Here is a 288,358-nt window from a genome sequence, read left to right on the forward strand (position 1 = left end):
TAGAATCATGTATAGGTTACCTTTGTAACTTCCTAAGAATACATTCATGTAAACTCACACACAAAAAATCACGTTAGAACAGAAATTGATATGTAAGCTTATATTCAATCGGTAACCTAGCAAAGTTATTGGTGCTTGCAGACTCACATTAATTAAGTGTTCTCACAGCGACTATTTTATCTATGAGCATGCAAAGTGAAAAAATGAATACAATCACCGAACACCCATGGTTTTGCCAATACTAAATAAGTTTAATATTTGAAGATTGTGGTACTTCATACAAACATGTTAAAATATGGTAGTTTTTCCATAATACATTTTCTTTTCTTAATATGTGCATCCAAGCAGAGGTTAATTTTATTTAAACTTTTAAAGGCCAGGGGCCGGAAGGCCACTTGAACCAAATCAGATTTGGCCATGTTATCAGAAAAACTATGGATAGATCTCAATTTTATAGATTAGATCGGGATGGGACGCTAAGGGCGCACAAAGCACGAACATTGCTAGCCCATATTTGATGTCACAACAATGTTTCAATGGCGACGAGGAGGTGATCAACCAAAAAAACTTTGGTTTTGCAGCTTTTCCAAACACTCAAAAGGATGGTCTTGGTTGCAGTTGATGTGCATGGGGGGAGGCCATAGAGTTTCCATTCTATAAAGCCTCAACAAAGGTGACTTGGCTGGTCCTCCTGGTAGCACAATAAGCAAATGTGTATGGGGATGCGAATAAGAGTCGCACCACAAAATCACGCCACAACAGGCGCATGCACAGAAGGGAGGAATGAGTTGGTGGTGAGGTAAGTGTGAAGCAAAGACGGGTTAACCATGGTAGACAAAGAGAAATTGCTTGTAGCAGACTGGCCAAAGTTTTCCCAAATGACGGGGGCAAACGTGTTATCGTGGGGTGGAAACTCACGCACGACAGTAATGAACATACCATGAGAAGCAAAGGAGATAAAAAACCGCAGGTGCCATAAGTTGGGGACATCAGGACGCAACAAGAGTGACACTAATGCGGTGTTCATGATGTCAGTTCAACATGAATGATAGTGGAGAGGTGTGGTTGTGGTTGCAGCCTTGCAGGAGCACACGAAGAGTGGCGAATGCCAAAGATACAAGGGTGCATGAGCACAAGCTATACGTAGTAGTAAGTGAGGGTACTGGACGATGATGGGGGGGATGTTGTCCAACTGTTATTGACGATGACTATAATCTTGGCTCAAAAAATGGTAAAGAGGGTGGGGAACCTTATCCATATAGGCTATTAGTCAGAGGGATGGGTGCCAAAGTAGTTAGGTTGGATGTATGGCTGGTACGTTTAGTTTGACATCATTGTCGTCAATCCCTCCATTTTCTAGTGAAACAGTACAAGTAAAGGTATGAGTCACTGATGTCTACTACACAACCTTCTTCTTGTAGACGTTATTGGGCCTCCAAGTGCAGAGGTTTGTAAGACAGTAGCAAATTTCCCTCAAGTGGATGACCTAAGGTTTATCAATCCGTAGGAGGCGTAGGATGAAGATGGTCTCTCTCAAGCAATTCTGCAACCAAATAACAAAGAGTCTCTTGTGTCCCCAACACACCCAATACAATGGTAAATTGTATAGGTGCACTAGTTCGGCGAAGAGATGGTGATACAAGTGGTATATGGATAGTAGATAAATGTATTTGTAATATGAAATTATAAAAACAGCAAGGTAACTAATGATAAAAGTGAGCGTAAACGGTATTGCAATGCATTGAAACAAGGCCTAGGGTTCATACTTTCGCTAGTGCAAGTTCCCTCAACGATGATAGCATAATTGGATCACATAACTATCCCTCAACATGCAACAAAGAGTCACTCCAAAGTCACTAATAGCGGAGAATAAACGAAGAGATTATGGTAGAGTACAAAACCACCTCAAAGTTATTCTTTTCAATCAATCCGTTGGGCTATTCCTATAAGTGTCACCAACAGCCCTAGAGTTCGTACTAGAATAACACCTTAAGACACAAATCAACCAAAACCCTAATGTCACCTAGATACTCCAATGTCACCACAAGTATCCGTGGGTATGATTATACGATATGCATCACACAATCTCAGATTCATCTATTCAACCAACACATAGAACCTCAAAGAGTGCCCCAAAGTTCCTACCGGAGAATCACCACGAAAACGTGTGGCAACCCCTATGCATAGGTTCATGGGTGGAACCCGCAAGTTGATCACCAAAACATACATCAAGTGAATCACGTGGTATCCCATTGTCACCACAGATACGCATGGCAAGACATACATCAAGTGTTCTTAAATCTTTAAAGACTCAATCCGATAAGATTACTTCAAGGGGAAAACTCAATTCATTACAAGAGAGTAGAGGGGGAGGAGAAACATAAGATCCAACTATAATAGCAAAGCTCGCGATACATCAAGATCGTATCACCTGAACACGAGAGAGAGAGAGAGAGAGAGAGATCAAACACATAGCTACTGGTACATACCCTCAGCCCCGAGGGTGAACTACTCCCTCCTCGTCATGGAGAGCACCGGGATGATGAAGATGGCCACCGGAGAAGGATTTCCCCTCCAGCAGGGTGTCGGAACGGGTCTAGATTGGTTTTCGGTGGCTACGGAGGCTTCTGGCAGCGGAACTCCCGATCTATTATCTGTTCTAGAAGTTTTAGGGTACGTGAGTATATATGGGTGTAGGAAGTACGTCGGTGGAGCTTCGGGGGGCCCACGAAGCAGGGGGGCGTGCCCTAGGGGGGGGCACCCTCGTGAGCACCTCCCTTGGCTCCTGATGTGGGGTCCAAGTCCATCCGGTAGCTTTCCTTCCAAAAATAACTTCTCCAGTTGATTTCGTTCCGTTTCGACTCCGTTTGATATTCCTTTTCTTCAAAACACTGAAATAGGCAAAATAACAGCAATTCTGGGCTGGGCCTCCGGTTAATAGGTTAGTCCCAAAAATAATATAAAAATGGATAATAAAGCCCAATATTGCCCAAAACAGTAGATAACATAGCATGGAGCAATCAAAAATTATAGATACGTTGGAGACGTATCAGTCACAGAGGCTAAATTTCAGATATCTGAAAAGAAACTCTTCCATTAAAGGCACACGTGGAAGTGGAGTGAGGAAGAATTTGTTGGGGAACGTAGCAGAAATTCAAAATTTTCCTACGTGTCACCAAGATCTATCTATGGAGAGACCAGCAACGAGGGGAAGGAGAGTGCATCTACATACCCTTGTAGATCGCTAAGCGGAAGCGTTCAAGTGAACGGGGTTGATGGAGTCGTACTCGTCGTGATTCAGATCACCGATGATCCTAGTGCCGAACGGACGGCACCTCCGCGTTCAACACACGTACAGCCCGGTGACGTCTCCCATGCCTTGATCCAGCAAGGAGAGAGGGAGAGGTTGAGGAAGACTCCATCCAGCAGCAGCACAACGGTGTGGTGGTGATGGAGGAGCGTGGCAATCCTGCAGGGCTTCGCCAAGCACCACAGAAGAGGAGGGAGAGAGAGATGCAGGGCTGCACCAACGAGAGATCGAATCACGTGTGTTATGGGCAGCCCTAGGCCTCATATATATAGGGGAAGGGGAGGGGCTGCGCCCCCTCTAGGGTTCCCACCCCTAGGGGGGCGGAAGCCCTAGATGGGGATCAAGGGTGGTGGCCAAGAGGGGGAGAGGAGAGGGAGGCGCACCAATATGGGCCCTAAGGCCCATATCCCCTAGGGTTTGCCCCCTTTCCACCTCTTAGGCGCATGGGCCTTAGTGGGGCTGGTGCCCTTGGCCCATGTAGGCCAAGGAACACTCCCTACAGCCCATGTGCCCCCCCCCGGGGCAGGTGGCCCCACTTGGTGGACCCCCGGGACCCTCCCGGTGGTCCCGGTACGTTACCGATAAACCCCGAAACTCTTCCGGTGACCAAAACAGGACTTCGCATATATAAATCTTTACCTCCGGACCATTCCGGAACTCCTCGTGACGTCCGGGATCTCATCCGGGACTCCGAACAACATTCGGTAACCACATACAAACTTCCTTTATAACCCTAGCGTCATCGAACCTTAAGTGTGTAGACCCTACGGGTCGGGAGACATGCAGACATGACCGAGACGATCTCCGGTCAATAACCAACAGCGGGATCTGGATACCCATGTTGGCTCCCACATGTTCCACGATGATCTCATCGGATGAACCACGATGTCAAGGACTTAATCAATCCCGTATACAATTCCCTTTGTCTATCGGTACGATACTTGCCCGAGATTCGATCGTCGGTATCCCGATACCTTGTTCAATCTCGTTACCGGCAAGTCTCTTTACTCGTTCCGTAACACATCATCCCGTGATCAACTCCTTGATCACATTGTGCACATTATGATGATGTCCTACCGAGTGGGCCCAGAGATACCTCTCCGTTTACACGGAGTGACAAATCCCAGTCTCGATTCGTGCCAACCCAACAGACACTTTTGGAGATACCTGTAATGTACCTTTATAGCCACCCAATTAGGTTGTGACGTTTGGTACACCCAAAGCATTCCTACGGTATCCGGGAGTTGCACAATCTCATGATCTAAGGAAATGATACTTGACATTAGAAAAGCTTTAGCATACGAACTACATGATCTTGTGCTATGCTTAGGATTGGGTCTTGTCCATCACATCATTCTCCTAATGATGTGATCCCGTTATCAATGACATCCAATGTCCATGGTCAGGAAACCGTAACCATCTATTGATCAACGAGCTAGTCAACTAGAGGCTTACTAGGGACATGGTGTTGTCTATGTATCCACACATGTATCTGAGTTTCCTATCAATACAATTCTAGCATGGATAATAAACGATTATCATGAACAAGGAAATATAATAATAACTAATTTATTATTGCCTCTAGGGCATATTTCCAACAGTCTCCCACTTGCACTAGAGTCAATAATCTAGTTCACATCGCCATGTGATTAACACTCACAGGTCACATCGCCAAGTGACTAACACCCAAAGAGTTCTGGGTTTGATCATGTTGCTTGTGAGAGAGGTTTTAGTCAACGAGTCTGAACCTTTCAGATCCGTGTGTGCTTCACAAATCTCTATGTCATCTCCTAGATGCAGCTACCACGTTCTATTTGGAGCTATTCCAAATAACTGTTCTACTATACAAATCCAGTTTACTACTCAGAATAATCTGGATTAGTGTCAAAGTTTGCATCGGCGTAACCCTTTACGACGAACTCTTTTACCACCTCCATAATCGAGAAAATTCCTTAGTCCACTAGTTACTAAGGATAACTTTGACCACTGTCCTGTGATCCGTTCTTGGATCACTCTTGTACCCCTTGACTGACTCATGGCAAGGCATACTTCAGGTGCGGCACACAGCATAGCATACTGTAGAGCCTATGTCTTAAGCATAGGGGACGACCTTCGTCCTTTCTCTCTATTCTTCCGTGGTCGAGCTTTAAGTCTTAACTGCATACCTTACAATTCAGGCAAGAACTCCTTCTTTGACTGATCCATCTTGAACAACTTCAAGATCATGTCAAGGTATGTGCTCATTTGAAAGTACCATTAAGCGTTTTGATCTATCCTTATAGATCTTGATGCTCAATGCTCAAGTAGCTTAATCCAGGTTTTCCATTGAAAACACTTTCCAAATAACCCTATATGCTTTCCAGAAATTCTACGTCATTTCCGATCAACAATATGTTAAAACATATACTCATCAGAAATTCTATAGTGCTCCCACTCACTTCTTTGGAAATACAAGTTTCTCATAAACTTTGTATAAACCCAAAATCTTTGATCATCTCATCAAAGTGTACATTCCAACTCCGAGATGCTCACTCCAGTCCTCAGAAGGATTGCTAGAGCTTTGCATACTTATTAGCATCTTTCAGGATTGACAAAACCTTCCAGTTTGTATCACATACAACCTTTCCTCAAAAACCGTCGAGGAAACAATGTTTTGACATCCTATCTGCAAGATTTCATAAATAATGCAGTAATCGCTAATATAATTCCAACAGACTCTTAGCATCGCTACGAGTGAGAAAGTCTCATCATAGTCAACTCCTTGAACTTGTCGGAAAACATCTCAACGACAAGTCGAGCTTTCTTAATGGTGACATTTACCATCATTGTCCGTCTTCCTTTTAAAATCCATCTGCACTCAACAGCCTTATGACCATCGAGCTGTTCTGTCAAATTCTACACTTTGTTTCCATACATGGATCCTCTCTCGGATTTCATGGCCTCGAGCCATTTATCGGAATCCAGGCCCACCATCGCTTCTCCATAGCTCATAGGTTCATTGTTGTCTAGCAACATGACTTCCAAGACAGGATTACGTACCACTCTGATGTAGTACGCATCCTTGTCATCCCACGAGGTTTGGGAGTGACTTGATCCGAAGTCTCATGATCAATATCATAAGCTTCCACTTCAATTGGTGTAGGTGCCACAGGAACAACTCTTTGTGCCCTGCTATACACTAGTTGAAGTGACGGTTCAATAACCTCATCAAGTCTCCACCATCCTCCCACTCAATTCTTTCGAGAGAGACTTTTCCTCGAGAAAGGACCCGATTCTAGAAACAATCCCTTATTGCTTTCGGATCTGAGACAGGAGGTGTATCCAACTGTTTTGGGTGTCCTATGAAGATGCATTTATCCGCTTTGGGTTCGAGCTTATCAGCCTGAAACTTTTCATATAAGCGTCGCAGCCCCAAACTTTTAAGAAATGACAGCTTAGGTTTCTCTAAACCATAGTTCATACGGTGTCATCTCATCGGAATTTCGTGGTGCCCTATTTAAAGTGAATGTGGTTGTCTCTAATGCTTAACCCATAAACTATTGTGGTAATTCGATAAGAGACATCATGGTATGCATCATATCCAATAGGGTGCAGTTATGATGTTCGGACACACCATCACACTATGGTGTTCTAGGCTGTATTAGTTGTGAAACGATTTCCACAATGTCTTAATTTTGTGCCAAACTCGTAATTCAGATATTCATTTCTATGATCATATCATAGATCTTTTATCCTCTTGTCACGACGATCTTTCAACTTCACACTGAAATTACTTGAACCTTTCAATAATTCAGACTCGTGATTCATCAAGTAAATGTACTCAACATCTACTCAAATCATCTGTGAAGAAAGAATATAACGATATCCACTACATGCCTCAGCACTCATTGGACTGCACACATCAAAATGTATTACATCCAACAATTTGCTTTCTAGTTCCATTTTACTGAAACCGAGGCTTTCAGTCATCTTGCCCATGTGGTATGATTTGCATGCCTCAAGTGATTCAAAATCAAGTGAGTCCAAACGGTCCATTTGCATGGAGTTTCTTCATGCATACACACCAACAGACATGGTTCGCATGTCTCAAACTTTTCAAAAATGAGTGAGTCCAAAGATCCATCAACATGGAGCTTCTTCATGCGTTTTATATCGATATGACTTACGTGGCTGTGCCACAAGTAGGTGGTACTATCATTACTATCTTTTGGCATGAACATGTGTATCACTACGATCGAGATTCAATAAACCATTCATTTTAGGTGTAAGACCATTTGAAGGTATTATTCAAATAAACAGAGTAACCATTATTCTCCTTAAATGAATAACCGTGTTGCGATAGACATAATCCAATCATGTCTATGCTCAACGCAAACACCAATCTCGATGGTAGAGGGAGCGTGCGATGCTTGATCATATCAACATTGGAATCACTTCCAACACATATCGTCAGCTCACCTTTAGCTAGTCTCCATTTATTCCGTAGCTTTTATTTCGAGTTACTAACACTTAGCAACTGAACCGGTATCTAATACCCTGGTGCTACTAGGAGTACTAGTAAAGTACACATTAACACAATGTATATCCAATATACTTCTATCGACCTTGCCAGCCTTCTCATCTACCAAGTATCTAGGGTAATTCTGCTCCAGTGGCTGTTCCCCTTATTACAGAAGCACTTAGTCTCGGGTTTGGGTTCAACCTTGGGTTTCTTCACTAGAGCAGCAGCTGATTTGCCGTTTCATGAAGTATCCCTTCGTGCCCTAGCCCTTCTTGAAACTAGTGGTTTCACTAACCATCAACAATTGATGCTCCTTCTTGATTTCTACTTTCGCGGTGTCAAACATCGCAAATATCTCAAGGATCATCATATATGTCCCTGATACATTATAGTTCATCACGAAGCTCTAGCAGCTTGGTGGTAATGACTTCGGAGAAACATCACTATCTTATCTGGAAGATCAACTCCCACTTGATTCAAATGATTGTTGTACTCAGACAATCTGAGCACAAGCTCAACAATTGAGCTTTTCTCCCTTAGTTTGCAGGCTAAGAAAATCGTCGGAGGTCTTATACCTCTTGACGTGGGCACGAGCCTGAAATCCCAATTTCAGCCCTCAAAACATCTCATATGTTTCGCGACGTTTCAAAAACGTCTTTGGTGCCTCAATTCTAAGCCGTTCAACTGAACTATCACGTAGTTATCAAAATGTGTATGTCAGATGTTCGCAACATCCACAGACAACGTTCGAGGTTCAGCACACTGAGCGGTGCATTAAGGACATAAGCCTTCTATGAAGCAATGAGGACAATCCTCAGTTTACGGACCTAGTCCGCATAATTGCTACTATCAACTTTCAACTATTTTTTCTCTAGGAACATATCTAAACAGTAGAACTAAAGCGCGAGCTACGACATAATTTGCAAAGATCTTTTGACTATGTTCAGGATAATTAAGTTCCTCTTATGAACTCCCACTCAGATAGACATCCCTCTAGTCATCTAAGTGATTACATGATCCGAGTCAACTAGGCCGTGTCCGATCATCACGTGAGACGGACTAGCCAACGTCGGTGAACATCTTCATGTTGATCGTATCTTCTATACGACTCATGCTCGACCTTTCGGTCTTCTGTGTTCCGAGGCCATGTCTGTACATGCTAGGCTCGTCAAATTAACCCTAAGTGTTTCGCGTGTGTAAATCTGTCTTACACCCGTTGTATGTGAACGTTAGAATCTAACACCCGATCATCACGTGGTGCTTCGAAACACGAACTGTCGCAACGGTGCACAGTTAGGGGAGAACACTTCTTGAAATTGTTGTAAGGGACCATCTTATTTACTACCGTCGTTCTAAGCAAATAAGATGTATAAACATGATAAACATCACATGCAATGTAATAGTAGTGACATGATATGGCCAATATCATATAGCTCCTTTGATCTCCATCTCGGGGCTCCATGATCATCTCGTCACCGGCATGACACCATGATCTCCATCATCGTGTCTCCATGAAGTTGTCACGTCAACTATTACTTCTACTACTATAGCTAACGGTTAGCAATAAAGTAAAGTAATTACATGACATTTATGTTGACACGCAGGTCATAAATAAATTAAGACAACTCCTATGGCTCCTGCCGGTTGTCATACTCATCGACATGCAAGTCGTGATTCCTATTACAAGAACATGATCAATCTCATACATCACATATATCATTCATCACATCCTTTTGGCCATATCACATCACATAGCATACCCTGCAAAAACAAGTTAGACGTCCTCTAATTGTTGTTTGCATGTTTTATGTGGCTGCTATGGGTTTCTAGCAAGAATGTTTCTTACCTACGCAAAACCACAACGTGATATGCCAATTTCTATTTACCCTTCATAAGGACCCTTTTCATCGAATCCGATCCGACTAAAGTAGGAGAGACAGACACCCGCTAGCCACCTTATGCAACTAGTGCATGTCAGTCGGTGGAACCTGTCTCACGTAAGAGTACGTGTAAGGTCGGTCCGGGCCGCTTCATCCCACGATGCCGCCGAATCAAGATAGGACTAGTAACGGCAAGCATATTGAACAAAATCAACGCCCACAACTACTTTGTGTTCTACTCGTGCATAGAATCTACGCAATAGACCTAGCTCTGATACCACTGTTGGGGAACGTAGCAGAAATTCAAAATTTTCCTACGTGTCACCAAGATCTATCTATGGAGAGACCAGCAACGAGGGGAAGGAGAGTGCATCTACATACCCTTGTAGATCGCTAAGCGGAAGCGTTCAAGTGAACGGGGTTGATGGAGTCGTACTCGTCGTGATTCAGATCACCAATGATCCTAGTGCCGAACGGACGGCACCTCCGCGTTCAACACACGTACAGCCCGGTGACGTCTCCCATGCCTTGATCTAGCAAGGAGAGAGGGAGAGGTTGAGGAAGACTCCATCCAGCAGCAGCACAACGGTGTGGTGGTGATGGAGGAGCGTGGCAATCCTGCAGGGCTTCGCCAAGCACCACAGAAGAGGAGGGAGAGAGAGATGCAGGGCTGCACCAACGAGAGATCGAATCACGTGTGTTATGGGCAGCCCTAGGCCTCATATATATAGGGGAAGGGGAGGGGCTGCGCCCCCTCTAGGGTTCCCACCCCTAGGGGGGGCGGCAGCCCTAGATGGGGATCAAGGGTGGCGGCCAAGAGGGGGAGAGGAGAGGGAGGCGCACCAATATGGGCCCTAAGGCCCATATCCCCTAGGGTTTGCCCCCTTTCCACCTCTTAGGCGCATGGGCCTTAGTGGGGCTGGTGCCCTTGGCCCATGTAGGCCAAGGAACACTCCCTACAGCCCATGTGGCCCCCCCGGGGCAGGTGGCCCCACTTGGTGGACCCCCGGGACCCTCCCGGTGGTCCCGGTACGTTACCGATAAACCCCGAAACTCTTCTGGTGACCAAAACAGGACTTCCCATATATAAATCTTTACCTCCGGACCATTCCGAAACTCCTCGTGACGTCCGGGATCTCATCCGGGACTCCGAACAACATTCGGTAACCACATACAAACTTCCTTTATAACCCTAGCGTCATCGAACCTTAAGTGTGTAGACCCTACGGGTTCGGGAGACATGCAGACATGACCGAGACGATCTCCGGTCAATAACCAACAGCGGGATCTGGATACCCATGTTGGCTCCCACATGTTCCACGATGATCTCATCGGATGAACCACGATGTCAAGGACTTAATCAATCCCGTATACAATTCCCTTTGTCTATCGGTACGATACTTGCCCGAGATTCGATCGTCGGTATCCCGATACCTTGTTCAATCTCGTTACCGGCAAGTCTCTTTACTCGTTCCGTAACACATCATCCCGTGATCAACTCCTTGATCACATTGTGCACATTATGATGATGTCCTACCGAGTGGGCCCAGAGATACCTCTCCGTTTACACGGAGTGACAAATCCCAGTCTCGATTCGTGCCAACCCAACAGACACTTTTGGAGATACCTGTAATGTACCTTTATAGCCACCCAATTACGTTGTGATGTTTGGTACACCCAAAGCATTCCTACGGTATCCGGGAGTTGCACAATCTCATGGTCTAAGGAAATGATACTTGACATTAGAAAAGCTTTAGCATACGAACTACATGATCTTGTGCTATGCTTAGGATTGGGTCTTGTCCATCACATCATTCTCCTAATGATGTGATCCCGTTATCAATGACATCCAATGTCCATGGTCAGGAAACCGTAACCATCTATTGATCAACGAGCTAATCAACTAGAGGCTTACTAGGGACATGGTGTTGTCTATGTATCCACACATGTATCTGAGTTTCCTATCAATACAATTCTAGCATGGATAATAAACGATTATCATGAACAAGGAAATATAATAATAACTAATTTATTATTGCCTCTAGGGCATATTTCCAACAGAATTAAGCATAGACAACCAAGAACGCGACCAACTACTTCATTTGCTTCAATCTTCATCTATGCATGTAGACAATGCAATTTTGTATACGGTTTGATATGATATTCTAATTGTTATTTTAGCTTCCAGTATTTTTCACCCTTTTACTTTTTTTATCATGACTTTGGGGTAACTTTTACTACATTTCATATATCTTGTTAAATTTCACACTTAGTTGTGACCATATGACATAGTTGACCCTATTTTATTATTTACTACCAAACTGGACCCACTTGTCAGCAGGATTGCATGGTAGCTAACGGGGGAAAACCAACCATGTATGTGCGTTGGGGGGGGGGGTGTTCAAAGTTGTCACAAGGTCTCTCCAAATTCATCAAATTCCATCGAATTATGTGAAAAAATTATGACAAATAGGTGTAGTTTGCCACGAACACACTACTCCCATACCATGTAGGATATGCCCGATGCCTTTGATGAAGACATTTCATATTATGTCTAGTCGGTTGTCATGTCATCTTAACATGTGGGAGTCACTTTTTGGTTCAAGGAACAAATAATAAGATAAAATAAAATGTCATACGATCATAGCTACGAGGTAAATATGGCCCGAGTTTTGTAATATGTGAAAAATTCTACCCCCTCTATGCTTTTTCTAAGGTGTATTATTTTTAGGTCATTTTTCTATCTTTGACCAAGTTTATGGAAGAAAAAAAATACTAGTTGATTATAATTAGATCGATAATTAAATTTATTCATTTGAATTGGTATTGTTGCAATTGATAGTTTTTTCTATAAATTAGGTCAATACTATTTTTAATAAAGTAAACTTTATATAAATTAATGGAGGGAGTATCTTTTTTGTTTAAGTTAGATTGTCTCAAAGTTAGCACTTGCGCAATAAAGTTTCAAGGTGACCTGTACTTCTTAGCATCATAGAGACTACTGAAAAACAAGAGTATTACATGCACAAAACTTTGAGTTCTATACATGTTTTTCCGCTAAGTTTTTTTTGGCACATTTCAAATAAGAATTATTAATAAATTCAGCAACAAAACATTGAGAAGACATGCCTACACACGCACTATCCGACAAATCTGTGAGCCTAGGAATGGCATCTCCATTCCACTTGGTGAGCAAGAAGGGTGACATAACAGAAGATGTCTACGAAAATATAAATATTATTCATGATGATGAAAGACACATGTGACAAGAACCAAAAAGGAGATATAATTGTGTTTCATCCATGCTTTCTCCACTCTAGTAAGGTCTTGTAGCGAATTTGGGTGATTGTCATTTCAACCCCGACAATGACGAACGAAAATTCTTTCTTGTATGGAGATGCAAACAAATTGGAATCTCGCCATGTCATATTTACCCAAAGCACTATGTAAGAACAAGAGAAACTTTGATGATAAAGAAAACACAATTGGGGTATTGAGAATATTCCAACTCCATAGGAGCACATATTAAAGAGTTCATTTTCTCATCATGGAGAAGTTTATATTCTACCCCTATAGGCTACATGTTGTACTTTCCAACCAATTAACCATCTACCGGGTGATCGAATAAGCAGTTGATGAAAAAAACTTCCGTTTGAAACCATGCAAAGCAACATGGAATTCTAGTATGCAAATGCCTAAAAACTATAGTTGCGTGCATCACAATGATGCAGATGCCGGGGTTTACCCTTCTTTTAGAAAAAAACTTATAAACCAAGGGAATTCTAGCGGCGTTTCCAAAATATCATTCCTAACTTTTTATTTTGAAAATCATTGTATTATTAATGCATCATTCTTGTAGCCAGAATTTTTAGATGACCGACTAGGTAGTCTTTTTTCTAGACCTTGGTAATTTTTTACTTTGAGATGACTACATCAGTATTCAAAAAGGGGAATATGAATAGAAAAAGGTGTGGTGGTAGTGCCGCGTTTCTGCTCCCGAGCTCACCTGCACCCGCCCTTACAAAAAAAATCAAAAACAAATACTAATTTTTTTTTAAATCCAATTTTTTGTGTGGTAGATAAGTTTATGCGTGAGGTGCGCTCCAAGTTTCAACTCATTTGGACATCTGAACAACTCTCAGCAAAAAAGACAAATTCAAGGTCTGTAAAAAAGTTTACTGTTCACACACTGTTCTGACCTGATTATTTATTTATTTTTTGCTGAGAGCTGATCGAATGTTCAAATAAGTTGAAATTTGGAGCGAACCTCACGCATAAAATGATTTTTGATTTTTTTTTTGAATTTTTTAGATTTTTTCCTGACCGGGTGCAGATGAGCCTGGGCACCGAATTAGGTTTTCGGTGGTGGTAGTAGCTAACACCTATTGCTTTGTCGTATTTTGAGAGCACATTGAAACCAAAACACATCTCTACCAAAAAGAAGGGTGTGGAGTGTGTGGTGGCATCTGCTTTTGACTTTGGCTGTTGCTTCCTTCCCATAGAATGGACTGATCCTCTTTCAAATTTAGGCGACTAACATGCAGCTAAACTGCAATATGAAATGCCAAGCAGAATTTTAGCAAAAGAAAATGCCAAAGTGTAATGCTCTGTTTTCCTTCGCCTTTTTCGCAAGTTATGGTGGCGGAGGCAAGTAGTGCGGGGGAGCATGGGCCCCCTCTCCTTTGGCCTTGGACGGCCAATGGCACCCATTCTCCTCTCCTTTCCCCCGCCTACAAATAGCCCTCGGAGCTCAGCAAACCAAATCATACATGCCAGCAACAGAGCAGCTTCTTTCCTGTGTCAAAAACAAGAAGATCAGCCAGTGATCGCCTCCCAAAACAACTCTCAAAAACCCAAGTTTTTCCAGGCCTTCTCGTGGTGTCTATCGACGTTCCTTGAGGTAAGAAGAAAGCTGCCACAACGCCTGCTCTTCTGGCCCTTGCATGTTTTTTAAGTCGAGAAAATGCACTGCGAGCCGTTCATCTCTTGCTCACCTCTCTTGTGATCTTGCTTCTCCACAGGGAGCAGCCTTTCGCTACTGCCGCCACTCCACATCTTCCCACGCAAGGCGAAGATGTCGGTGGCCGTGTGCCGTGGCCCGGCCGTGCCGGCGTTCGAGACCCCCGCCTGGCTGCGCCCGACTGAGCTGTACAAGCCGGAGGCGGCGGTGGCCGACGACCGGCCTGCGCAGGTCGACGTATGGAATGCCATCCAGGCTGACGTGGTCGACAGCAAGGCGGCCGCCGCCAAGAAGCCGTACGTCAGCCCGCGCGTGCGCCGGTCCATGAGCCAGAAGAGCCTCGAGGTCTGCACCGAGAGCCTCGGCTGCGAGACCGGCTCCGGCGACTTCACCGACGCCGTCGACATGGCCTGCCTCTTTGGTGCCTCGTCGCTGCCGACGGCGCCCGGCGAGGCAGAGGAGTCCTTCTGGGAGGAGAGCAGTGCCGCACAAGAAAGCTGCTACCCGGGCGAGGTCGACCTCGTGGCGGTGAACTACCACTCCTCGGCCGGGAGACGGTCGCCGCGCCGCTCGTTCCCGCCGCCGCTGCCGTCCATGTCCAGCCGCGACGGGCCGTGCCTGAAGATGTGCTCGCGCCGCCAGGACGGCCGCCTCGTCGTCGAGGCGGTGGTGGTGAGGCCGCGCGGGTACCTCCAGGCGAACCGCCAGGGCGGCCGCCTCTGCCTCTCCTTCATCGAGTGCTCTGCCCGTGGGCAGAGCGGTACGAGCAAGAGCGCGGCCCCGGCCGAGGCGTCCTACTTCGTCCCGGTCGTGGAGGGCAAGTGCGAGCCAGAGCAGGAGGTGGCCATGCAGGTGGAGGAGGAGGAGGAGGAGGAAGACGAGGAGGAGGTGGAGGTGGTGGACAGAGGCACCATGGTGGAGGTGAAGGTCAGCTCGCAGCCGCAGGCACCCGCGGCCGCCAAGGTGCACCGGTCGACGCTCGTGATCAACAAGTTCGTCGGGAGCACGCCCTTCACCTTGGAGCAAGCGCGGTGCCACGCCGCCGACGCGCCGCACCCCGAGCCGTCCGCCCGCGAGGAAACCCCAACGCTGCTGCGCCGGGTGCCCTCGTCCACGACGACGCTCGCGGCCGCGGTCGCGGTGGCGTCGACCGAGACGGGCGCGCCGCACGCTCCCGTCGACGGCGACGACAGTGACGAGGAGGACGAGGACGACGAGTGCGGCGGACGGCACCACCGCGCGTCGGCCCTGGCCGCCGCGGACACGAAGCAGCAGCTCCTGCTGTTCACGTCGCGGCGGGGCGACAAGCACGACCTGCTGCAGAGCGTGCGGCGGTGCCGGCAGCTGCGGCAGAAGCCGCTCTTCATCCTGGAGCAGTACTGCATTGCCACCTCCTAATCGCACGCACGTGCGCTCACCCGAAGCAAAGCACGAGACAAAACATGTACAATCACTCACAGCATTTGCACTGCTGCTAATGCGATACTTCGGTTGCATTTGCATTTGCCTTAAACTAATCGAGCACGCACGCCTACAATTCCCGTCCCAGATCCCAGATAGTTAGCCAGTGGGATAATAACAACCTTAATCCGTGGCCACAGTGGCTGCCTGCTGCATGCATGCCGGGCTTTTTTGTGACACATGTCGCTCTTTTTTCCCCGATCCATCGATCGGTCGGGTCGCCGTTTGGCCCCGGTGCATGCAGCGGCTAGCTCTGCTTCCGGCCGGCGTGACCGCTAGTACTTGACTGCACTCGTGATGTATTTCCAGTGTGATTTGAGTAATTATTCAATGAATTAACAGATTGTTGGCTGTATAACGGATTGTTGGATGTATTTCCAGTGCCATTTTCATGCATACGCATCATGTGCAATGATGGGGTCGTGCCGCCGGTTTCCGTTTCCGTTTTATCCGTGATGAGAAGATCGTGACGGCGTGCGTGCCGAATAATCGACGTGCTTTGAGACAAAGCGAGAGACATAGGGGAGCGCGAACTAGCATAGTTTGGTCTGCCAACAGTGATCGATCGATCGACGATCGTGCAGAACGGATAGATGCACATGACGCAGTGGCGAAGCCACACATGAGCTGTGTAGTCCATTGACTACACAGCTTTAGTCCATTGACTACACAGCTTTTTTGCAAAAAACATCCTGCAACAAATAATCATCATGCAAAATATCCTACAAATGTATACTCCTGACTACATAAGATTCAACTGACTACACATGATTGAATTCCTGGCACCGTCACTGATGACGCTGATTTGGCCGCCTACCTCATGCATTCCTCGATGCGTGCCCATTTTTCCGAAAAAATTCAGACCTATTATTATAAAGGTTCATCGGAAGTACGAAACAGTGTAAGCATAATAAAATTTACATCAATGTCTCGTCTCTAGTCCGCCGAACAACCGGTACCGCCGTCAGAACGAGCTTGTGCACAAGTCGGCAAGTCGCTACACCGATCGAGTTGGGGGTGGACTAACGAGCAGCTCGGCTCGTTAAGCTCGTGCTCGTTAAGGCTCGGCTCGTTAAGCTCGTTAAGATTAATGAGCAGAAAACCTTGCTCGGCTCAGCTCGTTTGAAGCTCGTTAAGCTCGTGAGCGCTCGCAAGCACTCGTTAACAGATTATAATGTGTTACGATATATATGATGAATGTGTAGGTGTGGTTTTCAAGATGAAACATGGTGACTGCAAAAAAAATGCAGTAGTTTGTTGCCTCATATGTCGATTAGATTGAATAGATGCGCTAAGATGCTACAAAAAGTTTGTCACGTAAGATGAAAAATATGTGTTGTGTTGTTACTAACGAGCTTAACGAGCTACTCGTGAAACTCGTTAGCTCACTCGTTAAGCTCGTTAACGAGCTGAAATCAATGATTGGCTTTGTTTATTAAGAAGCGAGCTACGAGCTTAACGAGCCGAACTATCGAGCGTTCATTAAGCTCGCGAGCTACGAGCTTTTGGTCCAGCCCTAGATCGAGTGTCTAGTTGCTGCCGACTGCCGATGTTCATGCCATCAAGAATGCAACTATAATTTACCCTTGGGAAATAAATCTAGTACTAACTAACAAAAGTAGTGGAAATTCCTTATGTATTTATTTTTTGATGTTGAAATTTCATGGGGAGAGACATCACGGATCTAGTGGGGATACCATGGGTGCCATGACACCCCCACAAAAATGAAAAGTAGTGCATGTGGTATACTTAACATTAATTTTGTAATAACTTAATGCTATGTTAGTCTTTTTTTTTGGAATTACAATGATGTTTTAAACGAAATTATAATACTTCAATGTAATCTTTTCAAAGAATTTACCGATGTGTTGATGTTTGCCACCCCTAGTATTTAGTTCCTAGGTCCGCCACTGACGAGCAAATTTAGTGTTTTGGCCCTTTTGAGAAAGTTGAACTAGATCTGACCCTAGTCTGATTAAATTTTGGGATCTAACCCTTTTTCCTACCGACGGGGCCTTGGCGCGTGGTAGGAAACTTATCCACGTTATGCAGCTAAACGCTTGCCGCCTCTGCCGTCGACCCTACCGCCGAGGCTCCCGGCGGTAGGCTGTTATACACTACCGCCAGGTAGGCTCTTCATCCATGTCAACAACGACCTACGACTGTCCGTCTCTGCCGTCACTCTACTGCTAGGGGCCTTGACGGTAGGCAGTTATACGCTATCGCCATCGACCCCGGCAGTAGGAAAAGGGTCTGATCTCGAATTTTTTTAAACCCAGGTTAGATCTAGTTTAACTTCCGCAAAAGTGTCAAAACGCTAAATTTGGCCGCCGCTGGCGAGAGAATGCAATGATGGAGAAATAGGCATCTTTCTCGACGAAAAGACGTGGAATGGACCTCATAATACGTACTGAATTATTCGAGTGGACAAGGTACCAATTACCAAATGTCCAACTTGTACTACATAGATGACTGAGGTCGTCGTCTTCACATGATATGTTTGTGAATTTCCGTCAGCTGTTTTGTAGGCAATTTGCGGCGCCAGTTCTGCAACCAGGCTGTGACGGCCGCCGGCTGTTTCAGGGGATATGAAGCTGAACCTATCAAAGGGCCAACCAGGCGGAGCATGGGGGCTCCAAGCCCTGCACCGTAGCACCATATCCAATGAACAAATTGCACGGAACGTGCACGCATGTCTCTACGGAGGTACTGCTATATGTTCATTGAACATACAAAGATCCAATCATTTGGTCCGTCCGTCGGTGCCCTCGACCGACTGAAACATGTACCTTGCACGTTTGACCTAGTATGCCTAAAATTATGTGACTTCAAAATTATATCACTGAAAAAATTTCCCATAATTTATGTGACTTCAAAATTATATCACTGAAAAATTTTCCCGAATATAAATTCAGTGGTATAACTTTGGTCGCACGTGCATAACTCACATTTGGTTGATTAAGTTGGTGATCAAAGTTAATTTTTAAAATATGCCCGCACCTTATTCGCTGTAATGTTTTTTCTTCTTTTTCTTATGAGAGATATTCATTCATTGTACCAAAGTTGTTCCACCTGATTTCATGGGTCCGTGCACCACCTGTGAACTTTACCTTTCTTTCAATTTTGACGTGATACCAACCTGTGAGCTTCACCGGTCTAGCTAGGAATGTTGTTCCTTTGACACCGAGCGGACGGCCCGTACTGGACGCACGTATACGGACTATGCTCCTCTGCCTTCACATCACATTTTCTGTCTCCATGGACAAGATTACAAGAAGCTTTCGACCTGACCAAAGGCGAGAAACGCAGCGCACCGCCCACGAACCAAATCATTCCGGAAGATCACACCCTCTCCCTCCCGGAGGCCCAATCAAAGATGTAAAGGGAAAGACGAGCGGAAAAGATGGACGGAGGAGCGCGTACAGTCGTACATGGCAGATCAGAGATCGTACGCGGAAGATCTGCATGGGGCGTGGCGGGAACCGATGCGCATCCGCCCGAAACGACGTCGGCCCTGCTCCACAGCTGCGAATACAGCTAGTGGTGGCGCCGCCCTGTACCGCCACGGGCGTGAGTTGTCGCAATGCCGCTGCTCCACGCCGCCGGCGATGCCTCGCCCTTTCCCGTTGCTGCAATGTTCGGCCGCGCTTTTCTAGCTTTGCCCGGCCGGCCGGTTCGTGCTGCATGCAGCGGTTAATGCATGTGGAATGGAGTAGCTTTTGCTGGAGCACATGGTATGGAATGGAATGGAATGGAAGTGGGTTGGTTATGCATGCATGTGCCAATGTCAATGGTGGCCTCTCTTTCGCTCGGGAAAAAAATAACATGGCAATGCCAACGTGTGCAGTTCCTATTGGGCCGTGCGAGCCTTTTGGTGTTCCAGGTGATTAAAAATACACAAACGGACGGACGGTGCCTCCTTTTCCATGTCCTTCTTCGCCAACTCCACGTATCTTTTCCATTTATGTGAAACGAGGCGAATTAGAACGGCTCCTCTGACTCTTCTACATGGCATCTTTAGTTAGGTTCGACATGGCCGGCGCCCTCTACGAATTTGTACGTGCATGTAGGTTGATGGTCTATGAAGGCATGCAGCTAGGGTATTCCTTTCTCTATTTTAGTATAGGAGTATAAGAAAGTTCTCGTGAGGCTACAGAATAGGGTGCTGTTCTACTGCATGGCGTATATATTATCCATATATTAGACGGTTGAGTTGGAACTGAAGTGAAGCCCAGGAATGTATGGACGTTATCAATGCATGCACAGAGACAGGATCTATTGTGGACGATCGAATTAAGTTATCTGATGTCATAGGTTAGGGACTAGTTAATTGCCGCCCAGTATGATTACTCAAGACCCACACCAACCTAGCTAAGCTAGCTGATGGTCCATAGGCATGCATGGCTGACCATATTCGTCGGCTTAATTAGTGCTTAAATATGTTTTTTGCCCGAAAGTGCATGCCACTCATGATCACGAGGTCAAAGTTTATTCTCCATGTATACTGTATAGCAGTATGAGGAGTTGAGTGGAGAGTGTTCTTCACCTATGGTCTCAGATAGGCAGATGCATGCATGCATATTAGTTTGTCTACTAGTACTACTAATACTCTACTACAATGTGTGATAAAAAGTGTACACTATGACTCTATGAGACAGATATTTATGCCATGCATGTAAAAAAGCTCTTGTGGAAGTCAACTGCATAAACAAAGTGAGTGCGAAAGAGACGCGTGGCGAATGGACGCAATCGCGTAGGAATTAAGGTACTCGCCTGCTCTTATCTGCTCGCTTAGGGAGACGATTATCCTAATGGAAAGAGAACAAGCAACGAACTGGCCCGGCTTGATTAGAGTGATGATGTTGACCTACTCGTGATTGTAAAGTAGTGTTAGACTAGCTAATGACGTAAGTAGAGAATTTCAAAGTTCTCGCTCCCATTGGTTATGCGGCAACATATGATATGAATAATGCAGCGAGGGGAAAGGCGAGGGCACCATGTAGCCTAGCAGCGACAAGAGCTCGAGATTGTTTACACGGAAAATTAACGCAATAATAATCGTGGTGCATCACGACGTGGAAAAGAAGAACCCAATACTTTTCTCTCGCCTTGCCAAAGTTCGCTTTAGCTTTGCCATTAGTATGCTGCCTGCACCTTACTATTCCAAGAAAAAAACTATATTCCGGAAATCAATATGAGTGTTTTCACAATGTTTTATTTACGCATTTCAGGTAGGTGCCTGCCTATACGAATACTACAATATAGTGCTCCGTTCGGAAGTTGCATAGCGTCACCTTTGCTTTGCCAGCTGAATAGTATATAACAATCTAGAAAGGGAAATAGACTTGTCAAAATGTTCAAAAAGACAAAAAACACGCATGTACGTACGCGATCGTCTGCTTTGCGGTTATGTTTCTTTACCAAAAGAAGAATCGGCAGCAAATTCTACCGATGTCGTCAATGCCTTTCCATGGCGATGTTCGGCACTCCCGTCGGCTCCTACAGCTAATTCCCGGCTGGAGATGCGATCTTATCTCGACCTGACGAAGAAAACATTCTCCCCCTTCATCTTTTCATATTTCATTCGCTTTGGTCTTTTGTCCACGACATAAATAAAACTATGGAGGCTCCTCACGTTGCACTTGCACGGCTCACATTAGGCACCGGAAAAACATACATACCGGCCAACCAAAAAAACACCCCGCATCATCCAGCTTCTTTGCTGGCTACTAGCCTACTACTAGTAGTCTAAACGAGAAAAGCAAACGGTTCCTCCCTCCACTAGCCAGCATGTGAAATGGACAGCACGAAGGATTCTCCGCATCGCCCTCGGCCAAAGGCGCGCTAGTGAGGGGAAAGGCCGATTCTTCTTCCCGCGCACTTTTGCTGCCCGCCATGCATCGCACTCCCTGAAATCGTGCGTGCGGATTGGCGATGGTTTCAACTTGTTGTTTTGGCTGTCGAGGGGTCGATCCCCGGTGATTTCGACCCATCTCGCTTTCCCGGCACATGTTTTCTTTGGCGTCCTGGCCTGACGGATCAGCTCCTCGTGACAGCAGACGGGAACCATGTCATGCGTCTGAGTTGGATTAACACTGGGTGCAATTTTATTTTGTGGACAGGAACCGGGCGAGCGCCGTTATTCGCTGTAGATCCCCGTAGGCGGATAGGATCGTCCGGCTCTGTGGTTAAGGAGCGGGAGCAAGAAAGCGAAATGGATGCCAAGTTGGACTGTTGGAGAGCGGTTCTGTCGCTTGCGTGGCTCCATGTAAGGCAGCACCCTGCATGGATCAGGATCGTCGTCGCTCCCTCCGTGCAGCGTGGAATAACAACAGAACAGAATGTGCTCGGCACTCGGCAGCTACTAGGAGTCTAGAAACATATTTAGCTCCGTGTTGGAGCTTTAACCCAGTGGTCTCCATGTAGGCATCTGGTAGCGCACATTGGAATTTCCTTTACCAACGGAACGGGCATATTCCGGGTCCGGCCGGGCGAGCAGCAAAACTGTGAGCGACAGGGATAAGCTTCACTCCCTAGTGATGGAGAAGTTCACTGAAATGCTTAGCACAGGACCACCCAGCACCCACGTTTGTTCTCGCTCTCTAGTTGCCAAACGATGGATGAAGCCTTTTTCTTGGTGATGTGGATTGGGCCGTTACCTGAATCGGTCCAACGCCGCAGTTGCGCGAGGCGAGTGAGCGACAAGTTCTAAGTTACACACGACAAACTTAGAGCATAACCCAAATAAGTTATCAAGCTCAAGTGAGCATGGCAACGTGCAATTCGACAAGTTGGGTCGACCTTACCACGAAACATAATCTAAGAAATTCCAGTTCTCCAACGAAGGAACCACGACCTGATACTTCTGAGGTGACTGTTAGTCAAGGGGGGAAAACGGGATCTAGCCATCAATTAGCATGGGCAACGAAGGTACACGATAATTCCTACATGATCTAATCAGCAAACAGAAATGCGAGAAGCCATAGACCAGAACCGATTTGTCCTACTGGAACCAATGGAAGTCCAGTCCAGAGTGCAGCTGCTAAGAAAACAATGCCCCAACTGTGTTCTCGAGTCGATGCGCCTGCTTACCAAGTCGTGCTAGGGGAAGACAGTCCAATCACCTGAGCCGGCGGCTGGGAATTCTTGTGCAGGAGTAGTTTAGGTGATGTAGCTTCCTTGCTGGTCCTGAAGCAAACGAGCAGAGGACTTTGCGTCCAAATACAGACCACAGACTTCTTCGAGATCAGCCTAATAGAGGATCATGAGTTCAGGATACAAGTGATTGAGACCCGGCTAGGAAGATGATGTGTTACTGAAATTCAACACATACCTTGCAGATCTTCTCTCTCCCATTAGCCTTGGCAACTACACTAGCAGGTGACATCAGCTGAATAGCATGTCTGCAAAGAGAATCAAGATCTATTACAACCATTACTACCAACAATAAACTGGCCTAGTGATGACAAACCCTGTGATAGTAATGCGTACACTAGACATATAGGCATGTTAAAATTCATATAGCAGAACGCTAAAAGTGGGATGACAGCCAAAAGACAGGGTGGAAACTGTCCTAACTTTAAAGGCTCAAGAAAATCCTTTCAACACACACTCCAGCTAAATTTTATTTAATTTCACATTCCTAATCTTGGCATGGGACGCAAATGTGTGGGCATAACCTGAAACAACAAGAACCATACCTCAAAGATGTCTGCTGCCCAACCTCTCCTAGAAATGCAAGACTGTCCTCATCAATTTCAATCTCCTCCACTTGTGCTCTAATTGCTAATATCTGCAACGCACAATAAACAAACATCAAATGCATTTCTACATAGGAAAGTTAAAACACATAATAAGACATGAAATAGGAACCTGGATCATCTCGATAGGGCCATATATCTGTGTCCGTACGATAACCAACCTATCTAGAAGGTCGACTGGGATACCATGTGGACTTGTCATGTCAGTTCCCCTGAATAAATAAGAGTAAAATAATAAGATGTATAAGGGGAAAATAGTACATAAAAGCAATGTTTTTAAGGCGGTAAGGCGAGCACCCACTGCCCTGACGCCTAAGCGCCTAAAGTGAGCATAATTGCAAGGCGCTGCCGGGGAATCCGGTATTGCAGTTCAGCATGGAGCAGTTCACAACAGGTAAATCAAATTTCTTACCTCACAGTACATATTCCCCTGTTCGTAGCGAGTATTACAATTGGCGATAATGAGCTCTCGAGAGCACGATTAAGATAAGAGAAGCACTCAATGTCCAGCATGTGAACCTACAGATAAAGTTATAGTCATTAATGAAATCATACCACTGTAAGGCATAATTCTACTCCCTCCATCAACTTTGTACTAAATCAGCGACACTTATTTTGGGACGGAGGGACTACCATTTAGTAGCATAAAGCCAATTAGTTTACGAGAACAATGCTGTCCACAGGATGGACACTTATTTATTTGGCAATAGGAGAAGTTGGAAATAAACAAGTCCAAGCTCATTCATATTTTAGGAAATCCAAAACAAGCCTATGAAGATAAATAGATTTTCAATCATGAGACAGTAATATAATACCTCATCAATGAACAGAACACCAGGTACAAGCTCTGCAATACCTTCGTCAATATATCTGTTAACCACCTATGACCATACAAAAGAAAAGGCACCCATTCCCATAGGTCTATCAAAATTTGATCCAAATTAAAAAAAGATGTTGCATAATGAGAATTTTTAAACCTTATTGATCTCTTGGCGTAGCTTCTCAGTGATTTCAGTCTTCCGTGGCTTCATCATCTGGCCCATAAGGGACAAAATATCTTGGCCTCCTTGTGGCTGGGCATTTGCGGCGTCAAGGTCATGCAGTGTAACGTCCTATGCAGATGAAAGCATATAATTTACTTCTTTCAGTTGATTTACACTGAACTTGAAAACATGAAGAATATGCTTCTATGTTACAACACAAATAGGAATTTTCACTCTATGCTATCAGAAAAGATTATCACCCACCGACAGAGAAGAGAGAACAAACCACACTCAACTTAATTGTCATTTGTCGGATGTAGGTATGTAAGAATGATTCTAACTTTCTTTAGACAGGAACAAGAACAACGACTCCTACTTAATTGGTCAACTCAATAAGATAATAGTTAACTGGGTTTGAGCAGATGATCAAAAATTTGGCGCAATCTTATTAGCTTGTGAACTTTATGTATCTTATCCAGGAAGGCACAATTGATAATGTGGACCGAGTATTTGATGCAATCTTAATCATTAGGTTATATATTTTCCATTCCTATCTTCTGGAATTTAGCAGGAGCAAGCAACTTACAACTACCTGGAAGGAAAACCACATATTTAAGCATGCTTGAGCAACACAAAAGTATAATAATAAGCTTCATCTTAACAAATGTATCATGCGTCCAGCTTTGATCCTTTAGATTAGATATAAATATGCTGCAATTGCATACTATATTATCTCTGATTCAATTACCAAAATGTTGTTTTATGGACGGTACAATGCAGAATTGGCTGAACAAGTGTACACACAAAGATTTATAAGGCTGAACTATCGTCAAATTTGTACCTGCACTATTTCTTTTTTCTTGTGGACTTCCCCTTTGGGAATTGGCACATACTCCTCTGCTTCAAGATCGTATTCTGTAGCAAAAGCATCACATCTGCCAACTCTTTTCACTGCACCGCTGTTAGCTTCGATGTATATAACATCACCCACTGCCACCTGCATCCCGTATACAAATGATGAAATGTTAAGCAGCTTCATGCAGAATACAAGTAGGAGAGGCAAAGCAAGTGAGCAACGAAAGTAAAATATAATGCATCATATCTCAATTTTAAGTAAGTATCACGATGTTTTGTTATGCCACAACAGAACATCTAACAATGAACAAGAGAAATATGATCCTATGTGTGAGTTTCCACACTTGCCATAAGGTTGCACAGGTTAAATATTGCATAAAGACAATATTCTGAACACATAAGATACACTATCCACCAACTGTTATTTAAAGTGAGAATACAAATGCAACCAAACAGTCTAGCAACAGAGGCAGAGAGCAAGGGAGGGTTGGGAGCAGACAGTAACCTTTTCCTTGATTAAAGCATCATAAATTGTAGGATCTAACTTTAGTTGTTTAGTCCCTTTTACAGTCTTCAGGCCAATTATTACATGGCTAATGTTTTTTCCATATCCACCAGTTGAACTCTCAGAAGCTTCTGGGGAAAGCTCCGTAACCTAAAAGGCAAGCAAAACAATATAGCCACAAACACTAGAATATTAGTTCTATTAGAAAATGATGACAAAGGAAGTGTTAGTATCAAGTAAAACACTAATTCAAGAACAAAATCTTTTTCAAATTTCAAAAGGACCATATAGGTCACTCCTACCTCTCCTTCATAGACTTCTTTGTTTTCCTTTATACGCAAGCCTATAGCTCTACGGAAATTTTCCATCAGCACCTCAGTTTTCTTGACCTCTGAAGAGTACACTTCTGATCCTACCATAGGACAGAAAGGGACCTGCATTGCAGAATAGGAGGAGAAGACTGAAGCTTCTTCCAAAATAGAAGTAGAGGCAGGACATCAAATGTAAAGCAATATATAGTTCACTGCAAACAAAATTTCATATACATTGAATGCAATGAACAAGACAGCCTGATAAATTGCTAGCAAGTGCTAGTAATCCACCAAATTTACTCCAGAGTCTTGGTGTAAGTATGCTCTAAAGAACAGCACACTTCTCGTCGGCAGAGCAGCATACTGAAATATTTTGGACCAGCAAGAAGCAGAATATAGAACTCAAAACAAATTCTTAATGACCAAGTCAAATGGTAACACATTACTGGCTAAAATGATAGTACTACAGAACACCAATTTAGTTAAGTAGATGAAATAGAATTCAACCACTCTAGCAACATCCCAGCTACAACAAAATAAAAGGTGTGAATGCTCGAATGGTCAGAGCTCACAGTGAGTTAAATTGGTTGGGTGTCTGACTGGAACTAGATGAGACCATGCAAATGCAGAGCTGCCTGTTCATCATACAGATGCTGCTCATGAGCAGTAAGCTGGCATTTTTTGAAAAGGGGCTAAGTTATCAAGGACTGTCCAGTAAAGCAGTAACAACCTAGCCTCCAAATTTGTACCAACAAGCCCAAATCTAGTCCAATTCCACGCCACCCCCAAATACAAGTTGTACATTGCAGCAAAACATGTAACAGTAGCACTAAAAGTATCTAGCAACTTGTGAGGGAAATGATAAATTGACCTTGCTGCCCAGCTCCTGGGAGATGCCAAGAGCGAGCGCGGTCTTGCCGGTGGCAGGTGGGCCGGCAAGGAGCAGCGCCCGTCCAGCCATCTTCTTCTGCCGGATCATGTCGACCACCAGCCCACACGCCTCTCTCGCCTCCGCCTGCCCCACGAATCCCGCCGACATCCCTATCGCCGTCCCATTGGCCTGCGAAGAGAACCAAACTAAGTCCTGAAAACGAAAATTCGGGGTAACAACTGAAAACCTCCGGCCGCAGGAGGGGTGGAGAAGCAGGAGAGATGGAAAAGCATGTACGTCGAGGCCGAGGCCCTTGATGTGGGTGTGGGTGGCGATGCGCTGCTTCTTCGACGTCGACTGTACCTCCTCGATCCTCATCGTCGCCGCCGCCGCCACCGATTTTTGCGCTCTTTGTCTCTCCCGGGGCGGCTAGGGTTAGCCGCGGAGGCGTGTGAGGGGAGGAGAATGCAAGGCGGCGGCGGGGAATACAGAGAAGAGAGCGAGGGGGGTTAGGGCCGGTGCGCTATGGCGTGGGAAGGTGGCGGGGGTCGGGCGGCGCGGCGGCGGCGGGTTCGGGCGTAGAGAGAGGCGCCGAGACAGGGGAGAGGTTTTTTTTCTTAGTTAGGTGATATAAAGCGGGCGAGACGCTTGGGCCGTGTCCGTCAGAAAACGGCGTGGCTTCGCCGTTTGGGCCGGCGCATGGTTATTTCGCTGTTGCTTTGCTGTTTTCTTCTCTTTTCTGTTTCTTTTCTTTTCTTTTTTTTTCTGTTCCAGTTTCTATTTCTTTTCTTCTCCTTTTTATTTTTATTTTTTCCATTTTATTTTTTATATATACAAAGTTCATCGCGTGGTACAAAAAATGTTCATCGTACATTAAGGAAATGTTCACGGCTTTTTTACAAAAGTTCATCATGCATTACAAAAATGTTCATCATATATTAGAAATTGTTCAATGAACATATAATCACTGTGTTTTTGAAATTTGTTAAGTGTATATTACACAAATTCTTAATGTATATTCAAAAATTGTTCAACTTATATTACAAAATGTTCAATGCCTGTTAAAAAAATTGTTCAACGCATATATTCATATTTTTCCAAAAATGTCCATCGTATAATAATAAAATATTCATTATGCATTATTTAAAATGTTCACGGATTTTAAGAAAATGTTCAATGTATACTAAAAATTGTTCAATGTGTGTTTTTGAAATTTTTCAAAGAAGTATGATACTTAAAAAGTCACGCCGTAAATCTATCACTAGAAATCATTAGGACGAGTGATTAGTAATAGTCTTTCACGAGAGGGAGCTCGTGAGTTCGCGCTCTGCTCGTGCATTACTTTTTGGCAATTTTTCTATGCGGCTGGAGCTCGTTACCTCCAAATGGGCCAGCCCGTTCGCTCCTGCCTTTAGCGGAGGGTTGACAATTTGCCGCACGTGGGTGTCGAGCAGGAGGTCTCGATAAAAGAGTGGGGAGGGGACCCGCATTTGTAGTGCTATTGGTGCACTGGGTGCGATAGAAATATTTTAAAAAATCTGAAAAAAATCTAGCACATTGACACAATATAATGTATCAAAATTTAAAATGTTTTGTGAGATACAAAAATGAACAAATTTGACATCAGCATGATAGTGGGCCAAATCTAAAAGCCCAACTTATGTTATGTACCATTCACTGTTGAATTTGTCATTTTCATTTTTTGAGCTACATTTTGAATTTTGATCTAATGTGCAACGTGTGTTCGGTGCATCAGTCGCACCACAAGCACATATGCACCAGATATTCTCCCGCGTGGGGAGAAAGGGGTAGCAAATTTTTGTGAATCCAAGCGGCCAGCGGGCCAAATGGACCGAACGCCAAATTCGAGAGCATACGGAGAATTTTAGGTCTACAAACATGAAATAGACTCTGCTCAGTTTTGAGACCTCCTTCGCGAGAGCTGACATGTCTCCGACATATCTACTTTTCCTAACACTTTTCCTATTGTTTTGGACTCTAATTTGCATGATTTGAATGAACGTAATCCGGACTGACGCTGCTTTCAGGAGAACTACCGTCGTGTTGTTTTTGTGCAGAAATAAAAGTTCTCGGAATGGAACAAAACTTTACGAGGATTTTTCATACAATAAATGAGAATTTCTGGAGCCAAGAACCACCGGAGGGGGTCACCTGGGTGGGCACAACCCACCAGGGTGTGCTTCCCCCCCCCCCCCGGCGCGTCCAGGTGGGTTGTCCCCACCTAGTGAAGTAGAAGAAATAGATGCCACTATTAAACTTGCTAATAGAGACACCATCACACCACTTGGGATTGTTAGAGATGTTGAAGTCTTGTGTGAGAAAATAAAATACCCTACTGATTTTCTTGTTCTTGGTTCCCCACAAGATAATTTTTGTCCCATTATCTTTGGTAGACCTGTCTTGAACACCGTTAATGCTAAAATAGATTGTGAGAAACAAATGGTCGATGTTAGCTTTGGTGATGAGTCTCATGAGTTTATTTTTTTCAAGTTTAGTAGAAAGCTTCATGAAAAAGAATTGTCTAGTAAGGATGAAATAATTGGTCTTGCTTCTTTTGTTGTGCCTCCTACTGATCCTCTAGAACAATATATGCTAGACCATGAAAATGATTTACATATGCATGAAAGAAACGAAATATATAAGATTTTCTTTGAACAACGTCCTCTGCTTAAACACAATTTTCCTATTGAAACTCTAGGAGGTCCTCCTCCACCTAAAGGTGATCCTGTGTTTGAATTAAAACAATTGCCGAATACTTTGAAATATGCTTATCTTGATAAGAAGAATATATATCCTATTATTATTAGTGCTAACCTTTCAGAACATGAAGAAGAAAGATTATTGAAAGTTCTAAGGAAGCATCGAGATGCTATTGGATATACTCTTGATGATTTAAAGGGCATTAGTTGTCAACACAAGATTAATATGGAACCTGATGCCAAACCCGTTGTTGATCACCAACGTCGGTTAAATCCGAAGATGAAGGAAGTGGTAAGAACGGAAATATTAAAACTTCTGAAAGCAGGTATAATCTATCCTATAGCTAATAATAGATGGGTAAGTCATGTTTATTGTGTCCCTAAGAAAGGAGGTTAATAGCGGCTTGAAGCTACATCGGTATTTCCCCAAAGAGGAAGGGATGATGCAGCACATCGACGGTAGGTATTTCCCTCAGTGATGAAACCAAGGTTATCGAACCAGTAGGAGAACCAAGAAACAACACGTAAACGGCACCTGCACACAAATAACAAATACTTGCAACCCGACGTATTAAGGGGTTATCAATCCCTTTCGGGTAACGACGCCAGAAATTGGCAAACATACATGAATAAATTGTAGTAGATTGATAGATCGAACGTCAAATAAAATAAATAAGAATAAATTGCAGCAAGATATTTTTGTAATTTTGATTTAATATATCTGAAAATAAAAACAAAGGAAAATAGATCACAAAGGCAAATAATATGAGAAAGAGACCCGGGGGCCATAGGTTTCACTAGTGGCTTCTCTCGAGAAAAATAGCAAACGGTGGGTAAACCAATTACTGTTGGGCAATTGATAGAACTTCAAATAATCATGACGATATCCAGGCAATGATCATTATATAGGCATCACGTCCAAGATTAGTAGACTGACTCCTGCCTGCATCTACTACTATTACTCCACACATCGTCCGCTATCCAGCATGCATCTAGTGTATTAAGTTCATGGAGAAACAGAGTAATGCAATAAGAATGATGACATGATGTAGACAAGATCTATTTATGTAGAAATATACCCCATCATTTTATCCTTAGTAGCAACGATACATACGTGTTTTGTCACTAGGGTCAAGTACTGTAAGATTGAACCCACTACAAAGCACATCTTCCGATTGCAAGATAAATAGATCAAGTTGGCCAAACAAAACCCAAAATATCAGAGAAGAAATACGAGGCTATAAGCAATCATGCATATAAGAGATCAAAGAAACTCAAATAACTTTCATGGATAAAAAGAGATAGATCTGATCATAAACTCAAAGTTCATCGGATCCCAACAAACACACCTCAAAAGAGTTACATCATATGGATCTCCAAGAGACCATTGTATTGAGAATCAAACGAGAGAGAGGAAGCCATCTAGCTATTAACTACAGACCCAAAGGTCTACAAAGAACTACTCACGCATCATCGGAGAGGCACCAATGGAAGTGGTGAACCCCTCTGTGATGGTGTCTAGATTGGATCTGGTGGTTCTGGACTCTGCGGCGGTTGCAATTGATTTTCGTCGACTCCCATAGGGTTTCTGGAATATTGGGGTATTTATAGAGTAAAGAGGTGGTCCGGGGGCACCCGAGGTGGGCACAACCCACCAGGGCGCGCCTGGGCCCCCAGGCGCGCCATGGTGGGTTGTGCTCCCCTCGTAGCAGCCCCCATGAGCTTCTTCGACCCATTGGTTGTCTTGTGGTCCAAAAAATCCATAAAAAGTTTCGTTGCGTTTGGACTCCGTTTGGTATTGATTATCTGTGATGTAAAAAACATGCAAAAAACATCAACTCGCACTTGGCACTATGTTAATAGGTTAGTACCCAAAAATGATATGAAATGACTATAAAATGATTATAAAACATCCAAGATTGATAATATAACATCATGGAACAATCAAAAATTATAGATACGTTGGAGACGTATTAGCATCCCCAAGCTTAATCCCTGCTCGTCCTCGAGTAGGTAAATGATAAAAATGGAATTTTTGATGTGGAATGCTACCTGACATGTTATATCATATTCTTTTCTTTATAGCATGGACATGTGGACTCTTATATTGTTCAAAGCAATAGTCGAGTTTTGACATGATAACTTAAATACTCAAGCATAACAACAAGCAACCAAGTCTTTCAAAATATCAACGCTAAAATAAGCTTTCCCTAGCCCATCATGCTCAATCATTGCTCCATTCATGAAACACACTCGCATATTAACTACACCCAATGCTCAAGTACGATCATAGCGCCCCCTAGTTGGTGCTTTTATAAGAGAAGATGGAGACTCAAATTCAAAATAAAAATTGCATAAAGTAAAAGAAAGGCCCTTCGTGGAGGGAAGTAGGGATTTGTAGAGGTGCCAGAGCTCAAAGCGAAAATTGAGAGATAAAAACATTTTGAGAGGCATACTTTTCCCACCAATGAAAATGACTTAGAGTTCCCAACACTTTCCATGCTAGATATACCATAGGTGGTTCCCAAACATAAATTAAAGTTTATTCCTTTTTCCACCATACTTTCACTTTCCATGGCTAACCGTATCCACGGGTGCCTTCCATACCAAAACTTTCTAAGGAATTTATTATTTGACAACATAAAGTAAATTCATTTTTCATTTCGGGACTGGGCATCCCTAAAACCTTTGCCTTACTCTCGTGCAATGACAAGTGAATAAACAGTCATCGTGAGAATAACACATCTAGCATGGAAAATATTAGCCACCCCTCACCGCCTCGCGAGCGGTACGAGCGCACAAAAGAGAAATTTATTTTGAATATTAGAGATGACACATACAAATTTGCTTAGAATGGAAAAAGAATACCGCACATAGGTAGATATAGTGGACTCATGTGGCAAAACTGGTTTAAAGGATTTTGGATGCACAAGTAGTGATCATACTAAGTGCAAAATGAAGGCTAGCAAAAGATTGGGAAGCGACCAACCAAGAAACGAATAATCTCATAAGCGAGCATTAAGCATAATTAACACCGAAGAATGCGCCATAGGTAGGATATAATTTCATTGCATGACTATTGACTTTCGTGCTTGCATAGGGAATCACAAACCTTAACACCAATATTCTTACTAATGCATAATTACTCATCAAGATGACTCACATATCACATCATCATATCTCAAAACTATTACTAAGAATCAAGTTTATTTTGTCCAATGTTCTTCATGAAAGTTTTTATTATATCCTTCTTGGATATCTATCACTTTGGGACTAATTTTCATATGTTTCTTTTGATAAGCTCAAACAAATACAAGTGAAGATCATGAGCATAATAATTCTTCCTCTCAAATTAATTTAAGTGAAGCAATATAGAATTTATTGGAAATTTTACTAACTCTCAAATAAATCTAAGTGAAGGAAGAGAGCATTTCTTCAAAAATACTAAAGCACACCGTACTCAAAAAGATATAAGTGAAGCACTAGAGCAAATCCATAGCTCATAAAAATTTAAGTGAAGCATAGAGAGCAGTTCTAACAAGTCATGGCATAATTTTGGCTCTCTCAAATAGGTGTGTCCAACAAGGATTCAAGACTTAAAACACAAAGAAAAACAAGCAAAGACTCATATCATACAGTACGCTCCAAGCAAAACACATAGTATGTGACGAATAAAAATATAGCTTCGAGTAAAATACCGATGGTCGTTAGAAGAAAGAGGGGTTGCCACTCGGGGCATCCCCAAGTTTAGTTGCTTGCTCTCTTTGGATAATTGCTTGGGATGCCAGGGCATACCTAAGTTAGGCTCTTCTTACTCCTTATTCCTTCATCCATCGTAAGATTACCCAAAACATGAAAACTTCAATCACACAAAACTCAACACAAGCCTTCGTGAGATCCGTTAGTATAAGAAAACAAATCACTACTATAAGTGTTGTAGTAAACTAATTCATATTTTGTTCTTGCATTATATATATTGTATTCCAACTTTTCTATGGCAAAAACTCATCAAAGAAAACCATAGAATTGTCAAAACAAGCACGCAACGCAAAGATAACAGAATCTGTCAAAAACAGAACAATCAGTAGCAATCTGGATATTTCGAATACTTCTGTAACTCCAAAAACTCTGAAATATTAGGACGACCCAGGAAATTTGTATATTAATCTACTGCAAAAGGAATTGTTATTTTATTGGTCCCGGTTAAAAATTAAAATTAGTTTTGCGAGAGCAAAAGTTTTTGTTTTTTCAGCAAGATCAAAACAACTATCACCCAAGAAGATCCTAAAGGCATTACTTGGCACAAACACTAATTAAAACACAAAGAACACAAGCATAATTGTGCTAACACTCAAGAACAAAAATCAAAGGCAAAAATAAATTTTATTCATTGGGTTGCCTCCCAACGAGCGCTATAGTTTTACGCCCTTAGCTAGGCATAAAGCAAGGATCTAAGTTTTGTCATCTTTGTTCAACTGTTCAGTCAAACACTTAGAATTCGTCAAAGATTTATCATAAAGATTTTCAATGACAATACTCCTAGGAACAATTTTAAATAATGCATTCTTGCCAAAGGGATCTCTTATAACTTCAACAAAATCCAGGTGGATGCTAATCATCTTAAGATCCTCTTTACTATTACTAGAAGTTGCACCCTTGTTCTTAGTAACTTGAGTAGTCTTGCCAATCTTTACGAGAGTTTTTTCAATAGTTTTAGCGGAAGCAAAAGCCGTGCTCAAATTACTAAAGACTTCTTCTAGTTTATCAATCCGAGACAGACTTTCTTCAATTCTTTCATGGATTACGGTCCCACTTTCCTTTAACAACTTAAAAACTTCTCCCGCTTTTGACCCAATCTTAGTAGCAAAATTATGCATCTTTTTATCCGAGTTTTCAATATGTTCTTCAGTAAGCATTTTCTTTTCAATAGCATCTAATCTTTCCATAACATGCTCAAGAGTCAAAGTTGTTTCATTAACCATAACAGGTGGTGAACCCACTAAATTTCCCATAGCATTGAAAGCATCAAGAGAGGGACACATCAAGAAATTTCCACTGGTAATCGTATCAAGGACGAATCTATACCAAGTGGTGATGCCCACATAAAAGCAATGAAGAAGAATAACGGTAGATTGCTTATGGATAGATCTATTATGAGCATTGCAAATTCTATACTAAGCATCTTTTAAATTTTCCCCTCTCCTTTGTTTAAAGTTGAGAACCTCGTTCTCGGGAGTACATGCTAGAGGAAGAACTATCCATGACGATAATAACGGCAAACAAGATTGCACACAAAAATAGAACCGACAAGGAAACGGCGAACGAAAAAGAGGGCGAATAAAACGGCAAATTTTTGTGAAGTGGGGGAGAGGAAAATGAGAGGCAAATGGCAAATAATGTAAATTGCGAGGAGATGCGATTTGTGATTAGGAACCTGGTATATGTTGAAGATCCTCCCTGGCAACGACGCCAGAAATTCCTTTTGATGGCGGCTTGAAGCTACGTCGATATTTCCCCAAAGAGGAAGGGATGATGCAGCACAGTGACGGTAGGTATTCCCCTCAGTGATGAAACCAAGGTTATCGAACCAGTAGGAGAACCAAGCAACAACACGTAAACGACACCTGCACACAAATAACAAATACTCACAACCCAACGTATTAAAGGGGTTGTCAATCCCTTTCGGATAACGACGCCAGAAATTGGCAAACGGACGTGAATAAATTATAATAGATTGATAGATCGAACGCCAAATAAAATAAATAAGAATAAATTGTAGCAAGGTATTTTTGTATTTTTGGTTTAATAGATCTAAAAATAAAAGCAAAGGAAAATAGATCACAAAGGCAAATATATTAAAGAAGAGACCCGGGGGCCATAGTTTTCACTAGTGGCTTCTCTCGAGAAAAATAGCAAACGGTGGGTAAACAAATTACTGTTGGGCAATTGATAGAACTTCAAATAATCATGACGATATCCAGGCAATGATCATTATATAGGCATCACGTCCAAGATTAGTAGACCGACTCCTGCCTGCATCTACTACTATTACTCCACACATCGACCGCTATCCATCATGCATCTAGTGTATTAAGTTCATGGAGAAACGGAGTAATGCAATAAGAATGATGACATGATGTAGACAAGATCTATTTATGTAGAAATAGACCCCATCTTGTTATCCTTAGTAGCAACGATACATACGTGTCAGTTCCCCTTCTGTCACTGGGATCAAGCACCGTAAGATCGAACCCACTACAAAGCACCTCCTCCCATTGCAAGATAAATAAACAAAACCCAAATACCGGAGAAGAAATACGAGGCTATAAGCAATCATGCATATAAGAGTTCAAAGAAACTCAAACAACTTTCATGGATAAAAAGCGATAGATCTGATCATAAACTCAAAGTTCATCAGATCCCAACAAACACACCGCAAAAGATTTACATCATATGGATCTCCAAAAGACCATTATATTGAGAATCAAACAAGAGAGAGGAAGCCATCTAGCTATTAACTACGGACCCGAAGGTCTACAAAGAACTACTCACGCATCATCGGAGAGGCACCAATGGAAGTGGTGAACCCCTCCGTGATGGTGTCTAGATTGGATCTGGTGGTTCTGGACTCTACGGCGGCTGGAATTGATTTTCGTCGACTCCCCTAGGGTTTCTGGAATATTGGGGTATTTATAGAGTAAAGAGGTGGTCTAGGGGGCACCCGAGGTGGGCACAACCCACCAGGGCGCGCATGGGCCCCCAGGCATGCCCTGGTGGGTTGTCCTCCCCTCGGAGCAGCCCCCGGGTGCTTCTTCGTCCCATTGGTTGTCTTCTGGTCCAGACGTATTTTGTCATCTAGCGTGATCCTGTATTGGCCCGTCGATCGGTTCGAACACATTTTTTCCCGCAAATCGGGAATAAACTGGGGTCTTTGCAGACGTCCAAAGCACTGTCACGCCTGGCAACTGATGACCCACAAGTATAGGGGATCAATTGTAGCCTTTTGAATAAGTAAGAGTGTCGAACCCAACAAGGAGCAGAAGGAAATGACAAGTGGTTTTCAGCAAGGTAATGTCTGCAAGTACTGAAATTTTAAGTAACAGAGTAGTTTGATAGCAAGATATTTTGTAACGAGCAAATAATGATAATAGTAACAAAAAGTGCAGCAAGGTAGCCCAATCCTTTTGAGGCAAAGGATAGGCCAAAACGGTCTCTTATAATAAGCAAAGCGTTCTTGAGGGTGCACGGGAATTTCATCTAGTCACTTTCATCATGTTGATTCGATTGGTGTTCGCTACTTTGATAATTTGGTATGTGGGTGGACCGGTTCTTAGGTGCTGTTCTTATTTGAACAAACCTCCTACTTATGATTAACCCCCTCGCAAGCATCCGCAACTACGAGAAAAGTATTAAAAATAAATTCTAACAATAGCATTAAACTTTTGGATCCAATTGGTCCCTTACGGAATAGCGCATAAACTAGGGTTTAAGCTTCTGTCACTCTCGCAACCCATCTTCTAATAACTACTCCACAATGCATTCCCTTAGGCCCAAATATGGTGAAGTGTCAGTGTAGTCGGCGTTCACATGACACCACTAAGGAAATCAAAACATGCATACTATCAAAATATCGAACACATATCAAGTTCACATGACTACTTGCAACATGATTTCTCCCGTGACCTCAAGAACAAAAGTAACTACTCACAAGTGATAAACATGCTCAAGATCATATGGGTATTAAATAGCATAATGGATCTGAACATATAATCTTCCACCAAATAGACCATACAGTAATCAACTACAAGATGTAATCAACACTACTAGTCATCCACAAGCACCGACCTATAGTTCCGGTACAAAGATTGAACACAAGAGATGAACTAGGGTTTGAGAGGAGATGGTGATTTTGAAGATGTTGATGTAGATTGCCCTCCCCAAGATGGGAGGGTTGTTGGTGATGATGATGACAATGATTTCCCCCTCCGGGAGGGAAGTTCCCCCGGCGGAATTGCTCTGCCGGAGGGCAAAATTGCTCCTGCCCAAGTTTTGCCTCGAGACGGCGGCGCTCCGTCCCGAAAGTCCTCTCCTTATTTTTTCTAGGTCAAAATGACTTATATACCACAAGATGGGCACCAGAGGTGGGCCGAGGGGAGCACAACCCATCAGTGCGCGCATGGGCTCCCTAGCGCGCCCAAGTGGGTTGTGCCCACCTGGTGGGCCCCCTCTTGTACTTAGTGGCTCCAATATTCCTCATATATTACATAAAAAATCTCCGCAAAGTTTTAGCTTGTTTGGAGTTGTGCAGAATAGGTGGCCTGACATAGCTTTTCCAGGTCCAGGTTTCCAGCTGCCGGAATTCTCCCTCTTTGTGTGTACCTTGCATATTATGAGAGAAAAGGAATTAGAATTACTCCAAAAGAATTATTATGCATAAAAACATCATAAATAATAGTAGGAAAACATGATGCAAAATGGTCGTATCAACTCCCCCAAGCTTAGACCTCGCTTGTCCTCAAGCGAAAACCGAAATCAAAAAACATGTCCACATGCTTAGAGAGAGAGGTGTCCATAAAAACAAAATACGGACACAGAACCATCATGTGAATTATTATAACAGCAACAAACTTTAACATAAAACTTTTATCATAGACTTCTCATAAATAAGTAACAATTCATCACACTATCGAAGTATAAAGCATAAACTCTATTAGAAACCAACAAACTATGTTCTCAGTCAACTTTCCAACTACAATTCATCATCTTTTTGGGAAGGGTCATGTATCGGAGCCTTTAGGCAAGTGCACATACTCAACCATCATATAGTCTTCTATGATTACTGACACTCACCGCATACACATGAGCAAAATGTTTCAACCGGACACGTAGAAAGATAGGGGCTTATAGTTTCCCCTCCTAATGTATTCACCTCAACGGTGATGTCAACAATAATAACTCATGCTACCCATATTCAACTGGACATATGTGCCTAGATCTTTCCTTGCCACATGATGCTTGCTGATACGTCCATTTTGCATCATGTTTCTCTACTGTTATTTATGATGTTTTTATGCGTAATAATGCTTTGGAGTAATTCTAATGCCTTTTCTCTCATAATATGCAAGGTACACACAAAGAGGGAGAATTCTGGCAGCTGGAAATCTGGACTTGGAAAATCTATGTCAAGCCACCTATTCTACACAACTCCAAACAAGCTGAAACTTTACGGAGATTTTTATGGAATATATAAGGAATATTGGAGCCAATAGGTACCAGAGGGGGCCCACCAGGTGGGCACAACCCACCTGGGCACGCTAGGGAGCCCAAGCACACCCTGGTGGGTTGTGCTCCTGTCAGCCCACCTCCGGTGCCCATCTTCTGGTATATAAGTTATTTTGACCTAGAAAAAAATAAGGAGAGGACTTTCGGGACGGAGCGCCGCCGTCTTGAGGCGGAACTTGGGCAGGAGCACTTTTGCCCTCCGGGGGAGCGATTCCACCGGGGGAACTTCCCTCCCGAAGGGGAAATCATCGTCATCATCATCACCAACAACTCTTCCATATTGGGGAGGGCAATCTCCATCAACATCTTCAACAGCACCATCTCCTCTCAAACCCTAGTTCATCTCTTGTGTTCAATCTTTGTATCGTAACTATAGATTGGTGCTTGTGGGTGTCTAGTAGTGTTGATTACATCTTGTAGTTGATTACTATATGGTTTATTTGGTGGAAGATTATATGTTCAGATCCATTATGCTATTTAATACCCCTCTGATCTTGAGCATGTTTATCACTTGTGAGTAGTTACTTTTGTTCTTGAGGTCATGTGAGAAATCATGTTGCAAGTAATCATGTGAACTTGATATGTGTTCGATATTTTGATAGTATGTATGTTGTGATTTCCTTAGTGGTGTCATGTGAACGTTGACTACATGACACTTCAACATATTTGGGCCTAATGGAACGCATTATGGAGTAGTTATTAGATGATGGGTTGCGAGAGTGACCGAAGCTTAAACCCTAGTTTATGCACTATTCCGTAAGGGACCGATTGGATCCCAAAGTTTAATGCTATGGTTAGGATTTATCCTTAATACTTTTCTCATAGTCGTGGATGCTTGTGAGGGGGTTAATCATAAGTATGAGGTTTTTTCAAGTAAGAACAACACCTAAGCACCGGTCCACCCACATATCAAATTATCAAAGTAGCGAAAACAAATCGAATCAACATGATGAAAGTGACTAGATGAAATTCCCGTGCACCCTCAAGAACGCTTTGCTTATTATAAGAGACCGTTTTGGCCTGTCCTTTGCCTCAAAAGGATTGGGCTACCTTTCTGCACTTCTATTACTATTTTCATTACTTGCTCGTTACAAAATATTTTATTACCAAACTACTCTGTCACTTACAATTTCAGCACTTGCAGACATTACCTTGCTGAAAACCACTTGTTATTTCCTTCTGCTCCTCGTTGGGTTCGACACTCTTACTTATCGGAAAGAGCTACAATTGATCCCATATACTTGTGGGTCATCAAGGCTATTTTATGGCGCTATTGCCGGGGAGTGAAGTGCCTTTGGTAAGTGGAAATTGGTAAGGAAACATTTATATAGCATGCTGAAATTTACTGTCACTTGTTACTATGGAAAACAATCCTTTGAGGGGTTTGTTTGGGGTATCTTCACCTCGACCAGAACCAAAATTAGCTACACCTCAACCTACTACACCTACTAAAAATATTGAATATGAAATTCCTTCGGGTATGATAGAACAACTGCTAGGTAATCCTTATGCAGGAGATGGAACCGAACATCCTGATATGCACTTGATATATGTGGAACAAATTTGTGGATTGTTTAAGCTTGCAGGTTTACCTGGAGATGAAGTTAAGAAGAAGGTTTTCCCTTTATCTTTGAAGGGAAAAGCATTGGCATGGTATAGGCTCTGCGATGATATTAGATCTTGGAATTGGAATTGATTGAAATTTGAGTTCCACCAAAAAAATTTATCCTATGCATCTAGTTCATCGTGATCGGAATTACATATATAATTTTTGGCCTCGTGAAGGAGAAAGTATCACTCTAGCTTGGGGGAGCCTTAAGTCAATGTTATATTCATGCCCCAATCATGAGCTCTCAAGAGAAATTATTATTCAGAATTTTTATGCTCGGCTTTCTCGTGATGATCAATCCATGCTTGATACTTCTTGTACTGGTTCTTTAATGAAGAAGACTATTGAATTCTGGTGGGATCTTTTGGAAAGAATTAAACGCAACTCTAAAGATTGGGAACTCGACGAAGGTAAAGAGTCAGTTATTAAGCTTAAGTATGATTGTGTTATATCTTTTATGAATACCGATGCTTTTCAAAAGTTTAGCACTAAATATAAACTTGACTCTGAGATAGTAGCCTCCTTTTGTGAATCATTTGCTACTCATGTTGATCTCCCTAAGGAGAAGTGGTTTAAATATCACCCACCTATTAAAGAAGAAATTAAAGAACCAGAAATAGCTAAAGAGGAAAATATACTTTATAATGTTGTTCCTACTGCTTATATTGAGAAACCACCTTTCCCTGTTAGGATAAAGGAACATGCTAAACTTTCAACTATGGTTAACAAAAGTTATATTAGAACACCCAAACCCGATGAACAAATCAAAGTAGAACCTAGTGTTGCTATGGTTAATGATCTCCTGGAAGAAAATATAGATGGGCATGCTATTTACTTCTGTAATAAAGCTACTAGAATTGCCAAACCTAATAAAGAGGAAAAACATAGACCCATTGTTGGCATGCATGTTGTCTCAGTTAAAATAGGAGATCATTGTTATCATGGTTTATGTGACATAGGTGCCAGCGTGAGTGCTATTCCCTATACCTTATATCAAGAAATTATGAATGACATAGCACCTGCTGAAATAGAAGAAATAGATGCCACTATTAAACTTGCTAATAGAGACACCATCACACCACTTGGGATTGTTAGAGATGTTGAAGTTTTGTGTGGGAAAATAAAATACCCTACTGATTTTCTTGTTCTTGGTTCCCCACAAGATGATTTTTGTCCCATTATCTTTGGTAGACCTTTCTTGAACACCGTTAATGCAAAAATACATTTTGAGAAACAAACTGTGATGTTAGCTTTGGTGATGAGTCTCATGAGTTTAATTTTTTCAAGTTTAGCAGAAAGCTTCATGAAAAAGAATTTTCTAGTAAGGATGAAATAATTGGTCTTGCTTCTATTGTTGTGCCTCCTACTGATCCTCTAGAACAATATTTGCTAGACCATGAAAATGATTTACATATGCATGAAAGAAACGAAATAGATAAGATTTTCTTTGAACAACGTCCTCTGCTTAAACACAACTTTCCTATTGAAACTCTAGGAGGTCCTCCTCCACCTAAAGGTGATCCTGTGTTTGAATTAAAACAATTGTCGGATAATTTGAAATATGCTTATATTGATGAGAAGAATATATATCCTGTTATTATTAGTGTGCTAGCCTTTCAGAACATGAAGAAGAAAGATTATTGAAAGTTCTAAGGAAGCATCGAGCTGCTATTGGATATACTCTTGATGATTACCTGTTGTTGATCACCAATGTTAGTTAAATCCGAAGATGAAGGAAGTGGTAAGAACGGAAATATTAAAACTTCTGGAAGCAGGTATAATCTATCCTAGATGATAGTAGATGGGTAAGTCATGTTCATTGTGTCCCTAAGAAAGGAGGTTGATAGCGGCTTGAAGCTACGTCGGTATTTCCCCAAAGAGCAAGGGATGATGCAGCATGGCAGCAGTAGGTATTTCCCTGAGTGATGAAACCAAGGTTATCGAACCAGTAGGAGAACCAAGCAACAACACATAAATGGCACCTACACATAAATAACAAATACTCGCAACCCGACGTATTAAAGGGGTTGTCAATCCCTTTCGGGTAACGACGCCAGAAATTGGCAAACGGACGTGAACAAATTGTAGTAGATTGATAGATCGAATGCCAAATAAAATAAATAAGAATAAATTGCAGCAAGGTATTTTTGTATTTTTGGTTTAATAGATCTGAAAATAAAAACAAAGGAAAATAGATCACAAAGGCAAATAATATGAGAAAGAGACCCGGGGGCCGTAGGTTTCACTAGTGGCTTCTCTCGAGAAAAATAGCAAATGGTGAGTAAACCAATTACTGTTGGGCAATTGAGAGAACTTAAAATAATCATGACGATATCCAGGCAATGATCATTATATAGGCATCACGTCCAAGATTAGTAGACCTACTCCTGCCTGCATCTACTACTATTACTCCACACATCGACCGCTATCCAGCATGCATCTAGTGTATTAAGTTCATGGAGAAACAGAGTAATGCAATAAGAACGATGACGTGATGTAGACAGGATCTATTTATGTAGAAATGGACTCCATCATTTTATCCTTATGTAGTAGCAATGATACATATGTGTCAGTTCCCCTTCTGTCACCGGGGTCAAGCACCGTAAGATTGAACCCACTACAAAGCACCTCTTCCCATTGCAAGATAATAGATCAAGTTGGCCAAACAAAACCCAAATATTGGAGAAGAAATACGAGGCTATAAGCAATCATGCATATAATAGATCAAAGAAACTCAAATAACTTTCATGGATAAAAAGAGATAGATTTGATCATAAACTCAAAGTTCATCGGATCCCAACAAACACACCGCAAAAGAGTTACATCATATGGATCTCCAAGAGGCCATTATATTGAGAATCAAACGAGAGAGAGGAAGCCATCTAGCTACTAACTACGGACCTGAAGGTCTACAAAGAACTACTCACGCATCATTGGAGAGGCACCAATGGAAGTGGCGAACCCCTCCGTGATGGTGTCTAGATTGGATCTGGTGGTTCTGGACTATGCGACGATAGGAATTGATTTTCGTCGACTCCCCTAGGGTTCCTGGAATATTGGGGTATTTATAGAGTAAAGAGGTGGTCCGGGGGGCACCCGAGGTGGGCACAACCCACCAGGGCGTGCCTGGGCCCCCAGGCGGCCCTAGTGGGTTGTTCTCCCCTCGGAGCAGCCCCCAGGTGCTTATTTGGCCCATTGGTTGTCTTCTGGTCCAAGAAAATCCACAAAAAGTTTTGTTGCATTTGGATTCCGTTTGGTATTGATTATCTGCAATGTAAAAAACATGCAAAAAACAGCAAGTGGCACTTGGCACTATGTCAATTGGTGTTTTATTGCTATTGCTTTCTTCATATCTGAAAACCTTAACACCAATATTCTTACTAAAGCATAATCTTAGGATATAATTTCATTGCATGACTATTGACTTTCGTGCTTGCATAGGGAATCACAAACCTTAACACCAATATTCTTACTAAAACATAATTAGTCATCAAGATGACTCACATATCACATCATCATATCTCAAAAATCAAAACTATTACTAAGAATCAAGTTTATTTTGTCCAACGATCTTCATGAAAGTTTTTATTATATCCTTCTTGGATACCTATCACTTTGGGACTAATTTTCATGTGTTGCTTTTGATAAGCTCAAACAAATACAAGTGAAGATCATGAGCATAATATTTCTTTCTCTCAAATTAATTTAAGTGAAGCCAGAGAGAATTTCTTGAAAATTTTGCTAACTCTCAGATAAATGTAGGTGAAGCAAGAGAGCATTTATTCAAAAATTCTAATGCACACTGTGCTCAAAAAGATATAAGTGAAGCACTAGAGCAAATCCATAGCTCATAAAAATTTAAGTGAAGCATAGAGAGCAATTCTAACAAGTCATGGCATAATTTTGGCTCTCTCAAATAGGTGTGTCCAGCAAGGATTCAAGACTTAAAACACAAAGCAAAACAAGCAAAGACTCATATCATACAGGACGCTCCAAGCAAAACACATAGTATGTGACAAATAAAAATATAGCTTCGAGTAAAATACTGACGGTCATTAGAAGAAAGAGGGGATGCCACTCGGGGCATCCCCAAGCTTAGTTGCTTGCTCTCTTTGGATAATAGCTTGGGATGCTGGGCCATCCCCAAGTTAGGCTCTTCTTACTCCTTATTCCTTCATCCATCGTAAGATTACCCAACTTGAAAACTTCAATCACATAAAGCTCAACACAAGCCTTCGTGAGATCCGTTAGTATAAGAAAGCAAATCGCTACTATAAGTGTTGTAGTAAACCAATTCACATTTTGTTCTTGCATTATATCTACTTTATTCCAAGTTTTCTATGGCAAAAACTCATCAAAGAAAACCATAGAATCATCAAAACAAGCACACAATGCAAAGAAAACAAAATCTGTGAAAAATAGAACAGTTTGTAGAAATCTGGATCTTTCGAATACTTCTGTAACTCCAAAAACGCTGAAATATTAGGACGACCTGGGAAATTTGTATATTAATCTATAGAAAAAGGATTTGTTATTTTATAGCTCTCTGGTTAAAAATGAAAATTATTTTCGCGATTGCAAAAGTTTCTATTTTTTCAGCACGATCAAACAACTATCTCCCAAGAAGATCCTAAAGGCATTACTTGGCACAAACACTAATTAAAACACAAAAAACACAACCATAATAGTAGCATAATTGTGCTAACACTCAAGAACAGAAAGCAAAAAGAAAAACTAAATTTTATTTATTGGGTTGCCTCCCAACAAGCGCTATAGTTTTACGCCCTTAGCTAGGCATAAAGCAAGGATCTAAGTTTTGTCATCTTTGTTTAACTCTTCAATCAAACACTTAGAATTCTTAAAAGATTTATCATGATTTCCAATGACAATACTCCTAGGAACCATTTTAAAGAATTCATTCTTGCCAAAGGGAACTCTTATAACTTCAACAAAATCCGGGTGGATGCTAATCATCTTAAGATCCTCTTTACTATTACTAGAAGTTGCACCCTTGTTCTTAGTAACTTGAGTAGTCTTGCCAATATTTACGGGAGTTTTTTCAATAGTTTTAGTAGAAGCAAAATCCATCCTCAAATTACTAAAGATTTCTTCTAGTTTATCAATCCGAGACGGACTTTCTTCAATTCTTTCATGGATTACGGTCCCCTTTTCCTTTAACAACTTAAAAACTCCTGCCGCTTTTGACCCAATCTTAGTAGCAAAATTATGCATATTTTTATCCAAGTTTTCAATATGTTCTTCAGTAAGAATTTTATTTTCAATAGCATCTAATCTTTCCATAACATGCTCAAGAGTCAAAGTTGTTTCATTAACCATAACAAGTGGTGAACCCACTAAATTTCCCATAGCATTGAAAGCATCAAGAGAGGGACACATCAAGAAATTTCCACCGGTAATCGTATCAAGGACGAATCTATACCAAGTGGTGATGCCCACATAAAAGCAATGAAGAAGAATAACGGTAGATTGCTTACGAATAGATCTATTATGAGCATTTAAAATTCTATAGCAAGCATCTTTTAAATTTTCTTGTTTAAAGTTGAGAACCTCGTTCTCGGGAGTACACGCAATAGAGGAAGAACTATCCATGACGATAATAATGGCAAACAAGGTTGCACACAAAAACAGATCCTGCAAGAAAACGGCGAACGAAAAAGAGGGCGAATAAAACGACAAATTTTTGTGAAGTGGGGGCGAGGAAAACAAGAGGCATATGGCAAATAATGTAAATTGCGAGGAGATGATATTTGTAATTAGGAACCTGGTATATGTTGAAGATCCTCCCCGGCAATGGCGCCAGAAATTCCTTTTGATGGCGCCTTGAAGCTACGTCGGTATTTCCCTAAAGAGGAAGGGATGACGCAGCACAACGATGGTAGGTATTTCCCTTAGTGATGAAACCAAGGTTATCGAACCAGTAGGAGAACCAAGCAATGAAACGTAAACGGACCTGCACACAAATAACAAATACTCGCAACCCGATGTATTAAAGGGGTTGTCAATCCCTTTCGGGTAATGACGCCAGAAATTGGCAAACAAACGTGAATAAATTGTAGTAGATTGATAGATCGAACACCAAATAAAATAAATAAGAATAAATTGCAGCAAGGTATTTTTGTATTTTTGGTTTAATAGATCTGGAAATAAAAGCAAAGGAAAATAGATTGCAAAGGCAAATATATTAAAGAAGAGACCCGGGGGCCATAGTTTTCACTAGTGGCTTCTCTCGAGAAAAATAGCAAATGGTGGGTAAACGAATTACCGTTGGGCAATTGATAGAACTTCAAATGATCATGACGATATCCAGGCAATGATCATTATATAGGCATCACGTCCAAGATTAGTAGACCAACTCCTGCCTGCATCTACTACTATTACTCCACACATCGATCGCTATCCAGCATGCATCTAGTGTATTAAGTTCATGGAGAAACGGAGTAATGCAATAAGAACGATGACATGATGTAGACAAGATCTACTTATGTACAAATGGACCCCATCTTGTTATCCTTAGTAGCAACGATACATACGTGTCGGTTCCCCTTCTGTCACTGGGATCAAGCACCGTAAGATTGAACCCACTACAAAGCACCTCTTCCCATTGCAAGATAAATAGATCAAGTTGGCCAATGCTACCTCTTGAGCACTGCGTTGGTTTTTCCTCGTGGAGGAAGGGATGATGCAGCAAAGTAGCATAAGTATTTCCCTCAGTTTTTTGAGAACCAAGGTATCAATCCAGTAGGAGGCTATGCGCGAGTACCTCATACCTGCACAAAACAAATAAATCCTCGCAACCAACGCGATAAGGGGTTGTTAATCCCTACACGGCCACTTACGAGAGTGAGATATGATAGATATGATAAGATAATATTTTTGGTATTTTTATGATACAGATGCAAAGTAAAATAAAAGCAAAGGAAATAACTAAGTATTGGAAGATTAATATGATGAAGATAGACCCGGGGGCCATAGGTTTCACCAGTGGCTTCTCTCAAGAGCATAAGTATTCTACAGTGGGTGAACGAATTACCGTTGAGCAATTGACAGAATTGAGCATAGTTATGAGAATATCTAGGTATGATCATGTATATAGGCATCACGTCCGAGACAAGTAGACCGACTCTTGCCTGCATCTACTACTATTACTCCACTCATCGACCGCTATCTAGCATGCATCTAGAGTATTAAGTTCATGAAAATAGAGTAACGCCTTAAGCAAGATGACATGATGTAGAGGGATAAACTCATGCAATATGATGAAAACCCCATCTTGTTATCCTCGATGGCAACAATACAATACGTGCCTTGCTGCCCCTACTGTCACTGGGAAAGGACACTGCAAGATTGAACCCAAAGCTAAGCACTTCTCCCATTGCGAGAAAGATCAATCTAGTAGGCCAAACCAAACTGATAATTCGAAGAGACTTGCAAAGATAACCAATCATACATAAAAGAATTTAGAGAAGATTCAAATATTGTTCATAGATAGACTTGATCATAAACCCACAATTCATCAGTCTCAACAAACACACCGCAAAAAGAAGATTACATCGAATAGTTCTCCACAAGAGAGGGGGAGAACATTGTATTGAGATCCAAAAAGAGAGAAGAAGCCACCTAGATAATAACTATGGACCCGTAGGTCTGAGGTGAACTACTCACACTTCGTCGGAGGGGCTATGGTGATGATGTAGAAGCCCTCCATGATGGATACCCCCTCCGGCGGAGCTCCGGAACAGGCCCCAAGATGGGATCTCGTGGATACAAAAAGTTGCGACGGTGGAATTAGGCCTTTGGCTCCATATCTGATCGTTTGGGGGTACGTAGGTATATATAGGAGGAAGGAGTACGTCGATGGAGCAACAGGGGGCCCACGAGGGTGGAGGGCGCGCCTAGGGGGGGTAGGTGCGTCCCCTACATCGTGGCCTCCTCCTTTGTTTCTTGACGTAGGGTCCAAGTTCCCTGGATCATGTTCGGTGAGAAAATCACGTTCCCGAAGGTTTCATTCCGTTTGGACTCTGTTTGATATTCCTTTTCTTCGAAACCCTAAAATAGGCAAAAAAACAGCAATTCTGAGATGGGCCTCCGGTTAATAGGTTAGTCCCAAAAATAATATAAAAGTGGTTAATAAAGCCCAATAATGTCCAAAACAGTAGATAATATAGCATGGAGCAATCAAAAATTATAGATACATTGGAGACATATTAGCCAAACAAAACCCAAATATCGGAGAAGAAATATGAGGCTATAAGCAATCATGCATATAAGAGATCAAAGAAACTCAAATAACTTTCATGGATAAAAAGAGATAGATCTGATCATAAACTCAAAGTCCATCAGATCCCATCAAACACACCGCAAAAGAGTTACATCATATGGATCTCCAAGAGACCATTGTGTTGAGAATTAAACAAGAGAGAGGAAGCCATCTAGATACTAACTATGGACCCGAAGGTCTACAAAGAAATACTCACGCATCATCGGAGAGGCACCAATGGAAGTGGTGAACCCCTTCGTGATGGTGTCTAGATTGGATCTGGTGGTTCTGGACTCTGCGGTCGCTGGAATAGATTTTCGTCGACTCCCCTAGGGTTTTTGGAATATTGGGGTATTTATAGAGTAAAGAGGCGGTCTGGTGGCACCCGAGGTGGCACAACCCACCAGGCGCGCCTGGGCCCCCAGGCGCGCCCTGGTGGGTGATACGTCCATTTTGCATCATGCTTTTATATCGATATTTATTGCATTGTGGGCTGTTATTACACATTATGTCACAACTTATGCCTATTCTCTCTTATTTTACAAGGTTTGCACAAAGAGGGAGAATGTCGGCAGCTGGAATTCTGGGCTGGAAAAGGAGTAAATATTAGAGACCTACTCTACAAAACTCCAAAAGTCCTGAAACTCCATGGGAGTCATTTTTGGAATATATAAAAATATTGGGCGAAGGAAGCACCAGAGGGGGGCCACCCACCATCCACGAGGGTGGGGGCGCGCCCTACCCCCTAGGCGCGCCCCCTATCTCGTGGGCCCCCTGGCAGGCCTCAGGTGCCCATCTTTGGCTATATGAAGTCTTTTGCCCTGGAAAAAATCATAAGCAAGCTTGCGAGATGAAACACCGCCGCCACGAGGCGGAACCTTTGGCGGAACCAATCTAGGGCTCCGGCGGAGTTGTTCTGCCGGGGAAGCATCCCTCTGGGAGGGGGAAATCATCACCATCGATCCTCTCATTGGGAGGGGGTCAATCTCCACCAACATCTTCACCAGCACCATCTCATCTCAAACCCTAGTTCATCTCTTGTATCCAATCTTTGTCTCAAAACCTTAGATTGGTACCTATGGGTTGCTAGTAGTGTTGATTACTCCTTATAGTCGATGCTAGTTGGTTTACTTGGTGGAAGATCACATGTTCAGATCCTTTATGCATACTAATACCCCTCTGATTATGAACATGAATATGATTTGTGAGTAGTTACGTTTGTTCCTTAGGACATGGGAGAAGTCTTGCTATAAGTAGTCATGTGAATTTGGTATTCGTTCGATATTTTGATGAGATGTATGTTGTCTCTCCTCTCGTGGTGTCATGTGAACGTCGACTACATGACACTTCACCATTATTGGGGCCTAGGGGAAGGCATTGGGAAGTAATAAGTAGATGATGGGTTGCTAGAGTGACAGAAGCTTAAACCCTAGTTTAGGCGTTGCTTCGTAAGGGGCTGATTTGGATCCATATGTTTCATGCTATGGTTAGGTTTACCTTAATACTTCTTTTGTAGTTGTGGATGCTTGCAAGAGGGGTTAATCATAAGTGGGATGCTTGTCCAAGTAAGGGCAGTACCCAAGCACCGATCCACCCACATATCAAATTATCAAAGTACCGAACGCGAATCATATGAGCGTGATGAAAACTAGCTTGACGATAATTCCCATGTGTCCTCGGGAGTGTTTTGCTTTATATAAGAGTTTTTATAGGCTTGTTTGTCAAATCACGGGTTCCGGCAAAACCCTTAAGGTTCGAACTCTGGGGTGCGCACGAAGATTTCCGCCCTACCGATCCACGTCCTAGTTTTGCTAAGATCTCGCAGACTAACTCGACGAACTCACAACACAAGGGACATAAGATTTATACTGCTTCGGGCCACCATTGTGGTGTAATACCCTACTCCAGTGTGGTAGTGGTGGATTGCCTCTTGGGCTGAGGATGATTAGTACAAGGGGAAGAACAGCCTCCTGAGGAGAGGTGCTCTTGTGCTTGTTGGATGTGATTGTGGGGATGAACTAGTTCTAGTCTGAGATGAGGTCGCCCCTAGCTATGGTGGTGGCTAGTCCTATTTATAGTGGCACTGGTCCTCTCCCCAAATATTGAGCGGGAAGGGAGCCAACAACGGCCAATTTGAAAGAGGACAACTAGTACATCTTATCCTAACAAAAGTGGTCTTCGCATGCAAAAGGCTCTGGTGGTGACGCCGCCTTGGGCTCCATGGTGACCTCCGTCTTACCGTCCTGCTAGTCTTGGTCTCGTTGCACTGATATGGAAACCTTTGCTTGATGCCTCGGTACTCCGCGCCCTGCGCTTCCCCCTTAGCACCAAAGAGGAAATAAGGACGCTACGCGCGCTGGCGCCCACCTGGTCTCGATCGTCACAGCTCATGTCACGAGAACCTCGTGAGGTTTGCCTTGCCTTGATCTCTCCGCCCCTCACGAGCCCGCCTGGCGAGGCCGCTCCTGAGGAGGTCTTGCGTCGTCCGCCTCGCGAGGCTTGGCCCCTCGCGAAGGTCTTGAATGCCTTATTGATGAAGATGGGCCGTACAGGTCTGCTAGCAAAGCCACGCCGTGGGCCGTAGGCAGGCAAGTCTGGGGACCCCCGTTCCCAGAACGCCGACAGTAGCCCCCGGGCCCAAGGTGCGCTCGGGCTTGGCTTCGAGGAGAAGCCAAGGGTCAAGTACGGAGCGCAGCGGGCCCCAATAGTCTGCGGCCTTGGTCGATGCGTGACGGTTGATTGGATGTGGGCGTCTCTGCTTCCCCATGCTGCCTCGGCAACTGCCCAACTTGATAAGTCCCTGCAACATGCAAGGAAAACCATCATTACCTGTGATCGTGGGGGGTGCTAGTTGGCCTTCTCCTGGTATAAATGGGAGGGGGCGGAGCCCGCATAGCCCATCTCTCCTTTGCCTCTCCCGCTTCTTCTCCTTCCTAGCTCCACTCCTTGCTTGTGCAGACATGGCACCGATCCAGAGGTTCTCAGACACAGAGAAGGGCAAGGCTCCCCTCACTGAGCCCGAGCTGCTCCCGCCGAAGAAGAGAAGGTCCCATCGCCGCGAGGTTGTCGCAAGGGTGGTGGTGTTGCGACCGTGGTACGAAAGGTTGCCTCATGGGTACCCGCTGCCCTTGTATGGTTATGCCGACGATTCCGGAGGGAGGAGCGATGAGCGGCACCGCCCGCGCCAGGGCCGTCGTTGCTATGCTGCGCAGGCGCACGCCGTCGCCCCAGGGGTCCACGCTGCGGACTCCTCGTGCGAGTTCGTGATATGGGCGGCGATGCCCCCGAGCACCTGGATTCGCCTCCCGCAGTTCTTCGCCGCTGAGATGCCGCCGAGGGGCCTTTGCGAGCTTTGGCTACAACACGCCGACTGCGACGCCCCAGCGACTGGAGCGGAGATTGGAGCTGTTGCCTCCGGGAAGATCTTCATGACCCGAGGCTGGGGCGAGATTGCCCGAGTCTGCCGCGTGGAGGGTGCCCTCACGATCCACTTCGAGTACGACGGCGCCTTCGTGCTGTTCTTCAAGGTCTTCGACGAGGAAGGCCGCCGCCTGGAGTGCTGCCCTGAAGGAGGTCGCCAGGACGGCGCTACGGCGGGCACTAGGCCCGTCGCAGGCCTCGCCTGCAGCTCCTCCAGCGACAGTGGCGACTCCTGGTGGTCCAGCGACTCTCCCGAGCTCGTGGAGTCTCCGGAGACGAGCGACGACAGCTACGTGCCCCCAAGTTCTCACCGAGCCCGGAGCAAGGCCGCGGCATCCATCGTCGTCATCGCTGATTGCTACCTCTTGAGCTTGCGTTGGATTTCCCCGAAGAGGAAGGGATGATGCAGCAGAGTAGCGTAAGTATTTCCCTCAGTTTTTGAGAACCAAGGTATCAATCCAGTAGGAGGCCACGCTCAAGTCCCTCGTACCTGCACAAAACGATAGCTACTCGCAACCAATGCGATTAGGGGTTGTCAATCCCTTCATGGTCACTTACGAGAGTGAGATCTGATAGATATAATATTTTTGGTATTTTTGGTATAAAGATGCAAAGTAAAAGGTAAAGGCAAAGTAAAAAGCAAAACAAGATTAAAGTGATGGAGATTGATATGATGAGAATAGACCCGGGGGCCATAGGTTTCACTAGTGGCTTCTCTCAAGAGCATAAGTATTCTACGGTGGGTGAACAAATTACTGTTGAGCAATTGACAGAATTGAGCATAGTTATGAGAATATCTAGGCATGATCATGTATACAGGCATCACATTCGTGACAAGTAGACCGAAACGATTCTGCATCTACCACTATTACTCCACTGATCAACCGCTATCCAACATGCATCTAGAGTATTAAGTTAAAAACAGAGTAACGCCTTAAGCAAGATGACATGATGTAGAGAGATAAATTCATGCAATATGAAATAAACCCCATCTTGTTATCCTTGATGGCAATGATGCAATACGTGCCTTGCTGCCCATTCTGTCACTGGGAAAGGACACCGCAAGATCGAACCCAAAGCTAAGCACTTCTCCCATGGCAAGAACTACCAATCTAGTTGGCCAAACCAAACGGATAATTCGAAGAGACTTGCAAAGATAACCAATCATACATAAAAGAATTCAGAGAAGATTCAAATATTATTCATAGATAGACTTGATCATAAACCCACAATTCATCGGTCTCAACAAACACACCGCAAAAAGAAGATTACATCGAATAGATCTCCACAAGAGAGGGGGAGAACTTTGTATTGAGATCCAAAAGAGAGAAGAAGCCATCTAGCTACTAACTATGGACCCGAAGGTCTGAGGTAAACTACTCACACTTCATCGGAGAGGCTATGATGATGTAGAAGCCCTCCGTGATGACGGCCCTCTCCGGCGGAGCTCCGGAACAGGCCCCAAGATGGGATCTCGTGGATACAGAAAGATGCGGTGGTAGAATTAGGTTTTTGGCTCCTTATCTGTTCGTTTGGGGGTACATAGGTATATATAGGAGGAAGGAGTACGTCAGTGGAGCACCGAGGGGCCCACGAGGCAGGGGGCGCGCCCTAGGGGGGGGGGCGCCCCCACCCTCGTGACCGCCTCTCTGATGCCTTGGCGTAGGGTCCAAGTCTCCTGGATCACGTTCGGTGAGAAAATCATGTTCCCGAAGGTTTCATTCCGTTTGATATTCCGTTTCTTCGAAACACTGAAATAGGCAAAAAAACAGCAATTCTGGGCTAGGCCTCCGGTTAATAGGTTAGTCCCAAAAATAATATAAAAGTGGAAAATAAAGCCCAATATAGTCCAAAATAGTAGATAATATAGCATGGAGCAATCAAAAATTATAGATACGTTGGAGACGTATCAGGCATCCCCAAGCTTAATTCCTGCTCGTCCTCGAGTAGGTAAATGATAAAAAGAGAATTTTTGATGCGTAGTGCTACTTGGCATAATTTCGATGTAAATATTCTTAATTGTGATATGAATATTTAGATTCGAAAGATTCAAGACAAAAGTTTATATTGACATAAAAATAATAATACTTCAAGCATACTAACAAAGCAATTATGTCTTCTCAAAATAACATGGCCAAAGAAAGTTATCCCTACAAAATCATATAGTCTGGCTATGCTCTATCTTCACCACACACAGTTTTTAAATCATGCACAACCCCGATGACAAGCCAAGCAATTGTTTCATACTCTAACTTTTTCAATCTTCACGCAATACATGAGCGTGAGCCATGGATATAGCACTATAGGTGGAATAGAATGGTGGTTGTGGAGAAGACAAAAAGGAGAAGATAGTCTCACATCAACTAGGCGTATCAACGGGCTATGGAGATGCCCATCAATATATATCAATGTGAGTGAGTAGGGATTGTCATGCAATGGATGCACTAGAGCTATAAGTATATGAAAGCTCAAAAAAAGAAACTAAGTGGGTGTGCATCCAACTTGCTTGCTCATGAAGACCTAGTGAAATTTGAGGAAGCCCATCATTGGAATATACAAGCCAAGTTCTATAATGAAAGATTCCCACTAGTATATGAAAGTGATAACATGAGAGACTCTCTACTATGAAGATCATGGTGCTACTTTGAAGCACAAGTGTGGTAAAAGGATAGTAACATTGTCCCTTCTCTCTTTTTCTCTCATTTTTTATTTGGGCCTTTTCTCCCCCTTTTTTATGGCCTCTTTTTATTTGGGCTTCTTTGGCCTCTTTTTTTTTCGTCTGGAGTCTCATCCCGACTTATGGGGGAATCATAGTCTCCATCATTCTTTCCTCACTTGGGACAATGCTCTAATAATGATGATCATCACACTTTTATTCTTCTTACAATTCAACAATTACAACTCGATACTTAGAACAAAATATGACTCTATATGAATGCCTCCGGCGGTGTACAGGGATATGCAATATGACAATGATGGAGTGTGTCATAATAAATGGAGCGGTGGAAAGTTGCATGGCAATATATCTCGGAATGGCTATGGAAATGCCATAATAGGTAGGTATGGTGGATGTTTTGAGGAAGGTATATGGTAGGTGTATGATACCGACGAAAGGTGCGCGGTATTAGAGAGGCTAGCAAAGGTGGAAGGGTGAGAGTGCGTATAATCCATGGACTCAACATTAGTCATAAAGAACTCATATACTTATTGCAAAAATCTAGAATTTATCAAAGCAAAGTATTACGCGCATGCTCCTAGGGGGATAGATTGGTAGGAAAATACCATCGCTCGTCCCCGGCCGCCACTCATAAGGAAGACAATCAATAAATAAATCATGCTCCGACTTCATCACATAACGGTTCACCATACGTGCATGCTACGGGAATCAAAAACTTTAACACAAGTATTATTTAAATTCACAACTACTCAACTAGCATGACTTTAATATTATCACCTCCATATCTCAAAACAATTATCATGCTTCAATCTTTTCTTAGTATTCAACACACTCAAAAGAAAGTTTCACAAATCTTGAATACCAAGCATATTATTATTAAGCAAATTACCATGCTATTAAGAGACTCTCAAAATAATTTAAGTGAAGCATGAGAGATCAATAGTTTCTTTAAAACAAATACACCACCGTGCTCTAAAAGATCTAAGTGAAGCACATAGAGCAAAACTACATAGCTCAAAAGATATAAGTGAAGCACATAGAGTATTCTATCAAATTTTAATTCATGTATGGCTCTCTCAAAAGGTGTGTACAGCAAGGATGATTGTGGCATACTAAAACACAGAGACACAAATAATACAAGACGCTCCAAGCAAAACACATATCATGTTGGTGAATAAAAATATAGCTCCAAGTAAATTACCAATGGAAGTGGACGAAAGAGGGGATGCATTCCGGGGCATCCCCAAGCTTTGACTTTTTGGTGTCCTTGGATTATCTTGGGGGTTACATGGGCATCCCCAATCTTAGGCTCTTGCCACTCCTTGTTCCATAATCCATCACAAGAATTCACCCAAAACTTGAAAACTTCACAACACAAAACTTAAAGTAGAAAACTCGTGAGCTCCGTTAGCGAAAGAAAACAAAAGACCACTTCAAGGTAATGTAATGAACTCATTCTTTATTTATATTGGTGTTAAACCTACTTTATTCCAACTTCTATATGGATTATAAACTATTTTACTAACCATAAATTCATCAAAATAAGCAAACAACACACGAAAAACAGAATCTGTCAAAAACAGAACAGTCTGTAGTAATCTGTAGCTAGCGCAAGATCTGGAACCCCAAAAATTCTAAAATAAATTTCTGGACGTGAGGAATTTATCTGTTAATCATCTGCAAAAATAATTAACTAAATAGCACTCTCCAAATAAAAATGACAGCAGTTCTCGTGAGCGCTAAAGTTTCTGTTTTTTTACAGCAAGTTCAACAAGACTTTCCCCAAGTCTTCCCAACGGTTCTACTTGGCACAAACACTAATTAAACACAAAAAACACAACCAAAAAAGAGGCTAAATAATTTATTTATTACTAATCAGGAGCAAAAAGCAAGGAATAAAAATAAAATTGGGTTGCCTCCCAACAAGCGCTATCGTTGAACGCCCCTAGCTAGGCATAAAAGCGAGGATAGATCTAGGTATTGCCATATTTTGTAGGCAATCCATAAGTGGCTCTCATGATAGTTTCATATGGCAATTTTATTTTATTTCTAGGAAAGTGTTCCGTGCCCTTCTTTAATGGAAATTGAAATCTAATATTCCCTTCCGTCATATCAATAATCGCACCAACCATTCTAAGGAAAGGTCTACCAAGAATAATAGGGCAAGAAGGATTGCAATCTATATCAAGAACAATGAAATCTATGGGCACATAATTCCTATTTGCAGCAATAAGAACATCATTAATCCTTCCCATAGGTTTCTTAATAGTAGAATCCGCAATATGCAAGTTTAGAGAGCAATCATTAAAATTACGGTAATCTAGCAAATCACACAAAGTCTTGGGAATAGTGGAGACACTAGCACCCAAATCACACAAAGCATAAAACTCATGATCTTTAATTTTAATTTTAATAGTTGGCTCCCACTCATCATAGAGTTTTCTAGGGATAGAAACTTTCAACTCAAGTTTTTCTTCATAAGATTGCATCAAGGCATCAACAATATGTTCGGTGAAGGCTTTATGTTGACTATAAGCATGTGGATAATTTAGCACGGATTGTAACAAGGAAATACAATCAATTAAAGAGAAAATTTCATAATTAAATTCCTTGAAATCCAACATAGTGGGTTTAGAAACATCTAAATTTTTATTTCTTTCAATCCCACTTTCATCAATTTCATCATAAAGATCTAAATACTCCGAATTTTTAGAACGCCTTCTAGGTAAAGGAAGATCATATTCAGTTTCATAAAGATTCATATTGCAAAACAAAGATTTAATAGGGGACACATCAATAACTTTTAGATCTTCATCTTGATTTTCATAGGAATTGGAAGAACACGCTTTAATAAAGGCATCTTTGGAAGCACGCATCCTAGCGGTTCTTTCCTTGCACTCATCAATGGAAATTCTCATGGCTTTGAGAGACTCATTGATATCATGCTTAGGAGGAATATATCTAAGCTTTAAAGAATCAATCTCAAGAGAAATTCTATCAACGTTCCTAGCCAAATCATCAACTTTAAGCAATTTCTCTTCAAGCAAAGCATTAAAATTCTTTTGTGAATTCATAAACTCTTTGACACTATTCTCAAATTAAGAGGGCATCTTATTATAATTTCCATAAGAGTTGTTGTAGGAATTCCCATAATTATTAGAAGGATTACTAGGATATGGCCTAGGATTAAAATTCCCTCTATAAGCGTTGTTACCAAAATTATTCCTACCAACAAATTCACATCCATAGATTCATTGTTATTCTCAATCAAAGTAGACAAAGGCATATCATTAGGATCAGAAGAAACACTCTTAGTAGCAAATAATTTCATAAGTTCATCCATCTTTCCACTCAAAACATTGATTTCTTCTATCGCATGCACTTTTTTTTATTAGAAGATCTTTCAGTATGCCATTGAGAATAATTAACCATAATATTATCTAGGAGTTTAGTAGCATCTCCTAAAGTGATTTCCATAAAAGTGACTCCCGCGGCCGAATCTAAAAGATTTCTAGAAGCAAAATTCAATCCGGCATAAAATTTTTGTATAATCATCCACAAATTCAAACCATGAGTAGGGCAATTACGTATCATTAATTTCATTCTCTCCCAAGCTTGTGCAACATGTTCATGATCAAGTTGCTTAAAGTTCATAATATCGTTTCTAAGAGAGATGATCTTAGCGGGTGGGAAATACTTAGAGATAAAAGCATCTATGCACTTGTTCCAAGAATCAATACTATTTTTAGGCAAAGACGAAAACCAAGCTTTAGCACGATCTCTAAGCAAAAAAGGAAATAGCTTCAATTTAACGACATCATTATCGACATCTTTTTTCTTTTGCATATCACATAAATCAACGAAGCTATTCAGATGAGTAGCGGCATCTTCACTAGGAAGGCCGGCGAATTGATCTTTCATAACAAGATTCAACAAAGCAGTATTGATTTCACAAGATTCAGTACTGGCAAGAGGAGCAATCAGAGTGCTAAGTAAATCATTATTATTGGTATTGGTGAAGTCACACAATTTGGTAGTATCTTGAGCCATCGCGACAAACAAGCAATCTAACACACGAGCAAACAAAAAGGCAAGCAGGCAAAAAAGAGGCAAATAGAGAGGGAGGATAGAGAGAGAGGGCGAATAAAACGGCAAGGGTGAAGTGGGGGAGAGGAAAACGAGAGGCAAATGGAAAATAATGTAATGCAAGAGATAGGGATTGTGATGGGTACTTGGTATTTGACTTTTTGCGTAGACTCCCCGGTAACGGCGCCAGAAATCCTTCTTGCTACCTCTTGAGCTTGCGTTGGATTTCCCCGAAGAGGAAGGGATGATGCAGTAGAGTAGCGTAAGTATTTCCCTCAGTTTTTGAGAACCAAGGTATCAATCCAGTAGGAGGCCACGCTCAAGTCCCTCGTACCTGCACAAAACGATAGCTACTCGCAACCAACGCAATTAGGGGTTGTCAATCCGTTCACGGTCACTTACGAGAGTGAGATCTGATAGATATAATATTTTTGGTATTTTTGGTATAAAGATGCAAAGTAAAAAGTAAAACAAGATTAAAGTGATTGAGATTGATATGATGAGAATAGACCCCGGGGCCATAGGTTTCACTAGTGGCTTCTCTCAAGAGCATAAGTATTGTACGGTGGGTGAACAAATTACTGTTGAGAAATTGACAGAATTGAGCATAGTTATGAGAATATCTAGGCATGATCATGTATATAGGCACCACGTCCGTGACAAGTAGACCGAAACGATTCTGCATCTACTACTATTACTCCACTCATCGACTGCTATCCAGCATGCATCTAGAGTATTAAGTTAAAAACAGAGTAACGCCTTAAGCAAGATGACATGATGTAGAGAGATAAATTCATGCAATATGAAATAAACCCCATCTTGTTATCCTCGATGGCAACGATGCAATACGTGCCTTGCTGCCCCTTCTGTCACTGGGAAAGGACACCGCAAGATTGAACCCAAAGCTAAGCACTTCTCCCATGGCAAGAACTACCAATCTAGTTGGCCAAACCAAACGGATAATTCGAAGAGACTTGCAAAGAGAACCAATCATACATAAAAGAATTCAGAGAAGATTCAAATATTATTCATAGATAGACTTGATCATAAACCCACAATTCATCGGTCTCAACAAACACACCGCAAAAAGAAGATTACATTGAATAGATCTCCACAAGAGAGGGGGAGAACTTTGTATTGAGATCCAAAAAGAGAGAAGAAGCCATCTAGCTACTAACTATGGACCAGAAGGTCTCAGGTAAACTACTCACACTTCATCAGAGAGGCAATGATGATGTAGAAGCCCTCCGTGATGACGGCCCTCTCCGGCGGAGCTCCGGAACAGGCCCCAAGATGGGATCTCGTGGATACAGAAAGTTGCGGCGGTGGAATTAGGTTTTTGGCTCCTTATCTGTTCGTTTGGGGGTACATAGGTATATATAGGAGGAAGGAGTACATCGGTGGAGCACCGAGGGGCCCACGAGGCAGGGGGGCGCGCCCTAGGGGGGGCGCCCCCACCCTCGTGACCGCCTCTCTGATGCCTTGGCGTAGGGTCCAAGTCTCCTGGATCACGTTCGGTGAGAAAATCACGTTCCCGAAGGTTTCATTCCGTTTGATATTCCATTTCTTCGAAACACTGAAATAGGCAAAAAAATAGCAATTCTGGGCTGGGCCTCCGATTAATAGGTTAGTCCCAAAAATAATATAAAAGTGGAAAATAAAGCCCAATATAGTCCAAAACAGTAGATAATATAGCATGGAGCAATCAAAAATTATAGATACGTTGGAGACGTATCACTGATCTAGATGGGGTTGGCACCGGCCTCACGTTGTCAGGACCCCGATCCTAAGTGACACCGATCTTGCATGTAACACCTCATATCACTTTGCGACCTCACACACGGTATTCCCACGGGTGCCACCTTACTTGGTCCGGGACCGTTTGCGCCTTTTGGCTCACGTATATGATTGTGTCGCTAGCATCCATATGACAAAGAACCCGGGCCGACATGACTAGTTGTGAACCCAAAGTGGCACTAACTTACCGGGACATGCATACATGAATCAACATCGAGCATGTCGGTCAGCAGCGTATGAATCCGGGCTGTAGCAACTGGGCTAACAGGACTCCAGGAACCCGAGATGTAGCAGGCTAGCAGGACTCCGGATGTCTCTGCATGACATTTCCCCGAAGGGACAGACACATGAATGAAGTGAATCACATGCCGGCCAGTCTAAGTGTTCCGGAGCAGTAGTGCTGTGCTAGCAGGACTCCGGTAGACCAGGCTGTAGCGGACTACCAAGGCTCAGTGGAAGCACCAGACTACATTTCCCCATAAGAGAGGCTACCAAGGATAACCAACTACATAGTAGGATCCCACACATACCAAGCATTTCAATCATACACACAATATGCCCGATATGTGTAAATACAACATGGCATCACAACATGACTCTACAACTCAAGTATTTATTCAATAGGCTACGAGGAGCGAGATATTACAAACATGGGTCTCATGACCCAACATTCAAAGCATACAAGTCAAAGCATATGCGGAAGCTTAACATGTCTGAGTACAGACATCTACAAATGAAAAAGGCTGAGAAGCCTGACTATCTACCAGATCCTGCCGAGGGCACAAGATCGTAGCTGAGGTATCAAGCTAAACGTCGAAGTCCACACGGAACTACTAGCGAGACTGAAGTCTCTCTGCAAAAACATAAATTAAGCAAACGTGAGTACAAATGCACCAACAAGACTTACATCAGAACTAACTACATATGCATCATTATCAACAAAGGGATGGTGGGGTTTAACTACAGCAAGCCAGCTTGACTCAGTGGCTATCCTAAACTACGACTGCAAGTAACTCTTTTGAGGTGGCGCACACGAGTCCACATATTCACTATATCAATACACCACTATGGATCCGCTCCCGTCTCCCTACGAGAACACCATCCATAGCACTCACACTTATCTTGCGCATTTTACAGTATCCACTTTCACTTGTCTATGAACTATACAGGCAACCCAGAAGTCCTTTATCATGGACACGACTATTCAAATAGATCATTTATAATCCTGCAGGGGTCAAACCCACCGATGACTCGATGCTAGCGAGGCCCGAGACGGCAGCGCGGCTTGGAAATCGCCCACAGGCGTCCAAATGGGCGGTGGAGAGGCTCTACGGGGAGCTGGCGATCACGCGCAACTAACGGGGCAAGCGGGAGCAGCTGGGGTGGACCGAGCTCATCGGAAGTGAGCTCGCGGTGCCGAGTACGACATGTTCGGTTTAGCGATAGTGGGCACAGCAGGTCGAACGGGTGGGGGCCACAGGTAGCTGATGGTGTGGCGCGCCCAACGGTGGCCTTGGATGGGGCTGGGATGGTCGGAAACGGCGACGGCGATGAGCCGGCCGGCGGCCGTAGCTCGGGCGTCGGTGGTTTTGCTGCTGTGGCGTGCTAGCGGGCGAGCGGATGCACTAGCGAGGCGCTACAGGGTGCGGTGAGTGTGTTAGGCACCAGCGCGTGACCAAATGGTCACCGGAGCTACGTCAGCGACGAGCTCAGGCGGTGGCAGGTGCGGGCAAGCAATGTGCGGTCGCCACGATGCACGGGAAGACAAACGGAGAATGAGGAGAGGGTCAACAACTCACGGCGATTTTCGTGGAGTGGACGACGAGCTCGGGGACGCTCCGGAGCGATCGGAGCGGCGAGGGGGATCTCCAGCGGCCAGCGATGAAGACATTGAAGATGGCGACGCTGTGGGGCGTCCAGCGGTGCGTGTGTCCTTGAGGAGGCGTAGACGACGGAGGCGGAGCTCCTGGACGTGTTGGGGAGGCTAGACGGTGGATGTGGCCGCAGCGAACGGTGTCGGTAGCGATGGTGGCGCTCGGGCACGAGGTGCAGAGCGAGAGAGAGGAGGGAATGAGGACGAGGGAGTGGGCGAGAGGGTCCGGGGTGATGCGTGGCGTCGTCCTGGGCGTCGAGGCAGCGGCGGGAAGCAGGAGGTGGCTAGGCGCGTGGGCGCGCGCGGCAGGCACACGCCCTTGTGCCCACTTGCACGAGGTTGAGGACGACTGGCGCTGGCTAGTGGATTGGGCCGCACATTAATGGGCCGCCAGGTAAGGTTTACTCCCTCTCTCTCTTCCATTTCTGTTTTCTATTTCTGACATTTGTTTTAATTTGGTTTTTGAACCAAACTAATTTTTCTGCTTCTGATAATTTTTGCACGGACTAAATGGATTATTCCAAAGCCCCTCAACAATTATCTGAATTATTGGACATATAGTTAATATATCACATATATATAAATCCAATTCAAATAATTATTGGATTAACTCAAATGCCCAAAATAAATATTTCTGTGACTCCAAAAATATTGGTTTGAATTTTACCTCTTGCCAATATTTTTATAGGATAACAGGAACATTTCCTTAGACTCATTTGAGAAGATTTTAATGTTGATTAATTCTGAAGTGATTTGTGAGGGTTTCAACTAACCTCAATTCAACTTTCAGAATTTAGACATGATGCATGATGCTCTCAAATGCAACTAATATAATTATTTACAGACAAGAACTCTAGGGCTGTGACACACGTGGCCCACTGTTGAGGATGGCGTCTACGACATCTGGTGCATGTAGATAGAACTTCTAGGAATTCCTTCCCTTTGCTTCCCTGCGAGGAATCAAGAAATGAACCCCGTGGGGGCATGTAAAGCGTCTGTAATGCCTTTTGTCAACATAGCCCACATTATGAAGATTTGCATGCGCATATCCTGCCAAGGCTCGGCCTCCCCTTTCCAATCCTGAGGCAGCTTGGTGCTCTACGCTGACAGCTCCCGGTCCCCAGGCAGGCTGCAGCCGTCGCTGGTATGCCAAGTCGCGTGCCGTGGTCAAGGCCAGGAGGTGAGTGGCCCGAGGTCCAGTAAGAGCTCCTGAGGCGCGATGCTCAAGAGGTCCCCTTTAGCGCACAAGCAGCTGTCTTAGGATGGGAAAGGAAGAAAACGTCGCCGCAGCAGGGCAGCGAAGGGAGTGAGCGAGGGTCTCGTGCCGTAGCGACTAGTGGATCCAGAGCGAGAACTTATCTTGGCTGTCAGGGTCGGCTCCTTGAGTCATGTCGGACTCGTGCTTCGGCCACCATGGTGTAGCTAGGTCAGGCCCATGCGAGCCTCCCCTCCCCTCCATGTTCTTCTTGGTGCTCTGCGTCCTCAGGCCTCGGCCCTCGAGCGAGCTCACCCGCCGCTGGTATGCCAGGTCGCATGCCATGGTCAAGGCCAGGGGGTGAGGGTTGGAGAGCCAGTAAGAGCTCCTAAGACGTGATGCTTAGGAGCCCCCCTTTAATGCGCAAGCGAATCTCATGACAGAAGAGGGAGAGTCCGCGGTACCGCCTGCTGTGGCCCTCAGGAAGTTCCTGCAAGTTAGCGCGAGGAAGGGCACCGGTTGCCATGGTGATTGTTGATTCGCTTCTGGTGCGTGAGAGGGGACTCCCTATTGTGGAGAGCCCCCGGGGCGTGTACAGCCCCGCCCTGACACGTGGCTTGCATGGCAGGGCTAGACGGTGTGTGTCTGGGCACTCATGAGCCAGCGCAGGACTCACGAGGCCCTACCTCAAGACGGGTTACGCCTGGTCTTGGTTCTTGTTTGCTGTCTTGGTCCTACGAGGTGGTTAGACAACCTGCGTCGAATGAATCTCCTGAGGTCATCGCGTGAGAAAGCCAAGCACCAACGGCCCCAGGAGGTGACGTGAACGGGGCCGGCCCGCCAGACAGAGCTCAGACATTGGATTTATCGACGCTGCAGGGACGGGCCCGAGCACAGACGCCGTGCCTAATCCTCTCACGCGAAGGGTCCTGAAGAAAGATGACCGGCGCACAGCTCCCACGATGGGCGACAATCAAGCAGGTGATAGTCATAGATAGATTAAGCATGAAAGGCAACCTAGCTCAGGTAAATGCATAACGATACGCGCCACTGGGTCCGGCCCGAGCGGCTTGGGGATGATGCAGCCCGAGGGGCTCCCCCAGCAAGGTAAGCTAAAGACATAAAAGGGATATTTGCCACAGGGACGGACCCACGCGGCCTGGGAATGATGCAGCCCTGGGGGCGCTCCCAGCTAAATGAACTTGGAAAATGTCACCTGGTTCTGTTGATGAAGGAGAGTCGGGGCAGCTGAAGGTATGCGACAAAGGGGTTGCTCCTCATGAGCCACCGTGGCCCTGAGCCTCGGGAGGCTCTAGGGGTCCAGGGGGTTCCTTGAGGACCGTCTTCATCTCCGTCAGCGCAGCGTGGTGCCTGGCCTCCTGAGCCGCCAGGATGCTCTACAGGTTGCGCTGATAGGCGGTCGCCACGCTCGGCAGGCCAAAAGGCATGTGATCGTAGCTGTGAGGCGGGCCCTTGCAGCGTCCCACACGCGAAGGCCAGAAAAGCTCCTCAGAGACGGCCCGGTTGAGGCCTGGGATGTCGATGCAGACGCGTAGCCCGGCAACCTCGCCTGGATGGGGAGCTGCGCCTAGTGAGCGGCGGCCGCCGCGCATGGCCCTTGCGTCTTGCAGTTCCTGAGTGGTCTTGGTGACGAACTCCTGGACGGTGGGCACTCCTTGCCTTGTGTTCTCCTGAGGGAAATGTGCCGCGAAGCACGCCTCCAAGTGGTGCCCAAGCGCCTCCCTCGTGATGTTGGCAAAGTCTGAGGCCCTCCAGAAGAGAGCCCCCGAGCCCTGCCCGAGAGGGGCGCTGGGCGCGCTTTCCTATGCGATGGAGGGAGGCGCCCCAGGCGCGGGCGCCGATCCTGACGAGGCGCAGCTTGCCTGAGGCCCTACGTGGTGCAACTGCTTCTTCTTCTTGGGGGTGGCCTCAGGAGGGCGCTCGCCCTGGCTGTCGGCGTCGTCGATTGCCACACCTTGGAAGGCACGCTCGAGGGAGCACACCGTGTCTCTTTCCTCGCACGAGACTGTGATGATTCCGCCACTTCCTGGCATCTTGAGGACATTGTAGCCGTGATGGGTCACCGCCATGAACTTGGCCAGGGCTGGATACCCGAGGATGGCGTTGTATGGCAGGCGGATGTAGGCGACGTCGAAGTCGATGAGTTCAGTGCGGTAGTTGTTGCTTTCTCCGAAGGTAACGAGGAGGCGGACGCCGCGGACCTGCCCGATCGGGGTAGTAGAGCCGTCGGTCACTCCTGAGAAAGGCTTGGTAGGCTGAAGCTGGTCATATGGCACTTGGAGGTTGTCGAACGTGTCGACGGACAGGACATTGAGCCCTGTGCCGCCGTCGATGAGGGTCTTGGTAACTTGCACGTTGCGTATGACTGGTGAACAAAGCATTGGGAGGACGCCTGCAGTAGCTGCGCACTTGAGCTGATCTGCCGAACTGGACATGATGGGGCACTTGGACCATTTGAGTGGGCCTGTGGCCTCGAGCTTGGGGAGGACTGCATTCACTTCGCGAGCAAACTGTTTGAAGATACGCTGTGAGGCTGGGGCTTGAGCTCCGCCCAAGATGCAGGCGATAGTGCGCGGCTCCTGGAAGCCCCCAGCCCCCTCGTCTTGATGGTGGTCATCATTCCTTCTGGGTGGTGGCGGTAGTGGAGGAAGGCCAGCGTTGCCTTGAGGACGATCCTCACGAGGCTGGTCTCTCCAGGCGCCCTCGCGAGGCTGATCCTGCCAGCGGTCCTCACGAGGCCGGTCGCGCCACGGTCGTCCCAGCGTCTGCCACCACGTCCTCCTCCTCGGCCGTATCCCAGGTCGCTACGCTCGGGGTGTCAACCGAGGCGTCCTTCTCGAATGGCTCTGAGCTCTTGACAGTCGCTGGTGTTGTGGGTATGCAGGTTATGGAAGGCGCAGAACGGTCGGCTGCTCTTGGATGACTCAGGCTGGTCTCTGCCGCGCTTGGTGTCTGGTTCTGCCGCGAGCACGGCTGCTCCCTTGCGCTTCACGTCCTTGGCCTTGGCTTTCTTCTCCTCCGGGTCCGCAGTCGGGAGCTCGAGGAGGGAGAGGCGCCCCTCCTCAGCTCTGGCGCACTTGGTCGCCAGGTTGAACAACTCTAGAGACGTGCACAGCTCCTCGTGGATGGCGAGCTCCTCCATCTTGACGTCACGGATGCCATCAGAGAACACGGAGATGATGGCCTCGTCCGTCACCTTGGGGATCTTGAGATGAACGTTGTTGAAGCACTGGATGTACTTTTGGAGGGTCTCTCCTGGTTGTTGCTTGACGCGACGCAGGTCACCATGGCTGGGGGGCGGTCGCGAGTGCCTTGGAAGTTGGCGACGAAGCGGTCGCGCATCTCATTCCAGGAGGAGATCGAGCCTGGAGGCAGGTTCAGGAGCCAGGAGCGGGCGCCATCCTTGAGGGCCATGGGAAACCAGTTTGCCATGACTTCCTCGTCGCCGTTGGCCGCCTCGATGCTCAGCTCGTAGAGCTGCAGGAACTCCGCGGGGTCAGGGGTGCCGTCGTAGCGAGGAGGCAGATCTGGCTTGAACTTACCCGGCCAGGCGATGCTACGTAGCTCGGGGGTGAAGGCACGGTAGCCGGCCGTGGTCACCGGGGCCCGCCTTGAAGGTGGAGCTTGGTCTTGGTGCCCGTGTGCTGCTACGGCAAGCGGCGCGGGGCCTTGCTGCAGCAAAAGATCCTGGCGCGGCGGTGCGAGGAGTGGCGGAGCATTCTCTTGCGGTCGAGGGACTTCTTGACAGCTTCTTTCTCATGCGCGGGCGCCGGACACGATGGGTCGCGCCGTGGAGCCGCGCGCCTTGGCGCCAGGGCACCGTCTTGGTGCAGAGGTGGTGGAGGTGCGTCGTGAGCTAGGTCGCCCGTGGCTGGCGGAGGGCGAGGCAGAGAGAGGGACGACGCAGGGGAGCCCCCTGTGGCACAGACAAGCTCGGCGATGCGGTCAAGCCAGTCCTCGTAGAGGTCGTCGATTGGGCGGTAGCGCCAGAGCTCGTGTGCCATGAGGAGCGTGGCCTGTGCGTCCGTGGGAACGCGACGAGCGTGAGACGACGAACCAGCGGGAGTCAGCAATGGAGTGGCGGTGCGGCCATCCTATCGCACCGAGGGGTGCAGCGAGGATGCTTGCTGCTCGTTCCCCGCCGGGTCGGTGGCGGCATTGGTGGCAGGCGACGAAGAGTGACGGGGTGGCCCACTGACAGGGGCCATCTGAGAATGCGGGTGGCGAGGGCAGCCCGGCGCTCGGCGCGTGCGTCCGCCATGGAGATGATGAAGCGATGTGATGCGGAGCGACGGAAGGGAAGCTTCGGCACACCCCTACCTGGTACGCCAAATGTCAGATCACGGGTTCCGGCAAAACCCTTAAGGTTTGAACTCTGGGGTGTGCACGAAGACTTCCCCCCTACCGATCCACGTCCTAGTTTTGCTAAGATCTCGCAGACTAACTCGACGAACTCACAACACAAGGACACAAGATTTATACTGGTTTGGGCCACCGTTGTGGTGTAATACCCTACTCCAATGTGGTGGTGGATTGCCTCTTGGGCTGAGGATGATTAGTACAAGGGGAAGAACAGCCTCCTGAGGAGAGGTGCTCTTGTGCCTGGTGGATGTGATTGTGGGGATGAACTAGTTCTAGTCTGAGATGAGGTCGCCCCTAGCTATGGTGGTGGCTAGTCCTATTTATAGTGGCCCTGGTCCTCTCCCCAGATATTGAGTGGGAAGGGAGCCAACAACGGCCAATTTGAAAGGGGACAGCTAGTACATCTTATCCTGACAAAAGTGGTCTTCGCCTGCAAAAGGCTCTGGTGGTGACGCCGCCTTGGGCTCCATGGTGACCTCCGTCTTGCCATCCTACTGGTCTTAGTCTTGTTGCACCGATATGGAAACCTTTGCTTGATGCCTCGGTACTCCGCGTCTGCGCTTGCCCCCTTAGCACCAAAGAGGAAACAAGGACGCTGCGCGCCATGGCGCCCGCCTGGTCTCGATCGTCATGGCTCACGTCACGAGAACCTCGCGAGGTTTGCCTTGCCCTGATCTCTCCGCCCCTCGTTCCCAGAACACCGACATTTTCCTTTGCTACAAAAAGGATTGGGCCATCTTGCTGCACCTTATTTACTTTTATTACTTGTTACCCGTTACAAAATACCTTATCACAAAACTATTTGTTACCGATAATTTCAGTGCTTGCAGAGAATACCTTGCTGAAAGCTGCTTATCATTTCCTTTTGCTCCTCGTTGGGTTCGACACTCTTACTTATTGAAAGGACTACAGTAGATCCCCTATACTTGTGGGTCATCAAGACTCTTTTCTGGCGTCGTTGCCGGGGAGTGAAGCGCCTTTGGTAGGTGGAATTTGGTAAGGAAAAATTTATATAGTGTGCTGAAATTTACCGTCACTTGTTACTATGGAAAGTAATCCTTTGAGGGGCTTGTTTGGGGTATCTTCATCCCGACCAGTCGAGCAAAGAGTTGCTCCTCAACCTACTGAACCTACTGAAAATGTTTACTTTTGAAATTCCTTCGGGTATGATAGAGAAACTGCTAGCTAATCCTTTTACAGGAGATGGAACATTGCATCCCGATTTGCACCTAATCTATGTGGACCAAGTTTGTGGATTATTTAAGCTTGTAGGTATGCCCGATGATGTTATCAAGAAGAAGGTCTTCTCTTTATCTTTGAAGGTAAAGGCATTGACATGGTTTAGGCTATGTGATGATATTGGATCATGGAACTACAACCGATTGAAATTAGAATTTCGTTAGAAGTTTTATCCTATGCATCTGGTTCATCGTGATCGTAATTATATATATAATTTTTGGCCTCGCGAAGGAGAAAGCATCGCTCAAGCTTGGGGGAGGCTTAAGTCAATGTTATATTCATGCCCCAATCATGAGCTCTCAAGAGAAATTATTATTCAAAATTTTTATGCTCGGCTTTCTCTCAATAATCGCTCCATGCTCGATACTTCTTGTACTGGTTCTTTTATGATGAAGACTATTGAATTCAAATGGGATTTATTGGAAAGAATTAAACGCAACTCTGAAGATTGGGAACCCGACGAAGGTAAGGAGTCAGGTATAACACCTAAGTTTGATTGTGTTAAATCTTTTATGGATACCGATGCTTTTCATGAATTTAGCTCTGAATATGGACTTGACTATGAGATAATAGCTTCTTTTTGTGAATCATTTGCTACTCATGTCGATCTCCCTAAGGAGAAGTGGCTTAAATATCATCCTCCCATTGAAGTAAAAGTAGTTGAACCTATTAAAGTTGAATAAAAGACTATCACTTATAATATTGATCCTATTGTCCCTACCGCTTATATTGAGAAACCACCTTTCCCTGCTAGAATAAAGGATCATGCTAAAGCTTCAACTATGGTCAAGAAAAGTAACATTAGAACACCTATACCCTCTGAGCAAATTAAAGTTGAACCTAGTATTGCTATGGTTAAAGATCTATTGTCCGATAATATTGATGGGCATGTTATTTACTTTTGTGATGAAGCTGCTAGAATTGCTAGACCCGATAATAAAAATAAACATAGACGTGTTGTAGGCATGCCTGTTATTTATGTTAAAATAGGAGATCATTTCTATCATGGCTTATGTGATATGGGTGCTAGCGCTAGTGCAATACCTCATTCTTTATATGAAGAAATTATGCATGATATTGCACCTGCTGAGATAGAAGGTATTGATGTTACAATTAAGCTTGCCAATAGAGATATTATTTCACTGATTGGGATTGTTAGAGATGTTGAAGTCTTGTGTGGGAAAGTTAAATATCCTGCTGATTTTCTAGTTCTTGGTTCCCCACAAGATGACTTTTGTTCCATCATATTTGGTAGACCCTTCTTGAATACTGTTAATGCTAAGATATATACTACAAAAGGATATTGTTTCTGTTGGTTTAGGGGATATGTCTCATGATTTTAATTTTGCTAAATTTCACAGACAACCCCATGATAAAGAATTGCGTAGTAAAGATGAAATTATTGGTCTTGCTTCTATTGCTGTGCCTCCTAATGATCCTTTAGAACAATATTTGCTAGACCATGAAAATGATATGTTTATGAATGAAAGAAGGGAAATATATGAAGTATTCTTTAAACATGGAACTATTTTGAAACACAACTTGCCTGTTGAAATTCTAGGAGATCCCCCTCCACCCAAGGGTGATCCCGTCTTTGAGCTTAAACCATTGCCTGATACTCTCAAATATGCTTATCTTGATGAAAAGAAGATATATCCTGTTATTATTAGTGCTAACCTTTCAGAGCAAGAAGAAGAGAAATTATTGAAAACTCTAAAGAAGCACCATGCTGCTATTGGATATACTCTTTCTGATCTTAAGGGCATTAGTCCCACTCTATGCCAGCACAAAATAAAATTGGAAAAAGATGCTAAACTGGTTGTTGATCACCAATGACGGTTAAATCCTAAGATGAAAGAAGTGGTAAGAATATAAATACTAAAGCTTCTTGAGGCAGGTATAATTTATCCCGTTGCTGATAGTCAGTGGGTAAGTCATGTCCATTGTGTCCCTAAGAAGGGAGGTATTACTGTTGTCCCTAATGGTAACGATGAATTGATCCCACAAAGAATTGTTATAGGTTATAGAAAGGTAATTGATTTCTGAAAACTAAATAAAGCTACTAAAAAGGATCATTAACCTTTACCTTTTATTGATCAAATGCTAGAAAGATTATCCAAACACACACATTTTTTGCTTTCTAGATGGTTATTCTGGTTTCTCTCAAATACCTGTGTCAAAAGAGGATCAAGAAAAGACCACTTTTACTTGCCCTCTCGGTACCTTTGCTTATAGACGTATGCCTTTTGGTTTATGTAATGCACCTGCTACCTTTCAAAGATGTATGACTGCTATATTCTCTGACTTTTGCGAAAAGATTGTTGAGGTTTTCATTGATGATTTCTCCGTTTATGGAACTTCTTTTGATGATTGCTTAAGCAACCTTGATCGAGTTTTGCAGAGATGTGAAAAAACTAATATTGTCTTGAATTGGGAGAAGTGCCACTTTATGGTTAATGAAGGCATTGTCTGGGCATAAATTTTCTGAAAGAGGTATTGAAGTTGATAAAGCTAAAGTTGATGCTATTGAAAAGATGTCGTGTCCAAAGGACATTAAAGGTATAAGAAGTTTCCTTGGTCATGCCGGTTTTTATAGGAGGTTCATTAAAGACTTCTCAAAAATTTCCAGGCCTCTTACTAATCTCTTACAAAAATATGTTCCTTTTGTCTTTGATGATGATTGTGTAGAAGCATTTGAAATACTTAAGAAAGCCTTGATTTCTGCACCCATTGTTCAGCCTCCTGATTGGAATTTACCCTTTGAAATTATGTGTGATGCTAGTGATTATACTTTAGGTGTTGTTCTAGGACAAAGAGTTGATTAGAAATTAAATGTTATCCAATATGCTAGTAAAACTCTAGAAAGTGCCCAAAGAAATTATGCTACTACTGAAAAAGAATTCTTAGCAGTTGTGTTTGCTTGTGATAAGTTCAGACCTTATATTGTTGATTCTAAAGTAATTGTTCACACTGATCATGTTGTTATTAAATATCTTATGGAAAAGAAAGATGCTAAACCTAGACTTATTAGATGGGTTCTCCTACTACAAGAATTTGATTTGCATATTATTGATAGAAAGGGAGCTGAGAACCCCGTTGCAGACAACTTGTCTAGGTTAGAGAATGTTCTTGATGACCCACTACCTATAGATGATAGCTTTCCTGATGAACAATTAGTTGTCATAAATGCTTCTCGAACTGCTCCATGGTATGCTGATTATGCTAATTACATTGTTGCTAAATTTATACCACCTAGTTTCACATACCAACAAAAGAAAAAGTTTTTCTATGATTTAAGGCATTACTTTTGGGATGACCCACACCTTTATAAAGAAGGAGTAGATGGTGTTATTAGACGTTGTGTACCTGATCATGAACAGGAACATATCCTACGCAAGTGTCACTCCGAGGCTTATGGAGGACACCATGCTGGAGATAGAACTGCACACAAGGTACTGCAATCCGGTTTTTATTGGCCTACTCTCTTCAAGGATGCTCGTAAGTTTGTCTTTTCTTGTGATGAATGTCGAAGAATTGGTAATATTAGTAGACATCATGAAATGCCTATGAATTATTCACTTGTTATTGAACCATTTGATGTTTGGGGCTTTGATTATATGGGACCGTTTCCTTCCTCTAACAGGTATACATGTATTTTAGTTGATGTTGATTACATTACTAAGTGGGTAGAAGCTATTCCAACTACTAGTGCTGATCATAACACCTCTATTAAGATGCTTGCGGTGTCAAAACCGGCGGATCTCGGGTAGGGGGTCCTGAACTGTGCGTCTAAGGCGGATGGTAACAGGAGGCAGGGGACACGATGTTTACCCAGGTTCGGGCCCTCTTGATGGAGGTAATACCCTACGTCCTGCTTGATTGTTCTTGATGATATGAGTATTACAAGAGTTGATCTACCACGAGATCGTAGAGGCTAAACCCTAGAAGCTAGCCTATGGTATGATTGTTTGTTGTCCTACGGACTAAACCCTCCGGTTTATATAGACACCGGAGGGGGCTAGGGTTACACAGAGTCGGTTACAAGGGAGGAGATCTACATATCCGTATTGCCTAGCTTGCCTTCCACGCCAAGGAGAGTCCCATCCAGACACGGGACGAAGTCTTCAATCTTGTATCTTCATAGTCCAACAGTCCGGCCAAAGGATATAGTCCGGCTGTCCGGAGACCCCCTAACCCAGGACTCCCTCAGTAGCCCCTGAACCAGGCTTCAATGACGATGAGTCTGGTGCCCAGTATTGTCTTCGACATTGCAAGGCTGGTTCCTCCTCCGAATACTCCATGGAAGATTTTGAACACAAGGATAGTGTCTGGCTCTGCAAAACAAGTTCCACATACCACCATAGAGAGAATAATATTTCCACAAATCTAATCCACTGACACGTTTTGACAGCATGACATCACGCCATGGCCCGGTCATTATTCGAACCATTTTTCTCAACTATCATCGCACATATTGCGAGGCGGTTTTCTTGACATGTCTTGTCAAAGCAGAGATCGTGTTCCCCTTATTATGGGATTCTCATCAATATGAACATGGGTAACCCAACCATTCCCGTTGGTATGACTCCTCGATTTTAGGCGAGTCCAAAACGGCCGTGAGGAGGACGCTTGACATTCACCCTTTTTATAAAGAGGCCAAGACCTGTCCCTTTTTCCTCTCGCGCTCAATCGAATCCTTCCCCCGCCTCGAGTTCCAACACCCCAGGCTCAGGTCAGGCGCTTCGGACCTTCAACCATGTCCGGATCCAACCTCCAAGGTCGGTGGATGCCTTCCTCTGTCACAGAGGAGGACATCAAGAAGCTGATAGAGGCCAGATATCTGACCGCCGAAATTTCGCACAGGCTGCCTGCTAGAGGGAAGGTCATCCCCACTCCCGAACCCAACGAGAGTGTTGTGTTCGTCTCTCACCTCCTCCTCCGACTAGGCCTCGCTCTGGATCCCTTTGTTAGGGGACTCATGTTCTATTATGGACTGGATTTCCATGATCTGGCCCCGGATTCCCTCCTTCACATCTCGTCGTTCATCATCGTATGTGAGGCCTTCCTCCGCATTACCCCTCACTTCGGCCTGTGGCTCAAGGCCTTCAATGTGAAGCTGAAGATGATCGAGGGTCGGCACGCAGAGTGCGGAGGTGCCGTAATAAGCAAAAGCGCTGATGCTCCATGGCCAGAGGGTTCCTTCCCAGAGGTGTCCAGTTTGTGGCAGCGGGAGTGGTTTTATATCACAGCTCCCCGAAGTGCCAAGTGGGCATCCATCCCTGCCTTTCGCTCGGGCCCCCCACCACAACTGACGTCATGGATCAACGAGGGGCTAAACTGGGGTCCAGTAAAGGATGTGCCGATATTGCAGAGTCGCAATTGAGATCTCATTGATAGATACGTCAACCCGGTCACGGTGATGCAGGTCATGCTACTTCGCCAGGTCCCGCCTTGCAAATGTAGATCTCTCCGTTTGTGGGAGTTCAACCCGGAGGGACTGCAAACCATTCAGCACTTCCTCGGCATGACGCTCGAGGAGATGTACTAGTTGTTCTTCGGATCACAATTAAAGTGTCCGGACACCACCGAGGATGCGGGTCTGAGCTGTAATTGCCCGGATACCCAAGTAAGTAATCCCATGGCCGAACACACTGCTTCTCTTATTCATCATAACATCATTCTGAAAAGTCGCTCTTTGACCAGGACTGGATAACAAAGGCGAAGATGATTAGGTGTCCGCCCCCCCTTCCCGAGGGCTTGGCTAATCCAGTACTATACATAATGCTGGAGCCAGCGCCTTATCAAGTGCCCTCGAAGGAAGATAAAGGGGGGGGAATAAAGAGGACGAAAATGAGCCTCGCTCACTACTCATCCCAACCGGGGGAATGAGCGCCTCCACGAAGGAGGATAACCAGGGAGAAGAATCTGACATTCCCTCTCCCCGAGGAAAGAAGAGGACCACCTCTGAAGATCCGGAAACAGAGGTTTCCAAACGGGGGAAGAAATCTTCGCCAGAGGGTCCTGCCTCGGGGGGTACCCTTGCCGCGCAGTGTCCGCAAGGGAATCAGCCCTCTACCAAGTTGTAAGTAATCGAAAAGTACTTAGTAGTGAAAATATCCTACCTTACTTCTGAAGACAATAACCGAAGCTTATATCTTGTAGTTCGGATCGTAGCCCTTCTCGACAGAGTTCGTCTTTGGGGGATCTTCTTCCGGAGATGATGGAGAGCGAAACACCTCCCCCTGCCACCCTGCCTAACGAGGCGGGTGACCCTGAAGTGTCGTCGCGGAGGGTTTCTCCTGATCCACCAAGGCCAGGGGGCAATCCCTTGGCCACCTGGAGTCCTCAGTATTCGGCTCCTAAAGAGAGCAACAGAAAGAATCCGGGACCTTATAGTGTGCGGTCGGACGCACTGAAGGATCTTCTAGAGAAAGCGACCATCTCAGAAGCGCATCATACGCTAATGGGTACGGTAATTGAAAGGATTTCGTCCGCTGAAAGCGGATTGCATGAAGCTTTTATGAGTTTGCTGAAAGGCTTTGAGGTACGTGAAATAGTGTATGTTTTTGATGGTACCGCACACGTTAGGTGTGCCCTATGCAGATAGTAGCCCCTGAGACTCTGGTTGTCGTCGAAAACGGCGGGAAACAGAGGATCATAGTCCCAGGTAATAACCAGACCGCCTTTATATGCAAGTGGCTGAAGCTCCGGTGGCTAGCCGGACTGATGGGTTTGCCGAGCTAAAGCGGCAACTTGATGCGGTAGATGCCGACATCGTGCTTGTCAACAAGCGGCTTGACGAGGCACATGGTAAGTGATTTCTCCAGTGATTAACGCATAGTAAGAGGAGCAGGATGCCAATATCTTTAATATGTTGTGACTGCAGATGGAGCTGCCACCATGGAGACCCTTCGGGCAGAGCTTGCCCGAGCCAAGGAACAAGCAAGGAATAGTGATGTGGCCGCTCTAAGGGCGGTCGAAGAGCTGCGGGCCGAACAGTCCGCGCATCGCTAGAGCAAGGAAAGAATAGCCAAGATGGCCATTGAGTTGAAAGATGCCGCTGACCATTACCAGCTTCTTGAAAAAGAAAGCCAAGCGAGGGCGACGGACCTAGAGAAGGCCATTGTAGCAGCCAAGGAAGCCCGCTCTAAAATTAGAGCGACGAAGGAGGAGCTGCATCAAGCTGCGAATATCGTGGCTGGGAAGCCCTTCTTGTTGCGGACTAAGTTCGGAGATCCGAAGTATGCTCCTCTTGATCAACTATGGAGTTCTGCGGACGCCTACGTGGATTTGGAGGCAAGTGCTGCTAATGCGGCCGAGTACTTCAAGGATCAAGGAGATCGCGAAGTGGAAAAGCTGTTCTGGTCACAGTTCCATGCTCCAGTGCGTCCGCTGCTGTTGAATGAGCAAATGGTCGAGTGGGCCGAGCTCCATAGGTTGCCGGACTCGCCATGAGGTCCGTTGTGGATCATCTGTGGCCAAGAGGGCCAAGGCCGAATAGTTACTTTAGTTTGGTGCAACAATTCCTTGGTGCTGTGCCACACGTTGATGCTATGAAGAGGTCGGTGTGCATAGAGGGTGCGCGGATGGCCTTTGCCCGTGTCAAGACATACTAGGCAGAGATGGAGGCCACCACTGTTGCAACACAGGGTTCAGCCGTGGGCCGAGTGGCTGCCGAGCATTACTTTGAAGAAGTTCTTGAAGGCGCTCGTTCGATAGAGGCTCAATGCTCGAAGAATATTATGTTCTAGTGACATGTACTCTCATTGTAAAAACAATGTTTTATTGAGTTATCAAGGCTGTGTTTATACTTTTGCCTGAAAGTATTATGATGCCTCCTGTGTGGCCGTTTATGTATATATGATTATATGTATATAACCTGAAAGTTTACAGTCGTCGGCTTCCGCCCCCACGCATATAATGTGGGGGTGTTCGCAAAAAACGCGTATTCACACTTGATCCAACGTCTTGGTCCATTAAGGAGGTGGTAGCGCAGTGAACGAGGCAATCAGACTATATTGCTTTAACACTTTCACTTAGGCATGGGAGTTTGACGGTGGGGCTACTATATAGCCCCTGGTAATTCTGCGCTCGTCCGAATACGAGGCGCATACGTACATGACTGGGAAATGGCCCTTCGTTAATGCGGAGGAATGCCGAAGATTCCACTGAGTCATCGAGTGGTTGACTAGTCTCGCGCTATATCATGACACTCAATTTTCGGCTTTCTCTACTGAGGTGCTCATCCGGATGAACCAGGGCACAATCGCAGTAGTTCTCCCAGTGCTACCTTAGCCGATATAGTGGAACGTAAGGTACCAAAACATGGGAGCCGGGCAAACCCAACATTTGACTAAAGACATGATTCAGAGCTAATGCATATAAGGCCAAACTCGCGACGCTGAACATTGCCTAAGGTATTCGGTCTTTATAACATATGTCGAGCTGAACAATGCCCTTAATAATAAACCCCGGGTGTCCAGGTACGTGCAATATCCTGACGTGGCCACATGCCAATACGTTGGCATCCTTCTCGGTTGTATTGAGTATCCGGAGGATGTGAACAACAAGAGACAGTAAAAAAAGGTTTACACAGGGTCTTAATCTAAAAAGAAACCTTTGAGCGGGTCTCTGCTGCACGTCTGCGCCTATGTCTCCGTTGTGCCGTGTCCTAGATGGGTGTAGCACGATTGTCATCTGTAAAAGAGAAGAACTTAGGTGAAAGTTGCCGTGCCAGAAAATTGCTTATTATCAATAAACCATTAAAATTTAAGATAAGTAAAGTTGAGTTGGACTAGCCCTGATTACACGCGGGAAGCCCCTGGTACCGTCTAGGAGGGCTTGATCATCAAACCAATTTCATGTATATGTAGTGGTGCACCGGACTCGTCTAACCGTGTCCGTGGTCTTGACGACCTGTCATTTTTTCTGGTTGGTGAGGCCGTCTAGTGCTCGGCGGCTAAAGCCGCCACACATTCTTCCGCGTGTAGAGCACGCTCAGTGTTTCCGCTAACTGTGATGGTGCCACGTGGACTGGGCATCTTAAGCTTGAGAGAAGCGTAATGCGGGATTGCATTAAAATGAGTGAAAGCCGCTCTTCCGAGTAGTGCCCGATAGCCGCTTCGGAATGGAGCGATGTAGAAAGTTAACCTTTCGCTTCGGAAGTTGTCGGAAGAACCGAATACAACCTCTAGTAATAGAGAGCCCGTGCAGCGGGCCTCTAGGCCTGGTATTACACCCTTGAAGGTAGTAGTACAGTGGCTTATTTTTGTCGAGTCTATCCCCATTTTGCGGACTGTGTCCTGATATATCAGATTTAGACCACTGCCGCCGTCCATGAGGACTCGTGTGAGATGGTATCCATTTGTTATTGGGTCTAACACCAAGGCCGCCAATCCTTCGTGACGGATGCTTGTCGCGTGATCCCTGCGATCAAAAGTGATCGAGCAGGCCAACCAGGGGTTGAACCTAGGGGTGACGGGCTCTATGGCGCGTGTGTCTCGGAGTGCATGTTTGCTCCTCCTCTTCGTCACATGGATCATGTTGACTGTTTTAACCTCTGGTGGGAATTTTTCTGTCCTCCAGTGCTTTGCTGGCGAGGCTCGTCCTTGTCTTCGCTTGGTGTCTCCCCCCCTTGTGTTCGGCGTTGAGCTTACCTGCCTCCTTGAAGACCCAGCATTCTCTATGGGTGTAATTTTCAGGTTTATCGGGGGTGCCATGAATCTGACATAGTTTGTCAAGAATCTTGTTTAGGCCAGACGGTCCGTCTCTGCTGCCTTTGAAAGGCTTTTTCCGCTGACCTGGTCGAGAGCCTGTAACACCCCCAGTGTCATGCTACAGTAATCCCCTTCTAATGATGCCTTGTCATCATTGTTACTGTTGCTAATCTCACTTTGATTCTAATCCAGCCCATATCTCAAATTCAAATTAAAGTCAAAATTCAAATTTCTCAAACATGAAAACAAAAATGTTCATCATGTGCCAAATATTCCCCAACTAATATTGGTGGTGAACCAACATTTTTGCAAAGGGTTTAAGTGGCCTAAACTACTTAAAACACTAACCTAAGCAATAAATTAAATGCCCATTTTAATTTATAAAATTGGCAACTATTCCAAAAGCCTCCCAACCTTTTTGTGGCAGTGCACTTTAATTCTTTGAAATTGTTTTGGACAATGGCATAATTTTTTGCAAAGTCATTATTGGCTGAAAAGAAAATGCAAAAGCTGCTGAATATAAAAAGAAAAAGGAAGAGAGAGAGAGAGAAAAGGCCCGTGACCCCCCCATTTCCCGAGTGGGCCTCGACCCCGCCGGCCCAGTCGGCCATATCACAGGCCGGCCCACTCTCCCGCTCCCCTGGCCTATTAGGCCACTCCCTCCCCGTAACCCTACCCCCGCACGACCCCCACTCCTCGTTCCCCACTCCCCTCACTCTCCCCTTGCTCCTCTTTCTCCCACGATCCATATGGATCGGGGGCGCTCAACCCCCCCGAACCTGGCGAACCACCCCCCGATCCCCGACGCCGGCGCCCATCCCTAGCATCGCCCCGCCACCACGTCGCCGTACTCCTCGCCGGCTCCACCAACTCTCACCGCCCCCTCTCCTCGATCTGGACGGGTCACCCCCAACCCCGTCGTCATCGCCGGCGCTAGGCGCCGCCTCGCCGGTGCTGCCCCACCGCCGGTGCTGCCCCACCGCCGCCCTGCACTGGATCGGCCTCGTCATGGCCTCCTCATCTCCTCCCCGCGGGTCGCCCCCGAGCCTCGTTGCCCGCTTCTCTTCAACGCTGGTGAGGCCATCGGCCTCTCCCCTTGATCTCTGTCACAGGCGCCGTTCACCGCCCGCGCGCACCTGAGCCCGCGCTTGGTGCCCTGCTCGCTGGCCATCGCCCCCGCCCAACCACAGCCGCCGCGCCCCTGCCGCTTTCCCCCGCGCGCCGCGCCCCCACCTCGGGCCGCCCCCGCTTGCTGCTACCTTCTACTTCTGTTGCGGCTGCTGCCGCCGTCCACCAGTCGCCCCGCCGCTGCACCGTGCCTTGCGTGTGCCCCCAACCGCATCTGCGCCAGTGCGCGAGCCACCCACCCGCGCCTCTGCTCTGGCCGCAGTCGACGTCCTCGCCGCGCTCGCCACCGCCCCCTGCGGGCACCTCGCCGGCCCCGCCCGCGGCCCCTGTTCGCCGCGGCTCCCCTGGTTGCCGTGTCTGCCGCCACCGCGCTGGCCGCCTCCACCGCGCCCACTCAGAGCCGGGCCCGCCGTCGCCATCCTCGCCCGCAAGCACACCCTCGCCGGCCCGCCACTCACGCCACCCGCGGCTCGTCATGCTGCCCTGCTCCGGCCGCTGTCGCCGGTGCCGGGTCACGCGCCGGCCCTCCCCTTCAACCGCTGGCCGCAGCGCCCTGTCGGGCGGGCTGGTGCCTGGCTCGCGCCCGCACCCGCAGTGACCTATGGGCCACTGATCTGTGGGTCTTGCCTCCCTGTGGCAATGACAAGTGGGGCCCGCCCCTATGAAACGTTTAAAATAAAATAAGATTTTTTTAAAAATAATATATATATATAATAAAAATAATAATTAATTAATTAGTAAATTAATTAACTTAACTAAAACTTGATTAGGTAGCTAATTAAAACCTAATTAATATGCTAATAAAACTAACTAATGTTGATTAGTGTTCAGTCAATGATAGTTGGGGCCCACATGTCAGGTTGACCCGGTCAACTGCTGATGTCATGCTGACGTCATGATGACGTCCGCAAACACTATTCTGGATAATGTTGATTTAAATAATTAAATAAATCCTAAAAATGATTTAAATCTTTTAAAATTAATATAAAATAAACCGTAGCTCGGATGAAAAAACTTTGTACATGAAAGTTGTGTAGAACGACGAGACGAATCTGAATACACAGCACGTTCGTCCGCCACACATCCATAGCATAGCGAACACGCAACTTTCCCCCTCTTTTCCTTTGTCCAGAATCTGCCTAACGCCGGGAATCCATCCTCGGATGTTTATCCCCTCCGTCTGCAACGTGTAGTACTACGTTAGGGCAACCCTAGCTCTGCCCGTCGTCATGTTATGCCTTGTGATGCATTGATTGCTCTGTATTTACTGTTTCTCCCCCCTCTTCTCTCCGGTAGACCCCGAGACTGATGATGCCGCTGTGATCGACTACATCACCGATGACCCCTCCTTCTTGTCTGAGCAACCAAGCAAGCAAACCCTCCTTGAGCATTCTGATATCGCCCATTTCTTTCCCTCTCATCCTTGCATTAGAACTGCTACTGCTTTCTGTATGATCCTACTCTGATGCATAGCCTGTTTTGTTACCCGCTTTCATACCTTACCTGCTTATCCTCAACTGCTTAGTATAGGTTGGTTAGTGATCCATCAGTGACCACACCTTGTCTCAGTTGCCCCACTTTATGTTTGATGACTCGATCAGCACAATCGACGTCTAGGCCCCGACACTTCATATCAGCCCCCTAGTTGTACGACTCTGCAGAGCTACAATCGAGTGCCGAGGGTGAGACCTCTTCAGCACTTCTGTTGTTAACTTGAAGTGTAGTTATTCGGTCATGGTCATCGAGGGTGATTTCCTCCTTAACCACTTCCTATACGGCTCTATCGTGCAACCCCTCAAGTGTGAACCTCGAGGGTGGATCCTCTTACGTTCACCTTGATGATTTCATAGAGTGGAATTCACCGGGGGTGATTCCTCGGGTTTTCCCCTTGCTGTTTGGACACACATATACTTGGACTTTACCCCCTGATACTTGGAAAGACGGGTCGACCCTGAGGGGTACCCGCGCGAGCTTAATTGCGAGCGATGTGGAGACGGGTTGACCTGGAAGGTGCCTGCGAGATACTTACGAGGCGTGGCCGGGCATTCTTAGCCCTCCGCAAGTACTCGAGACGGGGCGACGGGGTCACATCGATCGCGAGTCTCTACTCGTTACCGCGCGTTCCTAATCCACTATGATTTGGATATTTGATCTGAGGGGCCTCTGGCCTAATAGCACTAACCATCACGTGGGCATAGTATGGGCGTTCTACGTCGTATGAATCAGCCGAAGCTTAATAGACGTCAGCGACTGAGCGGCGCGCACCGTGTTGGACATCGTAAGCACCTGCCTTGTTGAAGGAGGTAGCTAGGTCTGCTCACCGGCCGCCCACGCAACATGCAGGAGTTCCTGGGGAGATGGCCCATGACCCCTGGGGGCATAGGTTTAGTCCAGTGTGCTGGCCTCTTTATTAAGCCTAGGTCGGGTTGCGGCGTATTGTTTGGCCGAGGCCGGGCATGACCCCGGAAAGTGTGTCCGGCCGGAGTTAATCGAGCGTGGTGGGTAAGTTGGTGCACCCCTGTAGGGAAGAAAACATCTACCGATAGCCTGTCCTACGGTAACGGACACTTGGAGTTGTATCCCGATCGATACAACTAGAACTGGATGCTGATGAGAATTGGATTGTGATAATAACTGGATAGTATGGCTCTGGGATTGCTTTCTCGCAGGGAATCGAGAAAGGATCTCTGGCCGAGGTTGATAACACTACTACTACTTTACTTTATGCTACTCTACTCCCTCCTGTTGCTGCAAGATGGTGGTTCCAGAAGATGCTAGTCTTCGATAGGACTAAGCCTTCTCCCTATTCTGGCATTTCTACAGCCCAGTCCACATATACAACCCATTCCTTTGATACAGATGCATACTTAGTTTAAATCTGATGTAAGTCTTGCGAGTACTTTGGATGAGTACTCACGGTTGCTTTGCTACTTCTTTTTCCCCATACCCGTTTGTTGCGACCAGATGACGGATCCCAGGAGCCAGACGACGCCACTGATGACTACTACTACCCCGAGGGTGCCTACTACTATGTGACGACCGCTGACGACTTGGAGTAGTTAGGAGGCTCCCAGGCAGGAGGCCTTGCCTTTTCGATCGATGTTGTTTTTGTGCTAGCCCTCTTAAGGCAAACTTGTCTAACTTATGTGTGTACTTAGATATTGTTGCTTCCGTTGACTCTTGTGTTTTTGAGCTTATGTATTCGAGCCCTCGAGGCCCCTGGCTTGTAATATAAAGCTTGTATTATTTTAATTTGTGTCTAGAGTTGTGTTGTGATATCTTCCCGTGAGTCCTTGATCTTGATCGTACACATTTGCGTGTATGATTAGTGTACGATTGAATTGAGGGCGTCACAAGTTGGTATCAGAGCCGACTGCCTGTAGGTAGCCCCCTTTCCAACTCCTTGGCCGAAGTTGAGTCTAGTCACTGGAAAACTTTTACTAACATGGCTGTGCGGCCCATGGGCCCACGTCGCCGTTGGATGGTATTAGGATCTTTTATTCCTCGTCTATACTCTGGGACTCTGATCTCTCTTCTATTCGGGTTAAATGAATTTTGCTAAATCTAACTTTAGGATCTCATGATCACTTTCACCCGGAGAGCACCTTATTACCAATGATCGTCTGCTGCACCAGAAGATTCCGAGGTTACTCTACGATGTTCTCCCGAGACACTCGTACCCACCGCTTTTGCAAGTCCCTTCCACCGGCAACCCCTATGGATAACAACATACAACTATCGTTCATACTTCCATTCCCCGTTGCTCTTGTTATTACAAGATGCCCCGAAATACTCTCCATTGCCCCGAGAACCCTTTGAGCTTACTGCCTTGCAGTTCTTCACCACATGAATACCCTACGGATAATTCCTCGCACTTATCGAGTACTCCCTCATCCCTAGTTGTTCTTGTGTTTCACAAAATTCTTCAAAATACTATTCGATCTTCTAAAAATCCTTAGTAACTATTGCTCTGCAAATACTTGTCTGCTTGCATTATGGATGCTTTCCATATGTGTAGCAATATTAATTAGTATCCTTTGACACCATCATTTTGATCCTATCGATTCAACATGTGTGTGAAAGCACGCAATCATCAGTTGATCCTTCTAAATTATCTTCCGGCTCAGACGTCATTTTGAACATGAGCTGGTTGTCGACCAATCTATTTGTCGTTGGTTGTGCCCCTAGGTCTATTCTACTTATCCATCCTGGATCAGAGCGTCTACTTCTGATCCTTCGTTTTGGAAATCATAAGTCTTTTTTTACCTAAGCATCGAATTATTCAGATGTTCCATAATCTGATCTCCTTGCATTCTTTCTTCCTCTGGTTAAATATTGATGCTCACATCAGATCCCTTGTGGACCACCAGACCCCTTTTTCGGATTTTATCCGACAACGTCCTTCATATTCAATAAGCTTGTGAGCCTTTACTCGGATACATAATGCTTTTGGTAAATTGTATCCTCTGCTTTCTCAAGCATGCTCTACTACCGAGCTTGTGTTATTTATTCTTGGAATTTATGATATAGGTTCCTAAGATGCCCAATGGGTTGAGCCTATGCCTTCCCTAATCAGTGGGAGCTCGAAAGTTATGCGGGTTATACTCTACTGGCTTTTCATCAGATAAAATTTCAATACTACAGCTTCATCAAGAGCGAGAGGTAAAATGAAAGGTTATGCATTGTAGAAGTGGGAGTCGACCATGAACCTTTGTGTTCATGCCCATGGACACGATGTGGAACTTATCATGAAAGCTTCTTGCAAGGATATTTAATCATTTGGGTAATTCTTCCGGTATTGTAAATTGGATCCCTTGCAGTTATGGTCCCGACCATATTTCCTCCTTGATCCCATTTACTGGGTAAGTTAAAATTACTTATCCTCTGCAAATTTTCCCCCCTGTCCAACCTCTACTCCGATTTACCTTCTGGCATTACACCTAGTACTTGATACCGGGAAGCTTTATACCCCATCACATCATTCCTAGCTTGATCGGCTATATGTTTGTCATGCCAACTTTTTAACTGTGCTACCTGGTCCTTATGCCCGGAGCAACTTCCGACGATGAGCTAAGCTTACGTCGATCTTCCTCATCTTATCATTTCACCTCGAACAACAATCTTGACTTTGAGCTTGTGTCGAATCCGTGGTTCTCATAGCCCTTCACTTCTTCCTTCCTTTTCTACTCGGTGACATCTTCATGAAATCTCTCGACAAACGTGTCGTGATCATCATCAACATTCTGAGCTTTTCCAGGATATCAATCGAATTCATGGTGAGAAATACAATTCCCCCCTTGATGATTTATGTTATCATCATAACATTCTTGCCTTCCCCAACACAAACTTGTTCATATAATTTTGGAAATACATCCTTTTGGCATGCCGATGGATTGTGGCTGAGCCCGTAGGCCACACCCTCATCTTTTCCCTGCTAAAATTGTATGACTTATTTTCTAAGTTGTTTCCGATGGATCCTTGGTGTATCCAAAGTCCGACCTTGCTTGAATACCATGTCAATGCTATCTCGAAGCTTGTCTGTGGTACTCCGATTTTCAACGAGCCCAATGCTAAATGTTTCCTGCTCAATTACCCAAACACCACTTTATGGGTAACGTCATGAAATTCCTCTCCCCTTACCTAAGTGGTTTTCTACCTTCTATCCGATATTGGATATCATACTCTGCTTGTTCTTGGGAAGGATATACCCCTGAAATATGTGTTTAAGCACATTTTCCTTTCCATTGTTCTGTTTAATCTGATAATCACATTTTCCTTTCCATATTTCTGTTTAACCTTCTTGAGGTTTATATGATCTAAGAAGTAATACGTCACTGCTTTTATAAACACCTCGATGTACTACTTGGTCAGAATACGCCTGTTACTATTGATGGTGGCATTCCGGTAGCCACCGATGGACGAGAACTTTGCCTATTGGTCCGCCTCGTTCAACGAGCAGGAAAATGGTTCTCTTCGTCCCAGCCCTTGGTACCAACGTTGTTGCCGACATAACTGACAGGCTACCCTCTGACATGCCTTGCTATCATAATCGTGCAAGATGTCAGCACTCTTCCTACTTTTAACCCACAAGGTGGGCCCATAACCCACAGTTCCACAGGATCGAAACCTGACTCTCCTGTACCCCTGTTTCTAAGGTTATTCTTCCCGCTTGGCTTCGTATCATGTCACGAGCCACCTTCTGAGAGATGATCTATTCCTGATGCTCTGAACCCCTTTCTCACACTTTGTTCAGGTATCGATCGTTTGTCCATTCGCTTGAAACTTCCTATTGTACCTTCATATTTTGCTCTCGATGTTTTATTAAGTTTCAACTCGAGGGATACTTCTGCCACATTCCCTGAATTGTTCATCTAATAATTAAACCTATAAGGGTCAGTTCTCCCGAAGTTACTCTTTACTTCCCCACTTAAATCTCGGGACGAGATTTCTTGTAGTGGAGGAGATTTGTAACACCCCCAGTGTCATGCTACAATAATCCCCTTCTAATGATGCCTTGTCATCATTGTTACTGTTGCTAATCTCACTTTGATTCTAATCCAGCCCAGATCTCAAAATCAAATTAAAGTCAAAATTCAAATTTCTCAAACATGAAAACAAAAATGTTCATCATGTGCCAAATATTCCCCAACTAATATTGGTGGTGAACCAACATTTTTCCAAAGGGTTTAAGTGGCCTAAACTACTTAAAACAGTGACCTAAGCAATAAATTAAATGCCCTTTCTAATTTATAAAATTGGTAACTATTCCAAAAGCCTCCCAACCTTTTTGTGGCAGTGCACTTTAATTCTTTGAAATTGTTTTGGCCAATGGCATAATTTTTTGCAAAGTCATTATTGGCTGAAAAGAAAATGCAAAAGCTGCTGAATATAAAAAGAAAAAGGAAAAGAGAGAGAGAGAGAAAAGGCCCCTGACCCCCCATTTCCCCACTTGGCCTCGACCCCGCCGGCCCAGTTGGCCACACCACAGGCCGGCCCACTCTCCCCCTCCCCTGGCCTATTAGGCCACTCCCTCCCCATAACCCTACCCCACACGACCCCCACTCCTCGTTCCCCACTCCCCCAACTCTCCCCTCGCTCCTCTTTCCCCCACGATCGATCTAGATCGGGGGCGCTCAACCCCCCCAAACCCGGTGAACCAACCCCCCGATCCCCGACGCTGGCGCCCATCCCTAGCATCGCCCCGCCACCACGTCGCCGTACTCCTCGCCGGCTCCACCAACTCTCACTGCCCCCTCTCCCCGATCTGGACGCGTCGCCCCCAACCCCGTCGTCATCGCCGGCGCTAGGCGCCGCCTCGCTGGTGCTGCCCCACCGTCGCCGCCCTGCACTGGATCGGCCTCGTCGTGGCCTCCTCATCTCCTCCCCGCGGGTCGCCCCCGAGCCTCGCCGCCTGCTTCTCTTCAACGCTGGTGAGGCCATCGACCTCTCCCCTCGATCTCTGTTGCAGGCGCCGTTCACCGCCCGCGCGCACATGACCCCGCGCTTGGTGCCCTGCTCGCCGGCCGTCGCCCCCGCCCGACCACAGCCACCGCGCCCCTGCCGCTTTCCCCCGTGCGCTGCGCCCCCCACCTTAGGCCGCCCACCCCACTTGCTGCTGCCTTCTACTTCTGTTGCAGCTGCTGCCGCCGTCCACCAGTTGCCCCGCTGCTGCACCGTGCCTTGCGCGCGCCCGCAACCGCATCCGCGCCAGTGCACAAGCCACCCACCCGCGCCTATGCTCTGGTCGCAGTCGACGTCCTCGCCGCTCTCGCCACCGCCCCCTGTGGGCACCTCGCTGGCCCCGCCCGCGGCCCCTGTTCGCCGCGGCTCCCCTGGTTGTTGTGTCTGCTGCCACCGCGCTGGCCGCCTCCACCGTGCCCACTCAAAGCCGGGCCCGCTCAGAGCCGGGCCCGTCGTCGCCATCCTCGCCCGCAAGCACACCCTCACCGGCCCGCCACTCGCGCCACCCGCGGCTCGTCGTGCTGCCCTGCTCTGGCCGCTGTCGCCGGCGCCGGGCCACGCGCCGACCCTCCCCTTCAACTGCTGGCTGCAGCGCCCTGCCGGGCGGGCTGGTGCCTGGCTCCGCCCGCGCCCGTCACTCGCGCCTGCAGTGGCCTATGGGCCACTGATCTGTGGGTCTTGCCTCCCCGTGGCAATGACAAGTGGGGCCTGCCCCTATGAAACGTTTAAAATAAAATAAGAATTTTTTTTAAAAAATATATATATATATATAATAAAAATAATAATTAATTAATTAGTAAATTAATTAACATAACTAAAACTTGATTAGGTAGCTAATTAAAACCTAATTAATATGCTAATAAAACTAACTAGTGTTGATTAGTGTTCAGTCAATGACAGTTGGGGCCCACATGCCAGGTTGACCCGGTCAACTGCTGACGTCAAGCTGACGCCAGGATGACGTCAGCAAATAGTATTCTGGATAATGTTGATTTAAATAATTAATTAAATCCTAAAAATGATTTAAATCTTTTAAAATTAATATAAAATAAACCGTAGCTCGGATGAAAAAACTTTGTACATGAAAGTTGCTCAGAACGACGAGACGAATCCGAATACGCAGCCCATTCGTCCGCCACACATCCCTAGCATAGCGAACACACAACTTTCCCCCTCTTTTCCTTTGTCCGGAATCCGCCTAACGCTGGGAATCCATCCTCGGATGTTTATCCCCTCTGTTTGCAATGTGTAGTACTACGTTAGGGCAACCCTAGCTCTACCCGTCGTCATGTTATGCCTTGTGATGCATTGATTGCTCTGTATTTATTGTTTCTTCCCCCTCTTCTCTCCGGTAGACCCCGAGACTGATGATGCCGCTGTGATCGACTACATCACCGACAACCCCTCCTTCTTGTCTGAGCAACCAGGCAAGCAAACCCTCCTTGAGCATTCCGATATCGCCCATTTCTTTCCCTCTCATGCTTGCATTAGAGCTGCTACTGCTTTCTGTATGATCCTACTCTGATGCATAGCCTGTTTTGTTACCCGCTTTCATACCTTACCTGCTTATCCTAAACTGCTTAGTATAGGTTGGTTAGTGATCCATCAGTGACCCCACCTTGTCTCAGTTGCCCCGCTTTATGTTTGATGACTCAATCAGCACGATCGACGTCCAGGCCCCGACACTTCACATCACCCCCCTAGTTGTACGACTCTGCAGAGCTACAATCGAGTGCCGAGGGTGAGACCTCTTCAGCACTTCTGTTATTAACCTATAGTGTAGTTATTCGGTCGTGATCATCGACGGTGATTTCCTCCTTAACCACTTCCTATACAGCTCTGTCGTGCAACCCCTCAAGTGTGAACCTCGAGGGTGGATCCTCTTACGTTCACCTTGATGATTACATCGAGTGGAATTCACCGGGGGTGATTCCTCGGGTTTTCCCCTTGCTGTTTGGACACACGGATACTTGGACTTTACCCCCTGATACTTGGAAAGATGGGTCGACCCTGAGGGGTACTCGTGCGAGCTTAATTGCGAGCGATGTGGAGACGGGTTGACCTGGAAGGTGCCCGTGAGATACTTACGAGGCGTGCCCGGGCATTCTTAGCCCCTGCCGCAAGTACTCAAGATGGGGCGACGGGGTCACATTGATCGTGAGTCTCTGCTCATTACCGCGCGTTCCTAATCCACTACGATTTGGATATTTGATCCAAGGGGCCTCTCGCCTGATAGCACTAACCATCACGTGGGCATAGTATGGGCGTTCTGCGTCGTATGTATCAGCCGAAGCTTAATAGACGTCAGCGACTAAGCGGCGCGTGCCGGGTTGGACTGTGTAAGCACCTTCCTTGTTGAAGGAGGTAGCTAGGTCTGCTCACCGGCCGCCCACACAACGTGCAGGAGTTCCTGGGGAGATGGCCCATGACCCCTGGGGGCATAGGTTTAGTCCGGCGTGCTGGCCTCTCTATTAAGCCTAGGTCGGGTTGCGGCGTATTGTTTGGCCGAGGCCGGGCATGACCCAGGAAAGTGTGTCTGGCCGGAGTTAATCGAGCGTGGTGGGTAAGTTGGTGCACCCCTGCAGGGAAGAAAACATCTATCGATAGCCTGTCCTACGGTAACGGACACTTAGAGTTGTATCCCGATCGATACAACTAGAACTGGATGCTGATGAGAATTGGATTGTGATAATTACTAGATAGTATGGCTCTGTGTCACGACCGGGTTTTCCGGACATAAATTTCCAGAAAATGGCCGTTGTGCTCACCAGCCCCAGGATTACTGTTAGCTGATGAGGCACCAACTTGTTACAGAAATTCCAAGCAAAAGTACAAAATGTGTAGTACAAGACCATTGTGGCCTATAAAGGGCTTTTAAAAGGGCTTTTAAAAGAAATGCCACAGTCGGGCGTCTGAGCGACACCACATAAAGGGCTTATAAAGTAAATATCACAATGAATATCCAGGAGGTAGAACCGTCCCAGGGATACTCAATAATATAATTAATGCAATGGGTTAGTCCATCACAAAATAATAATCATGGGCCTCACAAGTAACCAGTCGGTATCCAAGTTTGGTTTAACAATATCTCCTCCGAAGACCGATACTAAGACCGACACTTGACCCATCCCAGACTGTAATCCTTAACCATGGACACGGCTATTCGAATAGGTTTAATCTCTGCAGAGGGTGTACTCTTTAACCACGAGTAACGGATTCCTTTAGTCCATCGGGACTAATTCCGTTTACGGTCTTTTAGTTGAAAACACGCCTAACTTGCACACACCAGCTTAACTCATCGGTGCCTGGAATCACCCACGACACTTGTTAAGCAAAACTCTAAGTGGGGAGGCTACAACCTCACGTGGCATGGGATCAAATTTATATCGCGCGCTCTAAGGGGTGGCCTCCCCTCTCGGTCTCAACCGGAAACACCCATGCCCCCGGACCAGGTGGCATGCCTACCGGCTACAACCGATATCTTCCACCATGGCCTCTCTGTACGGTGTGTGCTTGAAAGGGGTTGACGACTTACTGAACCATACCCTACCTGCGGCAGGGACAAGTGGTAGTACATAGCAAGTATGGGGGTTACTGGAAACAAGACTCGGTCTACGGTCGACTCAGGAGGTTTATAAATTCCTTGCATGACCTGTAACAAATATATTTCAATCAACAAAATCACCACTCAATATACCTTACCATGCCATACCGGACATAACCGTCCCGACGGGGACCGGCGACAAGCTCACGCCTATCCAAGGCCGAGGCTTTCCCGGATTCCTTTCCAGCATGCATGCAAAGCACATGAGGATGATTACCATCACAATAATATTCATTCCCAACAGCAAGGAAATCACTAACATGCTTCCATGCAAATGATCATGTCACATGAAATAACAAGTCCTTCGAAATAAGGTGGTGTTATAAACGTGTCAAATAACACACCAAAAACATTATGCCAGGGTTCAGAATGCTTGCCTTTAAGTTGTGGAGGGGTGAGGTGCTCTCCAAAACTTTTGAAAGTTTCTTCTCTCTCCCCAAAATCCTATTTAAAAATATATTTGAATTAACACACATTTCAAAAACAGTACAAAAAAGTTGTTTGAAATTTTTTCAAATAAATCTTAAAATAAACTAGACCAAATTTGAGGAAGGTAGGAAAAAGAATCAACTCATTTGGAGTTATATTTAAAAAGTTATAGCCAGTCAAAGATTTGGTCAAATCTGTTTTTAAAAAAAATAGAAAAAGAAAACGTTTCAAACGAGATTACGCTTTCGGTGCAGAGGAGGCGTACTTGAGGCTTTACGCCTCCACTTAACCACGTGGACCGGCGCCGGGTCTCCGACGGTGGGCCCGCCTGGCCCACTGGTCAGGTTTGACCAGTCGCCCGCGTCGTCTCCCTCCTCTGCCCGAGTGGAGCGGGCCTCCGGCGATCATCGCCCGCGAACGGTGGCTCCGTTTGGAAAGCTGAGGCCACCAGTGGATTCAGGGGGCCGAGGTGGTTACTCCGGTAGTCGTAGGGTCGTCGGAGGTGGAGGATATCGCCGGCGGCGAGCTCCATGGCGAAGGGAAGCTTCGGGAGCAAGATGGATTTGGGGCTACGGTGGTTCCCGATCAAAATTGAGTAGGGGGATGGGTTCACGGGAGGATGAGGAAGTTTCTGGCGAAGAGAATGGAGAGGGGGAGGCCCTGGTGGTGCCGGAATGGCCGGGGCAGTGGCGGCGGCAGGAGTTATCGGAGATGGGGAAGAAAGCTCTCCTGGGTCGATTGGCGAGCTGGGGAAGCGTCATTGGGGTGGCCTGAGGTTGCCAGTGTGCGGGAACGGCCCGGGGCGTCCATTTATAAGCGAGGCAAGGTGGTTCCGCGGCGGCCGTGGATAAGCTTCCGGCGAACCGACGTTCTGTAGCAGCAGGGCATCGTGGCGGCGACGAGCGCTAGAGGACATGGCTGCGGATGAGCTCGCGCTGCTCCAGGGGCCAGGTGGCGAGCGGGAGGGGTTTGGGCGGCGCTGCCCGTGGCTGGAGCCACTGCGGACGCCGGAGTGCCGCCAGGAATGCCCTGGCGGCGGCGCTGTAGCGTGCCAGGGTGGTTTGGCGCGATGCTGCGAGGCGGGAGTGCGTGGCGAGGTGCTGCCGTGTGGGCCAAAGCCAGGGGGGCCAGCGTGTCAGCTCGGGCGCGGCACCGTGCAATACGCGCGCTCTGGGCGCATCCAGTGCACGCACGGGAGATGTTCGACACAATGCCGCGGCATGCTACAGGTCGCAGGTGAGGTTGGGGTTTACCAGATCGAGGTTAGGAGCAACTGGGAGCCTAGTGGACATGCTTTTTTGATCAGAGGTGCAAGCTCACAGTGAAATGCCAAAACTCATGTCAAAACTGGTCATGCTTACAGGGTGCTCGATAGAATGCCACATGCACCTAGGCAACTCTTGGGGTGGCCAAAACTTCCAGATGGTGGTCTCTTTAGATGCAAGAGAGAGTGGTGAGGTTAGTTGGCCAAAAGCAGAAACTTGCTAGTGCAAGTTTTGCAAAACTACAATTCTGGACAGGAAATAAATGACATTATTTCATGAACCAAAATTAATCCAATGGGTGCATGCTCCTGGAGTTACGGGTTTAACATGGAGGACTACAAGTAGGAGAAATAATCAAGGGTTAAAGAGCAAGCAAAAATATGGTTGCTGTACAAACCATCAAGTTGGTCCAGAATGAAAATGAGGTTGATTCACTCAAAATTTTCAAAGAACAACACCAGGTTTTTGCATAAACTGGAATCTTAGGCCATTACCATCATCCCATAATTTTGGTGGAGGCTAGAAAGAATTATTTAAAAAGGGTTGTAGTGCAAATTGCACTCTGGACCAGGGAAGAAAAATTGAGTGTAGAGCTCAAAATATTTCATGAATAAAATATATTTTTGCATAAAAGTGATTTAAAAACATCACATGACATCTCCAAATTTTGGTTGGAATTTTAAGTGAATTTATCAAATGGTTGTAGTTCAAATATGGCCATATAACCTTGAAAAATCATTTTTCAAGAAAATAAAGATCAAGCAATTTAATTAGGTAATTAGTTATACTGATAAAAGAAAAGTTTTTCTTGAGAGGTTAAACAAGTCCAATAACATATTTGAAAGGTTTTCACTTTGGGAAAAACTCATCATAACAGGGAAGGAAATGATTTAAAAAAAATCAAAATGGAGCTCAGAAATTCAAAGTTTTAATTCCTGGCAAAATTTTTAATTCATTAAAACAAGGCCAAATTTTTGGGGTGTCACAACACTACCCCCCTTAAGAAAAATCTCGTCCTCGAGATTTGTTAAAAGCTGTTTTAAGAAAAACTATAAGCAGTAAAAAAAATGTGGCTACAGTGAGAGGGCAATAAGTGGTGAAAAATCACAGTGTGAATACTGGTGCTGCGTGGAAAAATCTACGGTTCGGGAAAAAAACGTGAGATTCTACGCTAGACATAAATTTAGAATAAATTTCTATATTTAAATATACGCTGGTCGTACCCGAGAGCACAGTGCTCTCTCTGGCTGACAGGTGGACCCGGGGCCCACAGTCAGCCTCTTCTTCTCCCTCTGGCTCTTTCTTCTCCCTCTCTCCCGCGCTTTCTCTACCGGCGACGCCTAGCGCGTAGGGCATCTAGGCCGTACCGCGGTAGTGCGCGGCGTGCTAGCTGCCGGTGCAGCGTGCACTCACCTCGCGGGCCAGCGCGCTGTCGGCACTGCTCGCGGATTCGACTCCGAACACCGGCGATCGGCGACGAGCGGCGTTGGTGGACTTCGCCCACCGTACACCGAGATCGAGCTATAAAAACGGTCGAGGTGTCTCTCTCTTCTTCCTCACACCTGGCCTCACTTCTCCTCCTCCTTCCATTACTGCTTACAAAAGCTCGGGTTAGGCTCTAATGGCGGAGGCGATGCCGGACTGGTTTGCGATCCTGATATGCGTAGGGCTGGCGACATTGTTGGGGCTCTCCGTGCTCCTGTGCGCGATGTTCCTCGACGATCGTCGCGATGCTGTTGCTTGGGTGTTGGCTCTCCGCGATGGTGGTGATCACGAGGAGTAGATGGGGTGTGCCGGGTGCTAACCGTTGTTAGGGGGTGATTAGCTGGATGCAACACCGTTGTAAAGTTTTGCAAACAGTGTAGGTGTCCGAAAGATTATGGTTGTGAGTCTGCTGTCGTGGTGCTGTGTGAAATTAATAAATCCACGCCGTGAGAAGGGGCAGATGTAGCAACTCAGGGAAAAGAAATCTCACTCCAGGATTTTGCGAGGGAAAAACAGTTAATTTTAAAAGAGCATAAACCACAACAAAACTACACACATTAGTAGAAGCCAAATAATTGACTCGTCGTACAAACTCAGGGTATCACGCATAAGTCACACACATAAATAAATGTCGCAATAATGAACACTGCAGCGACGTCTAAAATGGAAACGGTAACTGGACGGGGTCCCTAGAAAACGTCTCTGGTACTGGGATACACTCCTCCTCTATCGGGGAAAGTGGATTGACCAGTCGATGTACGTGTCTCTCCTGGTCGGGCCTTAGTGCTCTGCCGATGGCGACCTGAGGATTTAAATCTGCGAGGCTCTGGAGATAACCCATCACATGTTGGGATAAATGCTCTTGAGCGATGACGTACTGGAAAAGGTTGGCCAGGACTGGGTCTCTCTCAATGCGTCCACCGGGAAAAGATGTCACTCCTCCGGGCGCTGCACGGCTCGGGAAGTAATAATACCCTCGTTCGCTGTCATAGGGTACCGCGAATCGAAGGCGAGCTAGCGCTTCGTATGCAACAGCTTCTATGGCCATCTGTGGGGTTGGCATAGATTTCCCCACGAAGGAGACCTCTGTTGGGTCTTGGTTTGAGTTTACGGGAGGGATGTGCACTGCTGCCCAATATCTTGAGGTGGAAGAGGTAATCCTTGATTTGAACAGCTCGTACTGGGGTGGCTGGGTAGCGCCCATGGTACTGCAGGTAAAATCCCGCAATATCTTGACAAAACTACCTGGGGTTGCATCTGGGGTTCTCAGATAAATGCTGGGGCTCGGCATGGCAAGAAATGGTTGTGAGGATGGTGCACAAAATGAGGGGTGCTTGGCAAGGTCACGCGGTGGCCTTTTTATAGCACCGGAGCTGGGTCATTTTTACCGAGGTGAATGGTAAAGAAAATTTTCAGCTCTGTCCCAAGGGTCGGGGTCAAGTCACAGATTCACACATTTCACTATAGTGATGTGTTACTGTGGGGTTGACGGGGTGATTTTTGGTAACTGCGTCCGGGATAGAAATCTTATACTGCATACTGGCGTATCCAGGCAAGGCTACTATTAAAACAGAGGCACGACAACAGGCGGCGCTTACTTACAAGGTCACACGATTACAAAGCGAGGGTACACTGGGACTCGATACAACTCGGGTGACTTAGTCTACCTCGTTTATATCCAAGCGGGCGTGCCTTGAGGCTCCTCCACGGGTCTCGTCGTCGGAATTAGCTGGAGTGGGTTGAGGGGCTGCAGGCTCGGGGTAGCGATGAGGCCCATCTCGGGGATTGTTGGCCACAATCCCGTTGGAGTGTGCTCCCAATATGCGACGAAGCACTTCTGGGGTTATCGCAGCACCTTGGCCAATGGCTGGGGCAGGCCTCAGGGACTCGATCGGGTGTCCAAACAGCACGACTGGGTTGTCGGCGTTGGGCTCGTTTTCTTCTCTCGCCGGGGCTCGACGAACCAGCTCTCCACGAGCTGCGATTAGATCAATAGTGATTTGATCGCACAATTCCTCTAATGCACTTACATAGCGCACTAGGTGCAACAATGCAGGATCCGTCTCGTGATCTCCGTTGGCAACTTGGGGTGGTCTACCATACCCTTCACGTCTGGGGTAGAAGTGGAACGAGCGACAGTTAACTCTGGGCGTCAAGTGCCGGAGATGAACTATAGCCTCTCGAGCAGCTAGTTGGATGGCTTGAAGCTCAAAGGAAGTTGTTCTTCCGGTGAACCTGTAGGGGCGCTCGGGCTCTAGTCCCCTACCATAAATGTGCACAGTGGCCCAGAATTGACGGCTCTCACCGCTCATGGGTCCTTGGTACACAACATATTCTGGGGGCTCTTCTAACGCATAGGCACGACGGGTGAGGTTTGCGAGTATGGTCACAAAACCTCCAAGGTTGGTTGCTGTGGTCTCATTGTGTACGACAGGTCCAGGCATTGAGGCTTGGTTTGGGGTAGAGGCTGTGCTGTGCTGTGTTGGGACTAGTGTGCCCCTTTTTATAGGAAAAAGGGAACAAAGTCTTCCTTCGCACGCTTGCGAGAAAGGACTATTTAGGGGCCGGACACTGGCGCATGAGCGACAGGTTAGGTTGATAGGTTGGGCACCGACTGCCAAAAGGTGTTGGGTCACTGTGTGGCTATCTTGCACGAGAAGCTTGGCTGGGGTTTGGTTATGGTCTGGTGGGTTGGTTTACCTAGGTTTATAGACCCGGCTAAGATAGGATTAGCCAATGGTCAGCCTGGCTCTGATACCAAGCCTGTCACGACCGGGTTTTCCGGACATAAATTTCCAGAAAATGGCCGTTGTGCTCACCAGCCCCAGGATTACTGTTAGCTGATGAGGCACCAACTTGTTACAGAAATTCCAAGCAAAAGTACAAAATGTGTAGTACAAGACCATTGTGGCCTATGAGTACATCAAATGGTTTTCTAGTGGTCGATGGCGGAAGCGGTTTGTGAATCATCAGTGTCTATGGGACTCCATTTCCCGCAGGAACAGCTGACCAGGTTAACTCCTATCTTCACGAGGCTGTTATCACCGTTGCTTACTTTCCGGGGCTGTTATCGCCACGCTCCTCTCCAAGCAAGCAATCTGGCCAAGACAATAGCCAGGAACAAGCCAGTGAGTACTTTGAATGTACTCGCAACCATTATGAACACAGGTATAATATAATTGATAAACTTGCACTGAAAAATTCTATGATCACATCGTCAGTCACAAATAAAAATGTCTTTTATGCATGCAAGCAGGTTATTTATATGCAACATGAATAAGCAATAATGAAGTGGGGAAATAAAATGCCGCAGTCGGGCGTCTGTGCGACACCACATAAAGGGCTTTTAAAAGAAATGCCACAGTCGGGCGTCTAAGCGACACCACATAAAGGGCTTTAAAAGAAATGCCACAGTCGGGCGTCTGGGCGACACCACATAAAGGGCTTTTAAAAGAAATGCCACAGTCGGGCGTCTAAGCGACACCACATAAAGGGCTTTAAAAGAAATGCCACAGTCGGGCGTCTGGGCGACACCACATAAAGGGCTTTTAAAAGAAATGCCACAGTCGGGCGTCTGAGCGACACCACATAAAGGGCTTATAAAGTAAATATCACAATGAATATCCAGGAGGTAGAACCGTCCCAGGGATACTCAATAATATAATTAATGCAACGGGTTAGTCCATCACAAAATAATAATCATGGGCCTCATAAGTAACCAGTCGGTATCCAAGTTTGGTTTAACAATATCTCCTCCGAAGACCGATACTAAGACCGACACTTGACCCATCCCAGACTGTAATTGTAACGCCCGGGTAATTAAGCTACAGTGAACCTCTGCTAATGATGCCACGTCACCTCGATTACTGTTCCTAGACTCGTGTTAGTTCGAAACTGATTCAAATTAAATTTCAAAATCAACCAAAGAATAAAAGTTTTCAAATATTAAAACAAAAATGTTCGGGGGTTGTCAAATATTACAAGGTTAATTATGGTGGGGTGCACACATTTTTATAAAGTGTCTGAATATTTTAAAATGAAATAAAACAGAAGAGAAAATAAATAAAAGAAAGAAAATACGAAAAAGGTCAAAGAAACAACAAAAAAAGAGAAGAGAAAAGCCCCCCCACTCCCTGGGCCGTGGCCCAACTGGGCCAACCCACCTAGCCCAGCCGGCCCACCCCGGGCTATAACCCCCCCCACTGCCAGAAACCCTAACCCCATCCCCCCACTCTCCCCACGATCCCCTTCCCCCCCCACGGCGCGCCCCATTCTCCCCCGATCCAGATCGGATCGGGCTCGACGCCGCCGCCTCGCCCTCATCGCCACCGAACGCCGTCGCCCCCCCTTCCCCTCCTGGACCTCGCCGGCGCCCTTCCCCACCGGCCTGCATCCTCCTCGCCGGAGCCCGTCCCCGGTGCCACCCCGACGCCTTGCGCCCGCCCTCCGTCGTCCGCTACTGCCTCGCCGCCCCGCCTGGGCCTCGTCGGAGCGCTCCCTCGCCGGACCTCCTCCCCGTCTCCGTCGGTCGTCCCTGGCCTCCTCCGCAACGGCTTCCTCGAGCCTCGCCGCCCCCCTGGTCTCTACTCGAACGTGAGGCCCGCCTCTCCTCTCTTCCCTCTCTGTCCGGCGTCGCCTCCCGTTCGTCCCCGTGCGCTAGCACGAGCAGCTCCGCCCCTGACCTCCCCCTCCGTGGCCGCGCTGTGCGCGTGACGCGCCTGCGCGCCCGTCGCATCCCCGACGGCTGGCCGTGCTTCGCTACTCGTCAGAGGCCGCCAGCTCGCGCCGCGCCTCCCGCCATCTGCGGCCCCACGCGAACCCCGCCGCTGCTGCGCCGCTCACTGTCGTTGCGCACCGCGCTTCGCTACCCGCCTGCCGCTCGCGCCTTCGTCCCTCGCCGCTGCTGGCAGCTGCCGGCGCCCCGCCGGCCTCGCCCCTCCCCAGGTAGGCTGCGGCCTCCACGGGCGCCCGCCCCGGTCCCGACCCCGGGGTTCCGCCCGTTAACCCGCCCCGCGGGGTTGGCCTAGTGCCACTGACGAACGGGCCCCACGCCCTGAAAATGTTTAATAAAAAAAGGATTAAAAAAACTAAATAAAATATTAATTAATCAATTAATTAATTAACTTAATTAATCCTAATTAGATTAGCCTAATTAACTAGTTTCACCTAATTAACTTTCATTAATTAACATAACTAATCTGTTTAACTAAACTAATTAACCTGGTTAATTAGATAACAGACAATGCCATGTGGGTCCCGCTGGACCCACCTGTCTGTTTGACTGGTCAACCGACCAGTTGACCTGCTGACATCACTCTGATGTCATGCTTGCGTCATCATTCACTGTTTTGGATAATGTTGGAATTTAATATGTAATTAAAATCAGAAAATGATTTAAATCTTTAGAAAATCATATCTTTTAATCCGTAACTCGGATGAAAAAGTTTTATACATGAAAGTTGCTCAGAATGACGAGACGAATTCGGATACGCAGCCCGTTCGTCCGCCACGTGTCCCTAGCATAGCGAACACGCAACTTTCCCCCTCCGGTTCATCTGTCCGAAAACGCAAAACACTGGGAATACTTTCCCGGATGTCACCCCCCTTCACCGGTATCACCTACTACCGCGTTAGGGCACCTCTAACGTCGTTACTTGTCATGTCATGCATCACTATGCATATGCTTGCTTATATATTTATTGTTTCTCCCCCCCTCTTCTCTCGATAGACACCGAGGCCGACGCCGCTGCTACCCAGTACGACTACGGAGTTGACGATCCCTCTCTCTTGCCAGAGCAACCAGGCAAGCCCCACCTTTGATCACCAGATATCGCCTACTCTTCTCTATACTGCTTGCATTAGAGTAGTGTAGCATGTTACTGCTTCCCGTTAATCCTATACTGATGCATAGCCTGTCCTTGCTACTACTATTGTTACCTTTACTTGCAATCCTAATGCTTAGTATAGGATGCTAGTATTTTCATCAGTGGCCCTACATCCTTGTCCGTCTGCCATGCTATACTATCGGGCCGTGATCACTCGGGAGTTGATCACGGGTATATACTATATGCTTTATACATGATACATGTGGTGACTAAAGACGGGTCGGCTTGTGGAGCACCCGCGAGTGATTCACGGATTGGGGGCTGAAAGGACCTTTGTCCCAACGGCCCTCTGTGTGGATCTTTGAGGCGGAGCGACAGGGCAGGTTCCGACCACCTAGGAGAGAGGTGGGCCTGGCCCTGGTCGGCGTTCGCGGATACTGAACACGCTTAACGAGATCTGGGTATTTGATCTGAGTCTGGCCATTTGGTCTATACGCACTAACCATCTACGCGGGAGTAGTTATGGGTATCCCGGCGTCGTGGTATCAGCCGAAGCCTTCTTGACGTCAGCGACGGAGCGGCGCGCGCTGGATTGGACTGGAACGCCACTAGGCTAGGTCTGCTTCCGGCCGCCCACGCAACGTGCAGGTGTGCTAAGGGCGATGGGCCCAGACCCCTGGGCGCTTAGGTTTAGACCGGTGTGCTGACCTCTCTGTTGGTCTAGGTGGGGCTACGACGTGTTGATCTTCCGAGGCCGGGCATGACCCAGGAAAGTGTGTCTGGCCAAATGGGATCGAGCGTGTTGGGGTATGTGGTGCACCCCTGCAGGGAAGTTAATCTATTCGAATAGCCGTGATCTTCGGTAATAGGACGACTTGGAGTTGTACCTTGACCTTATGACAACTAGAACCGGATACTTAATAAAATACACTCTTCCAAGTGCCAGATACAACCGGTGATCGCTCTCTCACAGGGCGACGAGGGGAGGATCATCGGTTAGGATTATGCTATGCGATGCTACTTGGAGGACTTCAGTCTACTCTCTTCTACATGCTGCAAGACGGAGGCTGCCAGAAGCGTAGTCTTCGACAGGATTAGCTATCCCCCTCTTATTCTGGCATTCTGCAGTTCAGTCCACTGATATGGCCCTTTACACATATACCCATGCATATGTAGCGTAGCTCCTTGCTTGCGAGTACTTTGGATGAGTACTCACGGTTGCTTTCTCCCCCTTTTCCCCCTTTCCTTTCATTCTGGTTGTCGCAACCAGATGCTGGAGTCCAGGAGCCAGAGGCCACCGTCGATGACGACTCCTACTACACCGGAGGTGCCTACTACTACGTGGTGCCCGCTGACGACGACCAGGAGTAGTTAGGAGGATCCCAGGCAGGAGGCCTGCGCCTCTTTCGATCTGTATCCCAGTTTGTGCTGGCCTTCTTAAGGCATACTTGTTTAACTTATGTCTGTACTCAGATATTGTTGCTTCCGCTGACTCGTCTATGATCGAGCTCTTGTATTCGAGCCCTCGAGGCCCCTGGCTTGTAATATGATGCTTGTATGACTTATTTTATTTGTAGAGTTGTGTTGTGATATCTTCCCGTGAGTCCCTGATCTTGATCGTACACGTTTGCGTGTATGATTAGTGTACGATTGAATCGGGGGCGTCACAAGTTGGTATCAGAGCCGACTGCCTGTAGGAACCCCCCTTCCACACTCCTTGGCCGAAGTCGAGTCTAGACATTGCAAAAACTTTTACTAACTTGGCTGTGTGCCTTACGGGCCCACGTCGCCATCGGGTGGTGCTAGGATCTTTTACTCCTCGACCTTTACTCTGGGACTCTGAACTCCCTTCTACTCGGGTTAAACGAATTTACTAACTCTGACACTAGGATCCCGTTACGACATTCACCCCAAAGTTGGATAAGCCCTAGTTATTCTTTAGAGTAGTACTTGAACATTATCCACATTGTCATTTGACTCCTGTGAAAACAACTTTGTTTTCAGATGGAACCCACGAGGCAGGTCGTGCGCCACACGACGGCCATTGGTGCCTCAGGATCACCTGCTGTGTTGGCTGAGATGATGACCTATCTGGGTTATCGCTGGCACCCTGAGTACACCATCTATGAGGAGTATCAGGACTTCAACCAGGAGAAGTACCGTGCCATCGTCCACCTCTACTCTCGAGAGTATGACTCCACTACCGTGCTGCACACTGCTCATGGTGTTGGAGTGACTATCGATATGGCGGTCCACGATGCTGCTTATGCTGCTCTGACACGTCTTCGTGGAGAGTATCAGGAGTTGGATACCTCCCCCTTCAGACACATTGCTATCGCATCCGATGTTGGTGTGGAGGGTTACTACACTGCTGCCTACTCCACTGTCACCCGAGAGCCATTCTACCACCAGAACCTGGTTCTGCATGCTGATGGGCTGGATAGAGCTAACCGAGCTCTTGGCCACGAGTTGTACACCACCCGTCAGCACCTGTATCGTGCTCTGACGCTGTTACACCCCTCTGTCCACTCTGGTGATTTGTCGCGTTCTGCGATCTACCCTGCCCGGACCGTGATGCCCCAGGGCGTCGGCTGGCCAGATGTGGGAGGCTACTCTCCTGCATTGGGCCCTCTCCTGCCACCTGCGCATCGGGTTTCGCACCAGAGTATCCGTGGGCCCCAGGCTACTCGCGTGGAGGTCTTCCCTTCGCGTCACTACCAGCTGTCGGGCTACACCTACCTCCGCAGTACCGCATGGGACTGACGTAGACTTGCTTATTAGTGTTAGATGCATTCGCCGCGAGCCTGTGTGCCGCCTATGATGTCTTAGTCTATGTACTGAACACTGTGTAACGAACTCTATGCATGATCTCTTTTGTAAGATATGCCGACTACTATGTGGTATCTATCGTGCTGCTTTCGTTGTGCATGTTTCATCATGAATGATTCTTGTTTTTACAATTCCTCAATGCTGAACTACCCCTGTTAAAATATTAGCAGGATGGTTAGACCAGGTGGTCGTGGTCGTGGTGGCAACGCCCCACCACCGCCTGAGTACATGGCTGGTATGATCCAACAGCTTGAGATGAATCGCCAGTTCATGGAGAATATGATGGCTCAGTTTCCTCGCCCCAATATGAACCAGCAGCCAACCCCAGTAACTCTGCAGGATTTCATGCGCCTGAACCCAACAGTGTACCGCAGCTCAACTCAGCCTCTGGATGCTGATGACTGGCTCCGTGACATCACCTATGAGATGGAGTCTGCTGATGTAGCCCCTGCCAGCTATGTCACCCTTGCTTCCTTCTTCCTGAAGGGACCCGCAACTCAATGGTGGGACAGCCACAGGCGTACACTGCCAGCTGGAACAATCATCACCTGGCCAGACTTCCAAGCTGCCTTCCGTGCTCGCTTCATTCCTCAGGGAGTTATGGACCAGAAGAAGCGTGAGTTCCACAACCTCACCCAAGGCAACAAAACTGTGGAAGCTTATCAGCGGGAGTTTCTGGACTTGTCCCGCTATGCTAAAGAGGACATTGCAACTGATGCACGCAGACAGGAGAAGTTCCGGGATGGCCTTCAAGCTGACATCAAACTCGCACTTCTAGTGCATGATTTTGCTGATTTCGCCACTCTGGTGAACAAAGCCATCAATGTCGAAACTGGTCTGCAGGAATACCAGAGCTCTCACAGGCGCAACCGTGACACGGGCTCATCTTCGGGCCCGTCCTCACATAAGCGCAAGATATGGATTCCCAATAGCTTGTACCAGCCGGATGCACCTACCCCAAGGCAGACCTATGCTGCACCTCGTCTGCCTACTCCTCCGACTAGGCGGCCAAGACTCCCAGCTCCACCACCACAAGCTCCTGTTCCCACTCCCAATAATGGATTGTGCTTCAGGTGTGGACAACCAGGGCATCGTGCTAGGGAATGCAACCAGAACCCGAATCAACTGGCCCTTCCAGCAACTGGTCGTGGAAGCAACCAGCCCCGCAGCAACAATGCCAAGTCTTATGGTCGTGCTCATGCCAACCACGTTGATCTGAGCGAAGCTCAAGACCAGCCTGCTACTGTGATGGGTACCCTCCTCGTAAATTCAGTACCAGCATCCGTTTTATTTGATACAGGTGCATCGCATTCATTCATGTCAGAAGGTTTTGCATGCTTGCACGACATTAAATGTGAGAACATGGATGCTTCACTATTAGTACACACCCCTGCGGGCCAATGTCGAACCTCCATGATTTGCAACGACGTCCCTGTAGAAATCGAAGGACTGGAATTCCTTGTCTCTCCCATCGTACTGAAGTCCTGTAGCATTGATCTCATTCTGGGAATGAATTGGTTAAAAGCGCATACTGCTTCTATAGTTTGCGCCACTAAGGTCGTCCATCTGCTACACCCTTCTGATGAAATAATAGCTTGCCAAGCTCATCTAGTTCAGAACGCCGAGGCACGACTTTATGCCTTGAATGCGTTGAACGCTGCACCACTCGAGGGCATTGAAAACGTTCCCGGGATTCCAAGATGTATTCTCGAGAGGCGTGGAAAGGTGGCATATCAACTGGAGCTTCCGCCGAACCTTTCTCAGGTTCACGATGTGTTCCACGTGTCACAACTCCGACGCTGCTTCAAGGACCCAATCCGAGCAGTGGACCATGAAGTGCTCGAATTGCAACAGGACCTCTCCTATAAAGAGCATCCGGTCCGCATTCTCGACCAAGCTGAACGCCGCACACGTCAGAAGGCGATCAAATTCCTCAAAGTCCAGTGGTCGAATCACTCTGAAGACGAAGCCACTTGGGAACGCGAGGATCGCCTGCGTGATGAATACCCCGCACTGTTTCCTTCTACCTCCTAAATGTCGGGACGAGATTTCTTGTAGTGGAGGAGTTTTGTAACGCCCGGGTAATTAAGCTACAGTGAACCTCTGCTAATGATGCCACGTCACCTCGATTACTGTTCCTAGACTCGTGTTAGTTCGAAACTGATTCAAATTAAATTTCAAAATCAACCAAAGAATAAAAGTTTTCAAATATTAAAACAAAAATGTTCGGGGGTTGTCAAATATTACAAGGTTAATTATGGTGGGGTGCACACATTTTTATAAAGTGTCTGAATATTTTAAAATGAAATAAAACAGAAGAGAAAATAAATAAAAGAAAGAAAATACGAAAAAGGTCAAAGCAACAACAAAAAAAAGAAGAGAAAAGCCCCCCCCTCCCTGGGCCGTGGCCCAACTTGGCCAACCCACCTAGCCCAGCCGGCCCACCCCGGGCTATAACCCCCCCCACTGCCAGAAACCCTAACCCCATCCCCCCACTCTCCCCACGATCCCCTTCCCCCCCCCCCCCACGACGCGCCCCATTCTCCCCCGATCCAGATCGGATCGGGCTCGACGCCGCCGCCTCGCCCTCATCGCCACCGAACGCCGTCGCCTCCCCTTCCCCTCCTGGACCTCGCCGGCGCCCTTCCCCACCGGCCTGCATCCTCCTCGCCGGAGCCCGTCCCCGGTGCCACCCCGACGCCCTGCGCCCGCCCTCCGTCGTCCGCTACTGCCTCGCCGCCCCGCCTGGGCCTCGTCGGAGCGCTCCCTCGCCGGACCTCCTCCCCGTCTCCATCGGTCGTCCCTGGCCTCCTCCGCAACGGCTTCCTCGAGCCTCGCCGCCCCCCCTGGTCTCTACTCGAACGTGAGGCCTGCCTCTCCTCTCTTCCCTCTCTGTCCGGCGTCGCCTCCCGTTCGTCCCCGTGCGCTAGCACGAGCAGCTCCGCCCCTGACCTCCCCCTCCGTGGCCGCGCTGTGCGCGCGACGCGCCTGCGCGCCCGTCGCATCCCCGACGGCTGGCCGTGCTTCGCTACTCGTCGGAGGCCGCCAGCTCGCGCCGCGCCTCCCGCCATCTGCGGCCCCACGCGAACCCCGCCGCTGCTGCACCGCTCACTGTCGTTGCGCACCGCGCTTCGCTACCCGCCTGCCGCTCGCGCCTTCGTCCCTCGCCGCTGCTGGCAGCTGCCGGCGCCCCGCCGGCCTCGCCCCGCCCCAGGCAGGCTGCGGCCTCCACGGGCGCCCGCCCCGCTCCCGACCCCGGGGTTCCGCCCGTTAACCCGCCCCGCGGGGTTGGCCTAGTGCCACTGACGAACGGGCCCCACGCCCTGAAAATGTTTAATAAAAAAAGGATTAAAAAAACTAAATAAAAATATTAATTAATCAATTAATTAATTAACTTAATTAATCCTAATTAGATTAGCCTAATTAACTAGTTTCACCTAATTAACTTTCATTAATTAACATAACTAATCTGTTTAACTAAACTAATTAACCTGGTTAATTAGATAACAGACAATGACATGTGGGTCCCGCTGGACCCACCTGTCTGTTTGACTGGTCAACCGACCAGTTGACCTGCTGACATCACTCTGATGTCATGCTTGCGTCATCATTCACTGTTTTGGATAATGTTGGAATTTAATATGTAATTAAAATCAGAAAATGATTTAAATCTTTAGAAAATCATATCTTTTAATCCGTAACTCGGATGAAAAAGTTTTATACATGAAAGTTGCTCAAAACGACGAGACGAATTCGGATACGCAGCCCGTTCGTCCGCCACGTGTCCCTAGCATAGCGAACACGCAACTTTCCCCCTCCGGTTCGTCTGTCCGAAAACGCAAAACACTGGGAATACTTTCCCGGATGTCATCCCCCTTCACCGGTATCACCTACTACCGCGTTAGGGCACCTCTAACGTCGTTACTTGTCATGTCATGCATCACTATGCATATGCTTGCTTATATATTTATTGTTTCTCCCCCCCTCTTCTCTCGATAGACACCGAGGCCGACGCCGCTGCTACCCAGTACGACTACGGAGTTGACGATCCCTCTCTCTTGCCAGAGCAACCAGGCAAGCCCCACCTTTGATCACCAGATATCGCCTACTCTTCTCTATACTGCTTGCATTAGAGTAGTGTAGCATGTTACTGCTTCCCGTTAATCCTATACTGATGCATAGCCTGTCCTTGCTACTACTGTTGTTACCTTTACTTGCAATCCTAATGCTTAGTATAGGATGCTAGTATTTTCATCAGTGGCCCTACATCCTTGTCCGTCTGCCATGCTATACTATCGGGCCGTGATCACTCGGGAGTTGATCACGGGTATATACTATATGCTTTATACATGATACATGTGGTGACTAAAGATGGGTCGGCTTGTGGAGCACCCGCGAGTGATTCACGGATTGGGGGCTGAAAGGACCTTTGTCCCAACGGCCCTCTGTGTGGATCTTTGAGGCGGAGCGACAGGGCAGGTTCCGACCACCTAGGAGAGAGGTGGGCCTGGCCCTGGTCGGCGTTCGCGGATACTGAACACGCTTAACGAGATCTGGGTATTTGATCTGAGTCTGGCCATTTGGTCTATACGCACTAACCATCTATGCGGGAGTAGTTATGGGTATCCCGGCGTCGTGGTATCAGCCGAAGCCTTCTTGACGTCAGCGACGGAGCGGCGCGCGCTGGATTGGACTGGAACGCCACTAGGCTAGGTCTGCTTCCGGCCGCCCACGCAACGTGCAGGTGTGCTAAGGGCGATGGGCCCAGACCCCTGGGCGCTTAGGTTTAGACCGGCGTGCTGACCTCTCTGTTGGTCTAGGTGGGGCTGCGACGTGTTGATCTTCTGAGGCCGGGCATGACCCAGGAAAGTGTGTCCGGCCAAATGGGATCGAGCGTGTTGGGGTATGTGGTGCACCCCTGCAGGGAAGTTAATCTATTCGAATAGCCGTGATCTTCGGTAACAGGACGACTTGGAGTTGTACCTTGACCTTATGACAACTAGAACCGGATACTTAATAAAATACACCCTTCCAAGTGCCAGATACAACCGGTGATCGCTCTCTCACAGGGCGACGAGGGGAGGATCATCGGTTAGGATTATGCTATGCGATGCTACTTGGAGGACTTCAGTCTACTCTCTTCTACATGCTGCAAGACGGAGGCTGCCAGAAGCGTAGTCTTCGACAGGATTAGCTATCCCCCTCTTATTCTGGCATTCTGCAGTTCAGTCCACTGATATGGCCCTTTACACATATACCCATGCATATGTAGCGTAGCTCCTTGCTTGCGAGTACTTTGGATGAGTACTCACGGTTGCTTTCTCCCCCTTTTCCCCCTTTCCTTTCATTCTGGTTGTCGCAACCAGATGCTGGAGTCCAGGAGCCAGACGCCACCGTCGACGACGACTCCTACTACACCGGAGGTGCCTACTACTACGTGGTGCCCGCTGACGACGACCAGGAGTAGTTAGGAGGATCCCAGGCAGGAGGCCTGCGCCTCTTTCGATCTGTATCCCAGTTTGTGCTGGCCTTCTTAAGGCATACTTGTTTAACTTATGTCTGTACTCAGATATTGTTGCTTCCGCTGACTCGTCTATGATCGAGCTCTTGTATTCGAGCCCTCGAGGCCCCTGGCTTGTAATATGATGCTTGTATGACTTATTTTATTTGTAGAGTTGTGTTGTGATATCTTCCCGTGAGTCCCTGATCTTGATCGTACACGTTTGCGTGTATGATTAGTGTACGATTGAATCGGGGGCGTCACAAGTTGGTATCAGAGCCGACTGCCTGTAGGAACCCCCCTTCCACACTCCTTGGCCGAAGTCGAGTCTAGACATTGCAAAAACTTTTACTAACTTGGCTGTGTGCCTTACGGGCCCACGTCGCCATCGGGTGGTGCTAGGATCTTTTACTCCTCGACCTTTACTCTGGGACTCTGAACTCCCTTCTACTCGGGTTAAACGAATTTACTAACTCTGACACTAGGATCCCGTTACGACATTCACCCCAAAGTTGGATAAGCCCTAGTTATTCTTTAGAGTAGTACTTGAACATTATCCACATTGTCATTTGACTCCTGTGAAAACAACTTTGTTTTCAGATGGAACCCACGAGGCAGGTCGTGTGCCACACGACGGCCATTGGTGCCTCAGGATCACCTGCTGTGTTGGCTGAGATGATGACCTATCTGGGTTATCGCTGGCACCCTGAGTACACCGTCTATGAGGAGTATCAGGACTTCAACCAGGAGCAGTACCGTGCCATCGTCCACCTCTACTCTCGAGAGTATGACTCCACTACCGTGCTGCACACTGCTCATGGTGTTGGAGTGACTATCGATATGGCGGTCCACGATGCTGCTTATGCTGCTCTAACACGTCTTCGTGGAGAGTATCAGGAGTTGGATACTTCCCCCTTCAGACACATTGCTATCGCATCCGATGTTGGTGCGGAGGGTTACTACACTGCTGCCTACTCCACTGTCACCCGAGAGCCATTCTACCATCAGAACTTGGTTCTGCATGCTGATGGGCCTAACTTGTACACACCAGCTTAACTCATCGGTGCCTGGAATCACCCACGACACTTGTTAAGCAAAACTCTAAGTGGGGAGGCTACAACCTCGCGTGGCATGGGATCAAATTTATATCGCGCGCTCTAAGGGGTGGCCTCCCCTCTCGGTCTCAACCGGAAACACCCATGCCCCCGGACCAGGTGGCATGCCTACCGGCTACAACCGATATCTTCCACCATGGCCTCTCTGTACGGTGTGTGCTTGAAAGGGGTTGATGACTTACTGAACCATACCCTACCTGCGGCAGGGACAAGTGGTAGTACATAGCAAGTATGGGGGTTACTGGAAACAAGACTCGGTCTACGGTCGACTTAGGAGGTTTATAAATTCCTTGCATGACCTGTAACAAATATATTTCAATCAACAAAATCACCACTCAATATACCTTACCATGCCATACCGGACATAACCGTCCCGACGGGGACTGGCGACAAGCTCACGCCTACCCAAGGCCGAGGCTTTCCCGGATTCCTTTCCAGCATGCATGCAAGGCACATGAGGATGATTACCATCACAATAATATTCATTCCCAACAGCAAGGAAATCACTAACATGCTTCCATGCAAATGATCATGTCACATGAAATAACAAGTCCTTCGAAATAAGGTGGTGTTATAAACGTGTCAAATAACACACCAAAAACATTATGCCAGGGTTCAGAATGCTTGCCTTTAAGTTGTGGAGGGGTGACGTGCTCTCCAAAACTTTTGAAAGTTTCTTCTCTCTCCCCAAAATCCTATTTAAAAATATATTTGAATTAACACACATTTCAAAAACAGTACAAAAAAGTTGTTTGAAATTTTTTCAAATAAATCTTAAAATAAACTAGACCAAATTTGAGGAAGGTAGGGAAAAGAATCAACTCATTTGGAGTTATATTTAAAAAGTTATAGCCAGTCAAAGATTTGGTCAAATCTGTTTTTAAAAAAAATAGAAAAAGAAAACGTTTCAAACGAGATTACGCTTTCGGTGCAGAGGAGGCGTACTTGAGGCTTTACGCCTCCACTTAACCACGTGGACCGGCGCCGGGTCTTTGACGGTGGGCCCGCCTGGCCCACTGGTCAGGTTTGACCAGTCGCCCGCGTCGTCTCCCTCCTCTGCCCGAGTGGAGCGGGGCTCCGGCGATCATCGCCGGCGAACGGTGGCTCCGTTCGGAAAGCTGAGGCCACCAGTGGATTCAGGGGGCCGAGGTGGTTACTCCGGTAGTCGTAGGGTCGTCGGAGGTGGAGGATATCGCCGGCGGCGAGCTCCACGGCAGAGGGAAGCTTCGGGAGCAAGATGGATTTGGGGCTACGGTGGTTCCCGATCAAAATTGAGTAGGGGGATGGGTTCACGGGAGGATGAGGAAGTTTCTGGCAAAGAGAATGGAGAGGGGGAGGCCCTGGTGGTGCCGGAATGGCCGGGGCAGTGGCGGCAGCAGGAGTTACCGGAGATGGGGATGAAAGCTCTCCTGGGTCGATTGGCGAGCTGGGGAAGCGTCATTGGGGTGGCCTGAGGTTGCCAGTGTGCGGGAACGGCCCGGGGCGTCCATTTATAAGCGAGGCAAGGCGGTTCTGCGGCGGCCGTGGATAAGCTTCCGGCGAACCGACGTTCTGTAGCAGCAGGGCATCGTGGCGGCGACGAGCGCTAGAGGACATGGCTGCGGATGAGCTCGCGCTGCTCCAGGGGCCAGGTGGCGAGCGGGAGGGGTTTGGGCGGCGCTGCCCGTGGCTGGAGCCACTGCGGACGCCGGAGTGCCGCCAAGAATGCCCTGGCGGCGGCGCTGTAGCATGCCAGGGTGGTTTGGCGCGATGCTGCGAGGCGGGGAGTGTGTGGCGAGGTGCTGCCGTGTGGGCCAAAGCCAGGGGGGCCAGCGTGTCGGCTCGGGCACGGCACCGTGCAATACGCGCGCTCTGGGCGCGTCCAGTGCACGCACGGGAGATGTTCGACACAATGCCGCGGCATGCTACAGGTCGCAGGTGAGGTTGGGGTTTACCAGATCGAGGTTAGGAGCAACTGGGAGCCTAGTGGACATGCTTTTTTGATCAGAGGTGCAAGCTCACAGTGAAATGCCAAAACTCATGTCAAAACTGGTCATGCTTACAGGGTGCTCGATAGAATGCCACATGCACCTAGGCAACTCTTGGGGTGGCCAAAACTTCCAGATGGTGGTATCTTTAGATGCAAGAGAGAGTGGTGAGGTTAGTTGGCCAAAAGCAGAAACTTGCTAGTGCAACTTTTGCAAAACTACAATTCTGGACAAGAAATAAATGACATTATTTCATGAACCAAAATTAATCCAATGGGTGCATGCTCCTGGATTTACGGGTTTAACATGGAGGACTACAAGTAGGAGAAATAATCAAGGGTTAAAGAGCAAGCAAAAATATGGTTGCTGTACAAACCATCAAGTTGGTCTAGAATGAAAATGAGGTTGATTCACTCAAAATTTTCAAAGAACAACACCAGGTTTTTGCATAAACTGGAATCTTAGGCCATTACCATCATCCCATAATTTTGGTGGAGGCTAGAAAGAATTATTTAAAAGGGTTGTAGTGCAAATTGCACTCTGGACCAGGGAAGAAAAATTGAGTGTAGAGCTCAAAATATTTCATGAATAAAATATATTTTTGCATAAAAGTGATTTAAAAACATCACATGACATCTCGAAATTTTGGTTGGAATTTTAAGTGAATTTATCAAATGGTTGTAGTTCAAATATGGCCATATAACCTTGAAAAATCATTTTTCAAGAAAATAAAGATCAAGCAATTTAATTAGGTAATTAGTTATACTGATAAAAGAAAAGTTTTTCTTGAGAGGTTAAACAAGTCCAATAACATATTTGAAAGGTTTTCACTTTGGGAAAAACTCATCATAACAGGGAAGGAAATGATTTAAAAAAATCAAAATGGAGCTCAGAAATTCAAAGTTTTAATTCCTGGCAAAAATTTTAATTCATTAAAACAAGGCCAAATTTTTGGGGTGTCACACTCTGGGATTGCTTTCTCGCAGGGAGTCGAGAAAGGATCTCTGGCCGAGGTTGATAACACTACTACTACTTTACTTTATGCTACTCTACTCCCTCCTGTTGCTGCAAGATGGTGGTTTCCAGAAGATGCTAATCTTCGATAGGACTAAGCCTTCTCCCTATTCTGGCATTTCTGCAGCCCAGTCCACATATACAACCCATTCCTTTGATACAGATGCATACTTAGTTTAGATCTGATGTAAGTCTTGCGAGTACTTTGGATGAGTACTCACGGTTGCTTTGCTACTTCTTTTTCCCCATACCCGTTTGTTGTGACCAGATGACGGATCCCAGGAGCCAGACGACGCCACTGATGACTACTGCTACCCCGAGGGTGCCTACTACTATGTGACGACCGCTGACGACTTGGAGTAGTTAGGAGGCTCCCAGGCAGGAGGCCTTGCCTTTTCGATCGATGTTGTTTTTGTGCTAGCCTTCTTAAGGCAAACTTGTCTAACTTATGTCTGTACTCAGATATTGTTGCTTCCGCTAACTCTTGTGTTTTCAAGCTTATGTATTCGAGCCCTCGAGGCCCCTGGCTTGTAATATAAAGCTTGTATTATTTTAATTTGTGTCTAGAGTTGTGTTGTGATATCTTCCCGTGAGTCCTTGATCTTGATCGTACACATTTGCGTGTATGGTTAGTGTACGATTGAATCGAGGGCGTCACAGAGCCCCTGAATCCGGCGTTTACCGTCGTATTATCTGGGCTATATTCTTTATTTCGATGCTTGCTTTTATTGCGTCATGGTTTTCCATTGCCATCCCTGACTTCGGATGTGCTTGGGTCGCTGGTGCTACTGTAGGCTAACCAGCTGTCTTCGCCCGCGCAAAGGCGGGTCATGAGACTTGTTAGAGGTGCCATTGTTCTCGGTTTTCCTTGGCCAAGGTGTCTGGCGAGCCATTCGTCTCAGACACTGTGTTTGAAAGCTGTTATGGCTTCGGCGTCCGGACAGTCGACGATTTGGTTCTTCTTGGTGAGAAACCTGTTCCGAAGCTTTCGGGCGGACTCTCCGAACTCTTGAATTATATGACTTAAATCGTATGCATCCGGAGGTCGGACGTAGGTCCCTTGAAAATTAGCCCGAAAAGCGTCCTCGAGCTCCTCCCAACTTCCAATTGAATTTTCGGGGAGGCTTTTCAGCCAGTGCCGAGCTGGTCCTTTAAGCTTGAGGGGCAAGTATTTAATGGCATGGAGATCGTCTCCGTGAGCCATATGGATATGGAGGTTAAAGTCCTCAATCTAGACCCAGGGTCTATGGTCCCGTCGTACGCCTCTATGTTCACTGGTTTGAATCCTTCTATGAATTCGTGGTCCAGCACCTCATCGGTGAAACGTAGGGGGTGTGTAGCACCCCTGTACTTGGATGTACCATGGCGTTCGGACAGTTGTGGTATTTGGTTTTGATTTTGTGCCGGAGCACGCTTCATAGATCCATAGATGGATCTGCTCATACCGGATTTTTGGCGCAAGTCCTCACGTACATCGTGTGTTGACTTAAGAGTGTATTTGTTATCCGCTCTATCGCGGTCACAAGGTGGTGGATCCGGCCGGTTGGCAGTTTCATTTTTTGGCTGTGTGGGCTCTAAGGCCTCGTCGTCAAATTCAGGTAACAACTTGCGCTTTGGATAGCTCTTTGTGTGGCAACTTCCACCATACTTTGCTTCGTTGTTGAGCACTTTGTTCCACCTGCTGTTCTGTGTATTTTGTGCGGACTTAAGCCTTTGCTTCTGCTTCTTCAGACTCCTCGCTATGGCAATAAGCCTTCTGCGGAGGTTCTCTTGCTCCAAGTGCGTTTCCGAGATGATGTGTGCATCTTTGTCCGGACTGTTTTCCTCCCCAGAGGGGGTTTGATGAGGTTTATACTCGGCGTCGCCGTGTTTGGACGTCGGAACCCTACTATGTTCGCCGCTTGCAGCTTCATCGTGCTCTGCCGCCGGGGCAATGTGGTCGTCGTTTCCTCTGGAGTCGACTGGAGTGTTATTTTCTCTTGCGCTGTTATCGCTGTTTTTGCTATGGCGGGACTTAGAGCGGCGCCGCTGACGTCTGTGCTTGGGTTACTTCCTGGAGGGGCCATCCTCCGTTGTCTCTTCGCCATTGCCTTCTTTGGGTGTATCCACCATGTATATGTCATGTGATGAAGTGGCTATCCGGTGCCCTGTGGGCGCTGGTTCCTGTTCGTCTCCTGCATCTTCGTCCATGCTGTCGATGTCTTCGGAGTCGAAGTTGAGCATGTCGGTTAAGTCGTCGACAGTGGCTACTAAGTGGGTGGTGGGCGGGCAGCGAATTTCTTCGTCGTCCATATCCCATTCTAGCTGGACATAGTTCGGCCAAGGTTCTCCTGACAAGGAGAGAGACTTTAATGAATTTAGCACATCGACGAAAGGCGAGTGCTGAAAGATATCCGCGGAGGTGAACTCCATGATCGGCGCCCAGTCGGATTTGATGGGCACGGATGCAGGCGGCTCGGAGTCCGTGGCCGGAGACGAATGCAATGATTTGGCGACATGGCTCTCGTAAGGGGTGAAGTCAGTATCCGGCTCCATCGCCACTAAGAGTGCGGCCTCCATGGCAGGGTCTATCCCTCCGTCCTTGGATGGCGCAATTTGCTCCAGATTGAAGGCCGGAGTAGTTGCAGATGCGATCTCCCAAACACTGTCCAACGGCAGAGTTACGTCGTGCTCGCCGTGACTGTGCGGCGCATCTGACACGGGCTCGAATCCGTCGAAGATCAAGTCTCCGCGGATGTTGGCAGTGTAGTTTAAGTTTCCGAATCTGACCTGATGGCCAGGGGCGTAGCTCTTGATCTGCTCCAGATGGCCAAGCGAATTGGCCCGTAGTGCGAAGCTGCCGAATACAAAGATCTGTCCGGGGAGGAAAACCTCACCCTGGACCGCACCGCTACTAATGATCGAAGGAGCCATCAAGCCTTATGGTGACGACACAGTGGAACTCTCAATGAAAGCACCAATGTCGGTGCCAAAACCGGCGGATCTCGGGTAGGGGGTCCCGAACTGTGCGTCTAAGGCGGATGGTAACAGGAGGCAGGGGACACGATGTTTACCCAGGTTCGGGCCATCTTGATGGAGGTAATACCCTACGTCCTGCTTGATTGTTCTTGATGATATGAGTATTACAAGAGTTGATCTACCACGGGATCGTAGAGGCTAAACCCTAGAAGCTAGCCTATGGTATGATTGTCTGTTGTCCTACGGACTAAACCCTCCGGTTTATATAGACACCGAAGGGGGCTAGGGTTACACATAGTTGGTTACAAGGGAGGAGATCTACATATCCGTATTGCCTAGCTTGCCTTCCACGCCAAGGAGAGTCCCATCCGGACACAAGACGAAGTCTTCAATCTTGTATCTTCATAGTCCAACAGTCCGGCCAAAGGATATAATCCGGCTGTCTGGAGACCCCCTAACCCAGGACTCCCTCAATGCTTAAAGAAGTTTTTTTCCGAGGTTTGGAGTCCCTAGATACTTAATGACTGATGGTGGTTCACATTTTATTGATGGTGCTTTTCGTAAGATGCTTGCTAAGTATGATGATAATCATAGAATTGCATCTCCATATCATCCACAATCTAGTGGTCAAGTAGAACTAGGTAATAGAGAGCTTAAATTAATTTTGCAAAAGACTGTTAATAGATGTAGAAAGAATTGGTCAAAGAAACTTGATGATGCATTATGGGCTTATAGAACTGCATATAAAAATCCTATGGGTATGTCTCCGTATAAAATGGTTTATGGAAAAGCATGTCACTTACCTCTCGAACTAGAACATAAGGCATATTGGGCCATTAAAGAGCTCAACTATGACTTCAAACTTGCCGGTGAGAATAGACTATTTGACATTAGCTCACTTGATGAATGGGGAGCCCAGGCCTATGAGAATGCCATACTGTTTAAAGAAAAAGTTGAAAGATGGCATGACAAAAGGATACAAAAACATGAGTTTAATGTAGGTGATTATGTATTGTTATACAACTCTCATTTCAGATTTTTTGCAAGAAAACTTCTCTCTAAATGGGAAGGTCCTTACGTTATCGAGGAGGTCTATCGTTCCGGTGCCATAAAAATCAACAACTTCGAAGGCACAAATCCGAGGGTGGTGAACGGTCAAAGAATCAAACATTATATCTCAGGTAATCCTATAAATGTTGAAACTAATGTTATTGAAACCGTAACCCCGGAGGAGTATATAAGGGACACCTTCCAGAATGTTTTAGCCTCCGAAAAGGAAGAGGTATGTGGTACGGTAAGTAAACCGACTCCAAAACTGTTCTAATAGCAATTTTTCTCCGTTTTGGAATATTTAAGAAAATAGGAAAATACGAAGCAGTCTAGAAAGGACACGAGGCATCCATGAGGGTGGAGGGCGCGCCCTACCCCTGGGCTTGCCCCCTAGCTCGTGGGCACCTCGTGTGCCCTCCGGACTCCGTTTTCTTGCACGATACCTCTTTTGGTCGGTAAAAATTCATTATATAATCTCCCAAAGGTTTTGACCACCGTACCATGTAAATATCCTCTGTTTTTGTTTTGAGCTGTTCTGCTACAGATTTAGATCAAGATGTCTTCTCAAGAGTCAGTCGGGAAGAGCCGGGTGTCCCATCCGACACCGGGACCAGGAAGAAATAGTGATGCTGACCACTTTGGGCCTCAACGGAGGAAGAGATGGAGGCCGACTTGAAAAGGATAGATGCCATGGAAGAGAATCGTATCTTGAGGGGCATCATCGCCAAGAATATCACATCACCACCTCCAAAGAAAGATACATAAATACATGGGTATGGGCACTCCCCTTGGAAACCGCCAAGCTTGGGGGAGTGCCCCGGTATCGTATCACCATCACACTTTTATCTTTACCGTTTTTCTTAGTTTGATTGTCGGTGTCAAAACCGGCAGATCTCGGGTAGGGGGTCCCGAACTATGCGTCTAGGCGGATGGTAACAGGAGGCAGGGGACACGATGTTTACCCAGGTTCGGGCCCTCTTGATGGAGGTAATACCCTACGTCCTGCTTGATTGTTCTTGATAATATGAGTAGTACAAGATTTGATCTACCACGAGATCGAAGAGGCTAAACCCTAGAAGCTAGCCTATGGTATGATTGTTGTTGTTGGTCCTACAGACTAAACCCTCCGGTTTATATAGACACCGTAGGGGGCTAGGATTACACAGAGTCGGTTACAAGGAAGGAGATCTACATATCCGTATTGCCAAGCTTGCCTTCCACGCCAAGGAGAGTCCCATCCGGACATGGGACGAAGTCTTCAATCTTGTATCTTCATAGTCCAACAGTCTGGCCAAAGGATATAATCCGGCTGTCCGGATACCCCCTAATCCAGGACTCCCTCAGTAGCGCCTGAACCAGGCTTCAATGACGATGAGTCCGGCACGCAGATTGTCTTCGGCATTGCAAGGCGGGTTCCTCCTCCGAATACTTCATAGGAGATTTTGAACACGAGGATCGTGTCCGGCTCTGCAAAACAAGTTCCACATACCACTGTAGAGAGAATAATATTTCCATAAATCTAATCTACTGACATACCCCGTAGTGTGACATCACACCACAGCCAGGTCTTTATTCAAATTGTTTTTCATAACCGATCTCAGCGTGTTTCGTGAGGCGGTTTCCTTGGCATGTCTTGTCGAAGCAGAGATCGTGTCCCCTTTATTACGGGATTCTCATCAATACAGACGTGGGTAACCCAACCATGCCTATTGGTAGGACTCCTAGATCTTAGGCAAGTCCCAAACGTCCACGAGGAGGACGCTTGATATTCACCCTATTTATAAAGGGGACAAGGCTTTTTCTTTTTTCCTTCTCATGCTCGATCAAATCCTTCCCCCGCCTCGAGTTCTAACACCCAAAACTCAGGTCAGGTGCTTCGGACCTTCAACTATGTCCGGATCCAACCTTCAAGGTGGGTGGATGCCTTCCTTCGTCATGGAGGAGGACATCAAGAGGTTGAGAGAGGCCAGATATCTGACCGCCGAAATTTCGCATCGGCTGCCCGCCCGAGGGTAGGTCATCCCTACTCCCGAACCCAACGAGAGCGTCGTGTTTGTCTCCCACTTCCTCCGAGGACTAGGCCTCGCTCTGGATCCCTTTGTTAGGGGTCTTATGTTCTATCACGGGCTAGATTTTCACGATTTGGCCCCGGATTCCCTTCTTCACATCTCGACATTTATTGTCGTATGTGAGGCCTTCCTCCGCATTACCCCTCACTTCGGCCCGTGGCTCAAGACCTACAATGTGAAGCCGAAGATGATCAAGGGGCAGCATGCAGCGTGCAGAGGTGCTTCAATAAGCAAAATTGCTGATGCTCCATGGCCCGGGAGTAGGATTCCCCCTTTCCTAGTCCAACTAGGAGTCCTTCCAAGTAGTAGGAGTAGGAGACAAGGAAGGGGAAGAGGGAAGAGAAGGAAGGAGGGGGCGCCGCCCCTCCCCCTAGTCCAATTCAGACTAGTCAATGGGGGGCACGCGGCCTGCCTCTCCCTCTCCCCTAAAGCCCAATAAGGCCCATATACTTCTTCTCCCGTATTCCCGTAACTCCCCGGTACTCCGAAAAATATCTGAACCACTCGGAACCTTTCCGATGTCCGAATATAGTCGTCCAATATATCGATCTTTATGTCTCGACCATTTCGAGACTCCTCGTCATGTCCCCGATCTCATCCGGGACTCCGAACTCCTTTGGTACATCAAAACTCATAAACTCATAATATAATTGTCATCGAAACCTTAAGCGTGCGGACTCTACGGGTTCGAGAACAATGTAGACATGACTGAGACACGTCTCCGGTCAATAACCAATAGCGGAACCTGGATGCTCATATTGGCTCCTACATATTCTACGAAGATCTTTATCGGTCAGACCGCTTAATAACATACGTTGTTCCTTTTGTCATCGGTACGTTACTTGCACAAGCTTCGATCGTCGGTATCTCAATACCTAGTTCAATCTCGTTACTGGCAAGTTTCTTTACTCGTTCTGTAATACATCATCCCGCAACTAACTCATTAGTTGCAATGCTTGCAAGGCTTAAGTGATGTGTATTACCGAGTGGGCCTAGAGATACCTCTCCGACAATCGGAGTGACAAATCCTAATCTTGAAATACGCCAACCCAGCAAGTACCTTCGGAGACACCTGTAGAGCACCTTTATAACCACCCAGTTACGTTGTGACGTTTGGTAGCACACAAAGTGTTCCTCCGGCAAACGGGAGTTGCATAATCTCATAGTCATAGGAACATGTATAAGTCATGAAGAAAGCAATAGCAACATACTAAATGATCAAGTGCTAAGCTAACGGAATGGGTCAAGTCAATCAAATCATTCTCCTAATGATGTGATCCCGTTAATCAAATGACAACTCTTTGTCTATGGCTAGGAAACACAACCATCTTTGATCAACGAGCTAGTCAAGTAGAGGCATACTAGTGACACTCTGTTTGTCTATGTATTCACACATGTATTATGTTTCCGGTTAATACAATTTTAGCATGAATAATAAACATTTATCATGAAATAAGGAAATAAATAATAACTTTATTATTGCCTCTAGGGCATATTTCCTTCAGTCTCCCACTTGCACTAGAGTCAATAATCTAGTTCACATCGTCATGTGATTCAACACTAATAGTTCACATCACCATGTGATTAACACCCATAGTTCACATCGTGATGTGACCTACACCCAAAAGGTTTACTAGAGTCAGTAATCTAGTTCACATCGCTTATGTGATTAACACCCAAAGAGTACTAAGGTGTGATTATGTTTTGCTTGTGAGATAATTTTAGTCAATGGGTCTGTCACATACAGATCCGTAAGTATTTTGCGAATTCTATGTCTACAATGCTCTGCACAGAGCTACTCTAGCTAATTGCTCCCACTTTTAATATGTATCTAGATCGAGACTTAGAGTCATCCAGATCTGTGTCAAAACTTGCATCGACGTAATTTTTTACGATGAGCCTTTTGTCACCTCCATAATCGGGAAATATTTCCTTATTCCACTAAGGATAATTTTGACCGCTGTCTAGTGATCTACTCTTAAATCACTATTGTACTCCCTTGCTTAACATAGTGTAGGGTATACAATAGATCTGGTACACAGCATGGCATACTTTATAGAACCTATGGCTGAGGCATAGGGAATGACTTTCATTCTCTTTCTATCTTCTACCGTGGTCGGGCTTTGAGTCTTACTCAATTTCACACCTTGTAACACAGCCAAGAACTCTTTTCTTTGACTGTTCCATTTTGAACTACTTCAAAATATTGTCAAGGTATGTACTCATTGAAAAAACTTATCAAGCGTCTTGATCTATCTCTATAGATCTTGATGCTTAGTATGTAAGCAGCTTCGCCGAGGTCTTTCTTTGAAAAACTTCTTTCAAACACTCCTTTATGCTTTGCAGAATAATTCTACATTATTTCCGATCAATAATATGTCATTCACATATACTTGTCAGAAATGATGTAGTGCTCCCACTCACTTTCTTGTAAATATAGGCTTCACCACAAGTCTGTATAAAACTATATACTTTGATCATCTCATCAAAGCGCATATTCCAACTCCGAGATGCTTGCGCCAGTCCACAGATGGATCGCTGGAGGTTGCATATTTTGTTCACACTTTTAGGATTGAAAAAACCTTCTGGTTGCATCATATACAACTCTTCTTTAAGAAATCCATTAAGGAATGCATCTTTGTTTATCTATTTGCCAGATTTCATAAAACGCGGCAATTCCTAACATGATTCGGACAGACTTAAGCATAGATACGAGTGAGAAAATCTCATCGTAGTCAACATCTTGAACTTGTCGAAAACCTTTTTGCGACAATTCTAGCTTTGTAGATAGTAACACTACTATCAGTGTACGTCTTCCTCTTGAAGATCCATTTATTTTCAATTACTTGCCGATCATCGAGCAAGTCAACCAAAGTCCATACTTTGCTTTCATACATGGATCCCATCTCAGATTTCATGGCTTCAAGCCATTTTGCGGAATGTGGGCTCACCATCGCTTCTTCATATAGTTCATAGGTTCATCATGCTCTAGTAGCATGATTTCCAGAACAGTATTATCGTACCACTCTGGTGCGGATCTTACTCTGGTTGATCTATGAGGTTCAGTAATAACTTGATCTGAAGTTTCATGATCATCATCATTAACTTCCTCACTAATTGGTGTAGGTGTCACAGAAACCGTTTTCTGTGATGAACTACTTTCCAATAAGGGAGCAGGTACAGTTACCTCATCAAGTTCTACTTTCCCCCCACTCACTTCTTTCTAGAGAAACTCCTTCTCTAGAAAGGATCCATTCTAAGCAACGAATATCTTGCCTTCGGATCTGTGATAGAAGGTGTACCCAACTGTCTTCTTTGGGTATCCTATGAAGACACATTTCTCCGATTTGGGTTTGAGCTTATCAGGATGAAACTTTTTCACATAAGCATCACAACCCCAAACTTTAAGAAACGACAACTTTGGTTTCTTGTTAAACCACAGTTCATATAGTGTCGTCTCAACGGATTTAGATGGTGCCCTATTTAACGTGAATGCAGCTGTCTCTAATGCATAACCCCAAAACAATAGTGGTAGATCGGTAAGAGACATCATAGATCGCACCATATCTAATAAAGTACGGTTATGACGTTCGGACACACCATTACATTGTGGTGTTCCAGGTGGCGTGAGTAGTGAAACTATTTTACATTGTTTTTAACTGAAGACCAAACTCGTAACTCAAATATTTTACTTCTGCGATCATATCGTAGAAACTTTTATTTTTGTTACGATGATTCTCCACTTCACTCTGAAATTATTTGAACTTTTCAAATTTTTCAGACTTGTGTTTCATCAAGTAGATATACTCATATCTACTCAAATCATCTGTGAAGATCAGAAAATAATGATACCTGCCGCGAATCTCAATATTCATCGGACCACATACATCAATATGTATGATTTCCAACAAATCTGTTGCTCCATTGTTCCGGAGAACGGAGTCTTAGTCATCTTGCCCATGAGGCATGGTTCGCAAGCATCAACTGATTCATAATCAAGTGATTCCAAAAGCCCATCAGCATGGATTTTCTTCATGCGCTACACCAATATGACCTAAACGGCAGTGCCACAAATAAGTTGCACTATCATTATTAACTTTGCATCTTTTGGTTTCAATATTATGAATATGTGTATCACTATGATCGAGATCCAATGAACCATTTTCATTGGGTGTGTAACCATATAAGGTTTTATTCATGTAAACAGAACAACAATTGTTCTCCAACTTAAATGAATAACCATATTGCAATAAACATTATCATATCATATTCATGCTCAACGCAAACACCAAATAACACTTATTTAGGTTCAACACTAATCCCGAAAGTATAGGGAGTGTGCGATGATGATCATATCAATCTTGGAACTACTTCCAACACACATCGTTACCTCACCCTTAACTAGTCTTTGTTCATTCTCCAACTCCCGATTCAAGTTACTAATCATAGTAACTGAACTAGTATCAAATACTGAGGGGTTTCTATAAACACTAGTAAAGTACACATCAATAACATGTATATCAAATATACTTATGTTCACTTTGCCATCCTTCTTATCCGCCAAATACTTGGGGCAGTTCCACTTCCAGTGACTAGTCCCTTTGCAGTAGAAGCACTTAGTCTCAGGCTTAGGATCAGACTTGGGCTTCTTCACTTGAGTAGTAACTTGCTTGCCGTTCTTCTTGAAGTTCCCCTTCTTCCCTTTGCCCTTTTCTTGAAACTAGTGGTCTTGTCAACCATCAACACTTGATGCTCTTTCTTGATTTCTACCTTCATCGATTCCATCATCATGAAAAGCTCGGGAGTCGTTTTCGTCATCCCTTGCATACTATAGTTCATCACAAAGTTCTACTAACTTGGCGATGGTGACTAGAGAATTCTGTCAATCACTATCTTATCTGGAAGATTAACTCCCACTTGATTCAAGCGATTGTAGTACCCAGACAGTCTGAGCACATGCTCACTAGTTGAGCGATTCTCCTCCATCCTTTAGCTATAGAACTTGTTGGAAACTTCATATCTCTCAACTCGGGTATTTGCTTGAAATATTAACTTCAACTCCTGGAACATCTCATATAGTCCATGACGTTCAAAACGTCTTTGAAGTCCTGATTCTAAGCCGTTAAGCATGGTGCACTAAACTATCAAGTAGTCATCATATTGAGCTAGCCAAACGTTCATAACGTCTGCATCTGCTCCTGCAATAGGTCTGCCACCTAGCGGTGCATCAAGGACATAATTCTTCTGTGCAGCAATGAGGATAAACCTCAGATCACGGATCCAATCCGCATCATTGCTACTAACATCTTTCAGCACAATTTTCTCTAGGAACATATCAAAATAAACACAGGGAAGCAACAAAGCGAGCTATTGATCTACAACATGATTTGCAAAATACTACCCGGACTAAGTTCATGATAAATTTAAGTTCAATTAATCATATTACTTAAGAACTCCCACTTAGACAGACATCTCTCTAGTCATCCAAGTGATCACGTGATCCAAATCAACTAAACCATGTCCGATCATCACGTGAGATGGAGTAGTTTTCAATGGTGAACATCACTATGTTGATCATATCTACTATATGATTCACGTTCGACCTTTCGGTCTCCGTGTTCCGAGGCCATATCTGTATATGCTAGGCTCGTCAAGTCTAACCTGAGTATTCCGCGTGTGCAACTATTTTGCACCCGTTGTATTTGAACGTAGAGCCTATCACACCCGATCATCACGTGGTGTCTCAGCACGAAGAACTTTCGCAATGGTGCATACTCAGGGAGAAAACTTCTTGATAATTAGTGAGAGATCATCTTAAAATGCTACCAGCAAACTAAGCAAAAATAAGATGTATAAAAGATAAACATCATATGCAATCAAAATATGTGACATGATATGGCCATCATCATCTTGCGCCTTTGATATCCATATCCAAAGTACTATCATGATCTATATCGTGACCGGCATGACACTATGATCTCCATCATATTGATCTATATCAATGTGTCGTCACATGGTCGTCTCACCAACAATTGCTCTTGCAACTATTGCTATCGCATAGCGATAAAGTAAAGCAATTATTTGGCGCTTGCATCTTATGCAATAGAGAGATAACCATAAGGCTTTTGCCAGTTGCCGATAACTTCAACAAAACATGATCATCTCATACAACAACTTATATCTCATCACGTCTTGACCATATCACATCACAACATGCCCTGCAAAAACAAGTTAGACGTCCTCTACTTTGTAGTTGCAAGTTTTACGTGGCTGCTACGGGCTGAGCAAGAATCGTTCTTACCTACGCATCAAAACCACAACGATAGTTTGTCAAGTTGGTGCTATTTTAACCTTCGCAAGGACCGGGCGTAGCCACACTTGGTTCAACTAAAGTTGGAGAAACTGACACCCGCCAGCCACCTGTGTGCAAAGCACGTCGGTAGAACCAGTCTCGCGTAAGCGTGCGCGTAATGTTGGTCCGGGCCGCTTCATCCAACAATACCACCGAACCAAAGTATGACATGCTGGTAAGCAGTATGACTTATATCGCCCACAACTCACTTGTGTTCTACTCGTGCAAATAACATCAACACATAAAACCTAGGCTCGGATGCCACTGTTGGGGAACGTAGTAATTTCAAAAATTTCCTACACACACGCAAGATCATGGTGATGCATAGCAATGAGAGGGAAGAGTGTTGTATACGTACCCTCGTAGACCGACAGCGGAAGCATTATGACAGCGCGGTTGATGTAGTCGTACGTTTTCACGACCCGATCGATCAAGCACCGAAACTACGGCACCTCCGAGTTCTAGCACACGTTCAGCTCGATGACGATCCCCGGACTCCGATCCAGCAAAGTGTCGAGGAAGAGTTCCGTCAGCACGACGGCGTGGTGACGATCTTGATGTTATACCGTCGCAGGGCTTCGCCTAAGCACCGCTACAATATTATCGAGGAGTATGGTGGAGGGGGGCACCGCACATGGCTAAGAGAATGATCACGAAGATCAACTTGTGTGTCTATGGGGTGCCCCCTGCCCCCGTATATAAAGGAGTGGAGGAGGGGAGGGCCGGCCCTCTCTATGGCGCGCCCTAGGGGAGCCCTACTCCTACCGGGAGTAGGATTCCCCCTTTCCTAGTCCAACTAGGAGTCCTTCCAAGTAGTAGGAGTAGGAGACAAGGAAGGGGAAGAGGGAAGAGAAGGAAGGAGGGGGCGCTGCCCCTCCCCCTAGTCCAATTCGGACTAGTCAATGGGGGGGCACGCGGCCTGCCTCTCCCTCTCCCCTAAAGCCCAATAAGGCCCATATACTTCTTCTCCCGTATTCCCGTAACTCCCCGGTACTCCGAAAAATACCCGAACCACTCGGAACCTTTCCGATGTTCGAATATAGTCGTCCAATATATCGATCTTTATGTCTCGACCATTTCGAGACTCCTCGTCATGTCCCCGATCTCATCCGGGACTCTGAACTCCTTTGGTACATCAAAACTCATAAACTCATAATATAATTGTCATCGAAACCTTAAGCGTGCAGACCCTACGGGTTCGAGAACAATGTAGACATGACCGAGACACGTCTTCGGTCAATAACCAATAGCGGGACCTAGATGCTCATATTGGCTCCCACATATTCTACGAAGATCTTTATCGGTCAGACCGCATAACAACATACGTTGTTCCTTTTGTCATTGGTATGTTACTTGCCCGAGATTCGATCGTTGGTATCTTAATACCTAGTTCAATCTCGTTACCGGCAAGTCTCTTTACTCGTTCCGCAATACATCATCTCGCAACTAACTCATTAGTTGCAATGCTTGCAAGGCTTAAGTGATGTGCATTACCGAGAGGGCCCAGAGATACCTCTCCGACAATCGGAGTGACAAATCCTAATCTCGAAATACGTCAACCCAACATGTACCTTTGGAGACACCTGTAGAGCTCCTTTATAATCACCCAGTTACGTTGTGACGTTTGGTAGCACACAAAGTGTTCCTCCGGCAAATGGGAGTTCCATAATCTCATAGTCATAGGAACATGTATAAGTCATGAAGAAAGCAATAGCAACATACTAAACAATCAAGTGCTAAGCTAACAGAATGGGTCAAGTCAATCACATGATTCTCCTAATGATGTGATCCCGTTAATCAAATGACAACTCTTTGTCTATGGCTAGGAAAAACAACCATCTTTGATCAACGAGCTAGTCAAGTAGAGGCATACTAGTGACACTCTGTTTGTCTATGTATTCACACATGTATTATGTTTCCGGTTAATACAATTTTAGCATGAATAATAAACATTTATCATGAAATAAGGAAATAAATAATAACTTTATTATTGCCTCTAGGGCATATTTCCTTCAATTGCAAGTCATGCTAGTCCGTCAAGTCCAGCCTTGCAAACGCCGGCCCCTTCGCATGTGGGAATTCAACCCGGAAGGACCGCGAGCTATTCAACATTTCCTCGGCATGACGCACGAAGAGATGTACAAATTGTTCTTAGGACCACAAATAATGTGTCCGGACATCACTGAGGACGTAGGTCTGAGCTGCAATCGCCCGGATACCCAAGTAAGTAGCCCTGCATCCGAACACACTGTCCGTTTATTTATTGCAACATTGCCCTAAAAAGGCGCTCTTTGACCTAGGATTGGATAGCGAAGGCAAAGTTGATCAGGTGTTCGGCCCCCCTCCCTGAGACCTCACAAAATCCCGTGCTAACCAGGATGCTGGAGATCACGCCTTATCAAGCGCCCTCAGGAGAAGATAAAGGGGGGAACAAGGAGGCTAGCGCCTCCGCGAAGGAGGTTAGCCGGGGGGAGGAACTGAAACTTCCTCTCCCCAGGGATGGAAGAGAACCGCCTCTGAGGACTTGGAGACAATGGTCTCCAAACGGGGGAAGAAATCTCCACCGGAGGGTCCTGCCCTGGGGGATACCCTGGCCGCACTATGCCCTCAAGGGGATCAGCCCTCCACCGAGCTGTAAGTAAAAGGGTAAATGAAAATATCTCGCTTTACCTCTGAGGAAAATAACTGAGGCATTTATCTTGCGATTCGGATCTTAGCCCTTCTCAGCAGAGCTCGTCTTCAGGGGATCTTCTTCCAGAGATGATGGAGAGCGAAACGCCTCCCCCTGCCATACCGCCTCATGAGGCGGGTGACCCCGAGGTGTCGTCGCGGAGGGTTTCTACTGATCTGGAAAGGCCAGAAGGTAATCCTATGGCCACCCGAAGTCCTTAGTATCCGGCTCTTGAAGAGGGCAATCGAAAGAGTCCGGCACCGTCTGGTGTACGGTCGGACGTACTGAGGGATCTGCTAGAGCAAGCGGCTATCTCAGAAGAGCAGCGCATGTTGATGGGTACAGTGATTGAAAGGATTTCGTCCACCGAAAGCGGGTTGCATGAAGCCTTTATGAGTCTACTGACAGGTTTTGAGGTACGTGAAATGATGTACATTTTTGACAGTACCGCACATTTTTAGATGTGCCCTGTGTAGATAGTAGCCCCTGAGACTCTGGTTGTCGTTGAAAACGGCGGCAAACAGAGGATCATAGTCCCAGGTAATAACCAAACCGCCTTTATGCGCAAGTGGTTGAAGCTCCGGTGGCTAGCCGGACTGATTGGTTTGCCGAACTAAAGCGACAGCTGGATGTGGCAGATGCCGACATCGTGCTTGTCAACAAGAGGTTTGACGAGGCACAGGGTCAGTGATTTTTCTGGTGATCATCACATAGTAAGAGCAGCATGATGCCAATATCTTTAATATGTGGTGACTGCAGATGGAGCTGCCACCGTGGAGACCCTTCGGGCGGAGCTTGCCCGAGCCTAGGAGCAAGTAAGGAGTAGAAATGCGGCCGCTTTAAAGGAGGTCGAGGGGTTAAGGGCCGAACAGGCCGCACATTGCGAGAGCAAAGAAAAAATTGCCAAGATGGCCGTGGAGTTAAAAGATGTTGCTGATCATTATCGGCTTCTTGAAGAAGAAAACCGGGCGAAGGCGACGGACCTGGAGAAGGCCCGGGTGGCTGCCAAGGAAGCCCGCTCCAAAATTAGAGCGACGAAGGAGGAGCTGAATCAAGCTGTAGATATCGTTTCTGGGAAGCCCTTCTTGTTGCGGACTAAGTTCGGAGATCCAAAATATGCTCCTCTTGACCGGCTATGGAGTTCGGCGGACGAGTACATGGATTTGGCTGCAAGTGCTGCTGATGCAGCCGAGTACTTCAAGGATCAGAAAGGTCCTGAAGTGGAGAAGCTGTTCTGGTCACAGTTTCACACTCCAGTCCGTCCGCTGTTGCTGAATGAGCGATTGACCGGTTGGGCCGAGCTCCATAGATTATTCGGACTTGCCATGAGGTCCGTTGTGGATCATCTGTGGCCAGGAGGGCCAATGCCGAATAGCTACTTTAGCTTAGTGCAACAATTCCTTGGTGCTGTGCCACGCATCAATGCTGTAAAGAGGTCGGCGTGCATAGAAGGCTCGCGGATGGCCCTTGCCCGTGTCAAAACATACTGGGCAGAGATGGATGCCACCACTGTTGCGGCACAGGGTTCGGCCATAGGCCAAGTGGCTGCCGAGCACTACTTTGAAGAAGTTCTTGAAGGCGCTCGTTCGATAGAGGCTCAGTGCTCGAAGAATATTATGTTTAAGTGATATGTATTCCCATTGTAAAAACAATGTTTTATTGAGTTTATCAAGGCTGTATTTATACTTTTGCCCGAAAGTACTATGATGCCTCCTGTGCGGCCGTTTATGTATATATGTATATAACCTGAAAGATGGCAGTCGTCGGCTTCAGCCCCCACGCATATAATGCGGGGGTGTTCGCAGAAGACGCATTTTCACACTTGATCCAACGTCTTTGTCCATTAAGGAGGTGATAGCGCAGCGAACTAGGCAATCAGACTATAATGCTTTAACACTTTCACTTAGCCAGAGGAGTTTGACAGTGGGGCTACTATATAGCCCCTGGTGGCTCTGTGCTCATCCGAATTCGGGGCGCGTACATGCCTGGCCGGGAAACGACCCTTCGTTAAGGCGGAGGAATCCCGAAGATTCCGCTAGGTCATCGAGTGGTTGACCAGTCTCATGCTATATCATGACAGTCAGTTTTCGGCTTTCTCTATTGAGGTGCTTGTCCGGATGAACCAGGGAACAATCGCAGTAGTTCTCCTGGTGCCGCCTTAGCCGATAGAGCGGAACATAATGCAGCAAAACACAGGAGCCGGGCAAACCCAACATTTGACCAAAGACATGATTCGGAGCTGATGCTTATAAGGCCAAACTCGCGACGCCGAACACTCCCTAAGGTATTCGGTCTTTATGATGTAAACCGGGCTTCAACAGTGCCCTTTGTAATAAGCCCCTGGTGTCCAGGTACTTGCAATATTCTGACGTGGCCACATGCCAATACGCAACATCCTTCTCAATTGTACTGAGAATCCGGGGGATGTGTATCAACAAGAGACACTAAAAAAGGTTTACGCAGGGTCTTAATATAAAAAGAATCCTTAGAATGGGTCCCTGCTGCACGTCTGCGCCTGTGTCTCCGTTGTGCCGTATCCTGGGCGGGTGTAGCATGATGGTCATCTGTAAAAGAGAGGAACTTAGTTGAAAAGTTGTCGTGCAAAAAGGTAGGTTATACTAAATAAACCATGTATAGTTCAGGATGAGTAAGGTTGAGCCTAATTGTCACTTCTTTACACGCGTTGAGCCCCTTGTATTGTTATAGGGTATAGCCATCAAACCTGTATCAATTATATATAGCTGCACCGGACTCGTCTAACCGTGTCTGTGGTCTTAACGACCTGTCAGATGCTCAAGTTGGTGAGGCCGTCTAGTGTGCGGCTGCCAAGGCGGCCGCACGGTCTTCCACGTGCAAGGAGCACTCAATATTTCCATTTACTATAATGATGCCACGTGGACCGGGCATCTTAAGCATGAGAGAAGCGTAATGCGGTATTGCATTAAAGCGACCGAAAGCTTCGCGTCCGAGTAGTGCTTGATAGCCACTTTGGAACGAAGCGATGTGGAAGGTTAAATTTTCGCTGCGAAAGTTATCGAGAAAGCCGAATATAACCTCTAGTAGCAGGGAGCCCGTGCAATGGGCTTCTGGGCCTGGCGTTACTCCTTTAAAGGTAGTATTGCTATGGCTGATTTTTGTCGGGTCTATCCCCATTTTACGGACTGTGTCCTGATATATCAGGTTTAAACTACTGCCGCCGTCCATCAGGACTCGTGTGAAGTGGTATCCTTCAATTATCGGGTCTAACACCAAGGCAACCCATCCTTCATGCCGGATACTTGCCGAGTAATCCCGATGGTCAAAGGTGATCGGTTGGGATGACCAGTGGCAGAACTCCGCGGTGATAGGCCCTGGGGCATGTGTCTCTAGGAGTGCCGCTTTGTTTCTCCCCTTCATCACGTGTAACATGTTTACTGTCTTGACTTCTGGTGGGAATTTCTTCTGTTCCCCAGTGCTTTGCTTGCGAGGCTCGTCCTCGTCTTCGCTTGGTGTATCCTGCCCCTTGTGTTCGGCGTTGAGCTTGCCGGACTGCTTGAAGACCCAACATTCTCTATGGGTGTGATTTGCAGGTTTATCGGGGATGCTGTGGATCTGACATATTTTGTCCAGAATCTTGTTTAGGCTGGACAGTTCGTCTCTGTTGCCTTTGGCGGGCCGCTTTTGCTGACCTAGCCGAGAGCTTCTGAATCCGGCGTTTACCACTATGCTCTTCGGGCTATCTTCTTTATTCCGGCGCTTGTTTTTGCTGTGTCGTGGCTTCCCGTTTCCGTCCCTGACTTCGGATGTACTTGGGTCGTTGGTGCTGCATCGGGCTAACCAACTGTCCTCGCCCGCGAAAAGTGGGTCGTGAGGCTTGTTAATGCTGCCATTGTTCTCGGCTTTTCTTGGCCAAGGTGTCTGGCAAGCTATTCGTCTCGAACGCTATGCTTGAAAGCTGCTAAGGCTTCGACGTCCGGACAGTCGACTATTTGGTTCTTTTTAGTGAGAAACCTGTTCCAAAGCTTTCAGGCTGACTCTCCGGGCTGTTGAGTTATATGACTTAAATCGTCTGCATCCGGTGGTCGGACATAGGTCCCTTGAAAATTTGCCCGAAAAGCGTCTTCGAGCTCTTCCCGGCTTCCAATGGAGTTTTCGGGGAGGCTTTTAAGCCAGTGCCGAGCTGTCCCTTTGAGCTTGAGGGATAAGTACTTGATGGCATGGAGATCGTCTCCTCGAGCCATGTGTATATGGAGGATGTAGTCGTCAATCCAGACCCGAGGGTCTGTCGTTCCATCGTATGCCTCTATGTTTACGGGTCTGAATCCCTCTGGGAATTCATGGTCCAGCACCTCATCGGTGAAACATAGGGGGTGTGCGGCACCCCTGTATTTGGGTGTACCGTGGTGTTCGGAATTTTGTTGTGTTGCATTGCGTGCTGGAGCGCGCTTTCTTGGATCTGGTTGCGCCGTCCTTTTGATGCGAGCCCTCTCGTGGATCGCGTACTGGCTTATGTGCGGCGTCGTTTGCCGCTCTATGTTGGCCACGAGGTCGTCTATCCGACCGGATGGCTGTTTTGTTTTTTGATTGCGGGGGATCTAAGGCCTCCTCATCGAATTCAGGTAGCAGCTTTCGCTTTGGGTAGCTCTTTGTGTGGCGACTACCGCCGTACTTTGCTGCAGTGTTGAGTACTTTACTCCATCTAATTCTAAGTGTGTCTTGTGCAGCCCTGAGCCTTTGCTTCTGCTTTTTCAGACTCCTCACAGTGGCGACAACCTTTGATGGGTATTCTGTTGCTCCGGGTGCCTGTCCGGTGTGATGTCATCCGGACTGTTGTCTTCGCCGGAGACGGGTTGTTCGGTTTGATTTTCCGTGTTGCCGTGGTCGGACGGTGGTTCAATGCCATGTTCGTCGTCCGTTGGCTCACCCTGCTCTATCGCTGGGTCTATATGATTGTTGTTTCTACCGAGGCGGGATTTGCAGCGGTGGTTACGCCACCGCTTTGACTGCTTCTAGAGGGAACGATCCTTCGCTGCGTCCATTCGTTCCTCGTCGTCGTTTTCTTTGGGTGTGTCCACCATGTATACATCATATGATGAAGTGGGCGTCCCGTGCCCTGTGGGCAGTGGCTCCTGTTCGTCTCCTGCATCGTCGTCCATACCGTCGATTACTTCGGAGTCGAAGTTGAGCATGTCGGCCAAATCGTCGACAGTGGCTACTAAGTGGGTGGTGGGTGGGCGGAGAATTTCTTCGTCATCCGCATGCCAATCCTACCGGACATAGTTCGGCCAGGACTCTCCTGACAAGGAAATAGACTTTAATGAATTCAGTATGTCGCCGAAGGGCGAGTGCTGAAAGATATCCACAGAGGTGAACTCCATGATCGGTGCCCAGTCGGATTCGACAGGCACGGGCGCTGGCGGTTCGGAGTCCGTGGTCGAGGAAGGATCCGGCAGTTCGGCGACATGGCTCTCGTTAGGGGTGAAGTTAGTATTTGGCTCTATCACCGCTGAGAGTGCGGCCTCCATGGCGGGGTCTATCCACCCATCCTTGGATGGCACAACTGGCTCCGAATTGAGGGTCGGAGCGGTCGCCGGTGCGATCTCCCGAACACTGTCCGATGGTAGAGCTAAATCATGCTCATCGTGACCGTGCGACGCACTCGGCAAGGGCTCGAATCTGCCGAAGATCAAGTCTCCGTGGATGTCGATCGTGTGGTTTATGCTTCCACACCTGACCTGGTGGCCAGGGGCGTAGCTCTCGATCTTCTCTAGATGGCCAAGCGAGTTGGCCCGTAGTGCGGAGCCGCCGAATACAAAGATCTGTCCGGGGAGAAAAGTCTCACCCTGGACTGCATCGCTATCGATGATTGAAGGAGCCATCTAGCCTTATGGTGACGGCACAGAGGAACTCTCAATGAAAGCACCAATGTCGGTGTCAAAACCGGCGGATCTCGGGTAGGGGGTCCCGAACTGTGCGTCTAGGCGGATGGTAACAGGAGGCAGGGGACACGATGTTTACCCAGGTTCGGGCCCTCTTGATGGAGGTAATACCCTACGTCCTGCTTGATTGTTCTTGATAATATGAGTAGTACAAGAGTTGATCTACCACGAGATCGAAGAGGCTAAACCCTAGAAGCTAGCCTATGGTATGATTGTTGTTGTTGGTCCTACGGACTAAACCCTCCGGTTTATATAGACACAGGAGGGGGCTAGGGTTACACAGAGTCGGTTACAAGGAAGGAGATCTACATATCCGTATTGCCAAGCTTGCCTTCCACGCCAAGGAGAGTCCCATCCGGACACGGGACGAAGTCTTCAATGTTGTATCTTCGTAGTCCAACAGTCCGGCCAAAGGATATAATCCGGCTGTCCGGATACCCCCTAATCCAGGACTCCCTCATCGATCCTTTTGGTAATATCTTGATCTAGTAGAATAAAGTTTAGTATGATCTAGTTTTGAGTTTTGCTTTATGATCCTTCTATGTAATCGAGTTCATGAGCTATATATAATAAAGATTAGTGTTGGGTCATGGGATGACTCTCGGTTGTTGACCAGGTCGACCACACCGTGCCAAGCGCACCAAGGCCGTTGGACGACGGCGAGGCCCCAGACTGGAGACCCGGAGATGGGGAAGACGCGGCAGTGGAGTCGCAGATGGAGAGGAGTGGAAAACTTAACTGGTTCGGGTGCGCGGCAGCACTACCGCCCATGGGATACAGGAGTAAGAACAGAGGTTGAAGAAGGAGCATGGCTGTTGGATTAATATCCAACGGTCCAGCTTCTAGAATCATTTGTTGATTAAGTTGACAAAGATCTGCGTACACGTCCGCTTCGTAGGCCCACAAGTCAGCCACCAAATCTGACGGGTCCCAGCTGTCAACGGGAGGAATAGTTCTTTTCACAAAACAAGGAGGCACTTCCTTCCGTGCGAAGATACAGCCGGTGGGTCTCGGCTGTCAGGGGGAGGAAACATTTTTTTAGCTTAATAAGGAGGAACTTTCCTTGCGTGCGACCATGAACCTCATGGGTCCCAGCCGTCAGGCTCTCCACATACAGTCCTCTTTTGATGACTCTTGTTTGTTGACCACGCCGCGCCGAGCGCAGCGAGGCAGTGGACAACGGCGAGGCCCTGGACGGGAATGACCCGAAGATGGGAAGACGCGGTAGTGGAGTCACAGATTGAGATGAGTACAAGGGTTATAACTGGTTCTGGTGCGGCGTGGGGCTGCAGTCGGTGGAGAATAACAGGAGGTGTGGAGGCTGGAGGGATAGCCTGGCTGGCGGTGGGGCAGCGCTTCATAGTGATGCGTGCTAAGCAGAGCCGCTAGCCGCCGGAGGCCGGACTAGGCGGTCCCGGCAACGCTGGAGGAAGAAGACGAGAGATTGAAGGTGCATGCCGGCCATTGGATATAAATCCAATGGCTGTGGATGTCATAATCATTTGTTGACCAAGTTGACAACGCCCTGCGTTGACTTCGACCTATTGTCCCACGTGTCAGCCTGCAAAAATGTGGCATATATTTAACCCATGTTTTCTAGAATGTACAGTCCATTTGCTGGGCTGGGTGAACAAATAATTTCGCGTCAATGCGGCCCATTTAATATTTTCTAAGAAACCCCAACCCATTTGCACTTTCTTGAAATACACGAATTAGTTGGGCTCGTTCTATATATAATGTTAGGTTAGAAGGAGCAATTAATATCAAAAAATAAACTGTTGCGACACATTTTTTATATATAAAATTAACAAATTAGCGAGTTATTGCTCAAAATAAAAATGAGCGCGTTATTATTACATTGGTCCTTGAAATCTTCGCAAGCTTTTGTACGCAATCAACAGGATTTGCCTACCTGTGAGTCAAAAACAACCAGGATTTTCCTTGACAACTTTTGTTAAACATTTACTTTTATAAGTTAATAACATGTGGGATGTTTTTATAATGTATATATAAGTCTTTATAAAAGATACGATAATAGTAATAATATAAATATATATAATGTGGTTAGAAGGGAAAACATAAATTGGACACAGCATTATTATTCTTATATATAGATAAATAGAATAGAGATCTGCGTTTTATTAAGACAATACATTGGGTTGCCGATCTTTAAGAAAAAGTAAAACCTACGCTGGGAGGCCCATAGGCCGGTATGGACCTCAAAAAAAGTTGAAACCACTGTCTACGTATGTCGTGGGCTACGCATACCTAGGCCTAGTTGATACTTGTTCGCCCTCTGGAAAAAATGATAGTACCAGTTGAGGGCTACCTCTGAAACAGCGGCCAAACAATGGCTGTTTTCGATGATTCAATCATTATCACATGCTGCATTCCTAAAGTTCAATGTGACATTGTGGGCAACTTGGACAGCTAGAAGGAAAGCCATACACGAAGGGGAATTTCAGAGTCCTGCGGTAACGCATGCTTTCATTAACAGGTACTTGATGGACCTGGAAATTATGAAGGGTCAACAACCAGCAAGGCCCTACAGGGAGGGTGAGACCCAGGGCACCATCGACGGGCTTTGCGAAGATTCATGTTGACGCAAGGCTTTCAACTGCCCGCAGAGAAGGATCGGCCACAACAGTCTGCCACGACGAGCATGGCACATATTTGGGTAGTTCCTCATTGGTGGTTCTCGGTATCCAGGACCCATCTATTCTTGAGTCAATCGCTTGCCGCGAAGCATATGCTCTAGCAGAAGACCTGGCGCTCCATAATTTCATCATTGCCTCTGATCCTAAACAGGTAGTGGAGGACATTAACAAGAACGCCAGGGGCACTTACGGCACGATCATTCATGAGATCAGGAAGAGGGCAGAGAGTTTTAACAGCAATATCTTGTATGAAGGGCGCCATTCTAATAACGATGCGCCTAGCTTAGCCAAATACTCCCTTAGATTAGCCCAGGGGCGCCACGTGTGGCTTTTACACCCCCACGATCCAGCATGTATCCCACAAACTGTGGTTTTTGATGAATAAAATTTCTGTTCATCCCTAAAAAAAGCTAGATCCTCGAGCGAAATAGATTAAAGAGGGGGACGGCGGCCCAACTGAAGAAGCACATCAGACGTCATTTTTTTCTTTAGTGGATGTCTCTCGATGGCGTTTTTTTACTTGCCTCTGCACCACAAAATTTGAAACATGGGAACATTTGTTGAAATTTTGAACAAAATGGTGAAACCGCGAACATTTTTTAAACATGAAGATTTTTCAGAAATGGTGAACAAGTTTTGAAAATGAAAACATTTTTCAAAATTACAAAAGTTATTTTGAATATGATCATTTTTCTGAAATTATGAACAAATTTAAAACATAAACTTTTTCTGATATTATTGAACTTTTTTGATACATAATTTTTTAAAATTACTAACAAAATTTAAATACGAGAACATTTTATGAATTTCAAACAAATTTTGAAAACAAGAATCGGTTTTGAGTTTCATGAATATTTTTTCAAACATGAACATTTTTTGAAATTGTGAAAAAATTAAGACGAGAATATTTTTTAACTAAAAAAATATTTGAAATTTTTGAACAGAAAAAACCGGAAAAAGAAAAATACGAAAAAGAAAAAATAAACGTAAACAGTAAAATAAAAAAATAAAAAAAGAAAACCCGGTTCAGGAACCTTCTAGATGGTTCCCAAAACCTATAAAAACCGGTTGGGAATGTGTAGAAGGTTCCTAAAACCGCAAGCGTTGTTACACGTTAACGGGCCGGCCCAACTTTAGCTCTTGATCAGCAGCCTGTGCGATAGCTCGACAATTTGACGCAAAATGCGTCAAATAAGAAATTCCAGGATCTCTTGCTATAAGGGAGATATCTACACAATTACATAGTGTACCAGTATTGGAACATATGGTTCGTTGGATCATTTGAATCAGACGGCTGAAAATAACTAATCATGTGGCTACGTGGACTTTTTTTTAAAACGGAGGCAAAAGATTTGCCTCATATATTAAACTAGAGGATGCCCCACACGTTGCGGGATTGTTTTGCAATATTTCAATGATATTTTGGTTATATGAAACATTAATATTTGAAATAATGATTTTTTAAAGTATATAAGAATTAAATGTAAATATCATATAGAATGGAATTTTACATGCATGCATGTTTGCATGTTGAACTAGATTTTTAATATGCATAGTTACATGTTGACGTGGGCCTTTTCCTATGCATGTTGAATGATGAGGTGTCATGCTTGCATGTTGAGAGAAGTATGTTAGTGGGGGCTAACTATTTAGATATAGAAGATAAGGAGAAGAAAGAGTTTGTTACAACACACACCCAAGTTACGGCATGACAATTATTCTCACAATAAATAAGACCCTAGCTTCTTTGCCCCAGCTTTGATCCAAAGGTTTGCCTTATCGACAATGATGTTGAGAAAGATTTGGGAGGTGCGCTCTTTTTCCTGAACACTCTTGCGTTACGCTCATTCCAGATAACCGATGACACTAGCATGGTAATCGATGCCTTTGCTTTTCTGTCGGAGGAGCCCGCGGTGCACGTGCTCGCCCACCAGGCCTGAACGGAGTCAAACAAGTGCCATGCTGACGTGTCCATGTCATGGATGCGCAATTTCTGAATAGTCAGGTTCCAGAGCCTAAGAGTGAAGCGGCATCTGAAGAAAAGATGAGGGCCACATTCCTGCACCCGACGACGCAAGGGGCAAGGGCCACAGTTAGGCCATCCTCGCTTCTCCAATCCATCAGCAGTCCAGATCCTATCCTGAAGCGCGAGCCAAGCAAAGAACTTGACTTTTGGTGGGGCCCAACCCTTCCAAACCATTTGGTCCATGGGGGAAAGGACCAAGCCCAAAAACCGTGCCCTGTAAGCAGAGGCCACTCACTAGTGCCCAGATTCCGTGTTCTTCCACAGGATGTCATCCTCAGTGAGCTCATCCAGGTGTACCTCATGTAGTAGCATCCAAAGGGTGAAGAATTGCGCAACATGCTTGATGGACACCGATACAGGTGGTCTGATTTTGAGGATCCACGCATTGTCCTTAAGGGCCTCTCGTACCTTCCAGTGCTCCCGGGAGGAAGTCTCATAAATGAGCGAAGCAATGTCTTTGGGCTTGCATCCAAGGAGCCAGGGGGAGTCTCAAAATGGAGTCCTCGCACCGTTCACGACCGTGATGGTGGTACAGGCATAGAAAAAGTTGAGGTCCTCCTCATCACACGGGTTCCCACTCTCGACCCACAACTTTGTGGGCTCCTTCCACTCGTACCAAGGCCACCGCAAACGCAAAGCCCACGCGAACTTGTTGGTGTTGGGGACCCCAAGTCCACCATAGGCAAGCGGCCGGCTGACAATATCCCAATTGACCTTGCACTTTGCCTCGGTTGTCGTATCCAACCCAGACCATAGGAAGGCCCGCTTAAGCTTGTCAATGTTTGGCAGAATGGTGGGTTTTATGACAAGTGGCGTGATGAAGTAGATCACTTGTGAAGCGAGGACCGACTTAATGAGGGCCGCACGGCCAATGGTAGTGATGTTTTGGCCGTCATATGTAGTCAGTCTGCTTGCCACTTTATCGACAAGAAATTATAGATCGGTGAGCTTCAGCTTCCACACAGAGAGCGGAAGTCCCAGGTAGCGGAGCGGAAAGGAAGCTCTGATAGCCGGTAGCCCTTGCGTGATGTGGCCCAAGTCAAGGTTGCCGCACCGAATGGGGACCATTGATACGTCTCCAACGTATCTATAATTTTTGATTGTTCCATGCTATATTATATCCTATTTTGGACATTATTGGGCTTTATTATTCACTTTTATATTATTTTTTGGACTAACATATTAACCGGAGGCCCAGCCCAGAATTGCTGTTTTTTGCCTATTTCAGAGCTTCGCAGAAAAAGAATATCAAACGGAGTCCAAACGGAATGAAACCTTCAGGAACGTGATTTTCGGAACGAACCTGATCCAGAGGACTTGGATGTTCTGGAACGTAGTAATTTCAAAAAAATTCCTATGCACACGCAAGATCATGGTGATACATAGCAACGAGAGGGGAGAGTGTGTCCACGTACCCTCGTAGACCGAAAGCGGAAGCGTTAGCACAACACGGTTGATGTAGTCGTACGTCTTCACGATCCGACCGATCAAGCACCGAACGCACGGCACCTTCGAGTTCTGCACATGTTCAACTCGATGACGTCCCTCGAACTCCTATCCAGCCGAGCTTTGAGGGAGAGTTCCCTCGGCATGATGTCGTGGTGACGATGATGATGTTCTACTGACACAGGGCTTCGCCTAAGCACTACTACGATATGACTGAGGTGGATTATGGTGGAGGGGGGCACCGCACACAGCTAAGAGATCCAAGGGATCAATTGTTGTGTCTCTAGAGGTGCCTCCCTCCCCATATATAAAGGAGTAGAGGAGGGGGAGGGGGCCAGCCACCCTTGGCGCGCCCCATGAGGAGTCCTACTCCCACCGCTTTCCATGTTGGAGTAGGAGAGGAGAGGGAAGGAGAAAGATGGAGAAAGGAAAGGGGGGCGCCGCCCCCTTCCTAGTCCAATTCGGACTTGGGAGTTGAGGGGCGCGCGGCTGCCCCTTGGCCCCCTCTCCTGTTCCACCAATTGGGCGAATGAGGCCCATTAACCTCCGGGGGGGTTCCGGTAACCCCCCGGTACTCCGGTATATATCCGATAACCCTCGGAACCATTTCGGTGTCCGAATATAGTCGTCCAATATATCAATCTTCATGTCTCGACCATTTCGAGACTCCTCGTCGTGTCCGTGATCACATCCGGCACTCCAAACTACGTTCGGTACATCAAAACACATAAAATCATAATATAACCGTCATCGAACTTTAAGCGTGCGGACCCTATGGGTTCGAGAACTATGTAGACATGACCGAGACACGTCTCCGGTCAATAACCTATAGCGGAACCTGGATGCTCATATTGGATCCCACATATTCTACGAAGATCTTTATCGGCCAAACGGCATAACAACATACGTTGTTGCCTTTGTCATCGGTATGTTACTTGCCCGAGATTCGATCGTCGGTATCTCAATACCTAGTTCAATCTCGTTACTGGAAAGTCTCTTTACTCGTTCCGTAATACATCATCCCGCAACTAACTCATTAGTTGCAATGCTTGCAAGGCATAAGTGATGTGTATTACCGAGTGGGCCCAGAGATACCTCTCCGACAATCGGAGTGACAAATCCTAATCTTCAAATACGCCAACCCAACAAGTACCTTCGGAGACACCTGTAGAGCACCTTTATAATCACCCAGTTACATTGTGACGTTTGGTAGCACACAAAGTGTTCCTCCGGTAAAAGGGAGTTGCATAATCTCATAGTCATAGGAACATGTATAAGTCATGAAGAAAGCAATAGCAACAAACTAAATGATCAAGTGCTAAACTAACGGAATGGGTCAAATCAATCACATCATTCTCCTAATGATGTGATCCCGTTAATCAAATGACAACTCTTTGTCTATGGCTAGGAAACATAACCATCTTTGATCAACGAGCTAGTCAAGTAGAGGCATACTAGTGACACTCTGTTTGTCTATGTATTCACACATGTATCATGTTTCCGGTTAATACAATTATAGCATGAATAATAAACATTTATCATGATATAAGGAAATAAATAATAACTTTATTATTGCCTCTAGGGCATATTTCCTTCAGTCTCCCAGTTGCACTAGAGTCAATAATCTAGTTCACATATTTATGTGATTAGTTCACATCTCCATGTGATTAATACCCAAAGGGTTTACTAGAGTCTATAATCTAGTTCACATCGCTATGTGATTAACACCCAAAGAGTGATCATGTTTTGCTTGTGAGAGAAGTTTAGTCTACGGGTCTGCAACATTCAGATCCGTATGTATTTCGCAAATTTCTATGTCTACAATGCTCTGCGCGGAGCTACTTTAGCTAATTGCTCCCACTTTCAATATGTATCCAGATTGAGACTTAGAGTCATCTGGATCAGTGTCAAAACTTGCATCGACGTAACCCTTTACGGCGAACCTTTTGTCACCTCCATAATTGAGAAACATATCCATGTTCCACTAAGGATAAGTTTGACTGCTGTCCAGTGATCTACTCCTAGATCACTATTGTACTCCCTTGCCAAACTCAGTGTAGGGTATACAACAGATCTGGTACACAGCATGGCAGACTTTATAGAACATATGGCTGAGGCATAGGGAATGACTTTCATTCTCTTTCTATCTTCTATCATGGTCAGGCTTTGAGTCTTACTCAACTTCACACCTTGCAACACAGCCAAGAACTCTTTCTTTGACTGTTCCATTTTGAACTAATTCAAAATCTTGTCAAGGTACATACTCATTGAAAATCTTTATCAAGCGTCTTGATCTATCTCTATAGATCTTGATGCTCAACATGTAAGCAGCTTCACCGAGGTCTTTCTTTGAAGAACTCCTTTCAAATACTCCTTTATGCTTTCCAGAATAATTCTACATTATTTCCGATCAACAATATGTCATTCACATATATTTATCAGAAATGCTATAGTGCTCCCACTCACTTTCTTGTAAATACAGGCTTCACCGCAAGTCTGTATAAAACTATATATGCTTTGATCAACTTATCAAAGCGTATATTCCAACTCCGAGATGCTTGCACCAGTCCATAGATGGATCGCTGGAGCTTGCACATTTTGTTAGCACCTTTAGGACTGACAAAACCTTCTGGTTGCATCATATACAACTCTTCTTTAAGAAATCCATTAAGGAATGTAGTTTTGACATCCATTTGCCAAATTTCATAAAATATGGCAATTTGCTAACATGATTCAGACATACTTAAGCATCGCTACGAGTGAGAAAATCTCATCGTAGTCAACTCCTTGAACTTTGTCAAAAAAAACCTTTTTCGACAAGTCTAGCTTTGTAGATAGTAACACTATTATCAGCATTCGTCTTCCTCTTGAAGATCCATTTATTTTCTATGGCTTGCCGATCATCGGGCAAGTCAACCAAAGTCCACACTTTGTTCTCATACATGGATCTCATCTCAGATTTCATGGCCTCTAGACATTTCACGGAATTTGGGCTCATCATCGCTTCCTCATAGTTCGTAGGTTTGTCATGGTCAAGTAACATGAACTCCAGAATAGGATTACTATACCACTCTGGTGCGGAACATACTCTGGTTGACCTACGAGGTTCGGTAGTAACTTGATCCGGAGCTTTCATGATCATCATCATTAACTTCCTCACTAATTGGTGTAAGCATCACTGGAACAGATTTCAGTGATGAACTACTTTCTAATTCGGGAGAAGGTACAATTACCTTATCAAGTTCTACTTTCCTCCCACTCACTTCTTTCGAGAGAAACTCCTTCTCAAGAAAGGATCCATTTTTAGCAACAAATGTTTTACCTTTGGATCTGTGATTAGAAGGTGTACCCAACAGTCTCCTTTGGGTATCCTATGAAGACGCATATCTCCGATTTGGGTTCGAGCTTATCAGGTTGGAACCTTTTCACACAAGCATTGCAACTCCAAACTTTAAGAAACGACAACTTAGGTTTCTTGCTAAACCACAGTTCATACAGTGTCGTCTCAACAGATTTAGATGTTGCCCTTTTTTAATGTGAATGCAGCTGTCTCTAATGCATAACCCCAAAACGATAGTGGTAAATCAGTAAGAGACATCATAGATTGCACTATATCAAATAAAGTACGGTTATGACGTTCGGACACACCATTAAACTGTGGTGTTCCAGGTGGCATGAGTTTGTGAAACTATTCGACATTGTTTTAATTGAAGACCAAACTCATAACTCAAATATTCTCCTCCACGATCAGATCGTAGAAACTTTATTTTCTTGTTACGATGATTGTCCACTTCACTCTGAAATTATTTGAACTTTTCAAATGTTTCAGATTTATGTTTCATCAAGAAGATATACCCATATCTCACTCAAATCATCTGTGAAGGTCAGAAAATAACGATACTTGCCGTGAGTGTCGGGACCCCGATTCCAAATCACATCGATCTAGCCGGTAACACCTCATATCACTTTGCGGCCTCACGCACGGTATCCCCACGGGTTTCGCCTTACCCTGGCCCGGGACCGTTTGCGCCTTTTGGCTCGCGTATATGATTGTGTCGCTAGCATCCATATGACAGAGAACCCGGGCCGACATGGCTAGTCGTGAACCCAAAGCGGCACTAACCTATGGGAACAGGCATACATGATTCACATCGAGCGTGTCGGTCAGCAGCGTGTGAATCCGGGCTGTAGCACTGGGCTAACAGGACTCCGGGGAACCCGGGCTATAGCAGGCTAGGCAGGACTCCGGATGTCACCGCATGACATTTCCCCGAAGGGACAGACACAGGAACAAAGTGGAACACATGCCGGCCAGTCAAGTGTCCTGAGCAGTAGTGTTGGGCTAGCAGGACTCCGGTGAACCGGGCTGTAGCGGACTACTATGGCTCAAGGAAGCACTAGACTACATTTCCCCATAAGAGAGACTGCCAAGGATAAACAACTAGATTGTCGGATCCCACACATAGCAATACACGTCACACGCACGCATAACATGCAAGTATGTGATGTACAACATGGCATCACAACATAATGCAAACTCATATAGATAAAGGCTCAGAAGAGCCACATAGCATTAATACAAACAGGGGTCACATGACCCATCATTCAGAGCATACAAGCAATGGAAGCATTACATGTCTGAGTACATACAACTACAAAAGAAAAAGGCTAAGAAACCTGATTATCTACAAGTCCCTCCCAAGGGTACAAGATCGTAGCTGAGGTAACAAGCTACTCGTCGAAGTCCAAGCGGTACTACTAGTGAGACAAATGTCTCATCTGCAAAACATAAATAAAGCAAACGTGAGTACAAAGGTACTCAGCAAGACTTACATCAGATCCTATCATACATGCATTTGTATCAAGAAGGTAATGTGGGGTTTAGTTGCAGCAAGCTAGCTTTGACTCAGTGGCTATCCTGTTCTACAACAACGAGAAACTTCTTTGAGATGAGGCAGCGCACACGAGTCCACTAATCACCACATCAATACACTACTATGGATTCATCCCCGTCTCCTTACGAGAAGGCCATCCATAGCACTCACACTTGTGTTGAGCATTTTAGAGTATCCACTTTAAGTTGTCTATGTACCACGTAAGCATCCAAGAAGTCCATAACCGAGGACACGGCTATTCGAATAGATCATGTTAACCCTGCAGGGGTGTACTTCTTCACACACGCTCTCACCACTTATCACCATGTACACGTCATGTATCTCGGCAACCTTCAAGCGGAAGCCTGGCGAGGGTGTCGGCCACGACCTGACTAACCACGCAAGACTCTAATCCAGGTTTATCGCCTATTTGGGTTCCATCCGCAAGGAGATCCGGCCGGGGTGTCGCTCACGGCCCCAAACGATGTGAGCATGGTTCCCAAGCCCACCATCCGGGTGCCACTTGGTACACTGTGCCACATGTGCCTAGTCTGTCCCAAGCCCACCCTGTCGGGTGCCACTCGGTAGAAAAATAGCACTACCTACAACACCAGAAACTATTTGCAACTCCTGGACAGAGATCAAGTTGGCTAATAAGTCGAGAGGGGTCGAGTTACCGGAACCCAATGTGTGGTAGTAGCTAGTCCTTGGACAACATACACAAAACTCAGTTCTTAGGGACGGTTCCAGTGAGACAACCCACCATGTACTCCTACATGGCCTCTCACCGCTACCTTTACCAAATCGTGTACACACGCTTAACTCTCAACATCATAAGATAGCACTGTACTCTAATTCATTCCCAATGAATCAGACCTGGCATACTCTAAGCAATAGCAGGCATGGCATGGCAAGAACACAACATGGCTCAAGCAACTCCTACACATGCTAGTGGGTTTTAACTATTTACTGTGGCAATGACAGGTCATGCAGAGGAATGGGTTCAACTACCGCAGCATAAAGTAGCAGTTGAATCATTGTTGTCCTAATGCAATAAATGAGAGCAGGAGCGAGAGAGTAGGATTGTATTGGAATGAACAAGGGGGGGTTGCTTGCGTGGTAGATCAACAGGGGGGCACTGCTCCTCTGACAGGTACTCTGGATCGATCACCGGAGCAGAACCTGTCGAGAAGGAACGGTGTCGAAAATCAAACACAAGTATATGCAACAATATGATGCATGATCATGGCATGAATATGTGATATTGTTTGAGTTAAAGCATCTAGCAATTATTTGGTTGAAGTCCATTTGAGCCAAGGGTTCAAATACAACTCCAAATTAAGCTCCTAAATAAGCCATAAGTGTGTTTTCATATATACAGCATGTATAGGTTGGTTTGTCATGCATGAAAATGGTACAGATGGATAGGTTGAATTTTTCTGATCATTTTTCATATATAAATTATTTCAATCTGATCTACGGTTGAATTTCTATGAATTTTTGAAGTTTATATCAATTTATGGAATTCTCTGGATTATTTAAAATCCAGAAAAAAATCATTATTGCGTCAGCATGACATCACAGAGGCGTCAGCAGGGCTGACCAGGTCAAACCTGACGTGTGGGGTCCACACGTCAGTGACCGGTTAGTTAACAGGGGGTTAGTTTATCCTAATTATAGGATTAGTGGTGCTGGGGGCCACTGTCAGTGTCAGGTTTAGTTAAATGGTGATTAGCCTTAAGCTAATCACCTGACCCATGGGGCCCACCTGATGGCCCCGCGAGGTCAAAGGGGTCAAACCCCACCGGTGTTTAACCGCCGGCGAGGCCGAACACGGCGGAGGGCTCGGGAAACGCCCTCCGGCGACCATTTAGGCGGCGGAGATCACGGACGAGGAGCTGGAGCTCGTCCGCGTCGTTTGGAGCAAGCGGCCGGAGCATGGCTCCGGGCGAAAACGGGCTGCGGGGCACGGCAGGAACTGCGGAGGCCCTCTACGGCCTCCTGGCGTCACCAGAAGCACGGTGACGCGCGCGGGAGCGGCTGGCTCGGCCTCTGGCCACGGTGGCGCCATGGCCGGCGGCGATGAGGTCTCGGGCGCGGCAGCTGAGCTAGCTAGGCGGGGCAAATGAGCACGGGGAGGAGGGGAGAACGAAGTAGAGCTCACGGGGAGATCGTAGACGTCGTCAGCGAGCTCGGGGACGCGCTGAGGTCGACGGTGCGGCGATGGGGATCCACGGCAGCCGGAGATGAAGACGACGGTGATGGAGGCGCTCCAGGGCCTCCCGAGGTGCGTGGCTCGACGGAGAGGTAGACGCAGACGTGGCGGAGGTTGCAGGCACGGAGAGAGGGCAAGGGGGAGTCGGTGGCTACGGCAACAGCGAGCGGCGGCGACCGCAGCGCTCGGGCGGGTCGAGAGAGAGGGATCCAGCGGAGGAGGGAGGGTGAGAGAGAGAGTGAGAGAGGTGCGGGGCGGTGCGTGGCGTCGCGCAGAGCGACCAGGGCGACGAGGGGGAGGACAGGCAGACAGGTGCCGTGGCGCGCGGAGTACGCGCGCGCGCCGGGCACACGCCTCGCCTACTGGTGCGAGGTGGATGACGGTGTGGTGGCCAGTGGGCTGGGCCAGCACAGTTGGGCCGGCACAGTGCCAGGCCGCAGGTGGCCCAGGTAAGCATTTTTCCATTTTGTTTTCTTTTCTATTTTCTGACATTTGTTTCTGATTTAGTAAAAATACTAAATCATTTTATTTAATTCTGTCAAATTTTGCAGGGACCTAAGGAATTAATCCAAAGCCTCTCACCAAAATTCAGAATTATTGGACAATATTTTGTATCTATAAAAATATTTATCCAACGCAAATAAATACTGGATTAATTCCAAATGCCCAAAATAATTACTTAGGAGCTCTTTAAAATATTGGTTTGATTTTTATCTCTGTCCAATATTTTCAGAGAGCAACATGAGCATTTTCTTGGACCCTTTTGGAGCAATTTTTACTTGGGTCATTTTCAGAAATGATTTCTGAGGGTTTCACAAATCCCCATTTCAAAGTTAAATGGAATTTAAACATGATGCAAACATGAAGGCTAGCCTAGGTCATACCAGAACTAGGGATGTGACACCTCGCCCCCACTCGGAAAAATCTCGTCCCGAGATTCAGGAGTTGGCGGAAAGAAAGCGGGGTACTCAAGTCGAAGACGATCTTCACGCTCCCAGGTAGCTTCTCTGTCGGAATGATGAGACCAATGAACCTTGAGAAACTTGATGTTATGACGTCGAGTGACACGCTCTGCTTGATCAAGAATGCGAGCAGGGTACTCTCAATAGGTGAGGTTATCTTGGAGATCAAGCGTTTCGTGGTCCACTCCGCGGATGGGATCCGAGAAGCAACGCCTGAGTTGAGAGACGTGAAGACATCATGAACTCGAGAAAGATGTGGGGGTAGTTCCAACTAGTAGGCAACCTCTCCTTGTTTAGCGAGAATGAGAAAGGGACCAATGTAACAAGGAGCCAACTTGGCCTTGATAGCGAATCGATGGGTACCCTTCAAAGGGGTTGTCGGTGTCAAAACCGGCGGATCTCGGGTAGGGGGTCCCGAACTGTGCGTCAAGGCCGGATGGTAACAGGAGACAAGGGACACGATGTTTTTACCCAGGTTCGGGCCCTCTCGATGGAGGTAATACCCTACTCCTGCTTGATTAATATTGATGATATGGGTAGTACAAGAGTAGATCTACCATGAGATCAAGGAGGCTAAACCCTAGAAGCTAGCCTATGGTATGCTTGTTGTATATGGAGTTGATGTCCTACGGACTACAACCCTCCGGTTTATATAGGCACCGGATAGGGTTAGGGTTACACAGAGTCGGTTACAATGGTAGGAGATCTTGAATATCCGCATCGCCAAGCTTGCCTTCCACGCCAAGGAAAGTCCCATCCGGACACGGGACGAAGTCTTCAATCTTGTATCTTCATAGTCCTGGAGTCCGGCTGAAGTTACAGTCCGGCTACCCGAACACCCCCTAATCCAGGACTCCCTCAGTAGCCCCTGAACCAGGCTTCAATGAAGACGAGTCCGGCGCGCAGATTGTCTTCGGCATTGCAAGGCGGGTTCCTCCTCCAAGTCCTTCATAGAAGATTGTAAACACCAAGAGTAGTGCCCGGCTCTGCAAAATAAGTTTCCACATATTTCCATAGAGAGAATAATATAAACACAAATCAAATCTGCTGACGTATTCCGCAGTGCGTCATCACACTACGGCCAAGTCCTTTACTCGAATCGTTTTTACTTTTCCACCTCAGCACGTTTTGCGAGGCGGTTTCCTTGGCACGTCTTGTCGAAGCAGAGATCGTGTACCCCCTTTACGGGATTCTCATCAATACGGACGTGGGTAACCCAACCGCGCCATTTATCACGGCGCTTGGGAGGCAAGCGAGTTTTACTAGGCTGGTGGGGACGCACAACCGCATCCGCCCATATAAGGGGATAAGGATCCACCTTTTTACCTATGCCTTTTTCCTCCTTTGCCTATCCATCTCCTGCGCACTCGAGCTCCAGCGCCCAAGCCCACACTTCCCACCTCAACCTTCTCCAGCAATGTCCGGAGCGGGAGGCAAGTGGATGGTCTCCTCTGCTATGGAGGGCCAAGTCAAGAAGCTAAGGAAGGCCGGATACCTGTCTAAGGACATCGCGCACCGGCTTCCCGAAAAGGGGCAGCTTCTCCCCACCCCAAGGCCCCATGAGAGGGTAGTATTTCTTCCCCACTTCCTCCGCGGACTGGGTTTTCCACTCCACCCATTTGTCCGGGGGCTCATGTTCTACTACGGCCTGGATTTCCACGATCTGGCCCCGAACTTCATCCTCAACATCTCGGCGTTTATCATCGTGTGCGAGGCTTTCCTCCGCGTCCGCCCTCATTTCGGCCTCTGGCTCAAGACCTTCAACGTCAAGCCCAAGGTGGTGCGCAGCAGCCAGGCGGAGTGCGGAGGCGCCATGGCGGGCAAGATGGCCAACGTCGTATGGTTCAAGGGCTCTTTTATGGAGACCCTAAAGGGGTGGCAATCCGGGTGGTTTTACATCACCGAGCCACGCGATCCGAACTGGATCGCAGCCCTCGAGTTTCGATCCGGACCCCCCACACGGCTTATGTCCTGGAAAGAGACGGGCCTGTCGTGGGGTGACGAAAAAGAGGTGACCGGATTGCACACATGCATCCAGACCCTGGTGAACAAGCCAATCCGACTTGTTAATGTAATCCAGGTTATGCTGGTCCGCCGGATCCTCCCGTGCCAACAACGGGATTTTAATCTGTGGGAGTTCGACCTGGCGCAGCACCAAACCCTTAGCAGGCTCTTCGACACGACGTACGAAGATGCCTGGAAGGTGCTATACAGGGGCGCCGAGGCTCCCGCATCCGCTTCCGAGGACCGCGGTTACAGCTCGCAGCGTCACGCTAGCGAGGTAAGCTATCTTCACCTTTTACAGGATGTTAAGCTTTTTTCATAGTTTGACTCTATGCGGGATCTAAACTCCCTTACCTTTGACAGGCTTGGCGAGCGATATCCGGACCGATTAACTGTCCCGCTCCGCTGCCCGAAGACCCAGCCCCAGCTCTACTAGTGAAGCTGCTGGTTCCGGCGCCTTATGTGGTGCCGGAGAAGAAGGCCAAGAAGAAGAAGACCACGAGGACTCGAAAGAGTGCCCGTAACGTGGTGGTGTCGGACTCGTCATCCGACGAGTCTGGGACGCCCTCTTCCCGTGAAAACGAGGAGGAGGAAGAAGAAAACTCTCCCCCCCCAACAGAGGGAGGAGAGAAGAGGAAGGCCGCCCCAACGGGGGAGGCCGAGGGGTCTAGGAAAAGGAAGACCCCTCCGCCAGACTACTCCCCCGACGCCGAAGAGGGCGGAGAGGAGTGGCCAAACAGGGCCAAGCGTCCGGCGAAATCGTAAGTTCGGATATCAGAGTAACTCATGATGTTCCTTTGTTGCACAGCTTTCCCTAATGTCGAACGTAATTATGCAGCCCGCCCCGGGCCGAATTCAACGAATCGTCGGGCGGCTCCCTGGACTCATCGGACGTGAACTCAGTTCCGCCCGCTGTCTCCCCCCGCACTGCAGACGACGCCGAAGTGGCGTTGCGACAAGCTCCGGGGCAGGAGGAGGTGGTCCCGGAGGAGCCGCAAGGCAACCTCCCGGACTCCAGGAGTGAAGGGGATAAGGCCCCCTAGGGCTCCTAGTCCGGCTTTGTGCTGGACACCGCGCCGGAATCTTCCACAGTTCCGGACCGCGGTAGGCGAACTCCTTCCAAGAGGAACAAGCCTTCTGAGCCGGCGGCCTCCGTCCAACCGGAGGTGCCGGACAATCTGCTGGAGGTGCTTGACGGCGCCTCCATCGACGAGGGGCACCATACTATTATGAGTATGGTGATCCAGAAGGTTCAGTCCGTCAAGAGCGGACTGACTGAAGCTTGCGCTAGCCTTCTAACAGGCTTCGAGGTAAGTAAAAATATGTAAAAATATTACCGCATAGATAGTAGCCCCTGATGCTCTGTTTGGCGTTCGGAAAGAAAAGTCGAATAGAGGATCTATTAAATATCGCAGGAGTCTAACAAAAAAGAGTCAATATGCATATGCAGGCTTCGCTGCTATCCACCGCCGCACTGACTGCGGAGGTGGGTGTCCTAAAGCAGGACCTCGAGCGGACCGAGCAAGAGCTCGGCCTTGCCAAGCGGCGGCTCGAGGAGAAAGAAGGTAAGAAATACCTTACAGAAAAAGTGCCTATAAAAAGGCGTGATTGCAAAAAGATAACAGGATTGTACTGCTTATTGTAGGGGCCACGACTGAGGTGGCGACCCTTAAGCAGGCGCTGTCTGAGGCCGAAAAGAAAACGGCCGCGGAGCGCACCAAGTGAGACAGACTTGGGGCTTAGGTCGGCGAGGTTCAGCAAGAGCTTCAGGCTCTCATGAAAAAACATGAGAGTTTGGAGCTTGAGTCAAAGGTGCAAGCATCCGAGCTCGCAACGGCCCTTGAGACTGCCAAGTCTGCCAAGGCCGAAGCCCAAAAGGCCCTCCAAGAGTTGGAGGAGATGAGGAAGATAGCAGCGGGTAAGGCATTCTTTATGCAAAGCAGAAATATAAAAGTAAACTACTTGTTACTTACCCGAATCCGGAGCTCTCCAGGGGCATTCACAGATCTTCCCCGCAGCGTATCCGCCGCCGCCGCATTCTACCGAGCTAAAGAGGGCAGCTCGACAGAGAAGGTGTTCTGGTCTCAGTATTCTGAGGCCGGACACCCTGTGCCCTTGCGCGACCAGCTTAAACAGCTGGTCGAGCTCCACAAGGTGGCCGAACAGGCCATGAAGGGCTTCATAGTTTGGCTGTGGCTCGGAGAGGCCCTGCCTGGGAGCTATTTCGGGCTGGTGTGGCGGCTGGTGGAGGCCTGTCCGAGGCTCGAGGTCATCAAGCGCTCCGTCTGCATCGAAGGTGCCCGTCGGGCCCTTACCCGTGCAAAGGTGCACTGGGGTAAGCTGGACGGTGAGAAGCTTGTGAAGGACGGGCCGCTGCCGGGGAAGGAGCATCGCAAGCCCGAGAACTACTACAAGGATGTTCTTGCAGGTGCCCGCCTTGTGGCGGATGAATGTACCAATGATGTGATTTTTGAATGAACTCGCTCGTGTTTATCCTGTGCGCTGAAAACTTGTTCATATGCGCTAAGCAATGCTTATTGAATTTAAAATATTACTTTCTGTGCGGCCATTTATCAAAAAATTGAGAGATGGCCAGTCGTCGGCTTCTGCCCCCATGCCACTAGTGCTGGGGTGTTCGGGATAAACCTGAGCGCTCTTTTTCCCATAGTTGGGTCCTTCGGGGGAGGCGCTCAGCACAACGAACCAGGCAATCGGACTATAATGCTTGAACACTCTCACTTAGCCATAGAACTCTATAATTTTAAATTTCGGCGAAGCCCCTAGTTCGGAAGATCGAGTTCGGGGCGCTATCCACGCCTTGGCCGGACAAAGCCGGCTCCTCGCTCGAAGCGACATAAGTCTTTAGGGACTCGAAAAACCTCTCGAACAGCGACCGGTCTCTCGCCTCATCATGACAGTCAGTTTTATCTTTCTCCACTGAGGTGCTTAACCCAGCTGAACCGGGGCACAATTGCAGTGGTTCTCCTAGTGCTACCTTAGCCGATATAGCGGAACGTAAGGCACCAAAACATAGGAGCCGGGCAAACCCAACTATTGACCCAAATCATGATTTGGAGCTGATGCATAAAGTGCTATAAGTTCGGGGTGCCGCACTTGTGAAAGTGTATGGACTTCTCACACCATAATGAGGGGTACTGAAGCCCCTGGCGTGTTTGCCGTACCATGGTGTATGGGTGCAATCATGTCATTTAATAAACATATATGTGAAAAGAGGATAATGCGAAAAATAGAGAAAAAGCTATGCATTGTTTATAGAGAGGCTATTTATCAAAGCCGAACGATACAAATAGTGCGATAAGCAAAAAGATATTGGACTATTTAACATGTCCTGACCAGGGGCAGGCCGCGGAATTTTATTCAAAACAGGTATACCGCTCGTAACAGAGACCACCTGGGAGTTCCATAATGCGGCATGGCTTGTCTGCCTCCCTGGATCTTGCATCGTTTGTGCGGCAGTCGAATTGCCGAACAGGTCGTCCGAAGTATGGAGTCCTGAAAGTAAGAAAAAAAATTAAAAACAGGCTCCGGCAGCCCCTAGTACGTTTTAAGCCGTATTTTGGGTGTGTCGTTATTGTGCCCCTTCCCCTGTGCCCATGCTATTTCAAGGGCGTAGTTATGTATGCGAGGCACTGGTTTCGCTATGTCGCGAGAGCTGGGGTTGGGGCCGCATTGCTACGCTTGCTCAGAGCGTGCCAGGCGGTCCTGCTGTGGGTTACTCCGGGCGCGCTTGGCAGTGTCTGGCTTTTTAACAGCCGGACTGGAGAATTGCCTAAGAAGGCTACTTTGTACTTCCGCTGCGAGAGCCGTCGTGTGCTCCTCCGTACGGAGGGCGCGTTCGGTGTTTCCATTGACCGTGATTACTCCTCGAGGGCCTGGCATCTTGAGCTTGAGATATGCGTAGTGCGGCACCGCATTGAACTTTGCGAATGCGGTTCGTCCGAGCAGGGCGTGATAGCCACTACGAAACGGGACTATATCGAAGATTAACTCTTCGATTCGGAAATTGTCCAGGGATCCGAAGACCACGTCAAGTGTTACTGAGCCTGTACAGTTGGTTTCTACACCTGGTATAACGCCTTTAAAGGTCGTTTTTGTGGGCTTAATCCTTGAGGGATCTATGCCCATTTTCCGCACTGTATCCTGGTAAAGCAGGTTCAGGCTACTGCCGCCGTCCATGAGGACTCTTGTGAGATGAAATCCGTCGATGATTGGGTCGAGAACCAATGCGGTGAAGCCGCCATGACGGATGCTAGTGGGATGGTCCCTTCGATCAAAAGTGATCGGGCAGGAGGACCATGGGTTGAACTTTGGGGCGGCTGGCTCCAACGCGTATACGTTCCGTAGCGCATGCTTCCGCTCCCTCTTGGGAATGTGGGTTGCGTATATCATGTTCACCGTCCGCACTTGTGAAGGAAAGCCCTTCTGTCCATTGTTGTTCGGCGGCCTGGGCTCCTCCTTGTCGTCGCTGTGCAGCCCCTTATCTTTGTTTTCGGCTCTTAACTTGCCTGCCTGCTTGAACACCCAACAATCCCTGTTAGTGTGATTGGCTGGCCTTTCAGGGGTGCCATGTATCTGGCACAAGCGGTCGAGTATTCGGTCCAAACTGGACGGGCCCTAAGTATTCTTTTTGAATGGCTTTTTCTGCTGACCAGATTTATAGCCTCTGAATCCGGCATTGACTGCCGTCTCTTCATTGCTATCGCTGCTAACACGGCGTTTTTGCTTATTCCGACGTGTCCTGCCACTTTTGTCCTTGGTATTCGAATTACCAGGGTTCTTTGATAAGTTGTTACTGCGAGCTAGCCAGCTGTCTTCTCCCGTGCAAAAGCGGGTCATGAGTGTCGTGAGGGCTGCCATAGATTTCGGCTTTTCCTGTCCCAGGTGCTGGGCAAGCCACTCGTCGCGGATGTTATGCTTGAAGGCTGCTAGGGCCTCTGCGTCCGTACAGTCGACTATCTGATTTTTCTTTGTTAGGAACCGTGTCCAGAATTGCCTGGCCGATTCCTCTGGCTGCTGAATTATGTGGCTTAAGTCATCGGCATCCGGTGGTCGCACGTAAGTGCCCTGGAAGTTGTCAAGGAATGCGGCTTCCAGGTCCTCCCAAGAACCGATTGAGTCTGCTGGCAAGCTGTTAAGCTAATGCCGGGCCGGTCCTTTAAGTTTGAGCGGGAGGTATTTGATGGCGTGTAGATCATCGCCGCATGCCATGTGGATGTGAAGGAGATAATCCTCGATCCATACCACCGGATCTGTTGTGCCATCGTATGATTCGATGTTTACGGGTTTGAAACCCTCTGGGATTTTATGATCCATTACTTCATCTGTGAAGCATAGCGGGTGTGCGGCGCCTCTGTACTGGGCTATATCACGACGCAGCTCGGAAGAGCTATGTCTGTTGTGTTCGGCCTGGCCGGATTTGTTGTATCCGGAGTGAAGATCATCGTCACATGCCGTAGGGCGCCTGCGCGATCCGTAGATCGATCTTGTTTGTCTTGCCTTATCCTCCAGTACGTCTCGCAGGTCTGGCGCATTTTCCCGTGCCTTAGTTGAGCGGCGTCGGGGCATGGCTTTTGTTGAGGGCCGAGAGGCCTCTGTGTCGCGGCCGCGAGGTGGCCGGTCTGCCATGTCGTGCGCTGGTAATGTAGGTGCTTCCCCCCCTGATCGGGGTAGCGGCCTGCGCTTTGGGTAACTCTTGGAGGGGCGTTCGAGTTCATACTCTTCAGCTGCAAGGACCTCAGTCCATCTGTCAGCTAGCAAATCTTGGTCAGCTCTAAGCTGTTGCTGCTTTTTCTTGAGGCTGCTTGCCGTGGCTAAAAGCCTGTGTTTGAAACGCTCTTGTTCGGCGGGGTCTGACGGTACGACGAATTCGTCGTCATCGAGGCTTGCCTCGTCTTCAGAGGGAGGGTATAGTTATCATCCTCGGCCTCTCGGTCTGCCACTCTCTCATGAGGGCTGGCTTCTCCATCTTCCTGTGCCGAATCTTGCTGGGGTGGGTGTTCTTCGGCGCTATCCGGGGTAGTATTATCTCCCGTGCCGGAATCACCGTTTTTGCTTTGGCGGGATTTAGAGCGGCGCCGCTGACGCCGGCGCTTTGGCTGTTTCTTGGAGGTGTCATCCCCCGTTGTTCCATCGCCATCTCCATCTTTCGGAGTATCCACCATATATATGTCATATGACGAGGTGGCCTTCCAGCGCCCTACAGGTGCTGGTTCCTGTTCGTCTCCTACATCGTCGTCCATACCATCGATGTCTTCGGAGCCGAAGTCAAGCATGTCGGTTAAATCGTCGACAGTGGCTACAAAGTGGGTGGTGGGTGGGCTTTGAACTTCTTCATCGTCCGTATCCCATCCCAGCTGACCGTAATCCAGCCAGGGCTCTCCTGATAAAGAGAGAGACTTGAGAGAATCCCGGATGTCGCCAAAAGGCGAGTGCTGAAAGATGTCCGCGGCGGTGAACTCCATTATCGGCGCCCAATCGGATTCGATTGGCAGTGGAGCGGGGGGTTCGGAGTTCGGGGAGGAGTCCGGATCCTCGGAGTCACGGGTCATGCAGAGTACGGGGCTGGCGTTCGGCTCGATCGCCTTTGAGATCGCAGCCCCCGAGGTGACGTCCAACCGCTCATCCTCGATTGGCGCAATAGGCTCTGAGTTAGGGGTCGGAACCGGTGCGTGTGCGGCCTCCAGGACACTGTCCGGAGGCAGAGCTAGATCATGCCCCTTGAGATAGTGCGGCGCACTTGGTTGTGGCTCGAATCCGTCGAAGATCAAATCTCCGCGGATGTCTGCCATGTAATTTAGGCTTCCAAACCTGACTTGATGGCCAGGGGCGTAGCTTTCGATCTGCTCCAGGTGGCCAAGCGAATTGGCCCGCAGTGCGAAGCCGTCGAAGACGAAGATCTGTCCGGGGAGAAAAGTCTCACCCTAGACCGCATCGTTGTTGATGATCAAAGGAGCCATCGGGCCTAAAAGCGACGACACAGAGGAACTCTCAATGAAAGCACCAATGTCGGTGTCAAAACCGGCGGATCTCGGGTAGGGGGTCCCGAACTGTGCGTCAAGGCCGGATGGTAACAGGAGACAAGGGACACGATGTTTTTACCCAGGTTCGGGCCCTCTCGATGGAGGTAATACCCTACTCCTGCTTGATTAATATTGATGATATGGGTAGTACAAGAGTAGATCTACCACGAGATCAAGGAGGCTAAACCCTAGAAGCTAGCCTATGGTATGATTGTTGTATATGGAGTTGATGTCCTACGGACTACAACCCTCCGGTTTATATAGGCACCGGATAGGGTTAGGGTTACACAGAGTCGGTTACAATGGTAGGAGATCTTGAATATCTGCATCGCCAAGCTTGCCTTCCACGCCAAGGAAAGTCCCATCCGGACACGGGACGAAGTCTTCAATCTTGTATCTTCATAGTCCTGGAGTCCGGCTGAAGGTATAGTCCGGCTACCCGAACACCCCCTAATCCAGGACTCCCTCAGGGGTAACCTGAAGGTAAGCTTTGTCGCCAATTTCATAAGCCACTTCCTTATGACTATGGTCATACTGGCTCTTTTGACAAGATTGGGCTGTCTTCAAATTCTCACGAATGATGCAAACTTGCTCTTCTGCCTCCTGGATCATATTCGGTCCAAAGAATTGTCTTTCACCGGTTTCTGACCAGTTCAAAGGTGTTCGACATCTTCGTCCATACAGAACCTCAAAAGGAGCTTTCTTGAGGCTGGATTGGTAGCTATTGTTATAAGCAAACTCAGCGAAGGGAAGACACTTCTCCCAATCCATACTGAATGAGATAACACAAGCTCTAAGCATGTCCTCGAGAATTTGGTTGACCCTTTCCACCTGACCACTTGATTGAGGGTGGAAAGCGGTACTGAAGGAAAGATGGGTGCCCATGGCAGTTTGGAAACTCTCCCAGAAATGAGAAGTGAAGAGACTACCACGGTCTGAATTGATCTCTAGTGGGACACCATGAAGTGACACTATTCGAGAAATATATAAGTCAGCGAGCTAACTAGCAGTGATACTCTCTCGAATAGGTAGGAAGTGAGCCACTTTGGAAAGACGATCAATGACTACGAAGATAGCATTATTCCCTCTCTTGGTCCTGGGAAAGCCGGTGATGAAGTCCATACCAACTTTATCCCATTTCCACTCAGGAATAGCTAAAGGTTGAAGGGTGCCAGCAGGCCTTTGATGTTCTACCTTAACGCGACGACAAACGTCGCAGTTAGCAATAAACTGAGCAATTTCTCTCTTCATCCTAGTCCACCAGAACCTCTGGCGTAGGTCCTGATACATCTTAGTACTACCAGGATGAATCGTGAGAGGAGATTCATGAGCCTCCTTAAGGATTAATTGCCGAAGATGCTGCTTCTTGGGGACCACCAGGCGATTCCCGAAGAAAACAACACCTCGAACATTTATAGAGAAACTACCAGCAACGCCCTTAGCAATGTTTCTCTTGATCCGGGTAATCCCCGTATCATGCTTCTGGGCTTCTATGATATGATCCACAAGAGTAGGTTTCGCCACCAAGGTAGAAAGGAATCCGTGAGGAGCGATGTGAAGGTTTAGCTTACAGAATTCCTCATGGAGAAGTGGTTGGCCCTGCTGCAACATGAGATTGTTGCAATAGGACTTACGACTTAGCGCATCAACCATGACATTGCCCTTGCCTGGGGTGTAGGTAATCCCTAAGTCATAATCTGAGATCAACTCCAACCAACGTCTTTGCCTAAGGTTCAAATCTGGTTGGGTGAAGATATACTTGAGACTCTGGTGGTCGGTGTAAATCTCGCAACGTTTACCAAGAAGGTAATGTCGCCATGTCTTAAGTGCATAGACTACGGCTGCAAGCTCTAGATCATGTGTAGGATAATTCTCCTCATGTGGATGCAACTGTCGAGATGCATAGGCAATCACATGGTGATCTTGCATAAGAATGCAACCTAGTCCCTGTCGTGAGGCGTCGCAGTAGATAACAAAGTCCTTAGTGAAATTCGGTGGCACAAGTATGGGAGCAGAAGTCAGGCGTCTTTTCAGTTCCTGAAAACAGTGCTCACACTGTGGGGACCACTCAAACTTTTTATCTTTCTTGAGAAGTTCCGTGAGAGGTTTGGCCACTTTGGAGAAATTCTCAACGAAGCGGCGACAATAACTGGCTAGGCCAAGGAAACTCCTAACTTGCTTAACTGTTTCAGGCGGAGTCCAATCAAGAACGGCCTGAACTCTCTCGGGATTGACGGCAATGCCCTTACCAGATATCACGTGGCCTAGGTAAGTCACTTCTGGCAACCAAAATTCGCACTTGGAGAACTTGGCATAAAGGCGGTGCTCTCTGAGTTTTCCTAGCACAAGTCTAAGATGTTCGGCATGCTCTTCCTCGTTCTTCGAGTAAATAAGGATATCATCAAGGTAAACCACGACGAACTTATCTAAGTACTCCATGAAGATCGAGTCCATCAAGCGGGAGAATGTAGCTGGAGCATTGGTTAGACCAAAGGACATGACGGTGTACTCGTACTGGCCATAACGAGTGACAAAAGCTGTCTTAGGAATGTCCCCATTTCTGATCTTGATTTGATGGTAGCCTAACCTCAAATCCATCTTGGAAAATACTAAGGATCCAGCGAGCTGATCATACAGGTCATTGATCCTGGGGAGCGGATACTTGTTCTTTATCGTGACCAAATTAACAGGACGATAATCTACAACCATTCGGTCCGTACCATCCTTCTTCTTGACGAAGAGGACGGGGCAAGCCCAGGGAGAAGAACTAGGATGGATGAAACCCTTTTGCAAGGATTCATCGAGTTGTTTCTTAAGCTCAGCTAGTTCTAAGGGTGCCATCTTGTAAGGTCTCCTAGAGATTGGAGCGGTTCCTGGGATAAGATCTATGACAAATTCTACATCTCTGTCAGGTGGAATGCCTGGCAGTTCCTCTGGAAAGACATCCAGAAAGTCATGGACTGCCAGGATATCTTCAAGGTCTGGAAGAGGGTTGGCATTAAGAGAATAGAGCTGACGCTTTGCAACTCTGGTGGAGACAGCGACTATCTTGCCAGATGGATGTGTGAGCTGAACAGACCTGGTGTAACAATCAATCTTGGCATAATGAGCTTTCATCCAGTCCATACCCAAGATGATGTTAATATCTATAGACTTGAGGGCTATAAGTGATGCAAGGAATACAAGTCTGTCGACAAGGATTTCATTACCATGGCTTACACTAGAAGTTTGCCATTTGGATCCAGGAGTTTGAATTACTAGTGGAGAGGGCATATCACAAAATGAGATGTTGTGCAAGTTAGCATAGCTTTCGGAAATGAAGGAGTGAGATGCTCCGGTATCAAATAAAACCGATGCTGGATGGCAATTGACAAGGAGTGTACCAAGAACGACATCCGGATCATCATGAGCGTCTTTAGCTGAGACGTGATGCACACATCCACGTTCAGCGGGAGCTGACTTGACACTAATCATCTTGCGTGATGGCTTACCACGGCCAACAGACTTCTCAGGCTGGGGTGGAGCATATTTGGTTTGAGAGCAGTCACGTGCATAGTGTCCTGGCTCTCCGCATGTGAAGCAAGTCCCTGAAGTAGGACGTGGACCCGCTTTGACAAGCGGTCTATCAATAGGCCCGGGTGGAGCATGTAACTGAACTGGGCGAGGTGCCACACAAGATGGCCTTGGTGTATAACCGGGTGGAAGAGCGGAGTTCGGAACCCAAATCCGGCGCTTCTGCGAAGTAGAACCTGAAGAAGAACCCAAACCACGGGTGTGCTTACGAGACTCCTCGTAAGTGAGTTGAGCTGTCTCTGCATTAATGGCCTTGTTCACAAGAGCCTAGAATGTATTGCAATGATGCAAGTGGAGATCACGACGCAACTTGGGGTTGAGACCCTTCCGGAACCTAGCCTGCTTCTTGGCGGCCGTGGACACCTCTTCTGTAGCATAGCGGGCAAGGTTCTCAAACTCTCTACTGTAAGCATCAACAACCATCTTACTCTGGGTGAAACTACAGAACTCTTCTCTCTTGCGATCGATGAGGGCTTGAGGAATGTGATGTTCATGAAAGGCTTCAGTAAAATCTCTCCAGGTAGGTATCTGGCCAGCTGGAAGCATAGCCTCATAGTTCTACCACCAAAGACTAGCAGGACCTTCCAGATGATAAGCAGCGTAGGTGACCTTGTCACTTTCAGCTACGTTCGCAGAGCGCAGCTTGTGTGTGATACTATGTAGCCAGTCATCTGCATCGAGTGGTTCAATGGAATGATGGAAGGTAGGTGATTTCAGACCAATGAAATCATAGATGGACGCTGACTCTTTGTGCTGATGGGAGGTGTTCTCCTCAATACGTGCTAACAAGCGGTTAGACTCTCGCTTGTTCTTCTCCATCTCTAACATGAACTCTGCCAACGAAGGCTGGTCGGGAGGATCCTCATCCCTACCATCTCCGGGGTTCCAGCTACGAGCAACAGAACTTCGGTTAACTGACGACATCCTGAAGAACCAACCAAGGAAACAAGGATGGATTCAGCATCATCATAAGGATGTAGAATATAGTACGAGGAAAAATACTATCTCTTGAACTCCTAGGACAATTCCGGTAGCATAACGGCAGCAAAATGCTCGAAATGATACATTCTGCAAAATACGGGGTAGCACCATACTCAACATCATCACTCAAGGTTCTGAGATATTGCTAAACAGGCTACACCGGAGGTACTCAAACTGGGATATGACTCAGATCAACCAAACCTTACAGACTACGAAGTAGTAACACATGATCCTGATAGACGGAAGAGAAAGCCTAGTTCCTTAACCCCGTAGGAAAGATAGGATGACTCAGATCAGAAGGGCATGAGATATAAGGAGTAAAAAAGAGCCTTACGTTCCCTTCCACAATCAATTCCCCTATATAGCTAACGAATTTCTAGACCCAACTTCGACCAGGTTGGCTTGGCAATCCTACAGGTAGTCAGGCTCTGATACCAAAGCTGTCGAGACCCCGATTCCAAATCACATCGATCTAGCCGGTAACACCTCATATCACTTTGCGGCCTCATGCACGGTATCCCCACGGGTGTCGCCTTACCCTGGCCCGAGATCATTTGCGCCTTTTGGCTCGCGTATATGATTGTGTCGCTAGCATCCATATGATAGAGAACCCGGGCCAACATGGCTAGTCGTGAACCCAAAGTGTCACTAACCTATGGGAACAGGCATACATGATTCACGTCGAGCGTGTCGGTCAGCAGCATGTGAATCCGGGCTGTAGCACTGGGCTAACAGGACTCCGGGGAACCCGGGCGGTAGCAGGCTAGGCAGGACTCCGGATGTCACCGCGTGACATTTCCCTGAAGGGACAGACACAGGAACAAAGTGAAACACATGTCGGCCAGTCAAGTGTCCTGAGCAGTAGTGCTGGGCTAGCAGGACTCCGGTGAACCGGGCTGTAGCGGACTACTATGGCTCAAGGGAGCACTAGACTACATTTCCCCATAAGAGAGACTGCCAAGGACAAACAACTAGATTGTCGGATCCCACACATAGCAATACATGTCACACGTATGCATAACATGCAAGTATGTGCTGTACAACATGGCATCACAACATAACGCAAACTCATATAGATAAAGGCTCAGAAGAGCCACATAGCATTAATACAAATAGGGGTCACATGACCCATCATTCAGAGCATACAAGCAACGGAAGCATTACATGTCTGAGTACAGACAACTACAAAAGAAAAAGGCTAAGAAACCTGACTATCTACAAGTCCCTCCCAAGGGTACAAGATCGTAGCTGAGGTAACAAGCTACTCATCGAAGTCCAAGCGGTACTACTAGTGAGACAGATGTCTCATCTGCAAAACATAAATAAAGCAAACGTGAGTACAAAGGTACTCAGCAAGACTTACATCAGATCCTATCTTACATGCATTTGTATCAAGAAGGTAATGTGGGGTTTAGTTGCAGCAAGCTAGCTTTGACTCAGTGGCTATCTTGTTCTACGACAACGAGAAACTTCTTTGAGATGAGGCAGCGCACACGAGTCCACTAATCACCACATCAATACACTACTATGGATTCATCCCCGTCTCCTTACCAGAAGGCCATCCATAGCACTCACACTTGTCTTGAGCATTTTAGAGTATCCACTTTAAGTTGTCTATGTACCACGTAAGCATCCAAGAAGTCCATAACCGAGGACACGGCTATTCGAATAGATCATGTTAACCCTGCAGGGGTGTACTTCTTCACACACGCTCTCACCACTTATCACCATGTACACGTCATGTATCTCGGCAACCTTCAAGCGGAAGCCTGGCGAGGGTGTCGGCCACGACCTAACTAACCACGCAAGACTCTAATCCAGTTTTATCGCCTATTTGGGTTCCATCCGCAAGGAGATCCGGCCGGGGTGTCGCTCACGGCCCCAAACGATGTGAGCAGGGTTCCCAAGCCCACCATCCGGGTGCCACTTGGTACACCGTGCCACCTGTGCCTAGTCTGTCCCGAGCCCACCCTACCGGGTGCCACTCGGTAGAAAAATAGCACTACCTACAACACCAGAAACTATTTGCAACTCCTGGACAGAGATCAAGTTGGCTAATAAGTCGAGAGGGGTCGAGTTACCGGAACCCAACGTGTGGTAGTAGCTCGTCCTTGGACAACATACACAGAACTCAGTTCTTAGGGACGGTTCTAGTGAGACAACCCACCATGTACTCCTACATGGCCTCTCACCGCTACCTTTACCAAATCGTGTTCACACGCTTAACTCTCAACATCAGAACATAGCACTGTACTCTAATTCATTCCCAATGAATCAGACCTGACATACTCTAAGTAATAGCAGGCATGGCATGGCAAGAACACAACATGGCTCAAGCAACTCCTACACATGCTAGTGGGTTTTAACTATTTAGTGTGGCAATGACAGGTCATGCAGAGGAATGGGTTCAACTACCGCAGCATAAAGTAGCAGTTGAATCGTTGTTGTCCTAATGTAATAAATGAGAGCAGGAGCGAGAGAGTAGGATTGTATCAGAATGAACAAGGGGGGGTTGCTTGCCTGGTAGATCAACAGGGGGGCACTGCTCCTCTGACAGGTACTCTGGATCGATCTCCGGAGCAGAACCTGTCGAGAAGGAACGGTGTCGAAAATCAAACACAAGTATATGCAACAATATGATGCATGATTATGGCATGAATATGTGATATTGTTTGAGTTAAAGCATCTAGCAATTATTTGGTTGAAGTCCATTTGAGCCCAGGGTTCAAATACAACTCCAAATTAAGCTCTTAAATAAGCCATAAGTGTGTTTTCATATATACAGCATGTATAGGTTGGTTTGTCATGCATGAAAATGGTAGAGATGGATAGATTGAATTTTTCTGATCATTTTTCATATATAAATTATTTCAATCTGATCTACGGTTGAATTTCTATGAATTTTTGAAGTTTATATCAATTTATGGAATTCTCTGGATTATTTAAAATCCAGAAAAAAATCATTATTGCGTCAGCATGACATCACAGAGGCGTCAGCAGGGCTGACCAGGTCAAACCTGACGTGTGGGGTCCACACGTCAGTGACCGATTAGTTAACAGGGGGTTAGTTTATCCTAATTATAGGATTAGTGGCGCTGGGGCCCACTGTCAGTGTCAGGTTTAGTTAAATGGTGATTAGCCTTAAGCTAATCACCTGACCCATGGGGCCCACCTGACGGCCCCGCGAGGTCAAAGGGGTCAAACCCCACCGGCGTTTAACCGCCGGCGAGGCCGAACACGGCGGAGGGCTCGGGAAACGCCCTCCGGCGACCATTTAGGCGGCGGAGATCACGGACGAGGAGCTGGAGCTCGTCCGCGTCGTTTGGAGCAAGCGGGAGGCTGCGGGGGTGCCTGAGCTCGCCGGAAACGAGCTCGAGGCGGCGGCCGGAGCATGGCTCCGGGCGAAAACGGGCTGCGGGGCACGGCAGGAACTGCGGAGGCCCTCTACGGCCTCCTGGCGTCACCAAAAGCACGGTGACGCGCGCGGGAGCGGCTGGCTCGGCCTCTGGCCACGGTGGCGCCGTGGCCGGCGGCGATGAGGTCTCGGGCGCGGCATCTGAGCTAGCTAGGCGGGGCAAACGAGCACGGGGAGGAGGGGAGAACGAAGTAGAGCTCACGGGGAGATCGTAGACGTCGTCAGCGAGCTCGGGGACGCGCTGAGGTCGACGGTGCGGCGATGGGGATCCACGGCGGCCGGAGATGAAGACGACAACGATGGAGGCGCTCCAGGGCCTCCCGAGGCGCGTGGCTCGACGGAGAGGTAGACGCAGACGTGGCGGAGCTTGCAGACACGGAGAGAGGGCGAGGGGGAGTCGGTGGCTACGGCAACGGCGAGCGGCGGCGACGGCAGCGCTCGGGCGGGTCGAGAGAGAGGGATCCAGGGGAGAAGGGAGAGTGAGAGAGAGTGAGAGAGGTGCGGGGTGGTGCGTGGCGTCGCGCAGAGCGACCAGGGCTACGAGGGGGAGGACAGGCAGGCAGGTGTCGTGGCGCGCGGAGCGCGCGCGCCGGGCACACGCCTCGCCTACTGGCGCGAGGTGGAGGACGGTGCGGTGGCCAGTGGGCTGGGCTAGCACAGTTGGGCCAGCACAGTGCCAGGCCGCAGGTGGCCCAAGTAAGCATTTTTCCATTTTGTTTTCTTTTCTATTTACTGACATTTGTTTCTGATTTAGTAAAAATACTAAATCATTTTATTTAATTCTGTCAAATTTTGCAGGGACCTAAGGAATTAATCCAAAGCCCCTCACCAAAATTCAGAATTATTAGACAATATTTTGTATATATAAAAATATTTATCCAACGCAAATAAATACTGGATTAATTCCAAATGCCCAAAATAATTACTTATGAGCTCTTTAAAATATTGGTTTGATTTTTATCTCTGTCCAATATTTTCAGAGAGCAACATGAGCATTTTCTTGGACCCTTTTGGAGCAATTTTTACTTGGGTCATTTTCAGAAATGATTTCTGAGGGTTTCACAAATCCCCATTTCAAAGTTAAATGGAATTTAAACATGATGCAAACATGAAGGCTAGCCTAGGTCATACCAGAACTAGGGATGTGACAGCGAGCCTCAACACTCATTGGACTACATACATCAGTATGTATTATTTCCAACAAGTCTGTTGCTCGCTCCATTGTTCCGGAGAACGAAGTCTTAGTCATCTTGCCCATGAGGCATGGTTCGCAAGCATCAACTGATTCATAATCAAGTGATTCCAAAAGCCCATCAGCATGGATTTTCTTCATGCGCTTTACACCAATATGACCTAAACGGCAGTGCCACAAATAAGTTGCACTATCATTATTAACTTTGCATCTTTTGGCTTCAATATTATGAATATGTGTATCACTATGATAGAGATCCAACAAACCATTTTTATTGGGTGTATGACCATAGAAGGTTTTATTCATGTAAACAGAACAACAATTATTCTCTAACTTAAATGAATAGTTGTAATGCAATAAACATGATCAAATCATATTCATGCTCAACGCAAACACCAAATAACATTCATTTAGGTTGAACACTAATCCTGAAAGTATAGGGAGTGTGCGATGATGAGCATATCAATCTTGGAACCACTTCCAACACACATTGTTAGTTCACCCTTATCTAGTCTCTGTTCATTCTGCAACTCCCGTTTCGAGTTATTACTCTTAGCAACTGAACCAATATCAAATACCAAGGGGTTTCTATAAACACTAGTAAAGTACACATCAATAACATGTATATCAAATATAGCATTGTTCACTTTGCCATCCTTCTTATCCACCAAATACTTGGGGCAGTTTCGCTTCCAGTGACCAGTCCCTTTGCAGTAGAAGCACTTAGTCTCAGGCTTAGGTCCAGACTTGGGCTTCTTCACTTGAGCAGCAACTTGCTTGCCGTTCTTCTTGAAGTTCCCTTTCTTTCCCTTTGCCCTTTTCTTGAAACTAGTGGTCTTGTTAATCATCAACACTTGATGCTCTTTCTTGATTTCTAACTTCATCGATTTCATCATCATGAAAAGCTCGGGAATCGTTTTCGTCATCCCTTGCATACTATAGTTCATCACGAAGTTCTACTAACTTGGTGATGGTGACTAGAGAATTCTGTCAATCACTATTTTATCTGGAAGATTAACTCCCACTTGATTCAAGCAATTGTAGTACCCACACAATCTGAGCACATGCTCACTGCTTGAGCTATTCTCCTCCATCTTTTAGCTATAGAACCTGTTGGAGACTTCATATCTCTCAACTCGGGTATTTGCTTGAAATATTAACTTCAACTCCTGGAACATCTCATATGATCCATGATGTTCAAAACGTATTTGAAGTCCCGATTCTAAGGTGTTAAGCATGGTGCACTAAACTATTAAGTAGTCATCATATTGAGCTAGCCAAACGTTCATAACGTCTGCATCTGCTCCTGCAATAGGTCTGTCACCTAGCGGTGCATCAAGGACATAATTCTTCTGTGCAGCAATGAGGATAATCCTCAGATCACGGATCCAATCTGCATTATTGCTACTAACATCTTTCAACTTAGTTTTCTCTAGGAACATATCAAAAATAAAACAGAGGAGCTAAACGCGAGCTATTGATCTACAACATAGATATGCTAATACTACCGGGACTAAATTCATGATAAATTAAAGTTTAATTAATCTTATTACTTAAGAACTCCCACTTAGATAGACATCCCTCTAATCCTCTAAGTGATCACGTGATCCAAATCAACTAAACCATGCCCGATCATCACATGAGATGGAGTAGTTTCAATGGTGAACATCACTATGTTGATCATATCTACTATATGATTCACGCTCGACCTTTCGGTCTCAGTGTTCCGAGGCCATATCTGCATATGCTAGGCTCGTCAAGTTTAACCTGACTATTCCGCGTGTGCAACTATTTTGCACCTGTTGTATTTGAATGTAGAGCCTATCACACCGATCATCACGTGGTGTCTCAGCACGAAGAACTTTCGCAATGGTGCATACTCAGGGAGAACACTTATACCTTGATAATTTAGTGAGAGATCATCTTATAATGCTACCATTAACCAAAGCAAGATAAGATGCATAAAAGATAAACATCACATGCAATCAATATAAGTGATATGATATGGCCATCATCATCTTGTGCTTGTGATCTCCATCTCCGAAGCACCATCATGATCACCATCGTCACCAGCGCGACACCTTGATCTCCATCGTAGCATCGTTGTCGTCTGGCCAACTATTGCTTCTACGACTATCGCTACCGCTTAGTGATAAAGTAAAGCAATTACAGGGCGATTGCATTGCATACAATAAAGCGACAACCATATGGCTCCTGCCAGTTGCCGATAACTTGGTTACAAAACATGATCATCTCATACAATAAAATTTAGCATCATGTCTTGACCATATCACATCACAACATGCCCTGCAAAAATAAGTTAGACGTCCTCTACTTTGTTGTTGCAAGTTTTACGTGGCTGCTATGGGCTGAGCAAGAACCGTTCTTACCTACGCATGAAAACCACAATGATAGTTCGTCAAGTTAGTGTTGTTTTAACCTTTTCAAGGACCGGGCGTAGCCACACTCGGTTCAACTAAAGTTGGAGAAACTAACACCCGCCAGCCACCTGTGTGCAAAGCACGTCGGTAGAACCAGTCTCGCTTAAGCGTACGTGTAATGTCGGTCCGGGCCGCTTCATCCAACAATACCGCCGAACCAAAGTATGACATGCTGGTAAGCAGTATGACTTGTATCACCCACAACTCACTTGTGTTCTACTCGTGCATATAACATCTACGCATATAACCTGGCTCGGATGTCACTGTTGGGGAACGTAGTAATTTCAAAAAAATTCCTACGCACACGCAAGATCATGGTGATGCATAGCAACGAGAGGGGAGAGTGTGTCCACGTACCCTCGTAGACCGAAAGCGGAAGCGTTAGCACAACGCGGTTGATGTAGTCGTACGTCTTCACGATCCGACCGATCAAGCACCGAACGCACGGCACCTTCGAGTTTTGCACACGTTCAACTCGATGACGTCCCTCGAACTCCGATCCAGCCGAGCTTTGAGGGAGAGTTCCGTCAGCACGACGGCGTGGTGACGATGATGATGTTCTACCAACACAGGGCTTCGCCTAAGCACTGCTACAATATGACCGAGGTGGGTTATGGTGGAGGGGGCACCGCACACGGCTAAGAGATCCAAGGGATCAATTGGTGTGTCTCTCGGGGTGCCTCCCTCCCTGTATATAAAGGAGTAGAGGAGGGGGAGGGGGCCGGCCACCCTTGGCACGCCCCATGAGGAGTCCTACTCCCACCGCTTTCCATGTTGGAGTAGGAGAGGAGAGGGAAGGAGAAAGAGGGAGAAAGGAAAGGGGGAGCGCCGCCCCCCTTCCTAGTCCAATTCGGACTTGGGAGGGGAGGGGCGCGCGGCTGCCCCTTGCTCGCCTCTCCTCTTCCACCAATTGGGCCCATGAGGCCCATTAACCTCCGGGGGGTTCCGGTAACCCCCCCGGTACTCCGGTATATATCTGTTAACCCCCGGAACCATTCCGGTGTCCGAATATAGTCGTCCAATATATCAATCTTCATGTCTCGACCATTTCGAGACTCCTCGTCATGTCCGTGATCACATCCGGGACTCTGAACTACCTTCGGTACATCAAAACACATAAACTCATAATATAACCGTCATCGAACTTTAAGCATGCGGACCCTACGGGTTCGAGAACTATGTAGACATGACCGAGACACGTCTCCAGTCAATAACCAATAGCGGAACCTGGATGCTCATATTGGCTCCCACATATTCTACGAAGATCTTTATCGGTCAAACCGCATAACAGCATACGTTGTTCCCATTGTCATCGGTATGTTACTTGCCCGAAATTCGATCGTCGGTATCTCAATACCTAGTTCAATCTCGTTACTGGCAAGTTTCTTTACTCGTTCTGTAATACATCATCCCGCAACTAACTCATTAGTTGCAATGCTTGCAAGGCTTAAGTGATGTGTATTACCGAGTGGGCCCAGAGATACCTCTCCGACAATCGGAGTGACAAATCCTAATCTTGAAATACGCCAACCCAGCAAGTACCTTCGGAGACACCTGTAGAGCACCTTTATAACCACCCAGTTACGTTGTGACGTTTGGTAGCACACAAAGTGTTCCTCCGGTAAACTGGAGTTGCATAATCTCATAGTCATAGGAACATGTATAAGTCATGAAGAAAGCAATATCAAAAAACTAAACGATCAAGTGCTAAGCTAACGGAATGGGTCAAGTCAATCACATCATTCTCCTAATGATGTGATCCCGTTAATCAAATGACAACTCTTTGTCTATGGCTAGGAAACATAACCATCTTTGATCAATGAGCTAGTCAAGTAGAGGCATACTAGTGACACTCTGTTTGTCTATGTATTCACACATGTATCATGTTTCTGGTTAATACAATTCTAGCATGAATAATAAACATTTATCATGATATAAGGAAATAAATAATAACTTTATTATTGCCTCTAGGGCATATTTCCTTCATTGGACCCTACGTCAGGAAAGCAACCAGCCAGGAAGGCACGAGGTAGGGGGCACGCCTACCCCCCAGGCGCGCCCTCCACCCTCATGGGGCCCATGTTGCTCCACCGACGTACTTCTTCCTCCTATATATACCTACGTACCCCCAAACTACCAGATACGGAGCCAAAACCCTAATTCCACCGCCGTAACTTTCTGTACCCGTGAGATCCCATCTTGGGGCCTTTTCCGGAGCTCCGACGGAGGGGGCATCGATCACGGAGGGCTTCTACATCAACACCATAGCCTCTCAGATGAAGTGTGAGTGGTTTACTTCAGACCTTCGGGTCCATAGTTATTAGCTAGATGGCTTCTTCTCTCTTTTTGGATCTCAATACAAAGTTCTCCCCCTCTCTTGTGGAGATCTATTCAATGTAATCTTCTTTTGTGGTGTGTTTGTTGAGACCAATGAATTGTGGGTTTATGATCAAGTTTATCTATGAACAATATTTGAATCTTCTCTGAATTCTTTATGTATGATTGGTTATCTTTGCAAGTCTCTTCGAATTATCAGTTTGGTTTGGCCTACTAGATTGATCTTTCTTGCAATGGGAGAAGTGATTAGCTTTGGGTTCAATCTTGTGGTGTCCTTTCCCAGTGAGAGTAGGGGAAGCAAGGCACGTATTGTATTGTTGCCATCGAGGATAACAAGATGGGGTTTATATCATATTGCATGAGATTATCCCTCTACATCATGTCATCTTGCTTAAGGTGGTACTCTGTTCTTTTGAACTTAATACTCTAGATGCATGCTGGATAGCGGTCAATGTGTGGAGTAATAGTAGTAGATGCAGGCACGAGTCGGTCTACTTGTCTCAGACGTGATGCCTATATACATGATCATACCTAGATATTCTCATAACTATGCTCAATTCTGTCAATTGCTCAACAGTAATTTGTTTACCCACCATAATACTTATGCTCTCGAGAGAAGCCACTAGTGAAACCTATGGCCCCCGGGTCTATTTTCCATCATATTAATCTTCCATCAACAAGCTATTTCCTTTTCCGTTTATTTTGCATCTTTATCATAAAAATACCAAAAATATTATCTTATCATATCTCACTTTTGTAAGTGACCGTGAAGGGATTGACAACCCCTTTATTGCGTTGGTTGCGAATATTTTATTTGTTTGTGTATGTGCGAGGGACTCGCGCGTGGCCTCCTACTGAATTGATACCTTGGTTCTCAAAAACTGAGGGAAATACTTAAGCTACTTTGCCGCATCACCCTTTCCTCTTCAAGGGAAAACCAATGCAGTGCTCAAGAGGTAGCAAGAAGGATTTCTGGCGCCGTTTCCAGGGAGTCTACGCAAAAGTCAACATACCAAGTACCCATCACAAACCCTTATCTCCCGCATTACATTATTTGCCATTTGCCTCTTGTTTTCCTCTCCCCCACTTCACCCTTGCCGTTTTATTCGCCCTCTCTCTCCGTCCTCCTTCTCTTTCTCTATTTGCCTCTTTTTGCCCGTGTCTTGTTTGCTTGTGTTTTGAATTGCTTGCTTGTCATTATGGCTAGTCCCCTATCTTCTCCGTTGTCTCCCGAAAATGAAGTTCTTAATTTTAAGCAAAGCGAAGGAGAAAATCTAAAAGATGTTTGGTATAGAATTTGCAATGCTCAAAACCAGAAAGCAATCTACTTATGTTCTTCTCCGCAATTTTTATGTAGGCACTACTCCTTAGCACATATATGTCCTTGGTACCATTACCGGAGGGAATTTCTTGGGTAGCCACACTTTTGATTCCTGCAATTCTATGATAGATTTGTTTGGCTCACCCCCTCTTTTGTTTAATGGAACTATGTTAACTTTGGAGCATGTAATGCAAAAACTTGAAATTATTGAAAATAAAGTTGCTACCATAGAGTTAATTGAAAATTTGGATAAAAAGATCCACAACCAAATTACTCAATATGGATCTAAAGTAGGAGTCACATTGAAAATATTAAGGAGAAGGAACCCATAGTTAATGGAAGAATAAATCAGGATTCCACTTGAATCGATAAACTAGAGGGTATCATTACCAACTTCGGAACCGCTTTTTCTTCCGTAAAGAATACTCCAAGTCCTCCAACTAAAATCACCAAGCTTATTTATGTTCCTAAAAATAAGGGTGAATCCTCTAGCAAGGAAACTGCGGATCTCAAATCTATAAGTATTCATCCCAATCTTTTTGCTATCATTAAGGAACCGTTTGCTACTAATGATTGTTTCGATTTTGTGCCTAGAAGTTTGATAATTTATAAAAGGAAAGAAACTTTTAAGGGTGATAGATGTCTCATTAAATAATTATCAACTAAAGATACCTAGACATATCCTTGCTTATATGCCTAGCTAGGGGCGTTAAACGATAGCGCTTGTAGGGAGGCAACCCAATTTTATTTTTATTCTTTGATTTTTGCTCCTGTTTAGTAATAAATAATTTATCTAGCCTCTGTTTTGGTTGTGTTTTTTGTATTTAATTAGTGTTTGTACCAAGTAGAACCGTTGGGAAGACTTGGGGAAAGTCTTTTTAATCTTGCTGTAAAAAACAAAAACTTTAGCGCTCACGAGAATTGCTGCCATTTTTATTTGGAAAGTGCTATTTAGTTAATTATTTTTGCAGATGATTAATAGATAAATTTCTCACGTCCAGAAATTTATTTTATAATTTTGGGGGTTCCAGAACTTGCGTTAGCTACAGATTACTACAGACTGTTCTGTTTTTGACAGATTCTGTTTTTCGTGTGTTGTTTGCTTATTTTGATGAATCTATGGCTAGTAAAATAGTTTATAAACCATAGAGAAGTTGTAATACAGTAGGTTTAACACCAATATAAATAAAGGATGATTTCATTACAGTATATTGAAGTGGTGTTTTGTTTTCTTTCGCTAACGGAGCTCACGAGATTTTCTACTTTAAGTTTTGTGTTGTGAAGTTTTCAAGTTTTGGGTAAAAGATTTGATGGATTATGGAACAAGGAGTGGCAAGAGCCTAATCTTGGGGATTCCCATGGTGCCCCAACATAATCTAAGGACACCTAAAAGGTCAATCTTGGGGATGCCCCGGAAGGCATCCCCTCTTTTGTCTACTTCCATCGGTAACTTTACTTGGAGCTATATTTTTATTTACCACATGATATGTGTTTTGCTTGGAGCGTCTTGTATTATTTGAGTATTTATTTGTTAGTCTTCCACAATCATCCTTGCTGTACACACCTTTTGAGAGAGAGACACATGATTCGGAAATTGTTAGAATACTCTATGTGCTTCACTTATATCTTTTGAGTTATATAGTTTTTGCTCTAGTGTTTCACTTATATCTTTTAGGGCATGGTGGTGGATTTGTTTTATAAAAACTATTGTTCTCTCATGCTTCACTTATATTATTTTTAGAGTCCTACAAAACAGCATGGTAATTTGCTTTAATTATGTTAGGCATTCAAGATTAATAAAAAAATTCTTATGAGTGTGTTGAATACTATGAGAAGTTTGATACTTGATAATTGTTTTGAGATATGGAGATGGTGATATTGGAGTCATGCTAGTTGAGTAGTTGTGAATTTGAGAAATGCTTATGTTGAAGTTTGTGATTCCCGTAGCATGCACGTATGGTGAACCGTTATGTGAAGAAGTTGGAGCATGAATTATTTATTGATTGTCTTCCTTATGAGTGGCGGTCGGGGACGAGCGATGGTCTTTTCCTACCAATCTATCCCCCTAGGAGCATGCGCGTAGTACTTTTCTTCGATAACTAATAGATTTTTGCAATAAGTATGTGAGTTATTTATGACTAATGTTGAGTCCATGGATTATACGCACCTCACCCTTCCACCATTGCTAGCCTCTCTAATACCGCGCACCTTTTGCCGGTATCATATACCCATCATATACCTTCCTCAACACAGCCACCATACCTACCTATCATGGCATTTCCATAGCCATTCCGAGATATATTACCATGCAGCTTTCCACCGTTCCGTTTACTATGACACGCTCCATCATTGTCATATTGCTTTGCATGATCATGTAGTTAACATTTTAGTTGTGGCAAAGCCACCGTTCATAATTCTTTCGTACAAGTCACTCATGCATCATTGCTATCCCGGTATACCGCCAGAGGCATTCATATAGAGTCATACTTTGTTCTAGTATCGAGTTGTAATCATTGAGTTGTAAATAAATAGAAGTGTGATGATCATCATTCATAGAGTATTGTCCCAAAAAAAGAAAAAGAAAAAAGAAAGGCCAAAAAAAGGAAGGCCCAATATATATATATAAAGGGACAATACTACTATCCTTTTTCCACACTTGTGCTCCAAAGTAGCACCATGATCTTCTTGATAGAGAGTCTCCTATGTTATCACTTTCATATACTAGTGGTAATTTTTCATTATAGAACTTGGCTTGTATATTCCAATAATGGGCTTCCTCAAAATGCCCTAGGTCTTCGTGAGCAAGCGAGTTGGATGCACACCCACTTAGTTCTTTTTGTTGAGCTTTCATATACTTATAGCTCTAGCGCATCCGTTGCATGGCAATCCCTACTCACTCACATTGATATCTATTAATGGACATCTCCATAGCCCGTTGATACGCCTAGTTGATGTGAGACTATTTTCTCCCTTTTTGTCTTCTCCACAACCACCATTCTATTCCACATATAGTGCTATGTCCATGGCCCACGCTCATGTAATGCGTGAAGATTGAAAAAGTTTGAGAACACCAAAAGTATGAAACAGTTGCTTGGCTTGTCATTGGAGTTGTGCATGATTTAAATACTTTGTGTGGTGAAGATGAGCATAGCCAGACTATATGATTTTTTAGGGATAACTTTCTTTGACGATGTTATTTTGAAGAGACATAATTGCTTAGTTAGTATGCTTGAAGTATTATTATTTCTATGTCAATATTGAACTTTTGTCTTGAATCTTTCGGATCTGAATATTCATACCACAATTAAGAGAATTACACTGAAATTATGCCAAGTAGCATTTCGCATCAAAAATTCTGTTTTTATCATTTACCTACTCGAGGACGAGCAGGAATTAAGCTTGGGGATGCTTGATACGTCTCCAACGTATCTATAATTTTTTATTGTTCCATGCTATATTATATCCTGTTTTGGACATTATTGGGCTTTATTATTCACTTTTATATTATTTTTGGGACTAACCTATTAATGGAGGCCCAGCCCAGAATTGCTATTTTTTGCCTATTTCGGAGTTTCGCAGAAAAAGAATATCAAACGGAGTCCAAACGAAATGAAACCTTCGGGAACGTGATTTTCGGAACGAACATGATCCAGATGACTTGGACCCTACGCCAAGAAAGCAACCAGGAAGGCACGAGGTAGGGGGGTGCGCCTACCCCCCCCCCCCCCAGGCGCGCCCTCCACCCTCATGGGGCCCACGTTGCTCCACCGACGTACTTCTTCCTCCTATATATACCTACGTACCCCCAAACTACCAGATACACCACCGCTGTAACTTTCTGTACCTGTGAGATCCCATCTTGGGGCCTTTTCCGGAGCTCTGCCGAAGGGGGCATCGATCACGGGGGGCTTCTACATCAACACCATAGCCTCTCCGATGAAGTGTGAGTAGTTTACTTCAGACCTTCGGGTCCATAGTTATTAGCTAGATGGCTTCTTCTCTATTTTTGGATCTCAATACAAAGTTCTCCCCCTCTCTTGTGGAGATCTATTCGATGTAATCTTCTTTTGCAGTGTGTTTGTTGAGACTGATGAATTGTGGGTTAATGATCAAGTTTATCTATGAACAATATTTGAATCTTCTCTGAATTCTTTTATGTATGATTGGTTATCTTTGCAAGTCTCTTCGAATTATCAGTTTGGTTTGGCCTACTAGATTGATCTTTCTTGCAATGGGAGCAGTGCTTAGCTCTGGGTTCAATCTTGCGGTGTCCTTTCCCAGTGACAGTAGGGGCAGCAAGGCACGTATTGTATTGTTGCCATCGAGGATAACAAGATGGGGTTTATATCATATTGCATGAGTTTATCCCTCTACATCATGTCATCTTGCTTAAAGCGTTACTTTGTTCTTTTGAACTTAATACTCTAGATGCATGTTGGATAGTGGTCGATGTGTGGAGTAATAGTAGTAGATTCAGGCAGGAGTCGGTCTACTTGTCTCGGACGTGATGCCTATATACATGATAATACCTAGATATTCTCATAACTGTGCTCAATTCTGTCAATTGCTCAATAGTAATTTGTTTACCCATCATAATACTTATGCTCTCGAGAGAAGCCACTAGTGAAACCTATGGCCCCCGAGTCTATTTTCCATCATATTAATCTTCCATCAACAAGCTATTTCCTTTTCCGTTTATTTTGCATCTTTATCATAAAAATACCAAAAATATTATCTTATCATATCTCACTTTCGTAAGTGACCGTGAAGGGATTGACAACCCCTTTATTGCGTTGGTTGCGAGAATTTTATTTGTTTGTGTAGGTGCGAGGGACTCGCACGTGGCCTCCTACTGGATTGATACCTTGGTTCTCAAAAACTGGGGGAAATACTTACGCTACTTTGCTGCATCACCCTTTCCTCTTCAAGGGAAAACCAACGCAGTGCTCAAGAGGTAGCAACCATCGAGCTCTTATGGATGTTAGTGTATAGGCCGGTGACTTCACCAAAAGCTCGCAGAATGCCTGCGAGGTTGTCCACATCTCTTTTTATCGGTGCTACAAACACAGTCGCATCATCCGCATAGAGAGAGGTTCGCACCATGACCCCTCTCCCTCGAACCTTCTGGAGAAGGCCCTTCCTTGTCACCACATCAAAGATTTGCTTCAACGGGTCAATAACTATGACAAAAAGGAGGGGAGAGATGGGGTCCCTTTGCCGTAGTCCCTGGCCATGCTTGATGGGGGTACCGACCACCCCATTCAAGAGGATCCTCGAAGATGAGGAGCATAGAAGATCCACAATCCACTCTCGAAATTTGCTTGGGAAACCTCGCCTCTGGAGGAGGTCAAGCAAATACTCCCATTTGATAGAGTCAAAGGCCTTGCAGATGTCCAGCTTGAATAGGAGAGAGGGAGTCTTGCTCTTGTGCAGGTTACAGGCAAGGTTTCTAACATACATGAAGTTGTCGTGGATGCTCCGTGTTTTGATGAAAGCACTTTGAGCGTTGGAGACGAGGGCGGACATGTGCGGGCCAAGCAGGATAGCGAGCACCTTCGCGATGATCTTGGCAATTGCATGGATGAGGCTAATGGGCCTAAAGTCGATGATACTCTCCGCCCCATCCTTCTTGGGAAGCAACACAATATTCTTAGAGTTGAGCCAGTGTAGGTTTGTTGTGTGGAGAGAGTCAAAGCGTTGAATCACCATCATGAGATCGTGCTTGATGATGCCCTAACACTTTTTGAAGAAGAGGCCCGTGAAGCCATCCGGCCCAGGCGCCTTGTCGCTAGGCATGTTATTAATCGCCTCGATGACCTCCGCCTCAGATAGGGGAGCGTCAAGCTCATGCAGGTCATGCAACTCCAGATTGAGCTCCTCCCAATTGAAGTCCTTTGTGCTTCCGCTTCCTCTTTTCATTACTTGCGAGAAGTGGTCATGGATTATCTTCTCCTTGGCATTATGCTCTGTCACCCACCCTTGATCCTTCATAATCCGGTGAATATAGTTTTTCCTCCTCCTCGCGTTAACGCAACGGTGAAAGAACTTCGTGTTGGCATCCCCTTCCTTAATGTTTGCGATTCTAGCACACTGCTTTTTGTGTGCTCTCTCCAACGCGGCCAAGCTTATGACCCTTCTCTTAAGTCGAGCTCAAAGATCGTGCTCCCCAGGGGAGAGCGGCCTTCCCTCTTGAGCAATGTCGAGGCAGAGGATCACCAAGAGGGCGGCATGGAGGTGGATCTTGGCTTTAGAGAAGAGGCCTCTACTCCATTCTCTGAGGTGCGTCGCCGTTTTCTTGAGCTTGTGGAAGAGCATCATGTATGGGTCGGTATGCTCAATCGGCTCGTCCCATGCCTTGTGGACCACATCACAGAAGTCGGGCATAGAAGCCCAAAAGTTCTCGAATTTGAAGGTCCTAGGCCTCCTTGGTCCCTTATCCTCGGCAAGCAGAAGCGGGCAGTGGTCGGAGAGGGATAAGGAGAGCGCATGTAACACGTGGTCGTTGAATGTCGTGTCCCACTCCGCGTTGCAAAAGAAAAATCCAGCTTGCATAGAGTAGGGTTAGACCTCTCATTGCTCCATGTGAATCTCCTATTCTGAAGGTGGATTTCTTTGAGCTCACAACTATGGAGAGTTGCACGGAACTGATTTATACGGCTGCAGTTCATGTTCCTCTTGTTTTTATCCCTAGCCCGGTAAATCTGGTTGAAATCCCCAGAGGCGAGCCAAGCCACCCCAGCAGGTGGCTTTTGGCCAATGAGCTCGACAAAGAACACATCTTTGAGCGAGTGGTCGGTGGGGCCATAGACGGTGGTTATCTTGAAGCTAACGCCCGAGTCTCTGACACGGACCATGGCCGAGAGGCAGAAGGTGGTGATGGTGATGCTGGACATCTCCACCAATAGGTCATCCCAAAGAAGAAGTATACCACCCCTGGTGCCATTTGCTGGACGCTGTGCGAAGCTACGCAGCCTATGGCCCCCCAACAAAGCACCCGTGAACTGATCGATATTGTCAAGCTTCGTTTCCTGAAGGCACACTGCATGGTAGGAGGAGGAAGCGATAGTAGCATTAACTGACGACCGCCGATTCGGACAGTTAAGGCCCCGAACATTTCAGCTCAGAAAGTTTACTGGTTGTGCTGACATAATTTAAAAAGTACCCTGGAGCATAGCCACTGATCATAGACAAGGAGAAACATGGTAGTAGTTGAACTGGCAGCAGGAACAACAAACGGCGTGCACACAGAAGCAACAACCAACATCCATGGTTGTAGTAACAACCCCACAGACTTGGTACATGGTGCATAGACAGCACACCCACACATTTCACTACTAAACTTGAACTGGACCCAGCATGCACGTAGTTGTACTAACATAGAAACTAAATAGCCCAAGCTATGAGCAGCGGCATGGAATGCTGACTAGTGCAGCACGGCCTCATCTTCGGCCCTTTCCAGGTCCAGCGCGCTCCTCCTCCATGTGCCAGGAGGGCCTCCTCCACATCATATGCATTGGCGTCATCAATCTTAAATAGGCCCTCATGCCTGTGAGCACCTCCGATGACAGATTCTCCTTGAAGCGGTCTGCGAAGGCGTCTAGGACTACGGTGATGATGTCCTCTCCATCCTCGACAATGCCGAGAGAGGGACAGACCAGGATTTCTGCCGCACGAGTTGCGGGCGTGGCCTTAGGACGGTTTTGGTCGTCTTTGTCTTGTGCATCGAGAGGGTTCCACCGACCCTGGAGATGGAGACACCGGCCATTGTTTTACGGCGCGCCGTAAGAGCCCGAGGTGGGGTTGGAGCCGGGTGGGCAGGATGGCCTCCTATCGATCTTCAAATAGCGGTGCAAGGCACTGCAGGCCAACAACACCAGAAGCATCAGCCCTACGGCGTCGCACGGGCGAGGGGTGCGGCGCACCGGCCCACTGGACGGTAGGGGCAGCATTGGCGAGGTCTCGAACCCAGGGGGCCTAGAAGGGGACGGCACATGCACCCGCATTGTTGTGGGCGCGCAGAGCTAAAGCAGCGCCCCATTTGGCTCCTCTGGTAGCAGTGAGGCCGACCGGGCTTCATTCCTCGTGGACCTGGGCGACGTCGGCAGAATGGAGGTTGGCAACAGTGGTGGCGAGACAGGCGGTGTGAGGGCTTCTTGAGAGTGACGCTGGGTAGCACGTGGCGAGGGATGCCTTGCAATGCTGTGACCGCGCCCAGCCTCCAGCGGCACGGCTTGCAGAGGCCGCAACTCGACAGCAGGCACGTCAGCATCATGACAGCGACCACCGTGGTCGCGGCCAGCATCATCACGGTGGCCGTCGTGCCCGTTGTCACGGCCATGATCACGCGAGGCATCCCGCGGCTGCCTCGAGAGGCTGCACCTGATGCGCGCCCCCACCCTTCTCTGTTTCACGAACCGTCGCGGCCCCTGCGATCCCGGTCGTCGCGGCGCCTGTCCTGGTCGTAGTCCCGGTCGCGCCGGTGGCTGTTGTTCAGCCTGGAGATGCAGTCCCGTGGGTCGCGGGCCTGGCGCTCGCCGTCGATGATGCCCTTCACGAAGTCGTACCCCTTGGAGACAACCCTTGCGCCTTGAGTTGGGTCATCGTGGATCGATAGGTGGATGATGACCCGCCGCTCCAGGCCGCGCCGCCCGAAAGCCGGCTGGGCGTCCACGCGCGCCGGCAAGGTCACCCAGTTGACGCGCTGGATGTTTGCCGGCGACGCCGTCCACGCCCAGACCGCCAGCATCTCATAGTCCGTCTTGAGCCTTGAGGCCGGCTCGATGTATTCGATGGAGCAGCTCAGCCTGATGGCCTGCGCATTGTGTGCTCGTCCCAGGCCTGCAGCGGCAGGCTGTCCAAGCACAAGCGGACGTGATGGACGAGATCAACGGTCTCTGAGTGAGCCTACAGACTCCACGGGCGCAGCTGCAGCCTCGTCCCACAGGATGGCAGGTCCTGGCGTCCCGTCGCGTTGATGCAGTGATGCCGGTGAAAGAACCTGACGAGGTATGCCTCCGGGAAGTGTTTGACGATGGAGATGTCGTCCGGTGGCATGCCGAGCTCGGAGACGATGGCAGCGGCGATGTCATTCATGCTTGCCCGCAGGTCCTGGTCCAGCCACGCGACCAACACATGCGAGCCCAAAAGATCCGCCTCCTGGTGCATGGCCGGCGTCCCATGGATGACCGTGAAGACCTCCGCGGGCCGCTGCGAGTGGTCGCCAGACCAAGCCATGGGCGAGGGAGGGGGCGGCCGGCCCGTAGGGCGTGAAGGAGGCGAGGGGCGGCCGGACGATGCACGCAGGGGCCGGGTGAAGAGGACGCGCGGTCGGGGCGCCCAGTCGGAGATGAGGAGCCGGCTTGTTGTAGTAGGATTTAGCACGGTGGCCTGGGCCGAAGCGGCGGCGGCAGACGATCTGGTTTGTGCACTTGGCTTGGCGATGTTGAGGCTCAAGACAGCAGAAGCAGAGGCCTTTAATCCACTGCGGCGTGGGTTGGCAAGGCTTCAATTGGGTGTCAGGCAAAGCCGTCCGGCGCGGCCGACGGGACACGAGAGTGATCCATCCCGCCGCGGCATCTGCAACCTCGAGCATTGAAGGAGGGGCGCCCTGCCTGGCCCCGACACGGAGCAGCCCAGGAGGCGTCTCCGGAACGACCGACACCCCGCGCGGGTCGCGCAGCGGCTGACCAGGGGGCGGTGGGGGAGGGGTGGCTAGCTCCCAATCCATATCTCGAACTGACACAGAAGGGAGCTGTAGCCCAGCAGGCAGGGGCGAGGGGAAGCCCCAAAGCAGCGCAAGTGGAGCAGCAACCAGGCGCAGGATCCACGGCGAGCCAGGTTGGGTGGCCAGCGGCGCCGGAGCGGCGGCCGCCGGGAGGGGCTGGTGGACTACTTGGGAGTTTTTTTTTTGTGGCTACGTGGACTTGCAAGAATTGGCACTAACTGTCTATGTTGTGGGGTGTGTCATGTTCGCCTTTCAGTTAGGTGGCAGCACCAAACAAAAACATATTTTTTTGATAAACCACCAAAAAACACAATAAAATAGCAGGTCCGAAATGTACTAGAACGTTCTCGGAGACTTTTGCTGGGCCTCACAGCCACCCACCAATTTATGGGCCACAAAAGACTACCCTACAAATTGTTGAGTTAGACTCCGAAATCATCAACACTCGTTGCAAAGATCACTCCAACTCCCCTAGTTGCGACAAGTGGCGCCCATGCAGCGCGTCACTTGTCGCAACCTGGGAGTTTTCCCTTTTTTCACAGGTCCGTTTATTAAAAACATTTTATCTCTCAAACCGTGCGTCCAAATCTCGAATCTTTTTCGTCGTTGGATTCCTCGCGTCAAGATCTTTAAAATAGATCCCATGTTGATAGGTTTTGACAAACTTTTTTTCACGAAAAAATGTAGGAAAAAACTAGACAAAAAAACCAAACCGGGAGCACGGGTTTTTTCCCTTTCCGAAAGAGGCACGCCCGTGCCTTCCACGAAATCAAAACCGTGACTCTCGCCGAAGGAAAAAAAGAGAAAACGTGTTTTTTTGTTTACGAGGAGGCACGGCTGTGACTTTTTCGAAAGCACAACCATGTCTCTCGCGGAAGCAAAACCGTGACTCTCGCGAAAGGAAAAAAAGAATATGTGTCTTTTTTCTGTTTTCGAGAGGCACGACCGTGACTCTCGTGAAAGCACATCGTGCCTCTCGCGGAAGCAAAACCGTGACTCTAGTGAAATAAAAAAAACAGAAAGCACGTTTTTTTGTTTCCAAGAGGCATAGCCGTGACTCTCGCTAAAGCACAACCGTGCCTCTTGCGGAAGCAAAATAGTAACTCTCGCGAAAGGAAAAAAACAGAAAACACATTTTTTTCGTTTCCGAGAGGCACGGCCATGACTCTTGCGAAAGCACACCCGTGCCTATCGCGGAAGCAAAACCGTGACTCTCACGAAAGGAAAAAAAAATAGAAGACGCGTTTTTTTCCATTTCAGAGAGGCACGGCCGTGACTCTCGCGAAAGCAAAATCGTGCCTCTTGCGGAAGCAAAACCGTGACTCTCGCGAAAGGGAAAAAAAGAAAACGCGTTTAAAAGGCCAAAAACGTGTGCGAAAAAATAAAATAAAAAAATCCGAAAGGAACGCCCAGAGCACGACACGTGGCAAATGGCTGAGAGCGTGCCAAGTGGCGCTGATTGTTGCGAGGCTCCCGAAGGAGCGCTCGTTAACTAGTTGTTGTCGCTAAACTCTCCTCATACAAGAAGTAAGGTATATGAAAGATCGTGGATGTCGCCTAGAGGGGGGTGAATATGCGTTTTAAAATAACTATGATTTAGGCTTGAACAAATGCGGAATAAACCTAGCGGTTAATTTGTCAAGCACAAAATCTAAAACAACTAGGCTCACCTATGTGCACCAACAACTTATGCTAAGCAAGATAAGCAACTATGTGATAGCAAGATACATGACAAGAAACAATATGGCTATCACAAAGTAAAGTGCATGAGTAAAGGGGCTCGGGTAAGAGATAACCAAGGCACGCAAAGACGACGATGTATCCCGAAGTTCACACCCTTGCAGATGCTAATCTCCGTTTGGAGTGGTGTGGAGGCACAATGCTCCCCAAGAAGCCACTAGGGCCACCGTAATCTCCTCACGCCCTCGCACAATGCAAGATGCTGTGATTCCACTAAGGGACCCTTGAGGGCGGTCACCGAACCCGTACAAATGGCAACCCTTGGGGGCGGTCACCGAACCCATACACTTTGGCAACCCTTGGGGGCGGTCACCGGAACCCGTCAAATTTCTCGGGGCGATCTCCACAACCTAATTGGAGACCCCGACGCTTGCCCGGAGCTTTACACCACAATGATTGAGCTCCAAACAACACCAACCATCTAGGGCACCAAGGCACCCAAGAGGAACAAGCTCTAGGGTGCCCAAACACCCAAGAGTAATAAGCTTCTCAAACTTCACTTCCACGTATCACCGTGGAGAACTCAAACCGATGCACCAAAGCAATGGCAAGGGCACATGGAGTGCCCAAGTCCTTCTCTCTCAAATCCCACCGGAGCAACTAATGCTAGGGAGGAAAATGAGAGGAAGAACAACAAGGAGAACACCAAGAACTCCAAGATATAGATCCAAGGGGTTCCCCTCACATAGAGGAGAAAGTGATTGGTGGAAATGTGGATCTAGATCTCCTCTCTCTTTTCCCTCAAAAACTAGCAAGAATCCATGGAGGGATTGAGAGTTAGCAAGCTCAAAGAAGGTCAACAATGGGGGCAAAAACGAGCTCAAGAGATGGGGAACCATTGGGGAAGAAGACCCCCTTAAATAGGTCCCCACGAATCTGCCCATTATGTACAGAATAACATAGGAGCGGTACAACCTCTATGAGCACCGTACAACCGGTAACAGGCAATAAGCGGTACAACCGGCCCACAACCGCCCAACAACCGCACCACAACAGAGACCACTCCGGTGGTAGAGCGGTACATGACCGGTACAACCTCCGGAGCAATTCTGGAGCGGTACAACCGCTCCAAACACCGGTTGTACCGGTCAAGCGGTACAACCTCTCCATGGGGCGGTACAACCTCTCTGTGTAAAACAGGCAATATCAAAACAGCCACAACTTTCGCATACGAGCTCCGAATTCAACGAAACCAAGTTTGTTGGAAAGCTAATGACAAGGGCTAACACAATCTTGAGAGAAATAACAATAAGAAGCAAATGAAAAAAAGACCATAATAAAATGGTGAGAACCCATCCTCGGAAAATACCGGTAAAACCTCCAACACCGAAAACATCAGAGAAGATGCATGCGAACTCCATTTTCGATGAACTCAAGCTTGTCATCAAGATGATCATAAGCTCTAAGACTCACAAATGGAACCAAACAAGAACCAAGAAAGATGATGCAAGGATGCAATGGTTTGAGCTCTCGATTAATGATACGATCAAGCTACTCCCTAGAGAGCCCACCTTGATAGTACGGCAATCGATCCTACAACCCGGTCTCCCAACTACCACTATGAGACCGGTAAAATAGAAAACCTATCAAGGGCAAACCTTTGCCTTGCACATAGTCCACTTGAGCTAGATGATGACGATCTTGACTTCCTCAAGTTGGGACCACCTTTCTTGATTGTGTTGGCTCGATGAAGACTAGTTGATTGCTCCCCCATACTCCACTATGGGTGAGCCACTCTTTGGCACATCTTCACAATTCCATTGACACCACAATGGATAACAAGCTTCAAGCTTGATTGCTCCCCCATACTCCATTATGGGTGAGCCACTCTTCGAGTTGCTCCACTTGAACTTGCACACTGCAAACTTGATGACGATCACCACTTGATGTCATCCTCCATGGGTTGTATGAGATCTTCCTCTTGATGCAAGACCATGGAAACATACCTAACCCCACAAAGAACTCTCACGTAGACCATGGGTTAGTACACAAAGCGTAATGGACAATGCTTACCATACCATGGGATCACTTGATCCCTCTCGGTACTTCTTCTACGCTTGGTGAGTTGATCAACTTGATTCACTCTTGAATTAGTCTTGATCAACATTGAATCTTTCCAACTCTCATTTGGATGATGTCTTGAAGGTAACCATGAATGATCACCCAATCTTCTTCTTCAAGACATGCTTGCAATAAGCTCAACTCACACATGACCAATCTTTGGATAATTCCTTGAAAAGCACTTTGGCCATCTCAACTCACACATGACCAATCTTTGGATAATTCCTTGAAAAGCACTTTAGCCATCTCATAAACTCCTTGAAACCAACACATGGACTTCAAGACAATCCTATGGACAAATCCTTCAAATATAACTCAAGGCAACCGTTAGTCCATAGAGATTGTCATCAATTACCAAAACCACACATGGGGGCACCGCATGTCCTTTCAATCTCCCCCATTTTGGTAATTGATGACAATTATTTTCAAGAGAGTTTATATAAGGAATTGTTTATCACCATGCAATGCAACAACCAATAATGCATGTGTATGAGATGCAAATGCTTAGGTACGAAACCAAAGCAAGAAGAAAAAACTCTCTAAACTTATCCACAAAACTCTCTGAAACTTCTCCCCCATTGGCATCGATTGCCAAAATGGGCGAAAAGCTTAGAAGGCCAATATAAATTGTGTTCCTCCATAAGTTGTGTATTTCTCAACAAGAGAGTGGAATGCAATACACATATCCAACGGTAATACTTGGAGGAAGACCAACTATATTGAGGCAACAAGATTGCTAAAGGAATGATATGCCACAAGGACATAACAAAGAGAGACACAAGCAATCAAGCAATCAAAAGGTACCAATTGAAGCAAGCAATCAACGGATATCAATTGAACCAACTAGACCAAAGATCCTACGAGCCACATGAATAAAGGATATTATGATATGAGCAAAGGAGTGTTCTAAAGAAACTAGAGAAGCTCCCCATGATTTGTGCACACATAAGAATATTTGTATTTGGATACAAAGTGCACAAAATAGGATCATAGCTCCCCCAAAATCAATAGAAACTTACAACAAGTGCAAGTGAGCATATAGGAAACAAAGCCTAGTACTTGCAACACACACATGGTTGAGCAACAAGTAATAAAAGAGGCAACTTAAGAACGGGCTCAACCAAAATGATGTGTGTGAGTCAAGGCAATGCACTTGAGAAGACTAATGTACGGATGAGCATTAGGCATCAATAAAGTCTTGAAAGAATGAGGCACACAATGCAAGGCCTATCATTCCCACACACAACTAGCAAATGGGTTCACAAGCTTAATAATAAGCATATTAAGAACCTATGCTTGTGACAACCCGTGGTGAAGATAGAAGATGAAAGCCTCATCAAGACGAGGGATACCAATTAAGATGGCAAAAGCCTCGTAAAGATAAGCATGAGGAAAATAATCTTCACCACACACAAGAGTGCATCAAGATGCAACGATAGAAGACACGCACTCAAGGCAAAAGCTTTCATGGAGCCACCAAAGAAATAACATAAGAAAGACAAGGTGGCCGTGAAAGAAAGGATATCAACTAGATATGCACCTTCTCTCAAGTGTATAAGATTCTAGGTAGACGAAATCATGATGATATATATCTACAAATAAGGATGTACACCCGAAATAGTTACAACACGAGAAACAAGATATCCAAAGGGAGGTCATACATATACCAATAAGATATTTGCTTGGAAGCATAGCTCATGGCTAGATATGGTCTTATTGTATATAAATGAAGTGAAGGAAATATGCCCTAGAGGCAATAATAAAGTTATTATATATTTCCTTATATCATGATAAATGTTTATTATTCATGCTAGAATTGTATTAACCGGAAATATAATACATGTGTGAATACATAGACAAACAGAGTGTCACTAGTATGCCTCTACTTGACTAGCTCGTTGATTAAAGATGGTTATGTTTCCTAACCATAGACATGAGTTGTCATTTGATTAATGGGATCACATCATTAGGAGAATGATGTGATTGACTTGACCCATTCCGTTAGCATAGCACTTGATCGTTTAGTTTGTTGCTATTGCTTTCTTCATGACTTATACATGTTCCTATGACTATGAGATTATGCAACTCCCGTTTACCGGAGGAACACTTTGTGTGCCACCAAACATCACAACGTAACTGGGTGATTATAAAGGTGCTCTACAGGTGTCTCCGAAGGTACTTGTTGGGTTGGCGTATTTCGAGATTAGGATTTGTCACTCCGATTGTCGGAGAGGTATCTCCGGGCCCTCTCAGTAATGCACATCACATAAGCCTTGCAAGCATTGCAATTAATGAGTTAGTTGCGAGATGATGTATTATGAGACGAGTAAAGAGACTTGCTGGTAACGAGATTGAACTAGGTATTGAGATACCGACGATCGAATCTCGAGCAAGTAACATACCGATGACAAAGGGAACAACGTATGTTGTTATGCGGTCTGACCGATAAAGATCTTCGTAGAATATGTAGGAGACAATATGAGCATCCAGGTTCCGCAATTGGTTATTGACTGGAGACGTGTCTCAGTCATGTCTACATTGTTCTCGAACCCGTAGGGTCCGCACGCTTAACGTTACGATGCTAGTTTCATTATGAGTTTATATATTTTGATGTACCGAAGATTGTTCGGAGTCCCAGATGTGATCACGGACATGACGAGGAGTCTCGAAATGGTCGATACATAAAGATTTATATATTGGACGGCTATATTCGGACACCGGAAGTGTTCCGGAGAAGTTTCGGATAAAACCGGAGTACCGGGGGGTTACCGGAACCCCTCCCGGGGGTTAATGGGCCTCATGGGCCCAAAGTGGAGAAGAGGAGGGGCGGCTAGGGCAGGCCGCGCGCCCCCTCTCCCTCTAGTCCGAATTGGACAAGGAGGGGGGCGCCCCCCCCCCCTTTCCTTCCTCTCCTCTCTCCCTTCCTTCCCCCTCTCCTAGTTGGACAAGGAAAAAGGAGGGATTCCTACTCCCGGTAGGAGTAGGACTCCTCCCTGGCGCGCCTCCTCCTGGCCGGCCGCCCCTCTCCCTTGCTCCTTTATATACGGAGGCAAGGGGCACCTCTAGACACACAATTTGATCTTGGACATCGTTCTCTTAGCCATGTGCGGTGCCCCCCTCCACCATAATCCTCGATAATATTGTAGCGGTGCTTAGGCGAAGCCCTGCGACGGTAGAACATCAAGATCGTCACCACGCCGTCGTGCTGACGGAACTCTTCCCCGACACTTTGCTGGATCGGAGTCCGGGGATCATCATCGAGCTGAATGTGTGCTAGAACTCGGAGGTGCCGTGGTTTCGGTGCTTGATCGGTCAGGCTGTGAAGACGTATGACTACATCAACCGCGTTGTCATAACGCTTCTGCTGTCGGTCTACGAGGGTACGAAGACAACACTCTTCCCTCTCGTTGTTATGCATCACCATGATCTTGCGTGTGCGTAGGAATTTTTTTGAAATTACTACGTTCCCCAACAGTGGTACCAGAGCCTAGGTTTTATGCGTTGATGTAGTATGCACGAGTAGAACACAAGTGAGTTGTGGGCGATATAAGTCATACTGCTTACCAGCATGTCATACTTTGGTTCGGCGGTATTGTTGGATGAAGTGGCCCGGATCGACATTACGCGTACGCTTACACGAGACTGGTTCTACCGACGTGCTTTGCACACAGGTGGCTGGCAGGTGTCAGTTTCTCCAACTTTAGTTGAACCGAGTGTGGTTACGCCTGGTCCTTGCGAATGTTAAAACAGCACCAACTTGAAAAACTATCGTTGTGGTTTTGATGTGTAGGTAAGAACGGTTCTTGCTCAGCCCGTAGCAGCCACGTAAAACTTGTAACAACAAAGTAGATGATGTCTAACTTGTTTTTGCAGGGCATGTTGTGATGTGATATGGTCTAGACATGATGAAATATAAGTTGTTGTATGAGATGATCATGTTTTGTTGAAGTTGTCGGCAACAGGCAAAAGCCTTATGGTTATCTCTCTATTGCATAAGATGCAAGCGCCAAATAATTGTTTTACTTTATCGCTATGCGATAGCAATAGTTGCAAGAGCAATTGTTGGCGAGACAACCATGTGACGACATATTGATATAGATCAAGATGATGGAGATCATGGTGTCATGCCGGTGACGATGGAGATCATGACGATGCTTTGGAGATGGAGATAAAAAACACAAGATAATGATGGCCATATCATGTCACATATTTTGATTGCATGTGATGTTTATCTTTTATACATCTTATTTTGCTTAGTTCGACAGTAGCTTTATAAGATGATCTCTCACTAATTATCAAGGTACAAGTGTTCTCCCTGAGTATGCACCGTTGCGAAAGTTCTTCGTGCTGAGACACCACGTGATGATCGGGTGTGATAGGCTCTACGTTCAAATACAACGGGTGCAAAACAGTTGCACACGCGGAATACTCAGGTTAAACTTGACGAGCCTAGCATATAACAGATATGGCCTCGGAACACTGAGACCGAAAGGTCGAGCGTGAATCATATAGTAGATATGATCAACATAGTGATGTTCACCATTGAAACTACTCCATCTCACATGATGATCGGACATGGTTTAGTTGATATGGATCACGTGATCACTTAGAGGATTAGAGGGATGTCTATCTAAGTGGGAGTTCTTAAGTAATATGATTAATTGAACTTTAATTTATCATGAACTTAGTCCTGGTAGTATTAGCATATCTATGTTGTAGATCAATAGCTCGCGATGTTGCTCCTCGTTTAATTTTTATATGTTCCTAGAGAAAACTAAGTTGAAAAATGTTAGTAGCATTGATGCGGATTGGATCCGTGATCTGAGGTTTATCCTCATTGCTGCACAGAAGAATTATGTCTTTGATGCACCGCTAGGTGACAAACCTATTGCAGGAGCAGATGCAGATGTTATGAACATTTGGCTAGCTCAATATGATGACTACTTGATAGTTTAGTGCACCATGCTTAAACGGCTTAGAATCGGGACTTCAAAGACGTTTTGAACGTCATGGACCATATGAGATGTTCCAGGAGTTGAAGTTAATATTTCAAGCAAATACCCGAGTTGAGAGATATGAAGTCTCCAACAAGTTCTATAGCTAAAAGATGGAGGAGAATAGCTCAAGCAGTGAGCATGTGCTCAGATTGTCTGGGTACTAAAATCGCTTGAATCAAGTGGGAGTTAATCTTCCAGATAAAATAGTGATTGACAGAATTCTCTAGTCACCATCACCAAGTTAGTAGAACTTCGTGATCAACTATGATATGCAAGGGATACCGAAAACGATTCCCAAGCTCTTCGTAATGCTGAAATCGACGAAGATAGAAATCAAGAAAAATATCAAGTGTTGATGGTAGACAAGACCACTAGTTTCAAGAAAATGGCAAAGGGAAGAAGGGGAACTTCAAGAAGAACGGCAAGAAAGTTGCTGCTCAAGTGAAGAAGCCCAAGTCTGGTCCTAAGCCTGAGACTAAGTGCTTCTACTGCAAAGGGACTGGTCACTGGAAGCGGAACTGCCCCAAGTATTTGGCGGATAAGAAGGATGGCAAAGTGAACAAAGGTATATTTGATATACAGATTATTGATGTTTATTTTACTAGTGTTCGTAGCAACCCCTCGGTATTTGATACTGGTTCAGTTGCTAAGAGTAGTAACTCGAAACGGGAGTTGCAGAATGAACATAGACTAGTTAAGGGTGAAGTGACGATGTGTGTTGGAAGTGGTTCCAAGATTGATATGATCATCATCGTGCACTCCCTATACTTTTGGGATTAGTGTTGAACCTAAATAAGTGTTATTTGGTGTTTGCGTTGAGCATGAATATGATTTGATCATGTTTATTGCAATACGGTTATTCATTTAAGTAAGAGAATAAATTGTTGTTCTGTTTACATGAATAAAACCTTATATGGTTACACACCCAATGAAAATGGTTCATTGGATCTCGATCATAGTGATACACATATTCATAATATTGAAACCAAAAGATGCAAAGTTAATAATGATAGTGCAACTTATTTGTGGCACTGCCGTTTAGGTCATATTGGTGTAAAGCGCATGAAGAAAATCCATGATGATGGGCTTTTGGAATCACTTGATTATGAATCAGTTGATGCTTGCGAAACATGCCTCATGGGCAAGATGACTAAGACTCCGTTCTCTGGAACAATGGAGCAAGCAACAGATTTGTTGGAAATCATACATACTGATGTATGTGGTCCGATGAATATTGAAGCTCACGACATGTATCATTATTTTCTGATCTTCACAGATGATTTGAGCAGATATGAGTATATCTACTTGATGAAACACAAGTCGGAAACATTTGAAAAGTTCAAAGAATTTCAGAGTGAAGTGGAGAATCATCGTAACAAAATAAAAGTTTCTACGATATGATCGCAGAAGTAAAATATTTGAGTTACGATTTTGGCCTTCAGTTAAAAACAATGTGAAATAGTTTCACTACTCACGCCACCTGGAACACCACAGTGTAATGGTGTGTCCGAATGTCATAACCGTACTTTATTAGATATGGTGCGATCTATGATGTCTCTTACCAATCTACCACTATCGTTTTGGGGTTATGCATTAGAGACAGCTGCATTCACGTTAAATAGGGCACCATCTAAATCCGTTGAGACGACACCGTATGAACTATGGTTTGGCAAGAAACCTAAGCTGTCGTTTCTTAAAGTTTGAGGTTGCAATGCTTATGTGAAAAAGTTTCAACCTGATAAGCTCAAACCCAAATCGGAGAAGTGCGTCTTCATAGGATACCCAAAAGAAAATGTTGGGTACACCTTCTATCACAGATCCGAAGGCAAGATATTCGTTGCTTTGAATGGATCCTTTCTAGAGAAGGAGTTTCTCTCGAAAGAAGTGAGTGGGAGGAAAGTAGAACTTGATGAGGTAACTGTACCTGCTCCCTTATTGGAAAGTAGTTCATCACAGAAATCTGTTCCTATGACTACTACACCGATTAGTGAGAAAGCTAATGATGATGATCATGTAACTTCAGATCAAGTTACTACCAAACCTTGTAGGTAAACCAGAGTGAGATCCGCACCAGAGTGGTACGGTAATCCTGTTCTGGAGGTCATGTTACTTGACCATGACGAGCCTACGAACTATGAGGAAGCGATGATGAGCCCAGATTCTGCGAAATGGCTTGAGGCCATGAAATCTGAGATGAGATCCATGTATGAGAACAAAGTATGGACTTTGATTGACTTGCCCAATGACCGGTGAGCCACTGAGATTAAATAGATCTTCAAGAGGAAGACGGACCCTGATAGTAGTGTTACTATCTACAAAGCTAGAATTGTCGCAAAAAGTTTTTCGACAAGTTCAAGGTGTTGACTATGATGAGAGTTTCTCACTCGTATTTATGCTTAAGTCTGTCCGAATCATGTTAGCAATTGCCGCATTTTATGAAATCTGGCAAATGGATAAACAAAACTGCATTCCTTAATGGATTTATTAAAGAAGAGTTGTATATGATGCAACCGGAAGGTTTTGTCAATCCTAAAGGTACTAACAAAATATGCAAGCTCCAGCGATCCATCTATGGACTGGTGCAAGCATCTCGGAGTTGGAATATACGCTTTGATAAGTTGATCAAAGCATATAGTTTTATACAGACTTGCGGTGAAGCATGTATTTACAAGAAAGTGAGTGGGAGCACTACAACATTTCTGATAAGTATATGTGAAAGACATATTGTTGATCGGAGATAATGTAGAATTATTCTGCAAAGCATAAAGGAATATTTGAAAGGAGTTTTTCAAAGAAAGACCTCGGTGAAGCTGCTTACATATTGAGCATCAAGATCTATAGAAATAGATCAAGATGCTTGATAAGTTTTTTCAATGAGTACATACCTTGACAAGATTTTGAAGTAGTTCAAAATAGAACAGTCAAAGAAGAAGTTCTTGCCTGTGTTACAAGGTGTGAAGTTGAGTAAGACTCAAAACCCGACCACGGCAGAAGATAGAGAGAGAATGAAAGTCATTCCCTATGCCTCAGCCATAGGTTCTATAAAGTATGCCATGCTGTGTACCAGACCTATTGTATACCCTGTCCTGAGTTTGGCAAAGGAGTACAATAGTGATCTAGGAGTAGATCACTGGACATTGGTCAAAATTATCCTTAGTGGAATAAGGATATGTTTCTCGATTATGGAAGTGACAAAAGGTTCGTCGTAAAGGGTTACGTCGATGCAAATTTTGACACTGATCCAGATGACTCTAAATCTCAATCTGGATACATATTGAAAGTAGGAGCAATTAGCTAGAGTATCTCTGTGCAGAGCATTGTTGACATATAAATTTGCAAAATACTTACGGATCTGAATGTGGCAGACCCGTTGACTAAAATTCTCTCACAAGCAAAACATGATCACACCTCAGTACTCTTTGGGTGTTAATCACATAGCGATGTGAACTAGATTATTGACTCTAGTAAACTCTTTGGGTGTTGGTCACATGTCGATGTGAACTATGGGTGTTAATCACATGGTGATGTAAACTATTGATGTTAAATCACATGGAGATGTGAACTAGATTATTGACTCTAGTGCAAGTGGGAGACTGAAGGAAATATGCCCTAGAGGCAATAATAAAGTTATAATATATTTCGTTATATCATGATAAATGTTTATTATTCATGCTAGAATTGTATTAACCGGAAACATAATACATGTGTGAATACATAGACAAATAGAGTGTCACTAGTATGCCTCTACTTGACTAGCTCATTGATTAAAGATGGTTATGTTTCCTAACCATAGACATGAGTTGTCATTTGATTAACGGGATCACATCATTAGGAGAATGATGTGATTGACTTGACCCATTCCGTTAGCATAGCACTTGATCGTTTAGTTTGTTGCTATTGCTTTCTTCATGACTTATACATGTTCCTATGACTATGAGATTATGCAACTCCCGTTTACCAGAGGAACACTTTGTGTGCCACCAAACGTCACAACGTAACTGGGTGATTATAAAGGTTCTCTACAGGTGTCTCTGAAGGTACTTGTTGGGTTGGCGTATTTCGAGATTAGGATTTGTCACTCCGATTGTCGGAGAGGTATCTCTGGGCCCTCTCGGTAATGCACATCACATAAGCCTTGCAAGCATTGCAACTAATGAGTTAGTTGCGAGATGATGTATTACGAAACGAGTAAAGAGACTTGCCGGTAACGAGATTGAACTAGGTACTGAGATACCGACGATCGAATCTCGGGCAAGTAACATACCGATGACAAAGGGAACAACGTATGTTGTTATGCGGTCTGACCGATAAAGATCTTCGTAGAATGTGTAGGAGCCAATATGGGCATCCAGGTTCCGCTATTGGTTATTGACCGGAGACGTGTCTCGGTCATGTCTACATTGTTCTCGAACCCGTAGGGTCCGCACGCTTAACGTTACGATGACAGTTTCATTATGAGTTTATATATTTTGATGTACCGAAGATTGTTCGGAGTCCCGGATGTGATCACGGACATGCCGAGGACTCTCAAAATGGTCGAGATATAAATATTGATATATTGGACGGCTATATTCGGACACCGGAAGTGTTCCGGAGAAGTTTCGGATAAAACCTGAGTACCGGGGGGTTACCGGAACCCCCCGGGGGTTAATGGGCCTCATGGGCCCAAAGTGGAGAAGAGGAGGGGCGGCCAGGGCAGGCCACGCGCCCCCTCCCCCTCTAGTCCGAATTGGACAAGGAGGGGGGTGGCGCCCCCCTTTCCTTCCTCTCCTCTCTCCCTTCCTTCCCCCTCTCCTAGTTGGACAAGGAAAAAGGAGGGAGTCCTACTCCCGGTAGGAGTAGGACTCCTCCCTGGCACGCCTCCTCCTGGCCGGCCGCCCCTCTCCCTTACTCCTTTATATACGGGGGCAGGGGGCACCTCTAGACACACAAGTTGATCTTGGAGATCGTTCTCTTAGCCGTGTGCGGTGCCCCCCTCCACCATAATCCTCGATAATATTGTAGCGGTGCTTAGGCGAAGCCCTGTGACGGTAGAACATCAAGATCGTCACCACGCCGTCGTGCTGATGGAACTCTTCCCCGACACATTGCTGGATCGGAGTCCGGGGATCGTCATCGAGCTGAACGTGTGCTAGAACTCGGAGGTGCCGTAGTTTCGGTGCTTGATCGGTCGGGCCATGAAGACGTACGACTACATCAACCATGTTGTCATAACGCTTCTGCTGTCGGTCTACGAGGGTACGTAGACAACACTCTTCCCTCTCGTTGCTATGCATCACCATGATCTTGCGTGTGCGTAGGAATTTTTTTGAAATTACTATGTTCCCCAACATGAAGTCCACACACGAACAACAAAGACATCACAACTAGCAACAAGAGATCATTGTTGGGATGCTTTGAGAAAGAAAACAAGTATCACTAGAATGAATGAATAACATGCCATGATACAACCTACACAAGGTTGATACAAGAAATGTGTGCATGAAGAATATGAAGATACTTGTTACCGAGTTAACATTGGAAGGATGTAGTAGATACCAATTGAAGGTAGATAGTAGTTCATTGATCATCCTAGCTCGACTCCAATAAGCACATGATGACAACACCTTCCTTGTGAGTGAGCCGAGCTTCCAATGTATCTCCAATTGTTCCTAGAACAACAACACAAACAAAATGGTACCCAAACTCATTGGGACCAAAGAGTTAGAGAACCGACAATACATAGGACAAACTCCACATAAAAATGTGCATATAGATATGAAAATAAATTTCATGCACATCTCATCCAATTTGAGACTTGGTGGAGCTTCCCCTATATATTTGGTCAAAGAAAGAAAGCATGCCAAAGATACTACACGAAGTTAATATGCATGCTCAAGACTTTCAAGAACTGATACCAAAAGAAAAAGAAATAGCAAGTGAAGAAAGGATACCAAATGAATAAATCATCACTTGGAGGATATCATTAAACGATACATCAAGGAATGAGATATCCATTGATACACAAAAAGAAAGATGTCAAACTCCCAAAAGAGAGAATGGTTCCAAACAAACCAAGTGCTCTACAAAGTTTCATGATGGCACAAGTACCAAAAGAAACGATTTGCATTCCACCAACACACGCTTGAAAAGGATCACAAGGTGAGTGTTCTAAGAAAAATAGGATAGCTCCCCCCAAGCATTGTGCAATATGGAGAATTTGCATTTGAATACAAAAGGCACAAGATGGGGTCACCACTTTCACTATATCTATACAAACACTAGAAAAGCTCAAGGAAATAACAAGATCCACAAGTGGTATGGAATACAATGGGAGTTGACACAATCCTAGGCAAGAGATAAGGCAAATAAAAGCAAAGGCTAATGTAAAGATGATCGATAATATCTACCACACAAGTGAGTACCAATTGTCAAAAGACAAGAAGTATTTGAAAATAATTCCCGATGGTAGATAGCAAGGATATCCGACATCATCTTCACACCAAACAAAAAGCAAATTGCAACTTGTAGAGCTAACATGCCACCTAGGAACAAGATAATTTACAATATCAACTCTAGATGACAATATCTCAAATGTACACATTTTCTAGGCTAGTAATATACTCATAGCATATTACTCCCCCATAATGTGATACCAATTAAAGATAGACAAGTGGCAATTAAAGGATCCAACAAGAGATAATTAATGGACTATTTAGAATTTGAATTTCTCATGAGAAGACATACCACATAGCGACTAGATAATCTTGTAATATCAATACTAGATGGCATTCCTCATGTACACACATTTATAGGATTGTGAGGTGCACAAATCACATCACTCCCCCACAATGGGATATTCCATTAATCTCTCACAAGAGCCAACCAAGATATGACCAAGATGCACAAAGGCTCAACGAACGACACACATGTACATGATGCACAAACCAACACACACATACTTGATTGCTCAAGATAATCAAGTTGGAAGCACAACATATACAAACACATGCAAGGTACGAAACCAAACATGCAAAGGGGAGAGTAACTATCAATGTAGACACTTTAATCACGAGTTACCGCAAGGAGGAACATTGGATATAAGATAGAAACTTGATAATCCGAATGACTTGGCTTGAGACAATGAGAATGATGAAGTCCCCTTAATTCTTCATAATGTAGCCAAGTCTCCAATGACCTCCAATATCACCTATTGATCAAGTTTGAGCTTGTTGGTCCCCAACCAAGTTGGGTCCTAAGAGGTTAGTCACAATAGGCTTGGCTACCCAAATGGTTCTTTTCTTGACACCACTTTGAGCACTAACAAATTTGGCAAACACATTGCCAACATCATCCTTCCCAAGAGAATAGATATCATCAATAATAATTGGGTTGGATGAGTTACCACTAGTGCATGAAGAGGCGAGGTGACCTTTCTCGCGACATAGGTAGCAACGTCTACTCTTCACTTTCTTCTCACTTGATTTCTCAACTTGAGAAGCATAAGCTTGAGTCTTCTTGGGAAGAGGCTTTTCTTCAACTTGAGGTTGAGCATGAGAATGAACTTGTGGCCGCTTCCCTTGTTGCTTGTCACTAATGGGTTTGTTCTTCAATGGGCAAGATCTAACATGATGCCCTTCAATTTTGCACTTGAAGCAAATAATCTTGGCCGAATTCTTGACTTGTTCTTGGCCCTTCTTCTTGATCATCTTGGACTTCTTCTTCTTATTGGAGTTGAATCCAAGTCCACCTTTGCCATTGGGGGATTTTTGCACACTCAAGATATTGTTGAGTGTGGATTTCCCTTCATGACTCTTTTCCAAGTCTTTCTTCAAAGAAGTGACTTGGGCCTTGAGCTCTTTGATTTCTTCTACATGGTTAGTCTCAACACAAGTACTAGAGGAAGTATAAGCTTCATCGTTAGAGCAACAAGGCAAGGAAAGAAATTCATCACAAGATGTACCAACATTGTGAGTAGATGAATTACAAGGACTAGCACATGGCAATATAGCATTTTGACTAGAAGTAGTTCTAGTATCCACATGAGGCTCACTAGATGTTACCTTAGAAATCATGGCCTCATGTGCTATCTTTAGCTCATTATGGGATACTAGAAGATCATCATGAGAGCTTGAGAGCTTTTCATGGTTTTCTTCCAATTTCCCATAATTGCTAGATAGCAACTCAAGTTGAGCCCGAAGCTCAACATTCTCCTTCAAAATGGATGCTTCACAAGTAATAGAGTTAGTATCCCAAGCATCATCATTAACAACAATAGGAGAGGACACCTTGGCAAGCTCTTTTAAGTAAGAAGCTTCAAGTTGAGCATGAGACTCGGTGAGTTTGATGAGCTCACCCTTGATGACCCTTGAGCCATTTTCGAGGTGCTCAAAATCCTCAAGGAGTCTAGCATGAGCAACTTCAAGCTTAGCATTTTTAGTTTTGAAATCATTGGCCACCTCAAGTGCTCTATCATGAGATTCCTTTATTCTAGATAATTCTGTAGCAAAGGTCCCCTCAAGAGATTCGGATGAGGTTTGTTCATGTTCAAGAGCTTGAGATAGCTCCGCGATCTCATTTGCGTAATCACGCTCATGACCTTCCATTTTATCAATGGTGACCTCATGCTCCTCTAGATGAGATTCCAACTCCTCAATGTATTTCTTGCCTTCAATGGCAATAGACATGATTTCCATGAAGTTGGAACGAGCAAGTTTATTTTTGTGAAGAGCTTTAAAAATCATTTCCCCCCTTAGTTTTTAAGGAGGCAACATTATCATTCTCTTCATCATAATCAACATCATCATCACTCTTGCCATCATCACAAGATATATTGGGATTCAAAGTGGGAGATACCTTTGAAGCCTTGGCCATAAGGCAAAATGCAATAGATGATGATGTAGGATCCATTGAAGCACCATTTAAAACCACATCTTGTTCCATGGAGTGTTGGGTTTCCTCTACATTGTTAGCACCACAACTCGAGGAAATACAAGCATTTTTATCATGGCAACAAGATAAGCAAGCATATCATCATGAGATTTTGTCAAACAATTTCTACAAGATATGCACGGACTATCAACACAAGCATGTGAAACATGTATGGTGCTCGACGTGTTAAAGGCCAAAGAAGATGCATTGCAATAACATAGCGATGAAGTATCATCGACAATAAGCATACTATCATCATTGCAATGACCAACACTACTCACCATTTCATTACCTTGTGGCAAACCACATGTAGGTGAAGTAGAAGAAGTTGGGAACTCAACATGGCCGGAGGTGGAGGGAGAACAGTCATCCCCACAAAACTTGGACACGCCATATTTATCTTGAAGCTTTGTCCACAACTCATGAGCATCCCGAAATGGCATGAGCTGAAATATAACTACATTTCTCAAAGCATAGAAAAGCACATTAGAAGCTTGAGCATTAAGATAAGAGTTTTTCTCATCCTCTAAAGATAATCTTTGGGGATCCTTTGGAGGAGAAAAACCCATATCTACAATTCGCTCTAAATTTGGGTCCATGACCCTAAAGAGATTAAGCATGCGAATTACCCAAACATCAAAATTTGTGCCATCGAAACTAAGAGTGTCAGAGAATCCTAATCCCCTAGTCGACATCCTTACTCTCTAGGCGGTTAAGCCCTATAAAGAGAGACGGGGCTCTGATACCAATTGAAAGATCGTGGATGTCGCCTAGAGGGGGGTGAATAGGCGTTTTAAAATAATTACGATTTAGGCTTGAACAAATGCGGAATAAACCTAGCGGTTAATTTGTCAAGCACAAAACCTAAAACAACTAGGCTCACCTATGTGCACCAACAACTTATGCTAAGCAAGATAAGCAACTATGTGATAGCAAGATACATGACAAGAAACAATATGGCTATCACAAAGTAAAGTGCATGAGTAAAGGGGCTCAGGTAAGAGATAACCAAGGCACGCAAAGACGACGATGTATCCCAAAGTTCACACCCTTACAGATGCTAATCTCCGCTTGGAGCGGTGTGGAGGCACAATGCTCCCCAAGAAGCCACTAGGGCCACCATAATCTCCTCACGCCCTCGCACAATGCAAGATGTCGTGATTCCACTAAGGGACCCTTGAGGGCGGTCACCGAACCCGTACAAATGGAAACCCTTGGGGGCGGTCATCGAACCCGTACACTTTGGCAACCTTTGGGGGAGGTCACCGAAACCCGTCAAATTGCTCGGGGCGATCTCCACAACCTAATTGGAGACCCCGACGCTTGCCCAGAGCTTTACACCACAATGATTAAGCTCCAAACAACACCAACCGTCTAGGGCGCCAAGGCACCCAAGAGGAACAAGCTCTAGGGTTCCCAAACACCCAAGAGTAATAAGCTTCTCAAACTTCACTTCCACGTATCACCGTGGAGAACTCAAACCGATGCACCAAAGCAATGGCAAGGGCACACGGAGTGCCCAAGTCCTTCTCTCTCAAATCCCACCGGAGTAACTAATGCTAGGGAGGAAAATGAGAGGAAGAACAAGAAGGAGAACACCAAGAACTCCAAGATCTAGATCCAAGGGGTTCCCCTCACATAGAGGAGAAAGTGATTGGTGGAAATGTGGATCTAGATCTCCTCTCTCTTTTCCCTCAAAAACTAGCAAGAATCCATGGAGGGATTGAGAGTTAGCAAGCTCAAAGAAGGTCAACAATGAGGGCAAAAATGAGCTCAAGAGATGGTGAACCATTGCGGAAGAAGACCCCCTTAAATAGGTCCCCATGAATCTTCCCGTTATGTACAGAATAACATAGGAGCGGTACAACCTCTATGAGCACCGGTACAACTGGTAACAGGCAATAAGCGGTACAACCGGCCCACAACCGCCCAACAACCGCACCACAACAGAGACCAGTCCGGTGGTAGAGCGGTACATGACCGGTACAACCTTCGGACCAATTCTGGAGCGGTACAACCGCTCCAAACACCGGTTGTACCGGTCAAGCGGTACAACCTCTCCATGGGGCGGTACAACCTCTCTGTGTAAAACAGGCAATATCAAAACAGCCACAACTTTCGCATGCGAGCTCCAAATTCAACGAAACCAAGTTTTTTGGAAAGCTAACGACAAGGGCTAACACAATCTTGAGAGAAATAACAATAAGAAGCAAATGAGAAAAGGGCCATAATAAAATGGTGTAACATCCCAAATTTTCAATTTGGAATGTTATACATAGATCATCCATGCATATCATGATTTATTGCATTTCCGTTCTGCAATCCTCAAAATCCTAAGCAACTCAAGGACCCACGGAGAGAGTTGGGGATTTTTCCGGTTTTCATATTTGATTTTTATCAAATAATGAAACGAGGATTTGATTTTAATATTTTTTCTCTCCGAAAAATATTTCATATTAAATCAAATGAGTGGAGATAATATGACTTCTCCAAAATAATTGAAATATTGGAGGTAAAATATTAAAATCAATTATTGGATTTTATTTGGTTTTATTCGGATTTTATTTGCATTAGAAAATTTGCACGTTTTCAAAATTGCATTTTAGAGCCAAGAAAATGTTCACCTCGTCCTAAATATTTTATTTAGACGGTGAAAATTTGTTCTGGCATTTTTAGATTTTTATTTATTTTTCTAGGATTTTATTTATGTCGGCGGAATTATATTAAAAAAACTGTTGCGCGCCCGACTGGGCCGAAGCCCAGCCAGCCAGGCCGGCCCGCCCACGCCACCGCCTCCCCAGCCGGATCGGGACCGGAGTCCCGATCGGAGCCACCGCCGCCGTGTTCGGGGCGGACACGCCTCCCGAGGCCGCCCCCTTCCCCAAGTTGGCCGCCCCTCCCCCCTCTTTATAACCCCGTCGGAGCCCCCCCTGGAGCCCCAGCCACCGCCGCCCCGCCGCCCGCAGCCGCCCGCCCTGCTGCCTGCAGCCGCCGCGCCGCCACCGCTTGCCGCCGCCCGCGCCGCGCCGGAGCCGCCACCGCCTTCCGTCGCAGCCCCGCACCCCACGCCGCCCCGCCGTAGCGCCGGGGTTCCGCCGGAGCCCCGCCGGAGCCGAGCCGAGGTAGCCGCCCCGCCGCCCCGGTTTTCCAAAGAAAACCGTTCGGTTTTTTAGAAAACCCTAGTTTTCGTTTTTTAAAATAGATCGGTTTTTCTCCGGTTTATTTAATTAGCGAGCGTTCGCTCGTTCGTTCGTTTTAACGAACATGTTCTTCGTTTAGATCCAGATAACGAACGTTCGTTCGTTAACCTGTTCTTCGTTTTTCTTTTTCTCGGATTTATTCCGCGATTTTTTTGATCGCGATTTCGGATCCGATCTTAGTTTATGTTTATCTTTTCGCTCGTTTATCGGAATCAGACGATTCAAGCGCCTGGAGTTTCGTCTCGAATCCCTCTTTCCGGTTAATCAACTCAAACAAGTTTTTGCTACTGTAAAATTTGACCTAAGTTCAGATTAGTAAACGAAGTTTCTTTCGTTCGCTGGTTGAGTTTTGTTGCTTTGTTCGATTTGATTCTTTTTGCAAACCAGAGTTCTTAAGTTGAACTTTCTGGTCAACCTCTCTTATTTGAGTTTTGCTTGTGCATCGTTGCTTGTTACTTATAAATGTTATTGTTTGCTTGCGATAGAATTCCCGGAGTGCGAAGCGTGTTACTACGAGTCTCTAGGATTCGCGGATCGTCAGCAAGGCAAGTAACACATTGATCATACTCTTTCCAAACCCAGTTTTTGTGCATTAGTTCCAATCCTCAAACATTGCATGATTAGGATGTCATTAACTTGTGGGTTGGGAAGTAGTTGCTGAGGTAGAACCTATTGCCCTATTATATTCAAACCCTTGGGACTTACCTCTACGTATTGCTTATATTGCCATGCTATGCTCGTAGACGTGGTTCGGGTTTGAGTGAAATCCATGACAGTTGTGAGATTCTTAATTAATGGTTCAACTTAAGGTGGCAACTTAATCAAACAACTGGGTGGATTGAGGCACCTGGGGAACCCAGTGTTGTCTGTTTTTATTTTTTGGAAATCCCGGGGTACCCGTGTGATCTTCCTATGGACCGCCACCCAGGCTCAAAGGGAACTGAGATGATTCATGCTAGAAACTTCCGTGTGCAGCCATAAGCTATTATGGGCTCTAGCATAGTTGAGTAGGTTACGTGAAGCTCTTGAAGAGGTAGATCAGCAGGTAGTGGGTTTTGTAGGTTTGGTATGGTCTACCCGGAGTAGAGAGTTAATGTTTCTGAAAGACTCTGTCTTGGTCATCCGTTTCTCAAACACCATGTAGTGCGAGAAATCCAACGGAGGCGATCGAGTCTTGTGGGGAAAAGTGTGCAAACCTCTGCAGAGTGTACAATCTAATCATGGTTAGCCGTGTCCCCGGTTATGGACAATTCTTGAGTATCTAGTGCTTGAGTTATCACATGTATCTCATCACTCTTAACTAATATTGTTGGGTTATTAAATACTTTAATTGGGATTGAGTTGGGGGTACCTTCTCAATGATGTTTCAACCACCATGATAGTTAAATTAAAATCTATTCCTTTGTTGTAGGGAAAAAATTGGCTTTTCGCAAAAACTATAATCATATAGCTTTCCACCAGCCATATATGCATGTAGTGATAGAATTATTCTATTCTTGCTCTACTGTGTTATATTGCCAGCATATTCCATGTGCTGACCCGTTTTCGGGCTGCAACATATTATGTTGCAGACTTCTCAGACGAGGAGTAAGGTTCGTTAGGTCATTGCCGTGCAGCTCAGCTATGCCGTTGGAGTTGATGGACTCACTTTATCTTCCAAGCCTTCCGATGTTATCGTATTAGATGGCCTTAAGCCATATTATTGTAATAAGTTCTCTTTTGAGACGTTCGATGTAATAAGTGTGTGATTGCTACTCTGTTATAAATCCTTCAAGTACTGTGTGGTGTCAGCACTACTGATCCAGGGATGACACCTGAGCACAGAGATTGGACCGTCTGAGGTCTGGTCGCTACAAGATGGTATCAGAGCCCATGCTGAGTGTAGGACACGACCACTAAGATAAACCCTAGGTCACACTTCTCTTCTCATTTCTGACTCCTCTCCATTTTCTACTCTTTAGGATGACGGAGAAGAAGAACAAGTTTGCACAACTGGATGAAGACACACCTTTTGGACGCCACTTGAAGGAAGTCACTAGGTACTTGAATATTGGAATACCAAGCTTCACCAGGATGTACAACGCCACTTCGCCTGAAGAGGAGCGCTGGATGATTCAAGTACAAGTTCTAGGAAGGACGTTCTCGCCAACTTCTAAACCCATAAAGTTTTCTTTCGAAGCACCTACCTGGAGTCTAGGCAAGAGCATGGCAACCCACATTACAATGGGACGCATTGGAGAAGTTTACAACAGGGAACTTAAGGACACAATTTACCAAATATGTGGGCATCGAGACGAGCAATGGGAAGTAATCAGCACTAGGAAGGATAGATCCATTGCAGCTTTCATCCAGGAGTTAAACCAGCACATTCGACGTCAGGAGAACCAGATGTGCGCGGACATGATGGACTTGAAGAAGGCGAAGACTAGGATCATCGAGCTAGAGGAAGAACTCAAGTTTACACATGATGGATATGAGGAGGAAATTAAGACACTACTGGAGAAGAATGACGACTTAGTCAAGAAAATCGGAGTATTCATGGGAGGACCAGCACCAATAGAAGAAGAAGAAGAACCCAAGGAAATACGCCCCGAGGACTACATCATCATCGACGACACCGACTCTGACCCTAGTGATGATGACTTTGAAGACGAAGCTGGAGCAGACATCATGGAGTCTTCCATCGATCAAAATTTCTAGATGACCACCAACTATTAGTAGTATTTCCCCATGTATATAGTAGTAGTGAGCACTTTTGCGATAGTTCTAGACCGTTTGTATGCCCTTGCTATATTGATTGAGTGAAATGATTGTGTTTGTCTCATGTGCATATGGGTAGTGTTTTCTCATTAGACCCCTTTTCTATTCTAATCTCTTCCATCTAAACCCATCAGATGCCTCCGAGAGGTGACACCGGTTTTGCTTTCCCACCGGAACTCACCCAGTTGATCCAACAGCAGAATGCCTTGATGCAATTACTAGTTCAGAACCAGGGCAACAACAACAACAACAACCCGCCGCCAGTGGACAACCTAGCCCGTTTTCTAAGGTTACAGCCGCCGGTGTTTTCTAGTAGCACCGAGCCTATAGTTGCTGATGATTGGCTATGCCGTATTGGAAGGGAGTTGACCACCGCAGGTTGCACAGATGCTGAGAGGGTGCGCTTTGCCGCACATCAATTGGATGGACCAGTAGCCTCATGGTGGGAGAATTACACAGCCACTTTTCCTGTAGCCAATGTCACTTGAGACCAGTTTCAGCAAGCTTTCCGCACAGCCCATGTCTCAACTGGAGCTATGCAGATGAAGAAGCGGGAGTTCCGCAACCTACGCCAGGGGAACCGTACTGTGGCTCAGTACGTGGATGAGTTTAGCAAGTTATCACGCTATGCCCCTGATGATGTGGCCACAGATGCCGTGAAGCAGGAGAAGTTTATGGAAGGGCTGAATGATGAGATGAGTATGCATTTGATGGTAGCAACCTTCAACAACTGCCAGGAGTTGGTAGATAAGGCTCTTATGATTGAGGGGAAGCAACAGCAAATTGAGAGCCGCAAGAGGAAGTATGGACAAGGGAAGTATAATTCAGGAGCTCAGCAGAAGCCTCGCCTAACCCCGAACTCGGGAGGACTTGTTCATAACCATGGAGGTCACAACCACACTGGAGGAGGATCACATAACCACAGTGGTGCTAAGAATGGGAATGGGAACGCAGCTAACAACAATCAGAACCGCTCCAACCCGTCCACACCCGCCAAAAGAGACCTAAGTCAGGTTACCTGCTTTAAGTGCGGGAAGACAAGGCACTATGCCAATGATTGCCCTGAAGGAAGGAATGGAAACGGAAATGGAAGCGCTGGGAAGAAGCCTAATCCATTCAACAAAGGACAAGTGAACCACGTTAACGTGGAGGAGGTTGAAGAGCAGCCGGACGCGGTAATAGGTAAGTTTTTGGTTAAGTCATGTACCGCTCTTGTTCTTTTCGATACTGGTGCATCGCATTCATACATATCAAAGGGATTCGTGGATAAGTTTAAACTGCCAACCCAAACCCTTAGGACCCCTCTTTTAGTGAGTTCACCCGGAGCAGAGTATATGGCTAGCCGATGGTGTGCCCAGATACCCTTAACCATTGGCACACATGTGTTTCCATCCGACCTAATTATCTTGGAGTCGCAAGGATTGGATGTGATATTGGGTATGGACTGGATGTGAAAGTATGGAGGAAGCATTGACTATGCTAGTAAGTCGATTTATCTCACCACCCCGGAGGGAAGAAGGATTAAGTATATGTCTAGGCATGTGCCTAGGAGGAGCCAAGTGAATGCCCTTACGGGAGTTGTTCAGGAGGAAGTGCCGGTAGTAAAGGATTACCCGGATGTTTTCCCAAAGGAATTACCAGGCATGCCACCGGACAGAGATATTGAGTTTTTGATAGAACTGTTGCCATGGACAGGACCAATATCCAAGAGACCCTATCGGATGCCTTCAAATGACCTGGAGGAAATTAAGAAACAGATCAAGGAGTTATTGGAGAAAGGATACATCCGAAGAAGTTCATCACCTTGGGGAGCCCCAGTACTTTTGGTTGAGAAGAAGGATAAATCCCTAAGGATGGTTGTTGATTATCGAGCCTTGAATGAAGTGACGATAAAGAACAAGTACCCACTGCCGATGATCAACGATCTGTTTGATCAATTGCAAGGAGCTAAATTGTTCTCAAAGATCGATTTGCGATCGGGGTATCATCAGTTGAAGATACGAGAGAAGGACATACCAAAGATGGTGTTCACAACGCGATATGGATTATACGAGTATACGGTCATGTCGTTTGGACTGACTAACGCCCCTGCCTATTTCATGAGCATAATGAACAAGGTGTTCATGGAGTATTTGGACAAGTTTGTTGTGGTATTTATTGATGATATCATGGTATACTCGAAGAACAAAGAGGAGCACAAGGAGCATTTGCGTTTAGTTCTCGAGAAGCTCAGGGAACACCAGTTGTATGCTAAGTTTAGCAAATGCGAGTTTTGGCTGAAGGAAGTCGGATTCCTTGGACATGTTATATCAGGAGAAGGTATAGCAGTAGATCCCAGAAAGGTTCAGTCAGTCACTGAATGGTTGGCACCCACCTCAGTTAGCGAGATCCGCAGTTTTCTTGGACTCGCAGGATACTACCAGAGATTCATTGAGAATTTTTCCAAGATTGCAAAGCCAATGACTGAACTGTTAAAGAAGCATACCAAGTTTAAATGGACAGAAGATTGTGAAGCAAGTTTCTAGGAGTTGAAGAAACGTTTGACTACAGCCCCAGTGCTAGTACTGCCAGATATACATAAGGAGTTCCAAGTGTATTGCGACACCTCTCGCTTAGGACTTGGATGTGTGCTTATGCAGGACGGAAGAGTTGTTTTGTATGCCTCACGACAACTAAAACCTCATGAGCTGAATTATGCCACGCACGATTTGGAGCTAGCAGCCATAGTGCATGCATTGAAGACTTGGAGACACTACCTTATTGGAAATCATTGTGATGTGTACACGGATCACAAGAGTTTGAAGTACATCTTCACCCAGAAGGAGCTGAACCTTAGCCAGAGGAGATGGTTGGAGCTTATAAAGGATTATGACATGAAGCTACACTATCATCCGGGAAAGGCCAATGTCGTAGCAGACGCCTTGAGTCGGAAAATTTATGCTAATATCCTCGAAGATAAAGGACTGCCGAAGGAGTTAGCAGAGGACATCATGGAACTTCGATTAGAGATTGTACCTAGAGGGTTCATTGCCACTATGGAGGTTCAGTCGACATTGCTGGACAAGATTCAGGAAGCTCAGAAGGATGACAAGGAGATTGCCGAGCTAAAGGAGAAGATGGGCAAAGAAAAGGCCAAAGGTTTTCGTGAGGATGAGCACGATACCCTATGGTTTGAGGACCGAATTTACGTGCCCAAGAATCAGGAGGTCAGAAAGTTAATACTTCAAGAGGCTCATGACTCACCATACTCGATACACCCCGGAAACACCAAGATGTATTTGGATTTGAAGGAACGTTTTTGGTGGATTGGTATGAAGAAGGATATTGCCGAGTATGTAGCCGTATGTGATGTATGTCAGAGAGTCAAGGCAGAACATCAGAAGCCAGCAGGACTGTTACAGCATATGCCAATACCCGAATGGAAGTGGGATAAACTTGGCATGGACTTTATCACCGGATTACCCAGGACTAAAGCAGGATATGATTCCATATGGGTAGTAGTTGATCGTTTGACCAAAGTATCTCACTTCATCCCAGTGAAAACCACCTATACAAGTGCAAAGTTGGCCAAGATATATATGTCCAGGATCGTATGTCTGCATGGAGTTCCGAGGACCATTGTATCAGATCGAGGAACACAGTTTACTTGAAAGTTCTGGCATCAGTTACACCAGACTTTGGGAACGAGATTGGAGTTCAGTACAGCGTTTCACCCGCAGGCAAATGGACAGACCGAGAGAGTCAATCAAATTTTGGAGGACATGTTGAGAGCCTGTGTGCTAGATTATGGATCTAGTTGGGATGACAATTTGCCGTATGCAGAGTTCTCATACAACAATAGCTACCAAACCAGTTTGAAGATGGCACCGTTTGAAGCCCTGTATGGACGCAGGTGCAGAACACCGTTGATGTGGGATGAGGTAGGAGACCGACAGTTGTTTGGACCAGACTTGATTAAGGAATCTGAGGAGAAGGTAAAACTGATCCGAGACCAACTGAAGATTGCCCAGTCCAGGCAGAAGAGTTATGCCGACTCAAAATGCAAGGAGGTAACCTACGAGATTGGAGATAGAGCATATCTGCGAGTATCGCCCTTGCGTGGAGTGAAACGTTTTGGAGTTAAAGGAAAGTTAGCCCCGAGATTTGTAGGACCGTATCGCATTTTGGAACGGATGGGAGAAGTTGCCTACAAGTTGGAGCTACCTGAGGGATTGTCAGGAGTCCACGATGTGTTCCATGTTTCACAGCTAAAGAAGTGTCATGCTGAGATGGCTGATATACCATTAAGAAATACAGTACCCTTGGAGGCGATTCAGTTGGACAGTGATTTGACTTACGAGGAGAAGCCAGTTAAGATTCTTGAGTTTGCTAGCAGAGTCACCCGTAGTAAGGTTATCAAGTTTTGCAAAGTTCAGTGGAGCCACCATACCGAAGATGAAGCCACCTGGGAACGAGAGGATGATCTCCGCAAGGACCACCCATACCTATTTTCTAGCCAACCCGAATCTCGAGGGCGAGATTCATCTTAAGGGGGGTAGGTTTGTAACATCCTAAATTTTCAATTTGGAATGTTATACATAGATCATCCATGCATATCATGATTTATTGCATTTCCGTTTCGCAATCTTCAAAATCCTAAGCAACTTAAGGACCCATGGAGAGAGTTGGGGATTTTTCCGGTTTTCATATTTGATTTTTATCAAATAATGAAACGAGGATTTGATTTTAATAATTTTTCTCTCCGAAAAATATTTCATATTAAATCAAATGAGTGGAGATAATATGACTTCTCCAAAATAATTGAAATATTGGAGGGAAAATATTAAAATCATTTATTGGATTTTATTTGGTTTTATTCGGATTTTATTTGCATTAGAAAAATTGCATGTTTTCAAAATTGCATTTTAGAGCCAAGAAAATGTTGACCTCGTCCTAAATATTTTATTTAGATGGTGAAAATTTGTTTTGGCATTTTTAGATTTTTAGTTATTTTTCTAGGATTTTTTTTTCCTGTCGGCGGAATTATATATATATAAAAAACTGCTGCGCGCCCGACTGGGCCGAAGCCCAGCCAGCCAGGCCGGCCCGCCCATGCCACCGCCTCCCTAGCCAGATCGGGACCGGAGTCCCGATCGGAGCCGCCGCTGCCGCCGTGTCCGGGGCGGACACGCCTCCCGAGGCCGCCCCCTTCCCCAAGCTGTCCCCCCTCTTTATAACCCCGCCGGAGCCCCCCCTGGAGCCCCAGCCACCGCCGCCCCGCCGCCCGCAGCCGCCCGCCCCGCCGCCTGCAGCCACCGCGCCGCCGCCGCTTGCCGCCGTCCGCGCCGCGCCGGAGCCGCCGCCGCCTTCCGCCGCAGCCCCGCACCCCACGCCGCCCCGCCGCAATACCGGAGTTCCGCCGGAGCCCCGCCCGGAGCCGAGCCGAGGTAGCCGCCCCGCCGCCCCGGTTTTCCAAAGAAAACCGTTCGGTTTTTTTTAGAAAACCCTAGTTTTCGTTTTTTCAAATAGATCGATTTTTCTTCGGTTTATTTAATTAGCGAGCATTAGCTCATTCGTTCGTTTTAATGAACGTGTTCTTCGTTTAGAACCAGATAACAAACGTTCATTCGTTAACCTGTTCTTCGTCTTTCTTTTTCTCGGATTTATTCCGCGATTTTTCTGATCGTGATTTCGGATCCGATCTTAGTTTCTGTTTATCTTTTCGCTCGTTTATCGGAATCAGGCGATTCAAGCGCCTGGAGTTTCGTCTCGAAACCATATTTCCGGTTAATCAACTCAAACAAGTTTTTGCTACTGTAAAATTTGACCTAAGTTCAGATTAGTAAACGAAGTTTCTTTCGTTCGCTGGTTGAGTTTTGTTGCTTTGTTCGATTTGATTCTTTTTGCAAACCAGAGTTCTTAAGTTGAACTTTCTGGTCAACCTCTCTTATTTGAGTTTTGCTTGTGCATCGTTGCTTGTTACTTATAAATGTTATTGTTTGCTTGCGATAGAATTCCCGGAGTGCGAAGCGTGTTACTACGAGTCTCTAGGATTCGCGGATCGTCAGCAAGGCAAGTAACACATTGATCATACTCTTTCCAAACCCAGTTTTTGTGCATTAGTTCCAATCCTCAAACATTGCATGATTAGGATATCATTAACTTGTGGGTTGGGAAGTAGTTGCTGAGGTAGAACCTATTGCCCTATTATATTCAAACCCTTGGGACTTACCTCTACGTATTGCTTATATTGCCATGCTATGCTCGTAGACGTGGTTCGGGTTTGAGTGAAATCCATGACAGTTGTGAGATTCTTAATTAATGGTTCAACTTAAGGTGGCAACTTAATCAAACAACTGAGTGGATTGAGGCACCTAGGGAACCTAGTGTTGTCTGTTTTTATTTTTTGGAAATCCCGGGGTACCCGTGTGATCTTCCTATGGACCGCCACCCAGGCTCAAAGGGAACTGAGATGATTCATGCTAGAAACTTCCGTGTGCAGCCATAAGCTATTATGGGATCTAGCATAGTTGAGTAGGTTACGTGAAGCTCTTGAAGAGGTAGATCAGCAGGTAGTGGGTTTTGTAGGTTTGGTATGGTCTACCCGGAGTAGAGAGTTAATGTTTCTTAAAGACTGTGTCTCGGTCATCCGTTTCTCAAACACCATATAGTGCGAGAAATCCAACGGAGGCGATCGAGTCTTGTGGGGAAAAGTGCGCAAACCTCTGCAGAGTGTACAATCTAATCATGGTTAGCCGTGTCCCCGGTTATGGACAATTCTTGAGTATCTAGTGCTTGAGTTATCACATGTATCTCATAACTCTTAACTAATATTGTTGGGTTATTAAATACTTTAATTGGGATTGAGTTGGGGGTACCTTCTCAATGATGTTTCAACCATCATGATAGTTAAATTAAAATCTATTCCTTTGTTGTAGGGAAAAATTGGCTTTTCGCAAAAACTATAACCATATAGCTTTCCACCAGCCATATATGCATGTAGTGATAGAATTATTCTATTCTTGCTCTACTGTGTTATATTGCCAGCATATTCCATGTGCTGATCCGTTTTCGGGCTGCAACGTATTATGTTGCAGACTTTTCAGACGAGGAGTAAGGTTCGTTAGGCCGTTGCCGTGCAGCTCAGCTATGCCGTTGGAGTTGATGGACTCACTTTATCTTCCAAGCCTTCCGCTGTTATCGTATTAGATGGCCTTAAGCCATATTATTGTAATAAGTTCTCTTTTGAAACGTTCGATGTAATAAGTGTGTGATTGCTACTCTGTTATAAATCCTTCAAGTACTGTGTGGTGTCAGCATTACTGATCCAGGGATGACACCTGAGCACAAAGATTGGACCGTCTGAGGTCTGGTCGCTACAAATGGTGAGAACCCATCCTCGGAAAATACCGGTAAAACCTCCAACACAGAAAACATCATAGAAGATGCATGCGAACTCCGTTTTCGATGAACTCAAGCTTGTCATCAAGATGACCGTAAGCTCTAAGACTCACAAATGGAACCAAACAGGAACCAAGAAAGATGATGCAAGGATGCAATGGTTTGAGCTCTCGACTAATGATACGATCAAGCTACTCCCTAGAGAGCCCCCCTGATAGTACGGCAATCGATTCTACAACCCGGTCTCCCAACTACCACTATGAGACCGGTAAAATAGAAAACCTATCAAGGGCAAACCTTTGCCTTGCACATAGTCCACTTGAGCTAGATGATGACGATCTTGACTTCCTCAAGTTGGACCACCTTTCTTGATTGTGTTGGCTCGATGAAGACTAGTTGATTGCTCCCCCATACTCCACTATGGGTGAGCCACTCTTTGGCACATCTTCACAATTCCATTGACACCACAATGGACAACAAGCTTCAAGCTTGATTGCTCCCCCATACTCCATTATGGGTGAGCCACTCTTCGAGTTGCTCCACTTAAACTTGCACACTGCAAACTTGATGACGATCACCACTTGATGTCATCCTCCATGGGTTGTATGAGATCTTCCTCTTGACGCAAGACCATGGAAACATACCTAACCCCACAAAGAACTCTCACGTAGACCATGGGTTAGTACACAAAGCGTAATGGACAATGCTTACGATACCATGGGATCACTTGATCCCTCTCGGTACTTCTTCTACGCTTTGTGAGTTGATCAACTTGATTCACTCTTGACTTAGTCTTGATCAACATTGAATCTTTCCAACTCTCATTTGGATGATGTCTTGAAGGTAACCATGAATGATCACACAATCTTCTTCTTCAAGACATGCTTGCAATAAGCTCAACTCACACATGACCAATCTTTGGATAATTCCTTGAAAAGCACTTTGGCCATCTCAACTCACACATGACCAATCTTTGGATAATTCCTTAAAAAGCACTTTGGCCATCTCATAAACTCCTTGAAACCAACACATGGACTTCAAGACAATCCTATGGACAAATCCTTCAAATATAACTCAAGGCAACCGTTAGTCCATAGAGATTGTCATCAATTACCAAAACCACACATGGGGGCACCGCATGTCCTTTCAGTATAGAACCGTATAGTAAGGTAGTAAGGTATAACACGTAGTAAGGTAGAAGAGACTACCCTATAAGTTTTTTTAACACATTTCAAACGCAGATACTCATATACATATATACTCATCCGGAGCGCACTTTCAGTGCACAGCCGCATTGGCGCACTTTATCCATGCCGTGCGCTACATGCATCGTGATTGGTCCAATGGGCCTCATGCTCTAATATATCAGCAATGCGCGGGGCATATACTGCATGGAGGTGGTACGTTTAACTCACTTTACGGTCCAACTGCCCCCCCCCCCCCCCCCCCCTTCCCCCTTTGTCGGGTACTTGTTCCACGGTTGCTCGTACCCGATGTGAAACTTGGCACATATCTGCTTTGCATGCGGCGTGTGATATGGCCCAACCAAGACCTGGTACATGTTTTCGGACGCACATTTGTTGGCCTGGACCCATTCGTTCCTCGGGTATTACTATAGCCAAAACATCGGCTAGCAGCTAAAAAATCACATACTGGGGGGGAGGGGGGTGGCTCGGGGATACATCTGGATCTGTTTCTTTCTAGCATGAGAAATGAAGTTCGTCGACATGGAGGGTCAGCTAAGGTGAAGTGTTAAAAACTGATTTGTTCTTGGTTGGATTTTGTTTTTTTCTATCCTGATTTCTATTTCCAATACTTAGATCGACAGGCCACGAGACAACGCAGCACCCGAAGCACACCAAGTCGCGGGCGTTTCCGCCACCCTCGCCGCCTGACCGGAGCCAATTGCTACACCTAGGAGCCCACCCTGACAACAAAAGCCTAGCTATAGAGCCACGAACTACGCTATATACACAACCCACACATGGATCTGGGCCCCCTCACCTCACAACGCCGACGAGGGCGGCGGAAGCTAGGGGACCCGACGAGATCGACGACGGGAGCCCAGGCGCTGAGGTCGCCAAACGAGTCGCCTCTCCTATGTGTACTGAAGCGAGAGGAAAGGGATGAGGACGCCACTCGGTTCTGTGGCTGTACTAGATCGATTTCCTCCAACATGCATGCCATTCATTAACAGGTAGGCACGAGTTTTCACCGATCGAGCGGACTGGGGCACAAGTCGGGAGCCGCGCTGGACGGGACAAGGCGAGGTGGGATCTGCATGCAACGCAAGAAATCTCGCTGGATCAGCGCGCAGGTGGCCAAAACGGAGAGTTAAATGACGCATGCATCAGCCAGCCCATTAATTGAATATGTACGAAAAGAATGCATGGAATTTCTTGTGTAGGAAAACATTCAAATCCTTCTTACCTGTGTGGTGACTAGTGCTATTGTGCTAATGACGATTAGCACTGGTGGAATGTGCATAAGGTGGAAATTAAAACCGAGTCATAAAATGATGCATTGTATGCCAAAACCTTGCTCTTCGCTAATGACTATTACAACTTGCATTGTGTTGATTAAAAAAACATGGATCTGTCTTAAACTGTACATTGAGAGTTTCATAAAACTTGATTACTGCCTTCAGACTCATTAAGCGTGGTTCACCATGACGAATTGTACATTAAGAGTTTGAAAAAGAAATTGCACCACCTAGTCTGCAAACAAAAAAGAAATTTATTGCATGCTCGAGTGACAAGACGGCCGAGCGTGGTAGGACAGGTTAACAAGGGACAAATTGTGCCGAGTTTGATACTTGTTGCAACCAGTTCCAGATTTCATCATACTAAGGGGATGGATCAGGGAACATTTGCTACTACTAGTGAACGAATCCAGGACCAAACAATGTGATTTACCTGTGATATACTGCATGCTGTAAAAGAACCGCTACACTGTTATACATTGGTTCATAACTGCACTATGGCGATCCACATGCAAACGAGTGGTGCCGATAAGCATACCACTGGACGCCGTGCACCAAAGGAGCTTTTTGTATACTCATCCCTATAAACATATATACACAAATCCTACCCCTATAAGCACCTCTGAAAGGTTGTGCCGATGTATCATCTTGAGATTGACGAAGTCCCTACACACGCTTTCATAGTTGACAGGAACGTCTAATCCCACTTAACGCACATCGCCGAAAAACTTGAAATAAATCCAGAAAAATTCAAGCACTAATGTCAAATCTTAGACTTAAACTCTGATGAGCGGGGCATACCACTGTACTCCGAACCATCCAACCACCGGTTGGTTCGTGACCACCCTACAAGTTGTTGACCAGTGTTCAGGTCTTTTCAAATGCTCAGGGTTTCAAAATTTTGGCTAGGTGTTTCCAAATTTGCTCTGAATTTTAAAGTTTTCACAATTTCAAAAAATGTTCTAAATTTCAAACTTGTTCACAATTTCAAAAATTGACCACCTTTTCAAAGTTGCTCGCGCTTTTTCAAGAAAGTCAAAATTTTAAATTTGTTTGCATTGTTATAAAAATGTACGGATTTTCAAAAATTGTACTCAATTTGAAAAAATGTTAACAATTTCAAAAAATGTTCGCTTCCTGATAAGAGTTTGAATTTCAAAATTTGTTTGCATTTTTCAATTGTTTTGGATTTTGAAACATTGCTTGCCATTTAAAATTGTTTACAATTTCCAAGAACCGTTTGAAAAAAATTCAAAAAGTGTTCATACCTGGCTCCATAGTTAGTTCTTAAACTTAAGCGCTGGTAATTAGTCACTTACAATCGTTAAGTCCGATGGCTAGCGTCATCCCCTCATAACTGAGAGTTCTTGGAAATTTTGCACAAACATGAGACCCCTCAATAGGAATTGAACCAGATATGAACACTTCATAACGGAGAGTGCTTTCACCCGTCTGCTGCCAATTTTACAGAAAACCCTTTGTATTTTTGGCTAATCAACTCACAATTCTGTTTTAAGTCAGTTTTTTATTTTTCACAGAAAACCCTCTATAGTTTTGATTAATCAACCCGCAGTCCTGTTTTAAGCTAGATTTTCATTTTCGCACAAAACCCCATGTAGTTTCAATTAACCAACCTGCTGTCCTCTATTAATTCAGATTTTTGTTTTTGCAAAAAAACCTGATGTATGGATTAATTAACCCGCAGTCTGTATTAGATGCTTAAAAAATATCCACATCTTTTAAATCCTAACACCAAATTTAATATCTTATATATGGAATTTGATTAGAAAAATATGTAGAATCTGAATATGATGTTACTTTACCTGTTAAACATTTAAAAAAATATTTATGGTGCAATTTTGATTAATAGTGCATACTTCGTTTTTTTGGTACCGGTGTCGATCCGAATTGAAAACGAAACCTCAACAAAATTAGATTGGAGATGAAACAAACCATCTATAACCACGCATGCCCGCCTCACTAGAACGTCGAACATCCCCGAAAAAACCCAGATATCTCATCTTATGCCAAAAATGAGATGTCGTAGGATTGATCACGTTCAAATGCATTGTGATTATGTGAGCACTGTGGCCATTGTCAGCAAAGGGTGAGAAGGAAGATAAGTGGCAACATAGATGTGATGTCATTTGTTGAAATAAAGGACGTGATGTTTATTGGGTTAACGGCGTGTAGTATTTTCCTCGCCCGTTGCAATGCACGGGCTCTTTTGCTAATAATAGCCAAACATGTCAAATCGGAGCTCTCTCAAATATCCTATGTGACGCTCATTAAGTCGTTTTGTTGTCCTTCTGCAGACAGCAACCAAGCGAGCAATCAAACTGGGGTGATCCATTTAGATAGCGAGATACTATGACGCATTCGGGTTTTTGAACCTTCTCGAAGGTTCAAGTCGTGTTTTTATAGGGTTTGGAGCCTTAGAAGGTTTTTGAACTAGGTTTTTATTCTTCTGTTCACTAATTTATTTGGTTTACTTTTTTGTTTTAATTTTATTTTACATTAATTGTTTGTTTTTTCTATTATTACTTTTTGTTTTTCTTAAATTCACAGAAAATAAAATATGTTCAAACATTGTTCACTTATTAAAAGACATTCAAAATTTCCAAATAATGTTCATGTTTTTCAAAAATTGTTTGCCTTTCAAATAAGTTTGCAATTTTGAAATTGTTTGCCTTCTATTCACATTTTTCAATATTGTTCGTCTTTAAAAAAAGTTGAGATTTTTTAAATTAAATTTTCATAAAAATTCGGTACTCCAAAATTTGTTCAAACTTTTCAAAAGATGTTTGCAATTTCAAAAAAATCAGCAATTTAAAAAATCTCCAAAAAATGTTTTAATCTGTCGCTGTAATTAGCTTTAAAGATTTGTGATGCCTACGAGTGTGTCGCTGTAATTAGCTTTAAACATTTGAAAACACTTATCAGCCGTAGTGGTCAACAACATGCGTTCACCAGGGAGAGTTCACAAGTTCAATCCCATTGCAAGTGCATCGGTTTTTGGTCATTTTTTGGTTGCATTGTTGCCATATATTATGACTTGTGCTTGCTATTGGCGCGGTGTTACGGAAATGTTCATGCAATTTAGAAATCATTGATAACATTAAAAAAATATACGTCACATTTAGAAAAGGTTCCCATGTTTAAAAAAAATAATTGGTTACAATTTAAGAAACATCAGTAGACTGTAAAAACAATTTCATGTAAATCCAAAAAAGGTTTATGACATTTTTAAAAAATGTTCACACATTTTAAAAAAAATGGTTTCATGATTTTTTAAGAAAAAGTTTATACAATGTAAAAAAACCTCGTAATTGAAAACAATGTTTCGTACCATTGAAAAAAAGTTAAATGTGTATTTGAAATTTTTAACACGTATTGGATTTTTTTTCTCCAAAAAACGTATACTTGAAAATTTGCTGATCATGTACTTTATAAATGTGAAACTTGTATAGAATAATATTCCAGACATATATGAAAAATCTATAATATGTATGAAAAAAAAGGCATCCTATATTTATTTTCCTGATGTACAAGTAAAATGTAAAATATGTGTAGAAAAAACAGGCATTTACTGAGAAAAATGAGAAATAAGTAAAACTAAAAAATAAAACCAAATAAAACGGTTAAAGAAATACTGAAAAACAAAAACTTTTTTTGAACTGACACAAAAAAGACAGAAAAAAGAACAAATTGAAAAAAAGCAGAAAACAAGAAAAACCGATAAGAAAAATAAGGAAAGTAGTGGAAGGTTCTTGACTTGGTTCAAACCGGTTTATAGAACCTTCCTAAACCATTTCAACGAGTTGGTGTACAAACGCCCTCATGTGAGGCTATCATAGCTCTCGCAATCGCAATAGGTGAGAAATAGCCCTGGCATCGTTGCACTTGAGCGTCTGTGTCTCGCCCATAGCACGAGGGACGTACAACTCGCCTCAAGTAGCCTCCATAGTGGGTGGGGCGAGTTGCAGTCATTCAGTTCACTTTTGTATTTCATTATTTTTACTTTTGTTTATGTTTTGAAATTTTTTCAATATATATATATATAGTGTTACTATTCATCACCCAGGCTGCAGAATAAGTTATTTTTCATTCGAGGTAATCTTACGATCATTTCATAATTAAATTACATTTCGAATTCAAATACTTACATTCCTATTGATTCACTACGTAAAATTTGACATAAGAAAATAAAAATATAGGTCATAAAACAAGAAAATTTATAGTTTATGTGTATTTTAGACTATGTTTTTATGTTTGTAATTTTACATAATATAAAATATTTTTACGACGATTATATATTTTCTTACGGTCTCTTTTTATGTCGGAATAAGGCAAAACTTACGGAACGTAAAATTACGGTGCATTGATGTTAAAATAGAGGAGGGTGAAGAATAACTATTCCTCACCCAGGGTGACGAATAGCGCGACCCTGGGTGAGGAATAGTTATTCTTCACCCTCCTCTATTTTACCATCAATGCACCATAATTTTACGTTCCGTAAGTTTTGTCTTATTTCTGACGCAAAAAGGGACCGTAAGAAAATATATAATCGCCGTAAAAAATATTTTATATTATGTAAAATTACGAACGTAAAAACATAGTATAAAATACACATAAATTGCAAATTTTCTTGTCTTATGACCTATATTTTTATTTTCTTGTGCCAAATTTTACGTAGTGAATCAATATGAATGTAACTATTTGAATTCTAAACGTAATTTAATTAGAAGTAATCGTAAGATTACCTCAGGTGAAGAATAAATTTTTTTGCACCCTGGGTGATGAATAGTATCACTATATATGTATGTATGTATATTGTTCACACAAAAAATGTACGGATGTAAATAGAATTGTTCGTGACATTTTAAAAATTGTTTGAAAAAAATTTACAAAGTTTACAAAAGGTATTCATATCACATTAAAAAAATATTCACGCATTTCAATGATATCTTTGTGTCATTTAAAAGTATATTTATACAACAATAAATTTGTCCCTGTAACTTAAAAGGAATTTTAGGTACCATTCAAAAAATTGTCCCTGACATTTAAAATAAATGTTCCAACTTTACAGATGCTTAAATGCTATAAAAAAATGTTTGAGACATTTATATAAGATATTCGATAGTTGTTAAAAAAATTAATGTGTATTTTGAAAATGTTCAATGTGCATTTGACAAAATATTTAACATGTATTCAGAAAAATGTTCAACGTGTATTTGGAAAGTGTTGAACGTGTCTCTAAAATATGTTCAACCGGTATATAAACAAATTTCAATGCACATTTGACAAATGCTCAACATGTATTTGAATAAAAATGTTCAGCATGTATTTAGAAAATGTTCATCATGTATACAAAATATGTTCAATGCGTATACAAAATATGTTCAACTTATCTTTAAAATGGCCGAGATGTATTTGGACAAATGAAGAAAAAAAAACAAAGAAAATGATGAAAACCGATAAAGAAAACACACATAAAATAAAAAAAATCAGCTTCTAAAACAGTCCACGGAAGCTTTTCAAAAACCACTCCAGGAAGTTACAGGAACACATGGTATTAAAGCCGACCCGCTAGCTGAAGTGCCAGAGGAGAGACGGTGTTCGGTGTCGCAAAGAGCAAGATATAGCTCTCGCTTGCTGCACTAGCCACCACCGCGTCACTACACCATTGCCTCATCGCACTTGTCGCCGCCTCCCTATCATCATCGTCACACTCTCGCTCCGCCGATGTGATGCCGCATTGCTACGCCTACGCATCCAACACATACGCTCGCGGCGCCGTTGTTTACTAACCCGATCGTGACCAAAGGGCAAGGACAGCTTGGCCTCATGCCAGTTGCCCCATCCTTTTATAGGACGTTGCACCACTTTCAACATATGTGAGCGTGAGAAGTCATGATGAGCGCAACAGTTGGGACGGCTGAAACCCTAGGCTCCCCCGCGGTGGCTAGGTAGGAAATGAGTCCCTTGCCATCAGATCGAGCCTGGTGAGCGAATTTCGCCCCTCCACCTATCTGCATAACGACTCGCTTGGTGGGCCGATGGCCCACCTCCAACCGAGGCCAGAAGGTAAATTTGGCCCGCTGATATTTTTTGGGGCAAGACATTTTTTTTGTTTTGATTTGGTAATAGTACAATACAGACCTTGATGTTTAATGAAATTGTGAAAGAGCCCCTCCACCACCGCAAAATCGCCTAAGACCTTGGAAATTTTGGAAAATCACTGGAAATTGTTAGAAATTACGAGGAAACTTGGGAAAATGGTTTTAAATAACCAAAAAACTGAATAACACGAAAACTAGGGGTAAGATCATAAATCTGAAAGAAAATATGGGGAGGTTGAGGAAAATATGGGCATCCTCTCCAGCAAACCCTTTTATCCCCTTCTCTTGAAGATCTTTGGAAGCCCGATAAAAACCAAGAAAATGGGGAAACTTATGCGAAAAAAGTAGAAGAGGCATCTAAGAACCCGTGAACTTTTCAAAATTTGGAGAAAATGCCACAAATTCCTGCCAAAAAATATTCCGAAGGCAAATACGACTCCCTAAAATTTGCAGAAGGGCCCTCAATTCCTGCCAAGTATTTTTGAAGTCAGACATGGCTCTATAAATTTGCAAAACAGCCTAGATTCCTGCAATATATTTCTTAATCTGTAAATAATCCTAAGAATAGTATAAAGCCCTAGATTACCGCAGAACATTGCTAAAGTTGGGAATAAAATCAAAGAAATAAAAAAATAAACGAAGACCCCAAGATATGGAAAGGTGATCCACCAATACCAAGAATTCAATAGGAGCATACCTCATATGGTTAGGTTCCGTGTGCTGGTGCCCGCATTTTCTGGATTTATTTTAGACTTTACATCGATGTACGTTTAGTGGGAGAAGATATTACCATCGACTATGAGGCGTATGTGGTGACTTCTTCAATCTCAATATGTTGTGTCAACTTAGTATCTTGAAGGTGCTCATAGGGGTAGGATGTGCATGCGTGCGTTCATAGGGGTGAGTATATGTGCGTGTTTATGAGCATCTGTGATTGTACTGTGTTAAAAAACGAGCCACAAAATGAGATGGAGGAGATTGCAAATATTCAACAATTGACCCGAAGTCACAAACGACAATCTTTGTGACTACGACTCAAGGGGACTCCTGTTGTGGGAAATAAATAATCACACATAGTCTCACTTAGTCCTACATTTTTGGCCAATAGAAGTCAAATACGACCAACAAAAATCTAATCAAACAAACACGACCAACAAAAATCCAATCAAACCACCATGGTCAACAAATCAAACAAAGATGAAGAAATAAAAATGCCAACTGAACAAAGGAGGCAGGAAGCAAAGAAGCCCAAGTCTAAAATAGGCCAAACTAGCCAAGGCTCATTACCACTCTCAAGGATAGCCTTGATAATTTGTCAAGAACCCCTAGTATATAAATAGCCCCCCGCGCGCGGAGTACTCTCATGTGCTCCTATTTGCATAAACTCAAGAGCTGGTCCACTTTCGCCTCCATAGGACCAAACGTTCTAGGAGGCCGGGTTTCGAAACCATAGGGATCTGCTTGTGTCACTGAGAGTTGAGGGAGCTTCGGAATCGGCGATGTGCTCAACCTTTTGTGAGCCTAAAACTTCTCTCGACGTCTCTCATCACGTGGGACATAGGTCGCGCTCCAACGAGCCGGGTGAACCTATTTAAAAAACTTTGTCGCATCAACCTTGCTGTGTACAGGGACCTTCGCAATATGGCCAGGGTACGCATCCACACTTATATTTTTCCATCCACATAGTCAAGGATACCCTCGAGTCCAAAGTTTTCTATAATAACAACAAATAGTAATGATAATAAGTATTTACTATAATACTTACCAACATCAAGATATCTCAATGAGTTTTAGCATCTATATATAGAAAAAATAATAATACTTTGTAATCTAGTTTTAAAAAATACAATAGATAAATAAGGTGTACACATAAAATAAAGAACCACATATCCTACGAGGCATTCACCATCAAAACCATATGACCGCTCTTATTCTTGAAAGTGTTGTTCTAAATTCGATGAGCCAAAAAATAAAAGGTGTTATTAAACTAACTATCTAACATAAACTGCTCTAAGAAATTGTATATATAAAAATAGACGATGTGTACAAAAGCAGATTCTACTTTGTTGCTAGGTCCTGGGTCGTTTGTACGGAGCGCATACCTTGCTGAAGAGACATTTAATTTTCTTTGCCTTTTGATAACCTATTTCTCTCTGCATGCAACAAGGTCATCTGAACTTGTAACGGAAAATGCCCACCCGGCCATCCGTAACGTGCAATCCGGCATAAGAAAAGGCTTAACTTTTATTATTCTATAATGCTACTTACATTCAATTAGTATATTGTATTATATTTATTGAATGTAAGCAGAATATTCCTGCAGCAACACACATGGCATCATCTAGTATACATTGCTTTAGAGGCATTCCTACAAAAATTCACCATCAACCGCTTTAAACACTATTCTCACAAATCAAAATATATTGGATGATTAATCTATTCCTTGGACTTAAATTTACTAAATTGCGGAATTGATTTGACTTTAAGTACAGAGGGAAATATATTAGTGGAAATTATAATAAATATATATAGAATGATGCTCACCAGAATCAAGATATCTCAATGACTCCCAGCATGCGCACACATGTGCGCGGGCTACTGTGCTAGTGACACATAAAATGAAGAACCACATAGCCTATGATGCATTCACCGTCGAAATCGAGACATAAATTCTCATATGACCAGTCCTTGTTCATGTAAATGTTGTTCTAGGTACGAAAAAAGGGTGACTTCCTGAAGATACCTCCGATTTTCTTGCCTTTTGTTTTCCCGAACATGAATTAAGCAGGATGGCTCTCTCATACAAGAAAGAAGAAGGAACTAAGACGACCCTTCCAGCTTAGTTTATTTAGTTTCACATTCAGATGTACGGCACGTTTAAACAGGAAGGGTTAAACTGCCAATCCGAATGCAACGGAGCTGATCCTTATCCACGCGAACAAGGTCTTGGAGCCAAGGAAAAAAAACTTTGTCGTAGGATAAGTGTGGTTGCTGTCGATGTAAAGATGAAACTACTGTGCGTCACTAGTAGCTCTTAGCATCGCTCAGATCCCCATCAGTGTCTGACCATTATTAGCAGGAGTGCAGCAGCCAGAAGATTTTTTCCCATGTGCTTGTGTGTGCATGAGAGAGAGAGAGAGGCATATGCACGCTCGGTCAAACAGTAGGTCGAGCAAGGGTGAGATTGACAGCAAGCAGTAGAAGATGGGAGAGTACACAGACTAGACAGCAGCAGTGTAGCGTACCGTAGCAAGAAATAATTGTCCCTTCCCGATAACATAGAGGGAGAGAGTTGCAGCCTAGGGTAGGACACACTCTAGGAGTAGTAGCCATGTATAGGCTATGTAGGTGGAGTGTTTGCCCTACGCACCCACCATATGCGCTCGTACGTACCAAACTCAGATCAGTCACTGCTCACCTATAGCGACAAGAGAAAGCGGAACAGACGCCGCACGCAGCAGCGGCGAAATGGCCGATTCCAATGGCCACTGTCCCATGCTGGCAGAGCTGAGGCCAACTCCATCGCACGAGCTCAAACAGACGTTCGAATTGGCCGGATTTTGTCCTTTTGGAGCGTTGATGAGTTCGCCCGTGTCCGCCTTTGTTAGATGGGTCGTGCGTGCGCGCACCGCGCGGCCGCACCCCAAATCGTGTCTGGGGTGGACGTGAATAAAACAAATATAAAAACTAGAATGAAATAACTAAAAAACTAAATAAAAGCATTTAAAAAAACATAAAACATATATAGAGGACGGCCACAAAACGGCCCAGTTTGCACGGCCACTTAAAAGGCCCAGTTTTCATAATTAACATATAAAACAAAATAAAAAAACGCCTCCGCCTCCCACGCGCTCCTGCCGCGCCCGTCGGTGCCGTGGCCGTCGCCGTCTTCACTGGCCGCCGGTGTCGTCCTCGTCGCTGACGAGGTCGACGTAGTCCGGAGGTGCGTGGTGGACGGGGGCGGGCTGGACGGCCGGAGGTGCCTGCACCACCTCCTCCCGTGGCGAGGCCTCCCGCTCCGGTGACCGCGGCGGAGTGGGGCACCAGTTCACGCCCACGCCGGCGGACATCTCCGGAGCAGTGCAGGACCAGCGTCACCCCTGGCCCAGCAGCTGCTGGAACGCGGCCGGCGGGTCCTCCCTCCTCTCGTCCTCCACGGCCACCATCTGGAGCTCCGGGAAGGCGACGTCCCCGGCGGCAGAGAGGGCCATGGCCTCCTCCAGGCCGTCCCACTGTCGCTCGTCGTGCGTGTACATGGAGTCGTCCATGACACGCTTAAGGAGACGGGCCTCCTCCTCCGCTGACATGCGAGGAGGTGGAGGGGGCGACGGAGACGGCGATGGCGACGGCGTGGGCGTGACGCCGTGCACCCGCCTACGCCCGCGCTCCTGGGCGCGCCCCTGTCGTGGCCGCCGCGGCCCCGTTGAGGTGCCGGCGAAGAAGGACGCGCGCCTGGTGTCGTACTCATCACGAAACCAGGTGTCCCACAGCGCGGAGTCGGGGTGTACCTGGGGTCGTAGAAGAGGTCGTCGGGGAGGAGGCGGCGGCGGCGCTCGATCTCCTCTTCGCGCGCACGGCCGCTCGTCGGGACCGGCGGGATCGGGACCCGGTCGGTGGACAGATGCCGGTTATTGGGGAGATGGGCGTCGCTCCAGGGGAGCGGCGTCTCGTCTCCCAATAACGGCGGCACACCAACGCGCGGACGTAATGCCGGTCGCGCGCGCCGGCGGACGTGGGCGCGATGGAGAACGCGGGCGGCGCGGGGGCCCGGCGTGGTGGCGATGGCGACGGTGTCTCCTCCTTCTTCACCGAGCCGCGGCGGCGTCCCGACGAGGAGCCAGCCTCGCGGTCGTGCCTGCCTTTGCGGCCGTAGTTCCATAGCCCCATGGCTGCGGGCGGCCGGCCGGCGAGTTCTTGGCTAGGGTTTGGGACGTGGTCGCCGCTGTCGGGTTTCGAGGAGGCCGCGGGATGGCGTGGGGCAGTGTGGACGACGACCCGTCCACGCTTCCCACTTAAAGAAGGACAGCGACCGTTCAACGTGCGGATAACAGGTGGAGCCGCCCACTCGTGCGCACTGATGTGGGCGGGTGGGAGGTAGGTGGCCGCCTGCCACGCGGCCCCGATGTGGACGAGCGCGCGTCCGTTTGGTGTCCGCCGCGACCCAAACCCGGCGCAAGTTTGCGCTCGAAATGGGTCGGCCCGGACACAAAACGGACAGGATGGGTCCGGGCCGTCGCGCGCTGGGCCGCCTTCTTTGTCCGTTTTACCCCAAACGGACGGGCCCGGACAGGATAGGGTCGCGCGGTGGAGTTGGCCTGAGGCCAACTCCACCGCGTGACCCCATTCTGTTCGTGCGCGTTTCGTTTGGGGTAAAACGAACGAATCAGATGGTCCAGCGCGCGGGGGCAAACAGACTTTTATTTGTTTTCTGTTCGCTTTTGACCCATCCCGGCCCAAGTTTGCGCCGCTTTTGGGGTGAAACGGACAGCATGTGGATGTGCGGGCCGTCTGCGTGTGTCCTTCCCTGGCCCGTCTGTCGATGGCATAGGGGCGCCTTTTTCTATCCGCCCCTCCCTCCCTCCGGCCGCACGCCCTCCATTCTTCTCCACTCTTCCCTCGCCGCCGCCGCCGCCGCTGCCATTGTAGCTGTGCAGCTCGGACGCGCGTTCGCCCAGCCCCTTCCCCTCGGCGCCCCCCGAGCTACCCAACCATGACCACCTAATTTGCGCACCTGCCGGCCAAATTTGGGGCGGATCCGGTCGGTCTTGAGCTCGCCCGACTGGGGAGGCCGCGCTGCGCCATGGACTGGCCGGGCACCGGGCCGGAAGGCTCTGGCAGGGCCGCAAGGCCACATGCAGGCAATGGCTCCTCCTCTAGCCGCTCGGATCTACACCGTCGGTGGTCCGCCGACAGATACACGAATGTCGGTCGGCCGGGCTCGGTGCTAGCCCAAAAGCTCGTCGGCGCACCGTTGCCGCTCATTAAGTGCGACCACTGCCTAAAGAAGATCGTGCACCGCGTGTCTACAACGCCGGAACATCCCGGATGGATGTTCATCAAGTTCTTAAACGATGGGGTATGTGCTCTTTTTAGCTTCGGTTTGTGCTCTAGATTTGACTAGTTGTGCCAACTTCAAATTTTGTTGTGTAGAATGGATGCAAGTTTTGGTATTGGAAAGAAGAGTACATCGATATATTGATAGAGCGCAATTTAGTGGACGTTCGTGCATTTCTAGCTAGCATAGAGGCTGTAGATGAGACAAGTGCCCTTGTTGCTAGATTAGAGGCTAGACACGAGACTAGATGCGAGGAAGCAACCTCTATTTCTTTAGACTCGAAGAAGAAAGAAACACGCAAGATGGAGGCGGCTCCTCCGCAGATCAACAATGAATACATCGAGAAACTTGCAGGAGCAGTTATGGAAGTTGGATATCTTTTAAAATGTATTCTTATGGTTTTTGTTTTTTTGTCTTACTTTTCTAGTTAAAATTTGGTGATGTATTCCCATGTACCAAGAATGAATGATGAAAATAAGTTTAAGGGCTTGCAAAGAAAAATGTACGCGGACAGGATGCGGTCGGGATGCGTCCGCGTGTTGGGCGCACGGTCATCGCATCTCAGAAACGGTCTGGACACGACTCCATTGCCCTACCCAAACGTACAGAATCCGGACAAAGCGGACATCCGTTTGGGGTCGCGCCGTAGAGTTGGACTGATTGACAGATCGATCTATATCCGTAACTGGTTACACTATACCTCCTCCCTGCCCGTCCACACATTGCTGCAAAAGTTTCCTGGTGATATTCTTACGTTTCAAACAGGTTTTAGGTCGATCCAACGGGCAACAATCTTCCTTCCTTTGGTGTATTTGATTGATTGATCACGGGAAGGGAAACTAGCTATCAGTCTCGCAGACAGGAGGGCATGTTGCAACTATGCAAACATCATAGTACTATTTTGAGGATGGCCATCACAACTCACAAGCAGATCAATCTTTGGCAGGTTGAGTAGGACATGTTGGTAGATCTGCACGTAGATGCAGGCATTATATCTTCCGGTGGCAAGCTTAATCCGATAAACCTATGTTTCTCCGTTGAGAGACACACCGCTAGGTAGATCTTCATCAAGATCTCTGCGCGGCATGCAGGCAGTCGCTGCACGAGGTAAGAACCTAGTACTGTAGTCCGCGTGTGGGCGTCCACAGAAGTTAGTGGCCGTGAGACTAGCTATAAAGTTGGCATAAGCATATATAGTGTCGCTTTCCGTGGCTGCTTTACGCTACAGGAGAGTCAGTGTCCGCTTCCCTCTGGCGTCCCGAAACGTGTGCCCCAATAACGGCATTGAGATCAGAGGCAAATTTCACTTTGGAGGCAAAAGGATTCGCCCTCTTCATTTCACCGTGTCCGAAGGAAACAGTGCAAGTTTAGGGAGGCAGTAACGCTACAGCCAGAGGCAAGCTACGGGGGATTTACGTAAATGGACGCCCACGCCACCACTTCAATTCAGGGGGCCGATTAATTAGAAGGGGTAGTTAATTCGGCCAATTAAAACAGGACAGATCAGCACGTGTGTAGCGTTCGTAAGAAATATATTTTTTGAGCAAAAGAGGGTTCCCCCTTTGATTTCATTTAAAGAAATCAAACAATGGTTCTAGAACAAGTCTGCAAGAACTCGACCCAGACACTCGACTCTAAACCAGCTAACAAACTAAAAACGAGCAGGTATCCAACCTAGAACAGTGTGCAAATTTTATATTACAGAGCAAACTGACTCTAGGAAAGACGGCGACGTGAAACCAGAACACGACTCAACAGAGATGAAGCTTCAAGCACATCTTGAGCAAGCAGCTCTCAGCCACCTAGCCTCAGGACTCCGGCCTCCAGCCCTGTGCTGCGCGGTATACCTCACTTGCCACCTGCTCTATTTGTCTTGCCTCTAACATCAACATTCTTTCCTCTGGTTGTTTTATCTGCAAAATGGCCCAATCCATGATCCATTTGCACATCAGTATAACTAAATTCAGAGGATCATAATTTTTCTTTCTATCAAAAACGATATCATTACGACATCTCCACATGGTCCAAAACAGCGCGGCAATGCCAACTAGCACCAATTTCTTATATTTTTTATGAAACAATCTTATCCATCTAGCTACTAAAACAATCATGCAGATTAACAGGCATAGAATGTAAGTCAAAAGTACATCTCAACAAATTGCAGATCAATTTAGCCACCTAACATGAAAAAAGAAGTGATCAATGGTTTCATCCTGATGACAGTACACACATTTCTTATCCCCCTTCGAACCTCTTTTCAACAAACTGTCTCTGGTCAGGATGCCTTTTCTGTTTAAGAGCCAAAGGAAGAATTTTGTAAGAAATATATTTGTTCCTTTAATGAAGAAGAAAATATCTGGCGCACGGTCACGGGGAGCTACAAAAAAAACAATGGAACTTGCAATAATGCGAATATATTTCGCCGTTGACCACTAAATTAATGGGCTTGATCACATACCAGGTGACACATATATGGTAAGCAATCCAAACTATTCAAAAAAAGGCTTGATCACATACAAAATGGGGCAATGGGTGAAACAGAAACTTGAGCGGACAGAAAGCAAATCCACCGGATAGTGTGGTGTGCAAGTGCTTTTTTTAGAGATCCAGGAATTGTTGGCCTTCATATATTAAGCAGAAGAGTGGCGGGAGAACAAGGTTGATGTGAACACAAGATCACAAATGGAGCGGGAGAAAATTACAGAAAACAAGGAAAGCACTAACAAGGCCAGTGAAAAGAGAAAATCTCTTAGCCCGGGTCCCCTAGAGTGGTCTCTAAGGGCATCTCCAAGATGGATCCGCAAACCACCAGCATTCGTATGGACCGTGCTGTTTGGACTCCGGGAGCCATCCAATACGGGCCTGTACCGGTTCGTGGGGGCGGTTCGGACGTGATTTCTCCCGCAAAACGGAGATAAAAATGGAGGAGCTTTGCGGGAGACCGGACACGCGAAACATAGGAATTCGACACCCAAGGCCAACCCAAAACCCTTCCTGGACCCCGCGACTCCATCCTCCCCATTTTCGCTCCTTCCTTCTTTCTCTCTCACTGTCGCCGCTGATCCACCACCTCGGCCACCAGGCCACACCCCTGCTGGAAATCCGAGTCTCCGTCACCTCCAGCGCTCCAGCAGGCCTCCACGCCGCTTATCCTCCGTCTCCGTTCAATTCCTGTCCTTCAAACGCCCTGCCAGGTACCATCGGCTACTGTTATTCTTACCATGCCCGACAATTGTTCGATGAATCGTCGAAGCTGAAAACAGTTGTCCCTTCTTCTTTCTAGCAATGGATTCCGATTTGAAGTACATATACGAGAAGTACGTTGAGTCGTTGATACGTCTTCAACGTATCCATAATTTTTGATTGTTCCATGATATTAATATTATAGTATCAATCTTGGATATTTTATATAAATTTTTGTGCTATTTTATATCATTTTTTGAGACTAACCTATTGACCCAGTGCTTAGTGTCAGTTGCTATTTTTTTTACTTATTTTTGGTTTTCCAGGAAATCAGTACCAAACGGAGTCCAAATGGTACGAAATTTTTTGACGATTTTTCCTGGACAAGAGAGACCCTAGAAGGTTCGGGAGGAGACCAGATGACAAGGCAACAGGGTGCACCCTGAGGGGGGGGGGCAGCACCCTATTGCCTTCTGGGCCCCTCGTGGCTCCGTCTAACCTAATTCCATTTATATAAATTCTCTAAATCGGGAAACCAACAAAGAGCCACCCAAAACACTTTTTCCGCCGTCGCAAGTTTCTGTTCTTCCGTGATTCCATCTGGAGGCCTTTTCCTGTATTCTGCCAGAGGAGGAATCGATCACGAAGGGCTTCTATATCATCTTTGTCGCCCTCTGATGATGCGTGAGTAGTTCATCACAGACCTATAGTCAATAGCTAGTAGCTAGATGACTTCTTCTCTCTCTCTTTGATCTTCAATACAATGTTCTCCTTGATGTTTTTGGAGTTCTATCTGATATAATCTTTTTTTGTGGTGTGTTTGTTGGGATCCGATGAATTATGGGTTTATGATCCGAATATTTATGATAAGTAATGGAGTCTTTCCTGATCTTTAGTTATAGCTTTGTATTTCTGTCTGATCTATCCGTTTGGTTCGGCCATCTAGATTGATTTATTTTCAGCGGGAGAGGTGCTTTGTAATGGGTTCAATCTTGCGATGCTCTATATCCCAGTGGTAGTAGGGGACAAGACACATATTTGTATTGTTACTATTAAGGCTAAGACGTTAGAGTTTATTCATATTGATTGAGTTTACTTTGTCTACATCATGTCATCTTGCTTAAGGCGTTACTCCATTTTTCATGAATTTAATACCCTAGATGCATGCCGGAAAGCGGTTGATGAGTGGAGTAATAGCAGTAGATGCAGGTGATGCTTGTAATCTGTGTTGGTATCTCCCCGAAGAGGATGGGATGATGCAGCACAACATAGGTAAGTATTTCCCACGGTTATGAAACCAAGGTTATCAATCCAGTAGGAGAACCAAGCAACACTATGTAAACAACACCTCCACACAAACAACAAATACTTGCAACCCAACGCGTAAAGGGGTTGTCAATCCCTCAACGGTATTGATATAGATTAAATTGTATGAGATTTGGTAAATAGATCTAACTAAAACAGAAAGTAAAATAAATAAAAGAAAATTTTAGCAAGTTATTTCTGGTTTTAATATATGATAACCCCAGGGCCATAGTTTTCACTACAGGCTTCTCTCGAGAAAATAACATAAAGTGGGTAAACAAATTACTGTTGGACAATTGATAAAAATAATAATTATTATGACGATATCCAAGGCAATGATCATGTATATTGCCATCATGTCCAAGATTAGTAGACCGAAACGATTCTGCATCTACTACTATTACTCCACACATCGACCGCTATCTAGCATGCATCTAGTGTATTAAGTTCATGGAAAAACAGAGTAATGCATCAGGCAAGATGACATGATGTAGACAAGATAAACTCGCATATGAATAAACCCCATCTTGTTAACCTTAGTAGCAACGATACATGCGTGTCATGTCTCTCTCTGTCACTGAGATTGTGCATCACAAGATCGAACCCATCACAAAGCACCTCTTCCCATGGCAAGATAAATCGATCTAGTTGGCCAAACCAAACCAATAAATCGGAGAAGAATTTCGAAGCTATTACAATCATGCATAAAAGAGTTAAAAAAAGACTCAAATAATATTCATGGATAGATCTGATCATAAACTCACAATTCATCGGATCCCAACAAACACATCCCAAAAAGGAGTTACATCAAATAGATCTCCAAGAACATCGAGGAGAACATTGTATTTAAGATCCAAAAGAGAGACGAAGCCATCTAGCTACTAACTACGGCCCCATAGGTGTGTGGTAAACTACTCACGCATCATCGGAGGGGCAACAACGGTGACAAAGAACCCCTCCGTGATCGTTGCCCCCTCCGGTAGAGTGCCGGAAAAGGCCTCTAGATTGGATCTCATGGTTCTGAAACTTGCGGCGGCGGAAAAAGTATTTCATCGACTTCCCTAGGGGTTTGGGATTTTAGAGTATTTATAGAGGCGAAGCTAGGTCAAGAAGCTTCACGTGGGCCCCACTACCCACCAGGGCGCCCCGGAGGCCCCTGACGCGCCCTGGTGTCTAGTGGGCACCACAGGCCTCCTCCCGTGTGCTCCAGAAGCTTCCAGGGTATTATATCACCAGAAAAAAATCTCCAAAAAGTTTCAGGGCATTTGGACTTCGTTTGGTATTGATATTTTGTAAAGTAAAAACATGCAAAAAGCAACTGGCACTAGGCACTAGGTTAATAAGTTTGTCCCGAAAAATGATATAAAGTTGCTAGTAAATGTATATAAAACATCCAAGATTGGTACTTTAATAGCATGGAACAATTAAAAATTATAGATACGTTGGAGACATATCAAGCATCCTCAAGCTTAATTCCTGCTCGTCCTCGAGTAGGTAAATGATAAAACCCGAATTTTTGATGTGGAATGCTACCTATCATATTCATCACATATTATTTTCTTTTGTAGCATGGACATTTGGACTTTAAGTGATTCAAAGCAAAAGTCTATAATTTGACATGAAGACATCAATACTCAAGCATATCAACAAGCAACCATGTCTTTCAAAATATCAACGCTAAAGAAAGCTATCCCTAGCCCCTTATGCTCAATCATCAATCCATTCATGAAACACACTCAAATATTAGCTACATCCAATGCACAAGTATGACAATAGTGTTCCCTAGTTGGTGCTTTATAAAGGAAGATGGAGACTCAAATAAAAATTTAAATTTCATAAAATTAAATACACAGGCCCTTCATAGAGGGAATCAGGGATTTGTAGAGGTGTTAGAGCTCAAAGCTTAAATTGAGAGATAAAATTGTTTTGAGAGGCATGCTTTTCCTATTAACAAAATCGACAGAGAATTGCCAACATCTTCCATGCTTGGTAAATCATAGGCGGTTCCCAAACATAAAATAAAGTTTATTTCCCTTTCCACCATTCTTTCACAATTCATGGCTAGCCGTATCCACGGGTGCCTTCCATACCAACACTTCCCAAGGAATTTATTATGAACAATGTTTTTTCGGGACTGGGCATCCCTATTACCTGCCACACTCTCATGCAATGACAAGTGAATAAACACTCATCTTGAGAATAACATACCTAGCATGGAAAATATCGGCCACCCCCTGCAGCTTCATGAGCGGTATGTACACACAAAAAGGGAATTCATTTTGAAAATTAGAGTTGGCACATACAAATTTACTTGGAACGACATGGAAATACCACATATAGGTAGGTATGGTGGACTCATTTGACACTACTTGATTTTAAGGAGTAGGATGCACAAGCAGTATTCCCGCTTAGTGCAAATGAAGGCTACCAAATAGATTGAGAAGCGACCAACCAAGAAATGAAAACAATCATAAACGAGCATTAAACATAACTAACACTGAATAATGCACCACAAGTAGGATGTAACTTCGTTGCATAACTATTGACTTTCGTGCTTGCTCTCGGATCCAGGCTCCGCAGGCCTAAGAAGGCTCGAACTCTGGGGCGTGTGCGAAGATCTCAACCTCTCAAGCTTATAGCCCATCGCCCCACAACCTAGCCTAGTCGGATTCACGTGAGCGAGGAAGAAGATGAACACGGTAGTTTACCTAGGTTTGGGCCACCTTGCGGTGTAAAACCCTACTCCTTCTTTGTGGTGGATTGGCCTCACGAGGGGCCGAGGATGAACAAGTACAGAGGATGAACAACCTCGCGAGGGCTTTTATGGTGAGGGTGGAAAGGTTTGGATCTGGATCCCCCTCTACGGTGGTGGCTAACCTATATTTATAGTGGCCTTGGTCCTCTCCCCAAAACTTAGGCAGGAAGTGATCCCACAACGACCAATTTGAAAGGGGACAAATAGTATATATAATCCTGACAAAAGGTTGTCTTCACCTGCAAAGCTTCTGGTCGTGCCGCAGCGGTGGGCTCGGTGATGACCTCCGTCCTGCCGAGCCTGTGGTCTTGGTCTTGTAGCACCGGAATGGAAACCTTTGGGAGATTCCTCAGGAACCCACGTCTGTCCTTGCCTCCTTAGCACCAAAGAGGAAACTTCCTCCTCTATGCCCACTGGCGCCCGCCTGGCCTTGGTTGTCATGCCTCACGTCATCGCAGCCTTGTGAGGCTGGGTACCTGCATAGAAATCTCCGTTCCTTGGGAGGCCGCCTGGGGAGGCCGCTCCTTCGGGAGGTCTTGGTGTCGTCCACCTCGCGAGGCCTGGCCCCCCGCGAGGGTCTTGTCTTGGCGGTCTTGCAGATGGGCTGTACCAGGCCGTCGAGGGAGCCACGCCGTGGGCTGTAGGCAGGCAAGTCTGGGTACCCTGGTTCCCAGAACACCGACAATAGCCCACGGGCCCAAGGCGCGCTTGGGCTAGCTTCGAGGAAAAGCCAAGGGGCAAGGGCAAAATGCCGCGTGCCCCAACCGCCTGCGGGCCAGGCTGACACGTGGTGCTTGATGGGACGCGGATGCCTCCGCCTTCCGCATGTAGCAGCCCTAACTTGACAACTGCCTGACGCATGTAGCAGCGCCATCATTGCTCGAAATGTGAAAGGGTGCCAGCTAGCCCTCGGCCGCCTATAAGAGGGCGAGGGAGGCAGATCCCCCAGCCCGTCCTCATCCTCTCATCTGCAATCTGCTCTTCTCCTATCTCTGTCGCACTTCCATCTTGCCGAAGCGACCATGGCGCCACCGAGGAGGTTCTCGGCCAAAGAGAAGAGCAAGGCCCCTCAGGCCGGGTCGTAGGCGCCGCCGCCTAAGAGAGGGCATGGTCGTCCCCGCAAATCCGTGGCCGCACCGGCGACGTCTTCACAGGGGCGCGGGTGTCCGCCTATGGCTGTTCGCAACGACTTCAACATCCGGGAGATGGGCCTCCCCCGTGAGGGTGGTCACGGGGGCGCTAGCAGCCATGGCCAAGGGGGAAGGCGTGACATGGCCAGCCGGCCACCGCGCCTGCGCGCCCGCTCGAGCGACTCGGCCCGTGAGTTCGTCGTGCGGGTGGAGGGCCCTCAAGGCACTTGACTTCTGCTTCCAAGCTCCTTCACGGAGGAGCTGCCGGCGGCAGGACCTGTTGGGCTACGGCTGCAGCCCGACGACTGCTGCAACGGGTCCTCATGGGTGAAGGTGGAGGTCAACTCCATCGGCCATGTGTTCCTAATCCTCGGATGGCAGCCATTTGCCCGTGCCCGCGGTCTGAAGGGGAGGCACACCCTCCACTTCAAGTACGGCGGGGTGGCAACGCTCTTCGTCAAGGTCTTCGGGGAGGACGGCAGCCGCCTGGGGTGCTGCCCAGAGGGTGACGATGACGGCAACCACCCTTCGGATGACGACAGCCGGCGCGGCGGCCGCGTCCTCGGCGGTGAACTTGCCGTTAGCCGGCGCACCTCCAGCAGCATCGACGATGTCTCCTCTGGGGGGAGCTCGAGCGATGATGACTACGATGAGCCACCTCGCCGCCGCACCCGGACCCAGGAGGGCGGAAGGCCACTGATGTCTACTATGCAACTTTATTATTTTAGACTCATGTTGGGCCTCCAAGCGTAGAGTTTTGTAGGACAGTAGCAATTTTCCCTCAAGTGGATGACCTAAGGTTTATCAATCCATGGGAGGTTTAGGATGAAGATGGTCTCTCTCAAACAACCCTACAACCAAATAATAAAAAGTCTCTTGTCTCCCCAACACACCAAATACAATGGTAATTTGTATAGGTGCACTAGTTCAACGAAGAGATGGTGATACAAGTGTAGTAATGATAGTAGATATTGATTTTTGTGATAGTGACAATAAAAAATAGCAAGGTAGAATGTAACAAAAGTGAGCACAAACGGTATTTCAATGCTTGACAACAAGGCCTAGGGTTCGTACTTTAGCTAGTGCAATCTCTCAACAATGCTAATATAATTGGATCATATAACCATCCCTCAACGTGCGATGAAGAATCACTCCAAAGTTCCTATCTAGCGGAGAACATAAGAAGATATTGTTTGTAGCTATTATTTTTGATCATCTATCCAAGAGTTCGTACTAAAATAACACCAAGTTATTCTTTCCGATCGATCTATCAAGAGTTCGTACTAAAATAACACTAAGTTATTCTTTCCGATCAATCTATCAAGAGTTCGTACTGAAATAACACCAAAGCAAATTCAGATTCATAATACTAAATCCAACACAAAGAACCTCAAAGAGTGTCCCAAGATTTCTACCGAAAAAACAAAAGATGAGAACGTGCATCAACCCCTATGCATAGATTACCCTAATGTCACCTCGGGAATCCGCGAGTTGAGTGCCAAAACACATATCAAGTGAATCAATATGATACCCCATTATCCCACGGGTATTCATAGCAAGACATACATCAAGTGCTCTCAAATCCATAAAAGTATTCAATCCGATAAAATGAAATCTCAAAGGGAAAACTCAATTCACAACAAGATAGAGAGGGGGAAACACCATATGATCTGACTATATTAATAAAGCCCGCGATACATCAAGATCGTGACATCTCAAGAACACGAGAGAGAGAGAGAGAGATTAAACACATAGCTACTGGTACAAACCCTTAGCCCCGAGGGTGGACTACTCCCTCCTCATCATGGTTGCAGTCGGGATGATGAAGATGGCCACCGGTGATGATTTCCCCCTCCGGTGGAGTGCCAGAACGGTGTCTAGATTGGTTTTTCGTAGCTATAGAGGCTTGCGGCGGTGGAACTTCTGATCTAGGGTTATTTCTGATGGTTTCTCTATTTATAGGATTTTTGGGTGTTGGAACCATGCTAAGATGGGCCTCGAGGTGAGCACAACCCACCGGGGTAAGCCGGGCCCCCTCAGGAGTGCCCTGGTGGGTTGTGCCCTCCTCGTGGCTCTTCTGGCCCTCCCACGAACCTTTGGGGCTCTCTTTTGTTCCAAAAAAGATCGTCAAAAAGTTCCAGCTCATTTGGAGAACTTTTATTTCTGCACAAAAACACCACCATGGTAGTTCTCCTGAAAACAATGTCAGTCCGGGTTAGTTCCATGCAAATCATACTAAAACCATATAAAATTGTTGTAAACATGGCATGAATACTTCATAAATTATAGATACGTTGGAGACGTATCAGCCGCCACACCGTCTTGCTCCCGCTCAGGGGGATGCCGAGCCGCCTCATCACCACGCCCCCGTCAAGCAGGAGGAGGACTCTGACTAAGCGTGGATGGTGACGGAGCCATCCCTCAGGAGCAGTGGCCCTCGGGAGGCCGCTTCTTTTGGTTCACCCTTTTTAGATTTCCTGCATCAAGAGTTTGCGAAGAGCCCTGCGGGGTGATGACCCACAAGTATAGGGGATCTATCGTAGTCCTTTCGATAAGTAAGAGTGTCGAACCCAACGAGGAGCAGAAGGAAATGATAAGCGGTTTTCATCAAGGTATTCTCTGCAAGCACTAAAATTATAGGTAATAGATAGTTTTGTGATAAGATAATTGGTAACGAGCAACAAGTAACAAAAGTAAATAAAGTGCAGCAAGGTGGCCCAATCCTTTTGTAGCAAAGGACAAGCCTGGAAAAATTATTATATAGAGAAAAGCGCTCCCGAGGACACATGGGAATTATCGTCAAGCTAGTTTTCATCACGTTCATATGATTAGCGTTCAGTACTTTGATAATTTGGTATGTGGATGGACCGGTGCTTGGGTGCTGTCCTTACTTGGACAAGCATCCCACTTATGATTAACCTCTATTGCAAGCATCCGCAACTACAACAAAAGTATTAAGGTAAACCTAACCATAGCATGAAACATATGGAGCCAAATCAACCCCTTATGAAGCAATGCATAAACTAGGGTTTAAGATTCTATCACTCTAGCAACTCATCATCTACTTATTACTTCCCAATGCCTTCCTCTAGGCCCAAATAATGGTGAAGTGTCATGTAGTCGACGTTCACATAACACCACTAGAGGAGAGACAACATACATCTCATCAAAATATCGAACGAATACCAAATTCACATGACTACTAATAGCAAGACTTCTCCCATGTCCTCAGGAACAAACGTAACTACTCACAAAGCATATTCATGTTCATAACCAGAGGGGTATTGATACGCATATAGGATCTGAACATATGATCTTCCACCAAACAAACCAACTAGCATCAACTACAAGGAGTAATCAACACTACTAGCAACCCACAGGTACCAATCCTAGACTTAGAGACAAGAATTGGATACAAGAGATGTACTAGGGTTTGAGAGGAGATTGTGCTGGTGAATATGTTGATGGAGATTGACCCTCTCCCGATGAGAGGATCGTTGGTGATGACGATGGAGATGATTTCCCCCTCCCGGAGGGAAGTTTCCCCGGCAGAACAGCTCCGCCAGAGCCCTAGATTGGTTCCGCCAAGGTTCCGCCTCGTGGTGGCGGAGTCTCGTCCCGAAAGCTGGCTTATGATTTTTTCCTCATCGAAAGACTCCATATAGCAGAAGATGGGCATCGGAGGGCCACCAGGGGGCCCACGAGGCAGGGGGCGCGCCCAGGGGGGTAGGGCGCGCCCCCACCCTCGTGGGCAGGGTGTGGCCCCCCTCCGGAACTTCTTGCGCTCAGTATTTTTTATATATTCTGAAAATGACTTCCATGAAGTTTCAGGACTTTTGGAGCTTTGCAGAATAGGTCTCTAATATTTTCTCCTTTTCCAGCCCAGAATCCTAGCTGTCGGCTTTCTCCCTCTTTATGTAAACCTTGTAAAATAAGAGAGAATAGGCATAAGTATTGTGACATCATGTGTAATAACAACCCATAATGCAATAAATATTGATATAAAAGCATGATGCAAAATGGACGTATCAACTCCCCCAAGCTTAGACCTCGCTTGTCCTCAAGCGAAAGACGAAATCGAAAAATATGTCCACATGTTTATAGATAGAGGTGTTGATAAAAATAAAATATGGACATGAGGGCATCATGATCATTCTTAGAACAACAACTTATATAATTCTTGTCATATGATCTCTTATGCTAGAGTAACAATTAAATCACAATTTCAAGTATGAATCATAAACTTCATTGGAAACTAACAAACTATAATCTCAGTCATTGGAGCAATTGCAATTTATCATAACATAGGAAAGAGTCAATATAAGAGCTTTACAGCAAGTCCACATACTCAACTATTCATATAGTCTTTCACAATTGCTAACACTCACGCAATACTTATGGGTATGGAGTTTTAATCGGACATAGAGAAAGATAGGGGCTTATAGTTTTGCCTCCCAACGTTTTACCTCAAGGGTAATGTCAACAATAATAGTTCATGAAAACTCACATCCAATTAGCCATATATACTAGGATCTTTCCAACATGTTGTGCTTGCCAAAAGATAAAATTTAAAAAGGAAGGGTGAGGAACACGAAGACTCTTATGTAAGGTAGGAGATAAAAGGAAAAGATAGGCCCTTCGCAGAGGGAAGCAGAGGTTGTCATGCGCTTTTATGGTTGGATGCACAAAATCTTAATGTGAAAGAACGTCACTGTGACACCCCAAGACCGGAGCTTCAGATGCCTTCCAGGGTTTCCGGGTTTCGTCGTGTGATTTGTTTGGTTCGTTGCATTCGTCATTGCATCATGTGCATTGCATCATGTCATCATGCCATCTTTTCTCAAAGCTAACTAAAAACTCACTTAAATAAATTGCATGGATCTTCGGTTCATTTAAACCGAGGGAAGGGTGACTTCTCTTTATAGCATATCCTCCCGATATTAGGGAGCTATTATAAATATTTCCATTCTTGTGGAATTACCGTGACACACTTGCAATTTAAACTCTCAAGTCTTTTCTGCTTCGAGTTGCTCCTCAAACCTTGCCATATATTCTTTCATCATTTTCCGGAGCTCCACCAAAAATCCGAACATTTTTGGACCTTCTTAACCCTCACTTCCTATTCGAACCATTTGAATTTAAATCAAATGAGTTTGAATTTAAACTTTGAAAAATGGCCACTCCATTTTTCTTGGATCGTACACATTTTTGCGAGTCCGTGAATATTATCCCCATGCCCAGATTCCACCACTACCTTCTCTTTCTTTTCTTTCTCTTTTTCTGTTTTGTTTTAAATATGGAAAAGGTGAGAAGAGAAGTGAGAAGAGAGAGCTAGGCCGGCCTATTTGCCTCTAAGCCCATAGCCAAGCCTACCCTATCCCCACCTAACCCTAGGCCTGACCCCTTCCTATCGGTCTCTCCCTCTCGCCGCCAGGAGCCCCTGCGCCTGATTCCCCATCGCCCTGTTCTTCTCGCAGTGTCGCACGCGCGCACATCGAGCGCCAGGAGGACCGCGCTCGATCCCATCTCTCCCTCTCGCCACCCACAGGAGCCACTGCGCCTTCCTCCTCCGTCAGCTCCGCCTTGCATGACCCCTTCCCCTGCTCTCTTCCACCACCCGCCTCTGCCTTCGACCACCAGGAGTCGGCTGCATCGCCAGGAGGCCGCCGCATCGCCGGGGACGCCAAGCGCCGGCCTCCTTCCTCTTCTATGCCGGCGCCGTCCATCCTCGTCGCCCCGCTGCATCGCCTGCTTCCTCGTCAAGGCCATGGATGCCTGCAGCCGCCACCGTCCTGCTGCCATTTAGCTCCACCTCCCCTACTTCAGACCAAGGACGCCGCCGACAACGGCGTCTCCATCATCGTCACGCGCCTGCAGCGCTCGGCCTCCTACCCGAGTCCAGGCCGCCATCGCGCCTTCTTGCCCTGCCTCCATCGCCGTCCACTCCCTTCCTCTGCCCCGCTGCCGCTGCCTCCGCTTTGCCTGATCTGTGCCTGCTTCGCCTCGAACAACAGCAGCCAACTCCAGCGTTGATGGCCTTCGATCCCGTGAGCTCTCGAGGCATCAGCCTCCCATCCGCGAGATCCAGCGACGCCGGCCACCGAGACCCGCTGCACTGCCATCGCCTCCTTGCTGTTGGCATCCCGAGGCCCTTGTGTTGTTTTGTGTTGGACGTCAGGGCCACCAAGTTCGACTACGGGGATTCACCAAGTACCATTCGGATGCACCAAGTTCGACTACATGGACCGTCAAGTTCCTCCACCGATGACTCAAACGGCTACAAAACGTGAACAACTACCGTCGACCCGCAAAAACCCCGTGGACGTCAAGTTCCGTGTCATTGACCCTGAACCTCTACGAAAACGTGTACGACTACTTCCGTGGCTGAAGACCCGTGTACAACTACCGTCGCCGAAGGCCGTTGAGTGAACAAACTACCGATGACGTGTATGACTATTTCATGAATGTGTACCACTACCGGCGAGGACCGATAGTACCACTACTTCTACTACCACCGCGGAACGACTACTTCCTCTACTTCCCTCGACGAACCCGAACCGTCCCGTTTGCACGCTTTGAAGGTATAACCCCGAGACGATGCCCGTCTTTGCGCCATGCCCGAATTGATCCTTGCATGTTCCTCGTTTCCTTGCCGCCGTCATGTGGGACACCCGGTAACCGGGATCACCCCTCTATCTCTAGCATGTCCCGCACACTTTCTTTTGCACCGACGTCTCAATGAGTTGTCGGAATCGGAATGTTGCCGTGGCACCGGTTCGTTATCATCGCCGTGGCACCCCTTTTGTTTCCGCCACGATGACAAATGCCTCATATCTTATCATGCCAACATTTTCATAAATATTGCATAAAACTTGCTCATGTCATTCGCATCATGATAATAACATTTAAATGTTTAAAATTGTTGTTGCACCAAATTGATAAATGCATATGGGGATTTACCAAAATTGTTGTTTGGCGTTCCAGCCTCATTTAAACTTGCCTAAATAGATAATTTCTTATGCTTCTCCTCTTTCCATGTTTAACAACATTTAATATTGTTGAGTACCTAAACGAGAGAGAACTAAATAATTGATGTGGTGTTCCATCAATATGCAACCCATTGCATATTGAGCTCCACTTAACTTGTAGTTTTTTTTGTGCACTTTGCCATGCAATGCATATTTAAACCGGACATGCATCATACTTGATTGTGCATCATGCCATGTTTATGTGAGGGTTGTTTACCATGTTGTTTGCTTCTTTCTGGTGTTGCTTCTTCGGGTTAGTTCCGTTAACGTCGCGTTTGTGAGGATCCGTTCGACTATGTCCATTTGTCTGCTTCAGGGACTCGTTCTTCTTCCTTGTGGGATCTCAGGCAAGATGACCATACCCTCGAAATCACTTCTATCTTTGCTTGGTAGTTGCTCGCTCTTTTGCTATGCCGTGACACCTACCACTTGCTATATCATGCCCCCATATTGCCATGTCAAGCCTCTAACCCACCTTTCCTAGCAAACCGTTGTTTCGCTATGTTACCGCTTTGCTCAGCCCCTCTTATAGCATTGTTAGTTGCAGGTGAAGATGGAGTTTCTTCCTTGTTGGAACATGGATATTTTGTTGGGATATCACCATATTTCTTATTTAATTATTTAATGCATCTATACACTTGGTAAAGGCTGGAAGGCTCGGCCTTATGCCTGGTGTTTTGTTCCACTCTTGCCGCCCTAGTTTCCGTCATACCGGTGTTATGTTCCTTGATTTTGCATTCCTTACACGCTTGGGTTATAATGGGAACCCCTTGATAGTTCGTCTTGAATAAAACTCCTCCAGCAAGGCCCAACCTTGGTTTTACATTTGCACTAACAACCTATCACCTTCCCTTGGGTTCTGCAGACTCAAGGGTCATCTTTATTTCAACAGCCCGGGCCAGTGCTTGTCTAAGTGTTGGTCCGAAATAGAGCCACTTGCGGCGCCACCTCGGGGAAACTTGAGGGCTGGTTTTAGCTGTACGTAGTGTTCATCCGGTGTTGCCCTGAGAACGAGATATGTGCAGCTCCTATCAGGATGTCGGCGCATCGGGCGGTCTTGCTGGTCTTGTTTTACCATTGTCGAAATGTCTTGTAACCGGGATTCCGAGTCTGATCGGGTCTTCCTGGGAGAAGCAATATCCTTCGTTGACCGTGAGAGCTTGTGATGGGCTAAGTTGGGACATCCATGCAGGGTTTTGAACTTTCAAAAGCCGTGCCCGCGGTTACGGGCAGATGGGAATTTTTTTATGTCCGGTAGTAGAGAACTTGACACTTAACTTAATTAAAATGCATCAACCGCATGTGTAGCCGTGATGGTCTCTTCCCGGCGGAGTCCGGGAAGTGAACACGGTTCTTGGGTTATGTTTGAATGTTAGTAGTTTCAGGATCACTTCTTGATCACTTCTAGTATTAAGACCATTGCTTTGCTTCTCTTCTCGCTCTCATTTGCGTAAGTTAGCCACCATATATGCTAGCACCTGCTGCAGTTCCACCTCACTACCTTTTCCTACCCATAAGCTTAAATAGTCTTGATCTCGCGGGTGTGAGATTGCTGAGTCCCCGTGACTCACAGATTATTTCAAACAGTTGCAGGTGCCGATGATAACCATGCAGGTGACGCAATCGAGCTCAAGTGGGAGCCCGATGAAGTTCGTGTTCGTTGTGTTGTTTCGTTTTCCAGTTGATCAGTAGTGGAGCCCAGTCGGGGCGATCGGGGATTGCTACCTCTTGAGCTTGCTTTGGTTTTCCCCGAAGAGGAAGGGATGATGCAGCAAAGTAGCGTAAGTATTTCCCTCAGTTTTTGAGAACCAAGGTATCAATCCAGTAGGAGGCCACGCTCAAGTCCCTCGTACCTACACAAAACGATAGCTACTCGCAACCAACGCGATTAGGGGTTGTCAATCCCTTCACGGTCACTTACGAGAGTGAGATCTGATAGATATAATATTTTTGATATTTTTGGTATAGAGATGCAAAGTAAAAAGTAAAGGCAAAGTAAAAAAGCAAAGCAAGATTAAAGTGATGGAGATTGATATGATGAGAATAGACCCGGGGGCCATAGGTTTCACTAGTGGCTTCTCTCAAGAGCATAAGTATTCTATGGTGGGTGAACAAATTACTGTTGAGCAATTGACAGAACTGAGCATAGTTATGAGAATATCTAGGCATGATCATGTATATAGGCATCACGTCCGTGACAAGTAGACCAAAATGATTCTGCATCTACTACTATTACTCCACTCATCGACCGCTATCCAGCATGCATCTAGAGTATTGAGTTAAAAACAGAGTAATGCCTTAAGCAAGATGACATGATGTAGAGAGATAAATTCATGCAATATGAAATAAACCCCATCTTGTTATCCTCGATGGCAACGATACAATACGTGCCTTGCTGCCCCTTCTATCACTGGGAAAGGACACCGCAAGATCGAACCCAAAGCTAAGAACTTCTCCCATGGCAAGAACTACCAATCTAGTTGGCCAAACCAAACGGATAATCCGAAGAGACTTGCAAAGATAACCAATCATACATAAAAGAATTCAGAGAAGATTCAAATATTATTCATAGATAGACTTGATCATAAACCCACAATTCATCGGTCTCAACAAACACACCACAAAAAGAAGATTACATCGAATAGGTCTCCACAAGAGAGGGGGAGAACTTTGTATTGAGATCCAAAAAGAGAGAAGAAGCCATCTAGCTACTAACTATGGACCCGAAGGTCTGAGGTAAACTACTCACACTTCATCGGAGAGGCTATGATGATGTAGAAGCCCTCCGTGATGACGGCCCTCTCCGGTGGAGCTCCGGAACAGGCCCCAAGATGTGATCTCGTGGATACAGAAAGTTGTGGCAGTGGAATTAGGTTTTTGGCTCCCGTTCTGATCGTTTGGGGGTACGTAGGTATATATAGGAGGAAGGAGTACGTTAGTGGAGCATCGAGGGGCCCACGAGGCAGGGGGCGCGCCCTAGTGGGGGGGGGCGCCCCCCACCCTCGTGACCGCCTCTTTGATGCCTTGGCGTAGGGTCCAAGTCTCCTGGATCACGTTCAGTGAGAAAATCACGTTCCTGAAGGTTTTATTCCGTTTGGACTCCGTTTGATATTCCGTTTCTTCAAAACACTGAAATAGGCAAAAAACAGCAATTCTGGGCTGGGCCTCCGGTTAATAGGTTAGTCCCAAAAATAATATAAAAGTGGAAAATAAAGCCCAATATAGTCCAAAGCAGTAGATAATATAACATGGAGCAATCAAAAATTATAGATACGTTGGAGACGTATCAGGCATCCCCAAGCTTAATTCCTGCTCGTCCTCGAGTAGGTAAATGATAAAAGGAGAATTTTTGATGCGGAGTGCTACTTGGCATAATTTCAATGCAAATATTCTTAATTGTGATATGAATATTCAGATTCAAAAGATTCAAGACAAAATTTTATATTAACATAAAAATAATAATACTTCAAGCATACTAACAAAGCAATTATGTCTTCTCAAAATAACATGGCCAAAGAAAGTTATCCCTACAAAATCATATAGTCTGGCTATGCTCTATCTTCACCACACAAAGTATTTAAATCATGCACAACCCCGATGACAAGCCAAGCAATTGTTTCATACTCTAACTTTTTCAGAACTTTTTCAATGTTCACGCAATACATGAGTGTGAGCCATGGATATAGCACTATAGGTGGAATAGAATGGTGGTTGTGGAGAAGACAAAAAGGAGAAGATAGTCTCACATCAACTAGGCGTATCAACGGGCTATGGAGATGCCCATCAATAGATATCAATGTGAGTGAGTATGGATTGCCATGCAACGGATGCACTAGAGCTATAAGTATATGAAAGCTCAAAAAGAAACTAAGTGGGTGTGCATCCAACTTGCTTGCTCATGAAGACCTAGGTCAATTTGAGGAAGCCCATCATTGGAATATACAAGCCAAGTTCTATAATGAAAGATTCCCAATAGTATATGAAAGTGATAACATGAGAGACTCTCTACTATGAAGATCATGGTGCTACTTTGAAGCACAAGTGTGGTAAGAGGATAGTAACATTGTCCCTTCTCTCTTTTTCTCTCATTTTTTTATTTGGGCCTTTTCTCTTTTTGTTTTTATGGCCTCTTTTTATTTGGGCTTCTTTGGCCTCTTTTTTATTTATTTTTTGTCCGGAGTCTCATCCCGACTTATGGGGGAATGATAGTCTCCATCATCCTTTCCTCACTGGGACAATGCTCTAATAATGATAATCATCACACTTTTATTTTTCTTACAACTCAACAATTACAACTCGAAACTTAGAAAAAAATATGACTATATGAATGCCTCCGGCGGTGTACCGGGATATGCAATATGACAATGATGGAGTGTGTCATAATAAACGGAACGGTGGAAAGTTGCATGGCAATATATCTCGGAATGGCTATGGAAATGCCATAATAGGTAGGTATGGTGGCTGTTTTGAGGAAGGTATATGGTAGGTGTATGATACTGGCGAAAAGTGCGCGGTATTAGAGAGGCTAGCAAAGGTGGAAGGGTGAGAGTGCGTATAATCCATGGACTCAACATTAGTCATAAAGAACTCATATACTTATTGCAAAAATCTAGAAGTTATCAAAGCAAATTATTACGCGCATGCTCCTAGGGGGATAGATTGGTAGGAAAAAACCATCGCTCGTCCCCGACCGCCACTCATAAGGAAGACAATCAATAAATAAATCATGCTCTGACTTCATCACATAACGGTTCACCATACGTGCATGCTACAGGAATCACAAACTTTAACACAAGTATTCTTTAAATTCACAACTAATCAACTAGCATGACTTTAATATTATCACCTCCATATCTCAAAACAATTATCATGTTTCAATCTTTTCTTAGTATTCAACACACTCAAAAGAAAGTTTCACAAATCTTGAATACCAAGCATATTATTGTTAAGAAAATTACCATGCTATTAAGACTCTCAAAATAATTTAAGTGAAGCATGAGAGATCAATAATTTCTTTAAAACAAATCCACCACCGTGCTCTAAAATATCTAAGTGAAGCACATAGAGCAAAATTATAACGCTCAAAATATATAAGTGAAGCACATAGAGCAAAACTACATAGCTCAAAAAGATATAAGTGAAGCACATAGAGTATTCTATCAAATTTTAATTCATGTATGGCTCCCTCAAAAGGCGTGTACATCAAGGATGATTGTGGCATACTAAAACACAAAGACAAAAATAATACAAGACGCTCCAAGCAAAACACATATCATGTTGGTGAATAAAAATATTGCTCCAAGTAAATTACCGATGGAAGTGGATGAAAGAGGGGATGCCTTCCGGGGCATCCCCAAGCTTTGACTTTTTGGTGTCCTTGGATTATCTTGGGGGTGCCATGGGCATCCCCAAGCTTAGGCTCTTGCCACTCCTTGTTCCATGATCCATCAAAAGAATTCACCCAAAACTTGAAAACTTCACAACACAAAACTTAAAGTAGAAAACTCGTGAGCTCCGTTAGCGAAAGAAAACAAAAGACCACTTCAAGGTACTGTAATGAACTCATTCTTTATTTATATTGGTGCTAAACCTAATGTATTCCAACTTCTCTATGGATTATAAACTATTTTACTAGCCATAGATTCATCAAAATAAGAAAACAACACACAAAAAACAGAATCTGTCAAAAACAGAACAGTCTGTAGTAATCTGTAGCTAGCGCAAGATCTGGAACCCCAAAAATTCTAAAATAAATTTTTGGACGTGAGGAATTTATCTATTAATCATCTGCAAAAATAATTAACTAAATATCTGAAGGAAATATGCCCTAGAGGCAATAATAAAGTTATTATTTATTTCCTTATATCATGATAAAAGTTTATTATTCATGCTAGAATTGTATTAACCGGAAACATAATACATGTGTGAATACATAGACAAACAGAGTGTCACTAGTATGCCTCTACTTGACTAGCTCGTTAATCAAAGATGGTTATGTTTCCTAACCATGGACAAAGAGTTGTTATTTGATTAACGGGATCACATCATTAGTTGAATGATCTGATTGACATGACCCATTCCATTAGCTTAGCACACGATCGTTTAGTATGTTGTTATTGCTTTCTTCATGACTTATACATGTTCCTATGACTATGAGATTATGCAACTCCCGTTTGCCAGAGGAACACTTTGTGTGCTACCAAATGTCACAACGTAACTGGGTGATTATAAAGGTGCTCTACAGGTGTCTCCAAAGGTACATGTTGGGTTGGCGTATTTCAAGATTAGGATTTGTCACTCCGATTGTCGGAGAGGTATCTCTAGGCCCTCTCGGTAATGCACATCACCTAAGCCTTGCAAGCAATGCAACTAATGAGTTAGTTGCGAGATGATGTATTATGGAATGAGTAAAGAGACTTGCCGACAACGAGATTGAACTAGGTATAGGATACCGACGATCGAATCTCGGGCAAGTAACATACCGATGACAAAGGGAACAACGTATGTTGTTATGCGGTCTGACCGATAAAAGATCTTCGTAGAATATGTAGGAGCCAATATGTGCATCCAGGTTCCGCTATTGGTTATTGACCGGAGACGTGTCTCGGTCATGTCTACATTGTTCTCGAACCCGTAGGGTCCGCACGCTTAAGGTTACGATGACAGTTATATTATGAGTTTATGCATTTTGATGTACCGAAGGTTGTTCGGAGTCCCGGATGTGATCACGGACATGACGAGGAGTCTCGAAATGGTCGAGACATAAAGATTGATATATTGGACGGCTATATTCGGACACCGGAAGTGTTCCGGGTGATTTCGGAGAAAACCGGAGAGCCGGAGGGTTACCGGAACCCCCCCGGGAGAAGTAATGGGCCATATGGGCCTTAGTGGAGAGAGAGGGACAGCCAAAGGTGGGCCGCGCGCCTCCTCCCCCCTGGTTCGAATTGGACTAGGAGAGGGGGGGCGGCGCCCCCCTTTCCTTCTCCCTCCCCACTTCTTTCCCCCTCCTAGTAGGAGTCCTACTCCTACTAGGAGGAGGACTCCTCCTTGGCGCGCCATAGGGGCCGGCCGGCCTCCTCCCCTTGCTCCTTTATATATGGGGGCAGGGGGCACCCCTAGACACAAGTTGATCCACGTGATCATATTCTTAGCCGTGTGCGGTGCCCCCTTCCACCATAGTCCTTGATAATATTGTAGCGGTGCTTAGGCGAAGCCCTGCGACGGTAGTACATCAAGATCGTCACCATACCGTCGTGCTGACGGAACTCTTCCCCGACACTTTGCTGGATCAGAGTCCGGGGATCGTCATCGAGCTAAACGTGTGCTAGAACTCGGAGGTGCCTTAGTTTCGGTGCTTGATCGGTCGGGCCGTGAAGACGTACGACTACATCAACCAAGTTAACGCTTCCGTTGTCGATCTACAAGGGTACGTAGATCACACTCTCCCCTCTCGTTGCTGTGAATCACCATGATCTTGCGTGTGCGTAGGAATTCTTTTGAAATTACTACGAAACCCAACAGTGGCATCCGAGCCTAGGTTTTATATGTTGATGTTATATGCACGAGTAGAACACAAGTGAGTTGTGGGCGATATAAGTCATACTGCTTACCAGCATGTCATACTTTGGTTCGGCGGTATTGTTGGACGAAGCGGCCCGGACCGACATTACGCTTACGCTTACGCGAGACCGGTTCTCCCGACGTGCTTTGCACATAGGTGGCTTGCGGGTGACAGTTTCTCCAACTTTAGTTGAACCAAGTGTGGCTACGCCCGGTCCTTTTGAAGGTTAAAACAACACCAACTTGACAAACTATCGTTGTGGTTTTGATGCGTAGGTAAGATTGGTTCTTGCTTAAGCCCGTAGCAGCCACGTAAAACATGCAACAACAAAGTAGAGGACATCTAACTTGTTTTTGCAGGGCATGTTGTGATGTGATATGGTCAAGACATGATGCTAAATTTTATTGTATGAGATGATCATGTTTTGTAACCGAGTTATCGGCAACTGGCAGGAGCCATATGGTTGTCGCTTTATTGTATGCAATGCAATCGCGCTGTAATGCTTTACTTTATCACTAAGCGGTAGCGATAGTCGTGGAAGCATAAGATTGGCGAGACGACAATGATGCTACGATGGAGATCAAGGTGTCGCGCCGGTGACGATGGTGATCATGACGGTGCTTCGGAGATGGAGATCACAAGCACAAGATGATGATGGCCATATCATATCACTTATATTGATTGCATGTGATGTTTATCTTTTATGCATCTTATCTTGCTTTGATTGACGGTAGCATTTTAAGATGATCTCTCACTAAATTATCAAGAAGTGTTCTCCCTGAGTATGCACCGTTGCGAAAGTTCTTCGTGCTGAGACACCATGTGATGATCGGATGTGATAGGCTCTATGTTCAAATACAACGGGTGCAAAACAGTTGCACACGCGGAATACTCAGGTTATACTTGACGAGCCAAGCATATATAGATATGGCCTCGGAACACGGAGATCGAAAGGTCGAGCGTGAATCATATAGTAGATATGATCAACATAGTGATGTTCACCAATGAAACTACTCCATCTCACGTGATGATCGGACATGGTTTAGTTGATTTGGATCACGTAATCACTTAGAGAATTAGAGGGATGTCTATCTAAGTGGGAGTTCTTTAAGTAATATGATTAATTGAACCTAAATTTATCATGAACTTAGTACCTGATAGTATCTTGCTTGTTTATGTATGATTGTAGATAAATGGCCCGTGCTGTTGTTCCGTTGAATTTTAATGCGTTCCTTGAGAAAGCAAAGTTGAAAGATGATGGTAGCAATTACACGGACTAGGTCTGTAACTTGAGGATTATCCTCATTGCTACACAGAAGAATTACGTCCTGGAAGCACCGCTGGGTGCCAGGCCTGCTGCTGGAGCAACACCAGATGTTGTGAACGTCTGGCAGAGCAAAGCTGATGACTACTCGATAGTTCAGTGTGCCATGCTTTACGGCTTAGAACCGGGACTTCAACGACGTTTTGAACGTCATGGAGCATATGAGATGTTCCAGGAGTTGAAGTTAATATTTCAAGCAAATGCCCGGATTGAGAGATATGAAGTCTCCAATAAGTTCTATAGCTGCAAGATGGAGGAGAATAGTTCTGTCAGTGAGCATATACTCAAAATGTCTGGGTATAATAATCACTTGATTCAAATGGGAGTTAATCTTCCAGATGATTGCGTCATTGACAGAATTCTCCAATCACTGCCACCAAGCTACAAGAGCTTCGTGATGAACTATAATATGCAAGGGATGAATAAGACTATTCCCGAGCTCTTCGCAATGCTGAAAGCTGCGGAGGTAGAAATCAAAAAGGAGCATCAAGTGTTGATGGTCAACAAGACCACTAGTTTCAAGAAAAAGGGCAAAGGGAAGAAGAAGGGGAACTTTAAGAAGAACGGCAAGAAAGTTGCTGCTCAGGAGAAGAAACCCAAGTCTGGACCTAAGCCTGAAACTGAGTGCTTCTACTGCAAGCAGACTGGTCACTGGAAGCGGAACTGCCCCAAGTATTTGGCGGATAAGAAGGATGGCAAGGTGAACAAAGGTATATGTGATATACATGTTATTGATGTATACCTTACTAGAGCTTGCAGTAGCACCTGGGTATTTGATACTGGTTCTGTTGCTAATATTTGCAACTCGAAACAGGGACTACAGATTAAGCGAACACTGGCAAAGGACGAGGTGACGATGCGCGTGGGAAATGCTTCCAAAGTCGATGTGATCACGGTCGGCACGCTACCTCTACATCTACCTTCGGGATTAGTATTAGACCTAAATAATTGTTATTTGGTGCCAGCGTTGAGCATGAACATTATATCTGGATCTTGTTTGATGCGAGACGGTTGTTCATTTAAATCAGAGAATAAAGGTTGTTCTATTTATATGAGTAATATCTTTTATGGTCATGCACCTTTGAAGAGTGGTCTATTTTTGATGAATCTCGATAGTAGTAACACACATATTCATAATGTTGAAGCCAAAAGATGCAGAGTTGATAATGATAGTGCAACTTATTTGCGGCACTGCCGTTTAGGTCATATCGGTATAAAGCGCATGAAGAAACTCCATACTGATGGACTTTTGGAACCACTTGATTATGAATCACTTGGTACTTGCGAACTGTGCCTCATGGGCAAGATGACTAAAACACCATTCTTCGGTACTATGGAGAGAGCAACAGATTTGTTGGAAATCATACATACCGATGTATGTGGTCCGATGAATATTGAGGCTCGTGGCGGATATCGTTATTTTCTCACCTTCACAGATGACTTAAGAAGATATGGGTATATCTACTTAATGAAACACAAGTCTGAAACATTTGAAAAGTTCAAAGAATTTCAGAGTGAAGTTGAAAATCATCGTAACAAGAAAATAAAGTTTCTACGATCTGATCGTGGAGGAGAATATTTGAGTTACGAGTTTGGTGTACATTTGAAACAATGCGGAATAGTTTCGCAACTCACGCCACCCGGAACACCACAGCGTAATGGTGTGTCCGAACGTCGTAATCGTACTTTACTAGATATGGTGCGATCTATGATGCCTCTTATTGATTTACCGCTATCGTTTTGGGGTTATGCTTTAGAGACGGCCGCATTCACGTTAAATAGGGCACCATCAAAATCCGTTGAGATGACGCCTTATGAACTATGGTTTGGCAAGAAACCAAAGTTGTCGTTTCTAAAAGTTTGGGGCTGCGATGCTTATGTGAAAAAGCTTCAACCTGATAAGCTCGAACCCAAATCGGAGAAATGTGTCTTCATAGGATATCCAAAGGAGACTATTGGATACACCTTCTATCACAGATCCAAAGGCAAGACTTTTGTTGCCAAGTTCAGAAACTTTCTAGAGAAGAAGTTTCTCTCGAAAGAAGTGAGTGGGAGGAAAGTAGAACTTGATGAGGTAACTGTACCTGCTCCCTTATTGGAAAGTAGTGCATCACAGAAAACTGTTTCTGTGACACCTACACCAATTAGTGAGGAAGCTAATGATAATGATCATGAAACATGAGAACAAGATACTACTGAACCTCGTAGATCAACCAGAGTGAGATCCGCGCCAGAGTGGTACGGTAATCCAGTTCTGGAAGTCATGCTACTAGATCATGATGAACCTACGAACTATGAAGAAGCGGTGGTGAGCCCAGATTCCGCAAAATGGTTTGAAGCCATGAAATCTGAGATGGGATCCATGTATGAGAACAAAGTGTGGACTTTGGTTGACTTTCCCAATGATCGGCAAGCAATTGAGAATAAATGGATCTTCAAGAAGAAGACTGACGCCGACGGTAATATTACTGTCTACAAAGCTCGACTTGTCACAAAAGGGTTTCGGCAAGTTCAAGGGGTTGACTACGATGAGACCTTCTCACCCGTAGCGATGCTTAAGTCTGTCTGAATCATGTTAGCAATTGCCGCATTTTATGATTATGAAATTTGGCAGATGGATGTCAAAACTGCATTCCTGAATGGATTTCTGGAAGAAGAGTTGTATATGATGCAACCGGAAGGTTTTGTCGATCCAAAGGGAGCTAACAAAGTGTGCAAGCTCCAGCGATCCATTTATGGACTGGTGCAAGCCTCTCGGAGTTGGAATAAACGCTTTGATAGTGTGATCAAAGCATTTGGTTTTATACAGACTTTTGGAGAAGCCTGTATTTACAAGAAAGTGAGTGGGAGCTCTGTAGCATTTCTGATATTATATGTGGATGACATATTACTGATTGGAAATGATATAGAATTTCTGGATAGCATAAAGGGATACTTGAATAAGAGTTTTTCAATGAAAGACCTCGGTGAAGCTGCTTACATATTAGGCATAAAGATCTATAGAGATAGATCAAGACGTTTAATTGGACTTTCACAAAGCACATACCTTGACAAGATTTTGAAGAAGTTCAAAATGGATCAAGCAAAGAAAGGGTTCTTGCCTGTGTTACAAGGTGTGAAGTTGAGTCAGACTCAATGCCCGACCACTGCAGAAGATAGAGAGAAAATGAAAGATGTTCCCTATGCTTCAGCCATAGGCTCTATCATGTATGCAATGCTATGTACCAGACCTGATGTGTGCCTTGCTATAAGTCTAGCAGGGAGGTACCAAAGTAATCCAGGAGTGGATCACTGGACAGCGGTCAAGAACAACCTGAAGTACCTGAAAAGGACTAAGGATATGTTTCTCGTATATGGAGGTGACAAAGAGCTCATTTTAAACAGTTACGTTGATGCAAGCTTTGACACTGATCCGGACGATTCTAAATCGCAAACCGGATACGTGTTTACATTAAACGGTGGAGCTGTCAGTTGGTGCAGTTCTAAACAGAGCGTCGTGGCGGGATCTACGTGTGAAGCGGAATACATAGCTGCTTCGGAAGTAGCGAATGAAGGAGTCTAGATGAAGGAGTTCATATCTGATCTAGGTGTCATACCTAGTGCATCGGCTCCAATGAAAATCTTTTGTGACAATACTGGTGCAATTGCCTTGGCAAAGGAATCCAGATTTCACAAGAGAACCAAGCACATCAAGAGACACTTCAATTCCATCCAGGATCTAGTCCAGGTGGGAGACATAGAGATTTGCAAGATACATACGGATCTGAATGTTGCAGACCCGGTGACTAAGCCTCTTCCACGAGCAAAACATGATCAGCACCAAGGCTCCATGGGTGTTAGAATCATTACTGTGTAATTTAGATTATTGACTCTAGTGCAAGTGGGAGACTAAAGGAAATATGCCCTAGAGGCAATAATAAAGTTATTATTTATTTCCTTATATCATGATAAAAGTTTATTATTCATGCTAGAATTGTATTAACCGGAAACATAATACATGTGTGAATACATAGACAAACAGAGTGTTACTAGTATGCCTCTACTTGACTAGCTCGTTAATCAAAGATGGTTATGTTTCCTAACCATGGACAAAGAGTTGTTATTTGATTAATGGGATCACATCATTAGTTGAATGATCTGATTGACATGACCCATTCCATTAGCTTAGCACACGATCGTTTAGTATGTTGCTATTGCTTTCTTCATGACTTATACATGTTCCTATGACTATGAGATTATGCAACTCCCCTTTGCCAGAGGAACACTTTATGTGCTACCAAACGTCACAACGTAACTGGGTGATTATAAAGGAGCTCTACAGGTGTCTCCAAAGGTACATGTTGGGTTGGCGTATTTCGAGATTAGGATTTGTCATTCCGATTGTCGGAGAGGTATCTCTGGGCCCTCTCGGTAATGCACATCACTTAAGCCTTGCAAGCATTGCAACTAATGAGTTAGTTGCGGGATGATGTATTACAGAACGAGTAAAGAGACTTGCTGGTAACGAGATTGAACTAGGTATAGGATACCGACGATCGAATCTCGGGCAAGTAACATACCGATGACAAAGGGAACAACGTATGTTGTTATGCGGTCTGACCGATAAAAGATCTTCATAGAATATGTAGGAGCCACTATGAGCATCCAGGTTCCGCTATTGGTTATTGACCGGAGACGTGTCTCGGTCATGTCTACATTGTTCTCGAACCCGTAGGGTCCGCACGCTTAAGGTTACGATGACAGTTATATTATGAGTTTATGCATTTTGATGTACCGAAGGTTGTTCGGAGTCCCGGATGTGATCACGGACATGACGAGGAGTCTTGAAATGGTCGAGACATAAAGATTGATATATTGGGCGGCTATATTCAGACACCGGAAGTGTTTCGGGTGATTTCGGAGAAAACCGGAGAGCCGGAGGGTTACAGGAACCCCCCCGGGAGAAGTAATGGGCCATATGAGCCTTAGTGGAGAGAGAGAGGGGCAGCCAAAGGTGGGCCACGCGCCTCGTCCCCCTGGTCCGAATTGGACTAGGAGAGGGGGACGGCGCCCCCCTTTCCTTCTCCCTCCCCACTTCTTTCCCCCTCCTAGTAGGAGTCCTACTCCTACTAGGAGGAGGACTCCTCCTTGGCGCGCCATAGGGGCCGGCCGGCCTCCTCCCCTTGCTCCTTTATATACGGGGGCAGGGGGCACCCCTAGACACAAGTTGATCCACGTGATCATATTCTTAGCCGTGTGCGGTGCCCCCTTCCACCATAGTCCTCGATAATATTGTAGTGGTGCTTCGGCGAAGCCCTGCGACGGTAGTACATCAAGATCGTCACCACGCCGTTGTGCTGACGGAGCTCTTCCCCGACACTTTGCTGGATCGGAGTCCGGGGATCGTCATCGAGCTGAACGTGTGCTAGAACTCGGAGGTGCCGTAGTTTCGGTGCTTGATCGGTCAGGCCATGAAGACGTACGACTACATCAACCAAGTTAACGCTTCCGTTGTCGATCTACAAGGGTACGTAGATCACACTCTCCCCTCTCGTTGCTGTGCATCACCATGATCTTGCGTGTGCGTAGGAATTTTTTTGAAATTACTACGAAACCCAACAATATCACTCTTAAAATAAAAATGACAGAAGTTCTTGTGAGCGCTAAAGTTTCTGTTTTTTTACAGCAAGTTCAACAAGACTTTCCCCAAGTCTTCCCAACGGTTCTACTTGGCACAAACACTAATTAAACACAAAAAACACAATCAAAACAAAGGCTAGATAATTTATTTATTACTAAACAGGAGCAAAAATAAAGGAATAAAAATAAAAATGGGTTGCCTCCCAACAAGCGCTATCGTTTAACGCCCCTAGCTAGGCATAAAAGCGAGGATAGATCTAGGTATTGCCGTAGTAATAAGATAGATCGGTGAAAATCATTTCATATTCTCTACGTTCGGCAGCAAGTTTTCTTTGAGGCAAGAAAAAGTAATCAAAAGGGCTAAATTAATAGGACAGAAGTCCCCAAGATCAATTTTAGGAGGTATAGATTCCTCTTTTGGCCCTTCGTATTGTACAACCAATTCATCATTATAAGCATTCTTTTGACAGAACCTTGTGAGCCTAAACTCAAGAGAGCACCCTAGCTCGTTATTCTGAATAGCCAAATCATCATTAAGTTCAGAGATTCTATCAATTAAAATATTGATTGGCACCTTTTTTCTAAGGTTTTCATTAAAAGCAACATAATCAAGGGATTGAAAGCGCATAATTTCTTCTTGATTGAAGAGGATAGATTCTATGGGAGGACGACTAGCGTCCACCCTATAGTGCGCAAAGATTTCTTTGGCTTCTTTTATTATAAATCTAAATTCATGAGCCAAAAAGATAGTAGCGACACGCTTAACAGAAGAATGCTCGATATTAGAAAATTCTAGGAAAATTCTTTGTATAGATGGGTGCATATGCATAAATTGCATTTCAAGTTCAACGATAAGCATGGCAATAGCGTCCGCAAGACTACTAGTTCTATGAAGAATAGAACTGCCCATAGAGGGCAAAGCACCGGCACAAGTAAAGAAATCTTGAATAACTCATTTTCCAATAATATTACCACTATCGATTCGATATCTTTTTGTATGGTAGGTAGGGGGTTCTTCAGTCGGAGCATCCGAATTTTCTATGACATTGTTATGGCCCATATTGGCGATAACTTCCCCAATTTCAGACATAACGACAAGCAAGCAAACTAGCACACGAGCAAACAAAAGGCAAGCGGAAAGGAGAGGGAGGATAGAAAGAGAGATGGCGAATAAAACGGCAAGGGTGAAGTTGGGGAGAGGAAAACGAGAGGCAAATGGTAAATAATGTAATGCGAGAGATAGGGATTGTGATGGGTACTTGGTATGTTGACTTTTCGCGTAGACTCCCTGGCAACGGCGCTAGAAATCCTTCTTGCTACCTCTTGATCTTGCGTTGGTTTTCCCCGAAGAGGAAGGGATGATGCAGCAAAGTAGCGTAAGTATTTCCCTCAGTTTTTGAGAACCAAGGTATCAATCCAGTAGGAGGCCACGCTCAAGTCCCTCGTACCTACACAAAACGATAGATACTCGCAACCAACGCGATTAGGGGTTGTCAATCCCTTCACGGTCACTTACGAGAGTGAGATCTGATAGATATAATATTTTTGATATTTTTGGTATAGAGATGCAAAGTAAAAAGTAAAGTCAAAGTAAAAAAGCAAAGCAAGATTAAAGTGATGGAGATTGATATGATGAGAATAGACTCGGGGCCATAGGTTTCACTAGTGGCTTCTCTCAAGAGCATAAGTATTCTACGGTGGGTGAACAAATTACTGTTGAGCAATTGACAGAATTGAGCATAGTTATGAGAATATCTAGGCATGATCATGTATATAGGCATCACGTCCGTGACAAGTAGACCGAAACGATTCTGCAACTACTACTATTACTCCACTCATCGACCGCTATCCAGCATGCATCTAGAGTATTAAGTTAAAAACAGAGTAACGCCTTAAGCAAGATGACATGATGTAGAGAGATAAATTCATGCAATATGAAATAAACCCCATCTTGTTATCCTCGATGGCAACGATACAATACGTGCCTTGCTGCCCCTTCTGTCACTGGGAAAGGACACCGCAAGATCGAACCCAAAGCTAAGCACTTCTCCCATGGCAAGAACTACCAATCTAGTTGGCCAAACCAAACAGATAATTCGAAGAGACTTGCAAAGATAACCAATCGTACATAAAAGAATTCAGAGAAGATTCAAATATTATTCATAGATAGACTTGATCATAAACCCACAATTCATCGGTCTCAACAAACACACCACAAAAAGAAGATTACATCGAATAGGTCTCCACAAGAGAGGGGGAGAACTTTGTATTGAGATCCAAAAAGAGAGAAGAAGCCATCTAGCTACTAACTATGGACCCGAAGGTCTGAGGTAAACTACTCACACTTCATCGGAGAGGCTATGATGATGTAGAAGCCCTCCGTGATGACGGCCCTCTCCGGCGGAGCTCCGGAATAGGCCCCAAGATGGGATCTCGTGGATACAGAAAGTTGCGGCAGTGGAATTAGGTTTTTGGCTCCCGTTTTGATCGTTTGGGGGTACGTAGGTATATATAGGAGGAAGGAGTACGTCGGTGGAGCATCGAGGGGCCCACGAGGCAGGGGGCGCGCCCTAGGGGGGCGCCCCCCACCCTCGTGACCGCCTCTCTGATGCCTTGGCGTAGGGTCCAAGTCTCCTGGATCACGTTCGGTGAGAAAATCACGTTCCCGAAGGTTTTATTCCGTTTGGACTCCGTTTGATATTCCGTTTCTTCGAAACACTGAAATAGGCAAAAAACAACAATTCTGGGCTGGGCCTCCGGTTAATAGGTTAGTCCCAAAAATAATATAAAAGTGGAAAATAAAGCCCAATATAGTCCAAAACAGTAGATAATATAGCATGGAGCAATAAAAAATTATAGATACGTTGGAGACGTATCAGGGATCTATTGCATTAGGGGTTGTCTTTCTTTATTTGGTTCTGTAGTCGGACCTTGATTGTATCTGGTTGATGTAATGCTATATTTATGTTTTGTGTGAAGTGGCGATTGTAAGCCAACTCTTTATCCCTTCTTATTCAGTACATGGGATGTGTAAAGATTACCCCTCTTGCGACATGCCTACTATGCGGTTATGCCTCTAAGTCGTGCTTCGACATGTGGGAGATATAGCCGCATTGTGGGTGTTACAGTCACTTTATATTGCCACTTGTGATATGGACCTTTATTATGCAGTCCGTCGCTTTTATTTCTTCCATATCACACGATCGTATAAAGCTTATTTTCTCCCACACTAATAAGTCATACATATTTAGAGAGCAATTTTTATTGCTTGCATTGATGACAACTTACTTGGAGGATCTTACTCAATCCATAGGTAGGTATGGTGGACTCTCATGGCGAAACTGGTTTAAGGGTGTTTGGAAGCACAAGTAGTATCTCTACTTGGTGCAAAGAATTTGGCTAGCATGAGGGGTAAAGGCAAGCTCAATCTTGTTGGATGATCCATGACAATATAATTTATCTCAGATGTAAGAAAACATAACCCATTACGTTGTCTTCCTTGTCCAACGTCAACCCTTTAGCATGTCATATTTTAGTGAGTGCTCACAATCATAAAAGATGTCCAAGATAGTGTATTTATATGTGAAGACCTCTCATTCTTTATTACTTCCTATTAATTGCAACCATGACCAAAACTATGTTTGTGAACTCTCAACAACTTTTATTCATCATACTCTTTCTATGTGAGCTCGTTACTCTCCATAAAATCCATATGATCTCTTTGTTTCTTTTTATTCTTTCTCTTTTATTTTATTCACTCAAGATCATGGAAAAATAATCAAGCCCTTGACTCAACACTAATCTTTATTATATATAGCTCACGGACTCGATTACATAGAAGGACCATAAAGCAAAACTCACAACTAGATCATACTAAGAACTTTTATTCTACTAGATCAAAATATTATCAAAAGTATCGAACTAAGAAAAGCGGTAAAGATAAAAGTGATGGTGATACGATACCGGGGCACTCCCCCAAGCTCGACAGTTGCCAAGGGCAGTGCCCATACCCATGTGATTATATCTTTATTTTTGGGGATGGTGATGTGATATTCTTGGCGATGATGCCCCTCAGGATATGATTTTCCTCCTCGAGCTTATTGACTTGCTGCTTGAGGTCCATTATTTCCTTTGGAAGCTTTCCTGTAATAGCCAAAGTTTCCCTGCACCCAAGGGTGATGCATAGCTGCGGGAGAACCAGTGACACTCCTTTTCATATTCTCATAAGAAAGAAATCTAACATTGGAAGGGATAACCGAGTTTGGAATAGCCGAGCTCTGCTGTTCCCCCATTGTGAATCCAGCTCGGAAGCGGGAAGTGACTTCTTGATCTTCCACCATGGCATCTATCCTCTTCAAATCAGCCTCCATCTCTTCCTCCGTTGCTGGCCCAAAGTGGTCAACATTGTTGTTTGTCATTGATCTCGGTGCCGGAGACACCCGGCTCTCCCCGACTGACTCTTGCGAAGACATCTTGCTCTAATCTGCAACAGCAACAGCTCGAAACACAAACATATGATAATTGCGTGATACGGGAGTCAAAACCTTCGGGAGATTATATAATGAATTTTTACCGACCAAAATACGCAACGTGTAAGAAAACGGAGTCCGGAGAGCACACGAGGTAGGGGGCGCGCCCAGGGGGTAGGGCGAGCCCTCCACCCTCGTGGAGCCCTCGTGTCCTTCCCGGACTACTTCTTATTTTTCTATTTTTCTAAATATTCCAAAACGGAAGAAAATTGCCATTAGAACTGTTTTGGAGTTGGTTTACTTACCGTACCACATACCTATTCCTTTTCGGAGTCTGAAACGTTCCGGAAAGTGTCCCTTATGTATTCCTCTGGGGTTATGGTTTCAATAACATTGGTTTCAACATTTATAGGATTACCTAAGATATAATGTTTAATTCTTTGACTGTTCACCACCTTCGGATTTGTGCCTTCGAAGTTGTTGATTTTTATGGCACCGGAACGATAGACCTCCTTGATAATGTAAGGACCTTCCCATTTAGAGAGAAGTTTTCCTGCAAAAAATCTTAAACGAGAGTTGTATAGCAATACATAATCACCTACATTAAACTCACGCTTTTGTATTATTTTGTCATGCCATCTTTGAACTTTTTCTTTAAACAATTTGGCATTCTCGTAGGCCTGGGTTCTCCATTCATCAAGTGAGCTAATGTCGAATAACCTTTTCTCACCGGCAAGTTTGAAATCATAATTGAGCTCTTTAATAGCCCAATAAGCCTTATGTTCTAGTTCGAGAGGTAAATGACATGCTTTTCCATTAACCATTTTATACGGAGACATACCCATAGGATTTTTATATGCAGTTCTATAGGCCCATAATGCATCATCAAGTTTCTTGGACCAATTCTTTCTAGATCTATTAACAGTCTTTTGCAAAATTAATTTGAGTTCTCTATTACTCAATTCTACTTGACCACTAGACTGTGGGTGATAAGGAGATGCAATTCTATGATTAACATCATATTTAGCAAGCATTTTACGGAAAGCACCATGAATAAAATGTGAACCACCATCAGTCATTAAATATCTAGGGACTCCAAACCTCGGAAAAATAACTTCTTTAAGCATCTTAATACAGGTGTTATGATCAGCACTACTAGTTGGAATAGCTTCTACCCACTTAGTAACATAATCAACAACAACTAAAATATGTGTATATCCATTAGAGGCAGGAAAAGGTCCCATATAATCAAAGCCCCAAACATCAAAGGGTTCAATAACAAGTGAATAATTCATAGGCATTTCTTGATGTCTACTAATATTACCAATTCTTTGACATTCATCACAAGATACAACAAACTTATGGGCATCCTTGAAGAGAGTAGGCCAATAAAAACCGGAATGCAATACCTTATGTGCAGTTCTATCTCCAGCGTGGTGTCCTCCATAAGCTTCGGAGTGACACTTGCGTATGATCTGTTCCTGTTCATGCTCAGGTACACAACGTCTAATAACACCATCTACTCCTTCTTTATAAAGATATGGGTCATCCCAAAAGTAATGTCTCAAATCATAGAAGAACTTTTTCTTTTGCTGGTATGTAAAGCTAGGTGGTATAAATTTAGCAACAATGTAATTAGCATAATCAGCATACCATGGAGCAGTGTGCGAAGCATTTATGACATTTAGTTGTTCATCAGGAAAGCTATCATCAATAGGTAGTGGGTCATAAAGAACATTTTCGAACCTAGACAAGTTGTCTGCAACAGGGTTCTCAGCTCCCTTTCTATCAATAATATGTAAATCAAATTCTTGTAGCAAGAGAACCCATCTAATAAGTCTAGGTTTAGAATCTTTCTTTTCCATAAGATATTTAATAGCAGCATGATCCGTGTGAATAGTTACTTTAGAATCAACAATATAAGGTCTGAACTTATCACAAGCAAATACAACTGCTAATTTTTTTGCAGTAGTAGCATAATTTCTCTGAGCATTGTCTAGAGTTTTACTAGCATATTGAGTACCATTTAATTTCTTATCAACTCTTTGCCCTAGAACAACACCTACAACATAATCACTAGCATCACACATAATTTCAAAAGGTAAATTCCAATCAGGTGGTTGAACAATAGGTGCAGAGATTAATGCTTTCTTAAGTATTTCAAATGCTTCTACGCAACCATCATCAAAAACAAATGGTATATCTTTTTTTAATAAATTAGTCAGAGGCCGAGAAATTTTTGAGAAGTCCTTAATGAACCTCCTATAAAAACCGGCGTGACCAAGGAAACTTCTTATACCTTTGTTGTCCTTGGGACATGGCATCTTTTCAATAGCATCAACCTTAGCTTTATCAACTTCAATACCTCTTTTAGAAAATTTATGCCCCAAGACAATACCTTCATTAACCATAAAGTGGCACTTCTCCTAATTCAAGACAAGGTTAGTTTCTTCACATCTCTGTGAAACTCGATCAAGGTTGCTTAAGCAATCATCACAAGAGGATCCATAAACGGAGAAATCGTCCATAAAAACCTCACAAATCTTTTCACAAAAGTCAGAAAATATAGCCATCATGCATCTTTGGAAGGTAGCAGGTGCATTACATAAACCAAAAGGCATACGTCTATAAGCAAAAGTACCGAACGGGCAAGTAAAAGTGGTCTTAGATTGATCATCAGCTGACACATGTATTTGAGAGAAACCAGAATAACCATCTAGAAAGCAAAAATGTGTATGTTTGGATAATCTTTCTAGCATTTGATCAATAAAAGGTAAGGGCTAATGATCTTTTTAGTAGCCTTATTTAATTTGCGGAATCAATTACCATCCTATAACCTGTAATAATTCTTTGCAGAATCAATTCGTCTTTATCATTAGGAACGATAGTAATACCTCCCTTTTTAGGGACACAATGGACAGGACTTACCCATTGACTATCAGAAACGGGATAAATTATACACGCCTCAAGGAGCTTTAGTATTTCCTTTCTTATCACTTCTTTCATCTTAGGATTCAGCCGTCGTTGGTGATCACGAAATGGTTTGGCATCTTTTTCCAAATTTATTTTGTGTTGACTGTAGCGACCCGACCACAGATGGTCAAGTCTCTGTGCTTCAGTGCCATCCCTGGATCGGTAATGCTGACACACACAGTACTCGAAGGATTTATAAAAGAGTAGCAATCACAAACTTATTACATCGAATGTCTCAAGAGAGAACTCATTACAGTAATATGGCTTAAGGCCATCTAATACGATAACAACAGAAGGCTTGGAAGATAAAGTGAGTCCATCAACTCCAACGGCATAGCTGAGCTGCACGGCAATGACCTAACGAACCTTACTCCTCGTCTGAAAAGTCTGCAACATAATACGTTGCAGCCCAAAAACGGGTCAGCACATGGAATATGCTGGCAAAGTAACACAGTAGAGCAAGAACAGAATAATGCTATCACTACATGCATATTTGGCTGGTGGAAAGCTCTATGGTTACAGTTTTGCGAAAAGCCAATTTTTCCCTACAACAAAGGAATAGATTTTAATTTAACTATCATGGTGGTTGAACAACATTGAGAAGGTTCCTCCAACTCAATCCCAATTAAAGTGATTAACAACCCAACAATATTAGTTAAACATGATGAGATACTTTTGATAACCCAAGTACTAGATACTCAAGAGTTGTCCATAACCGGGGACACGGCTAACCATGATTAGATTGTACACTCTGCAGAGGTTTGCGCACTTTTCCCCACAAGACTCGATCGCCTCCGTTGGTTTTCTCGCACTATAGGGTGTTTGAGAAACGGATGACTGTGACACAGTCTTTCAGAAACATTAACTCTCTACTCCGGACAGACCATACCAAACCTACATCCCACTACCCGCTGATCTGCCTCTTCAAGAGCTTCACGTAACTTACTCAACTATGCTAGAGCCCATAATAGCTTGTGGCTTCACACTGAAGTTTCTAGCATGAATCATCTCAGTTCCCTTTGAGCCTGGGTGGCGGTCCATAGGAAGATCACACGGGTACTCCAGGATTTCCAAAAATACAGGCAACACTGGGTACTCCAGGTGCCTCAATCCACCCAGTTGTTTGATTAAGTTGCCACCTTAAGTTGAACCATTAATTAACAAGCTCACATCTGTCATGGATTTCACTCAAACCCAAACCACGTCTACGAGCATAGCATAGCATAGCATAGTAATATAAGCAACACGTAGAGTAACTCCCAAGGGTTTGAATGTAACAGGGCAATAGGTTCTACCTCATCAACTACTTCCCAACCCACAAGTTAATGACATCCTAATCATGCAATGTTTGAGGATTGGAACTAATGCATAAAACTAGGTGATAAAGGGGTATAATCAAAGTGTTACTTGCCTTGCTGATGATCTGCGAAACCTAGGGACTTGTAGTAGCACGCTTCGCATTCCGGGTGTTCTATCGCAAGCAAACAATAGCATACATAAGTAACAAGCAACGATGCACAAGCAAAACTCAAAGAAAAGAGGTTGACCAGGAAGTTCAAATTAAGAACCCCGGTTCGCAAAAAGAATCAAATCAAACGGAGCAACGAAACTCAAACGGCGAAAGAAAGAAGCTTCGTTTACTAATCTGAAACTAGGTCAAATTTTACAGTAGCAAAAACTTGTTTGAGTTGGTTAAACGGAAAGAGGGTCTCGAGACGAAACTCTAGGCGCTTGAATTGCCTGATTCCGACTAACGAGCGAAAAGATAAACAGAAACTAAGATCGGATCAGAAATCACGATCAGAAAAAATCGCGGAATAAATCCGATAAAAGAAAACTCACGAATAGACTAACGAACGAGCGTTCGTTAGCTGTAACTAATGGGCAAAAAACCGTTCGTTAAACGAACGTACGGACGAACGTCCACTAACTGGAAGAACCGAGAAAAAACTGGCGAATCCGAAAAAAACGGATCTAGGGTTTTCAAAAAAAAACCGAACAGTTTTTAAAAAACCGGCGGCGGATTCCGGTGGCTACCTCTGGCGAGGGGGCTCCGGCGAGGCGGGGCAGCGGCGGGGCGGCGGCGCTCGGCGGCGGCAAGCGGCGGCGGCGGCGGCTGCGGTGGCGGTGGCGGTGGCGTTTGGGGGAGGGAGTGGCGGCGTATATAAAGGGGGCGGCGGCTTGGAGTAGGGGCCTAGTCAGGCGCGGGAAACTTTTTTTTAAAATAATTTCGCCGACCGAAATAAAATCCTAGAAAAATAAATAGAAATCTAAAAATGCCAAAATAAATTTTCACCGTCTAAATAAAATATTTATAATGAGATGAACATTTTCTTGGCCCTAAAATGCAATTTTGAAAAACGTGCAATTTTTCTAATGCAAACAAAATTGCAATAAAATCCAAATAAAACAAATATTTGATTTTAATATTTTTCCTCCAATATTTCAATTATCTTGGAGAAGTCATATTATCTCCTCTCATATATGTTAGTATGAAATATTTTTGGAGAGAAAATAATTAAAACCAAAAATCCTCGTTTAAAAATTTGATAAAGATCAAATTTGAAAACCGGGAAATCCCCAACTCTCTCCGAGGGTCCTTGAGTTGCTTAGGATTTTTGAGGATCTCGAGACGAAATGCGAATAAAATATGATATGCATGGATGACTATGTATAACATTCCAAATTGAAAATTTGGGATGTTACAAACCTACCCCCCTTATGATGAATCTCGCCCTCGAGATTCGGGTTGGCTAGAGAATAGGTGTGGGTGGTCTTTGCGAAGATCATCCTCTCGTTCCCATGTGGCTTCATCCTCGGTATGGTGGTTCCACTGAACTTTACAAAACTTGATAACCTTACTGCGGGTGACTCTGCTGGCAAACTCAAGAATCTTAACTGGTTTTTCCTCATAGGTCAAATCACTGTCCAACTGAATCGCCTCCAGGGGTACTGTATCTCTTAGCGGTATATCTGCCATCTCCGCATGACACTTCTTCAGCTGTGAAACGTGAAACATGTCATGAACTCCTGACAATCCCTCGAGTAACTCCAACTTGTAGGCAACTTCTCCCATCCGTTCCAAAATACGATAAGGTCCTACAAATCTCGGGGCTAACTTTCCCTTAACTCCAAAACGTTTCACTCCTCGCAAGGGTGATACTCACAGATATGCTCGTTCTCCAATTTCATAGGTTACCTCCTTGCATTTTGAGTCAGCATAACTCTTCTGCCTGGACTGAGCAATCTTCAGTCTGTCATGAATCAATTTAACCTTCTCCTCAGACTCTTTGATCAAGTCTGGTCCAAACAACTGTCGGTCTCCTACCTCGTCCCACATCAACGGTGTTCTGCACCTTCGTCCATCTAGGGCTTCAAACGGTGCCATCTTCAAACTGGCTTGATAGCTATTGTTGTATGAAAACTCTGCGTATGGCAAATTGTCATCCCAACTAGATCCATAATCTAGCGCACAGACTCTCAACATGTCCTCTAGAATTTGGTTGACTCTCTCTGTTTGTCCATCCGTCTGCGGGTGAAATGTTGTACTAAACTCCAACCTCATTCCCAAAGTCTGGTGCAAGTGGTGCCAAAAATTTGAGGTAAACTGTGTTCCTCGATCTGATATGATGGTCCTCGGAACTCCATGCAGATATACTATCCTGGACATATATATCTTGGCAAACTTTGCACTTGTATAGGTGGTTTTCACTGGGATGAAGTGAGCTACTTTGGTCAAGCGATCAACTACTACCCATATGGAATCATATCCCGCTTTGGTCCTGGGCAATCCAGTGATAAAGTCCATGCCCAGTTTATCCCACTTCCATTCGGGTATCGACATAGGCTGTAACAGTCCTGCTGGCTTCTGATGCTCTGCCTTCACGCGCTGACATACATCACATACGGCTACATACTCGGCAATTTCCTTCTTCATACTGGTCCACCAAAAACGTTCCTTCAAATCCAAATACATCTTGGTGTTTCCGGGGTGTATCGAGTATGGTGAGTCATGGGCCTCTTGAAGTATTAACTTCCTGATCTCCTGGTTATTGGGCACATAAACTCGGTCCTCAACCCATAGGGTATCGTGCTCATCTTCACGAAAACCTTTGGCCTTTCTTTTGCTCATCTTCTCCCTTATCTTGGCAATCTCCTTGTCTTCCTTCTAAGCTTCCCGAATCTTGTCCAGCAATGTCAACTGGACCTCCATTGTTGCAATAAATCCTCTAGGAACAATCTCCAATCGAAGTTCCATGATGTCCTCTGCTAATTCCTTCGGTAGTCCCTTGCTTTCAAGGATATTAGCATAACTCTTCCGGCTCAAAGCGTCTGCTACGACATTGGCCTTTCCTGGATGATAGTGTAGCTTCATGTCATAATCCTTTATAAGCTCCAACCATCTCCTCTGTCGAAGGTTCAGCTCCTTCTGGGTGAAAATGTACTTCAAACTCTTATGGTCCGTGTACACATCACAAGGGTTTCCAATAAGGTAATGTCTCCAGGTCTTCAATGCATGCACTACGGCTGCTAACTCCAAATCATGCGTGGCATAGTTCAACTCATGAGGTTTTAGTTGTCGTGAGGCATACGAAACAACTCTCCCGTCCTGCATAAGCACACATCCAAGTCCTAAGCGTGAGGCATCGCAGTACACTTGGAACTCCTTATGTATATCTGGCAGTGTTAATACTGGCGCTGTAGTCAAACGTTTCTTCAACTCTTGGAAACTTGCCTCGCGATCTTCTATCCATTTAAACTTAGTATCCTTCTTCAACAGTTCAGTCATTGGCTTCACAATCTTGGAAAAGTTCTCAATGAATCTCCGGTAGTATCCTGCGATTCCAAGAAAACTGCGGATCTCGCTAACTGAAGTGGGTGCCAACCATTCAGTGACTGACTGTATTTTGCTGGGGTCTACTGCTATACCTTCTCCCGATATAACATGTCCAAGGAACCTGACTTCCTTCAACCAAAATTCGCACTTGCTAAACTTAGCATACAGCTGGTGTTCCCTGAGTTTCTCAAGAACTAAGCGCAAATGCTCCTTGTGCTCCTCCTCATTCTTCGAGTATACCATAATATCATCAATAAACACCACAACAAACTTGTCCAAGTACTCCATGAACACCTTGTTCTCCTCCTCGTTCTTTGAGTATACCATAATATCATAAATAAACACCACAACAAACTTGTCCAAGTACTCCATGAACACCTTGTTCATCATGCTCATGAAATAGGCAGGGGCGTTAGTCAGTCCAAATGACATGACCGTGTACTCGTATAGTCCATATCGTGTTGTGAATGCTATCTTCGGTATATCCTTCTCTCATATCTTCAACTGATGATACCCCGATCGCAAATCGATCTTCGAAAACACTTTAGCTCCTTGCAACTGATCAAACAGATCGTTGATCATCGGCAGTGGGTACTTGTTCTTGATCATCACTTCATTTAATGCTCGATAATCAACAACCATCCTCAGGGATTTATCCTTCTTCTCAACCAAAAGTACTGGGGCTCCCCAAGGTGATGAACTTCTTTGGATGTATCCTTTCTCCAATATCTCCTTGATCTGTTTCTTAATTTCTTCCAGATCATTTGCGGGCATCCGATAGGGTCTCTTGGATATTGGTCCTATACCTGGCAATAGCTCTATCAAAAACTCAATGTCTCTATCCGGTGGCATGCCTGGTAACTCCTCTGGGAAAACATCCGGGTAATCCTTCACTATAGGCACTTCCTCTTGAACAACTCCCGTAAGGGCATTCACTTGACTCCTCCTAGGCACATGCCTAGATACATACTTAATCCTTTTCCCTTCCGGGGTGGTGAGATAAATCGACTTATTAGCACAGTCAATGCTTCCTCCAAATTTTGACATCCAGTCCATACCCAATATCACATCCAATCCTTGTGACTCCAAGATAATTAGGTCGGACGGAAAAACATGTGTACCAATGGTTAAGGGTATCTGGTCACAGCATCGACTAGCCATATACTCTGCTCCGGGTGAACTCACTAAAAGAGGGGTCCTAAGGGTTTGGGTTGGTAGTTTAAACTTATCCACGAATCCCATTGATATGTATGAATGCGATGCACCAGTATCGAAAAGAACAAGAGCGGTAAATGACTTAACCAAAAACTTACCTATTACCGTGTCCGGCTGCTCTTCAACCTCCTCCACGTTAACATGGTTCACTTGTCCTTTGTTGAATGGATTTGGCTTCTTCCCAGCGCTCCCATTTCCATTTCCATTCTTTCCTTCACGGCACTCCATGGCATAGTGTCCAGTATTCCCGCACTTGAGACAAGTAAGATGACTTAAGTCCCTTTTGGCGGGTGTGGCTAGGTTGGGGCGATTATGATTATTGTTGGTTCCGTTCCCATTCCCATTCTTAGATCGATTGTGGTTATGCGATCCTCCTCCAGTGTGGTTGTGACCTCCATGGTTATGAACAAGTCCTCCCGAGTTCGGGGTTAGGCGAGGTTTCTGCTGAGCTCCTGAGTTATACTTCCCCTGTCCATACTTCCTCTTGCGGCTCTCAATCTACTGCTGCTTTCCTTCAATCATAAGAGCCGTATCTACCAACTCCTGGTAGTTGTTGAAGGTTGCTACCATCAACTGCATGCTCATCTCATCATTCAGCCCTTCCATAAACTTCTCCTGCTTCGCGGCATTTGTGGCCACATCATCAGGGGCATAGTGAGATAACTTGCTAAACTCGTCCACGTACTGAGAAACAGTACGGTTCCCCTGACGTAAGTTGCAGAACTCCCGCTTCTTCATTTGCATAGCTCCAGTGGAGCCATGGGCTGTGCCGAAAGCTTGCTGAAACTGGTCCCAAGTGACATTGGCTATAGGAAAAGTGGCTGTGTAATTCTCCCACCATGAGGCTGCTGGTCCATCCAATTGATGTGTGGCAAAGCACACTCTCTCAGCATCAGTGCAACCTGCGGTGGTCAACTCCCTTCCAATACGGCGTAGCCAATCGTCCGCAACTATGGGCTCGGTGCTACTGGAAAACACCGGTGGTTGTAACCTTAGAAAATGGGCTAGGTTGTCCACGGGCGGCGGGTTGTTGTTGTTGTTGCCCTGGTTCTGAACTAGCAATTGCATCAAAGTATTCTGCTGTTGGATCAACTGGGTGAGCTCCGTTGGGAAAGCAAAACCGGTGTCACATCTCGGAGGCACCTGAGGGGTTTAGATGGAAGAGATTTAGAATAGAAAAGAGGTCTAATGAGAAAACACTACCCATATGCACATGAGACAAACACAATCATTTCACTCAATCAATCAAGCAAGGGCATACAAACTATCTAGAACTATCGCACAAGTGCTCAACTACTACTAAATACATGGGGGAATACTAGTGATATATGGTAGTCATCTAGAAATTTTGATCGGTGGAAGACTCCATGATCGGAATCAGCTTTGTCTTCAAAGTAATCATCACTAGGATCGGAATCAGTGTCGTCGATGATGATGTAGTCCTCGGGGTGTATCTCCTTGGGTTCTTCTTCTTCTTCTTCTATTGGTGCTAGTCCTCCCATGAATACTCCGATCTTCTTGACTAAGTCGTCATTCTTCTCTAGTAGTGTCTTGATTTCCTCCTCATATCCATCGCGGGTAAACTTGAGTTCTTCCTCCAGCTCAATGATCCTAGTCTTCGCCTTCTTCAAGTCCGCGCACATTTGGTTTTCCTGACGTCGGATGTGCTGGTTTAACTCCTAGATGAAAGCTGCAATGGATCTATCCTTCCTGGTGCTGATTACTTCCCATTGCTTGTCTCGACGCCCACATATTTGGTAAATAGTGTCCTTAAGCTACCTATTGTAAACTTCTCCAATGCGTCCCATGGTAATGTGGGCTGCCATGCTCTTGCCTAGACTCCAGGTGGGTGCTTCGAAAGAAAACTCTATGGGTTTAGAAGTTGGCGAGAATGTCCTTCCTGGAACTTGTACTTGAATCATCCAGCGCTCCTCTTCAGGTAAAGTGGTGTTGTACGTCCCGGTGAAGCTTGGTATTCCAATATTCAAGTACCTAGTTGCTTCCTTCAAGTGGCGTCCAAAAGGTGTGTCTTCATCCGGTTGTGCAAACTTGTTCTTCATCTCCGTCATCGTAAAGAGTAGAAAATGGGGAGGAGTTAGAAATGAGAAGAGAAGGGTGACCTAGGCTTTATCTTAGTGGTCGTGTCCCACACTCAGCGTGTGCTCTGATACCATCTTGTAGCGACCCGACCTCAGATGGTCAAGTATTTGTGCTTCAGTGCCATCCCTGGATCGGTAATGCTGACACACATAGTACTCGAAGGATTTATAACAGAGTAGCAATCACACACTTATTACATCGAATGTCTCAAGAGAGAACTTATTACAGTAATATGGCTTAAGGCCATCTAATACGATAACAGCGGAAGGCTTGGAAGATAAAGTGAGTCCATCAACTCCAACGGCATAGCTGAGCTGCATGGCAACGACCTAACGAACCTTACTCCTCGTCTGAAAAGTCTGCAACATAATACTTTGCAGCCCGAAAACGGGTCAGCACATGGAATATGCTGGCAAAGTAACACAGTAGAGCAAGAACAGAATAATACTATCACTACATGCATATTTGGCTGGTGGAAAGCTCTATGGTTACAGTTTTGCGAAAAGCCAATTTTTCCCTACAACAAAGGAATAGATTTTAATTTAACTATCATGGTGGTTGAACAACATTGAGAAGGTTCCTCCAACTCAATCCCAATTAAAGTGATTAACAACCCAACAATATTAGTTAAACATGATGAGATACTTTTGATAACCCAAGTACTAGATACTCAAGAGTTGTCCATAACTGGGGACACGGCTAACCATGATTAGATTGTACACTCTGCAGAGGTTTGCGCACTTTTCCCCACAAGACTCGATCGCCTCCGTTGGTTTTCTCGCACTACAGGGTGTTTGAGAAACGGATGACCGAGACACAGTCTTTCAGAAACATTAACTCTCTACTCCGGACAGACCATACCAAACCTACATCCCACTACCTGCTGATCTGCCTCTTCAAGAGCTTCACGTAACTTACTCAACTATGCTAGAGCCCATAATAGCTTGTGACTACACACGGAAGTTTCTAGCATTAATCATCTCAGTTCCCTTTGAGCCTGGGTGGCGGTCCATAGGAAGATCACACGGGTACTCCGGGATTTCCAAAAATACAGGCAACACTGGGTACTCCAGGTGCCTCAGTCCACCCAGTTGTTTGATTAAGTTGCCACCTTAAGTTGAACCATTAATTAACAAGCTCACATCTGTCATGGATTTCACTCACACCCAAACCACGTCTACGAGCATAGCATAGCATAGCATAGTAATATAAGCAACACGTAGAGTAACTCCCAAGGGTTTGAATGTAACAGGGCAATAGGTTCTACCTCATCAACTACTTCCCAACCCACAAGTTAATGACATCCTAATCATGCAATGTTTGAGGATTGGAACTAATGCATAAAACTGGGTGATAAAGGGGTATGATCAAAGTGTTACTTGCCTTGCTGACGATCTGCGAAACCTAGGGACTCGTAGTAGCACGCTTCGCACTCCAGGTGTTCTATCGCAAGCAAAAAATAGCATACATAAGTAACAAGCAACGATGCACAAGCAAAACTCAAATAAAAGAGGTTGACCAGGAAGTTCAAATTAAGAACTCCGGTTCGCAAAAAGAATCAAATCAAACGGAGCAACGAAACTCAAACGGCGAAAGAAAGAAGCTTCGTTTACTAATCTGAAACTAGGTCAAATTTTACAGTAGCAAAAACTTGTTTGAGTTGGTTAAACGGAAAGAGGGTCTTGAGACGAAACTCTAGGTGCTTGAATCGCCTGATTCCGACCAACGAGCGAAAAGATAAACAGAAACTAAGATCGAATCAGAAATCGCGATCAGAAAAAATCACGGAATAAATCCGATAAAAGAAAACTCACGAATAGACTAACGAACGAGCGTTCGTTAGCTGTAACTAATGGGCAAAAAACCGTTCGTTAAACGAACGTACGGACGAACGTCCGCTAACTGGAAGAACCAAGAAAAAAACCGGCGAATCCGAAAAAAACGGATCTAGGGTTTTCAAAAAAAAAACCGAACGGTTTTTTAAAAAAAACCGGCGGCGGAGTCCGGTGGCTACCTCCGGCGAGGGGGCTCCGGCGAGGCGGGGCAGCGGCAGCTTGCGTGGCGGCGGCGCGGGCTGCGGCGGCTAGCGTGGGCGGCGGCGGCGGCATTTGGGGGCGGGGGGTGGCGGCGTATATAAAGGGGGCGGGGGTGGCGGCTTGGAGTAGGGGCCAAGGCGCGGCGGAGGCGGAGTCCAACTCGGACTCCGGTCCGAGTGGCGGCGGCGGCGGCGCGCGCATGGGCAGGAGGCGGCGGCGGCGGCTGGCCGGCCTGGCTCGGCTGGGCCTTAGTCCCAGTCGGGCGCGGGAAACTTTTTTTTAAATAATTTCGCCGACTGAAATAAAATTCTAGAAAAATAAATAAAAATCTAAAAATGCCAAAATAAATTTTCACCGTCTAAATAAAATATTTAGAACGAGATGAACATTTTCTTGGCCTAAAATCCAATTTTGAAAAACATGCAATTTTTCTAATGCAAACAAAATTGCAATAAAATCCAAATAAAAAATATTTGATTTTAATATTTTTCCTCCGATATTTCAATTATCTTGGATAAGTCATATTATCTCCTCTCATATATGTTAGTATGAAATATTTTTGGGGAGAAAATAATTAAAACCAAAAATCCTCGTTTCAAAATTTGATAAAGATCAAATTTGAAAACCGGGAAATCCCCAACTCTCTCCGAGGGTCTTGAGTTGCTTAGGATTTTTGAGGATCGCGAGATGAAATGCGAATAAAATATGATATGCATGGATGACTATGTATAACATTCCAAATTGAAAATTTGGGATGTTACATTGACATAGAGTTGGACTAATGCCCTTAAGATCATAGAGAGTATATCCAATAGCAGCACGGTGCTTTTTCAGAGTTTTCAATAATCTCTCTTCTTCATGCTCTGAAAGGTTAGCACTAATAATAACATGATATATCTTTATCTCATTAAGATAAGCATATTTAAGAGTATCAGGTAATGGTTTGAGCTCAAACACGAGATCACCCTTGGGTGGAGGAGGATCCCCTAGGATTTCAACAGGCAAATTGTGTTTCAGGATGGGTTCCTGTTTAAAGAATACTTCATCTATTTTCCTTCTTTCATTCATAAACATATCATTTTCATGGTCTAGCAAATACTGTTCTAAAGGATCACTAGGAGGCACGGCAATGAAAGCAAGACCAATAATTTCATATTTACCAGGCAATTCCTCTTCACGGTGTTGTCAACGAAATTTAGAGAAATTAAACTCATGAGACATATCACCTAAACCAATAGTAACAACATCCTTTTCGCAATCTATCTTAGCATTAACTGTGTTCAAGAAGGGTCTACCAAATATAATGGGACAAAAGCTATCTTGTGGGGAACCAAGAACAAGAAAATCAGCAGGATATTTAGTTTTCCCACACAAGACTTCAACATCTCTAACAATTCCAATTGGTGGAATAGTATCTCTATTGGCAAGTTTAATTGTGAGATCAATATCTTCTATCTCAGCAGGTGCAATATCATGCATAATTTCTTTGTATAAGTCATGAGGTATAGCACTAGCACTGGCACCCATATCACATAAGCCATGATAACAATGATCTCCTATTTTAACAGAAATAACAGGCATGCCTACCACGGGTCTATGTTTATCTTTAGCACAAGGTTTATCAATTCTAGCAGTCTCATCGCAGAAATGAATAACATTCCCATCAATATTATTAGACAAGAGATCTTTAACAATAGCAATATGATGTTCAACTTTAACTTGCTCAGGAGTGTATAGGTTTTAATATTGTTTTTACGAACCACAGTTGAAGCTTTAGCATGATCTTTTATCCTAACAGGAAAAGGTGGTTTCTAAACATAAGCAGTAGGAACAATAGGATCTTTATAAGTGACAGTCTTTTCTTCAACTTTAATAGGTGCAACTACTTTTACTTCTATGGGAGGATGATATTGAAACCACTTCTCCCTAGGGAGATCAACATGAGTAGGAAAAGATTCACAGAAAGAAGCTACTATTTCAGAGTCAAGTCCATATTTAGTGCTAAATTTACGGAAAACATCGGTATCCATAAAAGATTTAACACAATCAAACTTAGGTGTCATACCTGACTTCTTACCTTCGTCGAGGTCCCAATCTTTAGAGTTGCGTTTAATTCTTTCCAATAAATCCCATTTGAATTCAATAGTCTTCATCATAAAAGAGCCATCACAAGAAGTATCAAGCATGGTGCGATTGTTATCAGAAAGCCGAGCATATAAATTTTGAATAATTATTTCTCTTGGAGCTCATGATTGGGGCATGAATATAACATTGATTTAAGCCTCCCCCAAGCTTGAGCGATGCTTTCTCCTTCGCGAGGCCAAAAATTATATATATAATTGCGATCACGATGAACAAGATGCATCTCCAGGGGTACTGTATCATCATCACATAGCCTGTACCATGTCAATCGTTTGTAGTTCCATGATCCCATATCATCACATAGCCTGTACCATGTCAATGCATCTCCCTTCAAAGATAAAGGGAAGACCTTCTTCTTGATTACATCATCGGGCATACCTGCAAGCTTAAATAATCCACAAACTTCATCCACATATATTAGGTGCTCATCGGGATGTAATGTTCCATCTCCTGCAAAAGGTTTAGCTAGCAGTTTTTCTATCATACCCGAAGGAATTTCAAAGCAGACATTTTCATTTTCAGTAGGTTCAATAGGTTGAGGAGCAACTCTTTTCTCTTCTGGTCGGGGTGAAGATACCCCGAACAAGCCCCACAGATGATTACTTTCCATAGTAACAAGTGACAGTAAATTTCAGCACACTATATAAAGTTTTCCTTACCAAATTCCACCTACCAAAGGCGCTTCACTCCCCGGCAACGGCGCCAGAAAAGAGTCTTGATGACCCACAAGTACAGGGGATATATCGTAGTCCTTTCGATAAGTAAGAGTGTCGAACCCAATGAGGAGCAGAAGGAAATGATAAGTGGTTTTCAGCAAGGTATTCTCTGCAAGCACTGAAATTATAGGTAACAGATAGTTTTGTGATAAGATAATTGGTAACGAGCAACAAGTAACAAAAGTAAATAAAGTGCAGCAAGGTGGCCCAATCCTTTTGTAGCAAAGGACAAGCCTGGACAAATTCTTATATAGAGAAAAGCGCTACCGAGGACACATGGGAATTATCGTCAAGCTAGTTTTCATCACGTTCATATGATTCGCGTTCGGTACTTTGATAATTTGGTATGTGGGTGGACCGGTGCTTGGGTGCTGTCCTTACTTGGACAAGCATCCCACTTATGATTAACCTCTATTGCAAGCATCTGCAACTACAACAAAAGTATTAAGGTAAACCTAACGATAGCATGAAACATATGGAGCCAAATCAGCCCCTTACGAAGCAACGCATAAACTAGGGTTTAAGCTTCTGGCACTCTAGCAACCCATCATCTAATTATTACTTCCCAATGCCTTCCTCTAGGCCCAAATAATGGTGAAGTCTCATGTAGTCGACGTTCACATAACACCACTAGAGGAGAGACAACATACATCTCATCAAAATATCGAACAAATACCAAATTCACATGACTACTAATAGCAAGAGTTCTCCCATGTCCTCAGGAACAAACGTAACTACTCACAAAGCATATTCATGTTCATAATCAGAGGGGTATTAATACGCATATAGGATCTGAACATATGATCTTCCACCAAATAAACCAACTAGCATCAACTACAAGGAGTAATCAACACTACTAGCAACCCACAGGTACCAATCCCAGACTTAGAGACAAGAATTGGATACAAGAGATGAACTAGGGTTTGAGAGGAGATGGTGCTGGTGAAGATGTTGATGGAGATTGACCCTCTCCCGATGAGAGGATCGTTGGTGATGATTTCCCCCTCCCGGAGGGAAGTTTCCCCGGCAGAACAGCTCCGCCAGAGCCCTAGATTGGTTCCGCCAAGGTTCCGCCTCGTGGCGGCGGAGTGTCGTCCCGAAAGCTGGCTTATGATTTTTTCCTCATCGAAAGACTCCATATAGCAGAAGATGGGCATCGGAGGGCCACCAGGGGGCCCATGAGGCAGGGGGCGCGCCCCCCACCCTCGTGGGCAGGGTATGGCCCCCCTCCAGAACTTCTTGCGCTCCGTATTTTTTATATATTCTGAAAATGACTTCCGTGAAGTTTCAGGACTTTTGGAGCTTTGCAGAATAGGTCTCTAATATTTTCTCCTTTTCCAGCCCAGAATCCTAGCTGCCCGCATTCTCCCTCTTTATGTAAACCTTGTAAAATAAGAGAGAATAGGCATACGTATTGTGACATCATGTGTAATAACAACCCATAATGCAATAAATATCGATATAAAAGCATGATGCAAAATGGACGTATCAACTCCCCCAAGCTTAGACCTCGCTTGTCCTCAAGTGAAAGCCGAAATCGAAAAATATGTCCACATGTTTAGAGATAGAGGTGTCGATAAAAATAAAATACGGACATGAGGGCATCATGATCATTCTTAGAACAACAACTTATATAATTCTTGTCATATGATCTCTTATGCTAGAGTAACAATTAAATCACAATTTCAAGTATGAATCATAAACTTCATTGGAAACTAACAAACTATAATCTCAGTCATTGGAGCAATTGCAATTTATCATAACATAGGAAAGAGTCGATATCAGAGCTTTACAGCAAGTCCGCGTACTCAACTATCATATAGTCTTTCACAATTGCTAACACTCATGCAATACTTATGGGTATGGAGTTTTAATCGGACACAGAGAAAGATAGGGGCTTATAGTTTTGCCTCCCAATGTTTTACCTCAAGGGTAATGTCAACAATAATAGTTCATGAAAACTCACATCCAATTAGCCATATATACCAGGATCTTTCCAACATGTTGTGCTTGCCAAAAGATAAAATTTAAAAAGGAAGGGTGAGGAACACCAAGATTCTTATGTAAGTTAGGAGATAAAAGTAAAAGATAGGCCCTTCGCAGAGGGAAGCAGAGGTTGTCATGCACTTTTATGGTTGGATGCACAAAATCTTAATGCGAAAGATCATCACTTTATATTGCCACTTGTGATATGGACCTTTATTATGCAGTCCGTCGCTTTTATTCTTCCATATCACACGATCGTATAAAGCTTATTTTCTCCCACACTAATAAGTCATACATATTTAGAGAGCAATTTTTATTGCTTGCACTGATGACAACTTACTTGGAGGATCTTACTCAATCCATAGGTAGGTATGGTGGACTCTCATGGCAAAACTGGTTTAAGGGTGTTTGGAAGCACAAGTAGTATCTCAACTTGGTGCAAAGAATTTGGCTAGCATGAGGGGTAAAGGCAAGCTGAATCTTGTTGGATGATCCATGACAATATAATTTATCTCGGATGTAAGAAAACATAACCCATTACGTTGTCTTCCTTGTCCAATGTCAACCCTTTAGCATGTCATATTTTAATGAGTGCTCACAATCATGAAAGATGTCCAAGATAGTGTATTCACATAACACCACTAGAGGAGAGACAACATACATCTCATCAAAATATCAAACGAATACCAAATTCACATGACTACTAATAGCAAGACTTCTCCCATGTCCTCAGGAACAAACGTAACTACTCAGAAAGCATATTCATGTTCATAATCAGAGGGGTATTAATACGCATATAGGATCTGAACATATGATCTTCGACAAAATAAACCAACTAGCATCAACTACAAGGAGTAATCAACACTACTAGCAACCCACAGGTACTAATCCCAGACTTAGAGACAAGAATTGGATACAAGAGATGAACTAGGCTTTGAGAGGAGATGGTGCTGGTGAAGATGTTGATGGAGATTGACCCTCTCCCAATGAGAGGATCGTTGGTGATGACGATGGTGATGATTTCCCCCTCTCGGAGGGAAGTTTCCCCGGCAGAACAGCTCCGCCAGAGCCCTAGATTGGTTCCGCCTCGTGGCGGCAGAGTCTCGTCCCGAAAGCTGGCTTATGATTTTTTCCTCATCGAAATAATCCATATAGCAGAAGATGGGCATTGGAGGGCCACCAGGGGGCCCACGAGGCAGGGGGCGCGCCCAGGGGGTAGGGCGCGCCCCCACCCTCGTGGGCCCTGGTGTGGCCCCCCTCCGGAACTTCTTGCGCTCAGTATTTTTTATATATTTTGAAAATTACTTCCGTGAAGTTTCATGACTTTTGTAGCTTTTCAGAATAGGCCTCTAATATGTGCTCCTTTTCCAGCCCAAAATCCCAGCTGTCGGCATTCTCCCTCTTTATGTAAACCTTGTAAAATAAGAGAGAATAGTCATAAGTATTGTGACATAATGTGTAATAACAGCCCATAATGCAATAAATATCGATATAAAAGCATGATGCAAAATGGACATATCACGGGGACGTGTAATGAAGGAGGTCCTTGACTCCGAGCCTCGACTCCGAGCTGAGTTCCATCATGATGAAACTTTGAGGACGTGTAATGTGTCCGTTTAGTCCATACTTTCTCTATGATGAAACTTTGAGTTATCCACGATGAAACTTTATTCGTGATGTAATTAAACCGCCCTCCTCAACTAGCGAAGATCACTCTAGTAAGGGCATTTTGGGTACGATGAACTTTGTTATTTATGCTTATGATATGTTGCTTCTATTTTTACCAAGTCTGTCTCTTGCTGTTGCTCAACTATATATGTTTCATATCATCGACTCATGTGACGATGCAGGTGCATAGATCATCGTTGGCAAAGAAGTGCTACACCAGGAGTATACGACAAGTGGCCAGAGTGTCAGGCCTAGGTGTACCGGTTTACGGTTTCCGAGCGACAGCTAATACTCAGTTTAGGTTCACTATAGTGCGAGAGAGGGATACGAACCGATGCCTCAAGAAGTACTACATTATGTATGATGAGACATGTCATGTAACCTGTATAGCTATATCGTGATTATGATGTGACGACATGATTTGTGTTGGATGATATGATGAGACTATTATGTGTATGATATGATGAGCATATTTCATGTTTATGATATATGATTAGAATACTATATAAAACCTGTACAAAAACATCGCAAATACATAGCAAAAAAAGGATATGAGAAAATATAGTAGTAGCGCTCTTTAGCGCTGGACAGGAAAACGCTAGTGCTGAATCACTTAGCAGTAGCGCTGGTATGGAAAGTGCTACTGGTATGTAAGTATATGAGTAGAGCGTGTCAAAACGCGCTACTACTAAACTTTAGATGTAGCGCCGTATCAGTAGCGTGGGTACTGATACATCTCCAATGTATCGATAATTTTGGATTGTTCCATGATGTTTTATTATCAATCTTGGATGTTTTATAATCATTTTATAGTCATTTTATATCATTTTTGGTACTAACCTATTGACATAGTGCCAAGTGCCAGTTGCTGTTTTTCCATGTTTTTTACATCACAGAAAATCAATATCAAACGGAGTCCAAATGCCACGAAACTTTACGGAGATTTTTTATGGACCAGAAGGAAGATATTGGGCCCTAGTTGCACCTGGGTGGGGGGTCCCGAGGAGCGAGGAGGGGACAACCCACCAGGGGGTGCCAGGAGGCCCAGGCGCGCCCTGGTGGGTTGTGCCCACCTCGGGTGCCCCCCCGGACCGCCTCTTTGTTATATAAATACCACAATATTCCAGAAACCCTAGGGGAGTCGATGAAATATTCATCCAGGTGTCGCAGAGTCCAGAACCACCAGATCCAATCTAGACACCATCATGGAGGGGTTAACCACTTCCATTGGTGCTTCGCCAATGATGCGCGACTAGTTCTTTGTAGACCTTCGGGTCCGTAGTTAGTAGCTAGATGGCTTCATCTCTCTCTCTTGATTCTCAATACAATTGTCTCTTGGAGATCCATATGATGTAACTATTTTGCGGTGTGTTTGTTGGGATCAATGAACTTTGAGTTTATGATCAGATCTATCTTTTTATATCCATGGAAGTATTTGAGTTTCTTTGATCTCTTTTATGCATGCTCTCTTATAGCCTCGTATTTCTTCTCCGATATTTGGGTTTTGTTTGTCCAACTTGATCTATTTATCTTGCAATGGGAAGAGGTGCCCAGTAGTGGGTTCGATCTTACGGTGCTTGATCCCAGTGACAGAAAGGGAACCGACACGATGTATCATTGCTACTAAGGATAAAAAGATGGGATCTATATCTACCGCCATAGATAAACAGATCTCGTCTACATCATGTCATCGTTCTTATTGCATTACTCCATTTTCCCATGAACTTAATACACTAGATGCATGCTGGATAGTGGTTGATGTGTGGAGTAATAGTAGTAGATGAAGGTAGGAGTCGGTCTACTAATCTTGGACGTGATGCCTATGTAATGATCATTGCCTGGATATCATCATAATTATTTGAGGTTCTATCAATTGCCCAATAGTAATTTGTTCACCCACCATTTGCTATTTTTCTCGAGAGAAGCCACTAGTGAAACCTACGGCCCCGGATCTTCTTTATCATACATTTGCCTTCGCGATATACTTTTTATTTACTTTTATTTTCAGATCTACTAAACCAAGAATACAAAAATACCTTGCTGCAATTTATTTTATTTGGCGTTTGATCTATCAATATTTACAACTCTCTCCCGTCCACGTGCCACTTCCGGCGCCATTACGCGAAAGGGATTGACAACCCCTTTAACATGTCAGGTTGCGAGGTGTTGTTATTTGTGTGCATGGTCTGTTTACATTGTGCTGCTTGGTTCTCCTACTGGTTCGATAACCTTGGTTTCATATCTGAAGGAAATACCAACCGTCGCTGTGCTGCATCATCCCTTCATCTTTGGGGGGAAAACAACGTAGCTTCAAGCGACATCAAAAGGAATTTCTGGCACCGTTGCCGGGGAGGATCTTCATCATAACCAGGTTCCTAATCACAAATCTCATCTCCTCGCAATTTACATTATTTGCCATTTGCCTCTTGTTTTCCTTTCCCCCACTTCACAAAAATTTGCCGTTTTATTCGCCTCTCTTTTTCGTTCGCCGTTTTCTTGCTGGATCTGTTTTTGTGTGTGAGATCTTGTTTGCCGTTATGGATAATTCCTCCTCTATTGCTTGCACTCCCGAGAATGAGGTTCTCAACTTTAAACAAAGGGGAGGAGAAAGTTTAAAAGATGCTTGGTATAGAATTTGAAATTCTCATAATAGATCTATCCGTAAGCAATCTACCATTGTGCTTTTGCGTTGTTTTTATGTTGGCATCACCACTTGGTATAGATTCGTCCTTGATACGATTACCGGTGGAAATTTCTTAATGAGTCCTCCTTTTGATGCTCTTCATGCTATGGGAAATTTAGTGGGATCACCACCTGTTATGGTTAATGAAACAATTTTGACTCTTGAGCATGTTATGGAAAGACTAGATGCTATCGAAAAGAAAATGCTCACTGAAGATCATATGGAAATTATACATAAAAAGATGCATAATTTTGCTACTAATCTTGGGTCAAAAGCGGGGGATATTTTTAAGTTGTTAAAAGAGAGGGGGTACCTTAATCGATAAAAGAATAGAAGAAAGTCCGTCTCGGATCGATAAATTGGAAGAAATCTTTAGTAATCTAAGCACGGCTTTTACTACCACTAAAATTATTGAGGAAAAACCCGTAAAAAGTAGGAGATCCAGAAACAAGGGTGCAACTTCTAGTGATAGCAATAAAGGAGATCTTAAGATGATTAGTATCCACCCTGATTTTGTTGAAGTTATAAGAGATCCTTTTTGCAAGAATGAAATCTTTAAATTTATACCTAGAAGTATTGCTATTGAAAGTATTTATGATAAATCTTTGAAGGATTCTAAGTGTTTGATTGAAGAGTTGGACAAAGATGACAAAACTTAGATCCTTGCTTTAGCCTAGCTAAGGGCGTAAAACTATAGCGCTTGTTGGGAGGCAACCCAATGAATAAAATTAATTTTTGCTTTTTGCTTCCTGTTTTTGAGTGTTAGCACAATTCTGCTATTGTTATGATTGTGTTTTTTATGTTTTAATTAGTGTTTGTGCCAAGTAAAGCCTTTAGGATCTTCTTGGGTGATAGTTGTTTGATCTTGCTGAAAAACAGAAACTTTTACGCTCACGAAATTAATTTTCTATTTGGACGAGAGAGAGATAAAATACCCATTCCAATTGCAGTAGATCAATATACAAATTTCTCAAGTCGCCCTAATTTTTCCGAATTTTTGGAGTTACAGAAGTATTCGAAATAGTCAGATTGCTACAGACTGTTCTGTTTTGACAGATTCTGTTTTCTTTGTGTTGTGTGCTTATTTTGATGGCTCTATGGTTTTATTTGATGAGTTTTTTCCATAGAAAAGTTGGAATACAGTAGATATAATACAAAAAAAATATGAATTGGTTTGATACAACACTTATAGTACTGGTTTATTATTCTTATACTAACGGATCTCATAGAGGTTTTGTTGAGTTTTGTGTGATTGAAGTTTTCAAGTTTTGGGTTATCTTACGATGGATGAAGGAAGGATGTAAGAGCCTAAGCTTGGGGATACCCTAGCATCCCAAGCTATTATCCAAGAATGAGCAACCAACTAAGCTTGGGGATGCCCCCGAGTGGCATCCCCACTTTCTTCCAACAACTATCGGTATTTTACTCGAGACTATATTTTTATTCGTCACATGATATGTGTTTTACTTGGAGCGTGTTGTATGATATGTGTCTTTGCTTGTTTTATTTTGTGTTTTAAGTCATCAATCCTTGCTGGACACACCTATTTGAGAGAGCTAAAATTATGCCATGAATCGTTAGAATTGCTCTCTATGCTTCACTTAAATCTTTTATGAGCTAGGACTTGCTCTAGTGCTTCACTTATATCTTTTTGAGCATGGTGTGCTTTGTTATTTTTGAAGAAATGCTCTCTTGCTTCACTTAGATTTATTTGAGAGTTAGTAAATTTTTGAATAAATTCTCTCTTGCTTCACTTAAATTATTTTGAGAGAAAGAAAAATTTGTTATGCTCATGATCTTCACTTATATTTGTTTGAGCTTATGAAAAGCAACACATGAAAATTAGTCCCAAAGTGACAGATATCCAAGAAGGACAAAGAGAAAAAAGTCATGAAGATCATTGGACAAAATAAACTTGATTCTTAGCAATAGTTTTGAGATATGATGATGTGATATGTGACTCATCTTGATGAGTAATTATGCTTTAGTAAGAATATTTGTGGTAAGGTTTGTGATTCCCTATGCATGCACGAAAGTCAATAATCATGCAATGAAATTATATCCTACTTGTGGTGCATTATTCGGTGTTAATTATGCTTAATGCTTGCTTATGAGATTATTCATTTCTTGGTTGGTCGCTTCCCAATCTTTTGCTAGCCTTCATTTTGCACTAAGTATGACCTCTACGTGTGCATTCAAAATCCTTTAAACCAGTTTTGCCACATGAGTCCACTATATCTATTTATATGAGGTATTCTGTTGCTGTTCTAAGCAAATTTGGATGTGCCATATCTAATTTTCGAAATAAACTTCTCTTTTGTGTGTTTGTTTCTCTCGCGGAGCGGTGAGGGGTGGCTAATATTTTCCATGCTAGATGTGTTATTCTCAAGATGAGTGTTTATTCACTTGTCATTGCACGAGAGTAAGGCAAAGGTATTAGGGATGCCCAGTCCCGAAATGCAAAAACAAATGAATTTACTTTATGTTGTCAAATAATAAATTCCTTGGAAAGTGTTGGTATGGAGGGCATCCGTGGATACGGTTAGCCATGGAAAGTGAAAGTTATGGTGGAAAAAGGACTAAACTTTATTTTCTGTTTGGGAACCGCTTATGAAATATATGTGCATGGAAAGTATTGGGAACTCTAAGTCGTTTTCGTTGGTGGGATGGATACACCTCTCAAAATGTTTTTATCTCTAAGTTTTTCGCTTTGAGCTCTCGCACCCCTACAAATCCCTACTCCCCTCTGCGAAGGTCCTTTCTTTTACTTTATGCAATTTTTATTTTGAGTCTCCATCTTCTCTTATAAAAGCACCAACTAGGAGGCAATATGATCGTGCTTAAGTATTGGGTGTAGTTAATATTCGAGTGTGTTTCATGAATGGATCAATGTTTGAGCATGATGGGCTAGGGATAACTTATTTTAGCGTTGATATTTTGAAAGACATGGTTGCTTGCTGATATGCTTGAGTATCTAAATTATTATGTAAAAAACTAGACTATTGCTTTGAATCACATAAAAGTCCAAATGTCCATGCTATAAAGAAAAGAATATGATATGACATGATGAATAGCACTCCACATCAAAAATTCTGTTTTTATCACTTACCTACTCAAGGATGAGTAGGAGTTAAGCTTGGGGATGCTGATACGTCTCCAACATATCTATAATTTTTTATTGTTCCATGCTGTTTTATTATCAATCTTGGATGTTTTATAATCATTTTATAGTCATTTTTTGGTACTAACCTATTGACATAGTGCCAAGTGCCAGTTGCTGTTTTTTTCCATGTTTTTTACATCACGGAAAATCAATATCAAACGGAGTCCAAATGCCACGAAACTTTACAGAGATTTTTATTGGACCAGAAGGAAGATGTTGGACCCTGGTTGCACCT

General features: G+C 45.4%; 2 protein-coding genes across 3 annotated transcripts; one reads left to right on the plus strand and one right to left on the minus strand.

Moving 5' to 3' along the window:
* Positions 1 to 14,436: 14,436 nt before the first annotated feature.
* Positions 14,437 to 16,470, plus strand: LOC125553437 (uncharacterized). Its single transcript, XM_048717221.2, has 2 exons — positions 14,437 to 14,591; positions 14,713 to 16,470. The coding sequence occupies exon 2, from the start codon at positions 14,766 to 14,768 to the stop codon at positions 16,047 to 16,049; it is 1,284 nt and encodes a 427-aa protein (XP_048573178.2). The 5' UTR covers positions 14,437 to 14,591; positions 14,713 to 14,765; the 3' UTR covers positions 16,050 to 16,470.
* Positions 16,471 to 22,840: 6,370 nt separating this feature from the next.
* LOC125550366 (ruvB-like protein 1) lies at positions 22,841 to 28,012 on the minus strand. Of its 2 annotated transcripts, XM_048713348.2 has the most exons (12): positions 27,695 to 28,011; positions 27,398 to 27,586; positions 26,518 to 26,649; positions 26,216 to 26,365; positions 25,697 to 25,852; positions 24,850 to 24,984; positions 24,688 to 24,753; positions 24,285 to 24,391; positions 23,985 to 24,084; positions 23,813 to 23,904; positions 23,446 to 23,515; positions 22,841 to 23,363 (listed from the first exon to the last, which is right to left on the minus strand). In XM_048713348.2, exons 1-12 carry the CDS (start codon positions 27,773 to 27,775, stop codon positions 23,274 to 23,276), a joined length of 1,368 nt encoding a protein of 455 aa, XP_048569305.1. In that variant the 5' UTR covers positions 27,776 to 28,011; the 3' UTR covers positions 22,841 to 23,273. The 2 variants fall into 2 exon arrangements, with proteins under 2 accessions (XP_048569305.1, XP_087373709.1); XM_087517583.1 differs by having other exon boundaries at positions 27,398 to 28,012.
* Between the last annotated feature and the right edge of the window lie 260,346 nt (positions 28,013 to 288,358).

Source organism: Triticum urartu, chromosome 4A, assembly GCF_056163025.1.
Source record: "Triticum urartu cultivar PI428250 chromosome 4A, HENAU_Tu73, whole genome shotgun sequence".
Taxonomy (NCBI): Eukaryota; Viridiplantae; Streptophyta; class Magnoliopsida; order Poales; family Poaceae; genus Triticum; species Triticum urartu.

What these genes read in the sequence shown, in the direction of transcription:
- LOC125553437 (XM_048717221.2), top strand. Translation starts at nt 14,766, where the DNA reads ATGTCGGTGGCCGTGTGCCGTGGCCCGGCCGTGCCGGCGTTCGAGACC.
- LOC125550366 (XM_087517583.1), bottom strand. Translation starts at nt 27,775, where the DNA reads ATGAGGATCGAGGAGGTACAGTCGACGTCGAAGAAGCAGCGCATCGCC. An exon ending in AAGAAGTCTATGAAGGAGAG is followed by an intron (nt 26,366 to 26,517) that starts GTAGGAGTGACC and finishes CTTGCCTTTTAG; the next exon opens with GTTACGGAGCTTTCCCCAGA. An exon ending in GGGCAGCAGACATCTTTGAG is followed by an intron (nt 23,516 to 23,812) that starts GTATGGTTCTTG and finishes TTCTCTTTGCAG; the next exon opens with ACATGCTATTCAGCTGATGT.